This window comes from Euleptes europaea, chromosome 11, assembly GCF_029931775.1.
Source record: "Euleptes europaea isolate rEulEur1 chromosome 11, rEulEur1.hap1, whole genome shotgun sequence".
NCBI lineage: Eukaryota > Metazoa > Chordata > Lepidosauria > Squamata > Sphaerodactylidae > Euleptes > Euleptes europaea.
The window spans coordinates 74,989,294-75,277,651 of NC_079322.1; the positions used below are offsets into that span (position 1 = coordinate 74,989,294).

General features: G+C 46.9%; 2 protein-coding genes across 2 annotated transcripts; one reads left to right on the plus strand and one right to left on the minus strand.

The window, feature by feature from the left end:
* Positions 1-11,574: 11,574 nt before the first annotated feature.
* ADCYAP1R1 (ADCYAP receptor type I) lies at positions 11,575-106,033 on the plus strand. The gene is made up of 17 exons (XM_056857140.1): positions 11,575-11,694; positions 34,022-34,127; positions 54,834-54,941; positions 60,957-60,992; positions 62,082-62,120; positions 67,474-67,592; positions 69,998-70,095; positions 71,667-71,799; positions 78,141-78,294; positions 80,516-80,576; positions 81,578-81,647; positions 82,735-82,826; positions 94,279-94,320; positions 95,533-95,616; positions 101,386-101,515; positions 102,774-102,815; positions 105,770-106,033. Exons 1-17 carry the CDS (start codon positions 11,575-11,577, stop codon positions 105,977-105,979), a joined length of 1,644 nt encoding a protein of 547 aa, XP_056713118.1. The 3' UTR covers positions 105,980-106,033.
* Positions 106,034-115,949: 9,916 nt separating this feature from the next.
* On the minus strand, positions 115,950-145,684 carry LOC130484240 (vasoactive intestinal polypeptide receptor 1-like). Its single transcript, XM_056857141.1, has 13 exons — positions 145,478-145,684; positions 133,761-133,860; positions 133,100-133,207; positions 132,256-132,365; positions 130,894-130,991; positions 129,229-129,361; positions 127,986-128,139; positions 124,230-124,290; positions 123,342-123,414; positions 120,042-120,133; positions 119,805-119,934; positions 117,810-117,851; positions 115,950-116,132 (listed from the first exon to the last, which is right to left on the minus strand). Exons 1-13 carry the CDS (start codon positions 145,682-145,684, stop codon positions 115,950-115,952), a joined length of 1,491 nt encoding a protein of 496 aa, XP_056713119.1.
* Between the last annotated feature and the right edge of the window lie 142,674 nt (positions 145,685-288,358).

A 288,358-nucleotide genomic window follows, 5' to 3' on the forward strand; every position in this document is an offset into this window, starting at 1 on the left:
TGTCTTTGGAGTGTGTACAACTCCCAAATAAACGCTCCTTTTTCATTAAAAGAAAAGGGAAAGCTGTCGACCGTTGGCAAGCGTTTATTTAGCCGTTTTTATCCGCGGTTGGCCGGGATGCAACTTCAACTTGCAAAGACACAGTTGGATACTAGGGTTGGACCTGGAGATCTCCTGGAGTTACAACTGATCTCCAGACTACCGAGATCAGTTCCGCTGAAGAGCATGGCCGCTTTGGAGGGTGGTTCCTATGGCATTTGTGAGGGTCCTTCTTCCCTTGAGCCCCACAAGTTTGCGGCCACCCTTAAATGTGAGGGTTTTAAATATTTCTTAAACCCCACACCTTGTCACCTTTGCTTGTGCGAGGAGAAAGCTTCCCTGTCCGTCCCCCTGATGAAACTGAGAGGCTTAGAGGCTGTAGCTGATTTTATACTAATGAAGATAAATTGAAGTTAATTATTTACAGAGAGGTAGATTGATTGATTGCTTTACTTCAAGAGAGGCACAAAGCTTAGCTGGTTAGGAACAGTTCAGATCTTGAATGGTGACAGGCACAATAGTTAGTTTTCAGTACGGACTCTTCAGGCTATTTGGTAAATATTCAGACTTTGTTCATTATACTCATTATACTCAGTGTGGACTCGGTTTACCCTAGCACAGAGAACACCAGAGAGTGGAGGTTTATTCACAACCTTTCCCACTCCTTAGACTTGCCTACACCTTGTATAAAACAAATCTTTCCACCAAAAACACTGAATTAGGAGTCTCCCTATTTCAAGAGCCACCTCCCACTTAGTGACTGAAGAAAATGTTTTCTCTCTCTACCCCAGTCTTCCCTTTGGAGCAGTGGAGTCTGATCTGGAGAACCGGGTTTGATTCCCCACTCCTCCACATGAATGGCGGTGAACTGGATTTGTTTCCCCTCTCCTCCACATGAAGCCAGCTGGGTGACTTTGGGCTAGTCACAGCTCTCTCAGCCCCACCCACCTCACAGGGTGTCTGTTGTGGGGAGGGGAAGGGAAGGTGATTGTAAGCCAGTTTGAGTCTCCCTTAAGTGGTAGAGAAAGTCGTCATATGAAAACCAACTCTTCTTCATCTTTGTCCCCACTCAGGTTTGGTTTATGTAAGCTAGGTAATATGTGAACACGCAGGTTCTAAGAGTCTCAACGCACAACTGCACACTTTGGGAGCTCAGAGCTAAAAGATCAAGAACTTATCTCTCTCTCTCTCCAAGAAGACTTCTGTCAGCTCACCAGGCTGCCCACTGCCTGCTGGCATTGGCTGACAGAATTCCTCAGTCTCAGAGTTTACATTCAACCCTGTATTTGTCACAGCATTATACCCCACTAAGGTCCCACCCCTTCCCAAGCATCCACCCACCCCAAATCACCAGGAATTTCCAGCCTGGAGCTGGCAGCCCTAAGCTGCTGCATGGCCAATATGGATCAGATGCAAATTCCCCTTTATGGCCATTTTTGCATGGTCATTTTTGATGCTTGCTCAAAGCTCTTTTTTCAAAATGCAACTTCAAAAATGCCTATTCACGGTCCCTACGCAAAAGGAGAAATTCCACCCCCCACTCGCCTGCTCCTTTGTTCCTGTTTGCATAGTCATTAGCATGTGCATAGCTAACATGCCTCTGTTGTTTTGCATGGTTCCTTAAGGGGGATTCTTCGCGGCAAACACCAAAGGTTGCGTTAAATGTGCTCTTAAGTAATGCAAAGCAGGTATGCGCCAGCTTCACAGTCACTTCCTGAATGACAGTTCAGCGTGCAAAATTAAAAAAAAATATGCGGGGCAATTTAGCCTGGAACACGCTGCTAATTACCATGCAAAAATGGCCTATATGTATGACATCATTCCAGTTTAGAGAATCTGTTCGAAGCGATGAGGTTCCTTTGCTGAGAATTTCCGCTTACAGCATGCACGAATGCAACTTTACTCGAACACATTTCCGGAGGCACCGCAACAACTTGAAATCACCTCCTTGGTACGGGAATAATTTATTTTCATTTTACCTGAACAGCGACCAAATGAGACTGAAGGGAAAACAAAAAGGGAATGTGCGAAGGAACGATGATTTTGATATGCAAATGGGATCACCGTGTGGATGATCTTTTCCTATTTATTTATATTTGCCGATGTGGTGTAACTAGGGTGTCATAGCAGTCACAGCTTTGGACGAGAGATCGGGGTTCGAATTCCCCCTCCGCCATGTAGCTTACTGGGTGACCTTAGATAAGTCATTCTCTCTGCATCTCTGGTGGGTTCCACACAAGGGTATTACAAGGGTAATAGCGGGAGATCTCCAGCTAGTACCTGGAGGCTGGCAACCCTAATCACGTGTGATCACTCACCAGGCTTCTGATGGGTTCAGCATGTTTACTCCCCAAAGGTTTTGAGGCAGTTCATGTACTTCAAAGTCTGGGAGGACCAGTCCTCCTGGTAAGAGCATTAAGGGAACATCCGTCGGCTTTTTGGCCTTTCAAAACGAACTCGTCCCAAAGTGCACCTTGAAACCCTCTCCTGAAAGCTTCAGTTTCCTCTACTTGGGATTACTCTTATTCAGATCGGTGGAAGGTACTCTTTTCCTCTTGCAATGGGAGCGGGTGGAGGGTGAGGGGGCGGGTGGGAGAAACCTGCCTTTCAGCTCCTTTTCTTTTCCTTGGCAATCTGCACGGGGAGAGAAAGGAGAGGAGTGAAAAGAATGGAGATGCTGTCAGCACCTAGAGCCGGGGAGACAGGCTGGTAATGACTAAGGCCACCAGTTCCATCCCAGCTGTCAGGAGAGCTGCAGCTTCCATAAATTGGTATTCATTGTTGCCAGCGGTGTGGAGCTCCCTGGTGGATGAGGAGCCCCTGGAAGAAGCCCCGGGGTTGCCGGCAGAGAATTGGCTGCAAGCTCGAAGGGTCGATAGGGTTGCCAGCTCTTGGTTGGGAAACACCTGGAGATTTGGGGGGTTGAGCCTGGGATGTGTGGGGTTTGGGGAGGGGAGGGACCTCGGCAGGGTTCAATGCCGTAGAACCCACCCTCCAAAGTGGCCATTTTCTCCAGGGGAACTGTTCTCTGTCGTCTGGAGATCAGTTGTAATGGCGGGAGATCTCCACATGCCACTTGGAGGTTGGTAACCCTAATGGCTGAGCTTCACCAAAGGTGGAAACCTGAGACCGTGGAGAGTCCTGTTGAGACGGACCCGCCAAGGAATCCTGAATTTTGATGAGACTCGTGAAATTTTGCAAGAGACGGTCCATCCAGAATAATGTCTCTTTGCATCCTTTAGGATTGCCAAAAGCAAATTTTGAAGTAACATAGATGGTCCTAACAGGAATTTTGAAAGGGGGAGGGGGAAATTTGAGATTCTTTAAGACAAAATTATGCCACGTTTGTGTCTCCACATCTTTTAGTTAAAAGGTTCTCTATTTTGACCACCAACTACATGAAGCTCCCTTCTCCCGAGACATAAGCTTGGTTTGTGAAGATTATTGTTGTCTACTCTGACTGGTAGCAGTTCTCCAGGGTCTCTGGAAGAGGTTTTTCACACCATCTACCTCCCAATCATTTCAACTATGGCAGCGGTCCCTCCCCTACCCAAATGCCACCCTCCTCAAGCTCCATCCCAGAATCTCCAGGGGCTGTAGCTCAGTGGTAGAGCCTCTTCTTGGCATGCAGAAGGTCCCAGGTTGAATCCCTGGCCTATCCAGTTAAAGGGACTGGGCAAGTAGGTGATGTGAAAGACCTCTGTCTGAAGACCCTGGTGAGCCGCTGCCAGTCTGAGTAGACAATACTGACTTTGATGGATCAAGGGTCTGGTTCAGTAGAAGGCAGCTTCATGTGTTCATGTGTAGACCCTGTGGCATTACGCCTTTCTGAGGAGGAGGCGAGAACAATGTTCTAAGCCGCTTTAAGTCCTAACTTGGGAGAAAAGCGGGATTTAAATAAATAAATACAGTGCATTGCAATGCAGTTCTAGGTCTAAAGATGTACTTTTAATTTTTTGAAAAAAGGAAAGTTTAGAGTAGGGTTCTGGAATCTCCCAGAGGACCAGGCCCCTATAGGCTAAGCAGTCTCCTGAATACAAAAAAAACAAAATTTAGAAATCCTGGCTTTTCCAGTTTGAAATCTTTCGTAGCCATCTGTGGGGCTGCCCAAATCTTCATGCCTCTCTGATGGAGGGAGACCATTTTTAGCCCATAACTCAGAACATTTTCCCCCTCCCAGAGGGATAATTCATTACTTCCACATTCCGTGACATCGGAACCAACTGCCTAAGTATTAAATGTTTTAAAAGTTTATCCTCTGACGACTTGCCAGTTTCCGTTCTGTAATGAGTTGGGTAATTATCTGTGCCTCTTCTCGGGTGCCTGTTTCATTATACAATTATTATATAATGGCTTAAAATTTGACGGCGCCGGGTATTCTGAGCTGCTCTTACTCTCTTCACATTGGAGTTGCTTCTCTTAAATAAAAGAATTAGGATGACATAAAGAGGATAAAGAGCCGTGACATTTGATTTTTTTTTTAAAGGGGGGCTGGTTTACAAAGCAGTGGTGGAGATTCTCTCAATGACCTTATTTATGAAATATTTTTGCCTCGTTGCATTTCTGTTTCCTGTTGCCAAATATCTTCCTTTGAGGTGCACCATATTCTGTTAAGATGTGTAGTGGCTGGAGTTAGGGTTGCCAGCTCCGGGTTGGGAAATACCTGGAGCAAAAATGCCATAGAGTCCAATTGCCAAAGCAGCCATTTTCTCCAGATGAACTGATCTCTGTTGCCTGGAGATCAGTTTAATAATGGGAGGTCTCCAGCCGCCACCTGGAGGTTGGCAACCCTGGTTAGAGTGTCAGAGGAAGACCAGGGAGATCCAGATTCCAGTCCTTGCTCAGTGCTTGCACCAGTCACTTAGCCTTGCCTACTTCATAGGTAGGGTTGCCAACCTCCAGGTCCTAGCTGCTATTACAACTGATCTCCAGCCAAGAGAGATCATTTCACCTGGAGAAAACGGCTGCTTTGGCAATTGGACTCTATGGCATTGAAGTCCCTCCCTTCCCCAAACCCCATCCTCCTCAGGCTCTGCCCCAAAAACCTCCTGGTATTTCCCAACCTGGAGCTGGCAGCCCTACTCACAGGATTGTTATAAGATTAAAATGGACAGGGGCTGAGAACTGTATGCTTTTTTGCTGTCAAGTCGCAGCCAGCTTACAGCAACCCCGTAGAGTTTTCAAGACACATTCAGAGGCGGTTTGCCATTGCCTGCCTCTCCGTAGCAACTCTGGACTTTCTTGGTGTTTTCCCATCTAAGTACTAATCAGGGCTGACCCTCCTTAGCTTCCGAGATCTGATAAGATCAGGCTAGCCGTTGTCCGCCTCAGTGTAGCAAGTTTGGGAAAAGGAGGATAGGAAATTGCTGGGAAGTTAAATTAACTGTTTACATCTGTCTTTACTGTGGAAGATGGTGGATGCCTACCTATGTACTGCCCTGGCTAGGATGGCTAGGATTGCCAATCTCCAGGTACTAGCTGGAGATCTCCTGCTATTACAACTGATCTCCAGCTGATAGAGATCAGTTCACCTGGAGAAAATGGCTGCTTGGGCAGTTGGACTTTATGGCATTGAAATCCCTCCCCTCCCCAAACCTGTCAGACTCAGAGTTTTGTCCCCAGGGTCCCTTCAAGCAAAACTCGCTCAGGCAAGGCTCGGAAACAGGTTAGGCTTTATTCAGGGTTCAAGATAGGACAAAGTCAGTAGTTGACTCCCCTCCTCAGGCTCCGCCCCAAAAACCTCCCGCCGGTGGCAAAGAGGGACCTGGCAACCCTCTGGATGGCCCAGCCTAGCCTGATCTTATCAGATCTATTAAGCTAAGCAGGGACAGCCCTAAGAACATAAGAAAAGCCATGCTGGATCAGACCGAGGCCCATCAAGCCCAGCAGTCTGTTCACAAAGTGGCCAACCAGGTGCCTCTAGGAAGTCCCCAAAAAAGACCACCACAGCAGCACCATCCTGCCTGTGTTGCATAGCACCTGATATAACAGGCATGCTCCTCTGATCCTGGAGAGAATAGGTATGCATCATGAATAGTATCTATTTTTACTAGTAGCCATGGATAGCCCTCTCCTCCATGAACATGTCCACTCCCCTCTTAAAGCCTTCCAAGTTGGCAGCCATCGCTATATCCTGGGGCAGGGAGTTCCACAATGGCAGTCTTTAAGCAGAGGCTGGACAAGCACTTGTCAGGGATGCACTCGGCCAATCCTGCATTAAGCAGGGGTTGGACTAGATGGCCTGTATGGCCGTTCCAACTCTATGATTCTATGAAACAAAAGAGTCTGCACCTGCTGGTGGACGATGGCAACTGAAGGGGACTGACAAATCTCCCTGGGGAGAGATTTCCAGAGTTTTGGTGCCACAACGGAGAAGGCCCTTTCCCGGGTTGCCACCTGCCCAATCTCAGAAGGTGGGGGGCACCCAAAGCAGGGCCTTCAAAGATGACCATAGTGGAGTTCTCCAAGTTCATTTTTGGGAATTTGATTTGGGGAGCTACTGAAGAATAAAAATGAAAATATCATACACTCATTGAAATTCTGCAGGAGTTAACTTTCCAAGCCACGCGTCACATCCTTTGTTGACCCAACGGTGGCTGTAATTGGGAATACTGAAAAAAAAATTAAAAAGCAAGTTTGAACGAGGAGGAGGCAAAGCTTTCAAATGTTTGCAAAGTAAATTTTCATTAGGAGAATTTGCTCGATAATTTGACTCCCCCTCTCCCTCAATTTATTTCGGCTCCAAAGAACGCTCTCTGGGGCACGGCAGCCCGACGCTTGGGCATCCAACCACTTGTCAGCGTCAGGGAGAAAATGAAAGTAATTTCTCTCTCTCAACAAACATGTCAGAGCAGAATAACAAACGAGGAATTAAAAGCCTAGTGCTGCTGAGTCATGGGAAAGCCTGGCGAGATGCTAAATGTGCTCCCTGACACCCCCCCTCAAAAGGTGGCCTGCGCTAATCTTCAAGGAAGTTCAAAGGGCGCGCTGCATCCATCATGGGGGGAAAAAACGAAATGTGAGCAAATTACCAAAATTTCTATATGAATGCCTTTCATAAGAACAAAAGAAAGGCCATGCTGGAACAGACCAAGGTCCATCAAGTCCAGCAGTCTGTTCACACAGTGGCCAGCCAGGTGCCTCTAGGAAGCCCCCAGACAAGATGACTGCAGCAGCAGCATCCTGCCTGTGTTCCAAAGCACCTAGTATATTAGGCCTGCTCCTCTGATTCTGGAGAGAATAGGTATTCATCATGGCCAGTATCCATTTTGACTAGTAGCCAAGAATAACCCTCTCCTCCATGAACATGTCCACTCCACTCTTAAAGCCTTATAAGCTGGCAGCCATCACCACAACCTGGGGCAGGGAGTTCTACTATTTAACTATGTGTTGTGTGAAGAAATACTTCCTTTTATCAGTGTTGAATCTCTCACCAGCTTCAGCAGATGACCCCGCCTTCTAGTATTATGAGAGAGGGAGAAAAGTTTCTCCCTGTCCCCTCTCTCCAAACCATGCATAATTTTATAGACCTCTATCATGACTCCCCTTAACCACCTTCTTTCCAAGCTGAACAGCCCTAAGCATTTTAACCGCTCTTCATAGGGCCGTTGCTCTAGTCCCCTGATCGTTTGGCTGCTCTTTTCTGCACCCTCTCAAGCTCTGCAATATCCTTTTTTTGATGTGGTGACCAGAGCTGTACACAGTATTCCAAGTGTGGTCTCACCCTTTCGATGGAGAAATTTCAGCTTAATAAAATGAAAATTGGATTCCATATTCTATCCAAATCCTCTATGTTTTTGTTATTTTGATAGTAAGTTAATTTAATCAACACATAGATCTCTCTTACTTTGTCGAACCAACTATTTAAGCTTGGGGAGTTCGCTCCTTTCTAACATCTGTCAAAATTTATCCTTGCTAATGTTACCATGTGGAGGAATACATCAAGAAGTTTCTAATTCATAGAAATACCCATCAATCCAGAAATAATCTTGTTAAACTGTTTGCCAACTATGAAAACTGGATTTGGAGCCCATCTTTATTGTTTCTTTTCCATTCTTTGTTATGATAATGTGTTTGTGTTAAATGCCCTCAATAGCTTCGGACTCATGGTGACTCTATGAATTAATGACCTCCAAAACTTCCTACTGTGAACACTAGGGTTGCCAACTACCAGGTAGTAGCAGGAGATCTCCTGCTAATTCAACTGATCTCCAGCCGATAGAGATCAGATCACCTGGAGAAAAATGGCCGCTTTGGCAATTGAACTCTATGGCATTGAAGTCCCTCCCCTCCCCAAACCCCGCCCTCTTCAGGCTCCGCCCCTAAAATCTCCCACTGGTTGAGAAGAGGGACCTGGCAACCCTAGTGAACACCTTGCTTGGGACTTGCAAACTGAAGGCCATGGCTTAAGGTTGCCAGCCCCGGGTTGGGAAATACCTGGAGATTTTGGGGGTGGAGAGGAGGGACTTCAATGTCATAGAGTCCAATTGCCAAAGTGGCCATTTTATCCAGGGGAACTGATTTTTATCGCCTGGAGATCAGTTGTAATAGCAGGAGATCTCCAGTCACCACCTGGAGTTTGGCAACCCTATAGGTGGGGCAGACAGATTTTGAGAGAACTGTGACTAGGCCAAGGTCTAGGGTTGCCAGGTCCCTCTTCGCCACTGCTGGGAGGTTTGGGGCGGAGCCTAAGGAGGGCGGGGTTTGGGGAGGGGAGGGACTTCAATGCCATAGAGTCCAATTGCCAAAGCAGCCATTTTCTCCAGGTGAACTGATCTCTATCGGCTGGAGATCGGTTGTAATACCAGAAGATCTCCAGCTAGTACTTGGAGGTTGGCAACCCTACTAAGGTCGCCCAGCAGGCTGCATGTGGAGGAGTGGGGGAAACAACCCGGTTCTCCAGATTAGAATCCGCCACTCATGTGAAGGAGCGGAGAATCAAATCCGGTTCTACAGATTAGAGTCTGCCGCTCTTAAGCACCACGCCACGTTTGCATGTCAGGCAAACAATCCTATGAAAAGCTTTGCCTTTTCTATCTAAGTTCAGGGGAAAGGGGGCCTTTTCCCTCCTGAGTGACGTTTCTGGGGGATTTTGCGAAAACAAACATCATGCCTCATTAGCCCTGTAAGGCCACTACAGGCAGAGTTAAGCTCCCAGACTTGATGAAAAGACATCCTGTGGATTCAAAGGCCTTCATGGGTGGGTGGTGGTGGGTGTAGCTGTCAAATCCCTCTGATTGACCTGCTGTATTGGATATTGGCTTTGAATGAACCTGGCTTCCGAGCCCCTGCTGCGGAGGAGCCTGGAGCGCAAGCCCCCGCCGTGCTTTCCATACTGGCCGCATGTGCTTGCCTAGCGGCTGATGGCGCATAACTTTGGGGGGCTGACGGGTGACCAGATTAGCTGCCAGTCTTCGGAGGGTGTGTTGTCAGCCACAGGGAGGGGCTGCGATACAGTGGCAGAGCATCTGCTTGGCATGCAGATGTTCCCAGGTTCAATCCCTGGCATGATCTCCAGTTAAAGGGACTAGGCAGGTAGGTAATGTGAAAGACCTCTGCCTGAGACCCTGGAGAGCCGCTACTGGTCTGAGTAGACAATACTGACTTTGATGGACCAAAAGGGTCTGATTCAGTATAAGGCAGCTTCATGTGTTCATGTGTACGGGACCGCCTCTCCTGGTATGTTTCCCAGAGAATGTTAAGATCTTCAAACACTAATTTACTGGTGGTCCCCAGCCCAAAAAGCATCTGGCTGGCCTCGACCAGTGCCTGGTGGAATAGTCTGTCCAGTGAGACCCTATGGAGTTCTGCAGGGCCTGCAAGACAGAGCTATTCCGCCCGGCTTAACATTGAGGCCAGATACAGTTTCTTTAATAGGATTGCCAGCTCCAGGTTGGGAAATAACTGGAGATTTTGGGGATGAAGCCTGAGGAGGGTGGGGTTTGGGGAGAGGGACTTCAATGCCATAGAGTCCAATTTCCAAAGCAGACTTTTTCTCCAGTAGAACTGATCTCTGTTGGCTGAAGATCAGTTGTAATAGCAGGAGATCTCCAGCCACCACCTGGAGGCTGGAAACCTTAGGGGCGGGGAGCTGTGCACCCCAGTTAGTACCTGCAGGAAAAGAGGAAGACCCAACATGAGATGGATTGACTCAGTCAAGGAAGCCACGGCCCTCAGTTTGCAAGACCGGAGCAAGGCTGTTAACGTTTTGGAGGACATTGATTCATAGGGTCACCATGAGTTGGAAGCAACTTGACGGCAGTTAACACAGAGATTATGCATATATTGTAAGTAGGGTTGCCAACCTCCAATGGTATCTTGAGACCTCCTGGGATTACAACTGATCTCCAGGTGCAGAGATCCGTTCACCTGGAGAAAATGGCCGCTTTGGAAGATGGACTCTATGGCACGGAAGTCCCTCCCCTCCCCAAACCCTGCCCTCCTCAGGCTCCACCCCCAAAATCTCCAGATATTCCCCATCCCAGAGCTGGCAACCCTAATTGTGAATCACCTTGAGCTGGTGTTTTGTGGGGCAAGATGGTCTACTAGTGTTTACACTAATAAATAAATATTAGGAATAGGCCGAACAATTTTTTCCTTGTTGGATGGCAATCCTATCTGTAAGTGGAGCATTGGATTTGAACTGGAGATGCAGCTAATACTCTTAGTTTCTCCCACTCCAAAACCCCATATATTCCTTGTCGTCAATAAGCATTCCAAAGAAGGACCAGGTTTGAGAATCTAATTATAAGGCCCACACAAAGGGGCACTTAGACACACACTGTTGCAGACATGCACATCCATGCATCACACCACTTGACATGCCAGACCGACCAGGGAATGTTGCTTTGAATGGTGAACCCGATATGCAATTCAACCTGGTGGTCAATTAACCAATTTGGAACACTTTGATGGCCCTCGTGGTATAGTGGTTAAGAGCCGGGGTTTGGAGCGGTGGACTTGATCTGGAGAACCGGGTTTGATTCCCCACTCCTCCACATGAGCGGCAGACGCTAATCAGGTGAGCTGGATTTGTTTCCCCACTCCTCCACATGAAGCCAGCTGGGTGACCTTGGGCTAGTCACACTCTCTCAGCCTCACCTACCTCACAGGGTGTCTGTTGTGGGGAGGGGAAGGTGATCGTAAGCCAGTTTGAGTCTCCCTTAAGTGGTAGGGAAAGTCGGCATATAAAAACCAAGTCTTCTTCTTCTTTGCAAGATTTTACAATGCACGCATGTTTCATGTGTTTCTAATACTCGATAGAGGGATGATGCCTCTCTGTTTAGGGCATGATGTGCTGGCAATGGTGCTTTCAGGGAGAAAGAAGGGGAAAAGCTAATAATTGATGGAGATTTTGGCTGGCTGTGGCTGTGCGGCTATAGAGAGACGACAACATGCTGCAGTGTCCTTGGGAATGTAATTAAAGAACTTTTTTCTATCCCCCCCCCAATCTCGAGTGAGGGCGTTTAAGGGCGGGAAGGATTCACAGTGCTTGTCTTTCCAAAGGAGGGGGTGGCTGACAATATCCTCGTTGTTATGTCAACCGCGGCATCCTCGTGTCGAGATAAAGAGGCGAAGCGGCCTCTCCGTTCCCGTTGCGAAAGATACCGACAGGCAGGCTTTCTCGCAGGTCTCTGCCAGGCTTTGCAGTGCGAGGTAAACAGAGGGATGCTCGCCAAGGTCTTGACCGGCTTCTCGCACTAGGTGGGGCTGCTACATTTGTAAGCAGAGACAGGGCCATGTAAACAGCACTGGTAGGGTTGCCAACCCCCAGGTGGTGAACGAAAACTACAACACCAGGCTAAAGAATGGAAAAAAATATAATGAAATATAATGAAATACACAAAATACTACAATGTATAGCAATCTATATAGTGTCTAAGCATACACGTAGACAAACATTACAGTCCAACCTCACGTGGGGGTAAATAAGGCTGAGAAATCCAACAAGATGTGGGGAATACCGGTGGTCAGGTAAGTGTGGATGCTGAACAATGATCCAAAATGGATCAAAAAGGTCCAAAAAGAAACCTCCCACTAGGGTTGCCAACCTCCAGGTACTGGGGAGAAAATGAGTACCAACACGACGTGTATATGCAAACACAATTTAGTGCAAGTGAAAATTGTGCAAGACAACAACCGAACAAACAACAATCACCACTCAACAACAATAAGGAAAATTACTACGTGGCTCACGAAGAGTCTTCAAAAACGCTTTCAACGTTATTGTTTAGCAAGTCCCAGTGGCTCCAAGCATGGAAAATTCATAAAGAAGACGGTGGGAATGATTGATTCAAGGTGGAGAAATCGAATCAAGTTGTATGAAACGCAGTCCGGATTTACTTAACGTTTTCACCGCCACGTAGGCGGCTTCATCAGCACACCATTCAGATATCAGGAGACAAAGCTCCTTGGTACAGAGTTTTCAACACCTCAACAAAATTCAAACAATTCAAGGGCGCTTGTAAAGCTGCTCCTTTCAGAGTCGGATGGCAATTGGACTCTGTGGCATTGAAGTCCCTCCCCTCCCCAAACCCCATCCTCCTCAGGCTCTGCCCCCCAAACCTCCTGTTGGTAGCAAAGAGGAACCTGGGGATCCTAGTGATCTATCACTGAAGGCCAGTGAGGACAGGGCTTCTTGTGTGAACCAAGTTGGTGATTCTAACCCCTAGGAGTTCCCATAGGAACACATAGCCAGTCAGATCTGGCCACCTGCTGATATGGTTGGACACCGAAGCAGCTTATTACCGGCCTCGCTCTGCATGCATAAATGCTGTCACTCCCTTTCGAACAATCCTCACAAAAATCTGTCAGGAGCCATGTTTTCAAGTCCACTGAAAAAATTATTGAAAAGTCTCATCCCCCTCAGCTGGGCTTAAATACTGCTTGCCATTTTTCCTCTGGGAAACCGTAACCATTCAATTTGCGACTCCCACCGGCTTGTTTTGCAGGCTGGGAAGCGCATAAAGAAACAGCAAAGGCCTGCACTTCGTAACCTTTGGCCTGACGAAAAGTGGCGCGTCCTTGCATGCATTTGTAGAATAGACTGACAAGTGCCCTTTGGGGACTCGGCTCCAGTGTCTCCGCTGGAGTGTCCATTGAAGTACGGGCAATTACTGTCCAAAAGATGGAGCGGCTTGAACAGAAATAACTCCTAGAAATCATAGAAAGCAAGCAGGCGAAGGTTGCCGTTTGGCTCATCGACTTCTCCTGCGGCGGAGTCGAGGTTTTTTTTTCAGCCCAGCGTTCTCCCAGTCAATTCATTGACTGGTTAATTGGCCAACGCAGCGCCATTTAACTACTTTAAAAATCCTTTAAATTTACGGCCCAATCCTGAAAAGGGGGGGGGGGTAGATGCGCAGTGGAAATAAAACAATCTAAAATGTAGCATGGGGGAAATGCCCTCATAGTAAACAGCGGGGCTGTGCCACTGAAAAAGGTGACGTGGCAATGCTAGAACATGAGGTGGCATTCCTGGGGAGAAAGGCAGCTCCGCCCCTGGAATGCCCCCTCCCCAATGCCAGTGGGGGCTCCGGGTTGAGAATTACCTGGAGACCTTGGGGGTAGAGCCTCAGGAGGGCAGGGTTTGGAGAGAGGAGGGACTTGAATGCCATAGAGTCATAGAATCATAGGGTTGGAAGGGGCCAGACAGGCCATCTAGAACAACCCCCGGCTCAACGCAAGATCAGCCTAGAGCATCCCTGGCAAGTGCCTGTCCAGCCTCTGCTTAAAGACTGCCAGTGAGGGGGAGCTCCCTCGGTAGCTGATTCCGCAGTCGAACTACTCTTACTGTAATCCCACCCCCCAATATCCAGCCGGTACCTTTTCTCCCGCAATTTAAACCCATGATTGCAAGTCCTATCCTCTGCTGCCAACAGGAACAGCTCCAAAGTGGCCATTTCCTCCAGGTGAACTGATCTCTGTCACCGGGAGATCTGTTGTATTAGCAGGAGATCTCCAGCCATCACCTGGAGGTTGGCAACCCTAGTGGGCTCCCACTTCTAGGATTTTGCACAGTGGCGTGGCTTGCCAGTGTCGGCATATGTTCCACCCAGGATGGTGGAAGTGCCCGATATCCCGGGATAAATGGGCACTTATGCCGGCCCAGGGTCACACCGGATCCTATGCCAATTCGCTCCCCCCTCCCCATCAGGATTGCCCTCTTGGTCTTTCTGTTGGGTTCTTGAGCTCCCTACTCCAGTGTAGCTTCAGGCAATTTTTTGCTCTCATTTTCTGTCCTTTCTTTGGAAGCAATTCTCTTCATCCGTGCATATGCGGATTTAAAGAAGCATATCCAAATTGTGCGCCAAATTGATAGCCAAATATTCGGTATCAGGAAAAACAGGATTCGGTATCTGTTCTAGAATATGCCAAGCTTGCATTTGAAAATGATAATGCCTGAAACAGGGTCTGGGTGGCTGATCTCAAATGGGGCTGCCAACCTCCAGGTGAGGCCTGGAGATCTCCTGGAATTACAACTGATCTCCAGACTACAGAGACCAGTTTTCCTGGAGAAAATGGCCCCATGGCAATATGCTACGCTGAGAGCCAGCGTGATGTAGTGGTTAAGAGTGGAGGACTCTAGTCTGAAGAACCGGGTTTGATTCCCCATGCCTCCACATGAACAGCAGATCCTAATCTGGTGAACTGGGTTGGTTTCTCCACTCCTCCACATGAAGCCTGCTGGGTGGCCTTGGGCTAGTCACAGATCTCTCTGAACTCTCTCAGCCCCACCTGTCTCACAAAATGTCTGTTGTGGGGAGGGGAAGGGAAGGCGATTGTAAACCGGTTGGATTCTCCTTAAAGGTAGAGAAAATCAGGGTATAAAAACCAACCCTTCCTCTGAGGTCCCTTCCCTCCCCAAACCCCGCCCTCCCCAGGCTCCACGCCAAAATGTCCAAGAATTTCCCAACGAGTCGTTGGCAACTCTAAAAAGCACCCATGTGTGAGTGCTAGGGTTGCCAACCTCCAGGTACTAGCTGGAGATCTTCTGCTATTACAACTGATCTCCAGCTGATAGAGATCCGTGCACCTGGAGAAAATTGGCGCTTTGGCAATTGGACTCTATGGCATTGAAGTCCCTCCCCTCACCAAACCCTGCGCTCCTCAGGCTCTGCCCCCAAAATCTCCAGGAGTATACCCGGAGCTGGCAACCCTAGTGAGTGCAGAAGGTATTCCCTGAAGGCCAGGGCAGATGTGAAACTTGGAGATGTATGGACAAAGGTTTGCAGGCAAATAATAGTTTTGTAGGGCCTCAGTTTCAATCGGGCTGTGGCTCAAGGCAAGAGGATGTCTAGCCTTTCCTCCTATGTGGTTCACTGCTTGAAACTGACATCTGTCCTCCAATTCAGTATTGAAGTTTAGTAGGAGACAAAGGAAGCAGAGGTGGAGAAACAAGGGAGAAAATTAGGATCAGAAAGAGCTGGCCAAGGAGCAAGTATTTGAAGGGGCACTTAAGAGGTTTTCTGCATCATTTCCCTTTCTTCGGTAAATGAAATCTGAGAAGAGATGAGTAATACAGTAATGAGTAATGATTTTTTTTCATAAACACAAGTTGTTCTGGTTCCCCATTATTGATATTTGCCAGCAACCTGTGTTCAAAGTTGAAGTGTTGAATACAAAAGAACCAGGGCTGGGGTGGGGTGGGGAGACAGGGTTGCTAGCTCTGAGTTTGGAAATACCTGGAGATTTTGAGGGTGGAGCCTGAGGACGGTGGGGTTTGGAGAGGGGAGGGACTTCAGAGCCATAGATTCCACCTTCCAAAGCGGCCATTTTCTCCAGGTGAACTGATCTCTGTCACCTGGAGATCAGTTGTAATAGCAGGAGATCTCCAGCCATCAATTTCCTCAGTTGGTTAGTATAGTGTCCAATTATTATTGCTGTATTCTTTGTTTTTTCTGGAGCAGTCTGTTTGCTGTCACGTTGTGTTGTTTGCCGCTTGCGTTGCGCTAATTGCTGCATGCAATATTTTTTGTCTTGCCAAAAAAATCTTGCATGCAGCAATCAGCGCAAAGCACTCATATATCTCTATCTATCTATCTATCTATCTATCTATCTATCTATCTATCTATCTATCTATCTATCTATCTATCTATCTATCTATCTATCTATCTGGCTATCATAAGCACTTTGTGAAATAACAAACAATATATATATCACACCATTGATTTTGGATTAATTTATTTTAGCCATTGTAGCTGCATAGGCTTGAATCACTCTCATATTTCAGTTTAAGATTAGAATCACCTGGAGGCTGGCAACCCTAGGCGTGGGGAGCTGTTGCCGACCCATGTCCATTTTTCAGCTTTACTCCAGAGTTCTTTCCCGGTTGTTGGTTTATTTGTTCGAACTGCGCTGGCCATGTGCTGTCTCCAGGGGTTGGAATGTGCTATAAGGCAAAATGTATATAAATAGCAGATATGCTTACCTGTTAGTTCTGTTCACGTTGTGCTCACCGGTCCTGAGCAGGGAGTCAAGTGTTCGGTAAGCTGTTAGGGTGAATCCTTGTGAATTTTGATGCCGCCAGTTTGCACAATAACACAGCTGTCTCAAATTATTTGGCTGTTTTCTCGCCTGACGTGTGACTGTTGCTCCTGCTGCCTCCAATTTTGAAAGTGACGTAGTAAAAAGAGGGAAAAATCAGCTTAGAGTGTTTTTTTAAAGTTGATACTGTCTACTTAGATCTCTGACAGGGAAATGCTATGCAGAGTTACTCTAGTCCAGGAGTCCCCAACCTTTGTGAGCCTTCGGGTACCTTCAGAATTCCGATGTATTGTGATGGGCACAGTAGGGTTTCCAACCTCCAGGTACTAGCTAGAGATCTCCTGCTATTATAACTAATCTCCAGCCGATAGAGATCAGCTCACCTGGAGAAAATAGCCGTTTGGCAACTGGACTCTATGGCATTGAAGTCCCTCCCCTCCCCAAACCCTGCCCTCCTCAGGCTCTGCCCCAAAAACCTCCTGCAGGTGGTAAAGAGGGACCCGGCAACTCTAGGGCACAGCCACAAAGTGGCTGCCATGAAATGCCTACCATAGGAGCTGGAGCCAATTACGTTGCCAGCTCTGGGTTGGGAAATTCCTGGGTGTTTGGGGGGGGGTGGAGCCTCAGGAAGGTGGGGTTTGGGGTATAAAGCCATAGAGTCCAATTGCCAAAGTGGCCATTTTCTCCAGGTGAACTAATCTTTGTCGCCTAGAGATCAGTTGTACTAGCGGGAGATCTCCAGGCACCACCTGGAGGCTGGCAATCCTAGTGCCACAGCTTACGTTCAGTCACACTGTGAAACTTGATAAAAATTTTTAATAACCTTATATCTCAGAAACAGTTAAATCTTGGTGTAACAGGAAAAAAGTGTTTTCAAAATCAAGATTTGGCTGAAATCAGCCACATGTCTCCTCCTCATTCTGTGCACCCCCCAAGCAAAAATAAACCTGGCGCCCTTGCTTCTGTGTCTCCTTCCTTTCTGCCAGGTCCTTCTTTGCCCCCGGCGGGAGATGTTAGTGGTGGAGCCTGAGGAGGGCAGGGTTTGAGGAGGGACTTCCATGCCATAGAGTCCAATTGTCAAAGTGGCCATTTTCTCCAGGTGAATTGATCTGTATGGGCTGGAGATCAATTGTAATAGCAGGCGATCTCCAGCTAGTACTTGGAGGTTTGCAACCCTATGCATATCGCAAGGTCCTGGACAAGATTTTTCTTCTAGCAAAAACTTGACCTTTCCTCTTGCTCTTGAAAACTTCTTATTTGTTAACATTCCATAGCTTACATCTATGTTTCTATTGTATTAGGGTCTCCCCTCTTCCTCCTGCCATTTGCTTTCTTTGCCATTTTTCCTGTTCCTTCTTTTGCAGAGATTTGAGGACTGGAACTGAGATCTGCAAGCATCTTGCGCACTGCACATCGGAAAAGTTTTCAGTCCTTTAGTTGAAGACCACAAATTGATTGACAATCAAGATGGCTGTCTACTGGAAGGCTTGTGTCTTTGCGGTTATGATCCTTCCTACGGTAAGGAGAACCAGAAATATTACATTGATGCATGTACAGTAGTTAATATAACTCGTGTTTGTCACACCTCGATACATTTCTGGCTGCCACATTAAACCCTTTAATATGTCCAAAGTTGTTCAAGTGTATGGGTGTGCGGGTGGGGGGAAGGGGAAGAGGCTAATTTCTCCCTTCTCCCATGATACTTTAAACTATGATGGAGCTTAACCTCATGTAGGGGGTGCCTAACCGACTTGGCCCCATGATTCCCCCCCCCATCTTCTGGAGCAGGGGTCACTGGGGTGTGTGTGTGGGGGGAGAAGTAGCTGTGAATTTTCTGCATTGTGCAGGGGGTTGGATTAGATGACCCTGGAGGTCCCTTCCCACTTCACAATTCTATGATTTCGGGCAACAGGCAGCAAACCACTTGAGATAAAAAGGAGAGTCCTGAAAACATCCCCTGAATTTCAGTTCAATATCTCAGTACAGAAGGGTGGCGCCGTCCTGTTATAAATAGGGATGACCAAACAACTGTTCATTCAGCTGACGTCCTGTTCGCCGGACACAAACAGGGAGCTGATGTTTTATCAATCAGTTTGACTGTTTGTCGATCTGTTAATGGCTGTTCGGCAGGTTTCTTCTCTACATTCCTTCCTGATCATCCCATACAGTGTGGTTGGCTTTCCACACAGCCGTACAGAGTTCTAGGACCCCCTCTCCCATCCACATTGTGTAACTGCTCTGCTCAGCCAGTTATTGCCCATTCATGCAGGGTTGTTTCCCCGCAGTCCCCCCGCTGACTGCTTAAGGGCTTCCTTTTGATTATGATTGCCTTTCCCGAATGTCAGAGGTCGCCTCGCAATCCCCGCATGTTTCTGCGTGTTTTGCCCACATTTTCTGACTTCCGGCTGAAACAGCATCCGGAGAACACAGGTGAAGTTTGTTCACCTGTGGTTCTGAGACATCTCTCAGACAGGTAATGAGAATCCTGTAGGAATTCTGTGCTCCCCCACTTCTTCTCAGATGCTCGGGCTTCCTGTGTGCTCATGAGCTCTATACCAAGAGTTTCATCCATGAAGAAAAGTCAGAAGATCCAAAAATCCCATCATGCTTGAGCAAAACCAGGTTGGTTTCTTCACTCCTCCACATGAGCAGCAGACTCTATTCTGGAGAACTGGGATTCCCCACTCCTCCACATGAAGCCTTGTGGGTGACCTTGGGCCAGTAATGGTTCTCTCTGAACTCTCTCAGTCTCACCTCCCTCACAAGGTGTCTGTTGGGGGGAGAGGAAGGGAAGCAGATTGTAAGCCGGTTTGATTCTCCTTAAAAAGGTAGCGAGAATTGGCGTATAAAAGCCAACTCTTCTTCTTCAATCTTTTTTTTTTTCAATTTTCAGATTTTTCTGCAATCCTGGGGAGCCCCCCAAGTTTGCAGGGAAATGTATTTTGTGTTAGTGTGGCCCCGATACACAGATTTAGATATAAACAGATTGGGCCTCACTTGACTATTAGAATATAAGAGTCCTTTACCAACTGAAGCCAATGATTCACATCTCCCCTGATCAAAGAGGCTAGATGGCCATCTGTCACCAAAGCTGATACTACAACCTTAGGCAGATCATGAAAGGGAGGGCATCTTGGCCATCTTTTGGGCATGGAGTAGGGGTCACTGGGGTTGTAGGGGAGGAGGTAGTTGTGAATTCCCTGCATTGTGCAGGGGGTTGGACTAGATGACCCTGGTGGTCCCTTCCAACTCCATGAGTATGATTCTAAAGGGTTACGCTGTGGTCCAAATTCACAGACAAATTGTTTTTCTGTGCCCTCATTTGCTTTTGTATTGCCCCATCTGTTGTAACAGCCGAGCGATCCCTGACAGGTTTCATCTGCTTGTCAGCCGCCTGTCTTGTTTATCCAAGGTCATCCGCAAGGAAGGCTCCCTCGAAACCTCTAGAGAGGAACCGTGTACACTATGGTACAGATCGAAATGGATATAACTATTCCCAGAGCCAAGGGGACATTGGGTAATGGCATACAACAGGAGCATCTCCGCTTCAGCATTTGCTGTGTTTTTCCTCCTGCCTCATGTTTTATAGACCTGGATCCTGTCGAGATGTTTTTTTTGCCAGGAGAGCTAAGCGAAGGCACGAAAATTACAGAGGAAACGAGAAGGGAAAACCTTCCGCGGGCACATGTCCCTTTTAGCTGATTACAAAAGGCACCTGAGAAACAATTTGATTTGTGAGTCACAACCATGCCTGGGGGCTCGGGGAAGGCAATCCGAAAGCCAACTGCAATGCAGGTGTTTTTAACTTCCCGTTGTAATTCAGTCAGGTGGGTTTCTGGCGGGCGGGTTCAGCACTCCAAGGTTGGAGAGCGCCGGTAATAAAGCATTCCCACCTCGGCGGTGATTAGGATGATAACTCCGTTTTTTTTCAGGGAAGGTGTGAAGGAAGCTCTTGGGCGCTAATAACAGGGTGTGAAAGAACACTGCGAATGCCGGGGAGGTAAATATCAGCCCGAGAGATGATGGGGAAGGAGAAGAGGAGGGACTGGCACGCTCGGCGGCAGATTCTGCAGGCTTGGCAGGCACAAAATCTCCGGTTCCATCATGGGGCATCTTGGGTTTAAAAGGATCTCAGGTAGCAGGTGCGGGGAAAGACTTTTTGGGGAGATGCTTCTTTCTTTTCGTTGTTTCCCCCTGTTCTTAGACTGAGGTCTTGAACAATAAAACCTTAAAACTCAAATAAGACTTGTCTCTAAAAACACCTCGAAGGGTCATTAGTGTTATGATCTACGGCAGGGGTGTCGAACCCAATTGTTACGAGAGGTGAATATGACATAAATGTAACTTGGTCAAGCCGGGCCATGCCTCACCAGCCCAGATCGAGACTGGGGAGGGGGTGGCTGCCATGGCTGCCTCGCGGGCCAGATAAGAGCTCTCAAGGGGCTGGATCCGGCCCCCAGGCCTTATGTTTGACACCTAGGGTTGCCAGCCTCCAGGTAGTAGCTGGAGATCTCCTGCTATTACAACTGATCTCCAGCCGATAGAAATCAGTTCACCTGGAGAAAATGGCCGCTTTGGCAATTGGACTCTATGGCATTGAAGTCCCTCCTCTATCCAAACCCCACCCTCCTCAGGCTCCACCCCAAAAACCTCCTGCCGGTGGCAAGGAGGGACCCGACAACCCTATTCACATCCCGATCTACGGTTTGCCTAACAAGCATAGAGTGTGGCAGAGGCCTTAAGGGAAAGCCATTCAAGGGGGCTCCCCCCCTTTTATCGGGCATTTCTGCCACTTTCCAAAATGCCATGCTTGCCGGCGGTGAAAGTCGAAAGGAAACATGCCGCAAAAGCAGCCTGCTGAGAGACATTTAGATTTGGCTATTAATATACCCAGGGCTGTAATAAGCCTGATTTTGACTGCTGAATCAGCAACCGGCTTATCCGTAGCGTCAGCTAAATTAGGCAGTGGAGTCTGCTGGGGGCGTTCGGAAGAAGGGGAGGCCGACGGAGGAGATGCTAATGGGAAAAGATATGTAAAAATTAGAGGAGCGTCGCTTATCTGCCGCTCTCCAGCTGTCTGGTCACCGAATGGCCAAGCATTCAAATCTATTCTGCTGCCTGGCCTTCCGTGACTCTCAAGCTATCCTGGATCCCTCCGGGCTACCTTGAATCCAATCGTTATAAAATTGGATTCATTACTTTGCAATTCTTTTCTCTTTGCAGTCTTGCGACTGCCCTGCCAGGCAAGCGAAGATCAGAGAGCTGGCCTCGTGTCATAGTTTGGGTTTTGGAACGGGGGTGGTGGTGGTGAAGTAGGGTTGCCAGGTTCCTCTTCGCCACCGGTGGGAGGTTTTGGGGGCGAAGCCTGAGAAGGGTGGGGTTTGGGGCCATTGAATCCAATTGCCGAAACCGGCCATTTTCTCCAGGGGAACTGATCTCTATCGGCTGGAGATCAGTTGTAGTAGCAGGAGACCTCCAGCTACTACCCAGAGGTTGGCAACCGTAATAATGGGGGGCCTAGACTGTGTAGCTCAGAAAGCTGAACCAGCAAAGTAGACGCTAGTCCAGTATTTTTAAACCATGATGCAGTAAACCCCTGTGCAGCAAGTCACAACAATTGAGATGCAACCAGCCAAAGACGTCTCCCTGGGTTTGGTGACACCACTGACGGATGCCATGCTGCCCTCATTTGCAGATGTATGATTCACAACTTTGGGAGGAATCACTGTTACGAGGACTCATGCTTTTCTTGACAGTTTGCTTCCGATGTGGCCTTCAACGGCATTGTCTCGATGAGCAAACCATGCTTGGGGATACAGTCGTCTGACGCGCACTTGAAGCGAGTGCATCGATGCACCTGTGTTGCTCACCTTTTGCTGCACCATGGGGGAGGGTTGGCCCACTATGTGGCTGCGCACATGGATCTAGGGTTGCCATGCCCAGCTATCCCAGGAGTAGGGTTGTCAACCTCCAGGTGGTGGCTGGAGATCTCCTGCTATTACAACTGACCTCCAGGCTACAGAGATCAGTCCCTCTGGAGAAAATGGGGAATAGGGACCTGAGGACCTAGCCGTTTGTGTTGGTAGTTTACTGATTTTCTCAGGGATTGAGAGAAACTGTTTTAATGTACATTGTGCAGGGGGGTTGGACTAGATGACCCTGGTGATCCCTTCCAACTCTATGTTTCTATGATTCTATGCTTGAAATGGTTCAGAAACAATTTGTGGATGCATTTAGAGGCACCCAGTTGGGTGGAAAGGCTGGGGACAAACAAATGCATATTCTTCAACCTTTCCAGACATGGGATCCATTGCTCATGGTACCCAGTAAGCTGGGAGAATGTGACTGGAAGTCATATGCAGGGTTGCCAGGTCCCTCTTCACCACTGGTGGGAGGTTTTTTGGGTGGAGCCTGAGGAGGGCGGGGTTTGGGGAGGGGAGGGACTTCAACACCATAGAGTCCAATGGCCAAAGCAGCCATTTTCTCCAGGGGAACTGATCTCTGTTGGCTGGAGATCAGCTGTACTAGCAGGAGATCTCCAGCTAGTACCTGGAGGTTGGCAACCCTAGTGGGAGGTTTTTGGGGTAGAGCTTGAGGAGGGCGGGGTTTGGGGAGGGGAGGAACCTCAGTGCTATAGAGTTAGTATTGCCAGCCTCCAGGTACTAGCTGGAGATCTCCTGCTAGTACAGCTGATCTCCAGCCAACAGAGATCAGTTCCCCTGGAGAAAATGGCCGCTTTGGCCATTGGACTCTATGGCGGTGAACCCTGCCCTCCTCAGGCTCCACCCCAAAAACCTCCCGCTGGTGGCAAAGAGGGACCTGGCAACCCTACATATCCAATGGCCAAAGTGGCCATTTTCTCCAGGTCAACTGATCTCTACATCGGCTGGAGATCAGTTGTAATAGCAGGCGATGTCCAGCTAGTACCTGGAGGTTGGCAACCCTAATGCCACCTGACCTCTGTCTTAGCTGTCTGCCTCTTCCCTCAGCTTTGTCGATCCAGCTTCCTCCAGAAAGCAGGCCTTTGCTTCTGTTGCCCCCCCCACACACACACACACTCAGCCACTGCCTGTCTGAGTCCATACAAGTTGTACAAGTCGCGCCTTGGCTTTCTTGAAAGATGTTTCTTTTTCAAAGGGATTTCAGATGACGCTGACAGCCATGCTTTTTTCTTTTGTTTAGTGGCATCGATTTGGAGTTTATTGCAGAGACCAGAAAGCCGATGTCCCTTTTGGCTGTTTGGTTTGCAGTGGGTTTTACGTGGGTTTTTTAATGTTATTTATACTGGAAGAACTTGGGGGGGGGGGGTTTATTGCAGTTGCTTGATTAACAAAGCCTTTGGGGATCCGTGGGGTACGAATGCTTTAAAAGGATAAATAAATAAAGGGTCCCTTTGATGCTTCCAAAGCCTGGCACGATATGAGAGAGCACTGAAAAGCCACCCCCTGTGGGGTGCCTCTGGCTGGCTGGTCTTAGAAACAGAATACTGGGTTAGGCTAGGGTTGCCAACCTCTAGGTGGAGCCTGGAGTTCTCCTGAAATTAAAACTGCTTTCCAGACTACATAGACCAGTTCCTCTGGGGAAAATGGATGCATTTAAGGGTCAACCTTAGGGTTGCCAACCTCCAGGTACTAGCTGGAGAGGCAGCATGGTGTAGTGGTTAAGAACGGTGGTTTGGAGCGGTTGACTCTGATCTGGAGAACCGGGTTTGATTCCCCACTCCTCCACATGAGCGGTGGAGGCAAATCTGGTGAACTGGATTTGTTCCCCACTCCTCCACACGAAGCCAGCTGGGTAACCTTGGGCAAGTTACAGTTCTGTTAAGAGCTCTCTCAGCCCCATCTACCTTACAGAGTGTCTGTTGTGGGGAGGGGAAGAGAAGGTGATTGTAAGCCAGTTTGATTCTTTCTTAAGTGGTAGAGAAAGGCATATAAAACCAACTCTTCTTCTTCTTCTTCTTCTTATTGTTATTATTATTATTATTATTATTATTACAACTGGTCTCCAGCTGATAGAGATCAGTTCCCCTGGAGAAAATGGCCGCTTTGGCAATTGGACTCTATGAGATTGAAGTCCCTCCCCAAACCCCACCCTCCCCAGGCTCCACCTCCAAACCTTCAGGCATTTCTGAACTTGGAGCTGGCAAAACCTAGGTTAGGTGGACATTTGGTTAGATCCACCAGGGCTCTTCTGATGTTTATAGTGCCACCAGGGGAAGAGGTTGACAGGACCAAGCAGGAAGGATCCTCTGTAAATTTGACCAGAATCATGAAGAACTTTCCGCAACACTACAGCGCTAGATATTTCAAACCTGCTAGGGGCATCCAACCTAAATATGAGAGTAACCAAAATAAGTATGTGAAAAAATGCAATTACCAAATGGTGTTTTATTGAGGTTTGACGAAACTCTGTCATCGGCTTCAAGATAGAAAAAAGAGGGAAGGCCAGCTAACAAAATGGTTGTGCTCATTAAAAACCAAATATGATTTTTTTTTTTTTTTAGGGGGGTTTGCCTACAGTCTCACCAAGTTTATGGTCATTATGGTTTTCTGTGGTCGTTTATGCATGGGAGTTTTACCTGAAGTTCATTGCTCGCCTGACCCACACTTTCCTGTTGGGAATCTATGCACTTTGAGTCTCCAAGCTCAAATCAAGTCCCTGCCCCTTGAAATGCTGCTTTGTAATTGACTTACTTTGTAGAGCTTACTGTGAGAGAAAATACCCCCCAAAACCCAATTGCTGCATAAAAAAGCATTTTAAGAAGAAAAAACAAAAAATTGAGCAATCTGAAAGATGGGGAGGGAGAAATCCAAGCCTCGGTTTTAAAAAGACTTTCTTCTGCTCAGAAAGAGCTCTGAAGAAGCAGGAATCATTTGAATCCCCGCCTCTTTACACTCTGCTTTGTAATTGGCTGTGAGAGAAACCAAGCTTGCATGTCCCGTCCTTTGCCTTATGCATGGGGATTTCACCCGGGAGAGGGAAGAATCAGGTTAACAGAGGTACGGGAAGTCCTGGGATTTGTGAGGGCTGGCAGTGAGGTCATCTCTAATGGAAAGAAAACTCATGCATAACTCCAAGGAACAACTGAGACAGACCGGGGGTGAGCGTGAAAGTACCCATGCATAAACAACCTCTGTGTCTCTTTCTTCTCGACACCCAGGTGGTCTTTCATTGAGGTCACATCACAGAGTTAGAACTTCCAGGACATTCTGTCTTGTAGGTTCTGGTTTTGGTCCTTTGGGAAGAGATCCACTTTTATCTCTCCTCTTCCCAAGACCTTGCCATAAAGGAAAAACAGATTGAAAGGGTTTAGTGAGAAGATTAGCCAGTAAGTGAGGCCAATTCTGGGCACTGTCTTTAGAATAATTATTCCATTGAAGAATTCTGAGTGGCACCATTTCCAACTTGGGCAAAATGCATGGACGGCACAGTCTCCCAGCAATTTTTTTTTTGAATGGTAATAAAAAGTTCCTTCATTTTGAAACCCCAGCAGCCAATTCTCTCCATGTCCATTTTCAGTTGAGCTCCTCAAATTGTTCATTTTGATAAAACTCTCTCACTTTCAAAAGACCTCTGGGGACACAATTAGACGGATATCTTCACAGGACGCAGCGTCTGAGCCAGGACGGATGGTTTTGAAAGCCGAGAGTGGGATTGCTCTAATTTAATTACCAAACCAATTAAAACTTTCTCCCTGGGTGGATTGTGTCAGTTTTCTTGCTCCACTCGGAGCCAGATAGTCATCAGGGAAGTGTTTCAATGGAGCTTTCTTTTTGGAGCTTCCAAAGAAAGCATCTCAAATGGGAAAGTCAGGTGGCCCAGTTCTAGGGCTGCCAACCTCCAGGTACTAGCTGGAGATCTCCTGCTATTACAACTGATCTCCAGCCGATAGAGATCAGTTCACCTGGAGAAAATGGCCACCTGGAGAAAATGACTATGAGAACCTCTTCTTCTTCTCCTTCTCCTTCTCCTTCTCCTTCTCCTTCTCCTTCTCTTCCTCCTCCTCCTCCTCCTCCTCCTCCTCCTCCTCCTTCTCCTGAATCTACTTTCTGTCATACTGCAAGTTCTACTATTATGGAAGAGAAACTTCTCTCTATCCACATTCTTCATCCCATGCTTAATTCTGCAAAGCTCTATCATGTACAATCATGTTGAGATGGCTATTTTGCAATATTATGTCAATTAGGTTTCCAGCCCTTGCCTAGCCACCCCTGGGACACTGCCTTGGTCCCCCACCACCACTCAATAGGGTGGCGAGGGTACAATGGGGGAGGCAAAATGGCATCCCATGATTCTGTGTCATCTCTTCCAGCTGTGTAACTGGAAGTGACATCACCATGTTGTGGGACATTCTAGGATTTTTTCAAAACTCTATGGCAAAAAGCCATAGTGTTTCAGTGGAATCCTAGAGCGTCATGACATGATCGCTTCCCATTATGCAGCGAGAAGTGATTTTGCAGCATCATGGGTTGCTGCTTCAGGCTCTTGTTTTCCCTGTCACCCTATTGAGTGGCAGTGAAGGACCAAGGCAGATGGACCAATGCAGGCATCCAGTCTACCCTCGTATCACTGTATACATCTGCATTATTAATTTGAACAGGGGGAAAGAAGCAGCTGGGGAAGAAAAGAACCCTGAAAACAGCTGCAAACTGGGCACCCTAAAACTTTTAAACCAGTGGCCATCCCCAGAAATAATTATTTTAGTTAAAACAGAATTGAGCAGGAGTAGAACTCAGCTCCAGGAAGGATCCCAGTACGATAAAGGAAAAGCTGCAGGAAAATGCGTCAATCACTCCCCATGTTCTCTGCCACTGAGCCATAGGGTTACCAGCTCTGGGTTGGAAAACACCTCGAGATTTGGAGCCTGGGGAGGGCGGGGTTTGGGGAGGGGCGGGACCTCAGTGAGGTATAATGCCATAGGTTCTGCCTTCCAAAGCAGCCATTTTCTTCAGGGGGACTGATCTCTGTCGCCTGGAGAACAGTTGTAAGACCTCCAGGCCTCTCCTGGAGGTTGGCAACCCCAGCCACAACTCCTCCGCTTTGCCTGTGACCCCTTGAGTGATGTGCAGGCCCTCAGCCGAGTCACTCTACCATTTGCCTTTTTAAAATAGTTGGAGACATTATTGGGGGCTTATATATTACTATTATGAGCCCATTCTCATATAGTGTCCCAGAGCGATCTGCTGCGGAGCAGTGATCATTAAATTTTAAGAGTGAGCTGGCTGGATTTACAAAGGGCACCGTGGGATGCATTTCGATTCAGTGTCTCACCAGTAGACTTCTTGGGGCCGTGGGATTTGCTTTCCCTCCGATTCTGGAATGCCGTCTTTTCTTGTTTCCCAAAGGGATCAGACTGTGGCTACAAACAGCGACTGGTGGTGGTGTGTTTTTTCAAGCATCTGCCGCAAGATAAGAAAGCAGATTTTTAAAAAATGCATAAGCAATGGCAAAGGGAAAGGATAGGCAGATTAGCAAATGAAGACAGCAGACGTCGTTGGGGAAGAAACCCCACTGAACTCAACAGGATTTATTTCCAATTAAACAAATGAACCTGAAAAAGATTTGTGGGGGGAAATAATGGAAAGTCCTAAATGTGCAGGGTTGCCAGGACCCTGTTCACCACTAGTGGGAGGTTTTTGGGGTGGAGCCTGAGGAGGGCAGGGTTTGGATAGGGGAGGGACTTCAATGCCATAGAGTCCAATTGCCAAAGCGGCCATTTGCCAGGGCAACTGATCTCTATTGGCTGGAGATCAGTTGTCATAGCGGGAGAGCTCCAGCCACCACCTGGAGGCTGGCAACCCTACCACCACTGGAGACGCCTTACTCGCCCTAGGTGACCGAGCTGCTTCTCCTATGTACGGCAGCCCTTTCCTCTCTTGTGCCATCTCCCAAAAGGCATCTCTCTTCCCCCCCATCTGTCTGCCATGTCATTTCCCGCGTTCTTCAGATTCAGTAGGCTGCGTGGAAAGTGGCGATGCTTGAATAGGCCCCTAATCCCTTTCGTTTTTTCCTTGCTGCCTGAAGTTTGTCAAAATTGTAATCGTTTGGCGCCCATTCACAGCCGGGAACAAAAGCCCAATCAAAAGCGCTTTGTGGCGGAAAACCAATTAAGCCGCTGGCCATTGTGAGCCATGCAGATGGCTCCGATTAGCTGCCCCAGAGCCAGCCGATCAGACCCCGTACAGAAGCGCCCCGATTTTTTAGTGGACATGAATGAGAAATAATAATGGTTTGGCATCTATACAGTGTTTCTTGTGTGAACAAAATGCTTCATGCACCAGCACTGGAATCCTTGCAAGAGGCCTCTAAGGTCGGTCCAGATTATCTAGGGTTGCCAGGTCCCTCTTCGCCACCGGTGGGAGGTTTTTGGGGCGGAGCCTGGGGCGGGCAGGGTTTGGGGAGGGGAGGGAATTCAATGCCGTAGAGTCCAGTTGCCGAAGCGGCCATTTTCAGGGGAACTGATCTCTATCGGCTGGAGATCAGCTGTAATAGCAAGAGATCTCCAGCTAGTAGCTGGAGGTTGGCAACCCCAATATTATCCCAATTCTTCACCCCAAAGCAGCGTGGAGTAGCTAGGGTTGCCAGCTCCAGGATGGGAAATATTTGGAGATTTGGGCGGTGCGGCTTGGGGAGGGTAGAGAATTCAGCAGGGCATAATACCATAGATTCTACCTCCAAAGTAGCCATTTTCTCCAGGGGAACTGATCTTGGTCATCTAGAGATGGATTGTAATTGCGGGGAGATCTCCAGGTGCCACAGAGTCTGTCCATTTTCTCCAGAGATACAAAGCCTGCAGTGTGGAGTCTGGGTCTGACGTCATTCTGGGAAAACTCCAGGGCCCACCTGGAGGGTGTCAAGCCTAGCTGATGCAGAAGAGACCATCAGAGGGCTTTTAACAGACCCAGTGGGCATCGAAGACGAAGAGTTGGTTTTTATACCCCAATTTTCCCTACAGAAAGGAGTCTCAAACTGGCTTACAATCGCCTTCCCTCCCCCTTCCCCACAACAAACATCTTGTGGGGTAGGTGGAGCTGAGAGAGTTCAGGGAACGCTGTGACTGGCCTGAGGTCACCCAGCTGGCTTCATGTGGAGGAGTGGGGAAACCAACCCGGTCCTCCAGATTAGAGTCCGCCGCTCATGTGGAGGAATGGGGGATCGAACCCGGTCCTCCAGATTAGAGCCCGCCGCTCATATGGAGGAATGGGGGATCAAATCCGGTTCTCCACTACACCATGCTGGTCTTCATGTTCTTGTCAGCTATTCCTTAGATCGTACAATCACCTTGAGCCTGGGATCTCTACATTACATTAAGGATGAGATCAGATGTCCAAAATGGTGGTAACACTGGTTGAAGAAGCCCATTTGGGTTTCTTTTCTCCCTGCTGCACAATGACCCCGTGCATTTCACGTCGGCTTCTTTCTCCTCATGCCAAACGCTTCCCATCAATGCCTTTTCCTTATTAGTTTTGCGTCCGTTGGGAACAAATGGCATAATGATGGTCATGAGCCAGAGGTGGACCGAATCCAATGACTGTGGCAATGCACAAAATCAAAGAAAGAGAAAGAAAGAAAGAAAGAAAGAAAGAAAGAAAGAAAGAAAGAAAGAAAGAAAGAAAGGAAGGAAGGAAGGAAGGAAGGAAGGAAGGAAGGAAGGAAGGAAGGAAGGAAGGAAGGAAGGAAGGAAGGAAGGAAGGAAGGAAGGAAGGAAGGAAAGTTGTGTTTGATGACCCCTCTCTTAGACGGTGCACACTGATGTTTTGGCTGCCCCCATTTATTCCCATGGGAGGACCAGATCTGGCCTTTTATGCATGGCTGTTTCTCTCACCGTCATCTCTTTGCAAACTTCGGGGCTTTGTGTTGATTATGCATGCCATTTGTGTTGATTATGCATGCCATTTCCAACCATCAGAGCTCGCCTTGCTCTCCCCTTGCGTTTCCCTGCGTTTTGCCCTCATTTTCAAATTTGAGATAAAACAGGCCCCTGAAAACACGAGCAACTCGCGAGGAATTGCAAGGGGAGAGGGAGGCGACCTCTGATGGTTGGAAACGGCATGCATAACCAACAGAAAGCCCCAAAGTCATCGGAGGGGTGACTGTAAGGGAAACAGCTGTGCATAAAAGGACGCTGCGTGTGCCTGAGAATTCTTGCAAGAGTACAAGTAGACCCACTGGGAAATATGCAGCTTATTGTGCCATGTTTAAGTCGCTGAAGAATTAGGGGGGAAAGTGAGGTCCAGGAGAAGGTGGTGAGAAGTGGTGGACTCAAGTCAGAGGTAGTAGTTGTGGGTGAGAGGGATGTGGGGCCAATGACCAAAGATGGGGGGAGTGTGGGTGGATGACTGGGGAAAACCTCGGTCAGCACCTCCTGTGGAACCACCTCGGATGGCAGAATCCATAGGTTCTGTGACCCTTCCCCCATGTTCCTCCATGTACACCTGGTGGTCATGAAGCAGATGTTGCCCCAGACCTTTGGAACGCCTTCCAAAATGTGAAAGGAAATGCTTCTTTCCACAGCAAGTGATTCAAATGTGGAGTTTGCTGCCAGAGCATGTAGTGATGGCCATAGGCCTAGACAGCTTTAAAAGGGGACTAGGCAGATTCATGGGGGACGGGTTCATCAGTGGCTACTAGCCATGGTGACTAGGGGGAGAGCCTCCATTCCCTGTTTGTTGGACCTCCAGAGGACCTGGTTGGCCGCTGCGTGAGCAGGATGCTGGACTAGATGGACCACTGGTCTGATCCAGCAGGACTCTTCTTATGTTCCCAAGTAGGGTTGCTAACTCTGGTTTGAGACATTTATGGAGATTTGAAGGTAGAGGCTGAGGGGAGCAGGGTTTGGGGCAGAGTCCACCGTCCAAATAGGGATGCCAGCCTCCAGGTGGGACCTGGGGATCGCCTGGAATTACAGCTCATTTCCAGACTACAGAGATCAGTTTCCCCTGGAGAAAAGGAATGCTTTGGAGGGTGGACTCCCTGGCATTGTACCACACTGAGGTCCCTGTCCTCCCCAGGCTCCATTGCCAAATCTCCAGGAGTTTCTCAATCTGGCAACCCTTCCCCCCCCAATCCCCTCTGGTGGTCAGGGAGGACCTGGCAACCCAACCTCCAAAGTAGCTATTTTCACCAGTTACCATCCACTAGTGGGGGGATACCTTACTGGCATTCACCCATCTCCCACTGGAAAAAAAAATGTGGGATGGGTGATCTTCCAGCACTGCAACCACTTCCAGCTACATACCTAGCAGTGATGCCACCCTTTCATGGGACCCTCTAGGATTTACCTGAAACTCTTTGGTGTCTACCATAGAGTTGCAGGTGAATCCTAGAGTATCCTGCGACACATTGACATCACCTTGTTACGCAGCTAGAAGTGCATTGGGGTTGGAAGATTGCCATTAGGTAATTGTCACTCCTGCAAATCTCCTGGGGGAAACGGAGGAAAGCCAGGACTGTCTCTTTGCTTTGGGGGAAAGTAAGCGGGCACCAGGAAACACATTGGTGGTTGGCATGGGCAATACATTGGGACCACTGCTGTAACCACAACATGTATCACACTGGTACTCTTCTCAGAGTGTTGCCATAGCTGCAGTTCCTGATTAGCGCACGCTCCGTAACAAATCCAGATTTGCAGCTGTGAAATGCGAAACATCCCTCGGTCTTTCTCTGGGACACCACAACAGATCCCTTCAAAGATTGGTTATCCAGAATGTTCCTCTTCGTAAGCTCTAGCTGAATTTCCCCTGAAGCTCTAGGTTTTATTTCATGACCACATTATTTCTTTAGAGCGAGGCAGGTTGTTTTCCGAGCCAGCCGTGGCTCACGATGCAGCAGAACTTTGAATGCTTTGGCATGTTAAGTTTGTTTCCCCTTTTGATCCGTTCATGTTTGGCTGCTTCCTCTGGTCCAATATTTGCCTAGCCCACCTCCAGGAGCAATGACTCCACCAGTCAAATGTTTCTTCCCAGCCACCCTGGGAGATTCGGAGAGTTTGATTCAGAACATTTGCTTGTCTGTCATCTTCACGCCACCTGCCTCTTTTGTGTGTGTGTGTTGGTCCTGCATTATCCATCACACCATACAGCATTCTGCATGTCACACCCAGACATTGGAACCAATTCATCTCAATTGCATGCGGAAAGCTGTAAACATCCTCCAGGCAAGGGAAACAAAATCAGAAAGCTGTGACCTAAAGAAATTCGCGCTTAACAGGACTATTTTACGCCACACGGCTGCTAAGTGGTTGCGCTGAGAAAGTTGGAGGCGGCACATTGCTGTGCATGAATGGTGTGTGGAAAGAGTAAAGAACGGTGCAAGAAGTGGGTGTCTTGTTGTTGTTATATTTATCAGTAGTTTATCCATGGAACTACATTCAAGGTGACTTAAAGGGGTCCCCTTTTCCGAGAGACTTTGTGATTGTGGATCAGGGAGTTTGAACACTGTTTGGCATTTTTTTGTAGATTGTAAAAAGCATGATCTTGCCAGAGACAAATGGATCACGATACACATTCAAAGGTGAGGACCTGCCCTAAAGCAAGATGTAGTTGCAAAGTTATTGGCTGATACTGGTCCAAATGTAACCTTCGCCGTGGGAAAATTTTTATCTATGGTTTTTAATGATACCTCTTTTTAGCTGTACTGTTTAGCTATTATATTTTTGTATGTTTGGGTATTTATGTATTATGGAATTTATTGAATTTGTTTTGCCCCTGACCTGTTGGTCCACGAGCATAAAGAATAGAATAAATGCAAGCACCTGGTCATTTGACGTCACATCACAATGCAGGCACCTGGTCATTTGACATCACATCACAATGTTCACTTGGCAGACGCTGGCCTTTTACGCAGGGACATTTCCCTGCAGTCACCCCCGCCAACAGCTTCGGGTGTTCCTTTTAATTATGCATGCATTTTCCACTTGTCAGAGGTCGCCTCGCTCTCCCTGCGTGTTTTGCCCGCATTTTCCAGATTCTGGCTAAAACACCACCTATTTTGCAGCATCTAAGATCTTTTATGCATGGCTGTTTCCCTCGCTGTCACCCCTCCAATGACTTCTGGTCTTTGTTTGGATTATGCTTGCCGTTTCCAACCATCAGAGGTCTCCTCGCTCTTCCTTTGCATTTCCTGCGTTTTCAGGAACCTGTTTTACCTCGAATTTGAAAACGCGGCCAAAACACCGGCAAATGTAGGGGGAAAGTGAGGCGACCTCAGAGGTAGTTTGCCATTCCCTTTCTCTGCAGAGCCCTCTTTGGTGGGCTCCCATCCAAGACTTATGGCAACCCCAGCAAGGGGCTTTCAAGGCAAGGGAGAAGCAGAGGTGGTTTGCCATTGCCTTCCTCTGCAGAGTCTTTCTTGGTGGTCCCCCATCCAAGTATCGACCCTGCTTAGCTTCTGAGATCTGATAAGACCCGGCTATGCCATTCTGCATCCCAAGTAGATTCTACAACAGTGAAAATAGCCACCCCGCATATTTTTAACACTCGTTCTCTGCTTTCTCCTGTAGGCCACCACCATGCATTCCAACTGTTTCATCAAGAAGGAGCATGAGGCCTGTTTAGAGACCATCCGGAAGCTGACCGCCTTGACCCCGTTGAATGAATCGACTCCAGGTGTGTTTAAGGTTGCTGCCATTAATCAAATCTTTCCCTTCCAGATGTTCCAGTAGAATGTGTCAGAGGGAGTTAAGGCAAATGTGGATGGGGACAGATGGGGACAAACCTCAACTCTGCCATCTCTGGAAGATGTTTCAGCAAAGGCCAATTCACCACATAGGCATTGTACCTTTAATCAAAAGTAATTAAATGCATAGATCAATCAGTATGCTTGACTTGGGCTGTATCAACAGAAATATAGTGTCCAGATCGAGAGGACACTTCCTGCCAACCGCACTTAAACTATACCAGGTTAAATCATTGGCTCAACTGATGTACGGGACCATACTCAGGCCACCCTCATCCACCTTTGCGCCACTGGAATGCATTCAATCCAAATTCTTGAGAGCAGCCTTATATCTACCTCACTGTATATCAAATGCCACAACCAGATTGGAGGCAGGATTGGTGAGGGCAGAAACAAGGGTTTGCATGGCTTCTATCATTGCATGGCTTAAGCTAAACCTTAACCCCCAAGGCTTGCTACCCCTGTTAGTGCCGGACAAATTTCAATCATCTTGGCTAAAGGAGGTCCTCAACAAATGGGCCTGGCTTGGCCTGTCGCCATCTGCTCTATTAGCCATGGGGTTAGCTGTGCCATCGCAAACAAAACTCACAAAAATAGAATGGAAAAAATATTTAACTTTGCTATATTTTTAGAAATATTAAGATGCTAAGTTAATTCTTGTGATTTGTGTTAAAATCTTACATTTTAATAGCATTAGACTTTTATCTAATTTTGTAACTTATATTAATTTTGCAGTTTTATTAAGTCAGTTAATTTTATGCATAACTTTTGGCTGGTCAAAAAGACCGTATCAATAAACTTACTTATAGTGTCCAGATCACGCAAACAGGTGGTATTACTTTACTCGGCTCTGGTTAGACCTCACCTAGAGTACTGTGTTCAGTTTTGCTCACTGCAATTTAAGAAGGATGTAGACAAGCTGGAACAGGTCCAGAGGAGGGCAAAGAACATGGTGAGGGGTCTGGAGACCAAGTCCTATGAGGAAAGGTTGAAGGAGCTGGGTATGTTTAGCCTGAAGAGGGGAAAACTGAGAAATGATAACCATTTTCAAGTACTTGAAGAGATGTCATATAGAGAATGGTGCCGAGTTGTTTTCTGTTGCCCCAGAAGGTTGGACCAGAACCAACAGGCTGAAAATTCAAAAGAGTTTCCGCCTAGACATTAGGAAGAGTTTTCTAACAGTTAGAGCAGTTCCTCATTGGAACAGGCTTCCTTGGGAGGTGGGAAGCTTTCCTTCCCTGGAGGTTTTTAAGCAGAGGCCAGATGGCCATCTGTCAGCAATGCTGATTCTATGACCTTAGGCAGATTATGAGAGGGAGGGCATCATCTGGGCATGGAGTAGGGGTCACTGGGGGTGTGGGGGGGAGGTAGTTGTGAATTTCCTGCATTGTGCAGGGGGTTGGACTAAAGGACCTTGGTGGTCTCTTCCAACTCTATGATTGGGACCATTCCAATCTTTTTCTTGTTAGGGGCTGACAGAAATCAAACTTATTCAATGAGACTGCTGGTGAGTAAACTTAGGGTTGTGGTCCCCCCCTCCTTTTTTTGGCAGAAAGCAAAGTTTAAAAAAAAACCTGAAGTGCATGCCAGAGGCAGAGGTCATAAGGGAGAAATGCCACCTGAGTGACCATGTAGAGCTTGGAAATGCTTGCAGGCTATAAATGCAGCCCATAAACAGGCCTCTTTAAAATGCCAAAGAATGAGAGAGAAAGAAGCTGTGCTTATAAAATTCTCTGCTCAGTATCAGCTATGTGATTTGTTTGCATAATTTTCTGGAGATGAGGGATTCATTCACCACATTTATGCAACTGCTGTCCTTTGGGAGCATATTTTAGGGATGAACATGTTCTCCCATCCCACTCCTTCATACTTCTGGAATTTCCTTCTGTCCCATGTTCTGCACCTCCTTTCATTCCAGTTGAACTAGGAGAATTTCTAAAATTAATTTTGGAACGGGTTCATGCACAACTTGCCGCAGCGGTCAGTTGCTCTACTTAATTTTACACATGCACATTGAACCCTGAAAATCCCACCTCAATGTGGTGGGGTGTATAGAATCCTAGAGTTAGAAGGGGCCATAAAGGCCATCTAGTCCAGCCCCCTGCTTAATGCAGGATCAGCCTAGAACATCCCTGACAAGTGCTTGTCCAGCCTCTGTTTAAAGACCGCCAGTGAGGGGGAGCTCACCACCTCCCTAGGTAGCTGATTCCAATGTCAAACAACTCTTATCGTTGCCTGACAATTAAAGGGAATTGCCTGACAATTAAAGGGGTGCCCGCCGCCGCTCAACTGGCCGGCGGGCGGAAGCAGGCCAGCTGAACGGAGGCGATTAATGTCATTTCCAGAGTAAACCATAGAGTTTTTGGAGGTTTCCATAGAGTTTTTGGAGGAATGTGCTAGAGCATCCTCGTCACTTCTGAGTTTATCCCGGAAGTGATGTTATTGTACCAAACACCCCCCCCCCAGCCCCATCAACAATGACCCCGCCGGTGGTGGTGTGGGCCTGGCAACCCAACATGGCCTGCTAGACATCGAGGCAAGGTGAGCCAGAGGTTTAGGATGGTGGATCTGTAACCTAACCTAATAAAATAACATTGATAGATTGCAAACATGTGCCTCTAGTGACATGCGGGATATGAGAAAGAACAGAGGGGACGGAGAGCCATCACAAACCAGGCGTGCACAGGAGTCCACACAAAATTGAAAAACAGAAACAGTGGAGCGTTCCTCATGGTTCAGTGGCACAGTCGTAAAGGAAACCATGAAGCTGCCTTTCACGGAGCTGGTCCATTGGTCCATCTAGATCAATGTGATCTATTCTGATCAGCGTCAGATCTCCAGCAGAGAAAGGTCTTCCCCACCGTGTGCACATGGACACAGGAACACATGAAGCTGCCTTGTACTAAACAGACCCTCGGTCCATCAAAGTCAGTATTGTCTACTCACACCCGCAGCGGCTCTCCAGGGTCTCAGGCAGAGGTCTTTCACATCACCTACTTGCCTAGTCCCTTTAACTGGAGATGCCGAGGATTGAACCTTAGACTTTCTGCGTGCCAAGCAGATGCTCTGCCACCGAGCCACGGCCCCTCTCCTCCCCACAGCCTTTTGTGACCCTTTTGTAGCCAAAAATGCTATGGATCGAGGCATGGAAACGACATGGAGCAGAGGTCACTGGGAGTGTGTGGGAGGAAGGTAGTTGTGAATTTTCTGCATTGTGCGGGGGTTGGACTAGATGACCCTGGAAGTCCCCTCCAGCTCTGCGTTTCTATGATTTCTAAGGGAATTCAGAACTCCAAAATGTGGGGAAGATGTGAATCTGCCTTATACAGAAGCACACCCTAGGTCACACAGGCCATTTATTCATGGTAATTAGCAGTGCGTTCCAGGCTGAATTGCCCCACTTTTTTTTTTTTTTTTTTTGAATTTTACATGCTGAACCGTCATTCCGGAAGTGACTGCGAAGCCGGCGCATACCTGCTTCGCATTACTGAAGAGCTCACTTAACACGAGTTTTGGCGTTTGCCGCGAAGAATCCTCCTCAAGAAACCATGCAAAACAACAGCGGCGCGTTAGCTATGCACATGCGAATGGCTGTGCTAACAGGAACGAAGGAGCGGGCGAGTGGTGGGGGTGGAATTTCTCCTTTTGCATCGGGACCGTGAATAGGCATTTTTAAAGTCGCATTTTTAAAAAGAGCTTTGAGCGAGCATCCCCCCCCAAAAAAATTAAGAATTTTTTTATTGTTTTCTCATTTCATACATCATAAATCACTGTTTCATTTAAAAAATTAACAATGTAAAATAAGGTCTAATAGAGTTTCTAGTTCAAAAAATAAAAAAGAGAAAGTGACTTCCCCTACACTCTCTTCTGTCCAAAATTAAATTGTATATACTTTTGTTAACAGTATAGTCCCCCTCTATTTAATTACTTTATACTTATTTTATCTAATTAGTATTCATATAATATCTTAATATAACCATTATACAAAGTAAATGCAAGGGGATTAAATCAAAGAGTATCCTTTAAATTGACCCATAAAAAATAGTTTTTACAATAAACTCTCCACACCTCCCACTCCCCCCAAAAATTGTACATTATCAATCTGATTAATATAAGCAGTAAGTTTAGCCATCTCCATCAATAGCGAGCATCAGAATTGACCCTGAATAAATGGCCTCAGAGTCAGTATGACAGGTAGTGGCTCTCCAGGGTCACAGGTGTGTCTCTGGTAGGGGTTACCGGAAATGTTTCGGCAGACGCCAAAGGGGGAGCAGCAGTCATTTTGCTCCGGGAATATATAAATTGGCTGCTACGGCGGCAGCCATAACATGCCAGCCCGGCTATTAGGAGGATGGCTGAGATCATGTTTGGAAAGCCTTCCCTCACCAACTGTGCCACCGAAATTTATTTTTAGCGCTGTCAACCAGTTCGTGGATGACTTGTTAATAAATTGCCAGGCCTCAATGAGGGCTCAACTAGATGTGATGGGAAGTGTGTTGCTGATCCTGCAAATAGCAACACAGCTCTCTCCCGCTGCATGACGTTTGGTAGAAATTACCTCTCTCTCAATGATATGTTTTTTCTTCCACCTTAGTTCTTGCTAAAAGTCAGGACATGTGTATGTGCGTGTGAGAAGAAAATACCTACTACATCTTTCTTCCAAGGAGCTCAGGACGACACACGTGGTTTATTTTATTTAGTTAATTAAACAAAAAAAGTACCCTGCCTTTCTGCCCTTATTAGGGCCACCGAAGCCACAGCGCAAACAAAGGTTGGACTAGAACCAACGGGTTAAAATTAAATCAAAAGAGTTTCCGTCTAGACATTAGGAAGAATTTTCTAACAGTCAGAGCGGTTCCTCAGTGGAACAGGCTTCCTCGGGAGGTGGTAAGTGCTCCTTCCCTGGAGGTTTTTAAGAAGAGGTTAGATGGCCATCTGTCAGCAATGCTGATTTTATGACCTTAGGCAGATCATGAGAGGGAGGGCATCTTGGCCATCTTCTGGTCAGTGTGGGTGTGTTGGGGGGGAGGTAGTTGTGAATGGCCTGCATTGTGCAGGGGGTTGGACTAGATGACCCTGGTGGTCCCTTCCAACTCTATGATTCTAAAACGTACATAATAATAAAATGGCATCCAAAAAGCCATTAAGAGAAACAACCCTGCCCCCACACCATTAAAACAATTAAAACCAGGGCTAAAATACATACAGAAGGAACAATACATTAAAAATAATTAAACATTGGGTGGGAAGGAAAGATCACCCAGGGCTATTGTATCTTGACAGCAACAATCCTATGAGTTGGATTAGGCCAGCCAGAGGTCATGTGATGAGCATCATGGTTGAGTGGGGATTTGAACTCGCATCTCTCCAAGTTGATGCTCTCACTACTGTATCTAACTGGCACCGGTAACATCTCTTGTGACATCAGGACATTATGAAAAGGGTAAGTGGAGGGGCCAGAGTAGTGAATCACTTAAAACTCATATAATGTGTTGACTGCGATGGATTAAAATGGCGTTGATGGGGTGACAGCTGTAGATTGAATATCTTCAGAGTGAGGAAGATTTCCCGTGGCCAGAAAGGGTTGGCCTTGGTGTCTTTCCAGATACAAAGCTTCACAAAGTGAGCAAATGTCTCTCGACATAGGTCTCTTTGCAGCCCAAGAGTGAAACAAAGAGAAGGAGCATTTGTTTAATTTCTCCCCCCACCCCCCCTAAAAAAAAACAGTGTGAGCAATCCTGAAGTGAATTCCTTCTGGATATAACATGGGATCCAGCAATTGCTGTTGGAAAAGCCACTCATAAACACTCGCAAACATGACATCAGTGTCGATTAACCATGGTAGCTAAATGGAACCTCCATGTCCAGAGGCAGTAGGGTTGGTATTCGATAGGTGAATGTCATCCTTTAATAATCAAGCCTTTAAAGCAAAGCTGCTTCATCACCTGGTGGTTCGACACAGCTGGCTCAAAAGGGGCGATCATTCCCGCCAAACATTTGGCACACGGTTCGCCTGTGCCCGAACAGTTCTAGCCCATTCGACTGTGAAAAAGCAATCACATAACAACTTTTCTGCAGTTTCTTCCCCTCCTCTGGGCCTTCCACTTCCGTCGCTGCCACCTTGTCTAACATTCTTCATTCGTATGTTCTTCTGTGCTGCACGAATGGCTTATGAAAGTTTACTAGCATCCAGCCCGCTATTGTGAACCCTTCTGTAGTTCCCTGTTAACCAGGACCTTTATTACATACATGAACACATGAACACATGAAGCTGCCTCATACTGAATCAGACCCTCGGTCCATCAAAGTCAGTATTGTCTACTCAGACCTGCAGCGGCTCTCCAGGGTCTCAGGCAGAGGTCTTTCACATCACTTACTTGCCTAGTCCTTATAACTGGAGATGCCGTGGATTGAACCTGGGACCTTCTGCGTGCCAAGCAGAGGCTTTACCACTGAGCCACAGCCTTTCTCCATGGCTCTCCAGGGTCTCAGGCAGAAGTCTTTCACATCACCTACTTGCCTAGTCCCTTTAACTGGAAATGCCGGGGATTGAACCTGGGACCTTCTGCATGCCAAGCAGATGCTCTACCACTGAGCCACAGCCCCTCCTCATTTGGACCTACTGACAATACAATTTAATTTATGGGCCCTATCTCTGCTCTCAATCTGGCCTTTTGCCCAGCGCTTCTCTTACAGGAATCGAATAGGGAAAGCATCGGGGTAGTGCCCCATCGGGGAACAGCAGCCGTCGGGCTGATCCCGTACCCAGCCGCGCCGCCCCAGATGCCCACGAAGCAATAGCACCATTCTCTGAGCAAAGCAGAGCCGAGGGAAATAAGAACAGCAGGAGGAAAGGCTGCAAAACGACAGGAGATTGATGAGGCGTTGGGAGGAAAGGGCCAAGTGAGCTGTTCGCCTGCTGCTGCAGAACGGCCACGAGGCACCATCTCTTCGGCGAGCGCAAAACGTTTTTTCCAAGTGCACATCTGCAAAATGGTCTCTCCCACGGTGCTTGGCAAAGCAAAACCTCATCGCCAGTTTGTCTCTCCCCATTCCACATAAAACACGCACACACAATCCCATCTTCTGCTGATTTCCGATGCTCAGTTCATCTTCGAAGCTTGGTGGTTTGATGGCTGTCAGGGGAGACTCTGGCCCTCGTGGGACATTGGCTTTCACAAAGCAGGCCAGTTGGAAATAGGTTTCTCGTGGAAAAGGAGGTGATTCCTAAGAACATAAGAAAGGCCAGGCTGGCTTGGACCAAGGACCATCAAGTCCAGCAATCTGTTCACATAGTAGCCAACCAGATTCTCTTACTCCTTTGCTACCCCTCTCCACAGCTATTGTAATCTGGGTCTCTGGACTCTAGGGTTGCCAGCTCTGGGTTGGGAAATACCTGGAGATTTGGGGGGGTGGAGCCTGAGGAGGGCAGGGTTTGGGGAGGGGAGGGACTTCAGTGCCACAGAGTCCAATTGCCCAAGCGGCCATTTCCTCCAGGGGAACTGATCTCTATCGGCTGGAGACCAGTTGTAATAGCAAGAGATCTCCAGCTAATGCCTGGAGGTTGCCACTGGACTCCTTATTTCACGTGCTTAGCTGAGAGGCCGGTCTAGCCATGTTTCTGGCGTGCACAAGCATCCTCCATGATCTCTGTAGTCAAGACCACCAACTGTTCCCCTATTTCCCTGGCCATATCCTTGACACAATGCTTTGATGCGCAACTGAAATGACTCTGGGGAAGGCACATGCTTTATATCCCAGTTTGCACCTGTTCAAACATTCCACACTGGTCTCACAGCTGTCGGTATGGATAGGCTGGGGGCTCCGTGGGCCATGGGTACCTGGCAATTACAGAGTGCGTAAATCCCACGAAACGCATTCTGTTTCCCAAGCCAAAACAACAGATCATGTCACAACGCAATGAACCTCAGGTAAAACTCCCATGCGTAAATGACCTTACAGTTACAAAATAATTTTAACACGCGATCACCAGAACCAGGAAGGAGGGCATATCAAACAAAATATAAAAGTAAAAAGAGACAGGCGAATCTCTCTAGGAGGGAGTACCAACGTTTTGGTGCCACTAATGAGGAAGTCCTTTCTTCAGTTATCATCTTCGAGCTACCAAAGCAGGGCCTCCAGAGATGAATGGAATGTACAGGTAGGTTCATAGGGTAGAAGGTGGTCCTTCTACAGGGTTGCCAACCTCCAGGTGGCAGCTGGAGATCTCCCGCTATCACGATTGATCTCCAGATGACCAAGATCAGTTCCCTTGGGGAAAGTGGCTGCTTTGGAGGGTGGATTCTACGGCAATACCCCGCTGAGGTCCCTCCCCATGCCAAACCCCGTCATCCCCAGGCCCCACCCCCCAAATCTCCAGGTATTTCCCAACCCAGAGCCGGCAACCCTGCGTGTGAAACTGGCCCATCTTTCTCAGTATTGTCTGCTGGTCTTAGGCTGATAATGGTCTTTCCCAACTTGTACGACAAAGATCTTTTCGCTCAACATAATAGGGATGGAACTTTATGTTCACAAGAAGGCAGATCGCCAAAATTCCTGCCTGGTCGTGAAGCACCCGGTAGATGTCACACTGTACTTAACGGTGAGCAGGAACAGAGGGAGGAACGGTGGGGCAGATCTGCCTTAGGGGAAGGTAAGGAAGAAAGAAGTACGCTGGTGTTCAATAGCCGGTTCCTGTGTTCCTCAGATTGGCCAAACAGCATCAGGCTATCCAGCCTCACCTAGGGATGCCAACTCCTGCCTGGAAAATTCCTGGAGATTCGTAGGTGGTTCCTAAGATGGGGAAGAAAAGAAGAGTTGGTTTTTATATGCTGACTTTCTTTCCCTTTTAGGGAGACTCAAACTGGTTTACAATCTCCATCCCTTCCTCTCCCCACAACAGGCACCTTAAGAACATAAGGAAAGGCCCTGCTGGATCAGACCAAGGTCCATCAAGTCCAGCAATCTGTTCACACAGTGGCCAACCAGGTGCCTCTAGGAAGCCCACAAACAAGATGACTGCGGCAGCACCATCCTGCCTGTATTCCAAAGCACCTAATATAATAGGCATGCTTCTCTGATCCTGGATGCATCATGACTAGTAGCCATTTTGACTAATAGCCATGAATAGCCCTCTCCTCCATGAACATGTCCACTCCTCTCTTCAAGCCTTCCAAGTTGGCAGCCATCACCACATCCTGGGGCAGGGGGTTCCACAATTTAACTATGTGTTGTGTGAAGAAATGCTTCCTTTTATTTGTTTTGAATCTCACACCCTCCAGGTAGGTGGGGTACTTGTGAGGTAGGTAGGGCTGAGAGAGTTCAGAGAGAACTGTGACTAGCCCAAGGTCATCCAGCTGGCTTCATGTGGAGGAGTGGGGAATCGAACTCTCAAGGGGCCGGATCCCGCCCGCAGGCTGTATGTTTGACACCCATGTCGAGGAAGAGGAAGAGGAGGAGGAGGAAGAAGAGTTGGTTTTTATATGCTGACTTTCTCTACCAGTTAAGGGAGACTCAAACCGGCTTACAATCACTTACAATCACCCACCCCACAACAGGCACGCTGTGAGGTAGGTGGGGCTGAGAGAGCTCTAAGAGAGCTGTGACTTGCCCAAGGTCACCCAACTGGCTTCGAGTGTAAGAGTGGGGAAACAAATCCAGTTCACCAGATTAGCCTCCGCCGCTCATGTGGAGGTGTGGGGAATCAACCCTGGTTCTCCAGATCAGAGTCCACTGCTCCAAACCACCACTCTTAACCACTGCACCATGCTAGCTCTCATGCTGGTTAGAATCTAACAGGAGATCTTATATTATTTCTTGTTTCATGAGGACCTGTCCTCTATAGCGTGAGCTGTCTTATAATACTGCATATTTGTAAGTTTCATCATTATGCCTATCTAAATCCTTCTCTTGTTAAAATGCTTCCCCTGCTTGGGCAGAAGAGGAATCTGGAAGAAGAGAAAATAACAAGCTAAGTGTGAGTCTGGAAGACAGAATCCCACCTCTTCCCCACCCCTTTAGCACGCGACATTCTTTACGCTCTTGAAAAATTACTTGCTCGACAGATAGTTCTCTAATCTAGAAGGCCAGTCTGTTTCATGCCTTCCTTTGTGCATGCGTGCATGCATGCATACAAAATAGAGCATCGGTTCGGTACAGCATCGATACAAGATGCCATTCTGGGAAACTGTGCGGAGGGGCCACTGACTCACAAAGAGCATAGGAAATTTGGCTCCAAGAACGGGATCGTGATGAGACGAGAAGGGGTTGGGTGAGCCAGAACGAACTCTGCTTGCCATCGGCAGCCCTGATTTAATTAGCCACGGCTCACAGTTAGAGCTATCTCCCAGACAGCCCTTCCTGGTTGTTTCCAAATAACATTTCTGGATCTGGTTGTGATATCTCCCAGACACCATCTCTCTCATGTTCTGAAAACTTACTTGATCTGTGAGCATAGGGGTTGCCAACCTCCAGGTGGTTGGTGTATAACGGAAGCCCATTGCGTTTGAAATCTGTTCCGTGCTTCATTTGGACATTACCATTCTGGATTGTCAATTTTTGTGCACCTGATTTTGTTGTGTATATACACTTACCTGATGTAAATTTATCACATTATAACAAGTTCTTGCTCTGTATTTATATCCTTGGGATATTGTTTTGGTGAGGCTCCACCACACAATATAACTGCTTGCAAAGTGCTTTGTATGTGCTTTATTGAGCTTTATACAAGTGCAGACTTTTGATTTCCTAACCTCTAGGTGGTGGCTGAAGGTCTCCTGCTATTACAACTGATCTCCAGGCAACAGAGATCAATTCACCTGGAGAAGAAGAAGAAGAAGAGTTGGTTTTTATATGCCAACTTTCTCTACCACTTAAGGGAGACTCAAACCGGCTTACAATCGCCTTCCCTTCCCCTCTCCACAACAGACACCCTGTGAGGTAGGTGGGGATGAGAGAGCTCTTAATAGAACTGTACCTTGCCCAAGGTCACCCAGCTGGCTTCGTGTGTGGGGTGGGGTGGGGTGGGGAAATCCAGTTCACCAGATTAGCCTCCGCTGCTCATGTAGAGGAGTGGGGAATCAAACCCGGTTCTCCAGATCAGAGTCCACTTCTCCAAACCACCACTCTTAACCACTTTGGAAGGTGGACTCCATTGAAGAAGAAGAGTTGGTTTTATACCCCGATTTTCTCTACCTTAAGGAGTCTCAAACCGGCTTACAATCTGGTGATTGTAAGCCGGTTTGAGACTCCTTCCCCTCCCCACAACAGACACCTTGTGAGGTAGGTGGGGTTGAGAGAGTTATGAGAGAACTGTGACTAGCCCAAGGTCACCCAGCTGGCTTCATGTGCTGGAGTGGGAAATCAAACCTGGTTCTCCAGATTAGAGTCCACTGCAGCGTAGGCTAATCTGGTGAACTGGATTTGTTTCCCTACTCCTACACATTAAGTGGTAGAGAAAGTCAGCATATAAAAACCAACTCTTCTTTTTTCTTTCTTTTTGGGGGGGTGGGATCACGGTTGCAACGAATGCTTGCTGGTGCAATGGCTGCAATTCGAGCACCTCTGCATAGGAACCACCAGCGGACAGCATCTTGCATAAGGACACAAAAGGAAGACAGCAAAATCCTTGCAAATGTTATCTAGGCCAGGATTTGCGCTGCCCTATTTTCTTAGCTGAGAAAGACAAAGAAGCAACGATCTGCCGGGTTTGAAAAGGAGGACTGTCTCCGCCCCATGCCTGCATCAATTTTTGCTCAGTATACATCATGACAGAATGCCATTATTGCCACACGCAGTTGCGGCTGTATATTTAGCGCCTCGGAAAGCCAAAGACGAGCCAGTTCTGTCAACGGAGAACAGACTCGCCCACGTGGCCTGCCCAGGATCCTGAACGTACCGTGACCTTTAAGGAGTTTAATTACATTTTGAAACACTACGGGCACCTCTCCAAAGAACACCAGAGATGAACAGCTGCCCTGGGCCCATCATGCGAAGCGCTATGAATAGCCACTGCCAGGCGCTCCGGGGACAGTTATGAGTAGCAGATCGATAACCGATCAGTAATCAGCCCTCCACGGGATTTTCTGTGCAAGTAATGGCTGGAACTAGAAACAAGCTACAGAACAAGAAATGGTGTAAGTAGAGGTAGCCCAGCAAAGATGGAAATAGTCAAGGGTCAGTTGTTAGACTGCTGAATTACAACTAAAAACGAAGCTCAAGACTATGCATGCTCCGGGACTTAATAGAAATCTGGGATTCCTGTCTCGTTAGCAATGCTAATCTGGTGAACTTGATTTTTTCCCCCACTCCTGCACATGAAGCCAGCTGGGTGACCTTGGGCTAGTCACAGAATATTCACTAGAGTTACTTCCAGCATGGAGTGCACTACAAGTGGAACCGTCATGTTTGATTCCCCACTCCTCCACATGAGCGGTGGATGCTAATCTTGTGAACCGGGTTTGTTTCCCCACTCCTCCATATGAAGCCAGCTGGGTGACCTTGGGCTGGTCACAGTTCTCTTAGAGTTTTCTCAGCCCCACCTACCTCACAGGGTGTCTGTTGTGGGGAGGGGAAGGGAAGGTGATTGTAAGCCAGCTTGATTCTTCCTTAAGCGGTAGAGAAAGCCAGCATATAAAAACCAACTCTTCTTTTTAATTGGTACACATTTTGAGAATCCCTGGCAGAAATTGTATTCAAGAGTTGCTTCATTCTCTATCTGATGATGAAGGTTTCTTGAAGGTATGCGGAGGAGATCAGTGCTTGGGAGTTCCTTCCTGCTCTCCTACGTATCACCAGAGGTGACCACTCAGGTGTGGCTCACATCCACTCACGATACATCTCACCTTCCTTTGTTTGAAACCCACATGCCTTTGACTGGATCTTGAATTCATTGGTGCTGTGGGAAATCCCCTGGAACACCTTGCTTCATCTTTTGCACAACTGTCCTTTGAACACACAAACACAGAAAGCTGCTAAATACACCGCATTGGTAAGGCCGTGCCTGGAGTCCTGTGTGCAGTTCTGGAGGCCTCACTTCAAAAAGGATGTGGACAGAATGAAGCGGGTGCAGAGGAGAGCGACGAAAAGGATCAGGGGCCTGGAGACCTATGAGGAAAGGCTGAGGGATATGGGCATGTTTAGTCTGGAGAAGAGGAAATTGATGGGGGACATGATTTATCTCTTGAAGTATTTGAAGGGCTAGTCACAGTTCTATTAAGAGCTCTCTCGGCCCCACCTACCTCACAGGGTGTCTGTTGCGGGGAAGGGAAGGTGACTGTAAGCCGGTTTGAGTCTCCCTTAAGTGGTAGAGAAAATCAGCATATAAAAACCAACTCTTCTTCTTCGAGGAGGGCAGGGAGCTGTTCCTGTTGGCAGCAGAGGATAGGACTCGCAATAATGTGTTTAAATTGTGGGCTGGATATTAGGAAAACAAATTTTACAGTAAGAGTTGTTCAACCATGGAATCAGCTACCTAGGTGGGTGGTGAGCACCCCATCACTGGCAGTTTTTAAGCAGAGGCCAGACAAACACTTGTCAGGGATGCTTTAAGCTGATTCTGCATTGAGCATCTAGTTGGACTAGATGGCCTGTCTGGCCCCTTCCAACGCTATGATTCTATGAATACTGAATCTGACCATCAGCCCATCAAGAGCAATATTGTCTACTCAGACTGGCAGCGGCTCTCCATGGTCTCAGACAGAGGTCTTCCATATCACCTCCTGCCTGGCCTGGTCCTTTTAACTGGAGATGCTGAGTATTGAACCTGGGATCTTCTGCATGCCAAGCAGATGCTCTACCACTGAGCCACGGCCCTTTCCCAACAACATACACAAGAATCTGCCGTATACTGAATCAGACCCTTGGTCCATCAAAGTCGGTGTAGTCTACTCAGACTGGCAGTGGCTCTCCAGGGTCTCAGGCAGAGGTCTTTCACATCACCTACTGCCTGGTCCTTTTAACTGGAGATGCCAAGAATTGAACCTGGGACCTTCTGCATGCCAAGCAGATGCTCAACCTCTGAGCTATGCCTGCCCTCCTAGAACACCACAACACAGAAATCAGGTTTGTCTCCAGCAAGCCTTGTTCCTGAGTTTATTTCCCAAAAGTTGCTATTTGTTTTCTTTTTGTAAAGTGTCTCTGGCATGCCCAACCAGGCCCGGTGCATTGACCGCCGTTACACTTCCTTAGCCAAAGTTTTTTTGTTGCTGTTGTTGCTGTCATCCAAAAGAGAGGACAAAAGAACCTGCATCTCCTAGCATGAGCTCAGAATAAGTATCCATCGGCCAGGAAGAATCACACAACTCCCTTGGACGGTGTCGAAAAGGTCTGTGCTTTCCCAGTCGCCGATAAGAGGGCCCGTCCTTTCAAAAGCCCCTTTTTCCCATGTGTGAAATATTTTGGCCATGCAAATGACTTGGCGCCGGCCTCACCTTCTCCGAAGCTATTGAGGGGAGATGAAAGGAGAGCTTTTCAAGCTGCTGAAGGCAGGACTGGCTTTATGAATAAGAGCCCTAAAGAAGGAAGTGTGGTTCTGAAGACTGGTAGTAGGGCTGTGCAAAAAAAAAAAAAATCCGTTACATTTCGGGTTTATTGGGCCCGATTTTTTTTTCGGGAAACCTGAAAGAAGCTGAATACCCATACGGGTAAATAAGGGCATTTGTCCTATTTCCGGGTTTCCCAAAAAAAAAAAATTGGCCCTGGGGGTCATTTTGGAGGTAGAGCCCCCAAATTCAAAGTGTAGCTTGAAGGGACTGTTCTTGCACAAACCCCAAAGTTTGGTGAAGATTGGGTCAGGGGATCTGATTTTATGGGATTCAGAAGGGGTCACCCTCCTCATCCATAGATAATCATTGCAAAGTTTGCAATGGTTGTCTATGGAGGAGGGGAGCAGCCCCTTCCGGACCCCATAAAATTGGACCTCCTGACCCATTCTTCGCCAAACTTACAAGGAGAGTCCCTTCAAGCTATGCTGTGAATTTGGGGGCTCTACCTCCAAAAATGACCACCCCCATGACCCGAGAAAAGGTGTGCAAGGAGAGTCCCTTCAAGCTATGCTGTGAATTTGGGGGCTCTGTCTCCAAAAATGACCCCCCCCCCCCGGCAGGACCTGAAAAAAGCTGAATAATTATTCAGCCTTTCCCAGAATTGCCTATTCGGCTTCAGCTTTCTCCCCAGGTTTGTGCATTCGGTAAACCTGAACTGGAAATTTACCAAAATGGCTAATTTTGGGTTTATTTTCAGTTCGGGTTTATCGATATGCACGCACCTAACTGGTAGAGGATATGGGGGCGGGGAGGTTGGATTTCTATTTGGTTTTCCCATCTGTCCTCCCTTGATTCACAGGGCTGCATGCTTATTCCTAGATCCTAGATGGATGACCTGGAAGAATATTCAGTAGGGGTTCAATCCCCGGCATGTCCAGACTGGGAGAATCAGGCAGTAGGTGATGTGATTCTTTTCTCCTTGGTCCATCCAGAGAGCCTGGACGGTAATGACCTTGATGGACCATGGACTCTGATTCAGTATAAAGCAGCTTCCTGTGTATGCTTTCGGGGAGGGGCCATGGCTCAGTGGTAGAGCATCTGCTTGGCATTCAGAGGGTCCCAGGTTCAATCCCCATCATCTCCAGTTAAAGGGACTAGGCAGGTAGGTGATGTGAAAGACCTCTGCCTGACACCTTGGAGAGCCGCTGCTGGTCTGAGTAGACAATACTGACCCTGATGGACCAATTTCTGAGTCAGAAATGATTCAGTATAAGGCAGCTTCATGTGCTAATGTGTTCCTTCTACTCGCTCATGTGTAGGAGTGGGGAATCCAACGGGGTTCTCCAGATTATAGTCTGCCACTCTTAACAGCTACACCACGGTGGCTCTCAAGAGCAGATCTGTTCCAGGGTTACTGAGGAAGGCGCCACGGCCAGCATGCCTTCCACCTGAGAGAAGAAGCCAAAACGATCCCATATTTGACACAATTCACAGTCCCCAATGCTTTTATAGGTTTACCGATTGATGTAACTGGGCACCCCATTGTTAAAATCGGCTGCCCTCCAATGGAGAAACAATTGGGTGACCGTGGTTCAGTGACACATTTGAAATGATTCACCATCCTCCTCCACAGGTAAATATCCACTCAGCCCTGGATGACGTCTTAACACTTGCTTCTCTCTCTATTCCTACAAATGTAAGCTGGCATACTCTCTGTGGTATGTAACACAGAGAAAATATTGGATATGTCCAGGGAGTATAACAGGAATCTGGAGGTCCAAACTTTGGAGTGGCAATTTGGAGGAAAAAAATTTGAAGTCTGTGCCTGTGCAGACATAGATTTTGCCAGTGTGGTGTAGTGGTTAAGAGCGGTGGTTTGGAGAGGTAGAGTGAACCCAGTTTGATTCCCCACTCCTCCACATGAGCTGTGGGGGCTAATCTGGTGAAGTGGGTTTGTTTCCCCACTCCTACAAATGAAGCCAGCTGGGTGAGGTTGTGCTAGTCACAGCTCTCTCAGCGCCACCTACCTCACAAAGTGTCTGTTGTGGGGAGGGGAAGGGAAGGTGATTGTAAGCCAGTTTGATTGTTCCTTAATTGGTAGATACAGTAGGCATATAAAAACCAACTCTTCTTCTTCTCCTCCTCCTCCTCCACCTCACCCAGAGCAAGGATGATTTAGAATTTCTCATGCCCCAGGATGTGGTGATGGCTGCCAACTAGGGTGGCTTTAAGAGGGGAGTGGAAGCGTTAATGGAGAAGAGGGGTATTCATGGCTACTAGTAAAAATGGATACTAGTCATGATGCATACCTGTTCTCTCCAGGAACAGAGGAGTTAAATTCCACCATTTAACTCTGCGTTGTGTGAAGGAATATTTCCTTTTATCTGTTTTGCATCTGTCACCCTCCAGCTTCAGCAGGTGACCCCGCATTCTGGTATTAGCAGAGAGTGAGAAAGGCTTCTCCCTGTCCACTCTGTCCATATCATGTATCATTTTATAGTCCTCAATCATGTCTTCCCTTAACCGCCCTCTTTCCAAGCTAAACAGCCCTAAGCATTTTAACCGCTCCCCATAGGTCAGTTGCTCCAGTCCCCTGATCATTTTGGTTGCTCTTCTTTGCACCTTCTGCTTTAGTGTACACTATTTGCCCTTTCTTTACAACTGAGTCAGAATTTCCCCACCACCTTTATACACTGCTTGATGTATCCACATCCTTAAGAGCCGGGCATACAACAAAAGGTGAGACAGTGAAGCCAGGTGTTAGCATATAAGAAGTAAAGAAATTTACAGGGAACTTCACTGTACTAGAAGGGCTTTTAGATATTTCTTACTGCCTATTATGATATGATTATATTATTAGGATGTGTGATAAATTATAATTCTATACTGGCCACTGAGGAAGGCCTTTCCAGGCCGAAACACGTCTGGTCCTTTTTGGATCTCATATTGGTCAATGAAAGATTGTACATCACAGTTGTTCATGTTAGTATATATTGAATGTGTAAGTTTCTACTTTTACTAAGAATTTCATGTTTTTAATCTATATGTGCACCTTATTAAAATGTATATATTTGTAATTTTAGCATTTTTCAGCTCAACCTCTGGTTTGTAATCAGCATTTTGGTTGAGTTCCATCAGATTCCCCCCCTTCTTTTGTTGTTTTTACAGATCATTGAGTAACATGCTATTTTCCTTGCCCCCCCCCCCCATCTTCTGGAAAAAGATTTAACCATCCTAAAGAGAGAGAGAGAGAGGTTTTTCACAAGCTCATTCACAGCTGAGTTCTCGAGGGTTTCTCTCGCTTTCTCTGCACAGTGACTCCGAAGGACTCCTTTCTGTTTTCCTAAGGAGCTTAGGAAAGAGAAATTGTCGAGAGGTTCTATTTAAACCCAAAAGATGAGGATGAAAAGGAGTGAAAGCTTTGAGGGTGGATGGAGGTGTGGGCTGGGGGGGGGGGTTGGAGGCTTTTGATGCAGTCTCCCTGGTTTTCATTCTGCACGCCTTTCTACAGACAATACGCTTTCGAAAGCTACCGTTCCCCACATCTTGACTTATTTATTGACGGCTTCCATCTCCGGGCCCCTGCTGTCTTTTTTTTTCTTCCGATGTGGTCAGTCTTTTAAAATCTGTCATTTTGCCGGAATTATTATAGCTCCATTCAGGGCTTGTAGTAATGTGATTCTCAGGCAGATACCTCGTGGATCTTAGGACAATGCCACAAATAACATGCCAGCCCACCCCATCTCAATTGGTTTCCTATTATCATAACAATCCGGTTGGATGGGACCAAGGGCCCTTCAGATCCATTATCCTGTTCGGGGGCGGGGGCAGATACATTATGAAAACCAAGGAGGAAGAAAACCACGCCCCCCTTCCACCGTTTGCTGCCAAGTTGCTGGGCTTTAGAGGTGCATGCTCTTTGAACACTACAGTTCCACTTGCAACACACTCCTATGCAGAGTTACTCTTGTGTAAGCCCATTGTCATACGAACCTACCTGACAACTAAGGTCAATTTCAGGGGTGCTGCTTCATGTGCCTCCACCTCCTAGGATTGCCAACCGCCAGGTGGTAGGGCTGTTGAAAAAAGATTCGGGCCGGTTCGCATTTGGCCAAACCTGGCCCGACTTGGGTCTGGTTCAGCCAAATTCCGAACCCCCGCTGTTCGGGAATGCCGAATTCGGCATTCCTGAACAAATTCAAAGCAGTTGAAAGACCCCCCCGCCCTGTTTCCTGGGACTCCCAGGAAACCGGGCGGGGCAGTCTTTAAAGGCGGGAAAAGGCAGGTTTGGCGAATGCCAAACCTGCCAAATTTATCTGGCGACCGCCGGAATGCGCCGAATTCAGCGCGTCCTTTTCCCACCTTTTTTTAGTTCAGTTCCATCCCAACTGAAAACCCCCGAATCGGGGGGAATTCGGCTCTTTGTTTGGTTCGGACGAACCAAATCAACAGCCCTACCAGGTGGCACCTGGAGATCTCCCACCATTACAATTGACCTCCAGATTACCAAAATCAGTTTCTCTGGAGAAAATGGCTGCTTTGGAGGGTGGACTGTATGGCTTTATGCCCTGATGAGATCCCTCCCCTCCCAGAACAACACCCTCCGCAGATTCCACCTCCCAAATCTCCAGGTATTTCCAAACCCAGAGCTGGCAACATTGCCACCATCTGAGGCTAGATGGGTGGCAACATGAGAAAGGGCCTTCTTGGTTGTGGCACCAAAATGATGAAATTCCCTCCCTGAGGAGATTCGTCTGTCCCTTCTATCATCATCTTCTACTGGCGGATGAAGACTTCTCCGTTTAGTTTGGCATTCCCTCACCAACCTTCCTTCCTGTTTATGGGTTTTCATCATTTGTTATCTCTGTAGATATGCACTTCTGAAACTGTTTTAACGTGTGTTTTTTTGGCTTCCTTGGGGATTATGCGCTGGTAACTCACAAGGAGAACAATGCAGCATAGCCTAAGGTAAAAGCATTATATAAAGAGCTGAGGAAACTCAATCGGTCAATCAATCAATCAATCAATCAATCAAAACCTTTATTGGCATAGACAATACCGGCAGAGAACATAATCATACAATTTTACTCAACAGAGCTCACCTGTTCCCGTTTACAGTATCTTTTGCGGATCCTCATTGCATGTTGCAAAAACTTGGCTGCATGGTCAATTGTGGCCACATCTTGAGTAGACGTAAGAAAGGCTACCTTGTGCTCAATTGGGTGCCCATTCCTTACCAGAAAACAACAGGTTGATTAACTTAAGGTGGATTCTCTGATAAAGGGGACAGTGCAAAAGAACATGTTAGCTGAGGAAACTCAATATATGTATGAATATGTCCCATTAAGATCTCATTCAGAAAGAAGTTGAAAAGGTTCTGAGGAAGTTAACCTCTACGAAACAAGCGAAACCTAGGAGCTTGTTAACTGAAACACGGAGTTAACCCATTACACGAAGGAGGCAAATTTGCTACTCGTGATATATGAAGGGTTACACAAAAGAGAAAAAGCAATAGTCTCCATTTATTTTGTATTAGAAGGTGTTTATTTGTAAGACTTGTATTAGGTAAAGGTAAAGGTCCCCTGTGCAAGCACCGGGTCATTTCTGATCCATGGGGTGACGTCACATCCCGACGTTTACTAGGCAGACTTTTACGAGGTGGTTTGCCATTGGCTTCCCCAGTTGTCTTCCCTTTACCCCCAGCAAGCTGGGTACTCATTTTACCGACCTCGGAAGGATGGCAGGCTGAGTCAACCTTGAGCCGGCTACCTGAAACCGACTTCCGTCGGGATCGAACTCAGGTCGTGAGCAGAGCTTTTGACTGCAGTACTGCAGCTTTCCACTCTGCTCCATGGAGCTCCTTAAGACTTGTATTACAAATGTAAAATATACCTTTGATCTGCAACCATATTATTGAATGGACATTCATGTACATACAAATATATTTATGAATATATTATTCTGAGTGTTGGAAATAATTTTATACCAGAGGTTGGGTACCACTTGATACGTTGTTAGTTTTGGGGAACCCTCAGCCAGATGGGAAAGTGGCCTTAAAATGTTTTAAATAAGTCAAACCAATTAAAAAAAAAAAAAACCTCTGCAGAGAGACAGGATCGGCTGAGCTTTAACAGATCTTTTTCTTCTCTGCAGGCTGCCCAGGGATGTGGGATAATATCACATGTTGGAAGCCGGCGTTCGTTGGCGAGGTCGTCTACGTCAGATGCCCAGCCCTCTTCACGATGCTGAACTTCGAAGACGGTAACATTGCCTGATCCTTCTACCTGAGTTCCCAGAGAGATGCTGCTGGTCAGAGCAGGCAATACTGACCTAGGCAGGCCAATGCTCAGTAGACTCAGTAGAAGGCAGCCAAACGTGTCTATGTCTCTCTCTGGAGTTCACGTTCCATCCCGTTGTTCTTTTGTCCTCCTGCCTCTATGGTTCTTCTCCAATTAGGGCTGCCAGGTCCCTCTTCACCACCAGCAGGAGGTTTTTGAGGTGGAGCCTGAGGAGGGTGGGGTTTGGAGAGGGGAGGGACTTCAATGCCATAGAGTTCAATTGCCAAAGCGGCCATTTTCTCCAGGGGAACTGATCTCTATCGGCTGGAGATCAGTTGTTATAGCAGGAGATCTCCAGCTAGTATCTGGAGGTTGGCAACCCTAACTCTCAGCCTCGACCCTGGCAAGTATTTGGATAGGAGACCTCCAAGGAATACCAGGGGCGTAGGGCTACCAGGTCCCTCTTTGCCACCGGCAGGAGGTTTTTGGGGCAGAGCCTGAGGAGGGCGGGGTTTGGGAAGGGGAGAGACTTTAATGCCATAGAGTCCAATGGCCAAAGCCACCATTTTCTCCAGGGGAACTGATCTCTATCTGCTGGAGATCAGTTGTTATAGCAGGAGTTCTCCAGCTAGTACCTGGAGGTTGGCAACCCTACTTTAAGCCTCGACCTTGACTAGTATTTGGATGGGAGGCCTCTAAGGAATGCCAGGGTCATGATGCGGAGGCAGGCAATGGCAAACCATCTTTGAACATCTCTCACCTTGAAAACCCCATAAGTCAGCTGTGACTTGATGGTGAAAAGAAACAAGATTAGAACTCGTCACTCTGCTTCGGGCGATTTAATTCAGGGACACAGCGACAGGCTCAGCTGCCTGGCTGGACTAGTTCCTATTCCGGTTCCTATTCCGTAGACGACTCCCCCATCAGCTGCTGCGGGAAGTTGGCCGGAGTTCAGCTTTTCACGGACATGGCATTTAGTGGCTTCCTTAGAGGAACAAAGAGCCACAGCCGACCTGAGAAAAGTCTTCTTTTCCGCAGTGCCTGCCTGTCATTCAGGCGGGGCTGATCCACAGAAACGATTGGTCACCTCTTCTGATCGGTTCTTCCCCGATACCCAACGGCAGACCAGAGTCGCCATAGCAACGGCTGGGATCTTTGGGAAATGATGAGTACATTTGCTACCCGGGAGGCCAAGGGGGCTTCGGCAACATCAGTGGAAGCCCTGAGCGAAAGCATACCGAAAGAGAGAGAGAGAGAGAGAAAGAGAGAGGTAGTCGGAGGAACCTGGACTTCAACTCTGCTTCAAACAAATGAGGCAGGACTGGAGGGTCGGGTCTCAGGGCACCTGATCTTCTACTCAGTTTAGTGAGTCTGATATTTAGAGTGTGTACAGGCAATGTCGAATGGCTCGTCCCGGTTGCGCCGACCTGAAAATCCCCGTATTGATTTCGCTTCTCCTTCTGCAAATCGAACCTCTGCTTCTCTATTTCCTTCCAGCTTCCCTTCTCCTTGCTACGTTGCTTCTTCTGCAAAACGAAGCCATGCTTTCTAGGTCGATAAGTCAGCCTTCTGCTCAAATGCGTACATTTTATTTGTTTGACTTGACTTTAGGGTTGCCAACCTCCAGATACTGGGGGAGAAAGGGCACCACTGTACTAATATCAAGGAGATAAGGAATTCAGGATTTATGTAGTGATAACTTTTACAATTGAAATACAGAAATGACTATACAAAAAGGATGGTATTCCAATAATTGCAAAGTTCATAAAACAGTTGTAAATCTCGTAAGAGTAAAGCCAGACTTCAATTGCAACAAGTCCAAGAACCGAAGAGGGATTAGTAACGAGATTTACAACTATTTTATGAACTTTGCAATTATTGGAATACCATCCTTTTTGTATAGTCATTTTTGTATTTCAATTGTATAAGTTATCACTACATAAATACTATTTTCACTTTTGCATACGATGTTGCCTCTGTACTGAATTCCTAACCTCCAGACACTAGCTGGAGATTTCCTGCTATTACCACCGATCTTCAGCCGATAGAGATCAATTTCCCTGGAGAAAAGGGCTGCTTTGGCCATTGGACTCTATGGGATTGAAGCCCCCCCCCCAAACCCCGCTCTCCTCAGGCTCCACCCCAAAAAGCTCCCGCAGGTGGCGAAGAGGGACCTGGCAACCCTACTTAACTTGGTTCTCCCAATGGGGACCCAAGGTGCCCTAACCATTCTCCTCTTCCCCATTTTATCCTCGCAACAACCTTTATTTTATTTTATTTGAAACATTTTTATGCCACCTTCCCAACCAATTAGGGTCATGCATGCCTCAAAGTGGCACACATACCAAAAACATTGTCGAATGCTTTCACTGTCAGAGTTCATTGGTTCTCGTAGATTATCCGGGCTGTGTAACCGTGGTCTTGGTATTTTCTTTCCTGACGTTTCGCCAGCAGCTGTGGCCGGCATCTTCAGAAGATGCCTCTGAAGATGCTGGCCACAGCTGCTGGTGAAACATCAGGAAAGAAAATACCAAGACCACGGTTACACAGCCCGGATAACCTAAGAGAACCAATACCAAAAACACATTAAAACATTTGAACAATTAAAATCAACATTAAATTTTTTTAAATAATTCAATAAAAATTCATAACAATACTCAGGATTGCCACCCTCCTCAGGCTCCGCCCCAGAAACCTTTCGCTGGTGGTGAAGAGGGACCTGGCAACCCTACCAGAGGAATGCCAATAGCGATTATTGGGAGTATACCAAATGAAGCAAACACAAAAAAGTATTTTCCTGCTGGCAGAAAAAATTGACAGAGGGCGACAGACAAAATTTTGGTGCCACAACCAAGAAGGTAGGGTTGCCAGGTCTCTCTTCACCACTGACAGGAGGTTGTTTGGGCGGAGGCTGAGGAGGACGGGGTTTGGGGAGAGGAGGGACTTCAATGCCATAGAGTCCAATTGCCAAAGCGGCCATTTTCTCCAGGGGAACTGATCTCTGTCTGCTGGAGATCAGTTGTAATAGCGGGAGATCTCCAGCTACCACCTGGAGGTTGGCAACCCGGCATGCTTCCAGGGCAGATAGGGTTGCCAGGTCTCTCTTCACCACCAGCGGGAGATTTTTTGGGCGGAGCCTGAGGAGGGTGGGGTTTGGGGAGGAGAAGGACTTCAATGCCGTAGAGTCCAATGGCCAAAGCGGCAATTTTCTCCAGGTGATCTGATCTCTATCGGCTGGAGATCAGTTGAATTAGCAGGAGATCTCCTGCTACTACCTGGCAATTGGCAACCCTAATGGCAGAGCAGGGATTGGAAACTGACTCTCTGTGACCCAAATCTGAAACTCTATCCACTACACCATGCTGCCTCTCAACGAACGTACTTGTGTATTGTAAGCTCTTGCGAGACTCAGGAGTGTTGTGTAGGGTTTCCAACTGCCAGGTACTGGCTGGAGATCTCCTGCTATTACAAACGATCTCCAGCCGATCGAGATCAGTTCACTTGGAGAAAATGGCCACTTTGCCAATTGGACTCTATGGCACTGAAGTCCTTCCCCTCCCCAAACCCCACCCTCTTCAGGCTCCGCTAGAGTTGCCAACCTCCAGGTACTAGGTGGAGATCTCCTGCTATTACAACTGATCTCCAGCCAATAGAGATCAGTTCCCCTGGAGGAAATGGCCGCTTTGGCGATTGGACTCTATGGCATTGAGGGGGACCTGGCAACCCTACCTTTCTTCCAAAGGGACTCAAAACACAGCCTGCTAGGAAATTCTTTTGTGCATGCAGTGCAGGAGAGACAAGATCTTCATGCAGGACTGCCAAACCAGAATTGAGTTACCCATAGGGTTGCCAGGTCCGTCCTGGCTACTGACAGGGGATGAGGGGTGGTGGTGGTAGATTTGCCAGATCCAGGTTGGGAAACATCTGGAGATTTGGGGTTGGAGCCTGGGGAGGACAGGGACCTCAGTGGGCTACAATGCCATAGAGTCCACCCTGCAAAGCATCTGTTTTCTTAAGGAGAACTGATCTGTGTCGGCTGGAGATGAGCTGTAATTGCAGAGGATCCCTCGTTACAAACTTGCCCACAAAATTACATGTATCCTGTGGTTTGCTTTCTGATGGTCTCTCAATTAGCCTTGCCTTTTCATTGTTATTACGGGATGTAAAACCACTTACTTTTCCAGCGGCTTAATGCATCAATCCAAATCAGGTTGACAGAGGAAACCTAAAAGCATCAGAGGAGCTCTAGACTCTCTCTGAAAACTTTCTAATGATCCATTAACAGATTCTGGGCTATCATTCACTGAATGGAAATGGGGCCACTTTGGTAGGATGGGAAAATTCACATTTTTTGAGGCCGCGGATGGCTTTTCAAACTAGGGAGGCTTCTGAAATTCTTCTCGTCCAGCCTTTTACACCAAGGCTGGGAAGCAGAGTCAGAACATCTGCAAAGGGCGCAGCGTCATCTTGTGGCTAAATAAAACACTGCAAATATTAATGGAAAAAATTCCCCCAAAGAATCCCAGATCTTATGCCATATTTAGGATTACCTCTACAAGGCTTGAAAAGCGCCAAAAACACAAAGTGGAACAGATTGCAGGGGGGGAAATAAATTAAAAGGTGGAGAGAAGCTTTTATTAAGAATAAGAAGAGTTGGTTTTTATACGCTGACTTTCTCTACCACTTAAGGAAGAATCAAACCGGCTTACAATCTCCTTCCTTTCCTCTCCCCTGTGAGGTAGGTGGAGCTAAGAGGGCTCTAAGAGAGCTGTGACTAGCCCAAGGTCACTCAGCTGACTTCATGTGGAGGAGTGGGGAAACCAACCCAGTTCACCAGATTAGCCTCCGCCGCTCATGTGGAGGAGTGGGGAATCAAACCCGGCTCTCCAGATCAGAGTCCACCGCTCCAGACCACCACTCTTAACCACTACACCATGCTGGCTAAGAGTGCAATCCTGAAGGGGGGGATAGATCTGTGGAGGCTGGGAGTGGCAGAGCCGCACAGCCTCCTCAAAGGCTTCCTGGCCGCCACAGAGCCTAAAAAAGTATCTTTTAAAATAAAAGGGGGGGGGCTGTCCCATTGACAACAGCGAAGTTACACCACCAAAATTGTGGCTCAGCCCCGCCACCGCCTTCCGGGAAAGCCCTGCTTGCGTGGCTGTGCTGGTGAGCAAATATAATCCGTTAGATCAACACAGTAGGCTCTAGCAGCTGCACAGAATCTGGCCGGCGTGTTTTATTTTTATTTTTAAATGTATTTTAGATTTATACTCCACCCCACCCCTCCCCTGGGTGACAGGACTTGGGGTGGCTCCCAGCAATTGAATGAATGGTCAACTGTGGAGTCTGCTGGGCGGCCCTGGGCCAGTCTCTCTCATCCTAATCTACCCTGCAGGGTTGTTGTGAGGATAAGATGAAATGGGAGAGGACACTGTGAGTTGCCCGAAGCTCGTCGCAACAACAGTGGGATAAAAATGTTCCAAACTGGTAGATCTCTGACCCTGGAACCCTACAATTTAATATTCAACATGGGACAGGAAAGAGTGGAAGGTGGAAGGTTAGAATAGGGGAAGAATGGGTGTTCAGCTCAGTGGTGTGTTCTTATGCATTATTTCAGTAGGAAGGAAGACATTTGACTGAGGAAGATCTGACCCGCTGTGGTCTTTTAGATTCATAGAGTTGGAAGGGATCACCAGGGTCATCTAGTCCAACCCCCCTGCACAATGCAGGAATTTTACAACTGCCTTCCCCCCTCCCCACCCCACACACCCAGTGACCCCTACCCCATGCCCAGAAGATGGCCAAAAAAACCTGTTATGGTTTTCAATACATTTATGGTTAAAGGTATAGATTATTGATTAACTGCAGTCTGAATCTCCAGGATGCCTGGCCAATATGGCCTGGAGGAAAATTGCTTCCTGACCCCAAAGTGGTGACAGATCGGCATGTAAGAAAGGGCCACAAGAGCCAAACACTAACTTCTTTTCTTTTTTTAAAGGATGGGATGTGAACAGCATGGCTTACGCTCAACCAGGTAAGATGGTATTCTGGTATTATTTCTAGTTTCGTAGCCCTAGGAAGGATGCCACTTCAGGAGAGCAGAAGGGAGGATGTTGCAGCTTTGGCCAAGCTATATGTTACACTGTGTAATGAGATGGGTCCAGGGAACATAGACCAGGGAACACTTTTCCCGCAGCCACACAGCAGCTGTGTGGATTGGCATTTAAAAGGTCCACAGGGGCCCAATTTGGCTTGGGAATTACATCATGGTGGGTAGGGTTGCCAACCTCCAGGTGGGGCCTGGAAATGTCAGGGAATTACAACTTATCTCCAGGTGAGGCATGGATTTCTACCCGTGGCCACTTCTAAAATGTGACAGCACTTAAGTACATATGATGTAGTGGTTAAGAGTGGTGGTTTGGAGCAGTGGACTCTAATCTGGTGAACCTGGTTGGTTTCCCCACTCCTCCACATAAGGCCAGCTGGGTGACCTTGGGCTAGTCACAGTTTTATCCGAGCTCTCTCAGTCCCACCTACCTCACGGTGTGTGTTGAGGGGAGGGGAAGGGAAGACGGTTGTAAGCCGGTTTGATTCTCCCTTAAGTGGTAGAGAAAGTCGGCACATAAGAACCAACTCTTCGTCTTCTTCCTTGGTTTCCCATCCAAGACTTATGGTGAACACAGCAAGGAGCTTTCAAGGCAAGGGAGAAGCAGAGGTGGTTTGCTACTGCCTTCCTCTGCAGAGCTTTCCTTGGTGGTCTCCCATCCAAGTACTGACCCAACTTAGCTACCAAGATCTAACAAGATTGCGCTACACCATGCCACCATCCCTCCTCTTTGGCCCACAGTAACGGTGGAATTATTTCCATTTCGAAAAGCATTACCGACTTCCTAGAACATGGGTATTGTTGGCTCACAAGAGCTACAGGTGGCAATGCAAAGAGCAACCTCTGGCTCCCGAGCCACTGTGTGAGTATCGCTGTCCTAGAAGCATGTCAAAGGGCTCGGGGCCACAACAAACACCAAGACCAACCTCCCAGTCCCAAGAGGAAGGGAAACTTTCCATTTTTGTTCCCGAAGCAGGGTTGAAAGGCAACACTCTCTGTATTTCTTCCTCTTTGCAGGTGATTTGGAACTACTGGACAACACCGATGAACTGCTAGGTAAGGAAAAGAGACATGGTAACCGTTCCTTCTGGCCCCCATAGGGGAGGAAGGGATTTGAGCTGACGCAGAGCTGATATTAATTTCCGAATCAATAATTATAGTGGTAGGCTTGGCAGCCTCTTCCTTTGCCGGGTGTTATGAACATGTATTCTCAAGTGCTCCCATCTAGCAGGGACGTAATTATAAATTATACTTCTCTCCGTAACAACAATTATCCAGTCACCCAATCGCCCCCTCCCCGATGCTGCCATCAGCAGCAGTGCCTGTCGTGGGAAGCCAGGGTGCAGGAATAACTTCAGAGTCGTGCGTTGCATTCGTAGGACTCGGCAAGCAGGTGATGTGAAAGACCCCTGCCTGAGACCCTGGAGAGCCGCTGCCAGTCTGAGTAGGCGATACTGACTTTGATGGACCGAGGGTCTGGTTCAATATAAGGCAGCTTCATGTGTTCATGAGACCATGGAAAGCTGCCGCCAGTCTGAGTAGGCGATACTGACTTTGATGGACCGAGGGTCTGATTCAGTATAAGGCAGCTTCATGTGTTCATGTGGCACGGGCCCAAAGCACAATGTGTTCCATCCCGTTGGCCAAGCAGGAAGAGATCAGGACGTTGCGACATCCTGAAAAATACCCACGGCAAGAACCGTGTCAGCTTGCCATAGATCACCTCGCACCCTCCAGACCACAGTGGGCTAGAAGCAAAGAGCTCCCCCAACACATGCGTGGGCTGAGTTGGTAATGTAAGACCCGTTCACTGTGGAACGCTGGATACACGGCGGTGGTGGAAAGTGCCGTCAAGTTGCAGCTGACTTAACGGCGACCCCATTGATGAGTAACAAACAGAGGCGGCTTGCCATTGCTGGCCTCTATGTAGCAACCCTGGTCTTCCTTGGTGGTTTCCCATCCAAGTATCCAAGACTGACCCTGCTTAGCTTCTGAAGTCTGATGAGATCAGGCTAGCCATGACCTGTCTCTGTGTAGCAACCCTGGACTTTCTTGGTGGTCTCCCATCCAAATACTAACCAGAGCTGACCCTGCTTAGCTTCTGAGATAGGATGACGTAGAGCTAGCCATTTCCTGCCTCTGTGTAGCAACTCTGATCTTCCATGGTGGTCTCCCATCCAAATACTAACCAGGGCTGACCCTGCTTAGCTTCTGAGATAGGATGACGTAGAGCTAGCCATTTCCTGCCTCTGTGTAGCAACTCTGATCTTCCATGGTGGTCTCCCATCCAAATACTAACCAGAGCTGACCCTGCTTAGCTTCTGAGATAGGATGACGTAGAGCTAGCCATTTCCTGCCTCTGTGTAGCAACTCTGATCTTCCATGGTGGTCTCCCATCCAAATACTAACCAGAGCTGACCCTGCTTAGCTTCTGAGATAGGATGACGTAGAGCTAGCCATTTCCTGCCTCTGTGTAGCAACTCTGATCTTCCATGGTGGTCTCCCATCCAAATACTAACCAGAGCTGACCCTGCTTAGCTTCTGAGATAGGATGACGTAGAGCTAGCCATTTCCTGCCTCTGTGTAGCAACTCTGATCTTCCATGGTGGTCTCCCATCCAAATACTAACCAGAGCTGACCCTGCTTAGCTTCTGAGATAGGATGACGTAGAGCTAGCCATTTCCTGCCTCTGTGTAGCAACTCTGATCTTCCATGGTGGTCTCCCATCCAAATACTAACCAGAGCTGACCCTGCTTAGCTTCTGAGATAGGATGACGTAGAGCTAGCCATTTCCTGCCTCTGTGTAGCAACTCTGATCTTCCATGGTGGTCTCCCTCCCATCCAAATACTAACCAGGGCTGACCCTGCTTAGCGTCTATGGTTTTCATAGAGTTTCGCCGGAGGTTGCTAGAGTGTCATACGCCTCCCCCTCTACGTAGCTCTCTTTTGCCCGCCCCGACCGGGCAATTGGTAAGCCTAGCTGCCATTCTCTGCTCAAAACTGCAGCCTCCCGAGGCGGCTTCCCATTTAAAAAAAGGATGGAGGAAAGTTTCACGGAACTGTGAGTTCCTCTGCCGCTTGTCCCCGAATGCCCTTGCAAGCAGAGCGCTCATTAATTTCTGGCGTGTTTCTCCCTTTGTGCTGGACTGTACTTCACTCTGAACTCATTTAATTTTCGCTTCCCATATTGCCACCCTGAATGAGGCTGAAGAATTTTTCATTACAGAGGGAGTGACCGTAGCCAGCCCCTCGCGGTATCACAGCGGTCTGACCTTGATAAGGAAATGCTCGGCAGGAAGTCCCTTTGAAAGGCAAGGGGTGGATTAGTCATGCCCAGAGTTTCTTCAGGACACACGTCTGATAAATCTCCTCTTGAGGGTCTAGCGTAGGGAGGGTGGTGGAGTCCCCGTCTTTGGAGGTCTTGAAGCAGAAACTAGATGGCCATCTGTTGGGAGTGCTTTGATTGTGGGATCCTGCATGGCGGGGGGAGGGTTGGGGTCACTGGGGATGTGGGGGGAGGTAGTTGTGAATTTCCTGCATTGTGCAGGGGGTTGGACTAGATGACCCTGGTGGTCCCTTCCAGCTCTATGAGTCTATGAGTCTAAGGCTGTGGGTAAGGTTGCCAACCTCCAGGTACTAGCTGGAGATCTCCTGCTATGACAACTGATCTCCAGCCGACAGAGGTCAGTTCACCTGGAGAAAATGGCCACTTTGGCCATTGGATGTTATGGCATGGAAGTCCCTCCCCTCCCCAAACCCTGCCCTCCTCAGGCTCCACCCAAAAAACCTCCCACCGGTAGCAAAGAGAGACCGGGCAACCCTAGCTGTGGGCACCTTTGGAATTCTGACACAGTGTGGTGGCCATAATTACAAAATGGCTGCCACAAAATGGCTGCTGCAGGAGGTGGAGCCAGCCATACAATGGCTGTCTTAGCTCAGCTTCAGTCTCACAGGGAAGAGCCTTGTTTGCTGGGCTCTTTGATTGGCTGGGCAGACCTTTTCAACTGTTCAATTTGATTGGCTGGGCAGATCAACTGGGCAGATCAACTGGGCAGTTGAAAAGATCTGCCCAGCCGATCAAATTTCCAATAGCCAATCAGAAGCCTTGCCCTGCCCACTGTCTAAAAGCACTTCGGCACCAGCACAGGTGTCAACGGGTGCCATGGTGCCCATGTTGGGGACCCCTCCTCTGGAACATCTGCATTTCCTTTACATTGATAGTTATTTCTCTCAGGAAAAAAGAAGGTGGGGTTAGCTCCATGTCGTAGAGGACGTTGAGGAAGATGCTTCCCACTGCCTCTCCCCAACTATGTCCTCTATTATGACCTCACCTTCCTTTACTTCACCTGCCCTCCTCAAATAAATACACACAGATGCCCACCCAACCTACCCTGGGGTCAGTGAGGCAGGGCTATAGGGAGCCCGAGCATTACCAATCCACGTTCTCCAGCATCTCTCTGACTAAACATGGGAGACTGTCCATGAGGCCTCTGGGACGTCACAGTGAACTCTGAGGAGACCTCCCGTTTGAGAACGTAAGAGCCCTGATAGATTGGACCAGTCGTTCCTCTAGTCCAGCATCCAGTCCCACACAGTGGCCAACCAGTACCTCTGGAAGGCCAACCACAGGCCGTAGGGGCCGAGGCCTCCCCCTGATGTTTGCAAGACCTGAGCAAGGCTGTTAACGGTAAGGTGTTTTGGAGGTCCTTAACTCGTAGGGTTGTCGCGGGAGCTGAGCGGATTGGTCAGGCGTTCCAGGAAATCACCTTGCTACGTAAAAGCAGGGCTTGATTTATTGACAGCACTAGTCAATAATTTGACTAGTGCAGAAGTTAAAAAAGATCCAGCATTTTGTTTATTGGGAATTCCTGAAAAGAATATGGATAAATATGATAGAGTTATATGTAAATCTAGTTTTGCAGCAGCAAGAATTATAATAGCAAAAAACTGGAAACAAGCAAATAAACCTTCAGTTAAGGACTGGAGAGAGAAATTGTGGTTGTATATGCGGATGGCCAAACTTCCAGAGTCTTTACATGGTAAAGATATGGAAGAGTTCAAAAAAACTTGGTTAAAGGCCATCGCATTTTGGGATGAGCTGGCAAAAATGAATTTTACAAGTATAGTTAATGAATTATAGATAAATGGTAATGTAGTTTATATAATGATAGTTTAAGGTAATTTTAAATACTGTCAGAATACTTCTCCGGAAGTCTAGTGGTGGTGGGACACTCATATAAGGTGGGTGGTGGGTTTGGGCACTGTTGATTTTATAAAATTATAATAGAAGATGTAAAAATGTAGTACAAGTGCTCTTTTTGTATTTTTTGTATTTTTGTTTTGCTTTTTAGTTATTTGTTTATGTGATTTATAATTTTTTATGTTTGTTTATTTTTTTTGAAAATTAATAAAAAAATTATAAAAAAAATATTCGCAGTGATAGTTTACAACAACTCCACTCACGTTCTTCTTCCACTAAATAATGTCCCACACAACAGTTACAGGGATCCACACATATATACAGTTCCTGAGTCCTAACCACCAATCAGGGGAGGCGCTTAGTCATGCCACCTCTTGCAGGACCTTGCATCAGCCTGGCCAGGTTCTAGATGGTTTACAGTATGACCTCAGTCAGAGACTTTCCCAGGTACTTTCCAACCGTTAATCAGAAATGACTTGATGGCACTTAACACACACACAGACCAGGAGTCACTCCTCCACCCCCAGCATGGTGTAGTGGTTAAGAGTGGTGGTTTGGAGTGGTGGACTCTGATCTGGAGAACCGGGGTTGATTCCCCACTCCTCCACATGAGTGGTGGACGCTAATCTGGTGAACTGGATTGGTTTCCCCACTCCTCCACAGGAAGCCAGCTGGGTGACCTTGGGCTAGTCACAGTTCTCTTAGAGCTCTCTCTAGTCACAGCTCTCTTAGACCTCTCTCAGCCCCACCTACCCCACAGGGTGTCTGTTGTGGGGAGGGGAAGGGAAGATGATTGTAAGCCGGTTTGATCCTTCCTTAAGTGGTAGAGAAAGTCGGCATATAAAAACCATCCTTCCTAATCTGGTGAACTGGATTTGTTTCCCCACTCCTCCACATGAAGCCAGCTGGGTGACCTTGGGCTAGTCACAGCTCTCTCCGAGGTCTCTCAGCCCCACCTATTTCACCGGGTGTCTGTTTTAGGGAGGGAAAGGCAATTCTAAGCCGGTTTGATTCTCCCTTAAATGGCATTAAAAAGTCTGCATATAAAAACCAACTCTTCTTCTTTCCCAACCCTAACTCATCCCACAAGTTGGTCTCAACACCAGGCAAGAGAATAATCAAGGGCTCTTTGCGCTAGCTTTTTTGTGCTCCATCCCTATTGGCCGTGCAACGTTTTCTAAAGACGCTCTGTACTCTTTGTACTGGCAGGTGGGTCCGATTTAAAGGTCAGCAGGAACTGCACAGAAGACGGCTGGTCCGAACCGTTCCCTCATTACTACGATGCCTGCGGGTTCGACGAGAACGATACAATGCCAGATGGCGACCAGGTAGGATGGCAAGTGGCTGAAGAGCGAAGTGTGGGGAGCGTGTTGGTGTTCCACATCAGGGCTATTGAAGGCAAAAGGCGTGGTGCAGTGGTTAAGAGCGGTGGTTTGGAACGGCGGACTCTAATCTGGAGAACCGGGTTTGATTCCCCGCTCCTCCACATGAGCGGCGGAGGCTAATCTGGTGAACCAGGTTGTTTTCCCCACTCCTCGACATGAAGCCAGCTGGGTGACCTTGGGCTAGTCACAGCTCTCTTAGAGCTCTCTCAGCCCCACCTACCTCACAGGATGTGTGTTGTGGGGAGGGAAAGGAAGGCAACTGTAAGCTGGTTTGATTCTTCCTTCAGTGGTAGAGAAAGCCAGCATGTAAAAACCAACTCTTCTACTTTTCATAATGTTGGTGCTTAGCTGCAGCACACTAGAGATATTGGCCATGTTTCACTTTTGGATGGAGATGGGCTACTAATCTACGACCGATTAGTGGTGATGGCAATGAGGTATCCCATGTAATTTCCCATTGTGCAGATGTTTTGGAGGTCACCCTTGGTTCTGAGGTAGAATGAAGCAGAAGAAGAGTTGGTTTTTATGCCCTGCTTTTCTCTTAAGGAGTCTCAAAGTGGATTACAATCACAATCCCTTAGGCCTTTTATGCTTGGTAATAAGCAGCGCGTTCCAGGCTGAAGCGCCCCACACATTTTTTTTTTTTGAGTTCTTCACTCTGAACCGTCATTCCAGACGTAACTGCGAAGCCGGCGCATACCTGGTTCTTCAGATTAGAATCCAATGCTCTTAACCACTACACCATGCTGGCTCGCTGTTGGAAATAATAGTTTCAGTTGTGCTCATGAAATCAAGCATGCCTATTATCTTGGGTGCTGTGGAACCCAGGCAGGATGGTGCTGCTGCAGTCGTCTTGTTTGTGGCTTCCTAGAGGCACCTGGTTGGCCACTGTGTGAACAGACTGCTGGACTTGATGGGCCTTAGCCTGATCCAGCATGGCCTTTCTTATATTCTTATGGATACTGGTCATGATGCATATCAGTTCTCTCCAGGATCAGGGGAGCATGCCTATTATATGAGGTGCTGGGGAACACAGGCAGGATGGTGCTGCTGCAGTCGTCTTGTTTGTGGGCTTCCTGGAGGCACCTGGTTGGCCACTGTGTGAATGGACTGCTGGACTTGATGGGCCTTCGTCTGATCCAGCAGGGCCTTTCTTATGTTCTTAAATCCATCTGGCTCAGTGTTGTATATTCTGATTGGTAGCAGCTCTCCAGAGTTTCAGGCAAGGGGTCTTTTGCTACCACCGGCTACCTGAGATTTTTTTTTTTTTACCTGGAAGTGCCAGCGATGGAACCTGGGACCTTCTACATTCAGAAGAGGTGTTCTACTGCCAAGCCACCCCTCCTCAAAATAACAATAAAGGTGGAGTATCCCTTATCTGGGCATCCAATATCCGGACTGACCCGAAAACCAGACTTTTTGAGCCGGCATTCAGGCTTTACTTACAGGCCCTCAGCAGCACGCCAGTTTGCTTTTTGATGGTTCAATGTACACAACATTATTAAAAATAATGTTTAAAATTACGTCCAGGCTATGTGTATAAAGTGTATATAAAACATATATAAAACATGAATGAATTTTGTGTTCAGACTTGAGTCCCATCCCCAAGATATCTCATTGTGTGTGTTAAGTGCCGTCAAGTCGCTTCCAACTCATGGCGACCCTATGAATCAATGTCCTCCAAAACGTCCTGAGCTTGACAGCCTTGCTCAGATCTTGCAAACTGAGGGCCGTGGCTTCCTTTATTGAGTCAATCCATCTCTTGTTGAGCCTTCCTCTTTTCATGCTGCCCTCAACTTTTCCTAGCATGACTGTCTTTTCCAGTGACTCTTGTTGTCTCATGACGTGACCAAAATATGATAGCCTCAGTTGAGTCATTTTAGCTTCTAGGGTCAGTTCAGGCTTGATTTGATCTATAGCCCACTGATTTGTTTTTTTTTGTGGCAGTCCATGCCATACGTAACACTCTCCTCCAACACCACATTTCAAAGGAATCTACTTTCTTCCTGTCAGCTTTCTTCATTGTCCAGCCTTCACACCCATACATAGATATCTCATTATGTATATGCAAAAATTTCAAAATACGGACCACTTCTGGTCCCAAGCAGTCCGGATAAGGGATACTCAACCTGTATATAAAATGGCCTTACAGCAAGTGAGATCATTCGAACCCTTCTAACTCAGTACTGCGTCCTCTGACTAGAGTTACTTCTCTAGACAGAGAAAGAACCTTCCCAACACTTGAGATCTTTTGAGTAGGGGGTACCTGGGATTGAATGCGAGACCTTCTGCTTGTCAAGCTGTGGGCAACCCTATTCTAACACTTCTGTTGTGACTTGACTTCTCAGGATTACTATTACCTCTCAGTAAAGGCCCTGTACACTGTGGGCTACAGCACATCCCTGGTTTCGCTCACCACGGCGATGGTGATCCTGTGCCGCTTCAGGTGAGTTGGCGTGAGAGACTGAGGTTTTCTGGGTGTGGAGGAAATCAGGTTCTCCAGTCGTGCGACCGGAAGTGACATCATACATTGCTGGGGAGGCTCTGGCAGATCTCCCAAACTTTTTTTTAATAAAGTTTTTATTATTTTCTCATTTCATACATCATAAATCATTTTTCATTAATGAATTAACAATATAAAGTAAAGTCTAATAAAGTTTCTAGTCCAAAAAATAAAAAAGAGAAGTTGACTTCCCCTACACTCTCTTCAAAATTAAATTGTATATACTTTTGCTAACAGTATAATCCCCCTCTACTTAGTTACTTTATACGTATCTTGTTTTATCTAGTTAGTATTCATATAATTATCCTAAAATAATCATTATGCAAAGTAAATGTAAGGAATTAAATCAAAGAGTATCCTTTAAAATGACCCATCAAAAAAACAGATCTCCCAAACTTGATGGCTTGCCACATGCTCTGATAAGCTGCTTGGTGGGGATTCTCTGGAACACAGTGGAGGGGAGAGCGGGGAATCGGCAGACACCAATGCTTCCCCTCTCGCAGGAATGACAATGGACCAAGAGATCATGGAAATGGTGGAGGTGATTTCTGTCCATTTCCCTTTCTTTCTGAACCCCACCCCCCACCCCATTCCTGAGAATCCCTCAACTCATAGGAGCAGTTTTTCAGAAGTCGAAGGTGATAACCTGTCTCTGAACTCATTCTGTTCCATTCTATCCAGCCCCCTGTCTTAGGAGCAACCACCAAATGTTACAAATGGGTATTGGAGTATTTTTTTTTCAGAGGGTGGCCATGCTGATTTGCAGTAGAACAGCTAGATTCGAGTCCAGTAGCACCTTAGAGACCAACAAGATTTTCGGGGTATGAGCTTTCGAGAGTCAGAGCTTTGAAAATACCCCGAAATACCCCAAAAATCTTGTTGGTCTCTAAGGCGCTACTGGACCCAAATCTAGCTGCTCTGCATGAGTATTGGCCATCCTGAAATGCCATCCTAGAAAGAGAGAGCCAAAGAGTCTCCCGACCTCTATTTCCTTCTTCTGTCGTGAATGTTCTTTCCGCATTTCTCGAGTTTGGCTCCTAAGAAAAGCTCTTCTATTGTATACATCGAGAAGATGAGATGATATCCTCGAATCCTTTTGGCCATTCATGCTTGGTAATTAGCAGCACTTTTCAGGCTGAATTGCCCTGCATATTTTTTTAGTTTTTCACGCTGAACCTTCATTCAGGAAGTGACTGCGAAGCCGGCTCATACCTGCTTCGCATTTCTTAAGAGCCCCTTTAACGCGACCTTTTGTGTTTGCTCCGCCCTTGCCGCAAAGAATCCCCTCAAGGAAGCATGCAAAATAACAGCCGTGCGTTAGCTATGCACATGGCGGTTGCTATTGTCTATGCAAACAGGAACGAAGGAGCAGACGAGTGGGGGGGTGGAATTTCTCCTTTTGCATCGCGATCGTGAATAGGCATTTTAAAGGTCGCATTTTTAAAAAGAGCTTTGAGCGAGCATCAGAATTGACCCTGCATAAATATGCCTTTGTCTTTTCCTCTCGTTCCCAGGAAGCTGCATTGCACACGGAACTTCATCCACATGAACCTCTTTGTTTCCTTCATTCTACGAGCCATCTCGGTCTTCATCAAGGACGGAGTTCTTTATGCCGAGCAGAACAGCAACCACTGTTTCATCTCTTCGGTAAGCTCAGGCAGAATAAAAAAAAAATTCTTTCTGACTAGATAAGGAGGGAGTCTGTACATTTATTCTATTTTTTAAGGAATTTAAATGTTGCCTCACTTATTGCTTCAAAAGATTGCAGCGAGGGAAGAATGAAGGGGTGTGTTTAAGGGGTGTGTCAAAGAGCTCCCCAACTTGTCTCCACCAGTTGGAGGCTGCTTTGGTTTGGTCAAAAGTTTTCCAAGAGACAAAACCTTGAACTCCAGGCTTTCGCCCCAAGTCCAAGGAGTAGCTGCCACCAGCCCTTTCAAAAGATTGAGCTCCAGGGAGAAGATAAGGGCAATCCTCTCCCAACTCACTCCAAAATTAAGTGCAACACTTACCCTGCAAGGTAGAAGCCTGCCAGGGAAAGATTACGCTCCAAAAAATGTCTTAGGTTTTTGGTGGGTGGTTTTACACTCACACAAGGCACTTAGAATTTAGGCTTGGAATCCCAAAATCACAGACACAAGCCATTTAAAGGCTAACAATTTATTTATAAGATTCAAGCTGGTTTACAGGAAAGAAAAAGTCATGAAGTGTTAAGCAAGAAAATAATAAACTATTTAGCATAGCTAGCTAATACATTCAAAAGTCTTTTTGGTTCAAAAGGATTGGCAAAGGTTTCTTGCATCAGGTTTATAGTTACCAATTTCCAAAGATGCTTCCAGCATTCAAGTTTCAAAAGATTGTCCAAAGGTTTCTCCAAGCAGGTCAGCTTGACCAAAGTTTCCCCCTCAAGGGCCAAAATCAAATGGGTTGTGATGCAGCCAGCTCTCCTGCTGTACCCCAAAGCATGCATAAGTTTCAAAAGGTTATCCAAAAGGTTTCTCCAAGCAGGTCAAGTTGACCAGAGTTTCCCCGTAGGGCCAAAATCAAATGGGTTGTGATGCAGCCAGCACAGCCTTCCTGCTGTGCACCCCAAAGCGTGCATAGTTTGTTTAGGGTTGGTCTGTCCTTATATCCGTTTTCTCAAAAGGATGAGCTCGTAGAAGCCAGTTGAGAAAATAAAAGCAATTAGCTGTTAATTAATTGCTTGGTCAGAAATGCTGACTCACTAAGAGGTGTTTTCAGGTGAGGAAGCCTGCAGAACTACCTGCACCTGGACATCGTCATGATGGCTGACTGATTGGTTACTATGGCAATGCATGGCCTTGCATTCCAGAAAGGGGAGAGGTTAACTAGCACCAGCTGGGGCTTACCCTCTCCACAGAAGCAGTTTTCAAAAGGAAACTTATCTTTTTGGTCTAAAATCCCAATAACACAGAATTCATAGGCCTCTAGGCCTGAACCAAAAGAAATAATACAATCCAAGAATTTGAGAGGTCTTAACTTCTTGACAGGGTGTTCTTTCATTCTCCCCCCCTCACTTTGTCCTGCAATTTCTTCTTCCGGCCTTCTCTCATTCTAATTTCCTCCGAGTTTTCTGGATTGCGAATTATGTAATTTATGGATTGTGCATTTTACAGGAAGGAGTCACATGGTTTGAGCACTGCTGGCAACGGATTGTAGAGTTAAAAAAGCATTGTGCATAAACTGTCCACAAATCTTAAGTTTGGCAGCATTTCAGCATCCCATTTTGGCTTTCTGAGTTTGAAAATAAGCGATGCTGTGAATATGCCTAATTTTCTGCTCCTCGGGAAGAAGCTGCATATTTGCCATTATGGCTAAGTGTCCCAAACAAGCAGCAGGTTTATAAGTATTGCCAGTATGTTGTGGTGGTTCGAGTTTGGTACTAGGTTGTGAGAGGCTTGGGTTCAAATCCCCATTTTGCCGTGAAGCTCACTGGGTGACCTTGGGCAAGTCACTCTCTTTCTCACTCTCAGCTTAACCAGCCTTGCAGGGTTGTTGTAAGGAAGAAATGGGAGGAGAACCATGTACGCCACCCTGTGCTTGGAAGAGGGGTAGGATAAAATGCACCTGATCAATTGGGAATAATAGTTTTGAGATTCAGAGGAAAATAATATGGTGTTTCTTCAATTAATTTCAAAATATTTATAACAGTCAACATGGCCTCATCTGCAGATACGTAAATCTATGGATTGGGGCCATGTACAAACAGAGATTGAGGAAAGAGGGGTAGAGTCAGAGCAAGGGGTGGTAGGGACCAGTTTTGGGGGTGAGGGACAGAAGAAGGAGGGTGTGGAAGGAAAATTAAGGGAGGAGGAGACAGCAGTGCAAGGAAGGGGTACAGGTGGCTGGGAGGGTATCAGAAGCCAGAGGAGAATTTACCCATGAGTTTCTCACGGGTCCCCACTTGTTTCCCACCACTCTCCTCAATGTAGTCTAAAGCCTTCATCTGACCTAAGGAGGCTTCCTCCAACAGAAGAGTCTCAGTCACTACAGGCAGACAGAGCCTTCCTCCAGCAACGGAGGCTTTTTTGCCACCAGCAAAAGTGCCTCTTCTATTGGAGGAAGGCTTCTTAGGCGGGAGGAAAGCTCCAAGCTAGGTGGAGTCAAGTGGCAGGATACAAGCCTGGATGGCATTGTATCCCATACCAATGGGAGCCAGCATGGTGTAGTGGTTAAGAGTGGTGGTTTGGAGTGGTGGACTCGGATCTGGAGAACCGGGTTTGATTCCCCACTCCTCCACATGAGTGGCTGATGCTAATCTGATGAACTGGAGTTGTTTCCCCACTCCTGCACATGAAGCCAGCTGGGTGACCTTGAGCTAGTCACAGTCTCTCAGTCCCACCTACCTCACACGATGTCTGTTGTGAGAAGGGGAAGGGAAGGTGATTGCAAGTTGGTTTCATTCTTCCAGAAGAAGAAGAAGAAGAAGAGTTGGTTTTTATATGCCAATTTTCTCTACCACTTAAGGAAAACTCAAACCGGCTTACAATCACCTTCCCTTCTCCTCCCCACAACAGACACCCTGTGAGATAGGTGAGGCTGAGAGTGTGCCTAGCCCAAGGTCACCCAGCTGGCTTCATGTGTAGGAGTGGAGAAACAAATCCAGGTCACCAGATCATCCTCCGCTGCTCATGTGTAGGAGAGGGGAATCCAACCCAGTTCTCCAGATCACAGTCCACTGCTCCAAACCACCGCTCTTAACCACTACACCATGCTGGCTCTCTTAAGCGGTAGAGAAAGTCAGCATATAAAAACCAACTCTTCTTCTTCTTCTTCTGTGGAATTGGAAAGTTAGGAGAGGGTACAAAAAAAAGTTAACATTGTATTTCTGAGGACCACCTGTCCCAAAAAAGTGGGATAGAACTTTAATACCTAAAAGTTATTCTATTAATACGGTGTGGTCTGTTGTGTGTCTCAGCCCGTTGCGCATTCCATGTGCAACAGAGCTGCAGAACAGCCCGAACACAGGGGATTTTCTTTTCTTTTCTTTGAATATATTTTATTAACACTTTAAAATTTACTAACATTTAACATACACATACAAATTAGGCTTCTTCCAAGGAAATTAATTAACAATTCTACATCACACAAAATTAATCAATATCTTGACTTATATACTTATCAATTTTCTACTTTATCTTATCTAACATATGGAGCTTCTTCACTCACGTGCTATCCATTTTCTAATTGTTTTAATTACAAAATACAGATTCTAAATTCAAGCATTTTAAACCATATCCACTACTTCTATATTAATCTTATTTGTCCCCCTACTGTAACTGTACTATCACACTTATTATCTATTTTCTATAATCAAAAACACTTCCAATTCTCTTGAAATTCATCTATCGTTCTCCCTTTCACCATACTGGTTAATTTAGCCATCACCATGTATTCTGCCATTTTTTGTTGCCATCTCTCTAGCTCTGGAACATCTTCTTGCTTCCACACCGTTGCGAGAACCATCCTTGCCGCAGTCGCCATATAACTAAATAAGTCCCCGTGGTTCTTTTCCAAATTTCCCGGTTCTATTCCAAGTAACATGGTTTCAGGATTCAAAGGAAACTGAACTTTCAAAACAGCCTGCATTTCCTGATGAACCCGAATCCAGAATGTCTTTACTTTTTTACACGACCACCATGAGTGAACGTAAGTAACACAGGGGATTTTTTGAGGATTCACGAGTTGGACGGCTCCGCAGGTGACGCTGCTTCGTTCTGCAAACTTCAGAGGGACGACCTTCTCAGGGCCACCCCACAGGGTGCATCTTTTCCGAGCGTTCCTCGCCCTTTCCGGGCATTCTCCCCCCGTTCTTTTTTTTAAAGCCTTCTTTGGATTACTCTGCACGCGCATGAGGCGCATACACACAGCTGGGCTCTTTTCTTGTATTCAAAGAAGGCCCGGAGAACTTCGGTCTGCCAATTAGCAGCCATTGTTGCATGGCTCCCAGCCTACACTAGAAATTGTGAAGCTTCCCGCGGGCATTCATCGAACTCCTCCTGAGGGCTAAAATTGCTTTGTCGTGCTTTCACATGGCAGCTTCTTTAAGTAGCCTTCGGCATTCTTCCCCCCTCCCATAAATCCTTTCAGATGTAATTTGAAAGGAAAGGTCAGGTTGTTTTTTCATTAATATACAATTTCAAAATCACTGAAATTGTCTCGGCTGCCTGTCAAGTGCACTTCAAGCTCAAGCCATCGACCGAAGTTAGAAAGGAACAAACGTTCCCTTTTCCCGTTCCCTTTTATATTAAATTTGTATTTTCATACCGGTTTCGGTTTTCCATTTTTTGCTGCTGGTTTTGTGTGTTCGTTTGGATGATGTACACAAGTTGTGCTTCTGTTTTTACTTTCAGCTCGTCTGGAAAGTATACATACATACATACATACATACATACATACATACATAATGCTTATTGATTCATTTACAAAAAAATCCCCTGGGAAATGTCTGCATTTCATGGGGAAAATTTGTCTCAAGGCAGCCGAAAATGGTACAATGAAACGAAAAACCACGGGTTCCAGAAGCAGAACTGAAATTGTGGGGAGGGCTATAGATCAGTGGAAGAGCCTCTGCTTTGCATGCAGAATGTCCCAGGTTCAATTCCCAGCAACTCCAACTAAAAGGACAGGGTAGGAGGCGACTTGGCATGATGTCGAAGGGACCATGTCACTCCGATCTTGGCCCACCTTCACTGGCTTCCAGTTTGTTTCTGGGCACAATTCAAGGTGCTAGCCATGACCTTCAAAACTCTGTATGGTTTTGGACCAGCATACCTGAAGGCCCACCTTCTTCCTTATGAACATGCCTGGCTGTTATGGTCATCTCCGGAGGCCCTGCTTTGGGTGCCCTCACCTTCTGAGATCAGGCAGGTGGCAACCTGGGAGAGGGCCTTCTTAGTCATGGCACCCAAGCTCTGAAATTTTCTCCCCAGGGAGATTCATCTGTCCCCTTCTGTTGCCGTCTTCCGCCAGTGGGTGAAGAAGACCTTTTTGCTCTGTTTGGCATTCCCCCAATAATCCCTCCTTCCTAACAACGATTTATGTTTTGTATATCTGTCAATTGTTGTATATGTTTTTAAGTCTGTTTTTAATTAATTTTTAAAAGCTTTATTACATTCCAAATAACAGTACATTTCAATGCAACATCCATCGTGCATCTAGCTTTCTTGAAGTACATTGACTTTAAAATTACATGCAAAAGGTGAAGAAGGATCAAAGGGTGTGGAGAAAGCACGACGGAAAATAGTTTCATAGAGGAAGGGGGGAAGGGGATTTTTTTAAAATCATTTTTTAAAAATGCCAAATCCAGGTCTAAAAACAGCACATTGTATACAAAATGTCGCAGAGGGAAAAGAGGAGAGGGGGAGGACCAGAGTGGAGAAAAAACACAGCCATAACAAGAGGGAGGGAGATTTTGATATATGAACAAAAGTTGTTTTAATGAGGTATGTTTGGAAGAGGGGTTTATTTGAATGATTGTGCATTTTATGATGTGTTTTAAATTGATAGCCGGCTTGGTGGCCCTTGTAAGGGCAGAAAGGCGGGGTATAAATTTTGAAAATAAAGAAATGTGAAAGACCACTCTGCCTTAGAACCTGGAGAGCTGCTGCCAGTCCGAGTAGACAATACTTGATGGGCCAGAGGTCTGATTTAGTATAAGGCAGCTTCATGTGTTTATGTATTTTAGAGGAGGGGCTGTGGCTCAGTGGTAGAGCATCCGCTTGGCAAGCAGAAGGTCCCAGGTTCAATCCCCAGCAACTCCAGTTAAAGGGATAAGGCAAGTAGGTGATGTGAAATACCCCTGCCTGAGACCCTGGAGAGCCGCTGCCAGTCCGAGAAGATAATACTGACCTTGATGGACAGAGGCTCTGATTCAGGATAAGGCAGCTTCATGTGTGTTCATGTGTACGGTGGAACTTTTCAGACTGAACTAACTGGGGCCTTTGAACATTTCTGCTTGTCTTCTGCAGGTGGAATGTAAAGCGGTGATGGTCTTTTTCCACTACTGCGTCATGTCCAACTATTTCTGGCTCTTCATCGAAGGGTTGTACCTTTTCACTTTGCTGGTGCAGACCTTCTTTCCAGAGAAGAGATACTTCTACTGGTACACCATCATCGGCTGGGGTACGTAGCTTTGATGGAGAATTAAAATGCATTCTTATTTTTTGTGCAGGTGATCACTCCTTTATGCATCTACATGTGGAGAGAGACAGGACTGCCTGGTGGATAATACATCTTATTTCAGTCTAGGACAGGGGTGGGGAACCTTTTTTCCACTAAGGGCCATTTGGATACTTATAACATCATTCGCGGGCCATACAAAATTATCAACTTAAAAATTAGCTGACCAAGCCCCAAGCAGGCAGCTGCCTCAGATGACCCCCCCTGGCATGGGCAAGCAGGCAGGCATCCAACCGGTGGCACACTTGCCCTCCTGGTGGCACAGGATGGTCTGTTGCACCAGCTGGGCATAGCCGTCCAGCCGCACGCAGGAGTTGCTCCTGCTCTGCATGGTCAGGGCCGGATTCTACAGCCGACTGCTGCTACCTCTGCCTGCAGGGATGAAATGAAGATACACTGGCTAAGAAAAAAACCCCACGCGCATTCTGGCCCTGCCCTCTTTAACCCCTCCATTGATGTCACTTCCGCCCCCAGCCCTCTTGTAGTACAGAGGGAATATGTTTTTCCATAGCCTGGATGGGTAAAGGTTAACACAGTTTCTTAGGAGGTCCTAGCAGCTCCATAGCTAATGACTCTTCTGCAAGGGGGAAAAAGGTTCCTTTTCTCGGCAAAACTCACATCCGCCTTGAATAGAGGCTATTTCTGTCCACCGGAGGGGGCGGATTGCCAGTCTTAGATCCTTCTGAGCTAGAGATCTGCCAGGACCCACGAAGGGCCAGACCAAATGATTTCGCGGGCCTTAAATGGCCCCCGGGCCTGACGTTCCCCACCCCTGGTCTAGGAGATAGATTCAGATGTTGGTGGAGTGGGCCCAGAGGAGCTCTGCTTACCGTTTTTACTGGGGGTCCTCAAGCTTTTTGAGCCTGCCAACCTTTTTGAGCCTGCCAGCTTTTAAAAATAATTACCTCTTGCTTAAATAACAGTGTTGAACAAAATAACAAGCAAGCACTGATGGCTGTAACACACTTATATTATTATCCAATTTCAGTATATTCCAATCCAGTTAACATTCACTAGATTTGATTATTGTTACTATAAAAAGTCCCGGAGTGTTCACTCAAAGAAGATTACAGTGTGGAGAATTGAAGCCAAAATGTCAAGAAGGAACTGTGCCCCGATGCATGTAAATTTCAAGGCAAGAAGAGCCGCGAGCCGATGCTCCGGCTTGCAAGCGTGGGGCCGTTTCCCAAGCACCCAAAGTGCCCAATGTTTATGCGGGCTGCTTTTCCTCTTCTGTTGAAGTTAGATTTATAACCCAAGATAGGATTCCGGTATAAGTTCCTATTTCGCTGAAGCTTTTTCCATTGGGAGTTTTTCAATTGGCAAGAGATGAGTATCTATCTCTATATAAATACTAATTAAATTATAATAAGATCTGACTAGATTATTAGGCATAATAATAAATGTATTATTAGAATGTAATAATCTCCACGCTGTAATCTCCTTTGAGTGAATACTCCGGGACTTTTTATAGCAACAATAACCAAATCTAGTGAACGTTAACTGGATTGGAATATATTGAAATTGGATAATAATATAAGTGTGTTACAGCCATCAGTGCTTGCTTGTTATTTTGTTCAGCTTTTAAAAATAGTCTGCTTCTGATCTGAGATCTGTTTTATGGACAGTTTTTTATGCCGTTTATGTCCAATGGCTTGTTTTTAATGGCTCGTTGTTTTGTATTGTTGCATTATTTTAATTGGAAGCTGCCTCGAGCAGGACTCCGAAGAGGCAGCATAGAAATATCCTAAATAAATATTCTCTTTAGCACAGTGCTAGGAAATACAGACATTCTTTTCCCTTTGCAACCCTGGGTTTCAAAGGATTTGGCCATCCCAGGTTAAGAACTATGCTTTGGGGTCTCCGGACCAAGCTCTGTCAGTAGACAGAGTTTCCACAGTAGAGACTTCTGAGCATTGAACGTAAAACAATCATTCCCCAGGTATGTGCTGAGGCACATGGGTGCCAAGAAAATATAATAAGTCATGAATTATAAGTTCCTGCAAGTTTGAAGCCCACATACACAAATGGGAGTATCAGTTGCATCTATGCATGCGTTGATGTACAGGCCTTGCCTTCTTCAAAACAGGGAGCACACTCACTCAGGTGGAACGCTTGCAAGGGCAGGCCACAAAATGCTTATCCCTTCATCCGTTTCTTGTAGGAACTCCCACCATTTGCGTCACTGTCTGGGCTGTCCTGAGACTTCACTTTGATGATGTCGGGTAGGTCTCCCCTCTTTATCCGTCTGAGAATATTTACACGTATCCCAGATTTAAATTGTGCCACTTGAATTATGGAATGAGAAATGTCAATGCTAAATCTGTATTTACATTTTGAATGTAAAACTTGGAAGTCTGATCTCAAATGCTTAGGCTTGGTGACGTCACTCAATGGTTTTGAGTTGGGATACACCCTACAGAGTTTGGTGGATACTAAGGGTGTGTGTTCAGCAAAGCCGAATAAAAAAACCCCTTAAAATATCTTTTTGGTATTTGGGGTTCCCCCCCCCCCACAAATGGTGGCAGTTTAAAGTGAGGCAAAAAGAGGATTGCGGATCATGCCGAAAAAATTCGGGGCCGCTTTGGCCTCTTCCCCGATAACAAAAAAGACTGAGAGAAATTCCCTCTCCCCTTCCCCTTTCCCTCCCTCTCCTCCTCCCCTCTCCCTCACTTACCTAATAGCTGGCCAGGTTGGTCCAGAACTCCACCTACGCTGACTCCAGTCTCCACATGGGGCTCGGAGGGGGTTTTAATAAGAAGGGGAATTGGGAGAGGCTGACTGAAAAAGTTGGCTGGATCCAATCCATGGTTTAACCCTGTAGAAAGGAACTTCGTGTGTTTGTAGTACCCGCCATACACTTTCCCCTGCAAGAGTTATCCAGTCATGTCCCTTCTTCTGAAGCTAGGAGATAGCCACCAGCAGAGAAAAAGTTCTGGTTTTGCTTTTGGGGGTGGGAAGAATCTTTGCTGGAGGAAATGGATTTGTCCAACTAGATACTGCTGATTTGGGGGCCAACGTTGTTTGAAAGACCCTTGCTTTAAAGGGGGGGAAAAGAGTGGCCCAGCCTGTCTGTGTTCTTTGCGGCTCTTAGGGCTAAATAAATACGGAACGAGTGACGTTAGTCATCGTTTCAGGAGCAGATGTGTTTATATTCACCCGGCCTTATAATATCGCTCTTTTCTCTCTTTGATTCCCAACAACCCCCCCTCCATATGGGCATCAGCTGCTGGGACATGAATGACAACACAGCCTTGTGGTGGGTGATCAAAGGCCCCGTGGTGGCTTCGATAATGGTAAGTCGCCGAGGGGAAAGGAAGCCCCACGCGGGAGGCATCACAGAGAGCATAAATAGGCAAGTCGTGGGGCTTTCAGGCATGCAAAGAAAGGGCTGGTTCATGCCAACGTTTCCGATTTCAGTAAAGGAGAGGGATTTCAGTGATGTAAAGAGAAGCTCCTCTCTTTCCGTTTTTATGTGGGTCTTCTCATTCTGACCCTGGTTAATACTTGGATGGGAGACCAACAAAGAAGTCCAGGGTTGCTACGCAGAGGCAGGCAATGGCGAACCACTCCTGTTCAACTCTTGCCTTGAAAATCCTACGGGGTTGCCATAAGTTGGCTACGACTTGACGGCATTTCCCACCACCATCTCTTTCTGTCCCTGACCTTAACGACCTAGGCTGGCTCATCTCAACAGCTTTCAGAAGCTAAGTGGGGTCAGTCTGGTTCATGCTCAGATGGGAGACCACCAAGGAGGCCTTGCAAAGGCAGGCAGTGTCAAACCCCCTTTTCATTGCTGACCTTGAGAGCCAGCGTTTGTATCCAACAAATTCAGATTGTAAATTCCACAGGTAGTGTTCAATATTATATAGGCACATTCAGGTTGTCAGTTCTACTAATAATATACCAAACAACTTCAGGTTGTAAATTTGAAGATTAATGTGTAACTTGAATTTGTTCGACTTATCCATAATCTGAATCTGTTGAATTTTCTTTAAGCACATGTATATTTTGGAACTTTACCTGATGAACTGACAACCTGTAAAACATTGTGTTGGTTTAATTTAAAGAGATCGATGTCAGAATTCCACAATTGTATTTAATGGTATTTTTTTATCAGAGGTACTACTGTATGCTTTTGCACATTTGATGTTTCTAGTACCTTCATTCCTCCTTGGGTCTATTGTTTGCCATGACTAAGCAGGCAGGAAAACGCTTTCTCGTTTATTATATACATGATGCATAATTAAGGTCTTCTGGATGTAGAATGTGGATTATCTGGATGCAGAAGTTCATTTGCTGCTGCGGTTGTTTTCCTGTGGCATATGCGCAGCTCGAACATTTGTGATTGGCTTATTCCTTCTTGTCTTCCTTCTTTCCCAGATCAACTTTTTGCTTTTCATTGGTATCATTATCATCCTGGTACAGAAGCTCCAGTCGCCTGACATCGGGGGCAACGAATCCAGCATTTACTTGTAAGTACAACCTGGAAGTATCCGAAGAGCCGTTGTTGGTTTTGAGCTCTGACATACACATAGGAAAAAGTGAACCCGGGGGCTCAGGAAATGGGCTTCCAATTATTATCCTTCCTCGATAAAGCCAAAAGTCGAGCGAATGCAGCATCTCTTGCAAACCTGCGCCACCTCTTAAGCCTCCAATTATTCAGGTTATATTTCTAAATGGAATTCAAAAATTGGGTTATTTGTGGTGTTTTCAAAGCAAGCATTGAGCAGTGGAGTTTGGTAAGGAGAGCCGTTTTAATAGTTCCAGATTAAAAGAATACACAGACGTAAATCTGCCATTAAAAATCACAATGCTCAGAAACTAGCGGGAGAGCATTTTAATCTTCCAGGACATTCCATTGCTGACCTAAGAGTAAAGGTAAAGGTAGTCCCCTGTGCAAGCACCAGGTCATTACATACCCATGGGGTGATGTCACATCATGACATTTACTCAGCAGACTATGTTTATGGGGTGGTTTGTCATTGCCTTCCCCAACTATCTACACTTCTTCCCCCCAGCAAACTGGGTACTCTAAGCTGGGACCTAAAAGTAGAAGTCCTCAAATGGAGAAGCTTCAAAGGGAGATTACAGTGCGAGATTGTTGAACTTGAGTTCATTCACCAGTTCAGAATGATGGACCACCCCCCCCCCCCGGGCTGAATAGGGACATAGGATTCTTATCTCACTACAGATGCTAATTTTCTGCCCCAAAGCATTTCTCCCTTGCTCTAATCAAAGTGATTACATTTTGCATTGTACCTCTGCATCCTGAGTTCCATCTTTGCAACATCCCTTCCACCTTCTGACTGGGGTATAAAAGATCGGGGATCGCCATTCCTACTTGTATCTGATTAAAGAAGCTTTGACTCTTGAAAGCTTACGCCCTGGAATTTTTGCTTGTCTTTGAGGTGCTATGGGACTCAAATTTAGCAGTTTTAATAGGCTGCCCAAAGAGTGGGATTCAGTCTTGCCCCCAGGACCAAGGGGCACCTCCCCATGGGGTATTCCATCTTCCTGCAGCCTCATCCCTGACAGTCAGACACTAGGGGAGCAGCTGAGGGTCTCATTTAATCATATAAATCTTGATACAGGCTTAAAGGGAAGGGCTGTGGCTCAGTGGTAGAGGATTTGCTTGGCATGCAGAAGGTCTCAGGTTCAATCCTGGCATCTCCAGTTAAAGGGACTAGGTGAGTAAGTGGTGAAAGACCTCTGCCTGAGTCCCTGGAGAGCCGCCGCCGGTCTAAGTAGACAACATTGACTTTGCTGGATCAAGGGTGGGGCGGTGGGGTCTGATCCAGTAGAAGGCAGCTTCATGTGTTCAAGGGAAGTTGGTAGGCTTGGATCCAGACTCAGGAAAGGAGGGTGTCCTCATGCTGTCTTACAGTTGGTGTCTGTTGAGGGAGGCGCTCCTCTGAAAAGTAGAGGGCTTGGTGGGAAGATTCTTTGCTGAGTAGATTCTTTTCTGTCTCCATCTGCCTCCCGTTCCTTGTTAAGGTCACCTTGAAGCAGTGGGCCCCCCAACAAAGGATGCAGTTGGAAGCTTACACACACACACACACACCCTTTCTCTTGCTGTTTCTTTCCAGCTGCTCCAGGCAGAGGCCGGAGCACTGGATGCTCCTTCCTTGATCGTCCGATGGCTCAATGTAGAGCAGCAAACCACACATGTCCGATAGAGCTTCCTGAACTCTTGGGAGAGTTTGCAAACCCCCATATGCTTCCCACAATATGTTATTTGGGCGTATATTAAGACGCATCCATATAAATCACTGTCAAGTCACAGCCAATTTATGGTGACCTCGTAGTGTGTTCAAGGCTAGAGAGGGAGGGCTGTGGCTCAGTGGTAGAGCATCTGCTTGGCATGCAGAAGGTCCCAGGTTCAATCCCCGGCACCTTCAGTTAAAGGGACCAGGCAAGTAGGTGATGTGAAAGACCTCTGCCTGAGACCCTGGAGAGCTGCTGCCGGTCTGAGTAGACAATAATGACTTTGATGGACCAAGGGTCTGATTCAGTAGAAGGCAGCTTAATGTGTTCATGTGTATCAAGGCCAATTGTTCCACATGACGATTGCCACCTACACTTGTTTCAGCAGAGGCTCCCAGGCTGCTCCTAGTCATGGGTCCCTGCCCAAAGTCCTCTAGCAACTGCCTCCAGACACTGCACCCTTACTGCTAGAATCATAGAGTTGGAAGGGGTCATACAGGCCATCTGGTCCAACCCCCTGCTCAATTCAGGATCAGCCTAAAGCAGGGGTGTCGAACTCATTTGTTATGACAGCCGGATATGACGTAAATGTCACTTGGTCGGGCAGGGTCATGCCTCGCCAGTCCAGATTGAGAGTGGAAGGGTGGCTGCCATGCAGGTTGCCAACCTCCAGGTAATAGCTGGAGATCTCCTGTTGTTAAAACTGATCTCCAGCTGATAGAAATCAGTTCCCCTGGAGAAAATGGCCTCTTTGGTCATTGGATTCTATGGCATTGAAGTCACTCCCCATTCCAAACCCCGCCTTCCTCAGGCTCCACCCCAAAAACCTCCCGCTGGTGGCGAAGAGGAACCTAGCAACCCTACTGCCATGGCTGGCTTATGGGCCAGGTAAGAGCTCTCAAGGAGCCGGATCTGGGCCCTCAACCTTATGTTTGACACCCCTGGCCTAAAGCATCCCAGGGTTAGGCTCTGAGAGAGCTGGGCCTGCAAATGTCCTCGGGGATGTAGAAGGTCGTTCCCCTGGCCAGGAATGCCACCTCCCTTGCCCTGGGGACAGCCTGGTCACCCCAGGCCTTGGAACTAGAAGGCCTTGCTGGCTGCTCTTCTTCATACCAATACCAGCAGGCTGCTCCTCTCCTAGGGTTGCGAGCCCTTGGCTGGAACCCCCTTAAACTGACTTCAAGGGGAGGTGGAAATGACATTATGCAACACCGAAAATAGCTTCCGGCCAAAGTAGCTGGAAGCGGTATCACCGCATTGTGGTGATGCAGTCAGAATCCAACAAATCTCTATGGTTTACCATAGACACTCGTTGGATTCCTAGAGTGTCACTACAATGCAGCATTATCACTAGGCTTGCCAAGTTCCTCTTCACTACAAGCGGGAGGGTTTTGGGGTGGAGCCTGAGAAGTACGGGGTTTGGAGAGGGGAGGGACTTCAATGCCATAGAGTCCAGTTGCCAAGGTGGCCATTTTCTCCAGGTGAACTGATCTCTATCGGTTGGAGATCAGTTACAATAGCAGGAGATCTCCAGCTAGTACCTGCAGGTTGGCAACCTTAGTTATCACTTCCAGTTTGTTTGTTTTCTGGCCAGAAGTGACGTCGTGCATGGTGCAATGCCATTTCTACCTCCCCAGGTTCTCCCCATCAGAACTCCTGTCTGCAACCAGTGCTCTGGGGTGCTCACTGCCTTGTTTGTTCCAAGGTGGACCTGTGAGCCCCTAGAATGAATTTGGGCGCTGTATCAACATCTGTATGGGATATGCAGTATCCATGCATGAGCATGTATTATGAGATCCTTGCCAGACTGTTCACAGTTGTGTCTCCTGCCCAGCTTCTCCCAACCCCCGCTTCCTTCACACCCTAGTGAACCTCTCTGTATTGTTGTTGGTGATCTGTGTGTATGTGCGCACGTGCATGCCCATGTTCATCTTTCCACCTATTCTTTAAGGCTTTAAGAGGGGAGTGGACATGTTCATGGAGGAGAGGGCTATTCATGGTTATTTGTAAAAATGGATAGTAGTCATGATGCATACCTATCCTCTCCAGGATCAGAGGAGCATGCCTATTCTATTAGGTGCTGTGGAACACAGGCAGGATGCTGCTGCTGCAGTCATCTTGTTTGTGGGCTTCCTAGAGGCACCTGGTTGGCCACTGTGTGAACAGACTGCTGGACTTGATGGGCCTCTGTTTGATCCAGCATGGCTTGGTTCTTATGTCTTATGTTCTTATGGGTACTAGTCATGATGCATACCTATCCTCTCCAGGATCAGAAGAGCAGGCCTATTATATTAGGTGCTGCTGAACACAGGCAGGACAATGCTGCTGCAGTCGTCTTGTTTGTGGGTTTCCTGGAGGCACCTGGTTGACCACTGTGAGAACAGACTGCTGAACTTGATGGACCTTGGTCTGATCCAGCAGACCTTGGCCTGATCCTTTCTTATGATCTTATGTTCTTGTTCTCTATGGACCCGGGGCAGACCTGCTGTGTTCACACTCCTTCTAGGGTGGAAATGGATTTGTTGCCTAAAAGTAATTTGAACAACTGCTCCACCAGGCCGGTGCCACAGATTCCAGGGACAACAATGGTGGAAAAATCAGGGCTTTTTCACACAGTATGTGAAAGCAGGGAGAAAGGAGTTGCGGTGGGCAGCTCCGGACATTACCAGCATCAGAACATTCATTTAATACTATTTTTACTGTATTTGTAGCCTGTTGTTCTTGCTGGGATTCGAGGCGATCACGCAGAGTAAAAACACTGCAATCCTGTAGCCAGTAAACCAGGCGACACAATTAGGATTACAAATATTAGAAGCAATGCAAAAAGAAAATGAGTATTGTCTACTCTGGCTGGCAGCAGGTCTCAGGTAAAGCTCTTTCATATCACCAATTGCCCGATTCTTTTAACTTCAGATGCTGGGGATTGAACTTTAGGGTGATGCTGCGTTGAGCAGGGGGTTGGACTAGATGGCCTCCATGGCCCCTTCCAAATGTATGATTCTATGTTATAAGCCAAGAAGAAAATGGAATTAGAAAAGCGGGAGGGGAGGCAGTCTGAGTTAAAGGTCTTTCATATCACCTCAGATTACTTGAGAACGTCAAGCCCAGAGAGTGATGTTGGTTTTGGCCCAAGAACTTTGTGAAATGCCCATTGTTCACTGTCCATCACAGAGTTGGCAGTGGCTAGTTCATTACCTTCTAGGCACGGCATCATCCTCTATCTAGTCCAACTTTTCCTGGAAAAGAAGAAGAATAGGAATAGTTGGTTTTTATATCCCACTTTTCTCTACCTTTAAGGAGTCTCAAAGCAGCTTACAGTCGCCTTCCCTTCCTCTCCCCACAACAGGCACCCTGTGAGGTAGGTGGGGCTGAGAGGCTTCTGAGAGAACTGTGACTAGTCCAAGATCACCCAGCAGGCTGCATGTGGAGGAGTGGGGAAACCAACCCACCCATGAGAGGGAGGGCACCTTGGCCATCTTCGGGGCATGAAGTATGGGTCACTGGGGGTGTGGGGGGGAGATAGTTCGGAATTTCCTGCATTGTGCAGGAAAGGTGGTCCCTTCCAACTCTATGATTCTATGATTCTAACCCAGTTCACCAGATTACAGTCCATCGCTTGTGTGGAGCAGTGGGGAATCAAACCCAGTTCTCTGCATTAGACTCTGCCACTCATGTGGAGGAGTGGGGAATCAAACCCTGTTCTCCAGATTAGAGTCCGCCACTCATGTGGAGGAGTGGGGAATCAAACCCGGTTCTCCGCATTAGAGTCCACCACTCATGGGGAGGAGTGGGGAAACCAACCCAGTTCACTGCATTAGAGTCCACCACTCTTAACCACTACACCGCGCTGGCCCTCGAGTAATAGCTCGAGAAAAGTTTCACCCAGGGATCATCTGTGGCTTATCATCAATTCCAAGGCTCCCCTGAATTTCCAGGATTGTGCAGCCCAGAGCCCACACATTGACTGCAGTCACCTGCTATTTTTTTTCCTATGTGTATAGTTGTCAATGGCAAAACAAAGTCATCATTACCCATTTCATCGGCTATCATTTCTTTTCTCGTGACCCTTTGCAACTTTTCTAAACGGAGAATGTCTGAAAATGTCCGATATTTATGTACTTGTCAATCTAAGTACCACTGAGTACCATAGAGGCTGTCTGCACGAGGCATGTTCACAGAGCAGCTTTTATGTGCATGCATGCCAGTGCATTTGTCATGGCCAGGTGGACACCCTCTTTGTGGATATGTCGATAAAGTAATGATACTCTGGACTCCCCGTTTCCCTGAATGGCTAAGGAGCTGCAGGAGAGGGTGCTGGGGAGGGGCTGTGGCTCAGTGGTAGAGCATCTGCTTGGCATGCAGAAGGTCCCAGGTTCAATCCCTGGTGTTTCCAGTTAAAGGGACTAGGTGAGTAGGTGATGTGGAAGACCCCTGCCTGAGACCCTGGAGAGCCGCTGCTGGTCTGAGTAGACAATACTGACTTAGATGGACCAAGGGTCTGATTCAGTAGAAGGCAGCTTCATGAGTTCATGCTCATGTGAGTACCCCATTTTTTCTAGTGCTGCCAAACTATCTAGAGTTCTTAACCATTCCAACCTTCCAAAGACTTTTCTTCTTGGCCAGACTCAATGCTGTACCTTTCAACTAATTATTTGGCAGATTCCAGATAGCCCAATCGAACAGGGAGTCTGCCCGTGCAGAAAGGCAAAGACAGAAACACTTACCCATTTTTTTATTCAGTTGTGATTTATATTCTTCCATAATATCTTCTCTTATTACTCCATTGATCTCACACTTTCCTGTTTGTTCTCACGACTATCATTTAATCTGTCTGTTGTCCAGTAAAGATAAGGCTGTTACTCTATCTATAGTTTATTATTTGATGGCTACTTTGAAGAAATGCCAAAAGTTATAAGCAAGTTACGCCTAACTGCTTATTTGCATATAGGCGCTCTTTTTGCACTAGAACTGGAATTGGGGCTCCGGATCCAACCCACGGGCCTTATGTTTGACACCCCTGGTTTGACATATAGATTTCTAAACACTTGAACGCTGATGACATAGGACCCTTTTTAATCATGTGGCAATTCCTTTTTGCACATGGCAATTCTTCTGGCACTTGAGCAGAAGGAAGTGGCGATTCTTAAATGCATTGGATGAGATGCATTTAAAGCATTGGATGAGATGCTTAAAAGCATGGTGAGAACAACCACAATTTAAGAAGGATGTAGACAAGCTGGAATGTGTCCAGAGGAGGGCAACAAAGATGGTGAGGTGTCTGGAGGCCAAGTCTTATGAGGAAAGGCTGAAGGAGCTGGGTTTGTTTAGCCTGAAGAGGAGAAGACTGAGAGGTGATATAACCATCTTCAAGTACTTGAAGGGCTGTCATATAGAGGATGGTGCCGAGTTGTTTTCTGTTGCCCCAGAAGGTCAGACCAGAACCAACGGGTTGAAATTAAATCAAAAGAGTTTCCGTCTGGATGTTAGGAAGAACTTTCTAACAGTTAGAGCGGTTCCTCAGTGGAACAGGCTTCCTCAGGAGGTGGTGAGCTCTCCTTCCCTGGAGGTTTTTAAGCAGTGGCTAGATGGCCATCTGTCAGCAATGCTGATTCTATGACTTTAGGCAGATCATGAGAGGGAGGGCATCTTGGCCATTTTCTGGGCCTGGAGTAGGGGTCACTGGGGGCTTGTGGGGAGGTAGTTGTGAATTTGCTGCATTGTGCAGGGGGTTGGACTAGATGACCCTGGTGGTCCCTTCCAACTCTGTGATTCTATAAGGATTCATTTGGCTTTGGTGCAGTCCGCACATGGGGAGGAGCAAACGACACAGCTCTCACAGTTCAATCCAAATCAGAGTTATCCCAGTCTAAGCCTATTGATAACTCTGCTTAGGACTGAACTGTCACCATCCACACAGTAACAATTTCCAGAGGTGATATTATTGCCACTGTGCCTGCAGAGGCAACAGAGCAGCCACATGGGTTGATTCTCCAGTTTTGCCTCCCCAGTCCCTCACCCGAGCTATCTGCCCCCTCCTGCAATACTACAGGGCTTTTGTGATGGCTTTCAAATATTGGCAATAGGTATATCACTGTGGGCCCTGACCTGGATGGCCCAGGCTGGCCTGAACTCATCAGATCTCAGAAGCGAAGCAGGATCGGCCCTGGTTCGTGCTTGGATGGGAGACCACCAAGGAGATCCAGGGTTACTATGCAGAGGTCAACCACCTCTGTTAGTCCCTTGCCTTGAAAACCCTATTGGGTTGCCATAGGTTGGCAGCAACATGATGGGACTTTACACATCCACACATATTGCTGTGGTGTTATAACCGTATAAAAGACGACAGAGAAGAAGAGTTGGTTTTTATATGCTGACTTTCTCTACCACTTAAGGGAGAATCAAACTGGCTTACAATCACCTTCCCTCCCACCCCCCCACAACAGACACCCTGTGAGGTAGGTGGGGCTGAGAGATCTCTAAGAGAGCTGTGACTAGCCCAAAGTCACCCACCTGGCTTCATGTGAAGGAGCAGGGAAACATATCCAGTTCACCAGATTAGAGTCTGCCGCTCATGTGAAGGAGTGGAGAATCAAACCCGTTTCCCCAGATTAGAGCCTGCCGCTCATGTGAAGGAGTGTGGATTCAATCCTGTTGTTTCTCCAGATTAGAGTCCACCGCTCATTAACCACTATACCATGCTGGCGCTTGAGCCAAAAGATGTGGTCCAATTGGGGCTTGTCTTTTCTGTAAATTAGTCTTCCCAGTCTTTCCAAGCATCATTTCCTGCCATGGTTGATGATGGGTATTTACATTTCCAAGCCTCTCATATCGAGTCAGAAACCTCGAAAAACTCCAATTCCCATCCGCCCCTGCAGTCCTATAGCTTGTGAGCACGGGCCAGCAGCGGCAACCAGCAAGCAGCCCATGATGAATCCTGCCAAGTGTGCAGGCGCAAGTACCCTTGAAGCACTTTTTGTTTGAAATTACAAGCAAGTCGTCGATGCGAGCCCATGGAGCGCATGATTTGAGAGAGGTAGACATTGCAAGCAGGGTAAGTTCAGTTTTGTGAGCGCATTGTTCAAAACGTCACTGTCACCATGACCCAGTCTTCTTATGTTGAGGTCACTCTTCCTCAGGAAGGTCACTGTGACATTCAGTGGTCTTCTCCAGGCACCAATGAGGTCCATTCCCATTTTATTTGTGAAAACGTTATGCCATCAGGTGGTTTGTTGAGCTTGTGGGGTAAATGCCTTTTTGGATGGCGCCCACAAGATTGGTTTAATGTAGGGTTGCCGGGTCCCTCTTCGCCACTGGTGGGAGATTTTGGGGGCAGAGCCTGAGGAGGGCAGGGTTTGGGGAGGGGAGGAACTTCAATGCCATAGAGTCCAATTGCCAAAGCGGCCATTTTCTCCAGAGGAACTGATCTCTGTCACTTGGAGATCAGTTGTAATAGCGGGGCATCTCCAGCCACCACCTGGAAGTTGGCAACCCTACCCATGCCACACCTGATGGAAGTTCTCATCACATCACTGAGGTCTCTCCACATGCAGCTACTACACATATAATTGATCTGACATGCTTAAGGCAGGATATCTAACAACCACCATATATACAGTAATTGATAGATAGGGTTGCCAGGTCCTTCTTCATCACTGGCAGGAGGTTTTTGGGGCAGAGCCTGAGGAGGGCAGGGTTTGGAGAGGGGAGGGACTTCAGTGCCATAGAGTCCAATTGCCAAAGCGGCCATTCTCTCCAGGTGAACTGATCTCTATTGGCTGGAGATCAGTTATAATAGCAGGAGAGTGCCATCTTGTCACCTCGAGAGGCCTTTTCTCCAAATGTTGGGTTTGTACATGTCTTCCACTCATAAGCTTTCCCTTGACAGCTGAACATAATTTCTCCGGGCTTCTGAACTAAAAATAAAATGAAAAAGGTTGCAAGCATTTAGTCAAGGTCAGGTTGTTTTGGCGCTCGATGTACAGATCCCTTAAATGTCTCCCTGATTGCAATTCCTCTAATTGTGCCTTCGCTCTTTCCTGATGGGCTGCGTTCACTTTGCCATCTCCAGCTGAGTTCAGACAGAGTCACACATGAGATGATGCTGCAGAACCAAAGAATGGGGGAGAGAGAGAGAGAGAGACTTTGTGACTGTATCATCATTTCAGGGTTGGGTTTTCAAACGTGGCAAGTTCTTCTCTTTGTGCGGGAAGCGAGATCTGGGGCAAGGTGACACGCGAGGAAGATGCACACTAAGGCCAGTTCTGCAGATCCATCTCTTGGGCGGCGTGACCAAGAAATGGAACCCAAGGTGGAAATATGCAGATCGGAAGAAGCTGTGGCTCAGAGGTAGAGCATCTGCTCGGCATGCAGAAGGTCCCAAGTTCTATCCCCGGCATCTCCAGTTAAAGCGACTAGGCAAGGAGGTGATGTGAAAGACCTCTGTCCGAGACCCTGGAGAGCCACTGCTGGTCTGAGTAGACAATACTGACTTTGAGGGACCAAGGGCCTGATTCAGTATAAGGCAGCTTCATGTGTTCATGAGATGGCATTTTTGGGGAGAGGCTGTGGCTCAGTGGTAGAGCATCTGCTTGGTATGCAGAAGGTCCCAGGTTCAATCCCCAGCATCTCCAGTTTAAGGGACTAGGCAAGTAGGTGATGCGAAAGACCAGCCCAGATAACCTACAAGAACCAATGAAAGACCTCTGCTTGAGACCCTGGAGAGCCGCTGCTGGTCTGAGTAGACAATACTGACTTCGATGGACCAAGGGTCTGATTCAGTGTAAGGCAGCTTCATGTGAATGGGCTCTTTTTCTGTTGGATTCATTAAGTTTTATGGAACAAAGGAATAGGGCTGCAAAGAGCAAGGCCCTTGGGGAAGGGGCAAAGGCTACCCCCCACCCCAAGGAACTGAAGATTTTGTCTCCACCCTACAGGTGTCTCCTTGAAAATGCATCTTAACATCCTATATAGTGAATGGAGAAAGTAATGTGTTCAATGTGAGGGTGTCATAATACGATTATAGCGGGGCTCATACTGGCCACCCAGTACTGAGAAGGACTGCACAGGGGTGTTTGTTTATCATAGAATCATAGAGTTGGAAGGGACCATCAGGATCATCTAGTCCAACCCCTTGCACAATGCAGGAAATGCAGGAAACTCACAACTATCCCTCCTCCCTATTGTTGAATGCCAGAGGTCTCGGACGATCTGTGTATATAGAAGAATATTCAACTGGGGAGGTGCAGAATATGCCCCTGCTCATTTCCTTTTGCTTTCTCCTGAGCATTTTCATTCGCCCATTTTTTGTTACTGGTGTTCCTAATCGGGGTGTTTTTTTTAAAAAATGCCATGGGGAAACAGATCCCCAGCCTTAGACGTTCCAAGAAAAGCTCCCGCAAATAGCTGTGTTTGCGTTAGGAGCTCCCATGGGTGCAGCGCCATGAAAATGAGAAAAAACAGCCTTTGTCTTTAGAAGAAAGCAGAGATTCTCAGGGACACCTCTGGGTGTAACAGATTCCATGTGCAGGATCTAGTAGCCTGCGGCCACTGTTTTCAGAGCCATGCAGTAAGCTGATATCCCTGCATCTCATTATTTTGTTCTGTCTCCTTCTTTTCCTTTCCTTCTTCATCAGAGTCACTCTTCTTTGTCATGCATGTTGAAACCCCCCGGGCATGCATATATCCCTAGCTAATTCAAGTGTACACCATTCCTCCAACTAGCATCATGGTGGAAAGAAAAGAGAAACATGGCATATCCCATCGGTAGGTATGATTTTGCCTGCAGTCCAATTTAGGGGGATAACAAACGAGGCTTATAGCAACTGATTTTTTTTTAAACCTCACAATTTATTTCAGAAAGTATGTAAAAAACAACAACACACACATAGTGCATATTGCAGAGCTTGAGAAAGAGCAGAAAAGAGCCACCAAAATGATCAGGGGGCTGGAGTAACTGCCCTGTGAGGAGCGGTTAAAATGCTTAAGGCTGTTTAGCTTGGAAAGAAGGCGGTTAAGGGGAGACATGATAGAGGTCTATAAAATTGTGCATGGTATGGAGAGAGTGGACAGGGAGAAGCTTTTCTCCCTCTCTCATAATACTAGAACACGGGGTCATCTGCTGAAGCTGGAGGGTGAGAGATTCAAAACAGATAAAAGGAAGGATTTCTTCACAGAACGCATAGTTAAATTGTGGAACTCCCTGCCCCAGGATGTGGTGGTGGATGCCAACTTGGAAAGCTTGAAGAGGGGAGTGGACATGTTCATGGAGGAGAGGGGTATTCATGGCTACTAGTAAAAATGGATACTAGTCATGATGCATACCTATTCTCTCCAGGATTAGATGAGCATGCCTATTATATTAGGTGCTTTGGAACACAGGCAGGATAATGTTGTTTTGTTTGTGGGCTTCCTAAAGGCACCTGGTTGGCCACTATGTGAACAGACTGCTAGACTTGATGGACCTTGGTCTGATCCAGCAGGGCCTTTCTTATGTTCAAATTAAGCGCATGTATACATTCTCCACATGATTCTGGTTTGCGGAAAAGGATCACAAGCTATGCAGGGCATTGAAAAAGAGGATGTGTAGCTTGGAGAGAAACACCCACCCGACTTTTGCTTGCTCCGTTTCCATGGCTGAAGAGACAAGCATCAGGGCCGCTAGCTTTTGCTAGCTTTCTACTGCAGCCCATCAGATGTGCCCATAACATGTTTTCTGCCGCTTTATTTTTTGGGCTTCCATCCGTTTGCAACCTCCATCCAGCTTTGCAGCTCAGTGTGCTGTCCACTTCCTCTGTTGCTTCCTCTGCATCAAGCAGGCAGTGTTCCCTGGGCCTCGCAGTGTTCCCTGGGCCTCCTTTCCACTTTCCTCAGTGACTCATGAAAACGTGTTGACAGTTGACATGCTCTCTTAGCCTTGTAAGCTGGGGGGGAAAAAAACACATTTTTTTTTTTTTTTGCTAATCTTGTCATATTTAGCAGCTGCGTTCAGAAATGCTACTGTCAGCCCCACAGGGCTAGCCAGCACTCTTGCAGGATGTCAGAACTATCCGCCATTACCTTGTAAGTGTTTGCGATCCTGTGGCGATACCTGTGTTTGATGCATGCTGCGGATGCGTGGCCAGTAGTGGTAGCAGCAACGGAAGGTCACGTCTGTGTGTCTTGTACACTGCATGTTGGCTCTGTGTATTTTGTTTCCTTTTGTGTGGCTTTCGCTGGAAACACCACATTGAGGTGGCTGAAAGTTACTTGTTTGAATTATACTGTTTGCTGATCATTGCCGGCTGGGAGTGGATACGGACAACCATGTTAGCAAATTAGAACTTAACATAGAATCTGCTGAATGGCTGGTCAGACCAAGTTGGCTCCGATTACACAATCCTCATCTCAAAAGGGCCCTGACTATTGGGCCCTAACAAAACTAGTAATAGATAGATAGATAGATAGATAGATAGATAGATAGATAGATAGATAGATAGATAGATAGATAGAGAAAAATGGGAGAAAGCACACAGTCATGCCTCTGAGCAAAAGCAAACAGCTGAACCCAAAATAATTATTCAGCTTTTTTTGGGTTCGGCTATTTGGCTTTGGGGAGATCCCCAGGTTTTGGCATTTGGTAAACCAGAAGCCTGAATATTGCTGAAATGGCTGATTTCGGGTTTATTTTTGGTTCGGGTTTATTGCTATGCACAGCCCTACTGCACGTTATAGCTCGGTAGTTCATCTCATTAAATTCAGATGACCATTTCATGTGGTTATCTGTATGGGTTCACCTGTATCCTTTTGACAAGTAGGGAGGAGAGGCAGGGTTAACCTGTTACATCAGTACAGATGATTAACCTATCAAGTGGTTACATGTGCATCCTGTTGGTAAACTGTTGTCTGTAGTCATCCTTTCAGTCTCAATAAAACATGGGCAGACTGGCCACTCACAGTGATTTGCCACATGGTAACTTGACATAATATGTGTGTCTGTAACCACTCAGGTGATGGCGGACATGGTCTGTCCAGATCATCTCATAATTAGCTTTGGTTTCCCAACCTTTATTGAATAGCCTTTGGAGAACTCTTTGAGTTGGGTTGCCAGGTCCCTCTGTGCAACCAGCGGGAGGCTTTGGGGGCGAATCCTGAGGAGGGCAGGGTTTGGGGAGGGGAAAGACTCCAATGGCAAATGGTTGTCTGTATGCGCTCTTAGCAGGATGGTTGACTGTGTCATGTTGCTTTTGGGTAAGAGGAGTATTCGCATCTCTGCTTCCCTACATTTCCCCTCACCCCTTCATATGGATCCCAGTGTTTAGGGAGCTGATTCCCTGTGATGTGCTTTCACATGGCTCCAGAAAGTGTGTGAGTACTGGAAAATCATACACTTTGTGCTCCCAGCTTCATGACAGTGGAACAGGAAAAACCCACATGACTGGCTAAGTCCAGGTGGCTCCTGCATTCACACATGACAAATTTTCATGGGATTGTCTCATGGAGAGCCAACACTGAGCTGAATACCCAAGTGATTACTGCTGATCATGGTAGGACACTAAACAGGCACTGGTGTGCATGATAACAACAAGCCAGAGCCTAACACAGGGGTGGGGGAACCTTTTTTCCACCAAGGGCCATTTGGATATTTATAACATCATTCGTGGGCCATACAAAATTATCAACTTAAAAATTAGCCGACCAAGCCCCAAGCAGGCAGCTGCCCCTGATGACCTCTCCGGCACGGGCAAGCAGGCAGGCATCCAACTGGTGGTGCACTCGCCCACCTGGTGGCACAAGATGGTCTGTTGCACCAGCCAAGCATAGCCGTCCAGCCTCACGCCGGAGTTGCTCCTGCTTCGCATGGTCGGGGCCAGATTCTACAGCCAGTTCCTGCTACCTCCACCTGCAGGGATGAAATGAGGACACACTGGCTAAGAACTTGCCCCCCCCCCAATGCATTCTGGCCTTGCCCCCTTTAACCCCTCCATTGTCACCACTTCCGCCCCCAGGGAATACGTTTCTCCACGGCCCGGGTGGGAAAGGGTTAATACAGTTTCTTGGGCTGTCCTAGCAGCTCCCTAGCTAACGACTCTGTCCTAGCGTCCCCCCCCCAAAAAATGGGTCCAATAAACCTAAACCCGAAATTTACAGGTTTTTTTTGGGGGGGGGGGGTTGCACAACCCTACTCTGGATTTCAACAGCCCTACGGACAGGCGCTCAGGTACATTCCAGTAGAAAGAACTCTGATTCAATCATAAGAACAGCCGTAATTAACTTACTGGAGGGGGCACAGGCAACATGGAGGGAGATGAAATGAAACAAAGGAGCTGCAGTGAACGGAGCATGCTCCAATTTCATGGTTACTTGTTTTTAGAATTTCTTCTAATCAAACTGAGATTGAGGAGGAGCAGAATGCATCCCAAAGGGAAACCAGGGAACACTGCAGAATGGGGTAAAGCTGCTTGTCTTTAACCCTTGTTCTTGTCTTCTGCCAAAAGTGCAGCCTTCTTCTAAATTTTGGAAGAGCTCGGTCATCTTGGTCGTCTCTGCTTCAGGCTAAACAAACCCTGAGTCCTAAAAGGAAAGGTTGAAGGGACTGGGTGTGTTTAGCCTGAAGAAGTGAAGACTGAAAGGAAACTTGATGGTGCTCCTCAAATACCTGAAGAGCTGTCATCTACAAGAAGGCAAAAGCTTGCTTTTTTCTCCTTCAGAGGGCAGTGCTCGATCTGATGGGTTTAGTGGTAAGAGACGTTTGGCCATGGGACCTGTTACCATCATAGTATAGTGATTAGGAGCGGAGGACTCTAATCTGGAGAACCAGGTTTGATTCCCCACTTCTCCACATGACCGGTGGACTCTAATCTGGTGAACTGGGTTGGTTTCCCCGCTCCTCCACCTGAAGCCTGCTGGATGACCTTGGGCTAGTCACAGTTCTCTCTGAACTCTCTCGGCCCCACCTACCTCACAACGTGTCTCTTGTGGGGAGAGGAAGGGAAGGCCTGTTTGAGTCTTAAAAGGTAGAGAATATTGGGTATAAAATCTTCTTCTTCTTCTTCCTCCTCCTCCTCCTCGTGGGCAGTTGGCTCTCCCTCACTAGAGATCTTCAAGGAAAGACTGGACAGCCATCTGTTGGAGATGCTCTAGTTTTGGATTTCCAATATTGAGCGGGGGGGGGGGTTGACCTTCCAATGGAAGGGCCACTTAAATTGGAGGAAGACTCCTTAGACTGGAGGAACACCTCAAACTTGAGCCAGAAGTTATTTTGTTCATTTATACCCCACCTTTGTCTCCGATGAGGACTCATAGTGGCTTACATCATTCTCCTCACCTCCATTTTAACCTCACAACAACCCTGTGGGGTAGGTCAGGCTGAGAGTGTATGTCTGGCCCAAGGTCATCCAGCAAAGTTCTGCCACAGAGTGGGGATTCAAACGTGGGTTTCCCAGAACCTAGCTCACTAGCCACTATAGCACACTGGTTCTGAAATGAAAAAGTGAGGTTTAAATATTTTAACGCATTAATGGATAAATGAATACACTTTGCTCAGTGGTGTGGCAGGATCGGGGTAGGTTCCAAACTGATGACTCTCAAAATATGGACTTCGATGAGTCATATTGTACACATGGAATCATAGAGTCATCGAGTTGGAAGAGTCCATACAGGCCATCTAGTCCAATCCCCCACTCAATGCAGGATCAGCCTAAAGTAGGGGTTCAAATGTAAGGCCCCTTGAGAGCTCTTATCCGGCCCGTGAGGCAGCCACCCCCCACTCTCAATTTGGGCTGGCAAGGCATGGCCCGTCCCGACCAAGTGACATTTATGCCATATCTGGCCCTGGTAACAATTGAGTTTGACACCTCTGGCCTAGAGCATCCCTGAGAATCCCTGACAAGTGTTCTTCCAGCTGCTACTTGAAGACTGCCAGAGACTCACCACTTCCCTAGGCAGCCAATTCCACTGCTGAACTACTCTTACTGTTAAAAAAAAAATCCTCCTAATGTCTAGCTGGTCCCTTTCCGACCATAATTTATACTCATTGGAAGGCAGACTAAAGACATGTACAGGCAATTGTTGAATCATTAGTAATTGCAGCGTACCACCGGAGGGGAGGGGCTGAGGCTCAGTAGTAGAGCATCTGCTTGGCATGCAGGAGGTCCCAGTTTCAATCCCCAGCATCTCCAGTTAAAAGGGACCAGGCAGGTAGGTGATGGGAAAGACCCCTACCTGAGACCCTGGAGAGCCGCTGCTGGTCTGAGTAGACAATACTGACATTGATGGGCCAAGGGTCTGATTCAGTATGATGCAGCTTCATGTGTTCTTGTGTTCACCACACAATCATGCATGTATGTCATGAACAGGAGCCACAGCTCCATGGAACCCCCAGGCGAAAGGGTCAATCCTGAACACATTCAGTTGGAAACCTCCAATGGCTGAGCTCGGAAAAACTCTAGAGAACCATTACCAAGCAAACTAAGCCACACTAAAAAAAATGGACTGAAAAGCAGGGTACCATGATAGGGTTGCTCCAAGATCACAAGATCACAAGGTTGTAAGAGACCACAAGGGCCATCCAGTCCAACCCCCTGCCATGCAGGATCCCACAATCAAAGCACTCCCAACAGATGGCCATCCAGCCTCTGCTTAAAGACCTCCAAAGACTCCACCACCCTCCGAGGCAGCACATTCCACCGTCGAACAGCCCTCATCGTCAGAAAGTTCTTCCTAATGTTTAGGTGGAATCGTTTTTCTCTTAGTTTAAATCCATTACTCCGTGCCCGAGTCTCTGGAGCAACTGAGAACAAGCTAGTTCCCTCGTCAACATGGCATCCCTTCAAATATTTAAGCATAGCTATCATGTCACCCCTTAACCTTCTCTTCTCCAGCTCCTTAAGTCACTCCTCATAGGGCATGGATTCCAGACCTTTGACCATTCTGGTCGCCCTCCTCTGGACACGCTCCAATCAGCTACTGAGGAATGGGAGCATCTGTAATTTTATATGGGATATTTGTTTGTTTGGGGGATTTGTATCCCACCTCTGTGTGGCAAATCGTCCACAAGGAGACCTGTGACATCACCATAGGGACAAAATGTTTGCATACCTTTTCACAGAGCAATTCAAAAGACATTTAGAACATGGAACAGCCAATTTGCTTTGGGTCCCCACTGGGGAGAAAAGTGGGGGATAAATGAAATAAAACCTAAAGATGCCAGTTCCAACTGAGTCAGCGCAGGCCACCGAAAGAGATCCAGAAATACAGATAAAATGGAATTCAGCATCAAGAGAAAACCCGAATTGTAAGAGCTCAGAGCTCAGTAAAAAATTGTCATTCACAGAACGGACCAGTTGTAAACTCTTCCAACTAGGGTTGCCAGCTCCGGGTTGGGAAATAAGTGGAGAATTGGGGGGGGGGGGAGCCTGAGGAGGGTGGGGTTTGGGGAGGGGAGGGACTTCAATGGGGTATAATCCCATAGAGGCCACCTTCAAAAGCGGCCATTTTCTCCAAGGGAACTGATCACCGTCGGCTGGAGATCAGTTGTAACGGTTGGAGATCTCCAGCCCTCACTTGGAGGTCAGCAACCCTACTTCCAGCGGAGCAGCAAAACTATCCATGCAGGCTGACATTCCAAATTAGAACAGGGTGATACAACATAGACAGACAGACAGACAGACAGACAGACAGACAGACAGACAGAAAGAAAGAAAGAAAGAAAGAAAGAAAGAAAGAAAGAAAGAAAGAAAGAAAGAAAGAAAGGAGTACCACTCTGAGATCCAGATTGTTGTGTGAGTGCTTTTATTGCATTCCAGTCTAAGTATGTGTGCATCTGAAGAAGCCCTTTCTTCCTCTTGACAGGCGACTGGCCCGCTCCACTCTGCTTCTCATCCCACTGTTTGGAATCCACTACACAGTGTTTGCCTTTTATCCAGAGAACGTCAGCAAGAGGGAACGGCTGGTTTTCGAACTCGGCCTGGGATCTTTCCAGGTGGGTGTACTGCAAAGCTGCCCCACCCGTCTGTCCAGTTAGCTCCATGATTTTCAGCTCATGGGTGAGAACCTTCAGGTGGGTCACAGGGACCCCACCCCTCTGCTGGGTCACAAGCCCCTACTCCAGGTTTCCCCAATGTGGCACCCACAGGCACCATGCCACCTGCCAGGACTTCCCTTGGCAGCCACCAAACTTTTCAGAAAGTGAGCGGGCCATTGTAAGGCTGGGTTTGTTATTGGCTGCCCTCATTCAGATGAAAGGGTTTTTCTCTGGATGAGCAAGAGGATTGGTAATCACCTGTAGTGGTTAAGCACTGTGTTGTTTCATTCCACCTTCAGGATTTCCTTCTGAGAAACAGCATGGTGTAGTGGTTAAGAGCCGTGGTTTGGAGCGGTGGACTCTGATCTGGAGAACCGGGTTTGATTCTCCACTCCTCCACATGAGCGGCGGATGCTAATCTAGTGATCCGGGTTGGTTTCCCCACTCCTCCACATGAAGCCAGCAGGGTGACCTTGGGCTAATCACACTCTCTCAGCCCCACCTTCTCCCAGGGTGTCTGTTGTGGGGAGGGGAAGAGAAGGTGGTTGTAAACCGGTTTGAGTCTCCCTTAAGTGGTAGAGAAAATCAGCATATAAAAACCAACTCTTCTTCTTCCTCTTCTTCCTCTTTCCAGGAGGTCTGAGGAGGGAGGTATTCCATTTGGTTCTGCCTCCTGAGGCAGCCATCTTGGGTTTGGCTCCACCTCCCAGGGCAGCCATTTGGAGTTTGGCTCCGCCTGTTCAGGCAGCTGTTTTGGGTTTGACTCTGTGACAGCCGTTTTGTGGCGGTGCTCACCACCCTCTCTCAAAATCCCAAAAGTGCCCACAGGCTCAAAAAGGTTGAGAACCCCTACATTTGATGAAATTGAGGGATGAGATCATAGGGGAAAACGTGTGCTACAAATTTCCACAGTGTCAAGGTAAATGGAGCCAGGGTCACAAGTTCTGCTCTTAGAACTTCAGGACGTTCAATCCGGAAGGTTCCGTAAGCAAAGCCACCCATGGTCCAATACTTGCAAACGGAGTCATAGTAGATACATGGGTCAGTAGAAAATTTGCCCAGTGCCCTTCCTGATCGATTTATCAACATGTCACAATGCTGACAGAGCTGTCTTGCTCTAATGTCGAGGGTATGTCCAACAGAAAATGTTCTCCGCTATTATGGGTATTTCTCTGTGAGTCTGAAAAGCACACCCATGTCTCTTCTTTCTCTCCAGGGCTTTGTCGTAGCTGTCCTCTACTGCTTCTTGAATGGAGAGGTAAGGTTTTTTTTAACTTCGGCTCTATTTCCTGTTGACTTTTAGTCTGATTAAGTACCTTACAAGGTCAAGCAAAAAACAACAACTACCAAGGCCAAAAATATAATTAATAGCTAAACCATTAAAATGTTGTCTAAGGTCATTTATGCATGGTCGCCTTACAGTTACAGTTTATTGGTACAGTCCATGACCATGGTCGCCTTAACCTCCTTTATTCCCCATTTCAGCCAGGATCAAAGTAACCCAGGTTGGGGGAAACTGTATGCATTGGCTGGAATGATCAGGGATGAAACTGGGTGCTAATGGTGGCATGAATACAGAAAAGCAGTCTCCCAAGTTCAAACCAAGTCCCACCCCTTTAAATGCTGCTCTGTAATTGGCTTGCCTCGAGAGTGAAGATTTTCTCCCCCCCCCCAACCCAACTGCCGCATAAAAAAGCATTTTAAGAACAAAAAACAAAAAATGGAGCAATCTGAAAGAAGGGGCGGGGAGAGAAATCCAAGCCTTGTTTTAAAAAAGCCTTTCTTTTGCTCAGAAAGAGCTCCGAGGTAGCAGGAAGCACTTGAATCCCTGCCTCTTTACACACTGTTTCGTGATTGGCTGTGAGAGAAGCCAATCTTCTGTGCTTCCCCTGTTTGGCTATCTGCATGCTGCCTTGAAGAGGGGTTTGGAAAAGCTTCGCCCCACCCAAGAAAGTTTTCCTCTCGCTCAGTGATTCCGGAATGAGCCAGGATCCACAGTTTAATTCAGGCCAGAAGAGGAATGGGAAAAGCCAGGTTCATTTTGCGTTGAAACAGGGTGGAGCCGACAAGGAATGAGGTAACGTGCATACAGAAAATTTTGATCCTGGCTGAAACAGGGAATAAAGGAGGTTAAAGCGACCGTGCATAAATGACCTAAGTGCATATACGTTTAATACAAGTTAAAACCAAATGATTCTAATGACTCCTATATGGCCTTGCAAGGAACCTTCCAAAAACATATATTAAAATAACACAATCGGCATAATATACAATTAGACATACAATTATTTCTTTTAGACCACTGAAGAAGGCAAATATGCTGAAACACATATGGTCTTTATGTGATTGTACGCTTGAACCAAAGTATTATCCTCCCCTCAAAATTCATCCCATTTCTCAAAAGATAAGCATTTCAAATTTTGAGGGAGGATATAAAATTGCCATTTGAATGTGTCTGCCTGTACCATGCGGCAGCAGCTCCATATGCTCTTTGCATCTGTGATTGTCAAATCGAAATCATTTTATTTTTCTTCAACATCTTAAACCTGCCATATAAGATGTAGATGGCTGGCAGGCTGTGTTTTGGGATTGCCTTTTATGCACACCAAGTTTAAAACCCAAACTGTTTTCAAGTCGGTGGGGTGATCTGACGTTTTCAAACTTGTTCTTGGCATTTCCATTTGTTTGCTGTTCTGCTTTAAGCTCATTCCAGCTCCAGTTCTAGGGGCCCATTGAATTTTTTTGCTGGTTCTTTCAAGGAGTGTTTCCCCGTACAGTGAGAGATTCTAGCCCTATTCATGTATTGCATTTAATACACAGAACTAAAACAAAAAAAGGGGGGAAGGAAACGGGATGTGGCTCAGTGGTACAGCATCTGCTTGGCATGCAGAAGGTCCCAGGTTCAATCCCCAGCATCTCCAGTTAAAGGGACTAAGCAAGTAGGTGATGAGAAAGACCTCTGCCTGAGACCCTGGAGAGCCGCTGCTAGTCTGAATAGACAAAACTGATTTTGATGGACCAAGGGTCCATTCAGTATAAGGCAGCTTCATGTGTTCATCTGTTCAAAAGAAAGAGCCAATGCACATTCACATTATGAATTAAAGCAGGAACCAGTAACTGGATAAATGTAGGTTTTGTATCACACGTTCAGCTGTACCTGCATGAAATGTCACATGAGAATTACTCAACACACATAAAAAGAATGATCCAGTACACACTGTAGACAGACCGGGGGTGAATTCGCTTTTACTGAGCGCGTGTGAAGCGTTTTGTCTTAAATGGGGGAGCTTGGTTTGTGTGAGCGTTCCTATGAGCAGTTGGATTGGTTTTCCATGCTGAAATTAAAAATGGGGAGGCCCACATACTGGCCTGGATAGCCCAGGCTAGCCAGATCTCATCGGATCTCGGAAGCTAAGCAGGGTCAGCCCCGGTTAGTACTTGGATGGGAGACCACCGAGGAAGTCTAGGGTTGCTACTCAGAGGCAGGCAATGGTGAACTCTCTTGCCTTGAAAACTCTATGGGGTCCCCATAAGTCAGCTGTGACTTGACGGCACTTTCCTCCACCACCACCACATGCTCAAGAGCGGCATAGGTGCATCTGAGCTCATAACGGCCTTTGGATTAGGAGATTAGGCTATGAGCGGGCATGTTCTCCTGCAAGGGGGCTGTTCATCACCCCAGCATGGTGTAGTGGTTAAGAGCAGTGGTTTGGAGCGGTGGACTCTGATCTGGAGAACCAGGTTTGATTCCTTACTCCTCCACATGAGCGGTGGACGCTAATCTGGTGAACTGGGTTGGTTTCCCCACTCCTACACATGAAGCCAGCTGGGTGAACTTGGGCTAGTCACAGCTCTCTTAGAGCTCACTCAGCCTCACCTACCTCACAGGGTGTCTGTTGTGGGGAGGGGAAGGGAAGGTGATTGTAAACCGTTTTGATTCTCCTTAAAGGTAGAGAAAATCGGCATATAAAAACCAACTCTTCTTATGCTTGTTTGTGCTGTCAAGTCACTTCTGACTTATGGCGAATTAGTGACCTCCAAAATCTCCAATGGTTAACAGCCTTGCTCAGGTCTTGCAAACCAAGGGCTGTGGCTTCCTTTATGGAGTCATCTAGAAACGTTTAAGAAAAAAAAGTTTTTTTGTGGAGATGCTTGTTTATTTATCAGCATGTTCCCAAACAGCGAAGTACATTAAAAAATGACCTTTTAAAGTTTCTCCCTAAAGGTGCAATCAGAAATAAAGAGAAAATGGAGGAGCTGGAAAGTCAACCGGTACTTTGCTGTGGATTTCAAACACCGCCATCCCTCCCTGGCAAGCAGCGGCGTGAACGGGGGGACGCAGCTGTCGATTCTGAGCAAGAGCAGCTCACAGATTCGCATGTCGAGCATAAACGCGGAGAACCTGGCCACATGAGCGCCTGAAACCAACTCCATCCCGCCCGGGAGAAAAGCTCCTTTGAAAACAAAACAAAAGTCATAATTCCAGCGGAGTGGGTTGCTGTGCTTTCTTTTTAACGCACCTCTCTTTTATTACAAAAAACAAAAACAAAAAATACAAGCTTGTCCTGGAAATGTAAAGTGCATCATCTCAGATGTGCGGAAGAAACGGCATCCAAGAATATGTAAATATGCCAATCGAGATCATCTGGAGAACAAGAAGTTCAACCCGCTCTTCGTCCTGCCCACCCACTTTGCAAATAACCCCGTTGTTGGCCTTGCGTAGTTCTGGTGATCGTAGTGCTGTCATGAATTTTGGTTGCCAAGCTGATATCCGTGAAAGGACCTCTTCTGAGATCTCCTGCCCCCGCCCCGGTTGTCATCTCTGCTCCCTCCTCCTAGGACTGCGCTAAATGTTCTGTTTTGTGACTCCAAATGTCACCCAAATGCTTAGGCTGACAGAACGTCAGCCCCGACGTTGGGGTCGCCGTGATGGATTCCCACCAAAAGCTTTCCTGACTCCATCTCTTGGCGTTCTGTGGGATGGCACCCCTCAACAGATGGGAAGTCCACAAAACAAAGATGGGATCACCGGTGTCTCCCCCCCTCTTCCCAAGAATGTATTAGAAAGATTTATGTTAAGCTGTGAATTTTGTAAAAGGGCCTTCTCCACTATGATAGAGCTATATTTTTGAGGTTGATGGGTTCTTTTTTAGCATTATAAAAAAGCAAAAAATAAGGCGGAGGAAGGCACTGTATTTTGCCCCGGTGTTAAGGATAGATAATTCTAGGAATATAACTTTTTCTGGACTACACATATCACTCCAGTCATTGATACCTTTCTAGAGAAAGTGGGAAGTACCTGGGTGGTATTGACCACCCCCTAAAATGGCTGAACTTCAGTGGGTTTTTGCACAGACTACGTGGACTTCTTCGTGCCATGGTTCACACCCAAAGGGCTAGGATGCAAATTCTGTGGATTGCATAGCTATAGCCAGGAGATCTACTTTGCCGGCTCTCAGAATGTCAATGCCATCAGCATTCCCGGATAATCCGATACTGCGGAAGGGGAATAATAAAGACTTTGAAAGGAGGGGGGGATTTGGGGGGAAGGGATCTAAGCACTTTTCTCAGATGTTGAGTGTTTATTTTGTTTCACTAGAAAAAAAATGAAGGGAAGGAAGAAAAGTCATGAATGTGTGGAGGACGGGGGGGAATCCTTTCCGATTTCGCCTTGGAATCAGTTTTGCGACAAATGCCTAACTACTTCAGCCGAATCAAAACCATGATGTCAATTTCCGAGGGGCTTTGTGCAGTGTGCCAAAGCCTTCTGTGGACTCCTCTGGTTCTCTTGCAGGTAATCTGAGCCCGTTTTGATTTTGCAGCACCCTCCCTAACCTATAAATGTGAGCGCATGAGTGTGCGTTTATGTCCGGGGAGACAGTTTGTTAAATACTGAGGAATGAATGTAAGGGCAGGATGACCTGGGAAGTTGCCATGAAAAGGGCTGGATCTTTCTCCTTCGCCGAAATGAATGTTGTTGCTTTTCTTTTCTTTTTTAAATGGAGAAATTGAAGATATACGGTTGGGTGGGGGGAAAGGGGCAGACCTCATGATTAAGCTATGACCTGGTGTCTACATACTGAGCATATATATGGAACATGTGTTCCATAGAGAGACCTTTCTGCACATGACGCAATGGTTCGCGTGATTCTGGGGACGTGGGGAGAGATTTTGCAAGCTAACTGGAACAAGGATTGTGCTGTATGACATGTATATATTATCGCTGTCCTCTGGCACAAGCACGTAAGGGGCCCTGATCCATCCAGTCTAATGCGTCCGTGGGAGCCCTGACGAGAAGAGATTCATGCAGCTTGTGAGGCAAGAAATGCGATGGCCATCAACTTTGGTCGATGTTGAGGATTGCAAGATGCCCAAGAAGTCTCTTCCCTCTGCCTGTGCGGTTCCTGTCAGTCAGTAGCTTTTAAGCCCTCACAGGCCACCAGACATTTGCTGGAAGGTTGTGTTTGATTTGGCAGGTCTACAGTTGTGCTTGACTCAGAAGGACAGGAGACGTGGGACTCTAGGCAGACATGTCCTGTTGCAAACGTCATCTTTCCCTGGCATGGAAGTAAATAAGGAAATCCTTCTCTATGGTCTTTTATGCATGGTTGTTTCCCTCATCGTCCCCTCTCCTACGACTTTGGGTCTTTGCTTGGATTATGCATGCTGTTTCCAACCATCAGAGGTCGCCTTGCTCTCCCCCTGCATCTTCCCACGTTTTGCCCACATTTTCAAATTTGAGATAAAACAGGTCCCTGAAAATATGGGCAAAATGTGGGGGAGACATGGGGGGGGAGCTAGGCGACCTCTGACAGTCGGAAATGACGTGCACAATCCACACAAAGACCCAGAGTAATTGGAGGGGTGACCACGATGAAAGACCTACATTGACCTCTGTGTACATACTGGAATAAATGCACAGCTCTGGGAACCAGCAGATACTATTTAGGAGTCTTGAGCTTCAAGAAGCTGTCCTCTCCCACCCAACCCTGTATTAATAAACGTAGGTTGCAACTGGATGAACTGGAAGGTTCTTGCTTACCACTACTACATTACATCTGCCTGCTGCTTAGAGGTAAACTGGCAGGTTTCTATCTGTGTTTTAATGAGTGAAATGGGAAAGTTGCCAACTCCATTGGATGACTGAGATGTGATGGGTGCCCATTCTGAAACATGCCCCATATTCCACAGCCATGAAAATAATCCCATCTCTTCATTTGCACTGATGATGAATGAAACCTTGACCTATCCATGCAACAAATTGCCAGCCATCAGCAGCGGTGCAGAAAATAGCCAACATGCCCATGAGAGAAAGAAAGCATTGCCAACATTGTACCATCATCAGCAGGACAAGAGTTGTAAATGGAGCAAACCATTTGAATTCCATTGATGTCAATGGAGAACATGGTCCAGGTCCTAGGACTAAGTGCCAGGTTATGCATTATTATAGAAGCTTGTGGGGGAACTGAGAAGCACGTTGCCTGTTTAGCATCCAGCAAGTGTTCCTCCTATAACTGTCTCTATGGACAAGGAAAGATAGAGAGATTCAAATGCTGCCTTACCCTGCCATTTCAGGAAAGAATGGGTCCGGGCATGCCAAACTCACAGTAGAAACCCATTCTCAGAGGGGTCCTTGAACGAAACCTCGATCAGCTTCTGATTCCATTGCAAGGGTACAAGTTGAGGGAACCTGACAACTTTCTGGGCAATGCCAAAAGACTGCAGTTGCCAAGATTTGGGGATTTACAGTCCCCCAAAGCTTAATTTCCAAGATTTGAGAACATCCTAGGAACGGCAAGATTGAAACTGTCAAGCTGTTGCCATTGTTGCTGCTGCCCAGTGTAGGATGGGGTTATCTTCCAATGCTAACCCATAAACGGCTACTCTTTCTTAGCAATTGGAAGGGAGAGGAGCTGGTAGGATTACCATCTTAAGTATTAATATACAAGAGAACCTATCTTGACCAGCAGCAATTATAATTGGACCTCTTCCCTCTATGGGATGTTCTGTGTTTGCCTCGGCAATTTAGAATTTAGGGTTCTCTCCATCATGGGGTGAGCCGTTGCTTTCATCCTCATCTTCCCATCTTGACTCATAGAGACAGTTGTGGGTGAGAATCATTCAGGGTTCCCAACAGATGGAGCTGACTGCTTCCCATGGAAGCGGACGGAACATGTAGCCAAGTGCCAAGTCTCCATGGATGTCATTGGAGCAAACTGCCAAGAATCCACCAGCATTAGTGCGGCAAACAGCCAAGTTTCCTTGGATGCCCTTGTAGAAAATAACCTGGATTCCATGAGTATCAAGATGATTTATGCCAGTGGAGGAGCCATTACCTCTCTCTCTCTTTTTGGTCTTGGATTTTGAATGAAAGTCCTGGAATCTGAAGCCCTTTCCAGAGCTGTTGTCCTGATCTAGTGAAGCAGAACTCTGTGTCTCGATTGTTTGCTGGACTCCAAGCCATAGGCAAAAAGCAGGTGTGGGTATGCATTGGGATGGAGAGATCAGGCAGGAAAGATGGTGACCAACATGCTGCTGTCTTATGTTCTCCTGCCAGAGTTTTAGAGATTTAGCATTAATTTTATCTCGTTTTAGTTTAATTTTAATCGGAGAGGCTGCTGTTTATCTCTAGCAGTCCCAGGTAATTAATCGCATCGCAAGTAATTGCATTGGGGATGCGCGCACCAGTGCAGGTATTCTGTTGCTTTCCGTGGGGGTGAATCTTTGCATGCTCACACACAGCTGTATCGAATGAAGGCACAAGAGGCAGCCCTTTGCAGAAGTTCAGAGGGATTGGTTAGTGGCTCCCGTGCCGTGGATATCTCCTGGGAACTCTGGGTAAGTCACTTTGAGTTCCATTGCAGAAGAACAGCAAGATGTAAATGCAGCGAATAAATCCTCATCTCCCCAAGCCATATATAAGGGCCATTTTAAAATATGTGATGGAAAAACTAAAAGCTCTCTTGGTTAAGACTCCTGTGGGGTTTGGTGTCAGCCAATCTTAGAAGGCTCTTCTATAGTTACCAGGAACGCTGATCTCATGCACACTGTGACCCAAAGTTCTGCCAACTAAGGTTTTTTTTTCACATTCCCTGTGAAAAGAACCCAAGCTCTGTATTATGCAAATGTGAATTGATGGATTAAACTGAAGGAGCACAGAAATATAGAGTGGGGAGGGACCTGAGTTCCCCCCCCCAATTGTTTTGGTACCCTTTGGTTCTGTTTCCTTTCCCTTCCCTTTCTCTCCTCCCTCTCTCTGATTGGTTGTCCCCATCACTGGAATTAACATTAAGATAGTCAACCGGACTTTTAAATTAATAAGATTTTAATTATAGTCTATATTTTATGGTATGCATTTTACTTGATTGTATCATTTTGATTGTTTAGCTGCCCTGAACCTGACTGTAGTCAAGAAAGGGTGGGATATAAATCCATTAATCTAAACTAAACTATAAACTGGTCCAACCCCCTGCACAATGCTGGAAATTCACAACTACCTACCCCCCCCCCCAACTTAAACCGTGTCCCCTGGTCCATGCCCAGAAGATGGCAAAAAAAACAACAACTAAAAAACCCTCCACGATCCCTGGCCAATCTAATTTGGAGGATAATTGCTTCCTGACCCCAAAGTAGCGATCGGCATTACCCTGGGCATCTAAGAAAGGGCCATGAGAGCCAAACACTGACACAACCCTTCCTGCCCTCCCTCTCATGATCTGCCTAAGTTCACAGAATCAGCCTTGCTGTCAGATGGCCATCTAGCCTCTGCTTAAACACCTCTAAAGAAGGAGAGCCTACTACCTCCCAAGGAAACCTGAACAAGGCCCATGCAGCAAATGAAGCACTATTAGCATAGGATACTGATTTTCCATTATTCTTAAAACAGATATGATTCCACCCTGAAGGTTCCTAGAGGGTCGGATCCAATGATAATTGCTGCTGAGGGAAATTACTTCCCACCCTTCTGCTGTAGGATACAATTCTCCTAGATACAATTCTCCTGCTGCTCCTAGGGGACCCTTGGGAACAGTATGAAAAGCAAATGGGGGTGGGGTCTGCAGTGAAAGGGAGCACAGCTAAAATCAACCCCTGCCCCTTCCATTAGTGGAAATGTATTGCTGGATCCAATCCAGAATTTTAAAACAAGAAAACGTATTTCTTAGTTCATAACAATACCTAAACAAGCTGTACCTATACATGCAAGTACTCAACATTCCATCTTATGCTGGTGTGACTAGGAGACAGAGAGAAAGAGGCAGGCCAGAATTTATTTAGATTGATTTTACTTACAGAATGTACAACCTGTTTCAAAATATTTTTACTATGCAGCACACATAAATCACAAAAATACCATAAAGTTCAAACCATTAAATCTAGAAAACTGGAATAGTCAGGAAAATAGCAAAAGTATTAAATATCCTGACCTGGATGGCCCAGGCTAGCTCGATCTCATCAGATATTGGGAGCTAAGCTGGATCAGCCCTGATTAGTACTTGGATAGGAGACCACCGAGGAAGTCCAGGGTTGCTACACAGAGGCAGGCAATGGCAAACCACCTCTGTTCGTCTCTTGCCTTGAAAGCCCTACGGGGTCACCATAGATCGGCTGCAACCTGAAGCCACTTTCCACTACCATTAAACAAAATGGAAGTACTGAAAACCTTAAAAAACAGATCAAAGCAGAAATCCTACACTAGGCAAAGTCTGGTATACCTGCCCCAGGATGTGGTGATGGCTGCCAACTTGGAAGAGGGGAGTAGACATGTTCATGGAGGAGAGGGCTATCCATGGCTACTAGTAAAAATGGATGCTAGTCATGATGCAGACCTATTCTCTCCAGGATCAGAGGAGCATGCCTGTTATATTAGGTGCTGTGGAACACAGGCAGGACAATGCTACTGCAGTTTTTCTTGTTTGTGGGGCTTCCTAGAGGCACCTGGTTGGCCCCTGTATGAACAGACTGCTGGACTTGGTGGGCCTTGGTCTGACCCAGCAGGACTTTTCTGATGTTCTTATGTTATATTCTAGTCTCTCCATGCAGAATCTAAAAAGAATATTCTGCTATTGCTACGAGAAAATCCTCCAGTTAGTAATAGTCATCCTTCTCAAGACCATTCCCCACAGATGAAAGGGAAAACTTTGGACTACCTGCCCTCTTGGCCATAGAAGGGTTACAAAGCCTGGTTTTCCAGCACGCATGAGGACCATTCAGTGGTAGGCCAGCTTCGGGACCCTGGACAGTTTCAGGACCCTGGACAGTGCACTGAAGAGGCTGAGGGAAAAACTAAGGCTTTGGCCATCCTGAAGATTACCTGCCCACAGTTTCTCATAACTTTTCAGGAGCTGAAATACCTCTATAGGAAAGTGTTTTCCTTTCTGGAGGAAATCTTCTCTCTGGATCAAATTAGATGTAATGCAGTAGACCTTCAGAGCATCTCCCAATGATTCTTACTTGCCATTTAATGTAACTATGAGGCTCTGAATTTAATCAAAGATGGGAGACCACCAAGGAATACCAGCGTTGCTGTGCAGAGGAAGGCACTGGCAAACCACCTCTGTTAGTCTCTTGCCATGAAAACCCCCCAAAAGGGATCGCCATAAGTCGGCTGCGACTTGACGGCACTTTACACACACAGGGGTATAAAACCAACTCTTCTTCTTCTTCAACTAGTTCAACCCCCTGTACAATGCAGGAAATTCACAACTACCTCCCCCCCACTCCCCCATTGGCCCCTGCTTCATGCCCAGAAAATGGCAAAAAAAAAAAAAACCCAAAATTCCAGGATCTCTGGCCAATCTGGCCTGGAGGAAAATTGCTTCCTGACCTCAAAGTGGCATTTGGCATTTCCCTGGGCCTGTAAGAAAGGGCAACAAGAGCCAAGCTCTGACACAACCCTTCCTGCCCTCCCTCTCCTATTTCATGATCTTCCTAAGTTCACATTATCAGCCTTGCTCTCTGATGGAGATCTAGCCTCTGTTTAAAAACCTCCAAAGAAGGGGAGGGACTGTGGCTCAGTGGTAGAGCATCTGCTTGGCATGCAGAAGGTCCCAGGTTCAATCCCTGGTGTCTTTAACTGGATCAGGCAAGTAGGTGATGTGAAAGACCTCTGCCTGAGACCCTGGAGAGCCACTGCTGATCAGAGTAGACAATACTGACTTTTATGGGCCAAGGGTCTGATTCAGTATAAGGCAGCTTCATGTGTTCATGTTCATGTGTTCAAGGAGCAAAGAATGGGCTTCAATTTCTCGGGCTTTCTATCCAGTGGTTGCTAGTGCCAAACTTACTTCAAGAAATAATTGTATTTCAGTGTATTGAGTCGGTCTTGCATTCTAGATGCCATTCACTCTTCCAACTTTCTCCTAGAAAAGCTAAGTCACTCATTCTTTATGGCTCAATAATTGTGCCTCACAGAGAGACCGATTGGTCTATCAGAACAAGAATGCCAATTCTAATGGGGCCATTGCTCAAAGGTACTCTCTGACGGGTAGCTTTATGTTGAATGTAAAAGTAAAAAACGTTTGGTCAGCGGGTGGTTTGGGGACCGTCACTGTTTAGGATGGTGATTCTCCTTTGTAAGCCTTTCTAAATTGGGCCCCAAAGGCAGAATTGCTTCTGAAAGTATTGTAAATATCTTTTTCATGTTCAAACAGTGCTATGTTTCTTTTCTTTTTTCACTGTGAGATATATTTTGGAGTTTGGGAATATATGTTATTAAAAACAAAATGTAATAATAATAATAATAAAAAGTGTTGTGACATCTTCCTTGGGCATTTTGGTTTCTGTGAAGGCAACTAGGCCAGAACTCTGAGGACCAGAAACTGTATGACAATCAAGGGTGTATTGGTGTTAACATTTTTCCTTTTGTGTTGGTTTTGTCTGTTGTTGGTGTCCTCAGTTTTGGTCTATCTTGATTCCACTGCTGTTGATGACACCATTTATATGCAATCAAAGCAAAAAATAATCTTGAAAAAATACATTTTTTGTAAGAAAAAAATTGACAAGAAGAAAGAAAAATGGATGCAAACAGACTGGTTTCTCGCAAGGCAGAAACAAAAGCCAATTGGGAAGATGCAAATGAAATTGGACAGATTCTGAAATTTAGGCTCTTTGCTAATGGTAATGCCTTGAGAGATTTTGCCAGGCTGACTGAAACCAAATTCCTACATATTCAGCTGTTGAGCATGACTCTCCAAATTAATCTCAGAATGAAATATTTGACTGCAACCCCAGTCTGCTTGGAATTTCTGCCTACCCAGAAATCGTTATCAAAAGGGGTCCAGCAGGGAAGCTAATGTGGCATTTGGCCTGACAAGTTTAACTTTCTGGCATCAATCAGCTAAAAGAGGAAGCCTGTGGCTCAGTGGTAGAACATCTGCTTGGCATTCAGAAGGTTCCAGGCTCAATCCCCGGCATCTCCAGTTAAAAGAACCAGGCAATAGATGATGATGTGAAAGACCTCAACCTGAGACCCTAGAGAGCCACTGCCAGCCTGAGTAGGCAATACTGACGTTGATGGATCAAAGGTTTGATTCGGTAGAAGACAGCTTCATGTGCATGTTGGGGAGGGGCCATAGCTCAGTGGTAGAGCAGGTTCCCAGGTTCAATCCTTGGCATCTCTGGCTAAAAGGATCAAGTGGTAACTGATGTGAAAAACTCCAGCCTGAGACCCTGAAGAGCCACTGCCAGTCTAAGCAATACTGACCTTGATGGAACAATGGTCTCATTCAGTAGAAGGCAGCTTCATGTATATGTTGGGAGGGGCCATGGCTCATAGCCGGAGCATCTGCTTGGCATACAGAAGGTCCTGGGTTCGTTCCCAGCTCCTCCAGTTAAAAGGGTCAGGCAGTAGATGATATGGAAGATCTCTGCTTGTGATCCGAGGGAGCAGCTGCAGGTCAGAGTAGACAATGCTGACCTTAATAGAATCAAAGAATCATAGAGTTGGAAGGGGCCATACAGGCCATCTAAAACCCCCTGCTCAATGCAGGATCAGCCTAGAGCATCCCTGACAAGTGCTTGTCCAGCCTCTGGTTAAAGAGCTCACCACCTCCCTAGGTAGCTGATTCCACTGTCAAACAACTCTTACTGTAAAAAAATGTTTCCTAATATCCACCTTTCCGCCTGCAATTTAAACCCATTATTGCGAGTCATATCCCCCCTCAGTCTTCTCCTCTCCAGGCTAAACATACCCAGCTCCTTCTGTGACTGGCATTGAGAGCTATATAGCATCACTGGACCAACCAGGAGTCGGCTGTAGAGTTAGGGTTAGAAGGCCCCCATACCTTTGCTGATAGGAAAGCTTTCTGGTATACTTCCCACATTCTGTCCCATGATGGGGCTGCAGAGCAAGGAATGTCCTGGTGAGCCTGGAAGTCAGGCTGTGCTAACTGTTTCAGATGGAAGAGGAGCCATTCGGACAGTTGCTTCTCTGGGGGCTGATCCTGTCCAGCAGGGAGAGCTGTGTGACATAATTGACTGGACTGTTGTCTCCAGAGATTCTCCGATGCTTTTGTCTGAAGCTAAGGTAATGCTGGTAGTGCCACTTGCGCAAGCATTTCTTGAACTCAGCCTGGACCTAAGGGCAGAAGAGAAAGCAGCGATGGGAAAAGTAGTGCAGGATTAAAACAGAAACTGGACCAGGAATGGCCAAAGCTGTCTGCTCGGAAGCTGTGTTAATTTTCCAGATGCCGGCCTAGAAGACCTAACTGCATTTTAATACACCAATGGAGCCCAATGGAGGACATGGGGAGGGGCTGTGGCTCAGTGGTAAAGCCTCTGCTGGGCATGCAGAAGGCCCCAGGTTCGATCCCAGGCATCTCCAGTTAAAGGGACTAGGCAAGTAGGTGATGTGAAAAACCCCTGCCTGAGACCTTGGAGAGCTGCTGTCGGTCTGAGTAGACAATATTGGCTTTGATGGATGAAGGGGAGGGTCCATGGCTCAGTGGTACAGCATCTTCTTGGCATGCAGAAGGTCCCAGGTTCAATCCCCGGCATCTCCAGTTAAAGGGACTAGGCAAGCAGGTATTGTGAAAGACCTGCCTGAGACCCTGGAAAGCTGCTGCCAGTCTGAGTAGGCAATACTGACTTTGATGGGCCAAGGGTCTGATTCAGTATAAAGAATCACCACGTGTTCATATATTGATGGGGAGGGGCCATGGCTCAGTGATAGAGAATCTGCTTGGCATGCAGAAGGTCCCAGGTTCAATCCCTGGCATCTCCAGTTAAAGGGACTAGGTAAGTAGGTATTGTGAAAGACCTCTGCCTGAGACCCTGGAGAGCTGCTGCCGGTCTGAGTAGGCAATACTGGCTTTGATGGACCAAGGGTCTGATTCAGTATAAGTCAGCTTCTTGTGTTCATGTGTTCACTGTGAATGTTTAGGACTCGTGGCCAAAATTGTATCACCAAGCAGACGCCATGGGGACAAAAACATCCATGTTTGGATGGTTTGAGGTCATTAACCAAGGAACGTGAGGAACAATGGTACTTCCTGAAGGATCTTCTCGGGGAGAAGACAGGGAGTTATCTATCCAGAAGGACATGAGATAGGCACAATATTGTATATAACTGAGAGCCAGCATGGAGTAATGGTTAAGAACAGTGGATTCTAATCTGGAGTCACTCAGCAGGCTTCATGGGGAGGAGTGGGGAATCAAACTCAGTTCTCCAGATTAGAGTCCACCACTCTTAGCCACTACTGCACCTAGAGATCTCCTGGAATGATAACTGGTCTCCAGACTACAGAGGTCAGCTCCCCTGGAGAAAATGGCTGCTTTGGAGGATGGATTCTATGGCATTATACCCCACTGAGGTCTGGGCATTTCCAAACCCCTCCCCCCAGCCTCCCCCCCAAAAAACCTCCTGGTAGTTACCCAGACTTGGCAACCCTAAGTTTCTACCCTGCTGAGGGCCCTCCCCCAATTAGGGTTGCCAACTCTGGGTTGGAAACTACCTGGAGATATGAAGGTGGAGCCTGGGAGAATGGGGTTTAGGGAGGGGAGAGACCTTGGTAGGGAATAAGGACATACATTCCACCTTCCAAAGCAGCAGGAGAAGTGAAATAAATGTTTTAAATAAACAAATGTTAAATAAATAAGTGATATATGTAGTCTGGAGATCAGTTGTAAGTGCAGGAGATCTCGAGCCACCACCTGGAGATTGGCAAGCCTACCCCCAATCCCCTTTCCCCAAGCATCACCTTCCAAATCTCCAGAGCTTTCCTATTCCAGATTGACAACCCAGGCTGGTACTCACCTCTCCATTCAAGAAACAGTACAGCAGAGCGACAAAAAAGCCCTAAAAAGGAAAAGAAAGGGGAAATCCCTGAGATACACACAATCTCATCAACTTCCAATTAAATTAATCACATCAAGCCACAAAAGTACAGAATTAATAGTTCGAGTTGCCAGTAGGGCTTTTGAAAAAAAAATCGGTAAAATTTGGATTTGGCAAAATTTGGCCCGTTTTTATTCGGGGAAATGCCGAAGTTCGAACTCCCCTGATTCAGATCTGTGGAATTCGGCATTAAGTTCGGAGTTCGCGAATAAATTTGGCCATTTAAAGCCATTAAAAACACATTTGCGCCTTTCCGTGGCTTCAGGGGGGCATTTTTGAAGGTAGAGCTCCCACACTTTCAGTGTAGCTTGAGGGGACCCTTCTTGCAAGAACCCCCACGTTTTGTGAAGATTGGGTCGGTGGGTCCTGAGTTATGGGGCCCGGAAGGCCCCCCCCCATCTGCCCATTGCAATAAAGCCATTACAAACACATTTGCGCCGACTCAAAAGTGCGCACTGCCACACGGACTCAACTCCAGGTGAGGGTGGCCAGGCCACAGGCAGAAAAAAAGCAGAACGTAAACTCCCACAGAGGCGAGGGGGCACAAACACACGGCAGAACAAGCAATCCCCCCTTTGGCTTCCCCCCCACCCACAGAAACTGCTCCCCCCCCCACACACACACACAAAGAATCTGCTTTCCCATACACACAGGATAAAAGATATAGAGGAAAACCCAAAAAATCAAACTGTGTGGATGTCTTCCAGCAGGAGCAGGGACGAGAAGTAAATCCAATCCAGTCCTACTCCAGTAAGCAGGAATCGGGATCTCTCAGAGTCAGGAGCAGCACCACCAAAATGGAAGGAAATGAGTTCCAGACTCGGGATGGGATGGGAGGACAGGAGTTTTTATACTCTTCTCGGCCAATTCAAAAAGGAGAATCCCTGTTCTGATTGGCCAGGAGAAAGACCCAGCTTGGCCACCATTAGCTGCAGGAAAATGCTGCTAGTTGCTTACTAACTGACAGTTATGCTGCTGATTCGGAGCCCCCCAAATTTGCTGAATTTATTCAGCAATCGCCCGAACTCGCCAAATTCGGCTCATCATTTTCCCGCCTATTTTTTAAATTCGGTTCCATCCGAATTGAAAACCGCCGAATCGGGGAAAATTAGGCTGTTTTTCAGTTCAGATGGAACCGAATCGACAGCCCTAGTTGCCAGGTCCCTTTTCGCCACAGGCAGGAGGTTTTGGGGGCAGAGCCTGAAGAGGGCAGGGTTTGGGGAGGGGAGGGACTTCAATGCCATCGAGTCCAATTGCCAAAGCGGACATTTTCTCCAGGGTTAACTGATCTCTATTGCCTGGAGATCAGTTTTAATAGCGGGAGATCTCCAGCTATTACCTGGAGGTTGGCAACCCTATTAATAGTACAATGTGAACAGCAGCATTGGGGAAATGATATGTTGTTTACCTGGATTTCAGTAAAGCGTTTGATAGGGTTCCCCATGATGTTCTGATGGGTAAACTAGAGGATTGTGTACTGGTATCTAGGATAGTTAGGTGGATAGGGAACTGGTTGGAGAACCACACTCAAAGAATAGTTGTCAGTGGCATTTCATCTGAATGGACAGAGATGTCCAGTGGGGTGCCACAGGGTTCGGTTCTGGGCCTGGTATTTTTCAATATTTTTATCAGTGATCTGGATGAGGGGGTGGAGGGACTACTCATTACATTTGCAGAATGACACCAACATGACTAGTATCCATTTTGACTAGTAGCCATGGATAGCCCTCTCCTCCATGAACATGTCCACTCCCCTCTTCAAGCCTTCCAAGTTGGCAGCCATCACCACATCCTGGGGCAGGGAGTTCCACCATTTAACTATGCATTGCCCCCCCACCCTCAGCAATAGTGATTGGATCCTTCAATACCAGCCCACAGAGCCTCCTGCTCCCAAGTTCTGAGCACCATCCTTGCCTGAAAAGAGCCCAAGGCCAGCTCAACGTACAGTCTGGCATCCGTCCCTGTGCCCTCCGGAAAGAAAGCGAATACGACATAATGCACGCCAAAGAGCGGAATTAGGAGCAGGGTGGATTTGGCCAGTCTCCTGGAAAAGGAAAAGAATGTTGTCAGTCCTGTTGAGAAATCATGCTGAAGTGGAGGTATTGGGGACCAATGTCTCATGCAATGAGGGTGAGAAGCTTGGTCACTTACACAAAATGCCTCGAGTGCCTTCCTCCGGGCTCTGAAGATTTTAATTTCTGCACTAAAATGCGAATGATGTTCAGGAAAATGATGAAGTTCACCTGAAAAGATGGAGGGAGGAAATCCTGATGTAATTAAGTAAATATTTATTTGTAGATAGCCAAAGGCCTTTGCAAGGTATATTAAATTATAAAATAAGATTATATAATAAAGATAAAATACAAAAAGCCTTATAAGTTATGATAAAATACAATATAATTAAAATATATCCTAGCTGGCCATCAGTTCTGGCTAATTACATTCTTTGGCACCAGCTGGGTTCTTATCTTTCTAGCTGCTAGAGCAAAAAGTGACATCCTGTAATTAATAAACGAATTGGTATCTGGCAATAAAAATACTAATTTTTTGGAGTCAGGAAACAAGTTTAACCCAGTTGATATGGTATGAAGGAATTTTTCCCTAAGTATTACATGAAGAGGACAAGCTAAAATATAATGGGATAAATACTCTACAGCAGAACCACAATTGCAAGTACATTGTGCTATTGGTACTTTATTATATCGTCCATCCAATATTGCAGTTTGCGTTGTTTGAAAGCGTAGAGATGTGAAAGCCATTCTGAGCTTTTGGACTGAGATATCAACTAGATATTTTGTTCTAAGATGGTCTTTTTTTTAAGTTAAACCATGGAGAAGACTTAGATTGGAGAATTAATGAGCTATCAATTAGAGTGGCGCCCTTATATACCCAATCGCGCAACGAAGAACTATCTGCTGAAGCGCCCAGCAGGTCATCAGGAATCCAGATGTCAATTACTAGCATAGCTAGGTAAATGTGTTCACAAATGTGTTCGTTAAACATTATTTTGACAAGAAATCATCACTGCTCTGAAAAGATGCCAGCATCTCCCTGGATTTCTGGATTGTCACATCTCATTTGCAAAGGGGAACCAACAATGTATTAAAAATCCACAACTCTTCTTTTTCTTTTTGTGTATGCGTGTGAGGGGGTGTATCGGAATTTGAGACAGAGCACTGCGTATGCAGCATCTCCTGCCATTTTCAGCTCTTTATTTGTGTTTCTCAGCATCACTGATATACACATGAACTTTGACACAACACTGCGAGAAAATAATCAGTGCATCTTGTTCCCCCCAGGATTCTTTTAGAGCTGTGTTTTACTGATACGCACATCTCAGCTTTATTGTGTGTGTGTAAAGTGTTGTCAAATCACAGCTGACTTATGGCAAGCACTGCAAGGGGCTACCAAGGCAAATGTGAAGCAGAGGGTGTTTGCCATTGCCTTCCTCTGCAGAGTCTTCCTTGGTGGTCTCCCATCCAAATACCAACCCTACTTAGCTTAGACTTATGGTGCCCCCAGCAAGGGGCTTTCAAGGCAAGGGAGAAGCAGAGGTGGTTTGCCACTGCCTTCCTCTGCAAAGTCTTCCTTAGTGGTCTCCCATCCAAGACTTATGGCGACCCCAGCAAGGGGCTTTCAAGGCAAGGGAGAAGCAGAGGTGGTTGAATATTGCCTTCCTCTGCAGAGTCTTCTTTGGTGGTCACCCATCCAAGTACTGATCTTAATTAGCTTCCAAGATCAGGCTATACCATGCCGCTTTCCCTTCCTGTAGATTTATTACACTGGGGAGAGGGGGGAAAAACTTGAAGTGATGGTGTATACGGCACTATTATGGTTGAATATAGAAAGTTGACTCATCCTGAGTCAGACCCTTGGTCTATCAAGGTCAGTACTGTCTGACAGCCAGCAGCTCTCAGGTGGCAGTCTTTCACATCACTTACTACTTGATGTCATAGTCCCACTGTACACTGTATTGGTCAAGCTGTACCTGGAGTATTGTGTGCAGTTCTGGAGGTGTCACTTCAAAAAAGATGTGGACAGAATGGAGTGGGTGCAGAGGAGAGCAACAAGGATGATCAGGGGCCTGGAGACCAAGCCCTACGAGGAAAGGCTGAAGGAGCTGGGAATGTTTAGTCTGGAGAAGAGGAGGTTGAGAAGGGACACAAGAGTGCTCTTTAAGTATCTGAAGAGCTGTCACTTAGAGCAGGGCAGGGAGCTGTTCCTGTTGGCAGCAGAGGATAGGCCTCACAATAATGGGCTTAATTTGCGGGCAGAAAGGTACCGGCTGGATATTAGGGGGAAATGTTTTACAGTAAGAGTTGATCGATAGTGGAATCAGCTACCTAGGGAGGTGGTGAGCTCCCCCTCACAGGCAGTCTTTAAGCAGAGGCTGGACAAGCACGTGTCAGGGATGCTCTAGAGTGATCTTGCATTGAGCAGGGGGTTGGACTAGATGGCCTGTCTGACCCCTTCTAACTCTATGATTCTATGATGTTCTGAACTGGAAATGGTGGGGACTCAACCTGGAATCTTCTACACCCAAATCAGTTGCTCTACCATTGAGATGGGAAGTTCTTGCTTCCAATCCTGTATTCGCCATATGCTCATTTGGAGGCATTGACTAAGCAGGGCCCCTTCTGGCAAGGGGTATCATGAGACTGATTGAGGAAGCACAGCTCCTCCCTGTCACCAGAGGGCGCTGTTCTGACTGAGCATAACTATCCTTTCCATTGTCCCTCCTCCCCCCCCTCTCACATTAGGAAAGGCCTGTTTGGTGGCTCTGGAGGTTTCCTTTATGCTTAGCCTCGCAGAGTGGTCAGCTGCAGTACTGCAGTCCAAGCTCTGCTCATGACCTGAGTTCGATCCCAATGGAAGTTGGTTTCAGGTAGCCGGCTCAAGGTTGACTCAGCCTTCCATCCTTCCGAGGTCGGTCAAATGAGTACCCAGCTTGCTGGGGGTAAAGGGAGGATGACTGGGGAAGGCACTGGCAAACCATCCCATAAACAAAGTCGGCCTAGGAAACATAGTTCAAGATGGTCCCTTCATTCTAAGTCCTTATCTTATTCATTACTAAAGGGAGATCTGACACCCTGCCCTACAGGGTTGCCATAATTCAGCTGCGATTTGATGGAGGAGGAGGAGGAGGAGGAGAAAAAGAAAGAAAGAAAGAAAGAAAGAAAGAAAGAAAGAAAGAAAGAAAGAAAGAAAGAAAGAAAGAAGAGAAAGAAAGAAAGAAAGAAAGAAAGAAAGAAAGAAAGAAAGAAAGAAAGAGAAAGAAAGAAAGAAAGAAAGAAAGAAAGAAAGAAAGAAAGAAAGAAAGAAAGAAAGAAAGAAAGCTCAAACGTGTTCATTGAGTCAAAAGGTTCTGAGCAAGTCCCTCGTTCCCCCTGCAACTAAAGACAATTGCTGTTCTTTCAGTTCTTCAAAGCAATCGGAAGATCAAACGCTCACCAAGACGGTTAATAGGATGGGTCCCTTGATGATCCACAGCATGGCAGAGCTCTCTTCCTCGTCATCCCAGCATCTGAAAAAGCCAGCAAATGAAGAAAAAATTTATTACATTCACCTGGAGGAAGAGATCTCTCCCCCCCTTCCATGAACCTACTTTGATTTGCATCCTGATATAAAAAAGTGGTCTAACGATCTCAGCCTTACTTTTCTCAAGAACCAGTGTAGTATATTAGTTAGAGTGCTGGATTTAGGGGAGATTCAAGTCTGTTTTAGCCATCAAACTTCTGCGTTAACAGTGAGACCTCTCACAAATGTATTTTGTGAAAATAATTTAGATGATGTGTCGTGCTTCACCCACTTTTAGGCATACCTTTCAGACAGCATGGTGTAGTGGTTAAGAACCAGGTTTTATTCCCCACTCCTCCACATGAGCAGCAGACTCTAATCTGTTGAACCAGGTTGCTTTCCCCACTCCTCCACATGAAGCCAGCTGGGTGACCTTGGGCTAGTTACAGTTCTCTCCAAACTCTCTCAACCCCACCTACCTCACAAGGGCTCTGTTATGGGGAGAGGATGGCAATTGTAAGCCAGTTTGAGTCTCCTTAAAGAGAGAGAAAATTGGAGTATAAACACCAACTCTTCTTCTTTTGTATCTGCTCAGTCAAACTGGAAGCCTTCCTCCAGCCTCCGGAGACATCATTCCTTCCATCAGAGGGAGAGTCTGTAGGGTAGAGGAAGGCTTCAAATTGGGCTGAGCATAATGGTCAGATCCAAGCCAGTGTCAGGAGGGGGGAGTGGGGAGTGGTGGTCTTCAGGGATCTGGTTTTTCTAAATTTAAACCTGATGAGAATCATGCTCACGTTGTGGAAAATAAGCGTGTCAGCTCACCCAGTGTTCTGTCTGTAAATTCTGGCCAGAATCCATACAAGGGTGATGGTCACCGGAGCTCCTGGAAAAAAATAAACAATGAATTGTCGTACAGTTTGATTCCATGCACCAAAGGTCCCTCTCCAGAACCACAACTGCATGCATTCCTGCAAACATATATAGTTGTTTTCTGTTGCCCCAGAAGGTCGGACCAGAACCAACGGGTTGAAATTAAAAGAGTTTCCGTCTAGACATTAGGAAGAACTTTCTAACAGTTAGAGCTGTTCCTCAGTGGAACAGGCTTCCTCAGGAGGTGGTAACTGCTCCTTCCCTGGAGGTTTTTAAGCAGAGGCTAGATGGCCATCTGTCAGCAGTGCTGATTCTATAACCTTAGGCAGATCATGAGAGGGTGGACATCTTGGGCATCTTCTGGGCATGCAGTAGGGGTCACTGGGTGTGTGTGCGGGGGAGGTAGTTGTGAATCTCCTGCATTGTGCAGGGGTTTGGACTAGACAACCCTGGTGGTCCCTTCCAATTCTATGATTCTATTCTATGATTCTAGTCCAGCTTCATTTCTATAAAGGGAGAGCTGCGGGTTTAGCTAGGACTGCCAACTAGAGATTGGGAAATTCTTGGAGATTTGGGGGTGAAGCCTGGGGAGGGGGATATTGGGGAGGGGAAGTAGGGTTGTGATTTCTGAGGTTAGGAAATGCCTGGGGATTTGGGAGTGGAACTTGGGGAGGTCAGGGTTTGGGGAGGAGAGGGACAGAGCAGAGCCTCAGGTGCCAAAGAATCTCTATGGCCATTTATGCATGGCTTTTTCCTTGTGGTCACCCCGCCGACTACTTCGGGGTTTTGCTTTGATTATGCATGCATTTTACAACCATCAGAGGTCGCCTCACTTTTTGCCTGCGTTTTCTGGATTTGTGTTTAGCCAGCATCCAGAAAATTTGGGGGGAACCCATGGAAACCCGCGGGGAGAGCGAGGCGACCTCTGACAGTCGGAAAATGCAAGCATAATCAAAGCAAAGCCCTGCAGTTGTCAGAGGGCAGGGTGACCGCGAGGAAACAGCCCTGCACAAATGTCCTATGTGTAACACGACCATCCATGGCAGAGTTACACCCTTCTACGTCTACTGAACCAAATGGGCTTCAAAGGGGGCAACACTATTTAGGATTGCCCTGTAAATCTGGGAGAACAGAAACCCTGCCTTTGATTGAGGAATGGGCATTTCAAGTCTGGGAAAATGTGACATGCACTAAAGCTTATTGATGATCTGAGAGTCATGCAGAGGGACGTTCAGGTTGGACCGCTTGGAGAAAATGTAATAATAATACTTTGCATTCTGGCAACGAGAAGGCATTGTCCCAGGGGTGTGTCTTTTCATGACAGTATTGCTGATAGCCGTGTTTTTGTGTAATTAGTCTTTCCCCCCCTTGTACATGTCAATCGGAGGAAATTATACTAACAATGCTGCAGCTGCCAGTTGACCAGTCCTTTGTCAGGTTAACAGCTCGGAATAGTCAGCTAACGGGACTCAGAGAGCACCATAATTGCCAGGAGATTACAGGACTCTCAAGTGTCTATCGGAGCTTGGAGAAGATAGCCCTTCCCAGGACAGGTAAGAACAAAAGAAAGAGCAGGATTGTGATGGGAAGAGATGGAAGGAGAGGGGCTGTGGCTCAGTGGCAGAGCATCTGCTTGGCATGTGGAAGGTCCCGGGTTCAATCCCCAACAACTCCAGTTAAAGGGACTAGGCAAGCAGGTGATGGGAAAGACCTCTGCCTGAGACCCTGGAGAATCATGGAGAGGGGCTGTGGCTCAGTGGTAGAGCCTCTGCTTGGAATGCAGAAGGTCCCAAATTCAATCCCCGGCATCTCCAGTTAAAGGGACTAGGCAAGCAAGGGATGGGAAAGACCTCTGCCTGAGACCCTGGAGAGCCACTGCTGGTCTGAGTAGACAATATTGACTCTGATGGGCCGAGGGTCTCATTCAGTACAAGGCAGCTTCATAGGGAGGGGCTGTGACTCAGTGGTAGAGCCTCTGCTTGGCATGCAGAAGGTTCCGGGTTCAATCCCCGACAACTCCAATTAAAGGGACTAGGCAAGCAGGTGATGGGAAAGACCTCTGCCTGAGACCCTGGAGAATCATGGAGAGGGGCTATGGCTCAGTGGTAGAGCCTCTGCTTGGCATGCAGAAGGTCCCAAGCTCAATCCCCGGCATCTCCAGTTAAAGGGACTAGGCAAGCAGGTGATGGGAAAGATCTCTGCCTGAGACCCTGGAGAGCCACTGCCGGTCTGAGTAAACAATACTGACTTTGATGGACCAAGGGTGTGATTCAGTATAAGGCAGCTTCATGTGTTCATATGTGTTCCAGGCAGCAGAGACAGCTGGAAGTCAGATGAAACATCTGGGCAGGTAGGATCTCTCTCTCTTTTTTTCTCTCTGGGCATCTGATGTGGCCAGGGGATCAACTCTTTGCCTCCACCCTATTCTCTGCTTGCACATTTGTAAGTAAAGCATTCTTTAAAGACACATCCTACATCTCCAGTCCTCTTGCCTGCAAGGGAACTAACTGAGGTCAGCAGTGGGAGGGCATCAACTAACAGTGTAAAGAAATCCAACTAAGAAAAGGAAAACCATGAAGTTTGAGAAATATCTCTCAATTATATCTAGTTGAGAGAGACGGCATGATTTAATGGTTAAGGTGTCGGACTAGGAGCTGGGAGACCCAGGTTTGAATCCCCACTCTGCCATGGAAGCTTTCAGGGTGACCTTGGGCCAGTCACACACTCAAAGCCCCAAACCTGGCTAATATTTGGATGGAAGACCTCCAAGGAATACCAGGGGTGTGTCACGGAGACAGGCCATGCAAACCACCTCTAAATGTCTCTTGCCTTGAAAACCCTATGGGGTCGCCATAAGTAAGCTGTGGCTTGATGGCAAAAAAGAAAAAAAAGTTATCTGGTTGATATCCATGTTGTAACTGGCATCATCATCCAGTTAGGTACACATGAACACATGATGCTGCCTTATACTGAATCAGACCCTTGGACCATCAAAGTCAGTATTGTCTGCTCAGACCGGCAGCGGCTCTCCAGAGTCTCATCTATTTTCCTAGTGCCTTTAACTGGAGATGCCAGGGATTGAACCTGGGACCTTCTGCATGCCAAGCAGAGGCTCTACCACTGAGCCACGGCCCCTCACAAAACCATAATGGGGGCAGAGCCTGAGGAGGGTAGAGTATGGGGACAGGAGGAAATAGGATGCGGTGGAGTCCACCCTCCAAACCTGCCATTTTCTCCAGGGGAACTGATCTTCTTATAGGGTTACCAACGCTGGGTTGGGAAATTCCTGCAGATTTTTAGGGTGGACCGTGGAGAAGGAAGGGTTTGGGGAGGGGAGGCACCTCAGCTGGGTACAGCGCCATAGAACCCACCCTCCAAAGTGGCCATTTTCTCCAGGGGAAGTGATCTCTATAGTTTGGAGATCAGTTATGGTTCCAGGTGATTTCCAAGCCCCACCTGGAAGTTGGCAACTCTACCCAGGATGGCCCCAGCAAAGTGTGATGGAAAGAAAGTGCTTAAGGTGGGCGCAGACCAGAGGGCTCCAGGTAATTCAAACAAGTGAGCCTTGCTCGTAAGGTCTGGATTTGTTAAAACAATTATTCATGTACACCCGAATCTGCTAACCAGATCCACTGATCTGGAGGGAAATCCGTCTCCTGACTCCTCCAGTCAATCTGCTAGGAGGAAGAACCAAAGCAGTCTACTCACCCCAGCCAATCAGGACGAACTTCCACGCATACTGTTTGTCAGAGACAAAGGTGAGGATCAACAGTGTTTGCAGATAGAGGCCTTCGACGAAGAGCCAAAAGAAATTGGCTAAAATGCTGAGCTGGAAGAAAGCCACGGCGGCCTTGCACGGCACCTGCAGGACAGGCACGGAACACAGCAGTTGCTTTCATACCAGGATATCACTCTGAGGTAACAGTGTAACCCTAAGTAGGCCATCTCCACTTTAGTTGGGGGAATTAGCTGAGGAAACAAGCAAGGAGAAGGGGGTAACTGGGATCTATAACCTGTGTATACCAGGATAGTCCTGGGGAAAAGAAGAAGAAGAAGAAGAAGAAGAAGAAGAAGAAAAGAAGAAGATGATGATGAAGAAGAAGATGAAGAAGAAGAAGAAGAAGATGATGATGATGATGAAGAAGAAGACGATGATGATGATGAAGATGATGATGATGATGAAGAAGAAGATGATGATGAAGAAGAAGATGAAGAAGATGATGAAGAAGATGATGATGAAGAAGAAGATGATGATGATCATCATCTCCAGGCCCCATCTGGAGGTTGGCAACCCCACAAGTGAGGATTTTCCTTTTCTGAGCAAAGCCAAAACATTTCAGTATGTTCTAGTAATATTTTACATGGAGGTTCCATCTGTCCCCAGCTTGCCACTAGATCTGGAATGAATTTGGAGATTTCTCCTCAAGCTAAACGTCTGAGAAATTCCAAAAGGAATCCAAAACAGCTTTGCCATTCCTGGTAGGGAGGGGGGATGTACCAAACAGAAAATTCCTTTGAAAAAACAGTTTTTGTTGGAGAAGGAGGAAAAACCAAACAAGTTTCGAACTTTCCAGAATTAAAATACGAAGCCATGTCTGCTGTCTGTCGGAAGCATCTTCTCAAATATTTGGAGGGGAGGCCCGGGACTGATATTGTTCAGGATTAGCATCGCGTTTGCTCCACTTTCTACATTTATAGTTTAAAAATAAAGCAGCAAATCCACCATATTCTCTCCTCCCCTGAAAATTCCAGTCATGTGGGAAAGCAGAAAGCACAAAATGGTAATACCAGATAAGGTCAAATCGATCCTTTTCCCTCACGAACGCAAGCTATAATTAAGAAAGCTCAATGGCGTATAATTAACAAAGCTATAGGCTGAGTTGTACAGGAAACAGAAAATCTGAACGCGGGCATCCCGTTTCCAAAGCTGAAGAGGTGATGAGAGGCGTACCGTCGACATCAAGCAGTGGTCCATAGTGTCATCCGAAAACAAAATGGCGTCTTTGGTGAAAACAGCTGCCGCCCTCAGGATAAACGAGACAAACAAATGCATGTGGATGTAATTCCGTGTGCAGTGGAATTTTCTGAAACGGAGGAGGAAAGGGGAAAGAAATATATATATATCATTCCGCAAAATACAGTGCTGCTGTGCAGACCTAAGCAAAGTTGACTTCAGTTTTTGCAACATCGAGGAATAGGGTTGCCAGCCTCTAAGTCAGGGGTGGGGAACGTCAGGCCCGGGGGCCATATAAGGCCCTCGAAATCATTTGGTCTGGCCCTTCATGGGTCCTGGCAGATCTCTAGCTCAGAAGGATGCTGCCCTGCCTGAATCTCTTGGGCCCAGCTGGGGACAGCAGAGTTCAAAAGCAAGTTGCCCTATGTGGCCGTCTCCAGTCGTGCCTCTTGGTTAAATGTTTGACCAAATATAGCAGGCTAATTTTCAAGTTGATAATTTTGTATGGCCCGCGAATGATGTTATAAATATCCAAATGGCCCTTGGCAGAAAAAAGGTTCCCCACCCCTGCTCTAAGTGGAGGCTGGAGGGCTTGTGGAATTACAACTGATTTCCAGTCAGATCCGTTTCCCTGGATAAAAATGGTGGTTTTGGAAGGTGGACTCTATAGTACAACCCGGAAGTGATGCCGTGATGTCAGCGACATCACCCCCCCCCCCATGTCCAGCTCCCCAAGCATCCTGTACCAGCTATGATAGCCTGGAGACTTCCTGCTATTACAATTGATCTCCACATGACCAAAATCAGATGCTTGAAGAAAAGGCTGCTTTGGTGGGTGGACTCTATGGCATTACACCATGCTGAGGTCCCTCCCCTCCCCAAAGTCCCCCTTCCTCAGGCTCTAACCCCAAACCGCCAGGTATTTCCCAACCCAGAGTTGGCAACCCCAGATGGCCTGGAAATGCACCTGGGCCTTGCTAGAGTCTCCTATGAGTGCTTTAGAAGAAGAGAAGAAGAGCTGGTTTTTTTACATGCCAACTTTCTCTACCACTTAAGGAAGACTCAAACTGGCTTACAATCACCTTCCCTTCCCCTCTCCACAACAGACACCCGGAGAGGTAGGTGTGGCCGAGAGAGCTCTAAGAGAACTGTGACTAGTCCAGGTCACCCAGCTGGCTTCCTGTGTAGGAGGGGGGAAACAAATCCAGTTCACCAGATTAGCGTCCACCATTCATGTGGAGGAGTGGGGAATCAAAGCTGGTTCTCCAGATCAGAGTCCACTGCTCCAAACCACCGCTCTTAACCACTACACCATGCTGGCTGTCTTTGAAACTCGGCATGGGCAAAGAAGAGATCGAGAGCTCTTTGTGGAATAGAATGCAGAATACATCACTTGTCTCAAAATTTGGTAACATGCCAGATCCATTATGGCTTCTGAAAAAAATCTGCTTTGTTGCATCCCAAACATGGTAAAGCATATACTGGAGCACTTAATTCATGGCCCCAGGTATCTGAGGGAACGAGAGAAAAGCAAAGGCATTTTTACGCATTGTGTGAAACAAACCAACAAAACAGTGCATGAAACAAAACCAGGAAAGGCAGGAGAGATGAAGTAAAGCGTGGATGAGGGTGTTGTTTCCCAAAAGCTAGGTCAGCATTTACCGAAAGAAGGTAAAGATGAGAAGGGCTGTAAAGAGGGAAACCAGAGATGTCGCATAGCCGGCAGTGTAGATGTACCAGAACTCCGAATAGTAAGATTTCTGTGGAGGAAAACACAACATTCAGAAATAGAGGCACATGGGGGAGAACTTGGCTCTTGTAGTCCAGGCACGGTCTCCCTTGGTAACCATGGAGGCAAAGAATGAAGACTAAGGAGAAGCCTTTCTTCTTGGCTATTGATACGCGTGCATGGGTTTTCCAATTTCCAGACCGGAGATGGCCAACTCCTACATTCTCAGGAATCACTCTGTTTTCCAGGAGGTCTTTCAGAGACCAGAAGAAGTGAGTTCTTCCGCACATTGATCTGTCAAAATCCACAATAATGTTGCTGCTCCCTAGCTAATGAGGATGTCACTGTTACGGAGCCCATGTATTAGGGTTGGGAAATTCCTGGAGATTTCGAGGTAGAGCCTAATGAGAGTGGAGCTTGGGGACAAAATGAAAGATTAGCAGGGATGTAATTTGATAGACTTCACCTTCCAATCCAAAGCTGCCATTTTCTCCAAGGGATCAGATCTTGGTCATCAGCTGTAATTAGGGTTGTCAACTCCCACTTGGGAAATACCTGAAGATTTTGGGGCTGGACCCTAAGAAGGGCAGGGTTTGGGGAGGGGAGGACCTTGGTGGGGCACAATGCCATAGAGTCCAACTTCTAAAGCGGCCATTTTCTCCAGGGGGAACTGATCTCTGTCATCTGGAGATCAGTTTAACAGTTTTTCCCCACTGCATTAACCTAATTTATCTCAAGGAGTAATCAGTTTAGCTCTTATATCAATACATCTAATTTTTAACTTAGGCCTATATGTGGATACTTCAGATATTGGGACTTTGGGGGGTGGGGGTTCAAGACTATGGACAGACACGAGAGATCTTTCGATAAACCTGAGGAGGGGAAACATTTTTTTAAAAAAAAAAACCTCCAAAGTGATAGAGCAGCATCTGTAGCTTAAAGAAATGAATGCCCTCAGTGGCCATTGCTAGGCAACCACAACAGTACTGCCAGCCTTCAAACCTTGGTTTCTGCCAGTAAAGGGTGGAGGGGAGAAGGCAGGGCTCTTCCTAGGGCTGTTTTTGTCATTAAGGGCGGACTCACCAGAGCCAGGTTGGTGGGTGGGTGGGAAAAGAGAAAAGGAAATAGGGAAAGTTGAAGATATAGGGCTGCCAGGAGGAGGGAAAGAGAAAATTGTGTAGAGAGGTGAAGACATGGGAAAGTAGCCTGTACTGGAATTTAATCAACTGGTGCTGCTTACTGCAAATATTTTGTTGAATACAGCATATTGATTTTATATTTAAGTCTTCACTGACCTGGTCTTCTGGTCCTTTTGTTAAACTTTCTTCAAATCCGCAGGCAGCAGAGTATGAGGGGAATGGCTCAGACCAGTAATTTCCCAAGGTACAGTTTCTGTGCAGGAACCCTGTAAAGGATTTCAGCACCAAAAAGAAGAAGAAGAGTTGGTTTTTATACTCCACTTTTCTCTACTGTAAGGAGACTCAAAGCAGCTTAAAACTGTCTCTCTCCCCCCACCCACACACACACATAATAAGCATCTTTTGAGGCAGATAAGGCTGAGAGAGTTCGGTAGAGAACTGTGACTAGCCCAAGGTCACCCAGCAGGCATCATGTGGAGAAGCAGGGAATTGAACCTGGTTCTTCAGATTAGAGTCCACTGCTCTTAACCTCTATGCCATGCTGGCTCTCCAAACAACACATATTGCTAAGAAATAGGGTTACCAACCTCCAGGTGGTGGCAGGAGATCTCCTGCTATTACAACTGATCTCCAGCCGATAGAGATCAGTTCACCTGGAGAAAATGGCTGCTTTGGCAATTGGACTCTATGGCATTGAAGTCACTCCCCTCCCCAAATCCCGCCCTCCTCAGGCTCTGCCCCAAAAGCCTCCCACCAGTGGCAAAGAAGGACCTGGCAACCCTTCTAAGAAACGACAATGACAACACATACTATAATTGCCTGGTAAACCTCAGGCTCCCATGACACTGACTGTAATGTTGGGACAAGTGTACACTGTCTACCTTGCCTACCACTCAGGGTTGTTGTGAGAATGAAATAGACACCACCCTGGAAGGAAGAGCAAGATAAGTTAACTGTGCCAAACAATGAGGAGCAGATGGGAAGGGACAACATTTCTTGCCTTGTATGTTGGTGATTTCTTCAAAAAATCCTGGACATGAGACGGTCACAACCTCTCCGAAGGTAGCTTGGGGCCAGCAGCTCAGCCCATCCCAAACTCCAGCACACCCTGTTGAGAAAATATCTGCCAAATCATCATCTGCTTCTCTTGGGGGTCATGAAATTGGGTTGCCATCCTCCAGGTGGTGGCTGGAGATCTGGGATTACAACTGCTCTCCAGGTGAAAGAAATCAGTTCCCCTGGAGAAAATGGCTGCTTTGGAAGATAGACTGTATGCCGTTGTGCCCTCATTGAAGCCCCTCCCCTCCCCAAACCCCGCCCTCCTCAAGCTCCACCTTCAAATCTGCAGGTTTTTCCTAACTTGGAGCTGTCAACCCTAGTCCACGGGACTGCCTCTCCTGGTATTTTCCCCAGAGAATGTTAAGAGTGCAAATACTAATTCACTGGTGGTCCCAGGCCCAAAGAGTGTCCAGCTGGCCTCGACCAGGGCCTTTTCTGCCCTGGCCCCTGTCTGGTGGAATAATGTCTCTAATGAGACCAGGACCCTGCGCATCCCTACATAGACTCCACCCTCCAAAGCTGCCACTTTCTCCAGGGGACCTGATCTCTGTAGTCTAGACATGGTCATACAGTATTTACAAGAGTAAACCTAGATTTATTACCTTTAAAATCTGGTGAAAGAGAGTGGTTTTTCTCTAAACACTGAGCCTCGTCTTTCATGACCTGCTGAAAAATCTTGCATTCTGGATGGATGGAGACCACCTGGATGGAAGCAAAAGTAAACACTGAGACCATATGCAAGTGTTACTCACTAGCTACAAGTGGACAGAAACAGCATATAATCAGAACGGACTGCTTTGAATTTAGCATGATTCCTGAACCATATTGCCATGAACACATAGGCAGTGGGCCTGTCTATTCTGTTCCCCCCTCCATCAGAGGGAGAGATTCAGTGTGGTGTAGTTGTTAGACTGGCAGGTTAGGCCTGGAGAAGCATAGCTTCAGATCCCTATTTCACCATGAAGTTTACTGAAGAAGAATAGTTGGTTTTTGTATGCCGACTTTCTCTACCACTTAAGGAAGAATCAAACCGGCTTACAATCACCTTCCCTTCCCCTCCCCACAACAGACACCCTGTGAAGAAGGTGGGGCTGAGATAGCTCAAAGAGAGCTGTGAGTAGCCCAAGGTCACCCAGCTGGCTTCAAGTGTAGGAGTTCACCCGATTAGTGTTACATTCAAACCATAAATCAAAGCTAACTCCTTGTCTGTTTAACCCTGTGGACTATGTGTCTTGGGGAAAGAAACATACACACACCAGAGAAGATCTTGGTCTATATGTGGTTTAGGATATGAATAAATGGTAGCAGCATATGAATGTTACAGTGTAAGAGCCCCCAACCCCAATAACCCAGTGAAGTGTTTGAGTGAGAGCCAGTGTGAAGTAGAGGTTAAGAGCAGTGGTTTGGAGCTGTGGAGTCTGATCTGGAGAACCGTGTTTGATTCCCCACTCCTCCACATGATTAGCGGAGACTAATCTGGTGAACTGGATTTGTTTCCCCACTCCTACACACAAAGCCAGCTGGGTGACTTTGGGCTAGTCACAGCTCTCTTAGCGCTTTCTCAGCCTCACCTACCTCATATGGTGTCTGCTGTGGGGAGGGGAAGGGAAGGCTATTGTAAGCCAGTTTGGTTCTCCCTTAAGGGGTAGAGAAAGTCGGCATATAAAAACCAACTCCTCCTCCTCCTTCTTCTTCTTGTTCTTCTAGGGGGCTGGGCAACCATGTCTGCTGATATCTCTGTGAGTGAAGGTCTGAGAGGTGAAATGGTCATGCCCCTCTAGAGATTTAAAAAGGGACTGTAAGTGTAGTGACAGTGTGACAGCCTGACCTACTAGTAACCCTGAGAGAGGGAGGTGTAAAGGATGGTAGGCACTCTGTATGAGTGGAGAAAGGGTTTCACATGTATGCTTCCTGTAGATCTATGATTCTTGTCTACTTAGGGACCTTTCAAACAGCCCTTATAATCCATTTTAGGAGCCGGTTGCTAAGGGATTTTTTGTGTCATTTCAGACACAACTGTTTGGGCTCCCGGCTACAAATGGATTTTTTAAAACCTTTTCATACAAAGCCACTTCTGTCCCATTGCCAAAGCGGGGTGGGGCCAGTGTTATGTCAATGGCTTTCTCCCATTTTCAGCTCTTCTTTAAGCTTCTGAATCGCTGTAGCGTGCTGTTTAAAATATTTGGAGTACTTCTGAAAGGACCGCTACCGCTTCCCGGCTCCACGTGTTCTTTTTTGGCTTTTTAAAAATGTTCCAACTTTTGTGCTATAGTGCTAGACCAATGTTGCAATTCAGTGCTCTATTGCCAGCATCCAAATGCATTGAATTGCTATATTGGTCTAGCACTATAGCGCAAAAGTTAAAATGTTGAAAGAAATGAAAAAAGAATGTTCTGCCAAAAAAAAGGGAGGGGGGAACAGCGCGGTTTGAAATGGCCAGACCACTTCAGAGCACTTTAGAGAGGGTTCATTAATGGATTGAAATGCACTGTATGAAACCCCTGTACCATTTTACTTGGAAACATGCCAGCAGCAAATACAATGCATAGTTAAATTGTGGAACTCCCTGCCCCAGGATATGGTGATGGCTGCCAACTTGGAAGGCTTTAAGAGGGGAGTGGACATGTTCATGGAGGAGAGGGCATTCTGTTAGCCTAATTGCTCGGTTATGAATAATATGGGGAAATTAGTGTTCAATAACCGGCAGTGGGCATAACCTGGGATCATTTAACCAACGTTTACGGGAGTCCAGTCCAAGATTCAACAGGAAAAATGAAGGCACAAATGGATTTAGTTTAAAGATTTTTACTTGATCAATTAGTTATGTTCACAAGCATACAAATATCATATACACAACGTTCATACAGAGTCTAAGAGCAAAAGGGAGGAGGAGAGTGACGGTCGCCAATGTGGCAGGAGGTGATGACGGGAGATACGATACCTGTCCTGAAGAGGAGATGTCCCAGGTTCCGTGGACTAAAACACTGGGATAAAAAGGGCAGAGTGGCGGGATTCCCAGGGAGGGCGAGAGTGGGGATGGGCTACGCAAAGTCCAACTAGCAGGTACCCTATGGATCTCGGGGACTCAAGTTATACTATTTTCCGAGGGGGGGTGATGGGATTACCCTCGCGGTTCCCAAGCTAAACAAAAGGTGACAAAAGGATTAACGATCTACTGCCGGGGTGGGGAGGTATGATAATTTGGTAGACTATACTGTCTCCATTGGTTTGCGCAACCCTGGGGGAATCAGGAATCTCTCATTGATGGGCTTTGCTGCTCATACACAGGTTGCACATCGCGATGTCCGGGAAGACATTCTTTTGCATAGCCGGAGGGATGGTGTTTATTTGTTTGTCTTAACATTTCTTAATGCTTAGCTGATTAAGTCCGATCAGCTCGGCGGGGGAAGCGCTGCCGGTGGTTGAGTGCTGTCAGCTCCCTGCAATATGGCTTCCACTGGAACGGAGGCACTGCAAACGGTGGACTCCCTCTGGTTTACTGGAGGGTTGACCTGGCCTCTGCTCCTTGACTTCCGGCTCGCGGGATGACAGATCACTCCTTTCCAGGCGGCTTTAGGCTTGCTGCTTGCTCTGGAGAGGCGGGGGCATGCACTGACTGGGGTTGCCATAACCAGTCCGGGATATATACAGTCCATGTCGTAACATATCCATGGCTACTAGTCAAAATGAATACTAGTCATGATGCATACCCATTCTCTCCAGGATAAGAGTAGCATGCCTGTTATCTTGGGTGCTGTGGAATACAGGCAGGATGGTGCTGCTGCAGCTTCCTTGCTTGTGGGCTTCCTAGAGGCACCTGGTTGGCCACTGTGTGAACAGACTGCTGGACTTGATGGGCCTTGGTCTGATCCAGCATAGCCTTTCTTATGTTCTAACATCCAATTTAGAATGGTAATGTAAAAGGGGGCCTTAATCAGTTCAAGAATAATTAGGTTGATTTGAAATATAGTTCTTAAAAGATTACATTAATGATTCATGGCGGGGATAAAATGTTTTCACCAAGACCTAGAATAAATAAACGTATGACTTCTGTCCAATCAGAAGACTGGTAGCTGTCCTGCATGATCATTGGAGGGACTGATCAATCTTCACACAGCCTTGTGGATTAGTGGTTAATGCTTTGCCTTACAACAGTCAAAGAAATTTTAGGTTTCCCGGTGCCTGTTTTAAGTAATGCTCTCCCAACAAATGGATTCACATGGCAGTGAATCCATGTATGCTGCCATCAGAGGGAAGGGAAGGGGAAATGTAATAAAAACATAATGAGAAATGGACTCTTCTCCCTAGATATTATAAATCATTAAAGATCTGGGAAGGTTTGTCTAGTGCTCCTGATTTAACAACCATTACATTTTATAGCTTTCGATGGGCCTTTTCAAGAGCCCGATTTAATGCCTTTCTGTCAGCTATGTTCAGCGGGAGATTTCAGCATATACCTGTAGAGGCCAGATTATGCCCCTGTAATTTTAATTCTGTTGAGACAATTATACATATTTTATTATAGTGTGAATTTTAAAGGGAGGTTACAAATAAGTTGATTTTACCTGTGTTGACCAGAAATTTTAGGAATGTTAGCCATTCAGAAGACTTTATTATTAATTTTTTTACTAGGCGATAAAGATGCTTTTTATCTCTTCTTCAGTGGCAAAGTTCTGTTATGTAGCCAGTAAGATACAGAGATCCTCAGATGGGGTTTTAAAATTGTTATTTTGTACTGATATTTGCTGGTCAAATGACAGTAAATAAACTGTAAATAACAGTAAATAATCAGAAATGGACACAGTGTCAACTATCTGTTTAGAAGAAGGGGGTGAGATCAATAAAACTGGTACGCCGTTCATAATATAAACAGACTGACTGATCCTGGTCAGGACTATAGCATGACATTATAATAAAATGGTAAGAGAAATTATCCAGCCCAAAAGAGTCATCTTTCCTGATTTGTATGCCTGCAGTTGGCAATTTTCTTTTGTTTGTAATATTGAGATGCCCACCTCCCAAAATAATCTTTTTCTTTATTCACAGTTGGAACCCCCTTTGAAAGAGCAGCCAGGACATTCTCCATGTAATCTATTTTGTTTTGTTTTTTAAAAAACATATCAGTCTGAACTGGATTTTTTTTTTTTGCTGTGTCAGACCGAGCAAATGCCCTGCTTTCAACAGCGGTAACAAAACGATTACTCTGAAAAGGGCAATCCAATTTACATTTCAAAAGATCCTATTCAGGGGTTTGGCTGGAAAAATATTTTTTCCCCTCCTTTGGTGCCTAAGATGCTTTTCAAGGCAGGTAATAACATGAAATTGTTTACCGTTGTGATACTTTTATGCTGGATTTTCAGAAATCAAGAGGAACAGAATTACGGCGCAAGCGTTTGATTTGTATTTTTTCCATACAGAACCCTTTGTCTGAAAAGGCACAAAACGGTCTTGGATGAACAGACCAAGGAAATGAATGAGAATCCAGCTCGTGAAGAAAATAGGTTTGGGGGGCTCAGGCTAAAGATTGTTGTTCTGCCACCAGGATTGGTGGAAGGTCTGGGCTCCATTTAGGGTTGCCAGCTGCCCAGCAGCAGCCAGTGAACTCCTGACTCCAGCCGCCATTCAGTTGGGAGGTGAGAGGGAAATAGTGGGCAAAATAGGGGGTGACTGGCATCGCCCAGCTCAATGACATCATTTCTGGCATGACCCGGAAATGATGTCATCACATCAGATGACCCTCTAGCTTTTGCCCCAAATTCCATGGTTAAACCAAAAGGAGCGTCGTCATGCCAGGCAACATTGATCAACCCCCAATAAATCTATGCCTACCGGGCAAGGCTAGCCACATTCCAAATTAGGTCCAGTGCAGAGGATGCCCATCCAAATCTCTTTCCAGACTGAGAGGATCTGAATTAGCTGATCTGATTTGCTGAGTGGTGCCCACGAATCAGTGACCTGTCCTTCCTCATTTCCAAATTTTGTTCGGACCACTGAGCATGTGCAGTTTGCTGCAATGCTTGATGTGCTTTCTTTAAAATTATCAGTTACCAGTGTGAAGGACCATGGGTATGCCTTGAACACTGAGCATTTTGACCTAATACACATCCTTGATGTATACCCATCCTTAGAAGCCCAGCATGCTACAGAAGGTGAGACCTGGAAGCCATGTTCTAGTATATAAGGAATAAATAAATTTACAGGAAGCTTCACTATACTAGAAGGGCTTTTATATATTTTTCTACTGTGCATTATGACACTAATATATTATTAGGATGTGTACTACATTACAGTTCTATCTGTGACCACTGAGGAAGGCCTTTTTTAGGCCGAAACGCATTTTGGTCCTTATTGGGTCCTACTTTGGTCATTGTAAGATTTTACATCACATGTGTATGAGTTTGCATGTATTTATTGACAATGAAAGACTTGCTTATGTTATAGGCCTTATGTTTTTAACTTTAATACATACGTATTCTCTCCAGGATCAGAGGAGCAAGCCTATTATATTGGGTGCTGTGGAACACAGGCGGGATAATGCTGCTGCAGTCGCCTTGTTTGTGGGCTTCCTAGAGGCACCTGGTTGGCCAGACTTAGGGTTGCCAACCTCCAGGTAATGGCTGGTAATCTCCTGCTATTACAACTGATCTCCAGCCGATAGAGATTACTTCCCCTGGAGTAAATGGCCACCTTTGGCAATTGGACTCTATGGCATTGATGTCCCTCCCCAAACCCCGCCCTCCTCAGGCTCTGCCCCAAAAACCTCCCACCGGTTGCCAAGAGGGACCTGGCAACCCTAGCCAGACTGGTGTGAACAGACTGGACTTGATGGGCCTTGGTCTGATCCAGCATGGCCTTTCTTATGTTCTAATCTGGGAGACTCAGATTCAAATCCCCACTCATGCCATTGAAGATCGCCAGGTGACCTTGGGCTAATCACTCACTCTCAGCCTAAGCTCCCTTGCAGGATTATTCCTAACCTCCCTTGTAGGGTTGTTCTGAGGATAAAAACAGAGGACAGAGAATGATGTTGTAATCTGCTTTGGTGCCCCAATAGAGAAAGAAGAGGGGTCTCAGTTTCTAAATTAAATGAGTTTAGAGAGTAGCTGTGTTGTTCAGCAGCCAACCAGCTCCATTCTAGTCCAGTGGCACCTTAGAGGCGAACAAGATTTTGAGGGTATGAGCTTTCAATAGTCAAAGCTCCCTTCCTCAGGTATTAAATTATACTGTGAAAGTGCTTGATGAGATATTTCTTGGTGAGGATCCGTTTAAGAGGCCAGGCTGGCTGTTGTCACTTCTTTGCCCAGCCTTGCGGATGGCTTTGAGGTATTGCTGGGGACAGGACTACTCTCAGGTGGGTCCGGGTCCAGGCATATTTCTCTTGCATTGAGATGCACAATGCAGCCTGTACCACCTTGGTTCCTGAGTTGCTCAGGAGAAAGGCAGTCATGGTAATATTTTAAAACAAAGAAATAAATAGCTAGGGAACTATTCACCAAAACTGCCTTGATGGATCAGAAAGACAGTTAGAGCTCAAATTCAATATTTATTGCCTTGATCTCACACAATTATGCGAACGACGCCTGGAAAATCAGCTCCAGCTAACCAAAAATTATAACGAAGTCAAGCATCTGATTAACACCAATGCTTAAAATATCATCCGTATCCCGAGATCTATCAGAGTGGATCTACCAGAGATCAAAGTCCCGCTATTTAAAAATAGCCCGTCTTTCAAAGCCGTGAATGAATAAAAACCACCTTGAATCAATATCTGAATGTATTATGTTGCAACTGTTTTCAGCAGAGCTTGCAGATAAATTTCGACTAAAGTGAAATGCTGAGATTCGAGAATTTCAAAATAGCAAAAAAAGGGTTGGGGGGGTTGATAGGACTGTTACTACTGCTGTCTACTTTGCTTTCTTTTAGGCATCGGGCCAGAAGACATCTCCCCCCCCCCCAGGCTTTTAATTACACATTTTATCTTATCAGCTTTTTCATGGTCTGCTTCTGTTTCATTGATAGTTTTTATGCTGCTTGCGTTTTAATGGCTCGTTTTCTGTATTGTGGTTTTTCATTGTATGGCACCTCGACCAGGACTTTGAAAATGCAGTATCCTAAAGAAGTATCCTGAATCAATCAATAAATATTATAGTTGGACCGTGAGGAAGAAATGGTTACTCTGCATGTTTCAGAATTGCCACCGAGGTGCACCTCAAGTGAAATTTCGAAGTGAATTGGAATGTACCTTCGCAATTTTCTTACACACATATGCACACCGGTGCTCATAGAAATACCATTTGCATTGCAAGGAAAAAGTGTACAAACAGTACGCACTACGGACAAATCTACAAAACCAGCAATAAAAACAGACCATCGAAACTGTCGACGAGAAGGTCAAAAAGAAAGGAAAATTGCTTCCGTCCTTCACTGAATTCAGCCCAGAATGGTTTTGGGACACCTCTGCAGAATCAGCCATTGGGGAAGGGGTTGAGGCTCGAAGCCTGATTTGATATCGAAGAGGCAAAGCTTTCATATTTAGCCCACAAGTCTCTTGACAGACACAAGCGAGGCTTCGACGGGGGTGCGATGTGTGAACGAGTGACCCTATGACTAATCCCATATGCCAAGATTCTCCTGAGTAGCTCTGTTGAGACCAGCTCTATTGTAAAACGAGGACCAGGGCGGCCATCTCAGACGTGCCCTCTTTGAAATGGCAAGGAGATAAAATCTCCTCCAGGATCACTCAGCAAAGACCCCCTGCAGATCTCCTCGCAAAATTTTCTGGGGAGATCAGAGGATTTGCAGTTTTCTAAGTTGTGGGATTTTAGAACCTTTTGGCGGCTCTGAACCATTTGGAGTCTGGCCTTATCTTACATGTAGTGTTAGGCACTGAATCTTTCCCCTCCACCTTTTCTCCTGCAACAATCCACTTTTGTTTTTGATTTTCCTTAAACACCCGGTCCCCGCCTACCACCTGCGGTAGGTGTCACCCCAAAGAATCTCTTCCGCCCCACTCCTCTGCAAATCGTGACGCCTCCTTGCTTGCCTGCCACCGAGGGGGAAAGTTTCCTTTCAATGTCTAATGCTTCTCTGTCAGGCTTCGGCATGTTCTGTGACTCTTGCTGTCATAGCAATTAAAGGTTCACAGCTGTCAAAAGCGCTTCATCTGCTTAAAGCATAATAGCAATGATCACTGTTCAAAGCGCTTGTCAAACTTCCAATCGCAGGCTGCGATGCTGACGGATTTTTTTTTTCCCGATGAGGGAAAAGAAAAGAAACTTGGACAGAGTAGCGGCTAGCATATCAGGCTTGGCAGAGATAGGGAAAAAAGGTAAAGGTGGTCCCCTGTACAATTGCCTTCCCTTCCCCTCTAGGGTTGCCAACCAGCAGGTACTAGCTGGAGATCTCCTGCTATTGCACCTGATCTCCAGATCAATTCACTTGGAGAAAATGGCTGCTTTGGCAATTGGACTGTATGGGATTGAAGTCCCTCCCCAAACTCTTCCCTCCTCACTCTCCACCACCAAAACCTCCTGCCGGTTGCAAAGAGGGACCTGGCAACCCTATTCCCCTCCCCACAGGGTCCCCATGAGCACTTCCGGCCACCACTCAGCTGACCAGCGGGGTAAAAAATGGCAGGGAGCTGGGGAGTGTTGGCAGCATCCTGATGTGCTGATGTCACTTCCTGTGCACCCGGAAATGATGTTAGTGTGTCACCAGAGGGGGCCAGGGATGCGCTGGCATTTGGGCAAAACTCTATGGTTGACCATAGGGTTTCGCCCAGATGCCAGAGCATCCCCAGCAATACACTGATGTTGTTTCTGGGCCATTATATTACTGGAGAGACCTGCCTCCCCAGCACAGTAAGTCTCCCGCTGGTTGGCAAGGAGGACCAGGCAGCCCCACACCACCAGCCCCCATTTCCTGTGCATGCCCATGGACTCTTAGTTTAATATAATGCCCACATTCAGTAGTAAGACCAGGGTCTTTGCCTAACTAATCCCCAGTTTGAGCTAAGAGCGAAAGAGCTCTTGATTGGTTGCCTAGGGCTGTCAACCTCCAGGAGGTGGCTGGGCATCTCCCACTATTACCACTGATCTCCAGCTGATAGAGATCAGTTCCCCTGGAGAAAATGGCCACTTGGACTCTATAGCATGGAAGTCTCTCGCCTTCCCAAACCCCGCCTTCCTCAGGATCCACCCCCAAAATCTCCAGGTATTTCCCAACCCGTAGCTGGCAACCCTAGTCAGCAGTGGTGCCTGTGGTGACTCATGGTGGGGCTCCATCTCTTATCACTGAGCATTGCTCCAGGGGAACTGATCTCTATCAGCTGGAGATCAGTGGTAATAGCAGGTGATCTACAGCCACCACCTGGAGGTTGGAAATTAAAAAATCACACCTCTAGACCTATAGATATTAGTACAAAATCAGAATAGGACTTATACTGATTGTGTAGTACCACCTGGAGGTTGGCAACCCTACTGCTGACTCATGTATAGAAATGCTCCTTTTGCCCCATGTGAAATCCATAGAGGGGGAGGTCCATATCTAAGATTTGTATGTTGGAATCCAAAATCTCACATGTCTAATGTGTGGGGGGAAATTCTCACTGGAAGATCCAAATTTGTAAGCTTTTTTTAGGGAGGGGGTGCCTTTCTTTTTTGTTGTGAATTTCTGTCCTGGAGAATGTGTGTGTGTGATTAAGAATGTGCGATGTAGATTAGGAGAGGGACAGTGAAGCTCACATTTTTATGACAAGAGCTGAATCTTGGCCAAAAATTAAAAAAAAATCTCAAATGTCACAGCATTCTGCTTTCAAACACCAAATGTTCTCAGGAAGTACATATTTTCAGCACTCCTCTTACTTACAAAGTCTTAATCACTGCTAGTGTGATTTCTTAAGCCTCCAGTTATTTAACCGCCTCCCAAACAAAGTTGTGTACGGTTTGGATACCAACAATCAAATGTTCCGGGTTTCTGTTCGGAAAGCTCTCTCGGATCCAGGCTTCGAATGCTGAGGAGTCGATGGACGAATTTGGCTGTGGCATTTTGGCTGTGGCATTATCGGAGGGAAAGAGAAACCCAGCCCATCTGATCTGCGAAGATGCGAGATCTTAGCCCCCCCTCCCCCGGAAAAAAAAAGGCGTAAAATCGAGATACCAAAGTGCTGGGTATGTGTGAATGTAAGAGAAGGAAAAAGAGAGAGGGAGGGAGAGAGAGAGAGATTCAGCAGTGAATCTTCTCCAAACAGAAGTGCATACAGACGAAAGTGGGATCTAAAAATGCATTTACTAACACAACATATCAGACATCTCCGGACCTGTTTCCAATCTACAAGGGGAGAGAGATGCTCTTTTAAATATTTTCCTGCTTATTGTTCACCTGCTCCCATCTCCATCCTATTCTTTTTCTCTCTCCCTCATCTTCCTCCTTCTTAAGAAAAGGTCCCATCCTATTTTTTTTTTTAAGAAAACCGACGGGTCCAGGCGTCCTTAGATTGAGCTATTCACCTTCTTCTGGGTCCTGATCCATCCATTAAAGGTGAGGTTTCTCTCTACAAAGGAGAAGCACAGAAAGCAGCCAGAAAAGGGGAGGGGCCGTGGCTCAGTGACAGAGCAGCTGCTTGGCATGCAGAAGGTCCCAGGTTCAATCCCCGGCATCTCCAGTTAAAGGGACTAGGCAAGTAGGTGATGTGAAAGACCTCTGCCCAAGACCCTGCAGAGCTGCTGCCAGTCAGAGTACACAATACTGACTTTGATGGACCAAGGGTCTGATTCAGTGTAAGGCAGCTTCATGTGTTCGTGTGTTCAAAAGTCCAGATGTGAATGTGGGAAGAAAAGAGCTACATAAACTCCCTGACTGCTGGCCCCACACGTACAAGCATGTGCCCGTGCATTCTGTGTTAACTAACCCACAGTAAGTACCACAACATCTGCATTCTACACTTGCAATCACATATTTGTGCCCTTTGGTTAACAAATGTGGCATAACTCGAATCCAACACAGGGGCTGTGTGCTTCGTTTTAAAAAAGCAGACCAAGAGGATCTTAGAATCATAGAAACATAGAGTTGGAAGGGACCTCCAGGGTCATCTAGTCCAACCCCCTGTACAATGCAGGAAATTCACAACTGCCTCCCCTGCCCCATGATAAAAGGGATTTTTTTTTACTATTGTCGAACTACCCTGATTGAGAGAATGGCAGAGGGTCAGGGGTACTTGGCAAAGGTCTTAAACTAGCACCTGGCATGCATGCCCCCTCCCTTCTTCTAAGGGTTCCCTGTTCTGTCTCCCCCTCGAAAAATAAAAGCAGAATTTGCTTACCGGAGAGAAGAGCAAGCTGCACAAAGTTAGCAGCATCTTCAGCAGCAGAACGAGAGTCTGCCCCTCTCCGTACTCCCCTGCCGATCCACAGCAACCAAGTCCCGCCTCTCGCCGGCACCTTTTCAGCTTGGCAGTTCTGTCTTCTGCGAGCACCAACGCTCGCCGACCCCCATAGGTGAGGACAATAAGCTCCGTAATTCCTCCCATTGTTGTTACTCTGGCTATTGTTTACAGAGCGCATCCCTGTCAAAAATACAAAAAAAGCGTTTTACGAGGCAGACCAAAAGCAATGCGAAAAATCGAACCACCAATCCACCGCAGATGAAGAAATGGATTCTGCGGAGAAGCAAAACCAACTAGCCAACCTCGTGGAAGACTCTCTGGAAACACCACATTTGAACTATATGGTAAAACAGTACTGAGATGCTGTACGATAAGCTTTTCTGGGGAGGGCATTCCAAAGAGCTGGGGCCACTGCTGTGAAGACCCTGCTCCGCATTCCCAGTGATTTCACCTCCAAAAAGGTGAAGATTTGGAGCACTGCTCCTGCAACTGACCCCAGAAGTCAAAACTAGGAAAAGGCTGTCTTTAATGTAAAACTATCTCCTTTGTTTCCCAACTTAGTATTCAGGATATAAAAGATAGTCCTAGTAGTTTGACTCAACTACAGTGTCCCTTTTGGTGGGTTCTTTTAAGCTTTGGGGTAGATTCTTGGCCCTTTGAACATACCTGACTCTGACCTAATGAAGTTCAAGAGGAAAAGAAATGTTAGTCATATGTGTTTTTCTCTTTTATGACACTTCCAAATGGAGAGCCGGCATGGTGTAGTGGTTAAAAGCAGTGGACTCTAATCTGGAGAACCTCCTTTTGTAAGCATCCAAGCTGATGTTTCAAAAGAGAACTGGAAAACTCAAAAAAGCAGGAAAAATTCAGGACCAAAGTATCATTTTTCTGGGCCCAGCACAAACTTGAAGCAACACCATAGTTCTCTCCCACACAGAAGGATGTAGACAAGCTGGAACGTGTCCATAGGAGGGCAACAAAGATGGTGAGGGGTCCGGAGACCAAGTCCTGTGAGGGAAGGTTGAAGGAGCTGGGTAGGTTTAGCCTGAAGAAGAAAAGACTGAGAGGTGATATGATAACCATCTTCAAGTACTTGAAGGGCTGTCATAGAGAGGAGGGCGCCAAGTTGTTTTCTGTTGCCCCAGAAGGTCGGACCAGAACCAACGGGTTGAAACCTCTAAAAGCCAAGAATGCCTCTTGGTACAGCCCACACCACTGATTTAGAAACAGGAACCTTTGAAATTCAAAGCTATGTTACAGTAAGTCATTTGCATGTAGGGTTGCCTTGGAAGGTGCTTTGGAAGGTGGACTCTATGGCATTATACACCAATGAAGTCCCTCCCCTCCCCAAACTCCGCCCTCCTCAGGCTCCACCCCCAAAATCTCCAGGTATTTCCCAACTCAGAGCTCGCAACCCTATCGACATGTACTACCCTTAACAGTGCAACTTTCAGTTCTGTTGAGGATTTTAGTATCGAATATTCTCCCACTGCCAAATACTCGCATATGTGCCCGGCATTCTCCAAAGCTCTTTTGATTTGACATCTTCTGGTATTTTATTTCATTACTTCATATTTTGAGTGCTGTTATTTAAGAGTAGTTGAGATCAGTTGTAATAGCAGGAGATCTCCAGCTAGTACCTGGAGGTCGGCAACCCTATGGATATGACATAAATGTCACTAGGTCGGGCTGGGCCATGCCTTGCCAGCCCAGATTGAGAGTGGGGGGGTGTGGCTGCCTCACAGGCCTGATAAGAACTCTCAAGGAGCCTGATCCGACCCGCGGGCCTTATGTTTGACACCCCTGCCATAGGGTCTACCTTCCAAAGCGGCCATTTTCTCCAGATGAACTGGTCTCTGTCACCTGGAGACAGAGTGGGAGATCTCCAGCCATCACCTGAGGGTTGGCCACCCTGCTCAGCCATCATCCTACTTTCCCCAGTTCTGAGGCCTACGAAGCTCACGCACAGAAGGCACAATGGAAGAAAGGGAGGAAGGTGACCTCACGGCAAGGGACGTTCGCAAAACCATTCCGTGGTTCAAACACAAATATACTTAACTTTGGGAGTCAAGATGGCAAAAAGAACCAGGTTGGAGTACCAGTAGATTGAGTGACTAGACAATGGTGGGGGGAGACAGATGCACAAAGGCAGTGTGAGAACTTGTACATGTAAAACATTTGCGGTACATATGGTTGCCAGCCTCCAGGTAGTAGCTAGAGATCTCCCGTTATTATCTCCAGGTATTTCCCAGGGCTGGCAACCCTAGCGATACAATCCTGAAATTTTTCAAGTGTTTGACGGTGGTGCTCGCAATTTGCAATCAAACTGCAATTTGAACAGAGGCATCTTCACCAGTAAGATATCTGAATCAAATGTTCTTCACTTTAATTAATTTATAATAATGTATATATGAGAGGCCCTGACCTGGATGGCCCAGTCTAGCCTGATCTTGTCAGATCTCAGAAGCTAAGCAGGGTCAGCCCTGGTTAGAATTTGGATGGGAGACCACCAAGGAAGTCCAGGGTTGCTATACAGAGGAAGGCACTGGCAAACCACCTCTGTTAGTCTCTTGCTTTGAAAACCCCATAAGGGGTAGCCATAAGTCGGCTGTGACTTGACGGCACTTTACACACACATGTATGAGAGTAATTTACCGCCTTTTTACAGAGCATTTTTATGTGTGGCACTTTGAGACTTCCCTTTTGAGGGAGAAGGAATATAATTTTGTGAGTGTAGAAATTAATTAGAGCCAGCATGGGTTACTGGTTAAGGTCTTAGACTAGGGTCTGGGAAACCTAGGTTGGAAGGGTTTAAAAGGGGGTGGACATGTTCACAGAGGAGAGGGTTATCCATGGCTACTAGTCAAAATGAATACTAGTCATGATGCATACGTATTCTCTCCAGGATCAGAGGAGCATGCCTATTATATCAAGTGCTGTGGAACACAGGCAGGATGCTGCTGCTGCAGTCATCTTGTTTGTGGGTTTCCTAGAGGCACCTGGTTGGACACTGTGTGGACAGACTGCTGGAGGGTGAGAGATTAACGCATAGTTAAATTGTGGAACTCCCTGCCCCAGGATGTGGTGATGGCTGCCAACTTGGAAGGCTTTAAGAGGGGAGGGGACATGTTCATGGAAGAGAGGAGTATTCATGGCTACTAGTCAAAATGGCTACTAGTCATGAATGATGCATCCCTCTTCTCTCCAGGATCAGCCAAGCATGCCTATTATATTAGGTGCTGTGAAACACAGGCAGGATGGTGCTGCTGCAGTCGTCTTGTGGGCTTCCCAGAGGCACCTGGTTGGCCAATGTGTGAACCGACTGCTGGACTTGATGGACCTTGGTCTGATCCAGCAGGGCTTTTCTTATGTTCTTATGGATACTGGTCATGATGCATATCAGTTCTCTCCAGGATCAGAGGAGCATGCCTATTATATCAGGTGCTTTGGAACACAGGCAGGATGGTGCTGCTGCAGTCTAGGGCTGTTGAAAAATAATCGGTAAAATTCAGATTTGGCGCAATTCGGCCCGTTTTTATTCAGGAAATGCCGAAGTCTGAACTCCCCCTCTTCGGGTCCGTGCAATTAGGCATGAGGTCCGGAGTTCGGGGGGAAATTCGGCCGAATAAAGCCATTAAAATCACAACCGCACCTTTCCGCAGCTCCGGGGGGAAGCATTTTTGGGGGTAGAGGTCCCAAACTTTCAGCGCAGCTTCAAAGGACCCTTCTTGCAATAACCCCCAAGTTTTGTAAAGATTGGATCAGCGGGGGCTGAGATATGGGCCCCGAAAGGGGTCCCCCCCCTTAATGTGCATTTGCAATTAGCAGAGCTTGCCGCCCACTCGAAGCTCCCAACCCCGACAAACAGCTGAGCTGCAGAAAGCAAGGGCAGGGCAGGTGAGAAGTTTGCAAACCATGCAAAGCAACACAACCATGCAAAGCAACACGTTTGCAACCATGCAAAGCAACACCTGACGCCTGGGAGTTTGCAAACCATGGAAAGGGACAGAGGCATGCTAGCTAAGCATAAGGAGCAGGAGGGGGTGGAATTTCCCCTTTTGCATCGGACTCAGGACAAGGCAAACACATTCTTTAAGTCACAATTTGAAAACAATTTTTGAGCAAGCATCAAAATAGACCTAACTGATCTTATGAATGAGGGAAAACCTGAGGACACACAACTAAAGCCCCCCCCCTCAAACCAGGGAGAGAGAGACTCGAGGGGGCACACACTCCTCAGACATAATGGGCTTCCTCCACCCACCCACAGAAACTGCTCCCTCCCCACACACACACAGACTCTGCTTCCCCCCCACACACACACACACAGAAGAAAAATTATAGATTAAAGCCCCAAAAGGGGTCTTACTGTGGATGTCTTCTGTTCCATCAGGAGGGACTTGGAGGACTGGGTAATCCAATACGGTTCCATTCAAGCACGGGAGGTTTTGCCTTGGATTTGCCACTGTCGAGATGCACACAGGATCTGCTGATCCCATTCATCCCAATAGGGAAAGGGGGGGTCATATCTCAGCCCCCGCTGATCCAATCTTTACAAAACTTGGGGATTCTTGCAAGAAAGCTCCTCTGAAGCCACGCTGAAAGTTTGGGGGCTGTACCCCCAAAAATGAGCCCCCTGCAGCCACGGAAAGGAGCTAATGTGCACAAGCACACACACCCCACGGGGATTTATCTCTCACACAAACAGATACTCTCTCTTTCTCTCCCCAGCCGGGCCGCGCAGCAGCTGGGATCATGCACTCAATCGCGACTGATTGGCCAGAAGACCCAGCTTGGCCACCGATTGGCCGGGGGAGAATGCTGCTTACTAACTGACAGTTATGCTGCTGCGCCGAACCCCGAATTTGCCGAATTTATTCACCTAACACCCCAAACTCACTGAATTAGGCTCCCCGTTTTTCCACCTTTTTTGAGTTTGGTTCCATCCGAACTAAAAACCGCCAAATCAGGGGAAATTCGGCTGTTTTTCGGTTCGGGACTAACCGAATCGACAGCCCGACTGCAGTCGTCTTGTTTGTGCGCTTCCTAGAGGCACCTGGTTGGCCACTGTGTGAACAGACTGCCAGACTTGATGGGCCTCAGTCTGATCCAGCAGGGCCTTTTTTTAAATGTTCTTTTGAATCCCCGCTCTGCCACAGAAGCTTGCTGGGTGAACCTGGGCCCAGACGCACACTCTCAGCTTTGACCCGGGCAAGTATTTAGATGGGAGACCTCCAAGGAATGCTAGGGGTGCTAAGCAGAGGCAGGCAACGGCAAACCACCCCAAACGTCTCTCACCTTGAAAACCCTACTGGGTCACCCTAAGTTAGTTGTGACTTGATGGCAAGAAAGCAAGAAAGGAATTCCAATTTTTTTCAGTTTCCCCCATCAGGGGAAGCACTGGACTGTCCAGGTCAACTAGCAACCTTACCAAACTCAAACTGCGCAAAGCACACTGGTTGCACGGGGAGGAGGCAACCCTACCACTACACCACTCTAGCTCTCAACTATTAGTTATATTTCATGGTGTGCATGCTTCTTTACACAATACTTGGGGAGGGTTACCACCATGATCTGTGGAAGAATGATAACTCTGCCAACTTCTGTCTATCAGTCTCCTCTTCCTCTTTAAATAGCAAGGAAACAGCTATTTATATATGATTGGGTCTCGAGCTGTGGTGCTATTTTGGTGCCCTGAAAAGCAACAAATCCAGGGGAGGGGAAATCAAATGGTATAATTGTGACATTGATGGGAACAGAGTGAAGAAAAGTGATTTGAAAGGATGGAATTAGAAAGTGCCATGATTGGGGGAATCTCGTTTGCTGTGCTTCGACAGGATGTGAAATCCACCAAGCAACATATTGCTGTTATAATTAAAAATCTCATCTTGTGTTCCTTTAGAAATGAGTTGCTGGAGGATGCAGAAGAGGGATGGAAACCTTTGGTCCCCATTTTCCAATCACTCTCCCAGGTGATGTGGTCACATCACAAGAAGACAAGACTCACTGGCACATACAATAAAACTAGGAGGAGATGAAGGAAGAAGAGGAGGAGGAGGAGGAGGAGGAGGAGTGGGAGGCGTTGGTTTTTATACTCCACTTTCCTCTACCTTTAAGGAGTCTCAAAGCAGCTTACAATCTCCTTCCCCCCCACACACACACACACAACAGGCACCTTGTGAGGTAGGTGGGTAGGGTTGCCGGGTCCCTCTTCACCACCGGCGGGAGGTTTTTGGGGTGGAGCCTGAAAAGGGTGTGGTTTGGGGAAGGGAGGGACTTCAATGCCATAGAGTCCAAATGCCAAAGCAGCCATTTTCTCCCAGTGAACCTGGCGGTTGGCAACCCTATAAGTGAGTCTGAGAGAGTTCGGAGAGAACTGTGACTAGCCCAGGGTCACCTGGCAGGCTTAATGTGTAGGAGTGGAGAATCAACCTGGTTCACCAGATTGGAGACCGCCGCACTTAACCACAACACTACGCAGGAGAAGAGGAAGACCCAGCATGAAATGGATCGACTCATTAAAGGAAGCCACTGCCCTCAGTTTGCAAGACATGAGCAAGGTTCAATGATAGGACATTTTAGAGATCATTCATTCAGTCATAGTTTGCACAAATCAGAAATGATTCACACAACACACACTCCTCCGTGAATTACGGCCCTTATTTTGTCTTGACTGGGGGGATAGCTTCATTGGTATGAGTTGCTAGAGTGAGTCATCCTTCAAGTTTTCTAGCAGTGAAATCTCAGAGTGGGCATTTGGAATGTCTTTCCAGCATACACACATGCATGAACACTGAAGAATCATGTAATGCACAACCTCCCACTTCTAGGGGAGCCAGTGTGGTGCAGTGGTTTGGAGCAGCGGACTCTAATCTGGAGAAAATGGTTTGATTCCCCACTCCTCCACATGAATGGCCGATTCTAATCTGGAGAACCAAATCTGATTTCCTGTCTGTTGTGGGGAAAGGAAGGGAAGATGATTGTAAGCTGGTTTGAGACTCCTTAAAGGTAGAGAAAACCAGGAAATAAAAACCAACTCTTCTTTTTCTATTTACTACATTCATCTCCTACTCTTCCTCTGAGGTGCCCAGGGTAGGGTTGCTAGGTCCCTCTTCACACTGGCAGGAGGTTTTTGGGGTGGAGCCTGAGGAGGGTGGGGTTTGGGGAGGGGAGGGACTTCAAGGCCATAGAGTCCAATTGCCAACGTGGCCATTTTCTCCAGGTGAACTGATCTCTGTTGGCTAGAGATCAGTTGTAATAGCAGGAGATCTCCAACTAGTACCTGGAAGTTGACAATCCTAGCCCAGGGGGAGAACCGCAGGGGCTTCCCTGAACTCCTGAGAGAAACACAGGCATAAAGCTCTGATGGACAGATTGAACACAATTCCCAAGTGCGAGTAACGGGTCTTAGAGATCTTGAAAATAATGCCACCTTCTTGACATCTCCTCACTGTTAAAACATTTGTCAAATAAAAATAATAATAATAAATTCCCAATATGTCAGATGCGAGAAAAGTTGGCATCTCGTGATCAGCTAAATATAATTGCCAAAAGCTTTATTAATAAGTAGCTTCATTTGAAAACGATCCCATATGCTTCTGTTACAGAACTCAGACCAGTCTGCTAAATATAGCCCTGTGTAGGAAACATCCTCTTCGCTCAGGTATGCTTTCTACTTCACGGCACGCATGTAGCAAGGGACTTCTTGACAAACATTCTATCAAACAAGCAACGTTAAGCAGACACCCACACACTTTATCGCTTACCTGGCTTCCTTGGCATGAAGTTCTCGGCCTACAACCCCCCCCCAAATCCCAAATCATGCCCACTGAACCCCTTTCCTGCCAATCATCTACAAACCCCGCCTACTCCCAAGACCTATGTGAACTCCCATATCTCCCAGCGCAGATCTACAGTCCCCATTTTGCTGTGGACCTTATGTTCTCCAATTCTATACCTTCTCCCATGCAAGCATCACAATAGGGAATTTTGAAGACGACTGTTGCTGGGCAACCCCACGTTTCATTTTCCAAACCTCCCTCCCCTTCTTTTTCCAATTACTAGTCCAGATGGGAGAGCCAGCGTGGTGGCGTGGTTAAGAGCAGCAGACTCCAATCTGGTGAACTGGGTTGGTTTCCCCACTCCTCCACATGAAGCCAGCTGGGTGACTTTGGGCCAATCACAGTTCTCTCGAAACTCTCTCAGCCCATTCAGAGGCAGGCAATGGCAAACCCCCTCTGAACGTCTCTTGCCTTGAAAACCCTATGGCATGGGTGTCGAACTCAATTGTTACGAAAGCTGGATATGCCATAAATGTCACTTGGTCCGGCCAGGCCTCGCCAGCCCAGATCGAGAGTGGAGTGGTGGTGGCTGCCCCGGCTGGCTCGCGGGCCGGATAAGAGCTTTCAAGGGACTGGATCTGGGCCCCGGGCCTTATGTTTGACACCCCTGCCCTACAGGGTTGCCATAAGTCAGCTGTGACTTGATGCCACTTTCCACCACCAGAATTAGGGTTGCCAACCTCCAGGTACTAGTTGAAGATCTCCTACTATTACAACTGATCTCCAGCCGATAGAGATCAGTTCACCTGGAGAAAATGGCCGTTTTGGCCATTGGACTCTATGACATTGAAGTTCCTCTCCTAACTCCATCCTGCTTTGGCTCTGCCCCCAAAACCTCCCACCGGTGGTGAAGAGGGACCTGGCAACCCTAACCAGAATCCAGCTGAAAAGTAATGTGACCGCTGCCAAGGTTTCTTGGTTTAAAATACTACAATTGTGGGTATCATTTTTCCAACCCATCATTACGTTTAGTGGTTCTGGCTAGCATGGAAAGTGAGGGAGGGAAAGAAGGTGAGTGGGGTAGGAGATCAAAGGGAGCATTGACTCAGTCTAATGCCAATCTAGCTGCCAATCGCTATCTTTGGCTTCATCTATTTACTAACTTATCTGTATATGTAATAACAATGTATGGTCCCTCTTGCAGATAGTAAAATCTGCACAACGGGGCCAACGATATTTACCATGTAGGACTAAACATGGGGGAATCTCCAAGTTTCTAGAAAGTCAAATTTTTTATTTTTAATGAGGTTAAAAAGTAAGTCACAATATCTGCAAATGTTGGGACACTGGCTAGGACTGTGGGTAGGCACAGCGATCATTATGCGTGATTGCCCGTGGATCCATGGCCCCCGCCAACACTTTTCCTGGCACCCTCCAAGTGTTTTTTAGAAAGTGGGCGAGGCCAGTTGGGGCTTTTGACCAGGAAGGCTTTTGACCAGGATTAGCTGCTGGAGAACTGATCGGCTGTGCAGATTTTTAAAATGTTGCTCTGGCAGCTGCTGCCACCACAACACAAAGATCTTCACTGTGGGGATGCAGGTATGCTGCCGCAGCCATTGGATAGCTGTTGCCATTGGATAGCAACAGCCATTTTGTGGCAGTCATTTTCTGGCTGTGCCCTCCACAGTGTATCAGAGTCCAAAAGGTGCCCACAGACTCAAAAAGCTTAGAGACCCTTGCTCTAATATCTGCCAGTTCAACTCACATTTTGTTCACACACACACACACACACACCACACACACACACAAATGGGGAGCTGATTTTTCGGTTGACTGTTCGTCCTTTCGTCAACCTGCGGCTCCTGAGCCTTTTGTTTCAGCGATTCCTTTTTAACAGTACAGTTCAGCTCAGTCGACCTTTTGCATACACACGTTCTCCCACAGCCCGATGGAGTTCTGTTCTCTGCTCCAATTAGCAGGCAATTATTTAATAGACAGTTGACCCCAGTCACAAATCATACAAATCAGTCATAAGTAAATGCCATGTTTTGTTTTGTAAAAAAAACACTGTTCAGTATTCACCTTAGTAGTTCTCAGCAAAATTCATGACTTTCGATTTGTTTGAATTCACAGGGTCTTTGTGGACAAATCCAACATAACCCTCTCTAGCAGGCATTTGAGTCATTCTGTGCTGAACTGGGGAGAAGAAGAAGAAGAAGAAGAAGAAGAAGAAGAAGAAGAAGAAGAAGAAGAAGAAGAAGAAGAAGAAGAAGAAGAAGAAGAAGAAGAAGAAGAAGAAGAAGAGTTTTTTTATATGCCGACTTTCTCTACCACTTAAGGTAGACTCAAACCAGCTTACAATCGCCTTCCCTCCCCAAAACAGACATCCTGTGAGGTAGGTGGGGCTGAGAGAGCTCTAAAAGAGCTGTGACTAGCCCAAGGTCACCCAGCTGGCTTCATATGTAGGAGTGGAGAAATCAACCTGGTTCCCCAATTAGCGTCCGCCACTCGTGGAGGAGTGGGGAATCAAACCCGGTTCTCCAGATTAGTGTCCACCATTCCAAATCACTGCTCTTAACCACTACACCACACTAGACCTAGTGGTCATTTCATGTCTGATCATCACAGTTGGATGTGCTAAGTTTGGCTGTTGGACACATTCAACATGAAATCTGTGGCTTCCCTAGCGATTTGTACTTGCTAGAGATCCAGAGGTGGAGGTTAAGTGGGCAATAAACACTATGGAGGAAAGAATGGAGGAAAACCAAGGAGCCAAACAAAAATGGCTGTATTAGTTGATGTGCAAAGGTGATTTCAAGAACTAGGGTGCTGGTTTTGACCTTTAAAGCCTTACACGGTTTGGGACCTTCAAACCTTCAGGAGCATCTCTCCTGGTACTCCTCCCCCTGAAGGACATTACGCTGTACTGACAACAACTTGTTGGTGGTCCCTGCCCCTATGAGTGTGCAGCTGTACTCGACAAGAGCCAGGGCTTTATCGGCCTTGGTTCTGGCCTGTTGGAACTCCCTCCCTAGTGACATCAGGGCCCTACGGGACCTTAAAGAGTTCCATAGGGCCTGTACATAAGAACATAAGAAAGGCCCTGCAGGATCAGACCAAGGCCCATCAAGTCCAGCAGTCTGTTCACACAGTGGCCAACCAGGTGCCCCTAGGAAGCCACTAACAAGACGAGTGCAGCAGCACCATCCTGCCTGTGCTCCACCGCACCCAAAATAATAGGCATGCTCCTCTGATACTAGAGAGAATAGGTATGCAGCATGACTAATATCCATTCTAACTAACAGCCATGAATACCCCTCTCCTCCATGAATATGTCCACTCCCCTCTTAAAGCCCTCCAAGCTGGTAGCCATCACCACATCCTGGGGCAGGGAGTTCCACAATTTAACTATGTGTTGTGTGAAAAAATACTTCCTTTTATCTGTTTTGAAACTCTCACCCTCCAGCTTTAGCAGATGACCCCGTGTTCTAGTATTATGGGAGAGGGAGAAAACATTCTCCCTGTCCACTCTCTCCAAACCATGCATAATTTTATAGACCTCTATTATGTCTCCCCTCAGCCGCCTTCTTTCCAAGCTAAACAGCCCCAAGTGTCTTAACTGCTCCCCATAGGACAGTTGCTCCAGTCCCCTGATCATTTTGGTTGCTCTTTTCTGCACCTTCTCAAGCTCTGCAATATCCTTTTTGAGGTGTGGTGACCAGAACTGTACACAGTATTCCAAGTGTGGTCTCACCATAGATTTGTACAAGGGCAGTATGATATCAGCAGTTTTATTCTCTATTCCTCGTCTAATTATGGCCAGTATGGAATTTGCCTTTTTTACAGCAACCGCACACTGGGTTGACATCTTCATTGAGCTATCCACTACCACCCCAAGATCCCTTTCTTGGTCTGTCGCCGCCAGCACAGATCCCATCAGTGTATATGTGAAGTTGGGATTTTTTGTCCCAATATGCATCACTTTACACTTACTCACATTGAATCTCATTTGCCATTTTAATGCCCATTCTTCCAGTATGCAGAGATCCTTCTGGAGCTCTTCACAGTCCGATTTTGTTTTAACCACCCTAAATAATTTGGTGTCATCTGCAAACTTGGCTACTTCACTGTTTAACCCCAACTCCAGGTCATTGATGAACAGGTTGAAAAGCACCGGTCCCAACACAGATCCCTGTGGCACCCCACTGCTCACATCCCACCATTGGGAGAACTGACCATTGATTCCTACTCTCTGCTTCCTATTTTTCAGCCGACTCTCAATCCATAAGAGGACTTGTCCTCTTATCCCGTGACTATGAAGTTTGCTTAGCAGTCTTTGGTGGGGGACTTTGTCAAAAGCTTTTTGGAAATCCAAATACACAATATCCACAGGCTCATTCCTGTCCACATGCTTATTGACACTTACAAAAAACTCTTAATAGGTTAGTGAGACAGGACCTACCCTTACAGAAGCCATGTTGGGTTTTGCCCAGCAGACCTTGCCCTTCTATATGCTTGACAATTCTATCTTTAATAATGCTTTCCACTAATTTACCCGGAACAGACGTTAAGCTAACTGGCCTGTAATTTCCTGGGTCCCCCCTGGAACCTTTTTTATAAATGGGTGTTGCATTGCCCATTCTCCAGTCCTCTGGTACAGAGGCTGATCGAAGGGACATATTACATATCTTTGTTAGAAGTTCAGCAATTTCCCATTTGAGTTCTTGAAGAACTCTAGGATGAATACCGTCTGGTCCCTGTGACTTGTTAGTTTGCAGTTTGTCTAGACGTTCTAGGACTTCCTGCCTTGTTACCACTATTTGCCTCAGTTCCTCATTTTCCCCTCTCCAAAATCTCTGCTCAGGAGAAGGAATCTGCCCTGTATCTTCGACAGTGAAGACAGATGAGAAGAATTCATTTAGTTTTTCAGCAATCGCTTTATCCTCCCTTAGAGTTCCTTTACTCCCATTGTCATCCAATGGTCCAACAGCTTCCCTAGCTGATTTCCTATTCCTAATATACTTAAAGAATTTCTTATTGTTTTGTCGAAGGCTTTCACGGTCAGAGTTCATTGGTTTTTGTAGGTTATCCGGGCTGACGTTTCGCCAGCAGCTGTGGCAGGCATCTTCAGAGGAGTAACACTGAAGGGCAGTGTCTCTCAGTGTTAAGTGTGTAGGAAGAGTAATATATAGTCAGAAAGGGGTTGGGTTTGAGCTGAATCATTGTCCTGCAATTTACCTTTAGCACATTACCTTTGATACTTTTTGCAGGACAATGATTCAGCTCAAACCCAACCCCTTTCTGACTATATATTACTCTTCCTACACACTTGACACTGAGAGACACTGTTCTTCAGTGTTACTCCTCTGAAGATGCCTGCCACAGCTGCTGGCGAAACGTCAGGAAAGAAAATACCAAGACCACGTTCACACAGCCCGGATAACCTACAAGAACCAATTCTTATTGTTTGTTTTGATGTGTTTAGCAATATGCCCCTCAAAATCTTTTTTTTTTTTTTGCATCTCTAATTATCTGCTTGCATTTCCTTTGTGCAAGTTTGTGTTTGCTTCTGTTTGCCTCGTTTGGGCAAACCTTCCAGTCTCTGAAGGAAGACTTTTTTTCTCTAATTGCTTCCTTCACCTTACCCATTAGCCATGGTGGTGACCTCTTGGACTTATTACTACCTTTCCTGACCTGCGGTATACAAGCTAGCTGAGCATCTAGTAATGTGGACTTGAGTAACCCCCAAGCCTTTTCAAGAGATTTAACCCTCCTAACTGTTCCTTTCAACTTCCTCTTTACCAGTTTTCTCATTTTAAAGAAGTTCCCTCCTTTAAAGTCAAAGGTAATTGTGTGAGATTTCCCAGTCACTTTCCCACTTACATATAAATTAAATTTGATGCCATTGTGATCACTGTTGCCAACTGGCTCAACTACATCCACATCCCGCACTAAACCACTGGCAGCACCACAGAGTATTAAATCCAGGATTGCCTCCCCTCTGGTTGGGTCTATGACCAACTGTTCAAGGACACAGTCATTTAGGATGTCTAAAATTTTTATCTCTTTGGCTTGACGGGAGCATACATTTATCCAATCAATATGAGGGAAGTTGAAGTCTCCCATTATTACTACTTCATTACCTTTACATGCTTCCCTAATTTCATTCGCCATCTCAAGATCACCCTGAGCCATTTGGTCAGGGGGCCGATAGAAAGTCCCCAGTACTAAATCTCCTTTGGGGCCCGGAATCGTCACCCATAAGGATTCTGTGGACGAGTCTGCCCTTTTTATAGTCTCTAGCTTATTAGACACTATGCCTTCCTTGATATACATAGCAACACCCCCTCCAATACATCCTTCACTGTCATTTCTATACAGTTTGTAGCCAGGGATGACTGTATCCCACTGGTTCTCTCCCCTCCACCAGGTTTCTGTAATGCTCACTATATCTATGTTTTCCCTTAAAACCATGCACTCTAATTCCCCCATTTTTGCTTGGAGGCTTCTAGCATTAGCATAGAAACCCCTCCACACTGTTTCTCTCTTTCGACTTGCCTGGCATGTGCCTTTGGGCATCTTTAAGTGGCTATCCATCATTTTCCCCCATTCCCTTTCATGTCCAAGTGATTCCCATGTGGGCAATCTGAAGCAATTTTCCCTTTGTCCATGTGCACTGAGTTTGCCCGAACCGGATGCTTCTCAGCTCCTGTCGGCTTTCTCCACCAAGTTCAGTTTAAAAGCTGCTTTGCCACCTTTTTTATATTACGCGCCAGCAGTCTGGTTCCATCCTGGTTCAAGTGGAGCCCATCCCTTTTGTATAGGCCCGGCTTGTCCCAAAATGTTGCCCAGTTCCTTACAAATCTAAAGCCCTCTTCCCTGCACCACCGTCTCATCCAAGCATTGAGACTCACCAACTGTGCCTGCCTAGCTGGTCCTGCACGTGTAACAGGTAGCATTTCTGAGAAAGCTACCTTGGAGGTCCTGGCTTTTAGTTCCTGCCTAGCAACCTAAATTTGGATTCCAAGACCTCCGGACTACATTTCCCCATGTCGTTGGTGCCAACATGCACCACAACCACTGGCTCCTCCCCAGCACTACCTACCAAACTACCTATATGACGGGTAATGTCTGCAACCTTCGCACCAGGCAGGCAAGTCACCATGCGGTCCATGCACCCACCAGAAACCCAGCTATCTACATTCCTAAGGATTGAATCCCCCACTGCAAGAAGCCCCCCTCCCCTCTGAGGCATATCCTCGGTACGAGAGGATATCTGTTCATCCACCAAGGAAGAGGTCCCTTCTAAGGTACCACATTCCCCTACCTCAGTGAGATGGCCTTCTTCCCCAAGGGCTCCATCATCTGTGACTGGCAGGTTGCCGTCACCTTGGGACTGGGATGTGACTATTTCATCCCTGGAATCCTTAGTCACCTCTCTCTCTGCCTGCCTCAGCTCCTCCAGTTGAGCTACCTTGGCCTCGAGGAAGTGAACTCGCTTCCTGAGAGCCAGGAGCTCCCTCCACCGAGCGCACACCAACGACTTCTGTCCAGCAGGCAGATAATCATACATGTGACACTCCATGCAGCACACTGGATAGCCCCCCAACCCCTGCTGGCTTTCTACCTTCATAACTGGTCTTTTATTAATTAATTTATTATTATATTATTCTTTGGTGTTGTAACCCTGCCCTTTACTCTCTTGCACTCTTCCTATACCAAATAAGAACTGAGTGCCGAAGTTCCTTGCCCTGCAGCTATCTGCTGCTAATTCACATAGATATTCAAGTTGCTCGGTACTCCAACCGGATGGAGAGAGTTACTCTGCTAAGATAAAAAGATTTTATACTCACGTACAGATCCCCAGTCACGATCCACAGGCTAAGAGCCACAGGGCAAGAGCTCGCGCCTCTGGCGAGCAGGAGCCTTGGAATTTAAATGCACACAGCCTCCACCTCTCAGACACAAGCTTAACACAACAACCCCACTTAACAAGGGAACAATCAAGCTTTCAGGCAGCAATCAACCGTAATCACACACACACACCCCAGCACAACAATCACAACCCTCTCCCAGCAAACCTCAATTAAATTCTGTTTAGTTAGGCTTCCCAGCGTTTTTAAAAAGGCAAAGTTTAAACTCACCCCTCCTGTAGTCCCCAGCTCAGCTCAGCTGAATCAAAATGCAAGACAGAGTTATTCCACCAGGCCTGTAACTGAGGGCATCTGTGTTGATCTCCCTACCCCCTCCTTTTTGTGTTTTGTTCATTTTATGAATAGGGCTGCCAGGTCCCTCTTTGCCACTGGTGGGAGGTTTTTGGGGTGGAGCCCTGTGGAGGGTGGGGTTTGGGGAGGGGAGGGACTTCAGTGCCATAGAGTCCAATGGCCAAAGTGGCCATTTTCTCCAGGTGAACTGATCTCTATCAGCTGGAGATCAGTTGTAACAGCAGGAGATCACCAGATAGTACCTGGAAGTTGGCAGCCCTAATTACTCTGTACGTGTGAAAGAGCCCTAAGTCTTGTACTTAATAAAAGCATTCCAACATGAAATTTGTGGCAGAATTCGAGCCAAAATGGTCCTATCTAATTGGGATTCTAATCCTTGGCTTCTTTTTATTTATATATATATATAATATATATATATAAAACATATGTATATATAAAACATATATATATATATATATATATATATATATATTAAAAAACAATTACAATTGTAATTGTTCTGCTAGCGACAGAGAGTTTATTACAGTGTCAAGCCAGAATCACCATAATTAAAAAGGTATTTCGGAAGGTCTGTGGCAACTACAGGATGTGAACCCCGGTTCTTTTGTGCAGATGACATCGCAAACAACCAATGGCCTGCGGAGGGAAAAGGTGGCTGATTAGCCCAATTATGGCTTTTAGAACGGCTCCTGGCTGGGCTAATGAATGAAAAAAAGGACCGTGCGCCACGTGTCATGGGTTCCAGAAAGATTAGATAAAAAGAGAAGCATAATTAGCCCGCAACCTTGAAGTTACTGCTTTCATCAGGCAGGCGGGCTCCGAATTTCAAAAGAGTTCCCCCATTTGAGGTGACGGGCCAACAGTTGTGCTATGGGGATAAAGCCCCATCGAATCGCAATGCATTTCAATGGTTCAGAGCACTTTACAGAGGTTGTTTGTTTATTTAATACATAGGCGCTGTACTTAAAAGGCAGGGCTTGCTGTCGGGCTTTTTGAAAAGAAAAAACAGTGCAATGGCATCAAATGAACAAAAATAAACTAAAATAAAAATAATTAAAAATAGTATAACAGAATGAGTAAACAAACAACAGGTATTTATTTATTTACTGTCCTTATTAAAGGTAAAGGTCCCCTGTGCAAGCACCGGGTCATTCCTGACCCATGGGGTGACGTCCCATCTCGACATTTCCAAGGCAGACTGTGTTTACGGGGTGGTTTTCCAGTGCCTTCCCCAGTCATCTTCCCTTTACCTCCAGCAAGCTGGGTACTCATTTTACCGACCTCGGAAGGATGGAAGGCTGAGTCAACCTGAAACCAACTTCTGTCGGGATCGAACTCAGGTCATGAGCAGAGCTTGGACTGCAGTACTGCAGCTTTCCACTCTGCGCCACTGTCCTTATTAGGGGCGTGCATTACATACAGATATACACGGTTTGGGTCATTGTCATGATTTCCCAGAATGGTAACAAAAATGTGAGGTTTTTAGATATTATGAAAAACCGCTCCCAGAACCATCTGTGTTGTTTTTTGTCTTTAATTTCTCTACCAGTTTCAGTCACCTTTATTGGCATGATAATAATAATAACAAGAGTGCATACATGTACCCCATCTCGCTCAGAAGGGACTCGCATACAACGATATAACTAAAACATGGCTATCAAATTAAAACTCTTCAGTTTAAACGCTGTAATAATACATTCTTCCGGACAACAGATAAGAACCACAGCTAACACCAACTAGCACCAGTGCCCTTTTATTTATTGGTACCCAGTATCTATAAATTGATGCAGTTGGTTTTATTTATTTATTTCCTTACCCTCTTGTTTTTTTTTTTTTATTTAAATAACAATTGTCAGAAATTCTGCCACATCTGAAACAGCAGGTGTGTCCGCTAATAAAAATGTGATGCCATCATATGCTGGATTTTTGAAGGGCATAATGTGAGGGTTAATTAGTTCTAGACGTGTATAATGTGTGTGTGTGTTAAGTGCCGTCAAGTCGCTTCCGACTCATGGCGACCCTATGAATGAAAGTCCTCCAAAATGTCCTGTCTTTGACAGCCTTGCTCAGATCTTGCAAACTGAAGGCTGTGGCTTCCTTTATAGAGTCAATCCATCTCTTGTTGGGTCTTCCCAACAAGAGACTTTATAATACAGGGGACAATATAGAAGAATGTGCTCTATTGATTCTGGTTCTTTCAACTGACAGTTGCAAAGTCTTTTGTTCCGAGGAATACCCCGATATCTGCCAGAAACTATGGCTGATGGGAATGTGTTTAATCTGGCTAACATAAAGGCTCTGCGTTGGGAGGGATGGGTCAAATTGGAGAAGTATTCAGCCATTGTTCTTTTTGGAAAAGTGAGGCCAAAAAGGGTAGGTGAGCAGATCTTGTTTGCTCCAGCATTTATTTCTCTACCACTTTCTCTACTACTTAAGGAAGAATCAAACCAGCTTGCAATCACCTTCCCTTCCCCTCCCCACAACAGACACCCTGTGAGGTAGGTGGGGCTGAGAGAGTGTGACTAGCCCCAAGTCACCCAACTGGCTTCACGTGGAGGAGTGGGGAAACCAACCCAGTTCACCAGATTAGCCTCCACTGCTCATGTGGAGAAGTGGGGAATCAAATCAGAGTCCACTGCTCCAAATCACTCCAGATCAGAGTCCACTGCTCCAAACCACCACTCTTAACCATTACACCATGCTGGCTTAAAGATCATTACCAGGCCAGAAGCAAAGTGGAAGCCAGTGTAGACTGAGCAATTTGCTTGAAACTTAAAGGTAAAAGTAGTCCTTGTGCAAGCACCGGGTCATGGGGTGATGTCGAATCATGACATTTACTAGGCAGACTATGATTACAGGGTGGTTTTCCAGTGCCTTCCCCAGTCGTCTCCACTTAACCCCCTGCATGCTGGGTAATCATTTGACCAACCACAGAAAAAGAAGAGAGTTTAAGAATGAATAAGGCTTGGCTTCCTGTCCTAAAAACCTCCAGACTAACAAAGACTATAGTCAACAATAGCCATGGAGATTAGCTTTGGACTTCACACATTAACAGATCACTTCAGGATACAATGGTTCCATATTAACATACCACACCGTCATTAGCACATTATCTTGATACTTACAGGACAATGATTAGCACATTACTTTTGCAGGACAATGACTCAGTTCAAACCCAACCCCTTTCTGACTATATCTTCCTACACACTTGACACTGAGAGACACTGTCCTTCAGTGTTACTACTCTGAAGATGCCTGCCACAGTTGCTGGCGAAACGTCAGGAAAGAAAATTCCAAGACCCCGGTTACACAGCCCGGATAACCTACAAGAACCAATGAACTCTAACCATGAAAGCCTTCGACAATATTTTCACTCCATCATCATTACTGATATCTGGCTTTTGAAGCTTTTCCCAATATCAGTGACTGCAAAACTTCATCTGTTGATCAGTGTTGTAAAATACACAGGGGCAGAAGTCGACAACCCAGGACTGCATATCAGTCATTTCCTAGACGTTGGCGACCAGCACCGGATAGAATTACTTTGGAGTTTGTGATCTCAATGTGAGCCCTTGAAATTGGCCTTTGTGGGGTTGCACCTTTTCACAACTGCCATTAGAGGGAGATGTAACACTACTAAATGTCTCTTCGTGGTAATCTGCACTTACTTCCAGCAGAGGTCAGCCTGTACCGTTCTTTGTGATCCCAAAGCATGGGGAGAAAGGGGAGTTGGGGACAATTGCATATAAAAGCACTGTAAACTTTCCCATGCTTTCCTATGTTGTGGGGGGCGACCCATGGAGGGGCTGTGGTTCGGTGGTAGATCATCTGCTTGGCATGCAGAAGGTCCCAGGTTCAGTCCTTGGCATCTCCAGTTGAAGGGACTAGGCAAATAGGTGATGCAAAAGACCTCTGCCTGAGACCCTTGACAGCCACTGCCGGTCTGAGTAGACAATACTGACTTTGATGGATCAAGGGTCTGATTCAGTATAAGGCAGCTTCATGTGTTCAGGGGATGGGCTGTGGCTCAGTGGTAGAGCCTCTGCTTGGCATGCAGAAGGTTCAATCCCCACATGAAGCCAGCTGGGTGACCTTGGGATAGTCACACTCTCTCAGCCTCACCTACCTCACAGGGTGTCTGTGGTGGGGAGGGGAAGGGAAGGTGATTGTAAGCCGGTTTGATTCTTCCTTAATTGGTAGAGAAAGTCGGCATATAAAGACCAACTCCTTCTTCTCACAATGTTTACATTATTTTTAAAGTGTGTCAGAATGCTTTGCTTTTATATTTAAACAAATGTTGATGTATGTTGATGGTAGCTGCCCTGAAGGCGGGGTATAAATAAAATGTATGATGATGATGATGATGATGATGATGATGATGATGATGATGATGATGATGATGATGAAAGGCTGTCACTTAGAGGAGGGTATGGAACTGTTCCTGTTGGCCGCAGAGGATAGGACTCACAATAATGGGTTTAAATTGAAGGCAGAAAGGTACTCGTTGAGTATTAGAAAAAATATTTTACAGTAAGTTATTCAACAGTGGAATTGGCTACCTCGGGAGGTGGTGAGCTCGCCCTCACTGGCAGTCTTTAAGCAGTGGCTGGACGAAAACTTGTCAGGGATGCTCTAGGCTGATCCTGCATTGAGCAGGGGGTTGGACTAGATGGCCTGTCTGGCCCCTTCCAACTCTAAGGTTCTACTATTCTAAGTGCCAGCACAAGTGGAAACGCAGTCTGGGGCAGAGGTTCAGAATGCATTTGTAGAATCCAAGCCAATGTCATTCTCATGTTTGTTTGTTTTTTTGGTTTTTGTTCTTAGAAATGGCTTATTGCAAAAGGGTTAAAATTGATCCGGAGTATGCACCGTTATTTAGGGTGCACCATTATTGCAAGAATGCAGATGGTTTGGTGTTGAAAAGTGGAAATACCCCCGGAAAACAGACATCAAGAGAATATATAATGCTCATAAGCATAATTCATGCCAAGGATGTCAAAAGAAGGGCTGCTGTGGAATTCCGCAGAGCAGGGAATTCCATTCCGAATCTGGGATTTTTAGGGGGGGTTGACCTTTATCCAAAACAGCTTGATGGTCCATTGGGAATATAAAAAAAAGACCTCCATCCTCAAACAAGGTGTGTGTGTGTGTGGGGGGGGGGAACCTGCAATATCTCGCCGCGTTTCCATGGAAATCTGGGTGTGTGAAGTGTGCAGATTGTTCTGTGGCACTCAAATGGGCTTATTCTACTCATCCCTAATAAAATGCTGTGTGCACTTAATTCCAGAGCTGATGAAGCAGGCAATTTAGAAGCAGCAAATTCAACCAAACTGGTACGGTGCTTTGGAATATTGAGGACCACCCAGGGCCTCCAAATGAGGATTCCATCTAAAACCCTTCACATCTCATCGGGGACCACTTCACAATCTGAAGAACACACACATGTGAAGTTGCCTTATACAGAATCCAACCCTTGGTCCATCAAGTATTGTCTATTCAGACTGGCAGCAAAAAAAAAGGACTTGAGAATCCCTCTAACCATATATGGTACATAGTGTTGCCAGGTCCCTCTTTACCACTGGTGGGAGGCTTTTGGGGTGGAGCCTGAGGAGGGATGGGTTTGGGGAGGGGAGGGACTTCAATGCCATAGAGTCCAATGGCCAAAGCGGCCATTTTCTCCAGGTGAACTGATCTCTATCGGCTGGAGATCAGTGGTAATAGTAGGAGATCTCCAGCTAGTACCTGGAGATTACTCAAAAGAGACACCACTGTGTAAGTACAGAATATACTTACTAGAGGTGGTTCCGGTTATAAATTGAGAGGAGACTTTGTACAGTCATGTATTGAATTGAAGAGGGACTGAGGAAGAACCGGAAACAGCCGTCTCCCCTTCTTTTCTTTACATTTGGAACCTGCTTTTTCTCTTGTACCTGGCTGAAGGACATCTGAAAATAAGAAGATTCACTATTACATATACTCTTACTGGCTGTTGTACCAATATTGGACTTTTACAACAGATGCAAGCCCATTTGGGGATAGTAATCCTTTGTTATTTACTTGGCTATTTATAGCTATTAGGACATATATATTGTTGCACTGTCATTGGTCCTGTTTTTCATGTTATGTAGCTTGTATCATATTATATTTTGCACTTTGTGATAAACTTTCACTCCAGTACCCGGAGACTGGCAGCCCTACTGGTAGGCTGCACTTTGTAAATGAAGGAGGGAGGAATGTAGACCCAGCTCAGAGCTTCTTGGAGAGTAGTATGGTAAAAAATGTCTCGGGTTTTCCTAGCCGATGGATCAATGGAAATTGGCAACTCTTTAGAATTCTGGGCACAGCCGCCATGACACAATGCCACCCAAATACAGCCTACAAAGACATAATGGGCCCATTTCTGATAATGTCATAACTCACCTCTTGATGCCACCTGGCTCAAAGATGATGGGGTTGTTAGTAAAAGAGGATGTGGCAATACATTCTTCAGGTGAGTCACCTTTTCACTTTCCACTCGTTTGGTAGGTTTGTTTGTGTCTTTCTTGCGCCTGGCTTTCCCTCTGCAGGCTGCACTTGGCCTAATGAAAAGCCAACATCGGTGGGGAAGAACACAATTGCATCTCAACCCCGGACTAAGATCGACATGATTGAGCTGTGTGTTAAATATTTGAGCTCTTTCCCATGGGATCCTTTTGCTGGCGGTGTTGATATTTTCATAGCAGAAGAGAACTCCTTTTCGTCATGGTGAAGATGACAGAGCATGGAAGAATGTTTGAAGAGGAGGTGACCTTTGGAGGTACCATTATTAAACACATACATATGAACATATGAAGCAGCCTTGTACTGAATCAGACCCTTGGTCCATCAAAGTCAGTATTGTCTAAGACTGGCAGTGGCTCTCTAGGGTCTCTGGCAGGGGTCTTTCACATCATCTACTTGCCTAGTCCCTTTAACTGGAGATGCCTGGGATTGGACCTGGAACCTTCTGCATGCCAAGCAGATGCTTTACCACTGAGCCACGGACCCTCCCCATTCTCCAGTCTTTGGAGAGTCTACTTCAGCTGATCCTAGGTTTGAGGCAACACAATCTTCGCATGATGTGCCGCTGTGTTTCACCTCAAGTAAAATGCTGAAGCGTGTTTGGATCACATGGGCCATGGTGTCTAACTGTTGAAGCTTTTAGACTGAATCAGACCACTGGTTCACCTAGCTCAATAGTTTCTCCTGATTATCATGGTCTATTCAGAGGATCAGGGAAAGAAAGGTGATCCCCAAATAGGGTTAGAATCCTAGAATCGTAGAGTTGGAAGGGACCACCAGGGTCATCTAGTCTAACCTCCTGCACAATGCAGGAAATTCACAACTACCTCCCTCCCCCCCACACCCCCAGTGACCCCTACTCCATGCCCAGAAGATGGCCAAGTTGCCTTCCATCTCAAGAACTGCCTAAGGTCACAGAATCAGCATTGCTGACAGATGGCCATCTAGCCTCTGCTTAAAAACCTCAAAGGAAGGAGAGGTTACCACCTCCCAAGGAAGCCTGTTCCACTGAGGAACCACTCTGTTAGAAAATTCTTTCTAATGTCTAGATGGAAACTCTTTTGATTTAATTTAGGTGGCTCTTGAGAGTTTTTTTTAGGTCTCCTAAGAACCATGAGATCAGTGAGAGATTCAGGTTCGAACCCCTATTAGTAATGATGAAGCTTGTTAGGTAACCTTGGGCCAGTCAAGTGATCTCACAGCATTGTTGTGAGGATAAAACTGGGATGGGAGTATAGTGTATGTGCTTCTGTGAGATGCCCTTGGGGAAATGGTGGAATAAATCTGCACTGGATAGACGAGAGTAGCCAGATAAATCCTTGTCTTCTCCAAACTGTGGGCTTAATTCTATAGCTTCAGTGTGTGTGTGTGTGTGTGTGTGTGTGTGTTTGGGGGAGAGGTGAAGCAAGCCTTGTCACACGACCTATACTCCATTTTTTTCATGAAAGGGCAGCCATCTTGCTGTCAGGCCCAGGGTAGCCATCTTGCTCCTTGGGTAGGGTTGCCAACCTCCAGGTACTAGTTGGAGATCTTCTGTTATTACAACTGATCTCCAGCCTATAGAGATCAATTCACCTGGAAAAAATGACCGCTTTGGCAATTGGACTATGGCATTGACGTCCTTGCCTTCCCCAAACCCCACCCTCCTCAGGCTCCGCCCGAAGAACCTCCCTCCGGTGATGAAGAGGGACCTGGCAACCCTCTCCTTGGGACATGGAAACAGACCAAACTCCTGCCTGACTTATCTCACATTCAAGACTTGCTTTAGGATAAGGCTTGGGAAATCTTGGGAAATCCTCCTGAAAGAAAATCTCCTCCTGAAGGAGGTAGCTAGCGATAACCAACTAAAAATTCTGGACTTGTTGTTGATGTTCTTTTCCGCTTCAGGGTAGAAATTACTAGTTTCCGTCCTTCAAAGGTTACCCCTGTTGCTCCCCGCGGAGGGAAAAGATTAAGCACAGCCCTATCATTTTGTGCAATTTGATTTTTTTCGGCTGACATGTTGTCTTAGAAACTTACCTCCTCGGGGCCCGCATCCATCGTAGTGTTGTGGTGGTACATGCGAAACCCACCACTTCCTTTTCATCTTTTCACACATCACACAAAATTGCGTCCTTATTGAGAGGTTAACTTAACAACAGTCCCTTAATGAAACCACTCCATTACTGACAAGAAAAGGCATTGATAAATGGCTGGGATCCATTTGGGTTTCCTTGGTGACCAGCGGAGATGAGTGTTCAGTTGCACTTCGGAAACTTTCCCTCATTTCTATTCATGGGCTTGTTTCCATTTAAAGCTTATTTCAGATTTCCCTGAGTGGGGCGACCGCGACAGATTCTGCGTCCAAATGAATGCCAACTCAGGGATAATGGAACATTTCTCACATAATGAATTACCGGGGAGGTAAAAGTGTAAAAAGCATCTAAATAAAATATTCCCTGGCCAAGTGAATTTCTGATTTGATTCAAGGATGGTAAATCAAGCCATAGAGATGTTGGACATGAAGCTGCCTTCTACTGAGCCAGACCCTCGGTCCATCAAAGTCAGTATTGTCTAGTCAGACCGGCAGCGGCTCTCCAGGGTCTCAGGCAGAGGTCTTTCACATCACCTACTTGCCTAGTCCCTTTAACTGGAGATGCCGGGGATCGGACCTGGTACCTTCTGCATGCCAAGCAGATGCTCTACCACTGAGCCCCAGCACCTCTCCATGGCTCTCCAGGGTCTCAGGCAGAGGTCTTTCACATCACCTACTTGCCTAATCCCTTTAACTGGAGGTGCCTGGGATTGAACCTGGGACCTTCTGCATGCCAAGCAGATGCTCTGCCACTGAGCCACAGCCCCTACCCAATGTTGAAGCCTGAAGAAAGGATCATGAATGGGATGGAAGGCCTTCCCCTTACTCAGGGTTGCCATTCTCCTGACATTCTCCTGCTAATAGCAGGCAAATCACCACCGGCACTCCCTGCCCCCTTCCGTCACTCAATGGAGTGGTGGGGGGGAAAGGGGGAAAACAATTCCCACAATCTCTGCTGTCTTTACCATACAGATTGGGAAATTCCTAGAGTGTCACTCGACTCAGAAGTGATGTTGCCATGTCGAAAACAATCCCCCCTCCCCATGCTCCAAGCTCCCTCCTCCTCAAGTCCAGCAGTCTGTACACACAGTGGCCAACCAGGTGCCTCTAGGAATCCCACAAGCAAGAAGACTGCAGCAGCATTGTCCTGCCTGTCTTCCACAGCACCTAATGTAACAAGCATGCTCCTCTGATCCTGGAGAGAATAGGTATGCATCATGACTAGTATCCATTTTGACTAATAGCCATGGATAGCCCTATCCTCCATGAACACGTCCACTCCCCACTTAAAGCCTACCAAATTGGCAGCCATCATCACCACATCCTGGGGCAGGGAGTTCCACAATTTAACTCTGTGTTGTGTGAAGAAATACTTCCTTGTATCTGTTTTGAATCTCTCACCCTCCAGCTTCAGCAGATGACCCTACGTCCTCGTATTAGGAGAGAGGTATAAAAGCTTCTCCCTGTCCACTCTCTCCACACCATGCATACTTTTATAGACCCCTATCATGTCTCCCTTTAACCACCTTCTCTCCAAGCTAAACAGCCCTAAGCCTTTAGGATGCAAATGTTCTCAATAACTGCTTAATAATGACACATTTATTTATCATCTTGGCATCCCATGCTCTGCATAATATCGTGCTCAATGTACAGAGGGAGTTGGATCTACACTCTATTTGGCATTTCCATGGATCCCCTCTTCCCACTGCTGACCCCTCCTCATTATCCACGGTTCTGGATCCTTTGTTTCCTGGTCGAAGATGAGAAATCGGCAGCATCTCTACAGGCAAGTCCCAATGGTCCACCCCAGCCTATTTCGGCAGGCTTGAGATGCCCGGAGTTAATTTATTTCTGGATCATGAGTTGATCATTTTTCCCCCTTCGGTATGCAAAAATATCGCAGCGTGCGCAGCGCAAATGATTGCACACCGGCCCGCGGCGGCATTGTTTTCAGCCTCTCTCGGCAACTCCGAAAGGTGGACTTAATTAGCTCTCTCTGCATCCCTGGCAGCTGTTAAATGTGCTTTCTCTCCCGGTGTTCCGGTTCCACATCGAGATCTCAAAAATCAGCTCCATGAAACACCAACACGGCCATTCCCCAGCGGCTGTCACTTTTAATTACTTTTCTTTTGTGGGGTTCTGTTTTCGAGCTGGGTTGATTCCACCTCTTTGCTGGGGGTGGCACAAGAGCATAATGTCGGGAAACGGGAGGAAGGATCGTTTTTCTTTACAGTCACCAGGTCTCTCCTCTGTTATGCATTACTTTGCTCTCATCTGCAATTAAATTTATCGACCAGGTAACAAGACCGAGAACATGTGGCACATATTATTGTTGTTGTTATTGTTGTTATTATTATTTTAAGAGCCAGTGAGGTTATAGTGGTTAAGAGTGTCAGACAAGTATCTGGGACATGCAGATTCACATCCCTACTCATGCCACAGAAACTCACTGGGTGACTTTACTTTTACTTTACTTTTATTGTTACTATGGTCATTGCCCAGAAAATATATATGCATGTATAGAAAACATTCAAGTGAAGATGAAAGGAATTTTCAAAAGGAGGAAGAAGAAGAGTTGGCTTTTATATGCCAACTTTCTCTACCACTTAAGGCAGAATCAAACCAGCTTACAATCACCTTACCTCCCCACCACACACACCCTGTGCAGTAGGCGGGGCTGAGAGAGCTCTATCAGAGCTGTGACTAGCCCAGGGTCACCCAGCTGGCTTCGTGTGGAGGAGTAGGGAGTCAAACCCAGTTCTCCAGATCAGAGTCCACCGCTCCAAACCACCACTCTTAACCACTACACCACATTGGCTCTAACACAAGCAGGGCTTTAACACAATAAGTTCATTATTCCAATGGTGGAAGCATATCTGCTGTTTTGGAGCGGTGGACTCTGACCAGGAGAACCGGGTTGGATTTCCCACTCCTCCACATGAGCGGTGGAGGCTAATCTGGTGAACTGGATTTGTTCCCCAGATTAGTCACAGTTCTCTTAGAGCTCTCTCAGCCCACCTACATCACAGGTTGCCTGTTGTTTGGAGGGGAAGGGAAGGTGACTGTAAGCCAGTTTGATTCTTCCTTAAGTGGCAGAGAAAGTCGGAATACAAAAACCAACTCTTCTTCTTCTTCTTCTCCCCCCCCCCCATTTTAATCATAAGATAGGAAAAAATGAATGGGTCTCTGAGAGCCCTGTTGAGTGGTCCCTGTCGATTTCTTTTTTCCTGTTTAGGAGGGGACTTTTTAACAAAACAATTGAGATGGACTGCTCGGCGGGGGCCTCAGTGAGGATTATCGGCAGAGTTTTTCTCTGGTAATTGCTTATCTGCTCAGCCTATTTTTGTGCTGTCTAAAATAATGTGTTCTGTGATGTGCGGCTGTTTCTCAGAACTGGAATCCGATCAGCGCTCAGCACTTTGGCTTCATGTATGAGCTTGTCGGGCAGAAGCTTTTCGCTACCCAGTAATTTTAGGCAGCGTAGGAAAGTGCTGAGCTTTCCCCTCAGCAATAATGAGCGAGCACTGCTAACGCGAAAGATGCACCGAATCCTGCAGAGAAGTCCTTTGTGCTTCTCGCGTAATCCTTTGGGTTCAACCCTACTAGCTTCTTTGGCCATTCTCATCCAATCTGATCATTCTACTCTCCTAATTTCCTTTGGAGTTTTTTTTTCCTCTGCCCTTCTGCAACGGGAACAGTCAGGATATCTTATGCATGGTTTAACTGGAGTTCGAGGTTCTTTTGATCCACACTTTTCTGTTCTGAATCCTAAAAATGCTATGCATGTTGTTGTTTGCCCTGGAGAAAGTCCTGGGGATTCGGGAGTACTGCAGAATCACCAGCAGAAATCCGGATGTGTCTGAGTCTCTGCTCCTTGAAAACGCTGCTTTGTAATTGGCTGTAGTGCTTACTGTGAGAAAAACCGGAGTTTCTGAACTGATTTTGAGGGGAGACCGATGTACACTGCATTACAGTAGTCCAGTCTTGATATTAAAGTGGAGCGGATCCATAAGGCCAGCCCAACCGAGTCAAGGGTAGGAAGCCATCTTCTGGCCTAGATTCAAGTTTAATAGTACCTCCAAGACCACCAAGATTTTCAGGGCATATGCTTTTGCGAGTTAAAGCTCCTTTTGTCCGATATCTGACAAAGGTTATTTATGAATGGTCGCTTTACCCTCCTTTATTCCCTGTTTCAGCCAGGATCAATTTTTTCAGTATGCAGGTTACCTCATTCCTTGGAAGCTCAACGCTGTTTCAACGCAAAACGAACCCGGCTTTTCCAATTCCTCTTCTGGCCCGAATTAAACCATTCATCCTGGCTCATTCCGGAGTCAAAGAGCGTGCATACTCTGTTCTTGGGTTGAGCTTCGCCCCACCCTTTTCCAAACCCCTCTTCAAGGCAGCATGCAGATAGCCAAACAGGGGAAGCACAGAAGATTGGCTTCTCTCACAGCCAATCACGAAACAGTGTGTAAAGAGGCAGGGATTCAAGTGCTTCCTGCTCCCTGCTACCTCGGAGCTCTTTCTGAGCAAAAGAGAGGCTTTTTTAAAACGAGGCTTGGATTTCCCCCCCCTTCTTTCAGATTGCTCCATTTTTTGTTTTTTGTTCTTAAAATGCTTTTTTATGTGGCAGTTGGGTTTGGGGAGAAGGAAATCTTCTCTCGCGAGGTAAACCAATTATAGAGCAGCATTTAAAGGGGGTGGGACTTGATTTGAACTTGGGAGACTGCTTTTCTGTATTCATGCCTCCATTAGCACACAGTTTCATCCCTGATCATTCCAGCCAATGCATACAGTTTCCCCCCATATTGTATACCCCATATTGGTGTATAAGATGCCGCTGGACTTGAATCTGGCTCTTCGACTGCACACGAGCAAGGCTACCCTCCTAAAACTATCTTCTGGACTTGACTAAGTTGGATAAAGCATTCTTTGCTGCTGCATTAACTTCTTCAGCAGCAATGTTCAATCCGTTGGGATCAGAGGAGATCTTAAAAGAATCATAGAATCACAGATTTAGAATGGCCAAACAGGCCATCTAGTCCAGCCCCCTGCTTAGAACATAAGAAAGGTCATGCTGGATCAGACCAAGGCCCATCAAGTCCAGCAGTCTGTTCACTCAGCGGCCAACCAGGTGCCTCTAGGAAGCCCACAAGCAAGACGACTACAGCAGCATTTATCCTGCCTGTGTTCCACAGCACCTCATATAACAGGCATGCTCCTCTGATCCTGGAGGTAATAGATATGCATCATGTCTAGTATCCATTTTTACTAGTAGCCATGAATAGCCCTCTCCTCCATGAACATGTGCACTCCCCTCTTAAAGCCTTCCAAGTTGGCAGCCATCACCACATCCTGGGGCCGGGAGTTCCTCAATTTTATGCGTTGTGTGAAGCAATACTTCCTTTTATCTGTTTTAAATCTCTCACCCTCCTGCTTAATGCAGGATCAGCCTACAGCATGCCTGAGAAGTGTTTGTCCAGCCTCTGCTTAAAGACTGCTTAAAGTGAGGGGGAGCTCACCACCTCCCTAGGTAGCTGATTCCACTGTTGAACAACTCTTACTGTAAAAAACTTTTTTTCAAATATCCAGCTGGTACCTTTAAACCCATTATTGCGCATTCGCGGATGATCTTCTGTTAATCTTGGAGAACCCAACACAATCAATGAAGATATTGTTGGAAACTTTGGACGATTTTGGAAATGTATCGGGATTTAAAGTTAACCAAGAAAAAACAAAGACAATATTTAAGAATTTATCAGAAACAGAACAACAGGAATTTATATCATATACAGGTTGGGAGAAGGCTAATAAGATCAAATATTTGGGAATCTGGATCTCTGCAAAGAACAAAGACTTGATAACTAATAAATTATGGGACAAAATAAAAACTGATATGATCCAGCTGGTACCTTTAAACCCATTATTGCGAGTCCTCCCTACCCTCCTCTAAGTGCCAGCCCTTCAAATACTTCAAGAGAGCAATCATGTCCCCCCTCAATCTCCTCTCTTCTCCAGACTCAACATTTCCAAGACCCTCAGCTTTTCCTTGTAGGGCTTGGTCTCCAGGCCCCTGATCATCCTTGTTGCTCCTCCTCTGCACCCGCTCGATTCTGTCCGCAGCCATTTCCAAGTGAGCTGAACCTAGTGTAAAAGAAGGGGAGACGAAGAGGAGAAAAGTCAGGGCAGGCCATCCTGAGGGTCTACAATCCAGACTCTCTGTTTGTGGGGTAGGTCCTCAGCAGGACAAGATCTTTTCACCAGCGCACTGGCTCTCCTTGACATTTAGAAGCAAGTACACAGGAGTCATTATAAACATCACAATTACAGATGAGATCCTAACTCTTCAGAGCAGATGGAGGTGCATCATTAGAGGGAAAGAGAGCCCCCGATTTCTAGCACCACATCAAGAGGTATTCGCCCGTGTCTTTTAGCAGACACAGTTCTCATTACCCAGCATGCTCTGCTTTGCTTGATCAAAGGACGGAAGTTTCAACATGGCCTCTTTGAGTGACTGCCCTACTTTTGTTCCCATTAATTTAACGCTGCAGTTCCCTGCTGTAATTTTTTTTCTCCTCCCCTGTTGCTGCAATTTGTTTGCAAGCCGGCACTCTGCTTTTGACAGCCCCCTGCCCCCCCAGTGGTTGGACGCCATTGCAACCTTGCGAAAACGACAAACAGCTCGGGCTCCAAATGGGTCCCAAGTTTGGGAACTGGGAATAAACTGATCAGATCATAGACTGGGAGGAGAACCAGGAAAAGGAGCGGGGAGGGGGAGGGGTGGAAGCTACCAGCATTCTGCTTATAGTCAGACTTTCAAACTCTGCATTACGTTACCTAGGAGAAACAATAAGAAAAGGCGATCCCACTTTTGATGAGGGAAGGCGGCCGGGAACTATTTTAGTACCTAACGCTCAGCACACGATGAAATCAAATTCAAGCAAGGCAAAGAGAAGGCTGGATCCTGCCACTCTATTGTGGCAAGGACGGGTTGCCTGCCTCCAGGTGGGGAGGGGCTGTGGCTCAGTTTGTACAGCATCTGCTTGGCATGCAGAAGGTCCCAGGTCCAATCCCTGGCATCTCCAGTTAAAGGGACTAGGCAAGTAGGTGATGTGAAAGACCTTTTCTTGAGACCCTGGAGAGCCGCCGCCGGTCTCAGTAGACAATACTGACTTTGATGGACCAAGAGTCTGATTCAGTATAAGATCGGGAGAGGTGCTGTGGCTCAGTGGTAGCGCATCTCCTTGGCATGTAGAAGGTCCCAGGTTCAATCCCCGGCATCTCCAATTAAAGGGACTAGGCAAGTAGGTGATGTGAAAGAAGAAGAAGAGTTGGCTTTTATGTGCCGATTTTTTCTACCACTTAAGGAAGACTTAAACCAGCTTACAATCACCTTCCCTTTCCCTCCCCACAACAGACACCCTGAGGTAGGTGGGGCTGAGAGAGCTCTAAGAGAGCTGTGACTAGCCCAAGGTCATCCAGCTGGCTTCATGCGGAAGAACGGGGAAACAAATCCAGTTCACCAGATTTGCCTCCGCTGCTCATGTGGAGGAGTGGGGAATCAAACCTGGTTCTCCAGTTCAGAGTCCACCGCTCCAAACATCAGCTCTTAACCACTACACCACACTGGCTCTCTACCTCTACCTTTTGCCATTGCAAACATGTCAATAATACCACAAATACATAATAAAAGGAAAATATTAGGTGAAAAATTGCTAGATTGATAATAAATATGCATAATAAATCTATGTAAATTGATGCATACAGAGCAATAGCTAAAAATTGTGGCAGTGTCCCAATTGGCCAATAAGACCTTGCAATCATTAAGATCAACTCAAAGGATCATCTCTCTTAGCAACTATATTGGAACTTATTTTCTTTGCTGCCAGAGCCTACAGGGAGATCCTGTAAGAAACAAACCCATTAGTCTTTTAACAAAAATACTATTTTCTCAGCAGTGGGACAGTTCAGTTTGTCATTTCCGAATTCCATACAGAAGGCTGTGCCCAGGCCAGGGCTTCTGCCCACGTACGCATGGAGAAAGCACTGGAAAAGATCAACCTGGCTCAGTGGTACAGCCTCTGCTTTGCATGCAGAAGGTCCCAGGTTCAATCCCCGGCATCTCCAGCTAAAAGGGACTAGGCAAGGAGGTGATGTGAAAGACCCCTGGCTGAGACCCTGGAGAGCCGCTGCCGGCCTGAGTAGACAATACTGGCTTTGGTGGACAGAGGGTCTGATTCAGTATAAGGCAGCTTCATGTGTTCATGTGATGTCATTATTTGCAGGCCTGTAGCAGAAATTTTACAGTTAGGGGGCAAAAGGGTACAACTCGAAACAGCAGAAACCGCAAGACATCCGATACGTTTTCATCTACCTTATTAATTTAAATTGCCTTTTAGTTTCAAAAGCCTGGTGCTCCAGTCTTCACACAGGCCCTCTTGTTCTCGGGTGACCACAGACTGACGATCCCATTCACAACAAAAAGACTGCCTCCATTATCTGATTAAGCCATTTTTGCCCGCTGGAAACATAAAGCCACAACCTCATTAGCGGCGGTAATAATATTTCATCTTGAGACTCAGTTAACGGGGAGTCCTTTAAACAGCTGGATTATAAAGCAGAAATGGCAATCCTGAATTCCTTCACAAATGGAGCGTCTGAGAAGGACTCAGATTTCCTGTTAACAGTGGGAGTGGAAGAGACTGAAAGAAGATGGCAGGGTCGAAATAACTATATATATGCAGCTACATCTATCTGATGTAGGGTTGCAAAGTGCCAGGTAGTAGCAGGAGATCTCCTGCTAATTCAACTGATCTCCAGCCAATAGAGATCAGATCACCTGGAGAAAAATGGCCGCTTTGGCCATTGGACTCTATGGCATTGAAGTCCCTCCCCTCTCCAAACCCTACCCTCCTCAGGCTCCACCCCAAAAATCTCCCGCCAGTGGCAAAGAGGGACCTGGCAACCCTAATCTGATGTGATAAAAATAATAGCTGCCCTGAGCCCGGCTTTGCTGGGAAGAAGAAGAAGAAGAAGAAGAAGAAGAAGAAGAAGAAGAAGAAGAAGAAGAAGAAGAAGAAGAAGAAGAAGAAGAAGAAGAAGAAGAAGGAGTTGGTTTTTATATGCTGACTTTCTCTACCCCTTAAGGAAGGATCAAACCGGCTTGCAATCACCTTCCCTTCCCCTCCCCACAACAGACACCCTGTGAGGTAGGTGGGGCTGAGAGAGCTCTAACAGAGCTGTAACTTGCCCAAGGTCACCCAGCTGGCTTCATGTGGAGGAGTGGGGAAACAAATCCAGTCCACCAGATTAGCCTCCGCCGCTCATGTGGAGGAGTGGGGAATCAATCCCGGTTCTCCAGATCAGAGTCGAGAAAAGGTGGCGTTAGACATCTTGACAGGGACCTGGCCACCCTATATACCATAGATCTACAGAGGTAATCTCAGAACACTGGGAATGTCCAAGGCATTGAAAGATTGCTGGCATTAATGATAAATGTCATTGACAGATATAATAATCAGCAAAATGTCATATAGAGTTTGGCCAGCCGAACGATTGTCGCCAATGGCCTTTGGTATATTTGCATGTATTTAAGGCCAAATCAAATTTAATTAATGTTCTTGTCTGAACAGAATTATCACTTGAGAATGGCCAATAATAAAAATGATTGCCATTCATTAGGGGGAAAGCTATTTTTGTCAGTCTCTCAAATGTTGATTTTCATGTCCTTAATGAGCCCATTTAGCATTTGGAAGAACTAATTAAAAATTTAATTCATTTTTGAAAGATCTCAACCAAGACGTAGGGAGTCTCTTATGCACGAAATGGTGTTCAGCCTCTCAATCAACAAGTTGGGTTTGCAACATTTCTTTTCAAAAATTCAAGCCCCTCAAGCTGAATGTCTCTGAACTGGCAGAAGAAGGAGAAGGAGAAGGAGAAGGAGAGGAGTTGGTTTTTATATGCTGACTTTCTCTACCACTTAAGGGAGACTCAAACTGGCTTACAATCACCTTCCCTTCTCCTCCCCACAACAGACACCCTGTGAGGTAGGTGGGGCTGAGAGAGCTGTAAGAGAGCTGTGACTAGCCCAAGCTCACTCAGCTGGCTTCATTTTTAATGACTTCAAATAAATGCTTCTGAGCATATGCAGTGTCCCTCTCCAGCTGGTGCACAGACTATCAAGAAAGTCCAGGGTCGCCATGCAGAGGCAGGCAATGGCAAACCACCTCTGTGTGACTCTCGCCCTGAAAACCCTACGTAGGGTACCCATAAGTCGGCTGTGACTTGACAGCACTTTACACACACAAACCAGCATGGTGTAGTGGTTAAGAGCCCTGTCGGAGACAGTTCGGAGAGAACTGTGACTGGCCCAAGATCACCCAAGCAGGCTTCATGTGGAGGAGTGGGGAATCGAACCCGGTTCTCCAGATCAGAGTCCACCGCTCCAAACCACCGCTCTGAACCACTACACCACGCTGGGGGGAAACTTGTGGTGTCCCCCCCCCACTTTCCCTCTTTTTTTCCTTCTTATTTTAAACTGCTTATTTCTTTAAAGTCAATTCCATTGTAACAATTGCTCCTTGAAGAAAAAGTGCCAGTTTGAGAACAGGGGAGTTATTATTTTTAATGCAGGAAAAATCCTTAATAAAGTTTCAAGATTTGTGGTGCGGCCTCAGACTGTCTGCTGACTGAGAGGGTCTGACCCTGGGCACCTGTTTAGTTTGGACACATCGGAGTTAGCGCATTTGAAAGGCTTGCTCAGCTGGATGGGACCACAACTTGGAGCCTTTCAAAGGGGTCAGTTAGGGGTAAGAACAAAAGGAGGGCCTGTGAAAGCCACACAGTGCCTCGCTGGAAGAGGAATTCAGTGGTTTCCTAGGAAATGGGGCCAATTTGCGGCAACCAGGCTTTTTGCTGTGACAGCCCATAAGCAAACCTCTCTTTTTTGCCAAGAAAATATTAAATGTCTGTCATTTTCAGAAAGCATGTGGTTGAACGAGTGTTACTTTTTTGGTGGTGGAAGTGCGTTGAGGCAGCGCAACTTGGTAAATTGTTCACTGAAACAATTTACAGAAGGGCGAAACGACACCTCTGATGAGATGCTTGCTTGGAAGGGGACTGTGGGTAGGGTTGCCAAGTGCCAGGGGGCGGCGGGCAAACCCCCGTCAATCCACCTGGCTGCCCCCCGACCACCTGAGGGTCGGTGGGCAACGTGTGCATGAGTGCCTGCCTGTCGCACCACGTCACTTCTAGTTTACACCCGGAAGCGCCGCATCACAACCAGCCTTTTACCACTCAGACTCCAAGTTTGAGTGGTAAAAGGCCCCTTGCCATGCGGCACTTCCAGGTGTAAACCAGAAGTGATGCAATCATGCCGGCGCGGCCGCGCGCACACACAATCTTTGCCTTACCTCTGCCCTAAAAACCTCCTGCTGGAGGAGAGGGGGGACCTGGCAACCGTAACTGTGGGCCAAACTACACATGTTGGGTTGGGGTTCCCTGGACCTGACCCTCTTTCCCCACAGCCGCATAACAGCTGTGGGAATGTCATTTTTGACAAATCAGTGGGAGCCCAATTTGTCTCGAAATTGCAGCATGGGAGGGAGGGGCTCCTGCCTCCCCCTCCCCTGCCCCGTGCTGGTTCGACTGAGCCAAAAGATTTTGTGGGGTGAAGTTTCCAAATTGTCCCAACCTCTGCCTGGTTTTCCCGCCGTCATGGCCGCACAATTTTTAAAGGAGCACTGGAAGAAGAAGAAGAAGAAGAAGAAGAAGAGGAAGAAGAAGAAGAAGAAGAAGAGGAAGAGGAAGAGGAAAAGGAAGAGGAGGAGGAGGAGTTGGTTTTTATATGCCGACTTTCTCTACCACTTGCCCAAGGTCACCCAGCTGGCTTCGTGTATAGGAGTGGGGAAACGGCCGAGCTAATCTGGTGAACTGGATTTGTTTCCCCACTCCTACACACGAAGCCAGATGGGTGACCTTGGGCAAGTCACAGCTCTCTTAGAGCTCTCTCAGCCACCTACCTCACAGGGTGTCTGTTATGGGGAGGGGAAGGGAAGGTGATTGTAAACTGGTTTGATTCTTCCTTAAGTGGTAGAGAAAGTCAGCATATCAAAACCAACTCTCCTCCTCCTCCTCCTCCTCCTCCTCCTCCTCTGGATGACACATGTTTTGCGTAGACCAAGTCCTAGGCTCAATCTCTGGAATGGACAATTGGAGAGACTCAGAGCAGAGGGCTAAGAAAGCCCTCTCCCTAAAACCCTGGAGAGCTGCTGCCAGTCAGAGTCCATAATACCGAAGGAGATGGATTTTAACTCAGTGGCGGAGCACCTACTTTGCATGCAGAAGGTCTTGGATTGTAGCTCCGGTTAACAGCTGCTTGATGCCTCTCCTGGGAAGCTTCTGCCAGCCAGATAACCAATGGTCTGACGCAGTGAAACGGGTTCATATATCAATGTTTAACATGCTGGGTGGCAATCTCAGCACAGAGGGGGAGAGGATGGACACAGAATCGGATGAATCGTGCAGGCTTGAGAGTGTGCCGAGAGAACCTTAACGCTGCTCGAATCGGACAACGGAGGAGTCCGGTGCGATTCCCACAGCACGAGTGGCGTAAGAGATGCCTCCTCCAACGGACAAAAATTGCCCTCTGCCCCTAGAGGAGAGGTTGACTGAGTCAGAACTTTCCCCCCTCCCTTTGACGGCCCGTGGGAAGGAAAAGTTCATTTGCTTTCATAATTAATTCATGACTTTCCTTCCGCTGGAAAAGACGCGTCGGAAACCAGTTTCGTAGTGCCGTAATGAATGTTTGTTCTGGCTTGCCATCACCCAGGCTGAAGCCGAGAAACCTCCTGGGTGAGGACAGAGTGATTCAAAGACGCAGGAGTGGAAGGTGGAGAATGGAAAGGAATTTGCATCTTCTGCAAGTCGGTTATGTTGACGGCGATAAGGCAAGATGGGCCGGGAAGGGCTGTAATAGCTTTTCTGAACCGCACAGCCATTTTCCGTGATGAGTCCATTATTCACAAACTGATTGTTCGTGTTGTATGCTGGCCATTTGCTTCCAGGCAGCTACACTTCTGGGGGAGAAAAGGCCCTTAGCTTAAGAGCACATAATGAATGGAATATGAATTAAGCCTGGAATAATGTGACTCAGAAGAGTCATGTGAACATCTCAAATGGCTGTTCGCTGACCATTAGTCTATTTGTGCTGTCCATTCAGGAGGGAAGCAGATCACGGCCTCAGGAGGTGGTGGTGGAAAGTGCTGTCGCAGCCTCAAGCGTAGGACTGTACCATCTTGACTTGAAACCCAAGGTGGATACAGCAGGGAAATTTGAAATACCTTGACCATTGGTGATGAGCAATAAAGCTCCCCTGCTGAATCAACCCATGGGCCATTAGCAGGCGTAATTGCCAATGATACTCAGTTAGACATGATTCAGACTTTGCAGATCATAAGTCTAATGAAATGGGTGGGGAGTGCAAGTGTTCACGTTTAGTTGGAGATCAGACAGATGTGCCCGTTTTTCTCAGCTTTGGCGCTTCAAAGAAGAAGAAGAGTTGGTTTTTATATGCCGACTTTCTCTACCACTTAAGGGAGACTCAAACCGGCTTACAATCACCTTCCCTTCCCCTCCCCATGCCCTGTGAGGTAGGTGGGGCTGAGAGAGCTCAAACAGAGCTGTAACTTGCCCAAGGTCACCCATCTGGCTTCGTGTGTAGGAGTGGGGAAACAAATCCAAGTTCACCAGATTAGCCTCCACCGCTCATGTGGAGGAGAGGGGAATCGAACCCAGTTCTCCAGTTCAGACTCTACTACTCCAAACCACTGCTCTGAAACACTACACCACACTGGCTCTCTCAGACTGTAGTTGCATCATGTCACATAGTCATGAAATCCCACAGCCCTTTACCTTGTAGGGAGCACTAATCTCACAGCAGCACTTCTTATTCACAAGCCAAATTTTCGACAATGACCTAACCCCCTGCACTTCTCATTAGGCATGTGCACTACAAATAAATTCTTAATAATTTCAGATCTGAATTTTGAGTAGGCCACTGTTTTCATGATCCTGATTTTTCAGAAGAGTTATCACTAATTTGGGGTTTTTCCCGAGTATTCTTTTTGGGTCCTGAAGATTTAGGACCCTTTTGGGGGGCCACATACACTCCCAGGCAGAGGGAACAGGGGGGGAAAGAATGGAAGCCAACATTAGACATTGTAAGCTGGTTTGATTCACAAGGTTGCCATGACTCAGAAGCAACTTGATGGCACTTAACACACACACACACACAAGTCTCTAGCTCCTTTGGTTGAGAAGATATAACAAAAAAGGCATATCCCTGCAACCGGAGGAGCTAGAGACATTTTAAAGATTACAGCTGGGACTTCAGAGAACCTGGTACACATATTACTATACTGTTATATCAATATAATGGTATTCAATTGCTGATTAAAAAAACAGTGTCCCATCCCGGGGGGGAGAAGAAGAAGAAGAAGAGTTGGTTTTTATACTCTGTTTTTCTCTACTTTAAGGAGTCTCAAAGCAGTTTACAATCACAATTCCTCTCCCCACAACAGGTACCTTGTGAGGTAGGTGGGGCTGAGAGAACTAGCCCAAAGTCACCCAGCAGGCATCTGGAGGAGTGGGGAATCGAACCTGGTTCTCCAGATTAGAGTCCACCGCGCTTACCCACTATGCCATGGTTGCTGCTGCAACAGCCAAATCTCACAAGAACCACTCACCATTTTCTGGCATGGCAAGTTCTGTGTCCCATTCAGTCCTTTCCCTTTTAAAATTTAGAGGGCCATGGGTAGAGGCCAGGTCTATCGGATCATCAGCTGCTTGTCAGGCTCTCTCAAAGGAAAAGAGAAATGCCAACTAACTGCTGTTTCCCTGGCTGCCTTCCTCCCCATTTGTACATCTCCCTGAACCCTGAAACACTTCCAAAATTCCAGGAGATAAATTTTGTTGCTCCTGAAAGTTTGGTGGTGTTGTGTGTCATTTTGGGTGTCCCCGAACTTACCCGAAACAGATAATTTTGGGTATAATTTCAGGTACAATTTTGGCTCAGGAACATGTGGATGCACACCCCTACTAATTTTAGAATTGGAGGTCCTCTTCTGATATGTCTTCAGGGGAACATTCTTGGGCTGGGCCTAAGTCACCCAGGAGGTTTGCCATATAGTTTTTGTTTTCATGCTGAAAAAGTGATGCAGTAAGAAAAGGAGCCTCTTCCCATTCTCACGGGCTGTCAGAGATCGGTGAACGCCTGGTCCTAAAGTGGAAGATGTGTATTAGTGGCTTTGATGAAAGTGATCCTCCAAGGGCACCAAGGTTGTAAACAGTAAACACAAAACCGCCTGATCCTTTTAACTGGAGACACCAGGGATTGGACCTTAAGAACATAAGGAAAGCCCTGCTAGATCAGACCTAGGCCCATCAATTCCAGTAGTCTGTTCACACAGTGGCCAACCAGATGCCTCTAGGAAGCCCACAAACAAGACGACTGCAGCAGCATTGTCCTGCCTAATATAATAGGCATGTTCCTCTGATTCTGGAGAGAATCGGTATGCATCATGACTAGTATCCATTTTGACTAGTAACCATGAATAGCCCCATCCTCCATAAGAACATAAGGAAAGCCCTGCTGGATCAGACCAAGGTCCATCAAGTTCAGCAGTCTGTTCACACAGTGGCCAACCAGGTGCCTCTAGGAATCCCACAAACAAGACGACTGCAGCAGAATTATCCTGCCTGTGTTCCACAGCACTTAATAAGCCTGCTCCTCTGATACTAGAGAGATTAGGTATGCATCATGACTAGTATCCATTTTGACTAGTAGCTATGGACAGCCCTCTCCTCCATGAGCATGTCCACTCCCCTCTTAAAGCCTTCCAAGTTGGCAGCTATCACCACATCCTGGGGCAGGGAGTTTCACAATTTAACTTTGGCTCTTCTGCATGCCAGGAGATGCTCTACCACTGAGCCACAGCCATGCAGAATTAAGCCACATCTCCCTGTGTCCCTGATGACTCATGGGTTGTGTGTGGATACGCACATAAGGCCCTAAGGGCTTCCACTTAAAACACATACTTGCAATGTGTCTTAAGTTAATGGGGAATAAATAAGGAACACTCCTAGTAAGAATCATACTAGCATGCCACCCAAGAGTCTTAATAATGGTTCATATTCACTCTTATGGATGAATATCCTGGACATGCAATGCCTCTGTTTGACAATGCAGACATAGGTATGAGAAGAGGTTGTCAACCTTCATGTACTAGCTGGAGATCTCCTGCTATTTCAACTGATCTCCAGCCGATAGAGATCAATTCACCTGGAGAAAATGGCCTCTTTGGCAATTGGACTCTATGGTATTGAAGTCCCTCCCTTCCCCAAACCCCACCCTCCTCAGACTCCACCCCAAAAACCTCCGGGCAGTGGTGAAGAGGGACCTGGCAATCCTAGGTATGAGAGAGTTTGCATATCCTGCTTATAATACCAGAAATGACTCTATTGAGTCTACAGGGATAACATTTGAAAAAGGAGCATCTGGATCTACCTGAAGAGATCCTCTCAAGGAGGAAGATCTCCAGGAGTGATGCCAAGTTGACTTTACTCGGTTGTTACCAAGGATGAGATTTCCTGGCTTCTATCTGCACATTCCTTATGACTCAGTTAAGCGAGGCTTTTATTACGTGCTGCGGTGTGCTCACCTATTACATTAGGGACTGTTTTCTGGCACAGATACTTAACGCCCGCTGTTAAACTGCCATCCCTGGTGGTGCACGAGGCATTCGTTTCTGCAGCCCTCCCGGAGTTTTATTTGCTGTAATTCACGAATCGGCTGGCTGAGTCAGCCCCCTAACACTTACAAAGGCAGAAGATCATGCTTAAGGATTGTCGAAATGGCATGTTCCCCTTCTCGGATTCGCAAAGGTCAACCGAACGTGATGTTGAGTCTGTTAAGTCAGATGTAAACAGATATCTGAGGGTAAGCAACGGATCTCAACAGTGGTCAGAATAAAAAAAAACTGATAATAGCATCACTCGGGAAGGAGGAGAATCGATCATCTCGAAACGTGGGGCTTTGCTTCATGGAACTTGGTAAGCTGTTTCCTGGGAAAGGGACAGGCTGGGATGGTGAGTTACAGCTTCATTGGAAGTTGTATAAACAAGGCCAGGTTTGGTTTACTTCCCATCTCTTTCCTAATCACTCTTCCTCACTCGGGCAGAGCTAGTCTTGCAACACCCCAGCCAAAAAAAGAGAGAGAGCCTGCCTGTCTAGTTGCTGACTGTTTATATCTTTCAAGTGTACCTAGGGATGCCAGGGCAAGCCAGGGGGTGAGGACATGGGGGGCTGCCTTGCTGACACTGAGAGCCAGCATGGTGTAGTAGTTAAGAGCAGTGGTTTGGAGCGGTGGACTCTGATCTGGAGAACCGGGTTTGATTCCCCACTCCTCCACATGAGGGGCGGAGGCTGAACAGGGTTGGTTTTTCCACTCCTACGCATGAAGCCAGCTGGATGACCTTGGGCTAGTCACACTCTCTCAGCCCTACCTACCTCATAATAGGCCATTTATTCATGGAAGGTTTTGCATTGGATTTGTCACTCTATAGATGCACATTTCCCCCATCTGAATTCTCAAAACTCTGCATGGCAGCTTATTGTTGAGTTTTGAGAATATCAATGGGGAAAAAGTGCATCTAAAGAGTGGTAAATCCAATGCAAAACCTTCCATGAATAAATGGTGTGGGGAGGGGAAGGGAAGGTGACTGTAAGCTGGTTTGATTCTTGTAAGCCGGTTATGATTCTGGAGTCAGTGTTTTTGAAATCTAAAGTTATCAGCTTTTGTGTAAGGCGTGCATGAGAATGAGAGCCAAAAGAGATGTAATAAATGGATCTCCCCAGTCTTCTAGAAAAGCTTAGAAAGGTATAACTCTGCTTAGGACTGCACTGCCCGTCTCTTTATTCACTGCGCCTTCGGTGAAAAAATGCCCGAGGCAGCTTACAACCCAACTAGCAAACAAATCCTAAAATAATCAGAAATTAACATAAGCCATGAGCGTAACTTTATGGAACAGCCCAAACAAACAGCGGCAACAACCATGACAGCCGGCCTGAGAACAAACGACGTGCTTGACAGCAGGGAACCAATAAAGCCAAAGCGTAATCGGAATCAGCAAAAAATCATAAAGAAAAACGGCTGGGAAACATATAAACCACAGAAATTATAAACAGACCGTAAAGCCGGCGTGGTGCCGCGCTTAGCGTTTCAGGCTCGGATCCAGAACGCTCGCATTCAAATCCCTGCTAATGCTAACTGGGTGGCCTGGGAATTGATTCTCATGCTGAGCCTTACACATGAAGCAAAACAAGAAATCAACAAAAAATACCTCTGTACTAAACAGGATGCGGTATATGAAAAAAGTACAGGATGCCAAGCAAAATCTCAACTCACCCAAATGTATCGAGATGCTACACAAACTCAATACCTACAATTGTTCACACAATTCAAAATGTGCTCCTTAAATCCAAACATAGATGTCAATATACATGATGCACTATGCAATACAAATACAATTCACATAGAAGAATCTACTAAGCAAAAGTGTGGATTAATGTCCAGTAAAGTGCTGGTTGTTGTGAATTGTGTGAATGTTACTCAACCTTTAGCAAAGTTGGCAGATGGGAATGGGAAATTTGTCCTACCCAGCTTTGCACTGTATGAATTAACCCATTCATGTGTCTTACAGCACACTGAAGGCGGCTTTATGAAACGGCAGTCATTCTAGATCTCTGTTTGTGCAGTGGACCTGTAGTGTGAAAACACTTACCTTTTTTACGTGGTAGAAGCCTACACTGGAAGCAACCTCCAGAGGAGGGCAACAAAGATGGTGAGGGGTCTGGAGACCAAGTCCTATGAGGAAAGGTTGAAGGAGCTGGGTATGTTTAGCCTGAAAAGGAGAAGACAGAGGAGGGATATAACAACCGTCTTCAAGTGCTTGAAGGGCTGTCATATAGAGGATAGTGCCGAGTTGTTTTCTGTTGCCCCAGAAGGTTGGACCAAAACCAACGGGTTAAAATTAAATCAAAAGAGTTTCCATCTAGACATTAGGAAGAATTTTCTAACAGTTAGAACGGTTCCCCAGTGGAGCAGGCTTCCTTGGGAGGTGGTAAGCTCCCTTTCCCTGGAGGTTTTTAAGCAGAGGCTAGATGGCCATCTGTCAGCAATACTGATTCTATGAACTTAGGCAGTTCATGAGAGAGAGGGCATCTTGGCCATCTTCTGGGCACTGGGTGTGGTGGTGGGGAGGTAGTTGTGAATTTCCTGCATTTTGCAGGGGCTTGGACTAGATGACCTGGTGGACCCTTCCAACTCTATGATTCTATGATTTATTGGACATTAATCCACACTTTGCTTTGTAAATTCTTCTATGTGAATTGTATTTGTATTGCATAGTGCATCATGTATATTGACATCTATCTTTGGATTTGATGAGCACATTTTGTCTGAACAACTGAAGGTGTTGAGTCTGTGGAGCATCTCAATACATTTGGGTAAGATGACATTTTGCTTGGCATCCTGTACTTTTTTCATAACACATGAAGCAGCCTTATGCCATTACCATTAGTGTCTCAAAATCCATTACCATTAGTGTCTCAAAATTGTCTCCTCTGGCTGGCAGTTGTTCTCCAGGCTATGTTCATATCATTTGCTAGGTGAGCTTTTTTTTTTTGTTGTTAACTGGAGATGCCGGGGATTGAACCTGGGACCTACCGCATGCAGAGCGGATGGCCAGCCACTGAGCCGCAGCAACACAGAGAGCATTGTGGAAGCCGTTCCCGGGCTGCTGTAGATAAGTGAGTGTTTTAGGGTTGCCAACCTCTAGGTGGGCCTGGAGATCTCCCAGAATTACAAATAAACTCCAGATGACAGAGATCCATTTGCCTGGAAGGAATGGCTATGTTGGAGGGTGGATTCTATGGCATTCTACCCCAATGTCAGGCTGCTATCTCGGTTTCGTTATTGCCTCTGTCTCTGTGCTGTATTGTCTGCCCCCCAAGGTCGCATGCCTAAGCCTAAGCCTGGGAACTCAGCTCCTGGGAAACTGTATTCCTGCGTGTAATCTCCCGCCTTTCCTGCCTTATAATATCTCCCAGCTAGTGAGCCTTTCATAGCTGTCATTTTATTCGTTTGCACTGTATGCCTATTTGATCAGTAAAATCCATCTGTTTGGACTCTATACGACTTTGTGGTGATTTCTGGTTCTGTGGGCCAAGGGCTGACATTATGACAGCTATCCAACATCTTCACCGTTCTCCTAGCCAGGCTGGAGCCCAGGGGGGTTCGCCTGCCACTTGGATGGGAGCTGTGCAGCTCTCCAGGTGATCTACTACCCTGGAGCCCTTCTCAGAGGACCCTACTCTGTTACAGGACTTAATCGCTGAACTTTTCCGGACGAACCGAGAGGTTTGCCGCTTGAGGGGACTGGTACACGCGCAGTGGCAATCTCTTACAGGACGTCTCTGGATGTTAACATCGGAGGATACTGATGCTCGTTTAGATCTTCAGGACTTGGATCAACTACTGGACGATGCCCGATTGGCGACTGAGGATTTACAAATATTAACTGGACTTTTGGATAATCTTATTTCTCGACAAACTCTTTCTACCATGGCGGGAGCCCCACCGGAGGGTTTTTCCCTGATCCCGGATGCGGCCAGCTGCCAGGCTGAGGCCAAGCGAGTCGCTATTAGCACCGCTCTTCTCCTTGTGGAATGTACAAAGGACACCCCGGTAGCCACCTTGACTCAAGTTTTGACCCCGACGTTTGGGGCCGAGGCATCCGCACTGGCGGTTCGAGTACAACCTCTGCTGGGCGGGGAACCTGACCCCATACTCTTGCTCCTCGAGACAGAACTTTTGCCGCGCATTACGGCAGAGGCTGCCCTAAGACTTGAGAACGCCAAAGTTCTTGCGGATCAGCAAGCCGCCGAAGCGGCTAGGGTCGCAAGAGAGAGAGAGGCGGCGGAAGCAGCCAGGGCGGCTGCAGCAAGGAATCAGGCGAACGTGGACACGCGCCCCAAGGACTATGTACTGGGACTATCAGGTCTAACCTTTTCCCCGGCGTTTGTCCCGTCGCGTGCGACCCAACGCGCACGCCGTTTGGCTGACCGACGTCGAGACTCAGATGAGTCTGAAGACGAGGATTTATATGGGGATAGCTCTCAATGGGCCACGAGCTTCCGAACCAGTAAGCCTCATCTTACTGGGGGCCCAAGTGAGGAGGTTCATCTTTTACGAGCCCAGAATCGGGAGCTCTCCGACCGTGTTGATCAACTCCAAGAAGTAATGGAACTTATGCTTCACGAGAACAGGCAATTACAACAAACCCTGATAGCTCAGAGACAGCCCGTTCCGATACCGGGTCAGGCGGTACCCGTACAACCACCCGCTAATGTGCCTGCTCCACCCTTACCTCCTGGAGCTCCTGTTGCTCCTCCGCCCCGACCACCCGTGCAACCACCTGCTAATGTGCCTGCTCCACCCTTGCCTCCTGGAGCTCCTGTTGCTCCTCCGCCCGGACCACCCGTGCAACCGGGTCAGCCCGCGCCCGGCCCTTGGAAGCAACTCAAATTGAGGACTACGTATGACGGATCTCTTGAGACTTTGCCTTGTTTCTTGCATCAAGTGGACAGTTATATGCGAGAACAAGGTCAACTTTTCCCCACGGAAGATAGCCGGGTGCGGTACGTAGCTTCCCTCCTGACAGGCAAAGCGGCTGACTGGATGGTCCTCCAGTTTGACACCCGCTCTCGTGCGATTCGTTCCCTCAACAACTTCATGACTGCCCTGAGAAGGAGGTTTGAGGACCCCTTCCTGGGAGAAAGAGCCAAAACGGAACTTTTACAATTAAAACAAGGCTCTGCTACAGTTCGGGAATTTGCCGATGAATTTCAGCGACTGGCAAGTAAAATTGTAGGTTGGCCCGAGACCACCCTAATTCATCATTTCAGGGAAGCCTTGCATCCTGACATTCTGAACTGGTCTTACATGCGGGGCGATCCCGATACCCTCGAAGGCTGGATCCTATTAGCCGAGGAAGTGGAAAGCCGCCGCCGCTTTATTTCTCTCGTCCGTCAAAAGCACAAGGAGAAGGGCACCCAAAAGCCTCAACCCAAGGCACCACTGCTCGTCCCGCGAAATCCCCCACGTCCGCTCCAGGAACGTGAAGCCCGATTTCAGAGGGGTGCCTGTCTTACATGCGGAGAAATGGGCCACTTTGCAGCCGTTTGCCCACGCCGCCAGGAATTATTTCGTCCCAGCACGACAACCCGCGCCCGAGGTCGTCCACCACGCAGAGGCACCGCGGCCACCCGCAGCGCAGCTCCGGGAAGGCCCACACCCTCTGCACTCCATGCCGGGGACCCAGCCTCCCTGCCTGCTTCCAACGACCCCGCCGGGTCTCGGATTACAAGTGCCCCATTGGGGGACAGCTTTCCCTCTTCGGATGAGGAAAACCCTTGGATTTCTCCAGCCTTAAACCTGGAATCTCCCCTCGACTTGTCAAAAAACGGCTCCGGTCTGTGGTGAATGGAGCATCTCCACAGACCTCTCAGGATCTTCCTATCAAACCGAATGCTCCTACCAAAATCAAAGAAGTGGACTCCACCGTCTACGTAGATGCAGTTTTACAACAACTTAACGGAGGTCCACAAATCCCCGTCAAAGCACTAATTGACTCCGGTTGCTGTCGCACTCTCATAAGCGAAGCCACGTTTGCTGCCCTCAGAGCCGACTCAGAGGCTTTACCCGCCCCCGTCCAATTTGCTCAAATGGACGGGAGCCAATTCCAGGGGGGTCCAGTTGATCATCGCACCATAGGGGTGGCAATGGGAATTGGTTCCCACTGGGAACAAATAGACTTCACTATAGCCCCTATCCGATTTGACGTGGTCTTGGGAATTAACTGGATTAAAGGACATAGTCCCAGTATTGATTGGGAAACAAACACTATTTCTTTCGCTAGTCCCACCTGCGACCAGCATCGGCAAAACTTTGCTCTGCCATTTCCGCCCGTTCCAGCGTTAACCTCTACTGCTCCAGTACCACCGGCTCTACCCGCTGTATACCGGGATTTTGAAGATGTCTTCGACCTTAAGGAATGTGATGCCTTACCCCCCCACCGGGCCTCAGACTGTGCGATTGAAGTAGTAAAGGACTGCACATTAACCAAAAGTAAGATTTACCCTATGAGCGCTTCCGAGCGCACTGTCCTCCGGGACTTTTTGGACAAAAACCTCGCCAGAGGGTTCATTCGCCCTTCGAATGCCCCAAACTCGGCCCCCGCGTTTTTCGTCCGGAAAAAAGAGGGCGACCTTCGCCTGTGCATTGACTTCAGAAAGCTCAATGCGGTTACCCAGACCAACGCCTATCCTATCCCATTAATATCGGATATTTTGGGACAATTACAGGAAGGCCGTGTATTCTCTAAATTAGACTTGGTGGAAGCCTACTACCGAGTCCGTATCCGCGAAGGAGATGAACACCTCACTGCCTTCTCTAGCTGTTTGGGAATGTATGAATTCCTTGTAATGCCGTTCGGATTAAAAGGGGCCCCGGGGGTCTTCATGCAACTCATCAATGAAATCCTACATGACCTTCTATATCGTGGGGTGGTGGTCTACTTAGATGACATTCTCATTTATTCGAAATCTATGGACGAGCATGTGACTCTGGTCAGAGAAGTTCTACAACGCCTGCGTAACCATCAACTGTTCGCTAAACTAGCTAAGTGTGAATTTCACCAAAGCAAACTCACGTTTTTGGGATACATCATCTCCCACCAAGGTCTTCGCATGGACCCCGCCAAAGTCCAAGCCGTCCTCGATTGGACTCCCCCCACCAACCGTAAGCAAGTACAGCAATTTCTGGGATTTGCAAACTTCTATCGGGGATTCATCCCTAACTTCGCCCAAGTGGCTCTACCCATTACGGACCTACTGAAAACTAAAGGAAAAGTAAGCTCGGCTGCCTTGCCCTCCGCAAAAATCCTATGGACTGAGCAATGCCAAGCCGCCTTTCTGGCCCTCAAACGCCTCTTCACTTCGGAGCCGGTGCTACGGCACCCAGACCCAAATCAAATGTTCATTGTGCAAGTCGATGCTTCCGATGTAGCCATGGGAGGGGCTCTCCTCCAACAAGGACCGGACGGTCTTCTTCACCCTTGCGCTTACTTTTCAAAAAAATTTGCGCACGCTCAATTAAACTGGCCCATCTGGGAGAAAGAGGCCTCTGCAGTTCATCATGCACTGACTTTATGGCGGCAATTCTTGGAAGGGTCTAAAGTACCCTTTGAAGTTTGGACCGATCACAAAAATCTAGCTGCCCTCACGGGGTCCCATAAACTATCGGCGAAACAACAACGGTGGGCGGAGTTCTTTGCTCAGTTCCGTTTCACCCTGAAGCACGTCCCTGGGAAGCAGAACGTTCTCGCGGATGCCCTCTCCCGTTTACCACAATATCCGGTAAAACTCGAAAGACCCACCAACTCTCTGTTCACCCCTATGCAACGTGGGGCCCTACCTATGCTGGCTGTGCAAACCCGATCCCAGCATCAACACACCTTCCCTAACTCGCAAGCTCCGCCAGCCCAACCGGCTGCCCAGCCGCCACCGCAACAGACCGGAGTTCCCGCCCCTCCTACCCCTCCGACCGCTCAGCCGCCTGCAGTCTGCGCGCCGCCACACGTAAGCACTAACCCTATAACTATTTCTCAAATCTCCGGGACCGACGGGGGGGCTCCCTCCAAGCTCCCCATCTCCGAATCCTTTTTAACTGTCCTTCGGGACCAGTGCCTTTTAGAACGTTCCGCTCATACCCTACCTCCTGGTGTTTTGGAACAAGGGGGGTCCTGGTACAAAGACTCAAAATTGTATGTACCCAAAGCTCTCCGGAAGGACGTTTTACATTTAGCTCATGGAGCCAAAACAGCTGGGCACTTTGGGTTTCTGAAGACCCTTCACTTATTGCGCAGACAGTTCTGGTGGGGGGGAATGCGTTCCGACATTGACTCCTTCATCCGCAGCTGTCCCGTTTGTGCCGCTGCGAAACGATCGCAGGGCAAACCCCCGGGATTGCTACAACCTCTTGAAACGCCCAGCAGACCTTGGGAAGTGATTGCTATGGACTTCATGACTGATCTCCCTCTCAGTGGGGGTAAAACTGTGTTGTGGGTTGTTACTGATTTGTTTTCTAAGCAAATACATTTGATTCCATGTGCAGGGATCCCCTCTGCTCAGAAACTGGCCCGCCTCTTCGTAACGCATATATTTCGTTTACATTCGTTTCCGCGTAAAATAATTTGTGACCGCGGAAGTGGTTTCGTTTCTAAGTTTTGGAAAGCTTTCCTCAAGTTGGTGGGGGTGGAACAGGGAATGTCTAGTGCATACCATCCTCAAACTGATGGTCAAACTGAACGTGTCAATGCTGTACTCGAATGTTATTTGCGTTGTTATGTTAACTACCACCAGGATAACTGGGTAGAACTGTTACCTCTAGCAGAATATGCCTACAATAATGCCATGCATCAATCCACAGGTTTTAGCCCGTTTTTCGCTGTGTATGGACAAGATTTCAGTCCCATCGTTCCTACAGATGATGTAGAGGGGGAGGGGAACCCCGACATTGCCTCCTGGGCACACGCCCTTCGTACCACTTGGCCCTGGCTCGTTAGCAACCTCGACCGGGCCAAACGTAAATACAAAGCGCAAGCTGACAAACATCGCTCCCCCGGGGGTGATCTGCAAGTGGGTGCTTTGGTTTACCTTTCCACCAAAAACCTCCGTTCCACCCAACCGTGCCATAAACTCAGCGCCAAATTCATTGGCCCTTTCCCCATTACTCGGGTCATAAACCCTGTCACAGTGGAACTGGCTCTCCCCAAATCCTTGAGGCGTGTGCATCCTGTTTTCCACATAAGCCTCCTCAAACCCCATATTGCTTCTCCACGGTGGCATCCGGACCCACCGCCTGCGCAACCCATCATGGTGGGGGGGGAAGAACACTTCGAAGTCTCCAAGATCCTTGACTCCCGTATTCACCATGGTACTCTCCAATATCTAGTTCGTTGGAAACATTTCCCCCCTGCCTATGACGAATGGGTGCGCGCACGGGATGTCTCCGCCCCCGACCTCGTCGACGCCTTTCACATTGCTTACCCGAACAGGCCAGCCCCCTTGCGAACTGGGAGGGGGCCTTGAGGGGAGCAGAATGTCAGGCTGCTATCTCGGTTTCGTTATTGCCTCTGTCTCTGTGCTGTATTGTCTGCCCCCCAAGGTCGCATGCCTAAGCCTAAGCCTGGGAACTCAGCTCCTGGGAAACTGTATTCCTGCGTGTAATCTCCCGCCTTTCCTGCCTTATAATATCTCCCAGCTAGTGAGCCTTTCATAGCTGTCATTTTATTCGTTTGCACTGTATGCCTATTTGATCAGTAAAATCCATCTGTTTGGACTCTATACGACTTTGTGGTGATTTCTGGTTCTGTGGGCCAAGGGCTGACACCCACTGAGGTCCCTCCCCTTCCCCAATCCCTGCTCTTCCCAAGCTCCACCCCACAAACCCCAGGACTTTCCCAACTTGGAGTTGACAGCCCTAGTTTTCCTTGAATCTCACGGCTTGGAAGGCTCTCAAATATTTTTTTTAAAAAACGTTTCTGATATTTCCGGCAAAGTTCTAAATAGCTTTTGGATGGCTTCAGATAATCATTTCTCATTCTGAGCCGTCTGGATGGGCTATGTCAAAAATGGAAATACACAGATAAATAATAAATGTTTGTAATACATAATTAAGCTGGAGGCCCATTAGTTTTAATTAAAAATATAAAAAAACCTTTCTCTCTCCTGTTGCTTTCCACCCATCCAGCTCCTTAGGAAAAGTAATTACAAGACATTAATTATACCCTTAGAGAAGTGTTCGTCATTAAAACAGCCCAGGTATTTTCAAACTGACCTGGGATGCTCCATCATTATGTAACCTGGGGGTACTGATAGCAAACTCAGCATTCCATGCCAGCGGCTATTTTGGGAGGCAGAGAGCGGACAGGGACGCTTCTCCCGAATTGGCACTGGATCCTCTGATCTTGGCCTTGCTTCTTGAGGCTCAGAGAGCCAGCATGGTGTAGTGGTGAAGAGCGGCGGAGTCTCATCTGGTGAACCGGGTTGGTGTCCCCACTCCTCCCCATGAAGCCAGCCGGGTGAGCTGGGGCCCGGTCACGGCATTTTTCAGCTTTCCCGAAAAAGTTCGGGTCCAATTAATCCGAACCTGAAAACTACCCAAAAAATCATGCACACCCCTAATTAATGCTACCATGACTGCCAAGCTCATTTCCCCTTCATTCTTGAATACCCCAATGTCAACATTTTCCTTCAGAAACGGAAAATAAACATTTGTAACTTGGTGTCCTACCTCGCTGATGTTCATCAAACAGCCTCTAATTGTGTTGTTTGTTTGTTTTTTAAATTGAATTGCAAAAATTAATTGCATTTGTGTTGCCCTGCCATCCTCAAGTGCACAGACCATCATTTGTGCTCCTTAATTGCTCTCCAGGGCGAGGTCGCGATGCTCGGCGAGAGGAAGGGGAGGGGGATTCAAACGAGGAATGGTAATTATGACCGTGAGTGGCATGGGACGGGTCAGACATTGGCAGCGGGCTGTGGCTCCCGTCTTGCGGCTTGATGTGCACTTGCCAGGCAAGGTCGCCACCAATTTAGCTAACAAGCTCAAAATGGACTGGGACGGTTTCCATTAGTGTCAGAGAGAAGCCTCGTCTTTCAAAAAAGAAAAAAGAAAAAAAAAAGGATGCATTTTGAGTTTGTGTCCAGAACGGCCTGGGGAAAACATGGAGATTTTTAACTCGATTATTTAAAGAGGAAATAGAAAATTCTGAACGTTTATAAAAGATAACTTTCCCTGAACATAGAATACTGGTGGGGACAGCCATGTTTGCTCTTTTGAGTCCCAGCACAGGATACAAAAGGGGTACATAAGCAGCATAACATACTATGTGATATATCTATCTGATGTGATACATAAATAGCTGCCCTGAGCCCGGCTTTGCTGGGAGGAGGAGGAGGAGGAGGAGGAGGAGGAGGAGGAAGAAGAAGAAGAAGAAGAAGAAGAAGAAGAAGAAGAAGAAGAAGAAGAAGAAGAGGAGGAGGAGGAGGAGGAGGAGGAGGAGGAGGAGGAGGAGTTGGTTTTTATATGCTGACTTTGTCTACCACTTAAGGAAGAATCAAACCGGCTTACAATCCCCTTCCCTTCCCCACCCCACAACAGACACCCTGTGAGGTAGGTGAGGCTGAGAGAGCTCTAAGAGAACTGTGACTAGCCCAAGGTCACCCAGCTGGCTTAGTGTGTAGAAATGGGGAAAAAATTCCAGTTCACCAGATTAGCACCACTCTTAACCACTACACCATGCTGGTTCTCTCCAAACCTTGAAGTCCCTCTTCTCTCCAAACCTCGCACTCCTCAGACATCACCCCCAAAAATCTCCAGGTATTTCCCAACCTGGAGCTGGCAACCTTAAGGGGAACTGATCTCTCACGCAGAGATCAGTTCTCATTCCTGGAGATCGCCAGACCCCACCTGGAGATTGGCAGCCGTAAGGAATAGGGTTGCCAGGTCCCTCTTTACCACCAGCAGGAGGTTTTTGGGGTGGGGCCTAAGGAGGGCAGGGTTTGGGGAGGGGCGGGACTTCAATGCCATAGAGTCAAATTGCAAGAGTGGCTATTTTCTCCAGGTGAACTGATCTCTATCGGCTGGAGATCAGTTGTAATAGCAGCAGATCTCCAGCGAATACCTGGAGGTTATTGGAATTGGGGCACTAGTCCTAGTTTCGGTTGCAATACCTGGAGGTTGGCATACCTAGTAAAGAATCTGGCTGGATCCAACCCGTAAGATGGAGCAACAGGTCCTTAGGGACGGTTTGCGCAAACTGAAATGCTTTCACAAAAGCCAAGGAAGGCCTTTCGCCTTCCCAGCTCCTCGCTAATCTCCGACGACGTGTGAAACGTCACTGGAATGTACATCTTGTTCGCCTCCAGCGAGCTGGTCCGGGGTTGATTTTGCTAATTTTGTAATTAACTCCAGCGGCTTTCTGCCACAGGATGCTGCTTAAAAAGATGGATTGTGTTTGTCGAGGGAAGCAGATTAATGGTGCCCTCGGAATGCTGGCCGTTTGTTTTCCGAGAGACGTGAATGAATGAACCCTCCCTTCCTTCGGTAGCCAGGCTCGGTTAAGCCGCTTAGTGGAACTTGAGTCATTCAAGATGCAATGGATGTAGGGTTGCCAGGTCCCTCTCCGCTACCGGTGGGAGGTTTTTGGGGCAGAGCCTGAGGAGGGTGGAGTTTGGGGAGGGGAGGGACTTCAATGCCATAGAGTCCAATTGCCAAAGTGGCCATTTTCTCCAGGTGAACTGATCTCTATCGCCTGGAGATCAGTTGTTAACAGCGGAAGATCTCTAGCTAGTACCTGGAGGTTGGAAAGAATCCAGACAGCATTCACACAATATATATTAAAGTACTAATTTATAAAGGTGAAGAAAGGTGCAAAAGTGAACAATATATACAACAAGGTAACAACAAGATACACATATAGATATCAATAGCAGTCCAGCAGAAAAAACAAGTTCAATATATAAATATCCTGAGAGTCAGGATACTCAGTTCCTGAGTATCCTGAGTAACAGGTAAGTCAATTTTTATACTCAAATATAGACTTCTTTGTGTGTTGTAGATTGCTGGAAAGCAGAGTCCCAGGCAAGAGGCCACGGAGGGAAGCTGTCAGGACGTGTTGTCTAGATCCAAATCACGTTTCGCTCATGGCTTCATCAGCTATCTGTATCAATAAAGTGCAAGGAAGAACCACAGTCTCAAACAGGACCAGAAGAAATTCATGTAGGTCTCAAAGTGGACAAGTGCATAAGAAAAGCTGGCAAGTGGAGCCAACCTGGAGGTTGGCAACCCTATTGATAACCCTACCTATTGATAACCCTATTGATAACCATGAGTCAGCTGCAAATTGACAGCACTTTACACACACACACACACACACACACACACACATTGTATGACAGCTTCCAGGAAACGGTTGGGGGTGGAGCCTGAGGAGGGCAGGGTTTGGAGAGGGGCGGGACTTCAATGCCATAGTCCATTTGGCTAAGCAGCCATTTTCTCCAGGGGAACTGAGCTCTGTCACCTGGACATCAGTTGTAATAGCGGAAGATCTCCAGCCACCACCTGAAGGTTGGCAACCCTACTTCCTGGTGAACTAACTGGGTGGTGCATGGCATCAGACGTATAATTTTAAAAGGCGTAACCACAAAACGGCTGCCACAAGAGGCAGAGCCAACCATAAAATATCAGGGAGTGAGACCATGCATAACTCTCATAGTAACTCTTCAACATTCCAGGCAGAAGTTCTGTTTAAGAAGATGCCTTTTAAAAAGAACATCTTTTTTAATTTAGGAATTTTATAATCTGTTTTAGTTTGCCATCAGGGAGAAAAGTGGGCTAATTATTTGCCTAAATAAGGATTGAAAATGTGTTAAGGTTCATGTCAGTAGGGTACTGCTGGTCTCCAAAAACATCACGGCTGAGATATTACAATGCTTTATCAAGTTAACAAAGATTTACATTTACGATCTGTAAAATTCATTGGAAAAACAAGCACTTAAAAACGCAAGTTTTCAATTTGTCTGGATCCGGCTTCAACGAACAACTTGAGTTGGCTGTCCTTACACAACTGCATACCACCTTCTAGGTTATCCGGTGTCATTCTTTCGCCCCATCGGTGCTTTTGCATTCAGGGTAATCAAGCAAAGCATAACTCTGAAAATTTCACGAACGCCTTCCAGGCCCCTCGAAGCAACCCTTTCTGTGGCTGCTTCCGCAAACGCCGACTCGCCATGCGGTCACATGTCCCTCTCCGGGCTACAAATAATGACTCAGCAAAGCAGGGCCAAAGGGTGTGTTCCACGCCTCTCTGGCTAATTTGGATAGCTTTGTACTCCCCAGAGGAGAAACGTTGCAGTCCCGGAAAGTCATCTGCCATATTTTTTTAATATATTTTTTAATAAGACCTTCATTTTCTCAAAACAAAACAAAGCAATTCCCACGTCCAACCAATAACATCATATTAGGGATGGCAGGCTTCCAGGTGGGACCTGTGGATCCCCTGGAATTACAGCTCATCTCCAGATCTTTGAGAGCGGTTCCTCTAGAGAAAATGGATGCTTTGGAGGGTGAACTCTATAGCATTGTACCCCTCTGAGGACCCTCACTCCACCTCCAAAACTTTAGGTGTTTCCCAACACAAAGCTGGCAACCCTTCCCCCCCCCCCACCAGCCTAGTTCCTGGTAGCTCGGGAGGACCTGGCAACCCCACATGACATCATGTTAAATGATTATGACTAGTGTAGCCAACTAGGGTTGCCAACCTCCAGACTGCTGCACTGAATGTATCCTAAGTGGAACGTGGCGACTATCTTGTATCTTTAAAGGTAAAGGTCCCCTGTGCAAGCACTGGGTCATTCCTGACCCATGGGGTGACGTCACATCCCGACGTTTCCAAGGCAGACTTTGTTCTCCTCTGGGTCATTCAGATGTGCATTGGCAAACTGCAGACGGGCCTGTACATGTGCTATCTTGAGCAAGGGGACCTTGCGGGCTCTGCAAGATCTCAGTCCTTCACGGCGTAGTGTGTTACCAACTGTTTTCATGGTGATTATAGTCCCAGCTGCCCTTCATCACCGTTCTCATGATCATTGCAACTCCACGAGATGAGATCTTGCATGGAGCCCCAGACCGAGGGAGGTTGAGGGTTAGGGTTAGGATCTGGCTGGTTGATGGGGGATCAAATACTTATTTCCCTCATTATAATGCACATCAATCTCTGACTTTTGTCTTCTGGGTTTCTGGGGGTTTTCCTGTTGTTATTCTGTCTCTCATAGCTACAACAAACCTACCATTAAAATTATGAACTGGTCATTTCTTCGTCAGAGGGCAAACGGGCAAATTTAGCAGGGGATCAAACACTTTTTCCCCTCACTGTACATCAGTGACTATTGGACTTTACTATTATAGGATCTTATTAGACCCATTGTTTTTGCATTGTTGTTGCTTACTATGTGTAACTTGTCCAATAGAATCTTTTTGCATTTTGTAACTACATTGTTGTGTCACTCCTGTGCTTATTTCCTAACTATATAGTATCAGTACAGTGGTGTCTCTTTTCTTTATTAACCTCCAAGAACTAGCTAATGATCTTCTGCTATTACAACTGATCTCCAGCCGATAGAGATCAATTCACCTAGAGAAAATGGCTGCTTTGGCAATTGGACTCTATGACATTGAAGTCCCTTCCCCCAAAACCCTGCCCCCTTCAGGCTCCACCCCAAAAACCTCCCGCCAGTTGCAAAGAGGGACCTGGCAACCCCAATTATGAATCTCTGAATTCACTGCACATTTACATCTTGGACTCTGGAGTGGAATTACCAGCTCCGGGTTGGGCAATACCTGGAGATTGGGGGGTCAAGGCTGAGGAGGGTGGGGTTTAGGGATGGGAGGGACTTTGGTGGGTTATAATGCCATAGAGTCCACCTTCTAAAGTGGCCCTTTTCTCCAGGTGAACTCTGTCGGTTCTATGATTCTATGACCTCTATGATTTTATGATAAGAGGTATAGAAAATCGGCATATAAAAACCAACTCTTCTTCTTCTTCTTCTCCTTCATTCAGGGTATAATGGAATTGTTAAACAATAAAGCCATGTGAAAAGTCACTCTGTCAAAAAGATTCTTCCACTTTCCTGACCTGGCAGGCTTCTGTACTGTTGGAGGCCCTTCCTACCACTGCCTGAAGCCATGGCCATCATTTAGCCATTAGGCAAATCATAGACCTTAATTGCCACATAACTCAGCCTGAATAGCACAAACAATGAAAGCATAATTGCCGCTTTATTCCATTATTACATTGCAATGTCTCTTTTATGGGGCTGTGAACCTGGCTGGCCTAGACGGCACACTCTGTTTCCCCCCAGACAGATTGGAGCTCAGCCCTTCTCCTTTTCCCAGTAGCATTTTTGCTGGATTTAGCGCATTGGGATGAGGGTTGCCAACCTCCAGGTGGGGTCTGGAGATCTCCCAGAGTTACAACTGGTCACCAGACCACAGAGATTGGTTCTCCTGGAGAAAATGGCTACTTTGGAAGTGGACTCCATGGGATTATTCATAGAACCATACAGTTGCAAGAGACCACCAGGGTCATCTAGTCCAACCCTTTGCAAAATGCAGGAAATTCACAACTACCTCCCCCCCCCAAAACCCCCAATGACCCCCTACTCCATGCTCAGAAGATGGCAAAGATGCCCTCCCTCTCATCATCTGCCTAAGATCATACAATCAGCATTGCTGACAGATGGCCATCCAGCCTCTGCTTAAAACCCTCCAGGGAAGGAGAGCTCACCACCTCCCGAGGAAGCCTGTTCTAGTGAGGAACCGCTCTAACTGTTGGAAAATTCTTCCTAATGTCTAGACGGAAACTCTTTCAATTTAATTTCACCCGTTGGTTCTGGTCTGACCTTTTGGAGCAACAGAAAACAACTCAGCACCATCCTCTACATGACAGCCCTTCAAGTACTTGAAGATGGTTATCATATCCCCTCTCAGTCTTCTCCTCTTCAGGCTAAACATACCTAGCTTTTTCAGCCTTTCCTCATAGGACTTGGTCTCCAGACCCCTCACCCTCTCCTTTGGACATGTTCCAGCTTGTCTACATCTTTCTTAAATTGCGGTACTCCAAACTGAACACAGCCTGGGGTAGGGGGGTTCCACTGTTTTGAACCTGTGAATAAACTCAAATTCAGCAATCTCAAATTGTAATCTCTCCTTGACTCTCAAAAGCTCATACCCTGAAAAACATGATGGTCTCTAAGGGGCTACTAGGGTCGGCAACTCTGGGCTAAGAAATATCTGGAGATTTTGGGGGTGAAGCCTGGGATAAAAAGACTCAGATGCCCATTCCTACTCCTGGAGATCAGTTGTAATAGTGGGAGATCTCTAGCTAGTACCTGGAGGTAGGCAACCCCTGGGGTGTGAGGTGGAAGTAGAGCAACTCAGAACAAAATTACACGTTATAAGCAGGATAAAGAAAGCCTACAAAAATGAATTAATGTGGAGAAAAATGAAAATGGTTCAGGTATGATTGCAACAGGGGATATGAAAGGGGAAACCATTTTTGTTATTATGGAAGGTCAGCGTAGTGCTTTTCCTTTTGATGCAGAGCATGCCCTGGATTCTACGCATTTTTATTTTTCAAATGCATTATTATTTTTCAAACAAAGCAAAAGCAGCATCAAATAGATGTCTACGGCCGTATGGGAAATGCATTCCTGGAAACTGATCCCATACCACTGGGATTGTGTTTGAAACAGTTTTCCTGCAAATGACATTCTGGTTTTCCCAGAACTGGCATTATGGGGCATGCGAGGCCAAGCAGCCCCATGCCCCCACCCCCCAAGCTCTGTAGTTGGGCCAGCTTGCTTCACCCCAGTTTGTTTCACCTCTACATAGGGCTGCCAAATCCTACTTCAGAAATCCTAGGAGATTGGGGGGTGCATCTGGAGCAATATAGATGGAGGGCGGTGTTTATGAATTGGAGGGAACTCAGTCAGAATGGGATGCCATTGGGGAAGAAGAAGAAGAAGAAGAAGAAGAAGAAGAAGAAGAAGAAGAAGAAGAAGAAGAAGAAGAAGAGTTGGTTTTTATATGTCGTCGACTTTCTTTACCACTTAAGGCAGAATCAAACCAGCTTATAATCACCTTCCCTTCCCCTCCCCACAACAGACACCCTGTGAGGCAGGTGGGGCTGAGAGAGCTCTAAGAGACCTGTGACTAGCCCAAGGTCACCCAGCTGGCTTCATGTGTAGGAGTGGGGAAACCAACCCGGTTCTCCAGATCAGACTCCACTGCCCTCCAAAGCTGCCATTTGCCCCAGGGGAACTGATCACTGTAGTCGGGAGACTGGTTGTAATTCCAGGGATATCCTAGGCCCTGCTGGGAGGTTAGCAACCTTACTTTTACATAAGATTGATAAGCTCCAGGTGGTGGCTTAGGGTTGCCAAGTCCCTCTTTACCATCGGTGAGAGGTTTGGGGAGTGGAGCCCGAGGAGGGCAGGGTTTGGGGAGAGGACTTCAATACCATAGAGTCCAATTGCCAAAGTGGCCATTTTCTCCAGGTGAACTGATTTCTATCGGCTGGAGATCAGTTGTAATAGCAGGAGATCTCCAGCTAGTACCTGGAGGTTGGCAATCCTATGGCTGGAGATCTCCTGCTATTACAACTGATAACCAGGCAATGAAGAGTTGGTTATTATATGCCGACTTTCTACACCACCTAAGGAAGAATCAAACCGGCTTACAATCACCTTCCCTTCCCCTTCCCACAACAAACACCCTGTGAGATAGGTGGGTCTGCAGAGCTCTAAGAGAGCTGTGACTAGCCCAAGGTCACCCAGCAGGCTTCATGTGGAGGAACGGGGAAACAAATCAATTTCACCAGATTAGCCTCTGCTGCTCATGTGGAGGAGTGGGGAATCAAACCCGGTTCTCCAGATCAGAGTCCACCGCTCCAAACCACCGCTTTTAACCACTACACCACGCTGGCTCTCAAGAGCAAGACCCAACCTGAGATGGATTAAGTCAATCAAGAAAGCCACGGCCCTCAATTTGCAAGACCAGAGCAAGGCTGTTAATGATAAGATGTTTCGAAGGACATGAATTAATAGGGTCACCATAGGTCGGAAGCAACTTGACGGCACTTAACACACACAGTTGTTCTCAAGACTGCCACAGTGCCTTGTGGCTTTGTGTGGGAAACTAAGAGCTTGGGAAGAAAAGAACTACCGAGGTCCCCCCACCCCACCCCACCCGTAATAGGGAAAAGAAACAAATGGGTTCCTGGTCCCCTTTGGAGAGTGCGCGGTTTCATGAAGGATAGCCCCAGAAAGAGCCATTACCGTATATTTTAGCTGTAAAACATCAGTGAGTACACACCACATGAAAATGGGTGTAGATCACAGAGCGTCCAGGCTTATTTGTTAATCAAAGACCCTGAGAGGTCTTGTAAACAGAAAGTAATTTATAACTGTGAAGCGGAGTGGAAAGATTTCCTGCAAAAAAATGTTCACCAGCTACTGGAAAGCAAGACAGAGGGCCAATGATTCACCAGGCTTGTCTGTCTCTAAAGGGAAGGCTTGCCAACCTCCAGGGGGTGGTTGGAGATTTCCCGCTAGGACAACTGATCTCCAGCCGATAGGGATCAGTTTACCTGGAGAAAATGGCTGCTTTGGGAATTGGACTCTGTGGCATGGACGTCCCTCCCCTCTCCAAACTGCCCCCTCCTGTGACTCCTCTCCCAAAATCTCCAGGTATTTCCCAACCCGGAGCTGGCAACCCTACTAGAGGGGAAGGTTGGATACAGTAGAGGAAAAACCCAACCAATCATGTATTTGCCAAGTTGGTCGTTCAGTAGGGTGGAGCTGAATGTCCTTTCAAGAAAGGATGTGACTAATTCTGGTGTGGTCAGAATCGTGCGGGTGCAGAGGAGAGCGCCAAGGATGATCAGGGGCCTGGAGACCAAGCCCTATGAGGAGAGACTTGGGAACGTTTAGTCTGGAGAAGAGGAGGTTGAGGGGGGACATGATTGCTCTCTTTAAGTATTTGAAGGGCTGGCACTTCGAGGAGGGCAGGGAGCTGTTCCTGTCGGGAGCAGAGGAGAGGACTCGCAATAATGGGTTTAAATTGCAAGAGGAAAGGTACCGGCAGGATATTAGGGAATTTTTTTTTACAGTAAGAGTTGTTGGACAGTGGACTCAGCTACCTAGGGGGTGGTGAGCTCCCCCATCCTGGCAGTCTTCAAGCAGTGGCTGGACAAGCACTTGTCAGGGATGCTGTAGGCTGATCCTGCATTGAGCAAGGGGTTGGACTAGATGGCCCATATGGCCCCTTCCAACTCTATGATTCTATGTTTCTATGAATTCTCCCCCCAGGGTTATGGATTGCCAGGTCACATGAACACTTGAGGCTGCCTTATGCAGAGTCAGTCCATCGAGGTCAGTATTGCCCACTCAGACTGGCAGCTGCTCTCCAGGGTCTCAGGCAGAGGTCCTTCCCATCACCTACAAACTGATCCTTACTGGAGAGGCTGGGGGACTGGATCCAAGACCTTCTGCATGCCAAGCAGATGCTCTATGACTGAGCCGTGACCCCTTCCCAAGTCATAAAGTGACACAGTGGGGTCTGTGGGGGTATGACTCCCATAAGCCTGCGTGAAAACAAACATGAAATTACAGTTACAGCACAGACTTAAATGAATGCAAAGTGGTAAGACTTTTGAAAGAAAACATTATTATTTATAATATAACTGGTTGTTCTGCTCACTGTTTATTTCATTGATTGGCTGTGGAACAGCTAGGGTTGCCAACCTCCAGGTACTGTGGTAAACAAAGGTTAGCGTGCTGTGGGATGCTCAGCAAACTAGAAATAGCACTTCACGAAGCTAGACACAATGATTATATAGTAGTGGTATTTAATAACATATCCACCACTGATAGTGTGTAGGCAAAAACATGTGTTGTTAATTATTACCTTAAAAGTAACGCCGAAAAGAGGACTATGCCTTGTTACAAACAAATAACAACATTATAGGTAAGTCCATGAAAGGGGGTGCCAACCTCCCTTTCTTCCACAGATATGCTTCTTGAGAGTAGTAATTCAGTAGTACAGTTGTTCTCAACAGAAGCCGGGTGATCTTTCTGTTTTGGCCAACGCAGAGATTGTTAATAACAGCCAGCGTTGGTCCCTGAAGAAGGCGTCAATCGCCGAAACAGAAAGATCCCTTTCATGGACTTACCTATAATGTTGTTATTTGTTTGTAACAAGGCATAGTCCTCTTTTCGGCGTTACTTTTAAGGCAATAATTAACAACACATGTTTTTGCCTACACACTATCAGTGGTGGATATATTATTAAATACCACTACTATATAATCATTGTGTCTAGCTTCGTGAAGTGCTGTTTCTAGTTTGCTGAACCTCCAGGTACTAGCTGGAGATCTCCTGCGATTACAACTGATCTCCAGCCACTAGAGATCAGTTCACCAAGAGAAAATGGCCTCTTTGGCCGTTGGACTCTATGGCATTGAAGTCCCTCCCCTCCCCAAACCCCGCCCTCCTCAGGATCGCTCACCCTGCTATGCAAAGCAACCCGCCCCAGACCCAGCTGTACGGGTCTTTGTTCCAGCTCGTTAATCCCATCTACAAATTACTCCTGGTCCTCCCAGAATTGCGCAAATCAGTAGGAGTAGAATAGTTTGTCTCAATCGCCCTTTTGCCCCACCCCGGCAGCCGACCATTAGTGTTATCGTCACCTTTGCTCACACAGGGAACCACCTGAGTAATCCAAACAGCCCCCACCCCCAGAGAGAGTATAACTGGGGTCTCCGTAGTCCATACCTTACCTTAGGTTTTCCTCTTGCATACTTGCTGTCACTCTGTTGGTTTGGGTCTTGCGCAGCCTGACCACGCTCCCCTCCCACCTCGCTGGTCGAGTCCCGGGAACCCCTCTTCTTCTCCTCGCTTTCTCAGTATCTTAGCCCACGGAACCCTGGACGTCTCCGCTTCTGGACCAGGTGCAGTATTACCCGTCTTCAGGGGGCCTGCTACACTGGCAAACGTCTCTATACTACTCTCTTTAATTCCTAGGCTCTCTGTGTTGTTGTGTACATGTTATTTGAGTGTCTGTGTACATATGAGTAATAAGTAAATCCTTGAAACTAAAACCATTGACTCTGCTTTATTCTTTGAATCACAGTTTGGACTCCCGTAGACATAGGTTGGATCCTGCAGGTTATGTCCAATGCCGGTTATTGAATGCTAATTCCCCCATATAATAATTCTTAACCAAACATGTTGGCTAACACAATTGCCAAAGCAGCCATTTTCTTCAGGGGGACTGATCTCTATAGGCTGGAGATCTGTTATAACAGCAGGAGATCTCCAGCTAGTTCCTGGAGGTTGGCAACCCTACTACACTAAATGCTAAGCAATATTATTGAACTGGCATGAGTCTGGCAAGATTCTTTTTCACCCGTCTCATTCTACAGGACAGTTTGGCTACAAATGTTTTAATCAGCCCCCAAAGACTGGTAGATGAAGCTTTATTGACAAGTTTGGGTTCAAGGTTGAATTTTCTTTAACGCAGTAGTTGAAATGTTAGTACAGGACTATAAATTCCTTGGCATGCTTGCTCAGCATGTTAACTTTTAAAAAAGCAAACCTGGATCTAAATCCACTGTAATTAATGCATGGATGCTGATAATATACTCTGTTGGCCCAGAAAATCATTTTTGCCTGAGAATGCCAATGAAATAATGTGACTTCAAAGTGACTCTGATTGGAATATCTAGTAAGGTGCAGCGGCCCTTAATAACCGGTAGTTAATTGAATTGACTGAGAAATGTGTTTATTCTGGGCAGCCTCATGAATATTGATGACTTTGGCGGGGGGGGGGGATTAAAAGCGCTCTAAGTAATTGCAAATATTTTAACATTCATTATCTCCTGAGAACAATCCTTTAAAGCCAAAACAACGCTTTTACAAATTTTTGATACACCCCCCCCCACAAAAAAAGCTTAGGTACACAGGTTAATATATTTGTTTTGCTTTTGTAGAAATCGAACTGCAAATTAATTAGGATTTGCATAATTTGACTTGGTTGTGAGCTGTCTCTGGTATTTAGGGTTGCCAACTCTGGGTTGGGAAAATCCTGGAGATGGTGGGGGACAGAACCGGGGGAAGGCAAAGTTTGGGCAGGGGAGGGACCTCAGTTGGGGTATAATGGTAGGGTTGCCAGGTCCCTCTTCATCACGGGCAGGAATTTTGGGGGGCGGAGCCTGAGGAGGGAAGGGTTTGGGGAGGGGAGGGACTTCAAAGCCATAGAGTCCAATTGCCAAAGCGGCCATTTTCTCCAGGTGAACTGATCTCTATCGGCTGGAGATCAGTTGTAATAGCAGGAGATCTCCAGCCACTACCTGGAGGCTGGCAACCCTATGCATAAACGACCTTTGTTTCCATGCAGTCAGCCGACCAGTGTCTGCAGGTGAGGCCTGAGAATTGCTGAAACCCCAAAGAGAGGTAAAACATTAACTCCGGCTAACGTTATCTCTGCCGCTAGCAGCAGAGCCGCGTTGACACAGCCAATAAGGAGGGCAATTAATAAGCTCTCCAGGATGGAAAGATTTTCCAGGATTCAGCCAGAAAATGTGTTCGTTATCAAAGCGATTAGTTCCGGCAGGTGATTGCCAAAACAGTAATTAGCTTGGTGTCTCTTTGCTCTGCCGCGCATATTTGGATAACGCTATTCTTCTGTGGTTTCCTGCCATTCCCCCCCCCCTCGGGTTCCTTGAAGAAATATTGACATCTGGATTTCCCCATGGGACTGTGTAGGGTTTTAAGCTTTGCAGTTTAATTTTCTAAAAACACCCCTGTTGGGCAATTCTCTGGCTGAATTCAAGGTTTTGGTCACTCCATGCTTGGAGAAAGGCACTCTGTCTATGCGTGGAGATTAGGGTCACCAACCTCCAGGTAGTAGCTGACGATCTCCTGCTATTACAACTGATCGCCAGCCGAGAGAGATCAGTTCCCCTGGAGAAAATGGCCACTTTGGCAACTGGACCCTATGGCATTGAAATCCCTCCCCATCCCAAACCTCGCCCTCCTCAGGCTCCGCCGCAAAAGCCTCCCGAAGCATGGATCCAAAAGTGTAATGAAATTATTCTTGGCGCACACCCCTAATGGGGAACATCCCGAAAGTACACCATCCCCATGTGCGGTCTGAAATGATACCATACAGTATTCTACAGCGTGGTGTAGTGGTTAAGAGCAGTGGTTTGGAGTTATGAACTATGATCTGGAGAACCGGGTTTGATTCCCTCCTCCTCCATATGAGCTGTGGAGGCTAATCTGGTGAACTGGATTTGTTTCCCCACTCCTACACATGAAACCAGCTGAGTGAACTTGGGCAAGTCACACTCTCTCAGCCCCACCTACCTCATAGGGTGTCTGTTGTGGGGAGGGGAAGGGAAGGTGATTGTAAGCCGGTTTGAGTCTCCCTTAAGTGGTATAGAAAGTCGGCATATAAAAACCAACTCTTCTTCTTCTTCTTCTTCTTCTTCTTCTTCTTCTTTCTTACAATGGATGTGTCAGTCATTGACAGAGGGGTGCATGTGGGAACACCATCCCACGTGTTTCCTGGCTGCTGCCAAAGCATCACTGTCGGTTGTGGATGGCAGGACTGCTTTGTTTACAAGAGAGCCTCGCTTAATGTGCTAAGCAGCACGGTTAGTGGTCTCTTTTGTCATCCGTTTGCCAAGCAAATTGGGGAAGTCGAGCAGAAATCCAGGTTAAGTGCCGGATATGAATGAAAATTGGCAAAACAGCTGCTTATGACAAGTACAAGACAGGGATTCAATTAGCAAGGCTGGAGTGGCAAAAGCGCTAGCAACACATATTGATTTTTGCAGCCAATGCAGGAGACACAGCTTTCCCAGAAAGACAATAAAATGTGGTGCGCTGCAGAACATATACTGAGAAGGCAATGAATAGGGGTAATGGAATTGAACCTTCTAAAAGCAAAGGCACCAGGGCTCTTGAATTGTGGATTCTGGCACTGGGGCTAGGTGTTTTACTGGCTGCATAATTAACTCCCCACCCACAATCAAATTATCCGGTCCGAACAACTTGATGCTAAAAGTGTGAAAAGACCATAATGCTAGGAAAAATGGAAGGCAGCAGAAAAGAGGAAAACCCAACATGAGATGGATTGGCTCCATCAAGGAAGCCACAGCCCTCCGTTTGCAAGACCTGAGCAAGGATGTTAACAATAGGACGCTTTGGAGGTCATTAATTCATAGGGTCCCCATAGGTTGGAAGTGACTTGACAGCACTAACACACACTTGGTGCTGATGGGTACCACGTTTGGGACCTCTCAATTCATATGAAGCAATACTGAGGTGCAACAGATTCTGAATGTATGTCATGGGGAATGCGTCCCCAAAGGTAGAAACTTTGGAAATCACCTAATAAAGCTGAGACTACAGAATATTCATGAAACAGGTCTCCCACACCTGTGCACACTGCTCTCTGGTGACCCACCAGCTACGAGAGCCAGCATGGTGTAGTGGTTAAGAGCGGTGGACTCTAATCTGGAGAACCAGGTTGGATTCCCAACTCCTCCACATGAGTGGCAGACTCTAATATGGTAAACCGGGTTGGTTTCCTCACTCCTACACATGATGCCTGCTGGGTGACCTTGGGCTAGACACAGTTCTCTCTGAACTCTTTCAGCCCCACCTACTGAAAGAGTCACAAGGTGTCTGTTGTGGGGAGAGGAAGGAAAGGTGATTGTAAGCTGGTTCGAGACTCCTTAAAAGGTAGATAATATTGGGGTATAAAAACCAACTACTACTACTACTACTCCTCTTCTTCTTCTTCGTGTTGTACCTTCCTTCCACTTGAACACATGAACACACATGAAGCTGCCTTATACTGAATCAGACCCTTGGTCTATCAAAGTCAGTATTGTCTGCTCAGACCAGCAGCGGCTCTCCAGGGTCTTAGTCAGGGGTCTTTCACATCACCTACTGCCTTGTCCTTTTATCTGGAGATGCAGGGGATTGAACCTGGGACCTTCTGCATGCCAAGCAGAGGCTCTACCACTGAGCCACAGACCCTCCCCAGTGACTTTTGTCTTCTCATGATATGACCAAAGGACGTCAGCCTCAGTTTAGTAATTTTCGCTTCTAGGGAGAGGTCAGGCTTGATTTGATCAGAGTTGTGCAACTAGTTATTTGGGGGAGCTTTTCCACCAATACCGAGATTCTCATTGAAAGAATTCCTAATAAACCTCTAAGGAACCTCCACTTTTCCCCAACTGCAGTTTGAAATGCACTTTAGGGAACCAAAGAAGAAAATATAATGGAATCAATTTGTTGAGCGTGAAAAGAGATTCTCAGGGGCTGCCGTGTAACTAATTGCTGATCGGCTTATTTTGTTTTCATTCGCTGCGTGAAATGAGTTCTTATTTACTTCCTTTTTTTCTTTAATTTTAATTAATTCTTTTGTTTCAAAGGCTCTTGAAGAGTACGCTGTGGGGAGAGGAGCGTTCAAGATAAGGAGCCTGATCAGAAGGGGGTAGCGTTGTACGGACGATGGGGAGGATGGGGGCAACTCCTTCAGGGGCCCATAAAATTGGACCCGCTGACCCAAACGTAGGCAATCATATAAGGAGAGTCCCTTGTAGTTACGCTGCAAATTTGGTGACTGTACCTTGAGCCCCCCCTGTGGCCAAACGGGTTGCCAGTCTCCTGGACTGGTCATGGCAACCCCAGCAGATACGTGCGCACACTGTTCCAGCCGCGCGCCGAGCCCCAAACGCAATGGGGACAGCTCCCACGCCAGCGAGTGAAACTGGCAAGAAGGAGCCGTTTTCCTGTGTGCCCCGTTCCAGTAGAAGCCATCTCGCAGGGAGCTGTCAAGCACGTAGTCTTCGTCTACATGCCCCCTCCCAGCCTCTATACCCTGTTGCTGGACTTAAAGAGGAACTGGTTAGCCACTGGGAAAGACAGGATGCTGGACTAGATGGACCACTGGTCTGATCCAGCAGGGCTCTTCTGGTGTTCTTATCAGAGGAAAGTGTTTGGCTCTATGCCCTGTTGTTGAACCTCCAGAGGAACTGGAAGGCTACTGTGTGAGACAAGATCCTGGACTAGCTGGACTTGCACTGGACTGATCCAGCAGGGCCCTTTTGGTGTTCTTATCAGGGGAAAGCGTCGGCCTCTATGTGCCCTGTTGTTGGACCTCCAGAGGAACTGGTTGGCCACTGTGTGAGATGGGATGCTGGACCAGATGGACCCTCTTCTGATGTTCTTATCAGGGGAAGCCCTCGGCCTCTATGCCCTGTTGCTGGACCTCCTGAGGGACTGGCTGGCCACTGTGTGAGACAGAATGCTGGACTAGATGGACCCTCACTGGTCTGAGCCAACAACTTATGTTCTTAGGGGATGCAAGGTTTGGAGTGAGAAGGAGAATCCATGGTGGCATCAACACCAGTGCCAAATACTTTTCATAAGACCAGTATAATTGGAAATGTTTGCTCACTCCATTATTAGAACCTCATTGCCAGAACTTATCATTCTCTCTTATCAACAGGACAGGGGGGGGGGGAACCACCATTGTGTACATGCCAAAAAACTGGGTTGTTGAAAATGGCTAGTCGTTTCAAAGGGAGACTTCATCTAGAAATGTGTACACGTTTCCTTCTGGCTAAGCGCATGGTGTCAAACATGTGCTAATGAAATACCAATGTCCTGATGAGATGGCAGTTAGGATCTGATGGGATCGACGGGGGGTTGATTAAAGGTGCTCAGGAGGGACGATGCAATCTCTCCTCGGACGTAACAGTGGAGGGCTCAAACAGAAGAACCCCAAAGAGACATTATTCCACCCGCTGCTGCAAATCTCCCCTTCTCCCATCACGTTTTGCATCATGTGAACCAGAGGAGATCAATTGGCACACTCGCAGAAGGGTCTTGAATCACATTTAGGACTAACGTCTTACTTCCTGCCTCTCGTGAGCCCCGACTAAGCTGCTCAGATAGCCCAGAATGTTCACAAACATTCTACTTTCAGTCAGGAAAAAGGTCAATCACGGATTACTGAAAAGTAAGGCAGCTGCTAACAGAGATGAAAAATACTGGTTTGGTCAGACAAAGAAACTTAAGACTGACAGCTTAAAGAGATGCTGTGGCAAGAAGTCAGGGTTCGGGCTCTTATCCTGTCATATCTTCTGCGAGTCAGCCTGACCCAACAGCAGGGCAATCCTAGCAGAGTTCCACCTTTCTTAATCCCACTGATGTCAAAGTACTTACAAGGGGTGTAAGTCTGCTTTTAGGACTGCACTGTAAAGTATCTCAAAGTATCAAGCACGTGTGAGACTTCAGACCATGCGAAGATCAGCACACTGTGCGTTAAAAAATATTACATGGGAGTTTCCCCCATGAGCTCTTACCCAATTTTTCATTAGTTTGTTGTCTGCTGTTATGGAGGAATGCACACTACATTCCTCTCGGGATAGATTTGAACCGTAGGATAATCTGTTACACAAGCTTGCGATAAGTACTATGTATGTCATATAACTTCACAGCAAGGCTTCTTCGTCAGCCTCCGGAGGATGATATATTTAATTTAAACAAACAGGAAAATGGAGCTCGATATAGCCTGAACTAGATGATTACAAGGAGCCCCGTGGCGCAGAGTGGTAAGCTGCAGTACTGCAGTCCAAGCTCTGCTCATGACCTGAGTTCGATCCCGACAGAAGTTGGTTTCAGGTAGCCGGCTCAAGTCCCCTATTCATTACCTTCCCTTCCCCTCCCCACTACAGACACCCTGTGAGGTTGGTGGGGATGAGAGAGCTCTAAGAGAGCTGTGACTAGCCCAAGGTCTCTCAGCTGGCTTCATGTGGAGGAGTGGGGAAACCAACCTGGTTTACCAGATTAGCATCCACCGCTCATGTGGAAGAGTGGGGAATCAAACCCAGTTATCCCGATTAGAGTCCACTGCTCCAAACCACTGCCCTTAACCACTACACCACGCCGCTCATTAGCTGAAGAGTGGGGGTGGGATACAAAACAATAAAAAAGAACTTCCTTTTGTCTTTTCTAAATTGCTCGTCCATCTGCGTAATTGGGTGAGCTTGAGTTCTAGCATTATGGGGACAAAAATATCTTATTTTGCATTCCTGTTTAATTGTTAAGTTGCCGCTAATTGCCGTGCAAATTGAGGGTGTGAAGACCAGTCCCCTTCCTGTCCAGAAGCAGAAAGCTTGAGAATGGAAGTCTAGCCCCAGGGTTGCTGCAAAAACACAGCGGGACGTGCAAAGAGATCTTTCTTTTCAAATCATAACTCCTTCCTGAGCTGCCTGGTTAATATACTGCAACCGCTCTGAAATGTATAATTGGCAACTGGAAGTCATTGGAGAGGTGTTGGCAGCAGATAAGGCTGGCTGAATATTCATAAAGACAACTGGTTATCATGCAAAGGCATCGTTGGCCCAGTTCGCAGAGGGACAATTTTTATTCAACACGCAGCCACATATATTTACAATACCAGCAGGGGTCCCTGTGGTGTCCTATGCACAAGTATAGCTCTGCATCAAATAAGCTTACTTTTTTAAACAGCATATTTGCCCTTTTTTTCTGACGAACATAATCATAAGGATATTGCAGAGCTTGAGAAGGTGCAGAAAAGAGCCACCAAAATGAACGGGGGGCTAGAGCAACTGCCCTATGAGGAACGGTTAAAACACTTAGGGCTGTTTAGCTTGGAAAGAAGGTGATTAAGGGGAGACATGATAGAGGTCTATAAAATTATGCATGGTTTGGAGAGAGTGGACAGGGAGAAGCTTTTCTTCCTCTCTCATAATACCAGGACGCGGGATCATCTGCTGAAGCTGGAGAGTGGGAGAGTCAAAACAGACAAAAGGATGTATTTCTTCACACAACATATTTCTTCTTCAATTGTAACAGTGGGAGATCACCAGGTCCCGCCTGGAGGTTGGCAACTTGGGTTGCCAGCTCTGGGTTAGGAAATACCTGTAGATTTTGGGGGTGGAGCCTGAGGAAGGCAGAGTTGGGGGGAAGGGATTTCAGGGGGGGTATAATGCCTTAGGTCCTGACCTGGATGGCCCAGGCTAGCCTGATCTCGTCAGATCTCAGAAGCTAAGCAGGGTCAGCCCTGGTTAGTATTCGGATGGGAGACCACCAAGGAAGTCCAGGGTTGCTGTGCAGAGGAAGGCACTGGCAAACCACCTCTGTTAGTCACTTGCCATGAAAACCCCAAAAAGGGGTCGCCATAAGTCGGCTGCGACTTGACGGCACTTTATACACCCACACACACATAATGCCTTAGAGTCCACCTTCCATTTTCTCCAGATGAACTGAGCTCTGTTGCGTGGAGATCAGATGTAATCGTGGGAGATCTTCAGCTACCACCTGGAGGTTGGCAACCCTATTGGCAACCCTAATCATGGGGTGAGGCTTGAAAAAAAGGGGAAAGACAAGTAAGCAGAGAAGGGGGGAGGGAGTGAAGAGAAAAGGGCAAGGAGAATGGAGTTGCAGAGGGGGGAGTTCCAGAGAAAGAGAGAGAGGCATAGTGACAGAGGTTCATACATGTCCTACTCCTTAAGGACAAAAGTCTCTCCGGTAGTTCAGTCTCAGAGCTCCAGGAGGGGAGAACAGTCATGGGACAAAAATGAAGCCTCGACTGTTGGACTAAAATGGGTCGCTTTATGGCTGAATATGCAGTGATGACAAAGCTGATCCACTTGTTGAACAAAAGACCTGTTGCGGAACTGCAGAAGAAATGGAAACTCTATTACGATTATGCACAACTGTAACTTGTTTGCTTTGTATCAGAATAACTAGACTAAGGTAAAGGTAAAGGTCCCCTGTGCAAGCACCGGGTCATTCCTGACCCATGGGGTGACGTCACATCCCGACGTTTTCTAGGCAGACTTTGTTTATGGGGTGGCTTGCCAGTGCCTTCCCCAGTCATCTTCCCTTTACCCCCAGCAAGCTGGGTACTCATTTTACCTACCTCGGAAGGATGGAAGGCTGAGTCAACCTTGAGCCGGCTACCTGAAACTGACTTCCGTCAGGATCGAACTCAGGTCGTGAGCAGAGCTTCGACTGCAGTACTGCAGCTTTACCACTCTGCGCCACGGGGCTCCTATACTAGACTAAATAAGTAATAATCATTGATCGAATAGCTAAGACCAATAAAGTGCAGAATTTATAGGCATTTTATTGGAAGCAGGAATCAGTAACGTATAACTTGATTAGTTCTCTGTTTATGCCAAATGGTTATAAAGTACAAGTATAAGATTTAGCATGTAGTCCTGTTAAACGCATAGTTTAGAGTAATAGTTGGTTACCTAAAGAAAATTGTAGACCAGATGTTAAGGAGTAGCAAAATAAGTAGGAATAATTTCAAAAACCATTGGGTAGTATACAATATTTCAATCAAGGGATATCGGAGTTCTTTTATAATAGGGCCTTCCAATCTGGATATTTTCAATAACCTAGCTGTATAGAAAGTAGTTAACCACGGCACTTCTTAGAAGGTTTGATATACTGTATGTATGGTTTTACGTACAAGTATGTATGCACTGTATGTAGTGTTTAGTCTGTTTCTGTATCTTTTTTGTCAATAAATGTTTTTAAAAATGGGTCACTTTATACCCCAGTTTTAGAGCCCTTTATGCCAGTGGAAGGAGCAAGATTTGCTACCTTAATAACTCTGATGGGGATGCTAACAGAGCACGAGATGAAGTCTAACATACCGTTAGGGGCTTGTCTTAGGTCTTTTATGCATGTCTGTTTCCCTCACGGTCACCCTTTCAATGACTTTGGGTCATTGCTTGGATTATGCATGCCGTTTCCAACCGTCAGAGGTCGCCTCACTCTCCCCCTGTGTTTCCCCGCATTTTGCCCGCGTTTTCAGGGACCTGTTTTATCTCGAATTTGAAAACGCGGGCAAAATGCAGGGAAATGCAGGGGGAGATTGAGGCGACCTCTGACGGTCGGAAACGGCATGCATAACCCAAACAAAGACCCAAAGTCGTCGTCGGAGTGACCGTGAGGGAAACAGCCATGCATAGAAGGCCATATTTGCCAGGCAGATCTGGATTATTCTGGGTACTCTTTGGCCATTTATGCAGGGTCACTCAAAGCTCGTTTTTTAAATGCGACCTTTAAAATGCCTATCCACGGTCCCGATGCAAAAGGAGAAATTGCACCCCCCTCCACTCGCCTGCTCCTTTGTTCCTTCCATTAGCCAACCGGCGTTTACATAGCTAACGCTCAGCTGTCATTTTGCATGCTTCCTTGAGGAGATTCTTTGAGGCAGGGGCAGAGTGGACACAAAAGGTTGCGTTAAGGGGGCTCTTAAGAAATGCGAAGCAGGTATGCGTTGGCTTGGCAGTCACTTCCTAAATGACAGTTCAGCATGAAAAACTCAAAAAACTATGTGGGGCACTTCAACCTGGAACACGCTGCTAATTACCAAGCATAAATGGCCCTACAATACAGGAGAATGTAAGGTTATTGTCCCACACACACCATTCATCTTGATCTGGTGGGGAGATCCCATGGAGTCAAAGGACAAGACCTTGATGAAGGAATGTGAGAGCTTCCCATGGCAACCTGACTGCCTCATTACGAGATTTCATTGTATTGCACTTGACACCCGTTGTGATTCTCTAGTTTCATTCACAATAGAGTCTGCCTACACATTTGGAAGGGACGGGCTCTATGTAGAGGTACTCGAATACTCCTTGGTACAGCTCACCTTCTGAACATTACTAGTGATCGAGAAGTCAATTGTTCACAGGGGAGGGGCAGTGGCTCAGTGGGAGAGTATCTGCTTGGCATGCAGAAGGTCCCAGGTTCAATCCCTGGCACCTCCAGTTAAAAGGACTAGGCAAGTAGGTGATGTGAAAGACCCTTTCTCTGCCTGAGACCCTGGAGAGCCTCTGCCAGTCTGAGTAGACAATACTGACTTTGATGGGCCAAGGGTCTGATTCAGTATGAGGCAGCTTCATGTGTTCATGTGTTTAGGGTTTTTCATTTGCCCATGCCAATTTGGCAAGGAGAGGAAACCTCTTCCTATGTCCCAGTCTTGCAAAGCATGACGGGAGAAACTTGGAAGGGCATTGTGTTTTTATTGCTGGGGTGGGGGGTAGATCAGAAGCCCACTCGCCCCAGGTAAAATTGCTTGGTTCCATCAAGGCTTCTGATCTCCAAATTCACAGTGTAGCTTTTTGTCTTAAGGGGCTGGATCAGAACCCTGCTTACAGCTGGTCACCCATCAGCTGGGAGTCAGTTTCTGACTTGTCCCTGAAACTTTCCTGCATCCCAGCACAGCAAGGCTAGGGAGAAGTATTGGAAGACGAGAACCCAACTCTCAGTTGATCTCCCAATAGGAACACCACAAGTGCTGTGCTGTGGATTTCTTCTGAGTTTCAGTTCCAAAATTTGGTTCCAAATATTAGAATCACAGAATTAAAAGGGGTCATACAAGCCACTTAGTCCAACCCCCTGCTCAATGCAGGATCAGCCTAGAGCATCCCTGACAAGTGCTTGTCCAGCCTCTGCTTAAAGACTGCCAGTGAAAGGGAGCTCACCACTTCCCTAGGTAGCTTCCACTGTCGAACAACTCTTACCGTAAAAAAAGTTTTCCTAACATCCAGCCGGTACCTTTCCGCCCACAATTTAAACCGATTATTGCGAGTCCTATCCTCTGCTGCCAACAGGAGCAGCTCCCTGCCCTCCTCTAACTGACAGCCCTTCAGATACTTTAATAGAGCGATCCTGTCCCCCATCAACCTCCTTTTCTCCAGACTCAACATTCCCAATTCCCTCAACCTTTCCTTGTAGGGCTTGGTCTCCAGGCCCCTGATCATCCTCGTCGCTCTCCTCTGCATCTACTCCATTCTGTCCGCATCCTTTTTGAAGTGAGGCCTCCAGAACTGCACACAAGACTCCAGGTGAGGCCTGAGCAATGCCGTGTACAGCAGAACTATGACATCTTGCGATTTGGATGTGATGCCTCTGTTGATGCAACCCAAGATCGCATTAGCCTTTTTTGTTGCTGCATCACACTGCCTGCTCATATTTAACTGATGGTCCACCCATACCCCAAGATCTTGTTCACACACACTGCTGCCCAGAAGTGTATCCCCCATCCAGTATGCATGTCCCTCATTTCTGTTACGCAGATGTAGAACTCTTATCCTTGTTGAATTGCATCCTGTTCACATCCACCTGCTTTTCTTTGCTGGTCTCAACAATCCGTTTCTGTGTGTGTGACTAGGCCCCAAGCGCCAAAGCGGCCATCAATAAAAGCTAGAAACTCATTTCTATCTTATCCTTCGAAACAATCTCTCCGAATGTTTGTGCGGTACCTTTCAAATGAATGCACCAAAAAACCCGCTTTCTGCACTCACTGGGAAAACCCTGGAGAGCCTATATTGGCAAAGCAGTAAACTATATTTTACAGGTGGTTTGAGATACGATGGAAATAAAGTGGATGTGAGTTTTATTGGGAGAGATGACATGTTTATAGTTTATCGACCTTAAAACGCACGCATAGGGCTATATTGAAGCTCAGCTGTCTAAATTGCCAGAAGCACATTAAGCAAATTGTCTGTCATCTTCAATGGATAGATGGGTCCCATTGTGAAAGTGAGGTTTAGTCTTTTTCCAAACTCGCTGCGTCAGTAGGGCTGCCAGGTTCCAGCTCCCCAAATGTTTGTCTGTGTACTTCATTTCTACCCAGCCGTTCTTCCAAACAAGGATCCAAAGTGGTGTCAGCTCCTGACCCAAAGAACCAGAAATCACCACAGAGACATGTAGAATCCAAGCAGATGGCTTTTACTGGTCAAATAGGCAATACAGTGCATAAAGGATAAGATGACAGCTATGAGAGTCTTGCTAGCTAGTTGGCAATATAAGGCTTGAAAACGGCGGGAGATTACAAAGCGTCTTTGAATAAACAAGGCATGTACAAAGCACACTTTCCCAGGAGCAGCGTTCCCAGGCTTTGGTATGTGGAGCCGTCCTTGAAGTCTGGACGGTGCAGCAAAGGAACAGAGGCAACAATAAAACCGAGATAACAGCCTGACATCCTGCTCCCCTTAAGGCCCCCTCCCGTTCTGTAAGGGGGCTGGTCTGTCTGGGTAGGCAAAGTGAAAGGCGTTGACGAGTTTGGGGGCAGAGACATCTCGTGTGCGAACCCATTCGTCATAGGCAGGGGGGAAGTGTTTCCAGCGGACCAAATATTGCAATACCCCATGGTGAATGCGGGAGTCTAGGATTTTGGAGACCTCGAAATGTTCTCCCCCCCCCCACCATTAGGGGCTGTTCGGGAGGCGGTTCCGGATGCCATTGCGGGGATGCAATATGGGGTTTTAGGAGGCTGATGTGGAAAACGGGATGCACACGCCTTAAGGTTTTGGGGAGAGACAGTTCCACCGTGACAGGATTTATGATGCGAATGATGGGGAATGGGCCAATGTATTTAGCATTGAGCTTATGGCACGGACGGGTGGAACACAGATTTTTGGTGGAAAGGTATACTAGGTTACCCACTTGCAGGTTTCCCCCGGGGGAACGATGCTTGTCAGCCTGCGCCTTGTATTTGCGCTTGGCCCGGTCAAGGTTGCTAACCAGCCAGGGCCATGTGGTACGGAGGGTGTGTGCCCAGGAGGCAATGTCGGCATCCCCCTCCCCCTCCAAATCGTTTATTGAGGTGATAGGACCGAAGTCCTGTCCATACACGGCATAAAATGGGCTGAAACCTGTGGATTGATGTACAGCATTATTGTAGGCATATTCTGCAAAAGGCAACAGTTCTACCCAGTCATCCTGGTGGTAGTTGACATAACAGCGCAAATAACATTCAAGTACAGCATTGACACGTTCGGTTTGACCATCCGTTTGGGGATGGTATGCACTAGACAACCCTTGCTCCACTCCCACTAATTTGAGAAAAGCTTTCCAAAACTTAGCAACGAAACTACTTCCGCGGTCGCAGATTATTTTGCGCGGAAACGAATGTAGTCTAAAGACATGTGACACGAAGAGGCGGTCCAATTTCTGAGCAGAGGGGATCCCTGCACATGGAACCAAATGTATTTGCTTAGAAAATAAGTCAGTGACAACCCATAAAACAGTTTTTCCCCCACTGAGAGGGAGATCTGTCATGAAATCCATAGCAATCACTTCCCAGGGTCTGCTGGGTATTTCAAGTGGTTGCAGTAGTCCTGGGGGCTTGCCTTGAGAACGTTTCACTGTGGCGCAAACAGGACAGCTGCGAATAAAAGAGTCAATGTCAGAACGCATTCCCCCCCACCAAAATTGTCTGCGCAACAGGTGAAGGGTTTTCAGGAACCCAAAGTGTCCAGCTGTCTTTACTCCATGAGCCAAGTGTAAAACGTCTTTTCGGAGCGCTTTGGGCACATACAATTTCGAGTCTTTGTACCAAGAGCCTCCTTGTTCGATTACACCAGGAGGCAGGGTTTGATTTGAGTGTTCCATAAGGCATTGTTCCCGAAGGGAATTTAGGAAGGAATCGGAGATGGGGACCCCCCCCCTTGGTTATAGTGGTATTAGGAGCAGTTATGGGGGTTGACGAGGGGGGAGCGCTTACGTGCGGCGGCGTGTAGACTGCAGGCGGCAGGGCAGCCGGTAGGGCTGGAGGAGCTTGCGCGCCGGTCATTGTGTGCTGTCGCTGCGGCAGCGTCTGGGATCGTGTTTGTACAGCTAGTACAGGCAGGGCTTCTCTTTGTGCGGGTGTAAATAAAGAGTTTGTTGGCCGATCTAGTTTTGCCGGGTATTGAGGTAACCGGGAGAGAGCATCTGCGAGAACGTTTTGTTTCCCAGGGACATGCTTCAGGACGAAACGAAACTGAGCAAAGAATTCTGCCCAACGCTGCTGTTTTGCGGACAATTTATGGGACCCCGTGAGGGCAGCTAGATTTTTGTGATCGGTCCAAACTTCAAAGGGGACTTTAGACCCCTCCAGGAATTGTCGCCATAGAGTAAGGGCATGGTGAACGGCCGATGCCTCTTTCTCCCAAATGGGCCAGTTCAACTGGGAGTGTGCAAATTTCTTCGAGAAGTAAGCGCAAGGGTGAAGGAGACCATCTGGTCCTCTTTGAAGAAGAGCCCCTCCCATAGCCACTTCGGAGGCATCGACTTGCACAATGAACATCCGATTCGGGTCTGGGTGCCGTAGCATGGGTTCCGAAGTGAAGAGGTGTTTGAGGGCTACAAAAGCGGTTTGGCATTGATCAGTCCACAGTATTTTAGCGGAGGGTAAAGTAGCCGAGCTTTCTTTACCCTTGGTTTTCAGCAGGTCGGTGATGGGTAGCGCCACTTGGGCGAAGTTAGCTTATGTTGTTCTCCTCTCCTTCATTTTCTCCTCATAACAACCCTGTGAGGTAGGCTAGACTGAACCAGACAATACTGCCCTTGGTGGAACAAGGGTCTGATTCAGTAGAAAGCAGCTTCATGGGTCCATGTATTAAGAAAATATTTAGGGGAGGGGGCATGGCGCAGTGGAAGGGCATCTGCTTGGCACGCAGAAGGTCCCAGGTTCAATCCCCAGCATGTCCAGTTAAACGATCAGGTAGTAGGTGATGTGAAAAACCTCTGCCTGAGATTGTGGACAGCTTCTGCCAGTCTGAGTAGACAGTACTGACCTTGATGGACCAAGGGTCTGGTTCAATATGAGGCTGCTTCATATGAAGGGCTGTGGCTTAGTGGTAGAGCCTCTTCTTGGCATGCAGAAGGTCCCAGGTTAAGGCCCAAGCATCTCCAGTTAAAAATGACCAGGCAGTAGGTGATGTGAAAGACCCCTCTGCCTGAGACCCTGGAAAGCTACTGCCAGTCTGAGTAGACAGTACTAACCTTGATGGACAAAGGGTCAGAGTCAGCGTGGTGTAGTGGTTAGGTGTGGTGGACTCTAATCTGAAGAACTGGGTTTGATTCCCCAATCCCCACTCCTCCACGAGTGGCAGACACTAATCTGGTGAACCAGGTTGGTTTCCCCGCTCCTCCAAATGAAGCCTGCTGGGTGACCTTGGGCTAGTCACAGTTCTCTCTGAACACAGTTCTCAGCCCCACCTACCTCAAAAGGTGTCATAGAATCATAGAGTTGGAAGGGACCACCAGGGTCATCTAGTCCAACCCCCTGCACAATGTTGAAAATTCACAACAACCTCCCCACCACATCCCCAGTGATCCCTACTCCATGCCCAGAAGATGGCCATGATGCCGTCCCTCTCATGATTTGCCCAAGGTCATAGAATCAGCATTGCTGACAGATGGCCATCTAGCCTCTGCTTTAAAACCTCCAGGGAAAGAGTGCTTACCACCGGTTCCACTGAGAAACCACTCTAACTGTAAGACAATTCTTCCTAATGTCTAGACGGAAATTTTTTGATTTCATTTCAACCCGTTGGTTCTGATCCGACCTTCTGGGGCAACAGAAAACAACTCAGCACCATCCTCTATATGACAGCCCTTCAAGTACTTGGAGATGATTATCAAATCCCCTCTCAGTCTTCTCCTCTTCAGGCTAAACATACCCAGCTCCTTCAGCCTTTCCTCATAGGACTTGGTTTCCAGACCCCTCACCATCTTCGTTGCCCTCCTCTGGACACGTTCCAGCTTGTCTATATCCTTCTTAAACTACTGTGCTCAAAACTGAACACAATACTCTAGGTGAGGTCTAACCGGAGCAGAGTAGAGCAATACCATCACTTCACTTGACCTGGATACTATATGTCTGTTGACGCAGCCTAAGATCCCATTTGCCTTTTTAACTACAGCATCACACTGCTGACTCATGTTCAGTGTTTGGTCTACTAAGACCCCCAAGATACCTTTCTGTTGTGGGGAGAAAAAAGGGAAGGTGATTGTAAGCCGGTTTGTGTCTCTGTAAAAGGTTGAGAAAATCAGGATATAAAAACCAACTTTTCTTCTTCTTTAAAGCAGCTCCATGTGTTCAAGTGTTGGGTTTGAACTGTTTGTATTTATTAATGTATTTCTGTAAATGTGTGCAGGCTTAACAAGGGTTTTAATTAACCACTGATGAAGGCCCCATAGGCCAAAACGCGTTTGGTATGTGGTTACAGTTATCAACCTCAGGAAATGCCATTGTGCTATTTTAATGCTTTTAAATAATTTTAACTTTTACATAGCGCTTCCAATAAATTATACTTTCAGTATTTATACACAGACCTATATATATTTTCTTTTCACCCAACCTTGGGTACCCAGCTTCTGTTTTTAGGTTGGGTTTTATTCCCCTCCTTTTTTTTCTTGCACTAGTGTAATTCCCTCCAGAGCATCCATCATCTTTCCCCACTAGCATAACCTCCACCAAATCAAGATTCAACAGAGTCTGAAACAGACAGGTAAACATTCCAGGCAGGGAGCCCACAAGCATTATCCCAAAGATGATGATTTATATCGAGAGAATTACAATCTCCTGAAGAGCAACAGAGGAATGCAAACTATAGCCCAAACCCAACTGAATTTATGAGCTGGAAGACGGCTGTTCTTTAATTAGGATTCTAGCTTTGCTCTATGCAGCAAGATGTGTCAGGAGGAGGAACAGCCTCATCTGCGTTCCTTTCTGCTGAGACAGATAAGACGCACCCCCCCTTTTCCAAGGGGTCCCGCTTACAAAGAGGTGCGCGTGCAAATTTCATGCTTATTCAACAGTGACTGGAAGTTTTCCTCTCTGAAAAAAAAAACCCTCTTTTCTGCAAACATGCAGCATTTTTGGCCACCGTATTTGGGCCCTTTCTGTTATGCCTTCCCTGCTGTTTGCAGTTGATATGATAATTTGATAATATATATGGTGCAGTTAATATAGTGACTAGTAGGGTAGACCAAAGATTTTCCCTTCCAGTTGAGCAACTGAAATCTGCAAGGAATAGAACTCGGAAAGCAAGCTGTAAACAATTATAAATAAGATCTTAAATGAGGATTGGCCCTTAGTGTTTAAGGACATAAATCATAAAAGTTCAAAATATTGTCGAAGGCTTTCACGGTCAGAGTTCTTTGGTTCTTGTAGGTTATCCAGGCTGTGTAACCGTGGTCTTATATTTTCTTTCCTGACGTTTCGCCAGCAGCTGTGGCAGGCATCTTCACCTCGCTTCTTCTAGATACCCTTCAATAGAACTTTCTACTTGCCAGACTATTTCCGCTGGTTAGAAATTCATAACTCAGATGAGTTTGCTTATTGGCGAGATGTAATGCCCTAGACTCAGCCGAGACACAAGGGCGATACAACAAAATTATTGTAGAAGAACGAAAATGCCCATTTTGTCTGGAACAAATAGACTCCCTAGCCCATATTGTTTTAGCATGTCCACAAAATAATATTGCATGAAATAAATATCTCACTCCCTGGATAAACAGCTAAAGACACTTTCTGAGAAGTGGATACTGGATTATCTGCTGTCAAGTAGATCGGTCAAGTGCGTGAGAGATGTGGCAACTTTTCTCTTTAGAGTGTCAAGGAAAAATTAAATTTCATTTCCCCTAAAGTGTGAAGTGGTTGATGGATAGCCAGTGGCTATTAAATCTAGGGAAAGGAATATGGTGATAAAATATTAATCCAGATCCTCCTACTTGGAAAAATAATAGCAGAAAGAAAAGAATAGAGAATAGAGGACAACAGGGAGAGGAAATTAACAGTGTTTTGTTTTATTATTGAAAATGTTTAGGTACTATCCGATACCACCTTTCTATCAAACAGTGTACAATAAAAGGAGAAACTAAAAGAGAAAAACAGCAGCAACTTATAACTGACAAAGAGAAAAGAAGGAAGCATGAATAGTGAGAACCAATAGCAACACATTTAACTGAAAGCAAGCCTGTGGTGCAGAGTGGGAAGCTGCAGTACTGCAGTCCAAGCTCACTCATGACCTGAGTTTGATCCCAACAGAAGTCGGTTTCAGGTAGACAGCTCAAGGTTGACTCATCCTTCCATCCTTCCGAGGTCGGTAAAATGAGTACCCAGCTTGCTGGGGGTAAAGTGTAGACAATCGGGGAAGGCAATGGCAAACCACCCCGTAAACACAGTCTGCCTAGTAAATGTGGGGATGTGATGTCACCCCTTGGGTCAGGAATGACCCAGTGCTTGCACTAGGGTTGCCATGTCCCTCTTTGCCACTGGTGGGAGGTTTTTGGGGTGGTGATGGCTGCCCACTTGGAAGGCTTCAAGAGGAGAGAGGACATGTTCATGGAGAACAGGGCTATCCATGGCTATTAGTCAAAATACTAGTCCAGCTGGGCTTTTCTTATGTTCTTAATACCTGTTGCTTGTCTTTAAGGTGCAAGAGGACTCCTATTTAATTTTGCTGCCTCAGATGAACTTTGTTACCCAACAAGAATGAAACTTGAGGAGTTTCATGTGGTTTGCACTTTGCACAAAAACAGGTGTAAGAATCCCTTCTGTCCCTTCTAGTTTGTGTTCTGGGCAGAGACATGAAGCTGACATTTCTTGTTAGGAACCCGCAGAGAAGCTTCAAGATGTCCTTTGCTTAACTGAGCATTCAGTCTCAAGCGTTTCCCCCCTCCAAGGGAAAAAAAAGCCCTTAATCTTTTTTTACTTCTGCTGAATTGATGCTCAGTTTAGCAGAAGAGTCCGAGAGACAGATGGTCAGCCCCTCTCAAGGGTTGCTTGAGACACCCTCTGGAGTGCAGCGTCTGATCAGCAAGTGGAATTAATTATTCCAGTTGGGAAATGGGATTAATGTTGACAGCAAATCTTCCACCTGAATTTAAAGTGGCCGACGAGGCCTCACCTGGCAGTGAAACAGTGTCACGCTATAAGAACATAAGAAAAGCCCTGCTGGATCAGACCCAGGCCCATCAAGTCCAGCAGTCTGTTCATTCTAGTGGCCAACCAGGTGCCTCTAGGAAGCCCACAAACAAGACGACTGCAGCAGCATTACCCTGCCTGTGTTCCAAAGCATCTAAGATAATAGGCATGCTCCTCTGATACTGGAGAGAAGAGGTATGCATCATGACTAGTGCCCATTTTGACTAGTAGCCTTGGATAGCCCTCTCCATGAACATGTCCACTCCCCTCTTAAAGCCTTCCAAGTTGGCACCCATCACCTCATCCTGGGGCAGGGAGTTCCACCATTTAACTGTGTGTTGTGTGAAGAAACACTTCCTTTTATCTGTTTTGAATCTCTCACCCTCCAGCTTCAGCAGATGACTCCACATTCTAATATTATGAGAGAGGACGAAAAGCTTCTTCCTGTCCACTCTCGCCATACCATGCATAATTTTATAGACCTCTACCATGTCTCCCCTTAACCACCTTCTTTCCAAGCTAAACAGCCTTAAGCTGTTTAGCTTGTTTCCAAGCTAAACAGCCTTAACCGCTCCTCATAGGGCCGTTGCTCTAGTCCCCTGATCGTTTTGGTTGCTCTTTTCTGAACCTTCTCAAGCTCTGCAATATCATTTTTTTAGGTGTGGTGACCAGCCCACAAACAAGATGACTGTAGCAGCATCCTGCCTGTGTTCCACAGCACCTAACATAATGGGCATGCTCCTCTGATCCTGGAGAGAATAAGGATGCATCATGACTAGTATTCATTCTGACTAGCAGCCATAGATAGCCCTCTCCTCCTTAAATATGCCCGCTTCCCTCTTAAAGCCTTCCAAATTGGCGGCCATCACCACATCCTGGGGCAGAGAGTTCCACAATTTATCTATCTGGGGTTGCCATTCTAAAGGTGGGGCCAGGAGATGTGCTGTAATTACAATCGGTCTCCCTGCTACCAAAATCACTTTCTAAAGTGGCCATTTTCTCCAGGTGAACTCTGTTGCTTGGAGATCAATTGTAACCCTAGGAGTTCTCCAGGCCCCACCTGGAGGTTGGCAACCCTAGCAACAGGGGAGGATGCATGCACTGTTTTAATTTGGGACAAGACTCCAAGGGTTCTGAGTCTGACTAAAAAATGGGATGAGGGTGTTTTTTTTTAAAGGAGGGGGGGTCACATTACAAGCTCCACCACTCGAAATGTGTGAGCATTATTCTATTTGTGGGCAATCACTACATTTAACCTGGCAAATTGTGGACCATCCAGATGTCAGTGAGGGGCAATTAGTGGGCCGATCACTTTGATGTTATAATTATGGCTTGTCGAGCATCCTTTTAATGGTTTTAATTACCAAACACGGAGTGAGAAAACACATATCACAAATGTCAAGGAGATCGATTATAAAAGCAGGCTCGGCAACAATTTTAGTTTTCAGAGTGGATGAGAGAATAGGGGGCTATGCAGCCTTTAATCAAGGCAACCGCAAGATGAATCCCAATGGCCTTTAATTAATTAATTAATTAAATGCAGAGCGAATTTGAAATCCACAAAGGCAAATCTTCATCACCAAAGATGCAAATTATGGACGTGCTTAGTTTTTGGTGTGAAGGACCGGGCTGTATCGTAACAACATAGAATGATAAAGAGAGCAATCCTTTCTCCTTAAGAATGGGTTTCTGGGTTTTAGCACGCAACCTCCAGGGGAGAAGAAGAAGAAGAGGAAGAGCTGGTTTTATATGCTGAATTTCTCTACCTTTTAAGGAGAGTCAAACCGGCTTACAATCTCCTTCTCTTCCGCTCCCCACAACAGACACCTTGTGAGGTAGGCGGGACTGAGAGAGTTCGGAGAGAACCATGACTAGCCAAAGGTCACCCAGCTGGCTTCATGTGGAGGACTGGGGAAACCCGCCCAGTTCACCAGATTAGAGTCCTCAGTCCACCACTCTTAACCACTACATCACACCTACTCAGGGTTGCCAACCTCCAGGTGGTAAGGAAATCAGTACAGGAGCGAAGGACACTTAAGGTGCAAAAATTGTTTATAAGCTACTGTGTCTTAACATAATACGCACTAACAATTACACAATTGGACTCAACATACAATGATCACATATACCAAATATACAACCCATCTCAAGGATGGTGGTAAGCAAGAACAATATCAATTCAGAAGTGCAATGTCTCTCACTGTATGTACATCAATCTTCTGTATAAATCTCATGCAAGTAGGTAGAAGTTGTAATAAATATTAAATGTTCAAGGAGGATTCACTTCAAGGAGGATACGGCCGTTTCAAATTCTTTGCAATTGAATTCTTCATCAGTCCTTCAAGCATGTTCCTCTTATATTGCACATCACTAATAATCAATTTCAAAGTACTGCATGCATATCAGATCCCACGAAGGGTAACATTCACAAATATAGCCATGTATGCAATGTGAAACCAGTTTTCTAATAGCTCAGCAAACTATCACCTCCCTGTTCACAATTGAAAAGCAGGATGCGATATGAATTTGCAAGCGGCTGAATATGAATGCTTCTTTTGAATGAAACAGAAGTGTTTTTTAAGTGGTTTGGGATTGACCCAGCAAAACAAGCTAGGATTAAAATTCTATTTCATTTATCCATAACCATGACCCAAAGGCACATCAACACTTGCGTTTTGGGCCAAATTCTTCATAGCAGAGGTGGCTAAACTCCAGAAGGAAGACAAGCCGATGTGTCAACAAACCTCATCGAGACACCCTGAGAAAGAGATTTAAGTGGCCTTAAGCGAGCCATCAAAAAAGAGCCTTGAACAAAAAGTGAAATGTCTCCCCAAACTCTTTCTTTGTGTGGATCGACACCTACATTTTCAGTTGGCTCACTGAGTAGGAATCCTCGTTTCACCTAATAAAGGTGCGGGACTGCAAATGTAATGTGTGTATTATGTATGCGTGGGCAAGGCACGAGACCGGAGTTCCAACAGCAACTGCTTTATTAGAGAACAGGAACAGAACTAGAACTAGAACTGGAGAACCGTGTAACGAACCCCTGCTTATATGCCTGCTTGGTCGCGCAGGACCATGCCCCCCCCCCCAAGTCTGTGATTGGGTATTTGCAACCCTAAAAGCCCATAGGTACACACAAGGGCCAGAGCCTGGAGAGCCTCCAAGCTCAACAGAGTTTCAGCTTCCCGCTGCATACATAACAGTGTGAACGTGGAAGATAGGGTTGCCAGGTCCCTCTCCACCACCGGTGGGAGATTTTTGGGGTGGAGCCTGAGGAGGGCAAGGTTTGGGTAGGGGAGTGACTTCAATGCCATATCCAATTGCCAAAGTGCCCATTTTCTCCAGGTGAACTGATCTCTGTCAGCTGGAGATCAGTTGTAATAGCAGATCTCCAGCTAGTACCTGGAGGTTAAGGAGGAAAAAAGACACCTCTGTACAATTATCTGGAAGATAAGAAACTCAGTACAGGAGCGAATATGTTAGAAAATAGCAAAATGTGTTGCAACTATGTACAATTGTCCAAATGACCATCAACATACACAGACAACTAGTGTCCAAAGCAACAAGTAAGTGGTAAGTAAAGGTGAGTACACTTCAATAATAGTCCTTCTATTATATTCTTTTTCCACAGAAGCAGGTATTGATGGATGAAAGGGTGTCAGCAGACAAAAGTTCTCCAAGAGGACATGATCGTTTCAAAGTCCCATCTTCATCAGTCCTTCATTACAAAAGTCTCATAATTTCCTATGTGATCATATCAAACAGTCCCCGTAGGGTAAATTTTTCAAGGTATTGCAATAATAAATATCCCAAGCAGGGTAAAATACAGAGATCCTTCCACCAGGGGTAAGGTCTGAACCTGGAGGTTGGCAACCCTACTCACAGGCAGGGTCCATCATCACAACCAGTGGGAGGTTTAGGGAGGTGGGTTTGGGGGCGGCAATCAGCATCATCTACGCGATGACATCATTTCCAGTTTGTGCGGAAGTGCTACCATTGCACCTGGGGGACACTCTAGCATTTGCAAAAAAAAAAACCCTCTATGGTTTCCATAGAGTATTTTTACAAGTGCTATTGTGTCCACCTCTCCCCACCCCATGCAATGCTGGCACTTCCACATAAACCAGAAGTGATGTCATTGATGCTGACTGTTCCCCCTTCCTTCCCCCGGCCTGCTTCCACCTGTCGAACAGCTGAGTGGCGGTGGACAGCAGAAGCAATCGGAGGGCAATTGCCCACCATTACCAGGCAATTGGGAACCCTACTCACAGGGTTGTTGTGAAGATAACATGGAGGACTGGAAGGCCATATAGCCTGCCTTAAAATGGAATAGAAATATGATAGATGCTGGCAAACTATGAAATTATCTCAATTATTCTGAATTATTCTGAATTATCATTCAGAGGCAAATTTACCAGCCCAGCAAAGACCCCTCTACTGGTGACTTGCTATCATTTCAGATATTTTCAAGTAGGAAATTGGTCAGTTACCTGTTTAGCATAAGTGTTTTGAAGAACCATTTTTGTTTTTTAATAGTTCCTGCTAGTTTGCTTTATTTATGTTTTCATTTTTATTTAAAAAAATGTGTATCAATAGACTGACCCTAGTCTTGTATGATAAAAAAAAAACCAAAGTGATACATTCTGTAAATCAGTCACATTTATAGAATACCGTCCTTGTGACAAATTAAGCTGCAGTTGCTTTTTGAAGTTATTCTGGCATTAACTGTCCCCACTTCTAGGGCCCCAACGGAAAGACAAGTACTTTGAAAAATCCCAATTTTGCAAACCCCAGTTTTGAAATTCACGGCTAGATAATTGAATTGCTTTTAAAATATGCCGATTCAAAGATAGGTACTTGAATTTGCATTTTAGAGTTCTAATTTATTTCACTTGTACGTGACATTTACATTTGGATGCTGCGCCTTGTGTCAAACTGATTAAAACCGGTCCAGTTTCTAATTTCTGCACGTTCTCATACTTTCTCTCATGAGAAGGAGGCACAAGGGCTCCAAACTCAGGTTCCATGAAGTGACCAATGGGAGGTTCTGTGGCTCAGTGGTAGAATGCCTGCTTGGTATACAGAAAGTCCCAGGTTCAATCCCTGGTATCTCTGATTAGAAAGATCAAGTATAGGGTGGCCAAACTCCAGGTGGTGGCTGGAGATCTCCCGCTATTACAACTGATCTCCAGGCGACAGAGATCAGTTCCCCTGGAGAAAATGGCCGCTTGGGCAATTGGACTCCATGGAATTGAAGTCCCTCCCCTCTCCAAACCCTGCCCTCACCACCCCCAAATTTCCAGGTATTTCCCAAGGAAATGCATAACGTGCATCCCTTCATGTTTAGGATTATCGGAACTTGTTTTTCCTTCTTTTAAAAATCCCTCTAGCATTTCTCCCAAGAAGGTAAAGGTAAAGGTAGTCCCCTGTGCAAGAACTGGGTCATTCCTGACCCATGGGGTGACATCACATCCTGACGTTTACTAGGCAGACTATGTTTTTGAGGTGGTTTGCCAGCCTTCCCCAATCATCTACACTTTACCCCCAGCAAGCTGGGTACTCATTTTACAGACCTCGGAAGGATGGAAGGCTGAGTCAACCTTGAGCCGGCTACCTGAAACTGACTCCTGTCGGGATCGAACTCAGGTCATGAGCAGAGCTTTTGACTGCCAATGTATTACATACGTGTGATCAGAACAAAGTAGAACACATTCATACACAGTCCCAATTATAATAAAGCCTGTAGAGTCTGCAATTGCAGAAGGCTGAGTCGGGAGAGAATGCACCATGCAAAGTCCACGCCTCGCTCCAAAAAGCGAAGCGGTTGCTGCGAAGTCTCAGAGTGTGTTCGGGTGCAATGGAATGGATGGTGACTTGATCAGAATATGCAGGCAGAAAAACGGAGATTCCTCTGTATAGCTGAGACATAAACCTGCTATTCGAAATAAGACAAATGGGCTAACCAAAGCCCATTATCCCGAGATGGGAATCTGGTATTAACCCCATTTCGCAGTCGCTTTATCCATCGGGAGGTAAAACTTGAGCAGCTGGAGATGAATTTCTATCTCTAAAAAAGGACAGGACTGTCGAACGTTTGTTCTGCTACAAAATTAATACAAACAAAAAATATACAAAACGAGAAATACCATTCGCTACGGTGTGTGACCCACAACTTCAGTGGATAGCTAGTAGCTAATCTTACTACATAAGGTAAGTGACTGAATTTATCAGTTTGTTACAATACCAGGTGTAACCAATAGCATGAACATCTTAAAGGTACAAGGGTAAAATTCTACAATATTTACAAGGAGCTCAAAAGCATGTTTAACAGGGGGGGAAACCCACAACACCTCAATACATTACCTACAAAAAACAAGAAAGATCTGAGTTGGAATTCAAGCCATGTGGAATTAAAGTATTAAAAAGAAAGATGAAGCGAGATTCTCCCACTGTTACAACTGATCTCCAGGCGACAGGGATTAGTTCCCTTGGAGAAAATGGATGCTTTGGCAATTGAACAATATGGCATTGAAGCTCCTCCCCCCTCCAAACCCCACCCTCCTCAGGTTCCACCCCCAAAATGTCCAGGTATTTCCCAACCTGGAGCTGGAAAACCCTAATCAAGTAGTAGGTGATTTGAAATACCTCTGCTGGAAACTCTGGAGGGTCACTACTATCTTACCCTCTGAAACAGGATGAAGAGCTCCAGAGTCTATCTTGTGCCTACGCTTAGGAAATGGACTTTGCCTGTTATCGTGGGATGTTCTCCAGTCTTGGCTTTTTATTCTTGCACGTTTCAAAGTATATGTACTTTTTGCAGATTTAAGCCTGGTACGTTTTTATAGCTTTTGTGGCGTTGCCAAGAAGGCAATTATTGTAAGAAGGCCACCGACACGGCATGCAGGAAATGCTGAAGGTAAAGAACTGGCATCGTTTCTTGGAATGGTTCTCATCGAGCTTGGCAGGCACGCCACACGAGCAGTCGAGAAGAAAATCAGGCAAACGGTCCAACTGGTCAATGTGGAAGGGCCAAGTGATGAATTCTTCAGACTTGAGAGCCAAGCCAGAGTCAGCAGCTTTATAAGTATGTTTAGCCTGGAGAGGAGAAGACTGAGATGATATGAGAACCATCTTGAAGTACTTGAAGGGCTGTCATAGAGAGGAAGGTGCCGAGTTGTTTTCTGTTGCCCCAGAAGGTCGGGCCAGAACCAACGGGCTGAAAGAGTTTCCATCTAAACATTAGGAATAACTTTCTAACAGTGGGGTTCCTCAGTGGAACGGGCTTCCTCAGGAGGTGACGGGCTCTCCTTCCCAAGAGGTTTTTAAGCAGAGGTTAGATGGCCATCTGTCAGCAATGCTGTTTCTATGACCTTAGGCAGATCATGAGAGGGAGGCCATCTTGGCCATCTTCTGGGCATGGAACAGGGGTCACTGGGTGTGGGTGGGGAAGGTAGTTGTGAATTTTCTGCATTGTGTAGGGGGTTGGACTAGATGACCCTGGTGGTCCCTTCCAACTCTATGATTCTATGATTCTAAGTAAGTTTGCCAACTTCCAGGTGCAGCCTGGAGATCTCCTGAAATTACAATTGATCTCCAGGAGAAAATTGCTGCTTTGGAGGGTGTGCTCTATGGCATTATAACCCACTAAGGTATCTTCCCTCCCCAAATTCCACTGTCCTCAGGCTCCACCCCCAAAATTTTCAAGCATTTCCCAACCTGGAGTTCGCAACCCTAGCCCTGATGGGCCCTTGTGTCACCTAATTCCCAGTAGGGTTGCCAACTTCCAGATGGTTGCTGGAGATCTCCTGCTATTACAACTAATCTCTAGGCAACAAAGATCAGTTCACCAGGAGAAAATGGCCACTTTGGAAGGTGGGCTCTATGTAGGCTTGCCAATTGCCCAGTGGGAGCAGGCAAAAGCCTGCCAATCTACTGGGCTGCCCGCCTACCAGCTGAGGGTCGGAGGGCAAAAGAGAGCCAAGTAGAGGGGGAGGCGTGTGACACACGCGCACGCAACCCTTGCGATGCGCCGACTTTGCTTCCGTGTTTACCTGGAAGCGACGCAGACACTCTAGCAATCTAGAAGTAGCCAAGTTTGCAGATGACACCAAATTATTTAGGGTGGTTAAAACAAAATTGGACTGTGAAGAGCTCCAGAAGGATCTCTACATACTGGAAGAATGGGCATTAAAATGGCAAATGAGATTCATTGTAAGTGTAAAGTGATGCATATTGGGGCAAAAAATCACACTTCACATATACACTGATGGGATCTGGGCTGGCAGCGACAGACCAAGAGAGGGATCTTGGGGTGGTAGTGGATAGCTCGATGAAGATGTCAACCCAGTGTGCAGCTGCTGTAGAAAAGGCAAATTCCATGCTGGCCATAATTGGACGAGGAATAGAGAATAAAACTGCTGATATCATACTGCCCTTGTACAAATCTATGGTGAGACCACACTTGGAATACTGTGTACAGTTCTGGTCACCACACCTCAAAAAGGATATTGCAGAGCTTGAGAAGGTGCAGAAAAGAGCAACCAAAATGATTAGGGGACTAGAGTACGGTAACTGTCCTATGGGGAGCGGTTAAGATGCTTAGAGCTGTTTAGCTTGGAAAGGCGGTGGCTAAGGGGTGACATGATAGAGGTCTATAAAATTATGTATGGTTCGGAGAGAGTGGACAGGGAGAGGTTTTTCTCCCTCTCCCATAATACTAGAACACGGGGTCATCTGCTAAAGCTGGAGGGTGAGAGATTCAAAACAGATAAAAGGAAGTATTTTTTCACACAACGCATAGTTAAATTGTGGAACTCCCTGCCCCAGGATGTGGTGATGGCTGCCAGCTTGGAGGGCTTTAAGAGGGGAGTGGACATATTCATGGAGGAAAGGGGTATTCATGGCTATTAGTTAGAATGGACACTAGTCATGCTGCATACCTATTCTCTCTAGTATCAGAGGAGCATTCCTATTATTTTGGGTGCGGTGGAGCACAGGCAGGATGGTGCTGCTGCAGTTGTCTTGTTTGGGGGCTTCCTGGAGGCACCTGGTTGGCCACTGTGTGAACAGACTGCTGGACTTGATGGGCCTGGGTCTGATCCAGCAGGGCCTTTCTTATGTTCTTATGTTCTTATGTAATCTCCACCAAAACTCTATGAAAACCATAGCGTTTTGGCTAAGATTGCTAGAGCGTCCACGTTGCTTCATGCAGGGGGGGCTCATCACACAGTCCCATCCCTGCCCCCACAAAGCTCCCGGCGGTGGAGCAAAAGGACCTGGCAACCCTAATTCTATGGCATTATACCCCATTGAACTCTTTCCCCTCTACAAGTAGGGTTACCTGGTCCCTCTTCGCCACTGGCGGGAGGATTTTGGGGCGGAGCCTGGGGAGGGCGGGGTTTAAGGAGGGGAGGAAATTTATTGTCATAGAGTCCAATTGCCAAAGCGGCCATTTTTCTCCAGGTGAACTGAACTCTATCAGCTGGAGATCAGTTGTAATAGCAGGAGATCTCCCACTAGTACCTGGAGGTTGGCAACCCTATCCACAAGCCCTGCCCTCCTCAGACTCCACACCCCCCCCAAATCTCCAGCTATTTTCCAATTCGGAGCTGGCAGCCCTAATTCCCAGTGAATTGGTAGCTGCAATACCACTCTCTGGCTGTATTTTTAGGGTTACCAGGCATGGTAGGAGTGTCTGCTGTGGGGAGGGGAAGGGAAGGTGATTGTAGCCAGTTTGATTCTGCCCTAACTGGTAAGGAAAGTCGGCATATAAAACCACTTCCTCCTCCTCCTCCTCCTCCTCCTCCTCCTCCTCCTCCTCCTCCTCCTCCTCCTCCTCCTCCTCCTCCTCCTCCTCCTCCTCCTCCTCCTCCTCCTCCTCCTCCTCCTTCTTCTTCTTCTTCTTCTTCTTCTTCTTCTTCTTCTTCTTCTTCTTCTTCTTCTTCCTCCTCCTCCTCCTCCTCCTCCTCCTCCTCCTCCTCACCACTACACCAATCTGACTGTCTTCCTGGATCAGAAAATGTCATTACTTGAGAAGGAGCCCCCCTCGAAATGGCTTCCATGGCACTGTCGTGTCATTCCTCGTGTCACTAGTTAGGAAACGTTTGGCATTCCTAGATTTATTAATCCATTTTTTTAAATCCAAAATGCACCCTGAAGCTGAGTATATGCTAATGAGGCCCTGCTGATGGAATCAAGCCAGCCACTAATGGAACACCTGGTATCAAAATATTTTGCTTAATTATGGCTGTTTTATCTTTCCCTCACCGTATACACAGCCGCTGCCGTTCTGCAAAGCAGCCATATCCATACGCTGGCTTGCCAAAAGTGAACTGCTGCGTATATTGTCGCTGAACAGACAGCATCTCCAGCCCCAGCATCTCCAAGCCCCACAGCAACCCACAGATAGACCCAAATGCTGATCGGTGTAGTCCTGTGAGAGCCGGCGTGGTGTAGTGGTTAAGAGCGGTGGTTTGGAGCAGTGGACTGTAATCTGGAGAACCGGGCTTGATTCCCCACTCCTCCACATGAAGCTAGATGGGTGACCTTGGGCTAGTCACAGCTCTCTTAGAGCTCTCTCAGCTCCGCCTACCTCACAGGGCGTCTGTTGTGGGCAGGGGAAGGGAAGGTGATTGTAAGCCGGTTTGATTCTTCCTTAAGTGGTAGAGAAAGTTAGCATATGAAAAAACCCCAAATCTTCTTCTTCTTCTGTCTTGAGGGTCAGTTGGTCCAATGGATTCAGTCCATGAAGATTCATGGTGGATTATCTTCTTAAGATGCATCAAGACCTTCCTAAAGATGACTGTACTTTTTAACTGAATTTTCCCTTGTGAAAAAGACAATCCTGTAGCAAACGATTGCTATAGCAGAATGACACAAGGGCACAGCCTTGATGGAGGAATATGGTGACACAGCAGAAGCCGCTGAACCATCAGCCTAGAGTGGCTCCTTTATATATATGTGGTCCCAATTTATAAGGAAGAGCGCACCAACCCAGCCAACTATAGACTAATAAGCCTCCTGAATGTAACGGGAAAGCTTGATGCAAGACATTTTCTATTGAAGCTGGAGAGATGGAAAAAGAAGAAGAGTTGGTTTTTATATGCTGACTTTCTCTAGTACTTATGGGAGACTCAAACCGGCTTACGATCACCTTCCCTTCCTCTCCCCACAATGGACACCCTGTGGGTAGGTGGGACTAGCCCAAGGTCACACAGCTGGCTTCATGGGTAGGAGTGGGGAAACCAACCCGGTTCACCAGATTAGCATCTGCCGCTCATGTGGAGGAGTGGGGAATCGAACCCGGTTCTCCAGATCAGAGTCCACCGCTCCAAACCACCGCTCTTAACCACTACACCTTGCTGGTTCTCATGGGCATCTCAGATGGGTAACTGAAAATAATTTGTTAGCACAAGAGCAAATTGGATAAGTTGAAAGGGCCAAGGCTGACCCCTTGCAGTTCGTTGTGGAAGGCAGAACACCGAGCCAGCAACTCCTGCACTTTGCGCAACGTACTGTCCGAGCTGCTTCCGGTCGCGCTGCTGGATTGATCTCCTTGGCACCACACCTCCTCAAGACAGACAGCTGAGGAAACACGTTCTACCCGGAGGGAGCCAATCGGAGCTGCTGGAATCCGCTGACTGGAGAGAGACCAATAAGATCCAGCCAGGCAGTATAAAGCTGCTCCCTCCAGGCTGGGTCCTTTAGTCTGAGCAGCTTGTCCTGGTAGTGAGGAGTAAAGTAGTCCAGATGTCCTGCCTGCTTTGACCTCGTGCTCTGCCTTCTCCTCGGCTTGCCTTCTTGGTTGTTCTGCTTAATACCAGACCGCCTCGCATGGCTCACGGCTTCTGACTTGATGTCCCGGCCGTACCCGGCAAACCGGTTGTCTGCTTCTCATTCTCGGTCTGCCTGACCTCTGGCCCGGCTCAGATTTCTTTGTTCGGCTGAGCTGCGTCGTGTCTTGGCAGCTGACAGAAATGATTCCAGAAATGCCACCTTGAGGAGCAAAAAGAGGCGAGTGGCAAATGTGTCTCGCGTTTCCTGACCTGAAAGGGCAAAAACTTTCTTTCTAGTTGCCACGTTCTGCAGCAGGAAACAAAACAAGCCATTGCTGCTGGAATTCTGGACCTCATTCAGTGAAAATTGTCCTCCACTAGGGTTGCTTACCTGACCTTGACACCCCATGATGAGTGTGATTCCTTCATGCCAGTCTGAAAGAGAGAAACAAAGGACTCTGAGGTCGTTTATGCATGGGAGTTTTACCTGGGGTTCATTGCTCGCTGGACCCACACTTTCCTGTTGAAAATCTATGCGTTAGCAGTCTCCAAGCTCATATGAACACATGAAGCTGCCTTATACTGAGTCAGACCCTTGGTCCATCAAAGTCAGTATTGTCTACTCAGACTGGCAGCGGCTCTCCAGGGTCTCAGGCAGGGGTCTTTCATCATCACCTACTCGCCTAGTCCCTTTAACTGGAGATGCCGGGGATTGAACCTGGGACCTTCTGCATGCCAAGCAGAGGCTCTACCACTGAGCCACAGCCCCTCCCCTCAAATCAAGTCCCCGCCCCTTTAAATGCTGCTTTGTAATTGGCTTACTTTGTAGAGCTTACTGTGAAAACAAATCCCCCCCAAAACCCAATTGCCGTATTAAAAAAGCATTTTAAGAACAAAAAACGGAGCCATCTGAAAGGAGGGGGCGAGAGAAATCCAAGCCTTGGTTTTAAAAAGACTTTCTTCGGCTCAGAAAGAGCTCTAAGGAAGAAGGAAGCATTTGAATCCCCACCTCTTGACACATTGCTTTGTAATTGGCTGTGAGAGAAACCAGGCTTGCATGTAACGCACTTTGCCTTATGCTTGGGGATTTCACCTGGGCTGAGCTCAGGGGAAAGGGAAGAATTTGGTTAACAGAGGAATGGGAAATCCCAGGACTTGTGAGGGCTCGCAGCGAGGTCACCTCTAATAGATGGAAAACTCACGCACAACTCCAAGGAACAACTGAGACAGACCAGGGATGAACATGAGTGAAAGTACCCATGCATACCTGAGTCACCTTTTGAAGCCCTGTTGGACAGATTTTGAGAGGGGTGATGGCTAGGGTTGGCAGGCCAAGGCTAGCAACCAGCAGGAGAGTTGAGGGGGGAAGCATGTGATGGCGATGTCACCAACATCACCATGTCACTTCTGGGTACAGACCCAGAAGTGACAGTAGGTAGCTCTAGGAATTGCTGAAATCTTTATGGTAAAACCATAGAGTTTCCGACTATTCCTAGAACTACCCATTGTCACTTCCGCAATTGTACCTGGAAGTGACGTACCAGCGCAGAGGACATTAGCATTTATTAAAATGTTCCCACCGCTGCTCAGAGCAGTTGAGGGTGGTGGCAGCAATCGGCGAAAGCCTGGCATCCCTAGTAATGGTGCGTGGGAGGAAGTCTCACTGTCTGGTGTACCATGGGATGACTGGAGCCACTGATGCACCATGGGACGTTCTTGCTTGACTGCCTTTTGCAGGCTGAATCGCCTGGCTCTATACCAACAGTGACGCAAGAGATATGGAACCTGATGTTGTGCAATGGTGCATTATGTCAGTGAATGGCATTCCATGCGTCTGCACAGCCAGAAAGTGGAAGCCGCATGATTCAAAACACAGATGAAGACGGGCAAATATTTCAGCTGAGCCAAGTGGGAAAAAATCCTGAAAGCGGAGTCTGTGTTCAGCAATGGCAAAAAACAATTTCAGTGTGAATAAGGGTCTTCGGCTCGGCTCTCCTGCCAAGTATCGCTTTTGTCGCTCTCCACTGAATTCATTCCAGCATGTCAATATCCTTCTTGAAGTATAGAACCTCTCAGAGAGAAGAAACTATGCCAGCCGAGGTCTTATTGGTGTTGTGTCAAGGAATAACTTTGACTGCCCAAGCCTTTCAAACGCATCTCCTTTTAAAGCACTTGTTTCTTCACTTCTCTGGGTCATGGAAAAGTTTGTGAGTGATTCTGTCCTCCCATTCTCGACTGGTTAGAGAGGCAGGTAAAAAAAAAGAGGAAGGAGGTGGTTTAATCCATGAGTGAAAGCAAAAAAAACTAATTTCCTTAAAGCCTCTTTCCCACTGTATGCCTAATGAACGCATTCTTTTCATTTTTCATTTCCCTATCTGTCTCTCTGGGATGGAAGTGGGCATGGTATAGCCTGATCTCATTCGATCTTGGAAGCTAAGCAGGGTAGGTATTTGGAAGGGAGACCACCAAGGAAGGCTCTGCGGAGGAAGGCAATGGCAAATCACTTCGGCTTCTCTCTTGCCTTGAAAGCCCCTTGCTGTTGCCATAAATTGGAAGCTAAGCAAGGTTGGTACTTGGAAGGGAGACCATGAGTCTTGGATGGGAGACCACCAAGGCAGACTCTGCAGAGGAAGGCAATGGCAAACCACCTCTGCTTCTTTCTTGCCTTGAAAGCCCCTTGCTGCTACCGTACATTGGAAGCTAAGCAGGGTTGGTACTTGGAAGGGAGACCACCAAGGAAGACTCTGCAGAGGAAGGCAATGGCAAACCACCTCTGCTTCTCACTTGCCTTGAAAGCCTCTTGTTGGGGTCACCATGAGTCTTGGATTGGAGACCACCAAGGAAGACTCTGCAGAGGAAGGCAATGGCCAACCACCTCTGCTTCTCACTTGCCTTGAAAGCCTCCTGCTGGGGTCTCCATGAGTCTTGGATGGGAGACCACCAAGGAAGACTGCAGAGGAAGGCAATGGTCAACCACCCCTGTTTCTCCCTTGCCTTGAAAGCTCCTTGATGGGTTCACCAGAAGTCTTGGATAGGAGGCCACCAAGGAAGGCTCTGCAGAAGAAGGCAATGGCAAACCACCTCTGCTTCTCACTTGCCTTGAAAGCCCCTTGCTATTGCCATAAATTGGAAGCTAAGCAGGGTTGATACTTGTAAGGGAAACCACCAAGAAAGACTCTGCAGAGGAAGCCCCTTGCTGGGGTCTCCATGGTTGGCTATGACTCCCAGTTCTCTCCCAGGTAAATTCAGCCAAAACTTAAAACCTGAGAACGTATTGTTCCATAAAGTGCCATAAAGTTGCATATGACTTATGGCGAACCCGTAGGATTTTCAAGGCAAGAGATGATCAGAGGGGATTTGCCATGCTCTGTGTCCTCCATGCTCTCCCGTCCACATACTGACCAGGGCTGCCCCTGCTTAGCCTCCGAGATCTGCCTGGACCATCCAGGTCAGGGCTGAGAACACCTTACAAATGTGCAAAGCCTTCCTCACGTGTTGCAGTCTGCAAAAAAGAGTGAAAGAAACCAAGCGGTTCCTATTTTTGGTTCCCCCTGCGAGAGTCTGTTTAACGAAGGATGTTCCAGACCTGATTTTACTGCTGGAGGAGGTTTAAAAAAAAGCTTCCCTCTTTATTGAGCCAGATCCCTTTGCTTGTTTAAGGAAGCCGAAGTGTGTTTGATTAATACGCTCGGTGGTTAAAACAAACTCATCATGTTCTGACTCACTCATCCCCGTTTGCACCTTGCGATAGTGACCGAACCTGCACTGGAAGATCAGCAAGCGGAGAAAAGTCACGGGCCCAATCCAGCTGCAATCGAGCACAGTGAGGTCCCCATGATATCTGTGGGAGTTAAGCATCAATGAGAAATTTGGGAGTGGAGCCTGGCGAGGGAAGGTTCGGGGATGGGAGAAACCTCAGTAGGGTTGCCAACCTCCAGTTACTAGCTGGAGATCTCCTGCTATTACAACTGATCTCCAGCCGATAAGAGCTGACTGGCTGCATTGAACAGCCCTGCGAGGCTATATTTCAGTTTGGTGGTTTTTCTTGTGTGTGATGTAACATGTTTTATTTCAGTTTTGAATTTTGTTGTGAATATATTGATTTTGAAAAATTCTTGTGTGTGATGTAACCTCCAGGTACTAGCTGGAGATCTCCTGCTATTACAACTGATCTCCAGCCGATAAGAGATCCGTTCACCTGGAGAAAATGGCTGCTTTGGCAATTGGACTCTATAGCACTGAAGTCCCTCCCCTCCCCGAACCCTGCCCTCTTCAGGCTCCACCCCAAAAACTTCCCACTGGTGGCAAAGAGGGACCACTCTTAACCACTACACCATGCTGGCTCCTGGTAACGGGTTAGATGGCTTCTAATCTACACAAGATAATATAATTGTTGCCACTCCGTCTTCTTATAGAATCATAGAGTTGGAAGGGACCACCAGGGTCATCTAGTCCAACCCCCTGCACAATGCAGGAAATTCACAACTACCTCCCCCCTCCACACCCACCAGTGACCCCTACTCCATGCCCAGAAGATAACCAAGATGCCCTCCTTTTCATGATCTGCCTTCTTCTTACTGCTCTTCAAGACTATTCTATTCTGAGTCCCTAGACTCCTGTCTTGGCATGCCAGGTTTCTTGACAGGCCAGGTTTGTTGTGACTATGTGTGCCACAACATCTCCTATGATCTTTTTGGTCAAGTCCAGCAACTGTTCTTCTATATTTCTGTAACGGGTCCATCAAGGTCAGTATTGTCTAAGACTGGCATCATCTCTCTGGGGTCTCAGGCAGAGATCACCTGTTGCCTGGTTATTGAACCTGGGTCCTCCTGCCTAGTGATTGAGCCTGGTACCTTCTACATGCAGAGCAGAGGCTCTTCCACCGAGCCACAGCCCCTCCCCCATTTTCACCTGCATGAAGCTGCCTTCTCCTGAATCAGACCTTTGGTTCATCAAAGTCAGTATTGTCTACTCAGACCGGCAGCGGCTTTCCAGGGTCTCAGGCAGAGGTCCTTCACATCACTTACTTGCCTGCTCCCTTTAACTGGAGATGCCAGGGATTGAACCTGGGGCCTTCTGCATGCCAAGCAGATGCTCTACCGCTGAGCCACAGCCCCTGCCCATACAATTCATATGGAGATGAGTTGTAATTCCGGGAGTTGGCCAGGCCCCACCTGAAGACTGGCAACCCTAGCATCAGCTCCAAGCTGTACTTCTAGCCTAAGATCTCAGGGTGCAGAATTTTGTAGATCGAACTCCTATCAATACTAGATTTAGATGTTCTGATGTTCTCATTCCCATGTAGTACCACTGCTCTTGATGAGAATGCTCCAGCGTATGAGGTCAAGGATCCAATCAGCAGCGCAGTAATTATCTTTGGCTCACTCTTGATTTAGCTTGTCCCTCGCCAGCAACAAACTCAGATAATTGCTTGAACACCCAACGTAGCCACAATCAAAGTTTAAAGACTTGACAGCCCTTGATATCTAAATATAGATGTTCTGAACAGAACACCGTTGCCGAGTGACAATGACTTATCCGCCATCCCCTCCCCCCATGAACCAATAATAGGCCTAGACAACATTAATATCATGTATAATGACAGCCAGTGTGGTGTAGTGCTTAAGATGTCAGAGTAGGATCTGAGAAACCCAGGTTCAAATCCCATAGGGTTGATTGAGTGGGGTTTAATTCTTTCCTTATGCACCATTTTTGTTGTCTCGTGGTACTATTAGATCCAGAAGATGAGGAGATGCAGATAATATGTAGGTACCTTCCCGCCCCCCATTACTGGGTCTAATAGCAGTTTGGGGGTGTTTATTAGGCAAACATCACAAGGACAATTGCCCTGATAATATTCAACACACACAAACCCAGCTGTTTTTTGCTACTAAAGTAAATGTCAGGGATGCAGCCAGCTACTCCGTTCTAATTTAAGTTGAGGAGTTTCATGTTACGGTTGGATCTTTTTGATAAGAGGGGCTATTTTTTGATTTAATAGTGTTTGGTTTGTGTTTTTATTGATAGCTGCTTCCCGCTTTGAAGAAGCAGGCTATAAATGTCTGTGAATAAATCAAGAATCCCTGGCATAGCAAGTAATTTGGTTTCCAGCCCTCTGACAAAAGAATGGAGTGAGGGGCTATCATGTGACTGCTATTCCATTTAAGTTTTGAGTGATATGGAAAAGCTGTGGATACATATCTTAAATAAAGTATTTTATATTCTAATGGGAGTGTCAGGAGTGGAAAGAATAAAATTTAAGCCCAGAGACACTGTACAGACCAACAAAATTTCTCAGGGTATAAGCTTTTCTGAGTCAAAGCTCATTTCATCAAAGACTCAAGAAATGGGGTTGCCAACCTCCAGGTGGTGGCTTGAGATCTCCCACTATTACAACTGATCTCCAGCCGATAGAGATCACCTGGAGAAAATGGCCGCTTTGGCAATTGGACTCTGTGGCATTGAAGTCCCTCCCCTTCCCAAACCCTGCCCTCATCAGGCTCCACCCCAAAATCTCCAGGCATTTCCCAACCTGGAGCTGGCAAACCTACTATCCTGCCCCCCGCCCCCGTTTGTTGCAGCCACTCTGAGTGGCAGCAGGTTACATGCCATTAAAGGTTTTTGATTTGATTTGAGTGGCAGCAGGAGAAATGTTTTTACAAACCGGCAGTGTTGCATGCAGCGCTGAATCACTTCCAGTAAAAACCCTGGAGTGACATAGGATAACTCTAGGAATCTAGAACTGAACTCAAGGTGAGGTCTAACCAGAGCAAAGCCATACCATCCCTTCATGTGATTTGGACACTATACTTCTGTTGATAATGTATACTTACAGCCGGGGGTGGGGAGGTTGGAAAGGAAGAGCACGTTATGCCTGGATATGTCCCTTTCCACAGTGATAAGGCACGTCCCCTTCTGCGGCTCTTCCATTCCATCACCATGATTGATACGATTTTCAGCGTCATTAAGTAATTCCATCCCGGCGTATCCAGTTTTGAACTCACCAAAGAAAACGTTCTGTACCTGCCAGAGCCTTCCTTCTTCTCCATGGATGCCCTTTCTAACGAAACACCCAAAGGCATGCTGTCTGGGTGTTATATGTTTCCATGACAGAGTAAGAGACATGCATACTGGATGGAGGATACGCTTCTGGGTAGCAGTGTGCACGAACAAGATCTCGGGGTACGGGTGGACCATGAGTTAAATATGAGCAGCCAGTGTGATGCAGCGACAAAAAAGTGAACGGGATCTTGGGGTGCATCAACAGAAGCATTACATCCAAATCGTAAGATGCCATAGTCCCACTGTACACTGCATTGGTCAGGCCATACCTGAAGTACTGTGTGCAGCTCTGGAGGCCTCCCTTCAGAAAGGATGTGGACAGAATGGAGTGGGTGCAGAGGAGAGCGACGAGGAGGATCAGGGGCCTGGAGACCAAGCCCTACAAGGAAAGGCTGAAGGACGTGGGAATGTCCAGTCTGGAGAAGAGGAGGTTGAGGGGGGGACAGGATTGCTCTCTTGAAGTATTTGAAGGGCTGTCACTTAGAGGAGTGGCAGCAAGAGAAATAAAAAAAAAAACCAAAAACCGGCAGTGTTGCATACAATGCTGCGTCGCTTCTGGTAAAAACCCTGGAATGACATAGGATAACTCTAGTAATCTCTTGAAACTCTATGGTTTTACCATAGAGTTCCCTGTTATTCCTAGAGCTAACATAATCAGCTGAAGTGACATCATCACACCTGCGACTCCTCCTCCTACCATGTCCCCGCCCCCAATCCTCACGCTGGTTGCCAGGCTTGGCAGCTCTAATGTGTACAGAAGTGCATCAGCAGCATAGGTTGGATCCATATGTTGTTGGCTGTTGCGCTATGGGGTGTATGTAGGGTTGCCAAGTGTCTTGGAATGACGGGCAATTGCCTCCCAATCCATCTGCTGGCTGACAGCAAGGATCGCGTGCGCACGCGGTTGTGAGCAACGTGATCCCGTCACTTCCAGTTAGGGTTGCCAGGTCCCTCTTCACCACAGGCGGAAAGTTTTTGGGGTGGAGCCTGAAGAAGGCGGGGTTCGGGGAGGAAAGGGACTTCAATGCCATAGAGTCCAATTGCCAAAGCGGCCATTTTCTCCAGGTGAACTGATCTCTGTCAGCTGACGATCAGTTGTAATAACAGCTAGTACCAGAGGTTTGATCCCCACTTAGGGTTGCCAACCTCCAGGTACTAGCTGCAGATCTCCTGCTATTACAACTGATCTCCAGCCGACAGAGATCAGTTCCCCTGGAGAAAATGGCTGCTTTGGCAATTGGACTCTATGGCATTGAAGTCCCTCCCCTCCCCAAATCCTATCCTCCTCAGGCTCCACCTCCTGCCAATGGCGAAGAGGGACCTGGCAACTCTATCCCCGCCCCCAAAATCTCCCACCAGAGGAGAGAAAGGACCTAACAGTGCTAGGTGTGTGTAAATGAACTGAAGGATCAAAAGGGCACTACAAACAGCGCATGTGCAGTGTTCTGTACATTATTTGTGTGTGTGGGGGGGGTTTAAGCAAAACTGTGGAGAACTGCTAATGCACGGATTCCACTTCAGTAATAAAACCAAGTAATTAAGAGCCAAACGCCCAGAGAAAAATTCAGAGGAGGAGGCTTTTGAAAGTACTGCCATCCCAATCCTCCAAAGTGTTCTCCTCCTAAGCCGCCCGGAGGAAGAAGCCAGCTCTGCGCTCAAGCGCCGGCAAGATGTGCAAAGTGGTCCAGCGTCTGATCGGAGGGACATTAAACTGCAGCCACAATCATCTCACATCACCACCAAAGGATTCAGGACGGCAGATGTCACAAAGCTGGAAAGTGCTCCCCCTCTCCCCCCTTCCTGATCTCCAATTTGCAGCATTCGGCCCTCTTAATCCCAGCCCTACATTCCTGGCACTTCGATGCCCGGCACCTGGAGAGTTATAGCACTTATTAAATATTTTCACGAGTTTGAAGTGCCTTTTTCGCTGTTCTTGTCTCACTTTGCCTCCTGCTGAGTGCCTACGCTCTGTGCGGGGGAACCTGGGAATGAAAGCGACTCCCTCCCCAAAGGGAGGGAGTTTTCTGAAGAGTTACGGTTGTAATATGCGGTCTCGCTTTGTAAACTCCGTGCTGCAGAGGGAAACTAAGCTCGTACACACACACACACATACACACACTAGGGCTGCCAACTTCCAGGTACTAGCTGGCGATCTCCTGCTATAACAACTGACCTCCAGCCGGTAGAGATCAGTTCCCCTGGAGAAAGTGGCCGCTTTGGCACTTGGACTCTATGGCATTGAAATCCCTCCCCTCCCCAAGCACCACCCTCCTCAGGTAGGGTTACCAGGTCCCTCTTCACCACCAGTGGGAGGTTTTTGGGGTGGAGCTTAAGGAGGATTAAGGAACATCAATGCCATTGAGTCCAATTGCCAAAGCTGAACTGATCTCTATCAGCTGTAGATCAGTTGGTTAATAGCGGGAGATCTCCCGCTAGTAATAGCAGGAGATCTCCAGTTATGCAACCCTATCTTCAGGCTCTGCCCCAAAAATCTCCAGGTATTTCCCAACCTAAAGTTGGCAACCCTGAAAACACATATACATACATGGAGTGGTGGACTCTAATCTGGACAACTGGGTTTGCTTCCCCGCTTCTCCACATGGCCAGCGGACTCTAATCTGGTGAACCAGGTTTTTTTTCTCCACTTCTACACATGAAGCCAGCTGGGTGACCTTGGGCTAGTCTCAGTTCTCTCTGAACTCTCTCGGCCCCACCTACCTCACAAGGTGACTGTTGTGGGGAGAGGAAGGAATTGTGATTGTAAGCCATTCTGAGACTCCTTAAAGGCAGAGAAAAGTGTGGTATAAAAACCAACTTTTCTTCTCCTCCTCCTCCTCCTCAATGGCTTACCATAGTGAAATGCAAAAAGCAAGCTGATGCCAGGGAACAATAACGTTATGTAAATTCTCCTGTCTCGAAAGCCAGATATGCTTGTTTCCAAGCCATAATGGGGCTTCTATTCCAGGGAACGCTTCACTAACCACTTCCTAATATGAATCAGCCTATTGCATCCTTATCAATAGCCCGCCCGGCGATTGCCCACAAATCTAATAGCTCCGCTGTTCAGTTCAGCCCCGCTGTTCAGTTCAGTTCAGCTCAGCCTCAGCCATTAGGGCAGATCTGAAAGGCCCACTACTCCTTAAATGGAATCACTCATCCCATTAATGACATGCTTTTAAAATACCGTATTTAGGGTTGCCAACTCCAGGTTGGGAAATTTCTGGAGATTTGGCAGTGGGGGAGGGTAGAGTTTGGGAATAGGGTTGCCAGGTCCCTCTTTGCCACCAGCGGGAGGTTTTTGGGACAGAGCCTGAGGAGGCGAGGACCAGAACCAAAAGGTTGAAATTAAATCAGAAGAGTTTCCGTCTAGACATTAGCAAGAATTTTCAAACAGAGTGGTTCCTCAGTGGAACAGGCTTCCTCAGGTGGTGGTGAGCTCTCCTTCCCTGGAGGTTTTTAAGCAGAGGCTAGATGGCCATCTGTCAGCAATGCTGATTCTATGACCTTAGGCAGATCACGAGAGGGAGGGCATCTTGGCCATCTTCTGGGCATGGAGTAGGGGTCACTGGGGCTGTAGTGGGGGGTAGTTTGGAATTTCCTGAATTGTGCAGGGGGTTAGACTAAATGACCCTGGTGGTCCCTTCCAACTCTATGATTCTGTACACACACACAGTTGTCTGATTAAAAAAAAAAAACAGAGGTAGGATCAGTCAGTCCAGAAATGTATTCCTCATCTTTCCTTACCGCCTTCCGATTGCATGTGCAGTTTTACATGTTTTGCACCACTAAATCCCTACAACTTTTGAACACTTCCTTCTTTTTGTATTGCATTCATAGCCCTGTTTCATGCACGATTTCCTTGCATGGCTCATTCTTTCATGCCAGATACATTTGCATCCTAAGACCTGTAGATTTGCATTTATTGATGCTGCAAAGGAACAATTTTCTTGTCCTTCGTACTTCCTCATCTCATGGGGTTCAATTATTTTTACGAGATTGATCTCTATCTCCGTCACCTTATCTATTGTACTTTTATCCGGCCCTTCCTGTAGAGAGCTGAGGACAACATACATAGTCCCCCCCCTTCCTTTTTATCTTCATAACATTTATCCTCATAATCCTTTATCCTTGTGAGGTAGGTTAGGCTGAGAGGGAGAGGACGAGCCCAAGTCTGTCAGCAAATGTCAGGGCTCAGGGCATGCTACTCAGAACCAGCCTCCCTGCTTTATTACTATTCTAAAGGAGACAGGGTGTATTCTTTAAAAGCACCTCGAAAATGTGAACAACAAAGCAGGTTACACAGATAGCAGACACTGAGTGGACTTTGAAGGGTTAAACCCACTGGCTTTTCCATGCACATCCCTGAAGCAAACTGAGGCAGCAGGAGCCTGCGATTTGCACTTCATGGTTGGGACGGTTGGGACCTGTGACTTATCGTTGAGACTCATTTGCTTGATCCCTGCATGGGGATTTGAATCCGTGCCTTCTAAGTCCTAATCATATAATAAGAACATAAGAACCTAAGAACAGCCCTGCTGGATCAGACCCAGGCCCATCAAGTCCAGCAGCCTGTTCACACAGTGGCCAACCAGGTGCCTTGAGGAAGCCCACAAGCAAGACGAGTGCAACAGCACCATCCTGCCTGTGTTCCACCGCACCCATAATAATGATGATCTCACGGTTACTCATACTCTCAGGCCATTTGAAGAATAGACACTGATGTCTCAGGCTGTGCCCCAAAAACCTCCTGCTAGTGGCAAAGAGAGACCCGGCAACCCTATTGGTAAAGGAGTTTCCATTGAGTCACAACCGATTCAAGAGGACCCTCATTCACAGGGTGTTCCAGGCAGGAGATGAGCAGGAGTAAATTTTCCTTTTTTTTTTTTTTTTTAACAAAACGTCGTTTTGCCAGTTTCACAATTCAAGATGAATAAGGCATAGCAGGAGTTGCCTGCCTTGCAGGCTTGTTGTGAATTAACCCACGTTAACCCTTTGAACACTGAACATATTAGATTACTGCTTAGAGCAGGGGTTTTGAACTCAATTGTGACAAGGGTTGGCTATGACATAAATGTCACTTGGTCGGGCCGGGGCCATGCCTCGCCAGCCCAGATCGAGAGTGGGGGAGGGGTGGCTGACTTGGCTGCCTTGCGAGCTGAATAAGAGCCGCCCTTGTACAAAACTATGGTGAGACCACACTTGGAATACTGTGTACTGATCTGGTCGCCACACCCAAAAAAGGATATTGCAGAGCTTGAGAAGGTGCAGAAAAGAGCAACCAAAATGATTAGGGGACTAGAGCAACGGCCCTATGGGGAGCGGTTAAAACACTTAACTGTTTAGCTTGGAAAGAAGGCGGTTAAGGGGAGACACCTTTTATGGAGAGAGTGGACAGGGAGAAGCTTTTCTCCCTCTCTCATAATACTAGAACTCGGGGTCATCTGCTGAAGTTGGAGGGTGAGAGATTCAAAACAGATAAAAGGAAGTATTTCTTCACACAACTCATAATTAAATGATGGAACTCCCTGCCCCAGGATGTGGTGATGGCTGCCAACTTGGGAGGCTTTAAGAGGGGAGTGGACATGTTCACAGAGGAGAGGGCTATCCATGGCTACTAGTCAAAATAGATACCAGTTATGATGCATACCTCTTCTCTCCAGGATCAGAGGAGCATGCCGAATATATTAGGTGCTGTGGAACACAGGCAGGACAATGCTGCTGCAGTTGCCTTGTTTGTGGGCTTCCTAGAGGCACCTAGTTGGGCCACTGTGTGAACAGACTGCTGGACTTGACTGACCTTGGTGTGATCCAGCATGGCTTTTCTTATATTCTTAAGGGGCCGGATCTGGCCCATGGCCTCATGTTTGACACCCCTGGTTTAGAGGGGGGGTTGTAATCATTAAAGTATACCATATTCATCCATTCAGATGAGGCCAGAGGGGAAGAAAGTTAAAAGCTGTAGGTCTATATTGTGTGTTGGGGGGGGGGGGATTTTGGAATTTAAAAATCTCCCCCCAAAGATTCCTCCCTGTCCAGAAGGTACCTTTCAGACAGTGTCTGCCCAAAGCTAGCTTTGAATGTTGGCCAATGAATGATAAAAGAGTTCCCATAACATTCAGGGTAATTACCTTTTAATTTGCTTTGCAGGATTCCCTGGACGGCCTCCAACTTTGTCATTAGCAAAAGTCCACTCTTCAGTTCACGGCAGGATTAACATTCCTTCCTCGGCTTCCACACTTCTGGTGCGCTAAGGGAGAGGAAAAGAGCTTTTTTTAGGTCAAAGGAAATTATACAAGGATTCTTCCTCCCTGCCCACTCAGCAAAATGTGCCAGGGGGAATTGGCCATTTGATCATAACCATGGAAATTCTTTCTAAGCTTTAAACCATCTCCACTCGATCAACTCAATGCATTCACGGTTGGTGTGACATGATTGCTCTCCACCCCACAAACTATTTACAAGCTATTTACAAGCTTACTACCATCCATAAAAGTTATCCCATGATAAAAAGACAGCATCCTTAATCCCTAGGGTTGCCAACCTCCAGGTAGTAGCTGGAGATCTCCTGCTACTATAACTGATCTCCAGCCGACAGAGATCAGTTCCCCTGGAAAAAATGGCCATTTTGGCAATTGGACTCTATGGCATTGAAGTCCCTCCCCTCCTCAGGTCTCTCTCTGCCACTGGCGGGAGGTTTTTGGGGCAGAGCCTGAGGAGAGTGGGTGCCTAGAGATCTCCCAGAATTACAACTGATCTCCAGGTGACACAGATTAGTTCCCCTGGAGACAGGGTTGCCAACCTCCAGGTACTAGCTGGAGGACTCCTGCTATTACAACTGGTCTCCGGCCAATAAAAATCAGTTCACCTGGAGATAATGGCCTATTTCGCAATTGGACTCTGTGGCATTGAAGCCCCTCCCCAAACTCCGCCCTCCTCAGGCTCCACCTCCAAAACTCCAGGAAAATCCCAACCTTGAGTTGGTAACCCTAGGCCCATCTGAAGTTTAGACATGTTTGCATTTCCCTCCAATGGAATGACAGATGATAGCCTCGATTCTCCCAGCAGATAAGATCCTTGATTTAAGGAACTGTAGGCTTCTCATGTTTGGAGCAATATTTAGAACCGACCCTTAACATCCTTTTCGCTTTATGAAAATAGCACCGATAATGTTTCGTTCTTCCTCTCTGGGCAGCTTGAATTATGAAAAGAATCTGCAGGCATTACTCACTTTGTTCTCTTATCTCCAAGAGGACGGGCAGGCTCAAACGCAGAAAGGTGACGATGAGATCAGGAAACTCAGGAAGAGACACAAAAGAATCGCTAATCCTTCTGGTTACTTATGAGATAGAAAGGTCGACACTCCGACAGCATTACCCGCAAAAAAAAGAGGCTCCATGCACATTTTTTCCATTGGTAAATAGGGTTGCCAACCTCCAGGTACGAGCTGGAGAACTCCTGCTATTATAACTGATCTCCAGCCAAGAGAGGTGAGTTCCCCTGGAGAAAATGGCTGCTTTGGCCATTGGACTTTATGGCATTGAAGTCCCTCCCCTCCCCAAACCCTGCCCTCCTCAGGCTCTGCCCCAAAAACCTCCTGCTAGTGGCAAAGAGAGACCTGGTAACCCTACTGGTAAAGGAGTTTCTGTCGAGTCACAACCGATTCATGAGGACCCTCATTCACAGGGTGTTCCAGGCAGGAGATGAGCAGAGATGGTTTGCCATTGTCTGCCTCTGGGTGGCCGACAACAGTTAGGAAGAATTTTCTAACAGAGCAGTTCCTCAGTGGAACAGGCTTCCTTGGGAAGGTGGTAAGTGCTCCTTCCCTGGAAGTTTTTAAGCAGAGCCTAGATGGCCATCTGTCAGCAATGCTGATTCTATGACCTTAAGCAGATCATGAGAGGGAGGGCGTCTTGGCCATCTTCTGGGTGTGGAGTAGGGGTCACTGGGGGTGTGGGGGGAAGGTAGTTGTGAATTTCCTGCATTGGGCAGGGGGTTGGACTAGATGACCCTGGTGGTCCCTTCCAACTCTATGATTCTATGATTCTATGATTCTATAACAGGGCATAGAGGCTGAGAGCATGTATCTTACGTTTTGGTGTCAAACTTAATTGAGCCTGGCCTAGGGTTGCCAGATGCCCTCTAGCCACTGGCAGGAGATGGGGGGAGGACAATAACCTGAGGGAGGACCTCAGCAGGGCACCAGACCAGAGAATGCGCCCTCCAAAGCATCCATTTTCTCCAGGGGAACTGATGTCTGTATTCTGGAGATGAGCTGTAATTCTGGGGGATCCCCAGGTCCCACCTGGCAGCTGGCATCCCTAGCCAAGCCCTGGCTGATACCTCTGGGGATGAACCACTCTGTCCCGAAGGCTTTGTGCATCATTCTCAATCTGAAGCCTTCATCCTCAGCTCCCAACAGAATAGCTTAACTGCTAGGGTTGCCAACTTCCCACTATTACAACTGATTCCCAGCTGATAGAGATCAGTTCACCTGGAGGGAAAGGCCGCTTTGGCAATTGGACTCTATGGCATTGAAGTCCCCCCTCCTCAAACCCCTCCCTCCTCAGGCTCCGCCCCCCCAAAAAAAACCTCCCATCGGCGGCGAAGACGGACCTGGCAACCCAATTAACTGCCCACCAGCTAAAACTACCGATGCGAAATGCTCTGCGGTTTCTTGATGGATGCTTTACGTGAGTCTCCAAGAGGTTTCTCTCCTGTCTGCCCCCTTTCAGCTACCACCAACTTGAACTGCAGATGAGTCAGTCTCCATTTATTCCCACCGGGTACTTCACCATGGAAAGCTGATGATGCATCTCTGTAGCCATAGGAACTTAATTGCTAGGAGTAGGTGGCGCATCTTTGTGGAATTTACCATACAAAAAAGTCCAGTTTGATCCCTTGACTAGCACAATTAGGGTTGCCAGGTCCCTCCTCGCAGGAGTTTTTGGGAGCGGAGCCTGAGGAGGGCAGGGTTTGGGGAGGGGAGGGACTTCAACGCCATAGAGTCCAGTTGCCAAAGTGGCCATTTTCTCCAGGCCAGGGAAACTGATCTCTGTCGGCTGGAGATCAGTTGTAACTTCAGACTCCACCCCCCAAATCTCCAGGTATTACTCTGAGCAGAGCGTAGGGTTTGATGCAATGGCAGTTGATATCATGAAAGAACTAATGTCTTCTGAATGCAGGAGAAACCATGATGCGCCCCATGTACTTACCAGCAAGAATGGGCATTGGGGGATTTTCTTCCAGGTGAAAGTTTGCAGATTCCTCAAATTCAGTCTGTTGCCTTTCCATCTGTTATACTACCACTCTTGTTCATGCTGACAAAATGGCTCGAGGAAATCAGGGAGACAGACGGAACTGCAGATCTATGGGGCATTATTTATAAATGATGGCTGGCCAACTACTGCGGCCTCCAGCCTGTTTCTTTTAAATTTGGCAATTCTATAATCAAAGGCCTGCCCTGAAAAAATACCGACCTGCTCGACTTTTAAGTTGCTGAGTCGGACCTCGTCCACCTGCCATGCAAAAGGGCCTGCTACGTCCCAGACAAACAGCAGTACTGAACATGATGTTTCACAAAATAACAGCTCTAAAGCTAACCCACACTGTGAGATTTATTTAACACAGTTAACATCATAACCATACTGCAATTGCTAATGGCAAGGATCAGTAGGGTTGCCAACCTCCAGATACTAGCTGGCGATCTCCTACTGTTACAACTGATCTCCAGCCGATAGATATCAGTTCACCTGGAGAAAATGTCCACTTTGGCAAATGGACTCTATGGCGTTGAAGTCCCTCCCCTCCCCAAACCCTGCCCTCCTCACACTCCACCGCCCAAAACCTCCCACCGGTTGCAAAGAGGGACCTGGCAACCCTAAGGATCAGCAACATTTGGACCTGCCTATTATTTTGAGGCCTCACTGGTTTCAGTCTCCCAGGCAACAGCAAGCAATGAGAACGGCTCAGTAGATGTGTGTCTGATAGGGGCGTCTTCCAACCAGAAGAGTTTGCTGATATGCCTGCTGAATAGGATCATCCTGGTTGGTGTTTCTCTGCACAGGGTTTTTGCAAGCCTTCTAATCTTTCTGGTATAAGCAGATGGGTCCAATTTGCACGACATATTTCACTCCCTGGAGCCTTGACTGCGAGGCTGCGATGTCGCTGGCGGGCTGCCAGGGCCATACTTGAGGTGGGAGGAATGGAAGCAAAGGTTGAGGCCTAACGCCCACAGGCAGCATGCATTTTGTACAAACTAGAAGGAGGATAGAGGCATAAGCTCTGCCCCCATGAGTGTAACATTAAAAATGCGCAAACACACCAGGTCAAATCATAGGGGACATAAGTAGGGTTGCCAACCTCCAGGTAGTGAAAACCAAATCAGACACCTCTATACACTTATCATAAGATGAGAAATTCAGTATAGGAATAGCTATGAGCAATGCCAACAATATTCTGGCTATATATTCACAGTACGTGGTAATATACCCACCAATGACATATATTCCCAACAAGCATATGTATTTATTTCTTTTCCATGTAAAATTTCCCCAAAGCACAAGTTCACAACAATTCCTATGTAAGGTAAGTATGGAATAAAGTCAATTGAAATGTCTTTAAAGATGTACTTCTTTTCTTTGTAGCAGTTGATTAATTGCAGGAGAAGACGATCGTTTCAAGGCACACAGCCCAATTCTTCCTCAGTTCTTCAAGATTATATTGTGTGCAATTATTCATCATCATCCATAGTCTCAGGTTTCAACCGAATAACCCATTTATGAATAAAATATACTATACTTCCCCAACAGAGGTAAGTAGAAGGATACCATCCATTACAGGTAAGGATCCTAGTGGCCTAGTGGGGAAGTATAGTATATTTTATTCATAAATGGGTTATTCGGTTGAAACCTGAGACTATGGATGATGATGAATAATTGCACGCAATATAATCTTGAAGAACTGAGGAAGAATTGGGCTGTGTGCCTTGAAACGATCAACCTCCAGGTAGTAGCTGGAGATCTTCTGCTATTACAACTGATGTCCAGCCGATAGAGATCAGTTCCCCTGGAGAAAATGTCCACTTTGGCAATTAGACTCTATGGAATTGAAGTCCCTCCCCCTCCAAACCCCGCCCTCCTCAGTCTTTGCCCCAAAAAACCTCCCACCGGTGGCGAAGAGAGACCTGGCAACCCTAGACCAGAGAGGCCAGTAACAAGAAAAGATCAGATCTTCCTCTGTTTTAGAGATCTGTGACCCAGGTTCTGAGATCTTTAAATAAGTTTAAGCAGCAATCTGAAGGGGAAAAGACAACATACTAGGATTACCAACTTCCAGGTGGTGGCTGGAGATCTGCTATTACAACTGATCTCCAGGCAACAGAGATCAGTTCCCCTAAAAAAAATTGGCTGCTTTGGAAGGGTGGACTCTGTGGCATTATACCCCACTGAAGCCCCCCTTAGGCTCCACACACCCCCAAATCTCCTGGAATTTCCCAGCCCAGAGCTGGCAGCCCTATTACATACACGGCATTACCGTTACAAATCCAGAGAGGACTTTAGGGAGACACAATCGCCATTTTCTCGTCGACCAAGCTGGTAAATATCAACCCAATTCCGAAATGTGACAGGGAGAGTTCACTTGCTATAAAGCAATACTTCATCAACGTTCAAAAGAGTCATCTGCTAGTGTGTGATATCCAAATGGACCGTGTCACTCTGGGTACCTTGCCGAGTTGGACAGACCGACTCTAGCTATCTCAAAGGGCCCGCTTGTTTCTCACAGAGCTACCTATTTGCATTTCCCCCTTCCTTTTAGGCTCCTGGGTCTAGTTATCTCTGATGAACAGGCGCCTGTCTTGTTTGCTAATGTGATCACTGTCCCTGAGAGAGAAATTGCTACCAATCTGCCTTCAGCTTCAACTCTGTTTCCTTTCTCTGCAGCCGAACAGGTGAAATGAAGAGTGTAATCGGAAAGGAGGAAGAAGAAGAAGAAGAAGAAGAAGAAGAAGAAGAAGAAGGAGTTGGTTTTTATATGCCGACTTTCTCTACCACTTAAGGAAGAATCAAACCAGCTTACAATCACCTTCCCTTCCCCTCCCCAAACAGGCACCTTGTGAGGTAGGTGGGGCCAAGAGAGTGTAACTAGCCCAAGGTCACCCAGCTGGCTTTATGTGTAGGAGTGGGAAAACCAACCCAGTTCACCAGATTAGGGTCCGCCGCTCATGTGGAGGAGTGGGGAATCAAACCCGGTTCTCCAGATCAGCTTCCACCACTCCAAACCACCACATTCAGAAAACTGGGCTATGAGCGAAGAACCAGCCAATATTGTGTTCTCAGCTCCAGGCTTCGTCGCCAACATGAACTGCAATGTTTGGTAACAACGGAACCAGCATGGTATAGTGGTTAAAGGTGGTGGTTTGGAGTGGTGGAAGCTGATCTGGAGAACCGGGTTTGATTCCCCACTCTTCCACATGAGCTGTGGACGCTAATCTGGTGAACTGGATTTGTTTCCCCCACTCCTACACATGAAGCCAGCTGGGTGACCTTGGGCTAGTCACACTCTCTCAGCCCCACCTACCTCACAGGGTGTCTGTTGTGGGGAGGGGAAGGGAAGGTGACTGTAAGCCAGTTTGATTCTGCTTTAAGTGGTAGAGAAAGTTGGCATATAAAAACCAACTCTTCTTCTCTTCCTCTTCCTCCTCATTGGGGACCGCTGGGCAATAATATAAACAAACAGAAAAAGAAACCAAGAAGGAACCATTTCCTCATCCTGTTCACACCATCACACTTGAATAAGTGGCCATACCCAAAAATCCTACTGATGCCAACTACAAGTTGGAGAGCAGTGGGCAGCTCAGAGATTGCCAAGACCTGACATTACCCAGCCATTACAAAGTCCTAGTGGCGAGGCACCCAACCAGCGACTTAATTGCCACATCACTATGGCCCGGCTGCCTGCCAGACCATCTGTTTGAGCCTCCCAATTTGCTGTCGGGCCACTGTGTTCTGAGCATTTTATTGATCAAACCCGAACCATTTTGGAACTCGATTAGCATGAGATTCTATCTATCGGGCCTCTTGTTTGTACATATGCTGAATGTCAAGCTCTTGGTGGAGTCTGTTATTTTGATGTAATGCTGGTTTCTCTCTCTCTCTTTTTTTTTTTGCAATACAGAATGTCCTTCGGTCAAGTTGCCAGGAACTGGATGTGTGTGCCCGCACATTATTCAGAGATCAAATAGAGCCATCTCACCCATGAAACAAGCCAATACCATCTGTCCTGCAGCAAAGAGTTTGTTTGGGAGCCAGCGTGGTGTAGAGGTTAAGAGCGGTGGTTTGGAGCGGTGGACTCTTACCTGAAGAACCGGGTTTGACTCTCCACTCCTCCACATGAGCGGCGGAGGCTAATCTGGTGAATTGGATTTGTTTTCCCACTCCTACACACAAAGCCAGCTGGGTGACCTTGGGCTAGTCACAGCTCTATGAAGAGCTCTCTCAGCCCCACCTACCTCCCAGGGTGTCTGTTGTGGGGAGGGGAAGGGAAGGTGATTGTAAGCCAGTTTGATTTTGCCTTAAGTGGTAGAGAAAGTCGGCATATAAAAACCAAATCTTCTTTTTCTTCTTCTTCTTCTTCTTCTTCTTCACCACATATGCCTTAGCTCAGACATTTCAAAAGCTCATGCCCCCCAAAAATCTGGTTGGTTTCTAAGGTGCCACAGTACTTGAATCTTGCTCTTCTACTGCAGAACAACATGGCTACTCACCTGAAACTATTCCCCAATCTCTTCTCCCTTGGTTACCTGGGGTGGTCCAGTGGTTAGAGACAATTCTGAATCATCTCTGCCACTGATATCCGAAAATCCATTTTTCATCTCCCTTCTGTGAACTGAACCTGTGATTCTATATTTTTGCGCTATTTTCTGATTCCTTCCACTGAGTTCTTCCCATAAAATTATGCAATTTTGACTTTATTTATGGATCAGTAAACCTGCATTACACATTATACAAACATTATTTACATTAAGATACTGAACAAATTGTACACAGAGCTTATACTGCCATGCACAATGCACTAGAAATGACACTGCAATCCTAAATGGAGTTACACCCTGCTAAGTCCATTGGCTTCAATTGATTTAGACAGAGGAAGCTCTGCTTAGGATAGCACTGTGAATCTGTTAAACCGGGGTGGGGAACATCTGACCCGCTGGCCATTTAAGGCCCACAACATCATTTGCTGAGGCCTGCGAACTCTCCCGTGGAAGCTGCTGCCATTGCTGCCGCTGGAGGCAGGAAGCCTTCAGCCAGGTCACGCGTGCATGTGTGAGTGTGAGGGGGAGAAGGACGGAAGACTTCAGTCTGGCCACGCCAGGCTGCATGTTTGTGTGTAGGGGGGGGAATGGGAAGCCTTCAGCCTTGCCGTGCCAGGCTGCGCATGCACACGCATGTCTGTATGGGGGAGGACCGGAAGCCTTCAGCCTGGCCGCGCTGGGCCGCAAGTGTGTGTTGAGGGGGGAGGCAGTGTGTTGACACTCTTCCTCTTCAGCAGCACCACCTGCTTGCCATTCAAAACCAGCCCGGGAGGCGGCACCGCCACCACTCCTCCTCCTTAGGCCTGCTAGAGCATCACATCATCCCGTGGTGGGCATTGTCGCCCAGCCTGTAGAGCAACGCCGCCCCGCCTCCCCCCTCAAAGGCATCTGCCACCACTGGCAGCAGCAGCACTGAGCCCAGCCCAGGGGACGACAACAGCGGTGGCGGGGAGGCCAGCAGCAACGAGGCTGGGCCTCCTCCTCCTCCTCCGGGCTCCAGCAGCAGCAGCTCCTCGCTGCCTTCCTCCTCTTCCTCATCCCCCTCAGATGGCTCCAACAAGTCCAGCTCCAGGCCACCACCATCATCATCATCCTCTTCCTTGGGGCGCTCTCCCCTCTCCCCCCCACCAAGAGATCTTGCCCACCAATTCCCCGGGCTGCTTGGAGCAGCAATTGCATACACATGCAACCGTGTGTGACAATATTACGTCACTTCTGGATTTACCCCCGATGCGCTGCATTGCAAAAGAATGCTTTAGCATGCAAAGCCCCCAAACTCTATGGTTTTCATAGTGCCACTCCATCCCCACCCCAAAAACCTCCCACTGGTGGAGAGGGGGGACCTGGCAACCCTAAACCCAAGGTCATCCAGCAGGCTTCATGTGTACGAGTGGGAAAACCAACACAGTTCACCAGATTAGAGTCCGCAGCTCATGTGGAGGAGTGGGGAATCAAACCCGGTTCTCCAGATCAGAGTCTGCTTCTCATGTTGAGGAGTGGGGAATCAAACCCGGTTCTCCAGGTTAGAGTCCACCACTCTTAACCACTACACCACACTGCCATGGAGTTCATCTTCCGAAGCCACCATTTTCTCCAGAGGAACTGATCTCCTGCTGTAATCCCAGGAGATCTCCAGCCGCCACCTGCAAGTTGGCAGCCCTAGATGCCAAGGCATTGGCTTCGGAGAGGCCAACCTAACGGGTTGGTAGATAATTTATGACTCCCGAGGGAAAAGAGAATTGTTTTGAAAGAAAAGACGATGGAACAAAAGCAGAAGTACCGAAGAAGCCGCTTTCCAAGAGGAACCCCTCAAGCAGGGAACAGAGGGAGAAGCTGTCAGATATCTCCGTCTGGAGGAGAGAGTGACTTTGTCATGATGGAGCCTTTGGCCTGTTCATCTGTCAAGACAGCCCCAAAGAAAAGATTGAGTCACTTAATGCAGGGGAGAGAGACCCACACAATGAACTGCTTTAGCAGGAAGGGAAGAATCTCATGTGTGTAGCTTTAAGACAACATCGGGTAACGTCAGGGAGACATTTGCTAAACGGCCCAAGTGGATTCATCTTTCATGCATGACATGCAATTTCAAGCCATCACCTCCAGGCCTGGAATACCCTTGCCAAGGTCTTCTGAGACTTGAGGCAGAAAACTACCAGCCGTGTTCAGTTTACGTTCTTTACAGCTAGGAATGTCAAGCTCCTCCGTAGAGAACTGGCACGTGGTAATGATAAAAGGGGCAATTACTATCTAAATTGAAATCAAATGTAAGTCCAGTAGCACCTAAGAAACCAGCAAGATTTCTGGGGTGTAAGCTTTCAGTAGTCGAAAACCCCTTCGTCAGATCTGAGTATCTGAGAAAGTGATCTTTCACTCTAGAAAGACTTGAATCCAAGGTCATTTATACATGGGAGTTTTACCTGAGGTTCATGGCTCGCTGGACCCACACTTTCCTGTTGGGAATCTCTGCACCAGCAGTCTCCAAGCTCAAATCAAGTCCCCACCCCTTGAAATGATGCTTTGTAATTGTCTTACTTGTAGTGCTCACTGTGAGAGAAGATTCCCCCCCAAACCCAATTGCCACATAAAAAAGCATTTTAAGAACAACAACAAAAAACCCAGAGCAATCTGAAAGGGGGTGGGGGAGAAATCCAAGCCTCAGTTTTAAAAAGCCTTTCTTCTGCTCAGAAAGAGCCCCGAGGAAGCAGGAAGCATTTGAATCCCTGCCTCCTGCGCTTTGCCCTCTGCACAGGGATTTCACCCAGGCTTAGCTCAGGGAAGATGGAAGAGTCGGGTTAACAGAGGAGCCGAAAGACCCGGACATTATGAGGGCTGGCAGCGAGGTCATCTCTAATGGATGGAAAACTCATGCATAACTCCAAGCAACAACCAAGACAGACAGGGGCAGACGTGAGTGTAAGTATCCATGCATAAACGACCTAAAATGAAAATTAGATCTAAAGCATATAACCTGAAAATATAATGGGCATGCTCCTCTGATCCTGGAAAGAATAGGTATACATCATGACCAGTATCACGACCAGTATCCATAAGAACAAGCCATGCTGGATCAGGCCAAGGCCCACCAAGTCCAGCAGTCTGTTCACACAGTGGCCAGCCAGGTGCCTCTAGGAAGCCCCCAAACAAGACGACTGCAGCAGCATTATCCTGCCTGTGTTCCACAGCACCTCATATAATAGGTAGGCATGCTCCTCTGATCCTGGAGAGAACAGGTATGCAACATGACTAGTATCCATTTTTACCAGTAGCTATGGATAGCCCTACATCTGATCGTTTTGATGCGCAACCTGTACTCTGGACAAGAGGCCACAGTTAGAACAGAATATGGAGAAACGGAATGGTTTCCAATTGGCAAAGGTGTCAGACAAGGATGTATTTTATCTCCCCATCTCTTCAATCTATATGCAGGACATATAATTAGGAAAACTGGATTAGATTTAGATGAAGGTGGAGTGAAAATTGGAGGGAGGAACATTAATAATTTGAGATATGCTGATGACACTACATTATTGGCAGAAAATAGTGAAGATTTGAAACGACTACTGCTGAAAGTTAAAAGAGAAAGTGCCAAAGCAGGACTGCAGCTGAACATCAGGAAGACAAGAGTAATGACTTCAGGAGAATTACACAACTTTAAGGTTGACCATGAGGAAATTGATATTGTTCAAGACTTTCTATTCCTTGGCTCTACCATCAACCAAAAGGGAGACTGCAGCCAAGAAATCAGAAGGAGATTGAGACTGGGAAGGGCAGCTATGAAGGAGCTAGAAAAGATTTTGAAGTTTAAGGATGTGTCACTGGCCACTAAGACTAGATTAATTCATGCCATTGTATTCCCTATTACTATGTATGGGTGTGAAAGCTGGACAGTGAAGAAAGCTGATAGGAAGAAAATAGATTCCTTTGAAATGTGGTGTTGGAGGAGAGTGTTACGGATTCCGTGGACTGCCAAAAAAACAAATCAGTGGGTTCTAGATCAAATCAAGCCTGAACTGACCCTAGAAGCTAAAATGACTAAACTGAGGCTATCATATTATGATCACGTCATGAGACGACAAGAGTCAATGAAAAAGAGTCATGCTAGGAAAAGTTGAGGGCAGCAGGAAAAGAGGAAGACCCAACAAGAGGTGGATTGACTCAATAAAGGAAGCCACAGCCTTCAATTTGCAAGATCTGAACAGGGCTGTCAAAGTTAGGACATTTTGGAGGACTTTCATTCATAGGGTCGCCATGAGTCGGAAGCGACTTGACGGCACTTAACACACACACACACACACACACACACACACACAGATAGCCCTATCCTCCATGAACATGTCCACACCCCTCTTAAAGCCTTCCAAGTTGGCAGCCAGCACCACATCCACAATTTCACTATGCGTTGTGTGAAGAAAGACTTCCCTTTATCTGTTTTGATTTGAATCTCTCACCCTCCAGCTCCAGCAGATGACCCGGCGTTCTAGTATTATGAGAGAGGGAGAAAAGCTTCTCCTTGTCCACTCTCTCCACACCATGCAGAATTTCATATCTTTCCTTAACCACCTTCTTTCTAAGCTGTTCACACACACACACACACACACACACACACTGCTTTGCCGCTGGTGGAGGGAGGCATGCAGCAGGGAATCTCCCATATCTGTCCCCCTGCAGATTGAAAAGTGGAAAAGAATATTTTTGGAGAGGACGAGCGGCAGGGGAGGGAAGATTCAGCAGCTCCCTCCTCCGTTGCATTTCACCTGAAACTGACAGCCCATCATGGGTTTTTTTTTTTAGTTCTCAAAAGGATCCGTCTGAGAAGCCAGCGCATGGTTCCTCTCACCCCTCGTCTAATTTGGTCCCCAGCGTCTGCGCGATCGATACACGCCACGTCGGAAAGCTTAATTAGTATCTGTGAAGAAATAATGAAGCGGTTCCTCTCTTTTCTATTGCCTAATATCAATATTGCTCTTTCCAGTTGCTGCGGCTTTTCTTCTCGATTGTGCTATTAAGTGCTTCAGGGGGCTGAGGGAATATGAACAGCCTGACTCATCTCTCCGACGAAACTCCGAGCCTGACAGTCAACAGGTGACACCAAATGTTCATGCCTTCTGCAGTAGGAAACCCAGATGATTAAAAGACGCAAAATCTTTTGGACAAAAGTTTGGAAAGGAGAGTCTGAATGGACAAAATAGCTGTTTAACTGGTCACCCTCCGCTGCCTTGCCTACGGCGGAGAACATGAAGGCAGTCGGAGGACTTTACACGTACCATTCAGACGGTCCTTTCCTGGGACTCTTCCACTTCAGAATGCTCAGATGCTTTGGCGCAAACACCTTTCAAAAGTGTCCTTCTTAATGTGAATGCCTTAGGTTTGCCAACTTCCACTAGGGAAATACCTGGAGATTTGGGGGGGGTTGGAGCCTGAGGATGGTGGGTTTAGAGAAGGACCTCAACAGGGTATAATGCCATAAAGTCCACCCTCCAAAGCAGCCATTTTCTCCAGGGGTACTGGAGGGCAGCTCCCAGGTCAAGACAAAAAGAGAGAGATCCCATTCAAGGAGATGACATTTATACACACTTATGCGTGGGTTCTTTCACCCATGTTCTCCTCCGGTCTGTCTTGGTTGCTCCCTGGAGTTTTGCATGAGTTTACCTTCCATCAGAGATGACCTTGCTGACAGCCCTCACAAATCCCAGGACTTCCCGTTCCTCTGTTAATCTGATTCTTCCCCTCCCCTGAGCTCAGCCCTGGTGAAATCCCCGTGCATAAGGCAAAGCACAGAACATGCAAGCTTGTTTTCGCTCACAGCTAATTACAAAGCACCATGTAAAGAGGCGAGGATTCAAATGCTTGCTGCTTCCTGGGAGCTCTTTCTGAGCAGAAGAAAGTCTTTTTAAAACTGAGGCTTGGATTTCTCCCCCCCCCCTTTCAGATTGCTTTTTTGTTTTATGTTCTTAAAATGCTTTTTTATTTGGCAATTGGGTTTGGGTGGGATTTTCTCTCACAGTAAGCACTGTGAAGTAAGCCAATTACAAAGCAGCACTTTAAGGTGTGGGGACTTGATTTGAGTTTGGAGGCTGCTGGTGCAGAGATTCCCAACAGGAAGGTGTGGGTCCAGCGAGCAACGAACCTCAGGTAAAACTCCCCAGCATAAATGACCTTACAGTACAATCCTGGTTACTCCAGCCTAAACCCATTGAAATGAATGGGCTTAGACCGGAGTAACTCTCTTTAGGATTTCACTGTTCGAGTGGTATAGTGCCCCCTAATGTCCAGGCATGCTGAGTCGCTCACTCCAACAACAACCCTGTGTGGTAATTTAAGCTGTGAATGTGTGACTGGCCAAGGTCATCCAGCAAGTTTCCATGGAAGAGTGAGGATTCAAACCTGAGTTTCCCAGATCCTACTCCAACACTTTAACCACTACACCACACTGCTCTGTATACATATTAAAATGACATGGAAATGAGCATGGATATTTTCGCTCACTTTAGCCTATAATTCATCCCTTGAAAAGGTAAACCAATTGGTGTCTGATGTAAGTTGTGGGGTCTCGAGCTCGATCTAAGTGATCCTGTCATGGATGGTGTGCGTCTACCAGAAGGAAGCTGAGCCATAGATGATTTGTGATGGACTCTGTTGACACTATTGGTTTCCAAAAGCACAATTTTGCAAATGAGCCATTGTCAGCGGAGCGACTCTTCCAGCGAACGGTGGAACTAATTTTGCTCTTTGAAATACACAGTGATATGTTTTGGAAAGGAGGAAATTAGATTTGCGAGAGGGAGAGAATGAAAACCACTGTCAGCTCCCATTAGCGTAATTCCAAGCTACGTCCTCTGAGGAAAGAGGTATTATTTGGAAAGTCTACAAGACTTTGTTTTATTTTTAAAGCCTTTTTGAATTGCTGTCAAACCCTGCTTTTGTGATTGGAACAAGTTATTCAGATTTTCATGCTGTTCGTTCCTTTCCCAGGTGCTATCTAGGGGCTGACAGGCAGAAAGTGGATTCATTTGAAATGTGGTGTCAGAGGAGAGTTTTACGGCTACCGTGGACCACCAAAAAGAAAATAAGTGGTTCTATATCAAATCAAGCCTGAAATCTCCCTAGAAGCTAAAAGAAGAGAGAAAGAATATTGTAAGTCATTTGGGGTCTCACTGGGGAGGAAAACAGGGCATCAATATATAAATTAAAGGAATTAAGGTTCCTAAATTTAGGGAGGATCATTCTACCAGTAGCTATTGACCATGACTTACAAAGGAAGCCTTCATGTTCAGTGGCATTATACCTCAGATGCCACTGGGTGAGGGACACCAACCAACCAACCAGGGAAGGCCTTCTTGCCCTGCTTTCCAGGAACATCTGGATAGCAATTCCATTGGAAACTGAATGCGGGAATAGAATAGCTGGATCTTTGGTCTGATCCAGCACCATAGTCATAGAATCAGAATCACAGAATCATAGAGTTGGAAGGGTCATCTAGTCCATGTTGGAAGTGAAGGACTTTGCGCAGTCTCTTAACCTCAGACTCCAGAGGGGGACAAGACTAGTGAGTCAGAGATAGAGGGGACAAGACACTGGGGCATCCTTTCTCTACTGCTCTGACCTATCCCTTTGATGTGTAGACTGCTACTCTTAGGGAAACTTCCTTCCTTCCTGCTTCTTCCTCACCTTCTCACACACACTGGCACTCTTCTCCATCTTGCCACCATGAGGGAAGGACGCATGTCCTGGATCTCCCTCCATCCTAGTTAGTTAGAATAGATAGGCAACTATACCTTATCCTATCCAGAAATGGATTTCCTACAATAAATGAAGTATATTAGTTAAATAGACAAAAAGGCTCCTAGCAGTTTTGTTCCTGGCACACACAGAGGTTTGCATGGGCTTCTCTGTGCACAACAGCCTTTATGCACTCTGCTAATTTAACAGGGATTTGGGCATAACAAAGCACTCACAATCCAACAGTCCAACCCCCTGCACAATGCAGGAAATTCACAACAACCTCCCCCCCACACCCCCAGTGACCCCTGCTCCATGCCCAGAAGATGGCCAAGATGCCCTCCCTCTCATGATCTGCCTAAGGCCACAGAATCAGCATTGCTGACAGATGGCCATCTAGCCTCTTCATAAAAACCTCCAGGGAAGGAGAGCTTACACCTCTAGAGGAAGCCTGTTCCACTGAGGAACCGCTCTGACTGTTAGAAAACTGTTAGTCCTGAGGTTTGTACAACACTGTAAAGAGACCTTGACGAATTGTGGACATGCAATAAAGATTATTAGCAGATGCATGAAGATGGTGGAAGATCTACATGGGGCCTAGGGTTGCCAGCTCTGGGTTGGGAAATACCTGGAGATTTGGGGGTCAGAGCCTAGGGAGGGGGTGGGTGAGGAGGGTTGGGACTTCAGCAAAGTACAGCCCCACAGAGCTCCCCTTTTTCTCCAGGGGGGAATTGATCTCTGTAGTCTGGAAATCAATTGTAATACTGGGAGATCTCCAGGCCCCACCTGGAGGTTGGCAACCCCAGGCCCTCTGGTCTCAAAGGTTTTTAGAAAGGGAGGTGGCCCATCATTGGAGGGTTTCTTGACCCTCAGATGTAAACATTTGCTTGTAATTTGAATACTTGCATGTTGAGCCCGATCATGTCAGTTGGCTTAAGCAGCAGTTAACAACACGTGTTACTCCATAGTTAGAATACATTCTGCCACCATCACCATGAAGTTAAATGAAATGTTTCCAAATGTGTTAACTGCCATTTGTCATTTTGAGATCTGATCTTAGGCTGTTGTGTGGGTAGGGTTGCCAGGTCCCTCTTCGCCACCAGCGGGAGGTTTTGGGGGTGGAGCCAGAGGAGGGCAGGATTGGGGAGGGACTTCAGTGCCATAGAGTCCAATTGCCAAAGCAGCTGTTTTCTCCAGGGGAAGTGACCTCTGTTGGCTGGAGATCAGTTGTAATAGCAGGAGATCTCCAGCTAGTACCGGGAGGTTGCCAAACCTATGTGTGGGCCCTGCCTGAAGGATCAAATGGGCCCCAGCCAAAACAAAAGGCCAAACTAGTGAAGGCCAATCTAAAGGGCCCAATCCTATTTTGGGGGTGAAGCATGGGAGGGTTCTGGGAGGGGAGGGACCTGAATGGGGTATAATGTCATAGAGTCCAGATGCCAAAGCTGCCTTTTTCTCCAGGAGAACTGATCTCTGTTGCCTGGAGATCAGTTCTAATTGCAGAAGATCTCCAGGCCCCACCTGGCGATTGGCAACCTTAAAGTCTGTAATTATAATTAAGCCAGTAGGGAGGGAGGGGAGAATGGAACTTCTCTCTATGTCACTCAGCCCAAGCCAGGAAAGTGACATACTTCACTTCAATTAATTCAGTTTTTAAAATACAATTCAATGCAAGAAGAATGTGAAAGAGGAAAAAAGGCTTTTCAACGAAGAAAGAGTGGCTTCTATTCACCTTTCCTCAATCATTTTACGCAGTTGCAATCGGTTGGCATATTCTTTTGCAATGATTGTTCTGTACGGGTTGCCTTTTTATTTTCTTCTTTTTCCACAGCCCCCTCCTTGCATTATTCTTTTCCTGTAAAAGACCGTGGGGCTAGCAATCTGGTATTAGAAATGCTGGTTAATGAAGTTGGAAATGCAGTGTGTGCGAACGACACACCACTTCTGGATGCATAAAACCGATGATTGAAAAGACACAAACCTGGTGCCTATTTTGAAAGGGAAGGGAGGTGGTTGTAGAGTGTTAAACCCTTTCCCTGTCCACTGCCTCAGTGCCCCACCTCCTCTAGAAGCAGAAATCGAACCCGTCTTTGTCCTGGGAAGAAATGTCAGATGGTGTTGGGGAAACATTGGGCATCCAGACAGCCTGCTCCCCTATGTGGTATAGTGGTTAAGAGCGGTGGTTTGGAGCGGTAGAGTCTGATCTGGAGAACGGGTTTGTTTCCCCACCCCTCCACATGAGCGGCAGAGGCTAATCTAGTGAACTGGATTTGTTTCCCCACTCCTACACACGAAGCCAGCTGAGTGACCTTGGGCTAGTCACACTCCCTCAGCCCCATCTACCTCACAGGGTGTCTGTAAACTGGTTTGAGTCTCCCTTAAGTGGTTGAGAAAGTCAGCATATAAAAACCAACTCTTCTTCTTGCTTGGGGGTCCTCCATCCAAGGGCTAACCAGGGCTGACCCTGCTTAGTTTCTGAGATAAGTGAGATCAGGCTAGCTTGGCCCATTCAGGTCTGTGTTTGGGTGATTTTCAAGAGGGAAACTCAGCGGATGTAGTGGCAGCAGCAGGAACCGGCCGCGCCCTTTCCTGAACTAAGTCGCACTAACATAATGACATCAAAAGGGGAATAAACTCAATCAGAACTAAGATCTGTCCCAGATAACCAGCATTAAGCAAAATAAAACCATCTCGGGTCTTGGAGACTCATCGAGGAAGGATGAACACACACATCAAACCTTCTTAGTGCCAAGACAATTTTAATTCCAACCATCACCGGCAGCTTTGCGAAAGACATTTCCCTGCCAACCTTTTCAACCTCTGATTTTTCACTCTCAGGAAATCTATTCTTGGGTGATGAATGGAACGGGGAGGGGGAGGGAGAGGAGGAAAGGCATTTGCCTAACCTCCTTTTGCAATACAGCCACGCTGCTTCTCGCCGGAGCAGAAAGAAAGCCTCTCCATGGACTCAATTCAATTCAATTCATTACGGTCATTGACCAGCAAAGCAGATATATAAAAGGAATAACATTGATTAAAAAGATAAAATATAGCAATATATCTTTCCATAAAATGCAATTAAGAAAAAATGTTTACAATAAAATTAATATTTGCTTATTATAACCTATTCAGCGATATATTCCACTCCCAGCAGGCTTCATTTAGAGGAGTGGGGAATCCAACCCGGTTCACCGGATTAAAGTCTGCCGCTCATGTGGAGGAGTGGGGAATGAAGCCCAGCTCTCCAGATTAGAGTCCGCTGCTCTTAACCACTACACCACGCTGGCTCTCCAATTATTACTGAGTCAGACCACTGGTCCATTCGGTCTCCCCTAGCTGGCTACATCTCTCGGGCTCAGGCAAAGAAAGAACTTTCCTGGCACCTACTATGTGAGATCCCTTACTAGGACTTGAACCCGGGACCTTCTACATGTTGTAATAGTCAAGATCTAAATTTAGTCATTAGGGGGTTAATGTATTTGTTTAGCAACATCCTAGACCTGACCTCGAAGTGTAATCTGGCTTTTAGCCAATCCTATGTATTATTTGGTGTGTCTGAGAAACTGATTTGCCAATTTGAATTACATCATTGTTTGAGTTGGTTAATGAGCTCAATTGGTTTCCTGTAGAGTTTTTAGTAAAATGGCTAATTTGTAACTCAGTCGTATAGCCACTTGCCGGCTGAGCCTAATTGCTTGTTGGTATGTAACCTAAGGTTTTAGCAAGCCGACTATGTAGAGCTTAGGAGTTTATTATTTATCAGGAATTTCCCGTTTTCCCTTTTCCCTACAGACTAGATAAAGTTTGTTACTTTGATTAATATCCACCATCTCAGCGTTATTATTTTCAACACTACATGCCAAGCAATTGGTCTCCTGCTGAGCCACGGCCCCTCCAAAAAGAAAGCCCCCCCCAATCAGATTTTGCAGCACTTTGGGTTCTACCACATCTCTGCCAAAAGCATCATTTGCAAAAAAAAAAAAAACAAACCATGAGATTGCCAAAACTTAGGTGTGGCTTGATAGCAAAAAAAAGGAAAGGGGGAAAAAAGGCATGTGTATGTACAATAGAACTCCCTTGCCTTAATTAGTTATTTACAATATTATTATTGTTTTCTGAAAGAAGTGTGAGAAATAACCATTTGGACTCAGCAAGGTGTAGTGGTTAAGAGCGATGGTTTGGAGCGGTGGACTTTGATCTAGAGAACCGGGTTTGATTCCCCACTCCTCCACAGGAGCGGCGGAGGCTAATCTGGAGAACCGGGTTGGTTTCCCCACTCCTACACATGAAGCTAGCTGGGTGACCTTAGGCTAGTCACAGCTCTCTTAGAGCTCTCTCAGCCTCACCTACCTCACAGGGTGTCTGTTGTGGGGAAGGGAAGGTGATTGTAAGCTGGTTCAAGACTACTTAAATGGTAAATAAAATTGGGTATAAAAACCAACTCCTCCTCCTTCTCCTTCTTCTTCTTCTTCTTTTTCTTCTTCTTTGCAACACCATCCCTTACACTAACAGAAAATGCTGCATTCCAAGGTATCAGAACCACAACGACCAGCTTGTTCCAACAGGCAGAAGTGGAAGAGGTTTCCTGCCGAGACATCTGAAACTACAGCTTCAGTTCTTCTGGCCGGTAAGCTTCCTCATCTACTCTCTCTGCCGCTTTAATCGAGCGTATAGTTATTGACCGAGCTAAATTGGATTGCCAATATCTTGCAAAGTGGGCTTGTTTTGGCAGGGACTGTAAACTCAACGGCAATTTCAGAGTCAGGGCCGATTTGTCTTGATCACTCCAGCTGAGGATCAAAGAGCAGCTCTTTTGGTCTGAAACTATTTGAAAAATAACACCCATCGCTCAGTCTCCATATTCCAGAGCGGAGGGTCACATCTAGGGTGATAAATTGCAGATCATACTAAATTGGAGGGGTAGCAAATACGGAGAACTGGGCTAAAACTAATAAAATGCACTTCAACAGAGATAAATGTAAAGTAGGTAGGAAAAATCAAATGCCTAATTACAGGATGGGGAAGACTTGTCTGAGCAGTAGTGTGTGCGAAAAGGATCTTGGGGTCGTAGTAGACCAAACACTGAACGTGAGTCAGCAGTGTGATCCGGTAGCTAAAAAGGCAAATGGGATCTTGGGCTGCATCAACAGAAGTATAGTGTCCAGATCTCGCAAAGTGATGGTATCGCTTTACTCTGCTCTGATTAGACCTCAACTAGAGTATTGTGTCCAGTTTGGGGCACCGCAATTTTTAAAAGATGTAGATCCAATATGGTTATTATGCTAATAAAAGTTCAGGCGTGAAAAAGATGTAGACAAGCTGGAACGTGCCCAGGGGAGGGCAGCAAAGATGGTGAGGTGTCTGGAGACCAAGTCCTATGAGGAAAGGTTGAAGGAGCTGGGTATGTTTAGCCTGGAGAGGAGAAGACTGAGAGGGGACATGATACTTCAAGTACTTGAAGAGCTGTCACATAGAGGAGGGTGCCGAGTTGTTTTCTGTTTCCCCAGAACCAATGGGTTGAAATTAAATCAAAAGAGTTTCCATCTAGACATTAGGAAGAATTTTCTAACAGAGTGGTTCCTCAGTGGAACAGGCTTCCTCAGGAGGTGGTGAGCTCTCCTTCCCTAGAGGTTTTTAAGCAGAGGCTAGATGGCCATCTGTCAGCAATGCTGATTCTATGTCCTTAGGCAGGAGAGGGAGGGCATCTTAGCCATCTTCTGGGCATGGAGTAGGGGTCACTGGGGGTGTGGGGGGAGGTTGTTGTGAATTTCCTGCATTGGGCAGGGGGTTGGACTAGATGACCCTGGTGGTCCCTTCCAACTCTACGATTCTATTCTGCTAGGTTCCCATCTAGGGTGATAAAAGGCAGCACAGTCAATGGGCCCTTTTCAAAGCTTTAAAAGTGTCAGGATAAAGCAGGGGCCCCCAACACAGTGCTCATGGGCACCACGGTGCCAGCTGACATTTTTTCTGGCGCCTGCCTAGTGTTTTTAGGAAGTGGGTGGGGCCAAGTAAGGCATTTGCCCCGCAAGGCTTCTGATTGACTATTGGAGATTGGATCGGCTGTACAGATTTTTTAAAATGTTGCTTTGGCAGGAGCTGCCACTGCCGCACAAGGATGTGCAATGTGTTGCTGAAGTTGTGCGGTGGAGCTCATTTTGTGGCTGGCTCCGCCTCCTGTGGCAGCCATTTTGTTGCTGCGCCCACCATGCCATCTCAGAATCTCACATGTGCCCACAGGCTCGGAAAGGTTGGGGACCCCTGATCTAAAGTACCACAGATCAAAGTCACATTCCTGTGTGCTGAGATTCTCTTAACTCAATGAAAATGCTTTCATTGTGTTGCACATTTTGCAACATTCCTCCTCTGACAAAGCACATTCCTAAGTGTCTAGTCATCATTATTGATAAGGCTGCATGAACCTGTTTCTCCTTCACCATTTTGCCGGCGTGGTGTAGTGGTTAAGAGCAGCGGACTCTGATCTGGAGAACCGGGTTTGATTCCCCACTCCTCCACATGAAACTTGCTGGGTGACCTTGGGCCAGTCACAGTTCTCTCCGATCTCTCTCAGCCCCACCTACCTCACAAGGTGTCTGTTGTGGGGAGAGGAAGGGGAGGAGATTGTAAGCTGGTTTGATTTTCCTTAAAAGATAGAGAAAAACGGCATATAAAAAACAATTCTTCTTCTTCTTCTTCCCCTTTAAACCACCTTTAAGGTGGCCACATCTTGTTCCATGGTGACTCTGTCTGTGTGTCAGTCTTGGCTGTTCCATGATAAGACAAATAAAGAATGATTGATTATTTATAAGGAATCGACAGGACTGACCTTGATGCTTATTTCTTTTATTTACATCCAGATCCCCCCCCCTTGAGGCAACCCAGAGTTGCTCAGAGCTTCATATCCATCTTCTCCGCTTCATCCGTATAACAACAACCTGGTTAGGCTAAGACATTCATTTGGTTAGGTTAAGATATTCATATGCGTATTTGGCTAAAGCCAAACTGAAAAGAAAAAACAAAAAAACCCTGATCTGGTGCATAATGCACAGAGTGGTTCCAACCCAACCCCCTCTTGCCTCTTTTCCCTGGGATTTGGATATGCTTTAACTAAAACCAGCTAGCAGAGATATAAATGCAAATATGCCTCATTTCAACATGTATTATATCCTCAAAGTTACTAAGAGCCAAAAGTGGCCTGTGCATTGGCATGTATCTGGTTTAGACCACTGCAGGTAGGGCTTGCTCATCAGAAAGAAAACTAGCTAGTGTGCAGGCAGTTAGTTTTATATGGAATTGCTTGCCATCGCGTGCACTTCCCCTACAAGCCAAAATTACATAATCCAAATACACACACATGAATACATGAAGCTGCCTTATACTGAATCAGACCCTTGGCCCATCAAGGTCAGCATTAACTACTCAGATGGGCAGCGGCTCACCAGAGTCTCGGGCAGAGGTCTTTCACGTCACCTACTTGCCTCATCCCTTTAACTGGAGATGCCAGGGATTGAACCTGGGACCTTCTGCATGCCAAGCAGATGCTCTACCACTGAGCCATGGCCCCTCACATGAAGCTGCTTTCTACTGAATCAGACCCTTGGTCCATCAAAGTCAGCGCTGTACTCAGATTGGCAGCGGCTCTCCAGGGTCTCAGGCAGAGGTCTTTCGTATCACCTGCTACCTGCATTTTGTAAATGGAGATGTAGGGGATTAAACCTGGGACTCGCTACGTGCCAAGCAAATGCCCTAACACTGAGCCACAGCCCCTCCCCAACATAGACCTACTGCCTCATCTGTTTTCTTTGAGAATCAGGCTGCTGCTCTGCTATGTGCTTCTAGCCTTCATAGAATCACAGAATTGGAAGGGGCCATACAAGCCATCTAGTCCAACCCCCTGCTCAATGCGGATCAGCCTACAGCATCCCTGACAAGTGTTTGTCCAGCCTCTGCTTAAAGACTGCCAGTGAGAGGGAGCTCACCACCGCCCTAGGTTCCACTGTCGAACAACTTGTACTGTAAAAACATGTTTCCTAATATCCAGCAGGTACCTTTCTGCCCACAATTTAAACCCATTATTGCAAGTCCTATCTTCTGCTGCTAACAGGAACAGCTCCCTGACCTATTCTGACAGCCTTTCAAAAACTTAAAGACAGCAATCACGTCCCCCCTCAACCTCCTCTTCCCCAGACTAAACATTCCCAACTCCCTCAGCCTTTCCTCGCAGGGCTTGGTATCCAGGGCCCCGATCATCCTCGTCGCTCTCCTCTACACCCGCTTGTCTCTGTCCACATCCTTTTTGAAGTGAGGCCTCCAGAACTGCACACAGGACTCCAGGTGTGGCCTGACCAATGCAGTGTACAGTGGAACTATGACATCTTGTGATTTGGATGTTGTGCCTCTGTTGATGCACCCCAATATCGCCTTTTTGGTCGCTGCATCACACTGCTTATTGGTTCTTCAAAACAAGGCTTCATGTGGGTTGTCATATTGGTCCGCATTACAATACAAGATCCGAGTCCAGTAGTACTTTAAAGGCCAGCAAGATTTCTGGGGTATAAGCTTTTGACTCTCTCGAAAACTTAGATGCTGGAAATTTTGTAGGTCTTTAAAGAGCTATCTGTCTCAAATTTTTATATCAAAACAAGGCTGAATTCTTCCATATTCAGAGGCCCTAGGAGGCTGACAGCAAAAGATGAAGTGTCGCTGTCCATGGTACTGATTTATCAACAGATGGACGGATGGCCATCAGCTTCGTTTCCAGTGTGGAATGAGCCTCCATACGCAGTGATGGTATTTCTGGAGATGAAGCCAAGCTTGGCCATATAACATGTCCACCAAATCTCTCTTCAGTGGACGTCGGAATCAGAATGCAATCTGGCCTGCCAGAACACATATTGTATGGTAGTAGAAAAGAGCAAGAGTCCAGTAGCACCTTAAAGACTAACAAAAATATTTTCTGGCAGGGTATGAACTTTCGTGAGCCACAGCTCACTTCTTCAGTGATTGTATGGGTTCAGGTTTGATAGTGTCGTAGCACCATCTTAATCATTTCCTGGAGTAAAGGAGACAGGCTCCTGCCCCGCCAAGCTGGTGTGTGTTTGTGTAAAGTGCCATCAAGTTGCAGCTCGGCCGGGGCCTTTCAAGACAGGTGAGAAGCCATTGCCTTCCTCAGCAGAGTCTTCCTTGGTGGTCTCCCGTCCAAGTCTTATGGTGACCCCAGCAAGGAACTTTCATGGCAAGTGAGAAGCAGAGGTAGTCTACCATTGCCTTCCTCTGCAGAGCCTTCCTTGCTGGTCTGCCGTCCAAGTATTGGACGAGATCTGACAAGATCAAGATATAATGTGCCGCCTTCCCTCCAGGGCACAGATTTGTGTATATAAAGTTTCGTCAAGTCGCAGATGACTAATGCCAACCCCAGCAAGGGGCTTTCAAGGCAAGTGAGAAGCAGAGGTGGTTTGTCACTGCCTTCTTCTGCAGAGTCTTCCTCAGTGGTCTCCCTGCTTGACCTCAAACGTGACCTCAGTTAACAGGGAAGGGGCACATATCTCGCACGGCCATTACAGTGACACATTTGTCAAGCACAGAGTCGGCTGCCATTCATTCTCTCATTGGATGCAGCCTAGAAGTGACCAGCACTGTCAGCTTTTGTGCTTGCCCAGTCAACAGGGAGTATCTCAAGATTAGGTAGGTTTGCAGGCAGATACCAAAGGCGCACAGAGACATCTAAGCAGTTAAGTCCCAACTCAAAAATTGCAAACATATTGCCCACCTTTTTAACCATGAGCCTTTTAACAATTAGAGGTGGTGGCAGCAGACAGATGCAGGGATGGCAGCTGTCAGAAAGCAGACTCATCATACGAGAAAAGCAGACTAATCGAACCAACGGAAAACAAGTGAGTTCATTTAGATGCATAAGAACAGCTTGTCATAGGGGAAGAAGAAGAACAAGAACGAGTTTTTATATGCCGACTTTCTCTCCCACTTAAGGCAGAATCAAACCGGCTTACAATCACCTTACCTTCCCCTCCCCACAACAGACACCCTGTGAGGTAGGTGGGGCTGAGAGAGCTCTAAGAGAACTGTGACTAGCTCAAGGTCACCCAGCTGGCTCCATGTGCAGGAGAAACAAATCCAATTCACCAGATTAGCCTCCGAAGCTCATGTGGAGGAGTGGGGAATCAAACCCGGTTCTCCAAGCACAACCACTAAGATATGAGATGAACCAGTGGTTGATCGAGCATAAATAGTTTTGAGGAGGAAACTAAAACGGGTAAGAGAGGTAGCGCCCTGACCTGGATAGCTCAGGCTCACCCGATCTCATCAGATTTTGGAAGCTAAGCAGGGTTGACCATGGCTAGTATTTGGAAGGGAGAAACCTCCAAGAAATCCCAGGATAGTGATGTGGAGGCATGCAATGGCAAACCACCTCTGAATTTCGCTTGCCTTGAAAATCCTACAGTGTTGCCATAAGTAAGCTGTGACTTGATGACAAAAAAGAAGAGAGAGAGAGAGGTGGCATCATGCAGGTATTCTGAAATCTCACAGGTGTTTTACAGTCACTGTAAAAAGTCATAGGGTTTACAAACAAATTACATAGTGTAACATTTTTGGTGTTTTGGAAATGGCTCTAAGGGGTAAGGGGATGGGAAGAAAACAATTTCTAGCTGGCTCAATAAGGCAAAGCATGAGAATCCACGGTTAAGCAGTTTAAAGACCCACTGGTTTAAATAATGGATAAGAAAGTACATGCATAATTCTCTCACTGCAATCGATGAGACCCGAAAGCGCTGAATCTGACAAGAATGTATCTCAAGCTTTCCAGTTAAGAAGTACACTTATTAAATTAGTCACATATTTTCTCTGCACATGTGCGTGGAAGTGTTAATAATACAAAATTTATTTGAATGATGTAAACACATTAATGTCACAATGACTGTTCCCCTACAAAGCTTCTGATACTCTAATAAGCCTGGGAATGGGCATTTGGTTAGAATTAGGATTATTTCCCATGTTGTGTTTAACTGTCAGCAGACAGAACCAGGCAGAGCAGATGTCTCAGAATAAAGCAGATACCACAAAATGCCACTCATTTAAGGTGATTCATTTAGCATAGATTAATACATTAACATTATTACTCTATTAACATAGATTAATACATACGTAAGTGCTGTCAAGTCACAACCAATTTACGGTAACCCTAGCAAGGGGCTTTCAAGGCAAGGGAGAACCAGAGGTGGTTTGCCATTGCCTTCCTCTGCAGAGCCTTCCCTGGTGGTCTCCCATCCAAGTACCGACCCTGCTTAGCTTTCCGGATCTGGCGAGATCGGGCCATGACCATGCGTGGTGTAGTGGTTAAGAGTGGCTTACCTTCTGTGATCTGACAAGACTGGGCCTGGGCCACACGATGCTGCCTTCCTTCTAACATAGATGAATGGGAAAGGTGAAAACTGCACATTTCACAAGAATGAAAAACATTACCAAAATTCATGTTCTTTGACACAATGCACCTACTTGATTTTAGGTAAAACCTGCAGCAGAGATTAATTGGGGGGGGGGAGACAATTCAACAAATTCCTAACTCTAATTGGCACCCAAAATTCTGTTCCTTTCAAAAATGTCCCTTATTATGGCTGCGGTTAACATCAGCTTATCCAATCAGCCGGGAATCCCTCAGGGGAGCTTATTTGGAGAGAGAACAAATGCATGCAGCAGGTGGAAGACCTCGGCTTATAGCAAACTAGACGCTGGAGAGAAGGTCTCTAGCCCGGCCTGCTCATTCACGTGTGAGGTTTCTTTGGGTGCAGAGAAGAGGTTTTGTTGGCATAGAAGTGCATTCAGACACCCACCGAGACTGCACTGAATTGTGGCATTGTCCCAGAATTCTGTATCAAATGGACATTTCAGAAATACAGGTGGCGAAGCTGTGGTTCTTAACTCATTTTGTAGTGGAAACCACTGTTTTGGTGCTCTTGTTTTTACGGAAGGTGAACACATGAACACATGAAGCTGCCTTCTACTGAATCAGTCCCTTGGTCCATCGAAGTCAGTATTGTCTACTCTGACCGACAGAGGCTCTCCAGGGTCTCAGGCAGAGGTCTTTCACATCACCTACCTGCCTGATCCCTTTAACTGGAGATGCCGGGGATTGAATCTGGGGCCTTCTGCATACCAAGCAGATGCTCTACTACTGAGCCACAGCCCGTCCCCTAAGACTTCTAAATTCAGTCTAACTTGCGCATTCCTCCTCTTCCCTTTGTAGTAAGGGCAGACTTACCAGCTCTGGGGTGGGAAATTCCTGGAGATTTTGGGGGTGGAGCCTGGGGAGGGAAGGGTTGAGGGTGGGGAGTCTAAGCTGTGTGGTAGCATCCATGCCCCTCTCCTCCAGGCAGGCTATCAAACCTTCCCGTTGTCTCTCCCCACTCTCAAAATGACACTCCCCAGTATCTTGCAATCTCAAGTTTCCCAGAGCAACAGAAAGAGCCGCTGCCGCACTTAACGTAATGAGCCAGTAGTTCGACACAGAGTTCAGCTTCCTTAGCTGGCCAGGTCCTGCTTCCAAATGGGCATTACGTGAATGCCTTTCTTCCCCATCTGTTACGACAGAGGACAGCTTGTGACTTTCGCCGACAGACCGGGCAAAGCCCTCAACAATCCTGTGATTTGATTTTGGTCTGATAGCAGCTCTTCCGAGAATGCCCCCAGCAAGGGGCTTTCAAGGCAAGGGAGAAGCAGAGGTGGTTCACCATTGCTGTCCTCTACAGAGCCTTCCTTGGTGGTCTCACTTCAATACTTATGGTTACCCTAGCAAGGAGCTTTCAAGGCAAGTGAGAAGCAGAGGTGGTTTGCCATTGCCTTCCTCTGCAGAGTCTTCCTTGGTGGTCTCCCATGCAAGACTTATGGCGACCCCAGCAAAGGGCTTTCAAGGCAAGTGAGAAGCAAAGGTGATTTGCCATTGCCTTCCTCTGCAGAGTCTTCCTTGGTGGTCTCCCATGCAAGACTTATGGCGACCCCAGCAAAGGGCTTTCAAGGCAAGTGAGAAGCAAAGGTGGTTTGCCATTGCCTTCCTCTGCAGAGTGTTCCTTGGTGGTCTCCCATCCAAGTACCAACCCTGCTTAGCTTCTGCGGCCTGATGACATCGGGCTATAGAAGAAGGAGTTGGTTTTTATATGCCAATTTTCCCTACCTTTAAGGAGTCTCAAACCGGTTTGCAATTGCCTTCCCTTACTCTCCCCAAAACAGACACCTTGTGAGGTAGGTGGGGCTGAGAGAGTTTGGAGAGAACTGTGACTGGCCCAAGATCACCCGGCAGGCTTCCTGTGGAGGAGTGGGAAAACCAACCCAGTTCACCGGATTAGAGTCCGCTGCTCATGTGGAGGAATGGGGAAGCAAACCCGGTTCTCCAGATTATATAGTTTACCACTCTTAACCACTACACCACACTGGCTCTCTACCACAATATCAAGCCACCTTCCCTCCCACTAACACAGCTACTGTTCCGGAATCTTTTGCCTGTTCCTCTGTAAAGCAGTATGTACATTTATGGAGTTAAATAAGTCATCATTCTCCGGGGGAGCGGGCAATAGCTTCATGGTATAGCACCTGCTTTTCAAGGCAAAAATCTACAGGCTCAGTTAAGGTATCTCTGGCTGCAAGGCCAGAGAAGATTTCATGCGTCCCATGAGATCCGTTAGACTGGGCAATGCTAGCCTAGCTGCAGCACAAGAGTGATTAGTTCTAAAACAGATCTTTATGGAGCATAGCAATGAAGCCTTTTTATGTCTCTGCATCCACCTGACTATGCATTTCCCCAGAATATACGGCTGAATCTTCACAGTACTTCTTGAATATTTCAGGGTTTGGCAAAAAAATAATTAATTAAACATCATGCCTACATTGGAGCTGAATGGGTGAGAATGGGTGTGGGGAGAAACCCCCCAAATTGTCAAGTATGCACAAGGGGAGGGGCTGTGGCTCAGTGGTAGAGGCTCTGCTTGGCATGCAGAAGGTCCCAGGTTCAATTCCCAGTATCTCCTGTTAAAGGGACTAGGCAAGTAGGTGATGTGAAAGACCTCTGCCTGAGACCCTGGAGGGCTGCTGCTGGTCTGAGTAGACAATACTGACTCTGACGGAGCGAGGGTCTGATTCAGTATAAGGCAGCTTCGTGTGTTCATGTGACCAGCTTTCGATTTGGGATTGAGGCAGACATTAAACTCAGGGTAAAAAAGTATCCACAAAATGTGGGGGAAATGTGAAGGGACAGCGAGGCAACTCCTGAAGGTTGGTAAATACATGCATAATGACAACAAAGCCCCAAAGTACTCGGGGCTTGATGGCGACGGAAACAAACCATGCATAAAAGGCCTTGGTCACTTTGATAATATATGGTTAGTTGGACCTTAAAGACCAAACCATTTTTCCAGGGTATAATGCCATCTGACAAAGTAAGCTTTGACTCACAAGAGCTTATACAGTACCCTGGAAGATTTTATTGATCTTTAAGGTGCTACTGAACTTGAATTTTGTTCTGCTAGTGCATCCCTCATCTGGTTGGTCCAGGTTGGCTCACTCTCATCAGAATTCAGAAGCTAAGAAGGGTCAGCCCTGGCTAGTACTTGGATGGGAGACCACCAAAGAAATCCAGGGCTGCTAGGCAGAGGAAGGCAATGGAAAACTATTTCTGCATATCTTTTGCCTAGATCTGGATAGCCCAGGCTAGCCTGATCACATTGGCTCTCTGAAGTTAAGCAGGGTCAGCCCTAGTTAGTACTTGATTGGGAGACCACCAAGGAAGTCCAGGGTTGCTACTCAGAGCAGGCAATGGCAAACCATTTCTGTATGTCTCTTGTCCTTACCTAGTTGGCCCAGGCTAGCCCGATCTCATCAGCTCTCAGAAGCTAAGTAGGGCCAGCCCCAGTTAGTAGTTGGATGGGAGACCACCAAGAAAGATCTGGGTTGCTGTGCAGAGGAAGACAGTGGCTCATCTCTTGCCTTCAAACCCCCTTGAGGGTATCCATGAGCCCTTCATGACATGACAGCTCTTAATTATTAGCAGCCTAAATAGCCCTGATTAACTCAATCTTATCAGAGCTTAGAAGCTAAGCAGGGTTGGCCATGGTTAGTACTCAGATGTGAGACCACCAAGAAGAAGGCAAGGGCAAACCACCTCTCTTCATCTCTTGCCTTGAAACCCCCATGGTGCTGGGGTCAACTTGACCGCACATGATTATTATTAGAAAAGCTTTGATATCCAAGAAAGAGTTCCCTCAAAAATCTGGAGGTACTGAAGCTCTTTGCAAACACACATGTTGCCCCATTCACACAAAATGGAGGCTGTATGTATCAGGAGGATTGTGCATAACATGCATCCCCTTTACATACAGTCAGGGAACCAAACTGTATGAGAGCCAGCATGGTGTAATGGTTAAGAGTGGTGGTTAGGAGTGGTGGACTCTGATCTGGAGAACCGGGTTTGATCCCCCACTCCTCTAGTGGAGGACACTAATCTGGTGAACTGGATTTGTTTCTCCACTCCTACATGTGAAGCCAGCTGGGTGACCTTGGGCTAGTCACAGCTCTCTCAGCCTCACCTATCTCACAGGGTATCTGTTGTGGGGAGGGGAAGGGAAGGTGATTGTAAACCAGTTTGAGTCTCCCTTAAGTGGTAGAGAAAGTCAGCGTATAAAACACCAACTCTTCCTCTTTTTCTTCAAAATTGAACATCTGACAAGGGCTTCTTCCTTTGGGCTTGGAGCATCCATCTCCATTTTCCACTATTCCATCACTGGCATGTTCTTCTAATACGTGATTGCCTTCCATCCCGGAATCCATCTGCTGGATATTGATCCCTTTCCCCTCATTGTCCAAACATCCAAATTCACCATCTCCCTAATCTTAATATTATGATGTTTGAGGAGAATTTGGATACTATGAGGAGGAAATATTTGAATGATTCACCAGTCTGGCAGGCTGTTGTTGTTTTTCTGCTCTAAGATATTGACAGCGAGTCTTCACAAGGCCATGTCATTTTGCAATCTCTTCTTGTGACATTTGCTATGCTTCCTAAAGATTTTAAATCACAGTAAAGAACTGGAAGATTAGGTAATGCAAGGTATTCTCCTTGAACAACTGCCAAGTGAAAACTTCCCATGTAGTGAGAAGCCTAGTAGTATTTTATTTGTTTGTTTGTTTGTTTGTTAGATTTCTATGCCACTCATTCCTGACAGGTCAGGCTCTGAGAGGCTCACAACCATTTCAATACAAACGTAAAATCAATAATTTACAGAATTAATACTAGTATAATGCAAAACCAGGTGCCCTCAACTGTAAGTATGGTTACCAGCTCTGTGTTGGGAAATACCTGGAGATTTTGGGGGTGGAGTCTGAGGAGGGGAGGGCTTGGGGAGGGGAGGGACTTCAATGCCATGGAATCCAATTGCCAAAGATGCCATTTTCTCCAGGGGAACTGATTTCTATCCATGGCTACTAGTCAAAATGGATACTAGTCATTATGCATACCTATTCTTTCCAGTATTAGAGGGGCATGGTTCTATTAGGTGCTGTGGAACACAGGCAGGATAATTCTGCTGCAATCGTCTTGTTTGTGGGCTTCCTAGAGGCACCTGGTTGGCCACTGTGTGAACAGAGTGCTGGACTTGGTGGGCCTTGGCCTGATCCAGTAGGGTTTTTCTTATGTTGTTATGGATACCCTTCATGATGCATACCTGTTCTCTCCAGTATCAGAGGAGTATGCCTATTATATCAAGTGCTGTGGAACACAGGCAGGATGCTGCTGCAGTCATCTTGTTTGTGGGCTTCTTAGAGGTACCTGGTTGGCCACTGCGTGAACAGACTGCTTGGACTTGATGGGATTTTCTTATGTTCATATCTCACAGAGGATTTTGAGGATAAACTGGAGCAGAGGACACATGAAACTGCCTTACAGTGAATCAGTCGACTGATCTCTCAAAGTCACATGAACACATGAAGCTGCCTTATACTGAATCAGCTCCTTGGTCCATCAAAGTCAGTATTGTCTACTCAGTTCGGCAGTAGCCCTCCAGGGTCTCAGGTAGAGGTCTTTCATATCACCTACTTGCCTAGTCCCTTTAACTGGAGATGCTGGGACTGAACCCAAAGTCAGTATTGTCTACTATTGAAGTCAGTATTGTCTAATCAGACTGGCAACATCTCCAGGGCCTCAGGTAGAGGCAAATCACAAACTAGCTCATCTTTTAAAGTGGAGGTGCCGGGGATTGAACTTGGGACCTTCTGCATGACGAGCGGATGCTCCACCACTGAGCCACAGCTACTTTGGGGCTCGTCGGGGGAAAAGGTGCGGTAGAAAGAAGGTAAACAACCAGGTATGAACAATCTTATCCTTTTGACAGCTGCATTTGGAGACCCAGCGTTTCAGAGTTGATGGGTTGCCTGCCACCATCCATTGTGACTATACCGTGCGCTCATGAATAAAGAATAGGCGCCACTTGGAAAGAAAGCCAAGATGGAGATGATTCATCCCAGATTGTGAGCCATCCGCCCACCTCTTCCAAGGAGATGAGATATTGCCAGTCTGCTGATGAGACGATGCACAGAGAAGTCATCAGCATTTGAGAGATGGATGCCTGAAGTTAGAGGAAATGCCAGAGCATCGCTTTCATCTGCTAATCATGCACGGCTTGGCCAAGTCATCTCAGTAATGTTGCCTCACCTGTTCTTTTCCACCTCCAGTGCAGAAGTAGCAAGCTGGGGACCTCAGAAGTTCTCTTCTCATAAGAACATAAGAAAGGCCCTGTTGGATCAGACCAGGACCCATCAAGTCTAGCAGTTTGTTCACACAGTGGCCAACCAGGGGCCTCTAGGAAGCCCACAAACAAGACAATTGCAGCAGCATTGTCCTGCCTGTGTTCCACAGCAACTCAAATATTATTTATTTATTTATTAGTCTTATAACCCGCCCTCCCCAGCAAGCCGGCTCAGGGCGGGTAACAACATTTTAAAAATACAAATATACTGTAAATATACAGTAAAATCCATAATAAAACCATCAATAAAATTCTAAAAAAACTAACATGGTGGCGCACAGGTCTAAAAGCTGTAGGGAACCGTACAGGTGGCGACCCTTTGCTATTTGTTGTTCCCACTAAGGGGAAAGGGGGGGGGCATAAGATGGTATAAATAATATACCAGAGGAAGGCAGTGGCCAACCATGTGCCTCTAGGAAGCCCACAATCAAGACAACAACTGCAATTGCAGCAGCATCCTGCCTGTGTTCCAAAGCACCTAATACAATAGGCATGCTCCCTGATCCTGGAGATAATAGGTTTGCATCATGACTAGTATCCATTTTGACTAGTAGCCATGGATAGCCCTCTTCTCCATGAACATGCCCACTCCCCTCTTAAAGCCTTCCAAGTTGGCAACCATCACCACATCCTGGGGCAGGAAGTTCCTCTTCCACAGAGCCTTCCTTGGTGATCTCCCATCCAAGACTTATGGTGACCCCAGCAAGGGGCTTGCAAGGCAAGGGAGAAGCAGAGGTGGTTGGCCATTGGCTTCCTCTGCAGAGCCTTCCTTGGTGGTCCCCCATCCAAGCACCAACCCTGCTTAGCTTCTGAGATCTGACGAGAACGGATTATACCAGGCCATGCCACATCATAACTTATTGCACAGTTGAGAGAACACAGTGACACAGAAGAGAACAGGGGTGCTTCCATGGATGAAAGAGCCAGATCAAAATGGAATCAACCCATGGATCAGTGTTTATACATGGATGATTTATATCTTTTAAAGTTGATTGGGCCAAGTTATCGGTGATGGGTCTCTTGTTGGCTTTCAGCCTCAAAAGCAGAATGGGACCGCCAATGCAGAGGCAGAATGCCTGACTGTCAACAGAGATGCTTACGTACCTACCAGTTTGGCTGATGTCACCCATCGTGACCAGGGAGCCGATTGTTTAGTAGGTGTTTTGGGATGCTCGCAAGCAGCTCACACCTGTCCAGCAGGTTACTTTCTGAGCATGCAGCTGTATTTAGTGCACCCCACACAAGTAGCTGCTGGCCATCTGCGTGCTGCCACCAATTGTTTAAAGCATGAACAAAAATAGGCAGTCATATATAAGCGAACACAGTGGGGCTTTCAAAAAGTCTTACTGGTTAGTGTTCATCTGAGTCAATGGACGTAATTGAGCATAAACAGCTGGTTGATCTGTCTGTATCTTCAGTAGTTTGTATATGTGTGTGTGTTGTTGCAGG

Excerpts from the sequence above, each read along its gene's own strand:
- ADCYAP1R1 (XM_056857140.1), top strand. The coding sequence starts at position 11,575 with ATGTCAACCGCGGCATCCTCGTGTCGAGATAAAGAGGCGAAGCGGCCT. Across the intron at positions 71,800-78,140 it reads ACCACTGTTTCATCTCTTCG|GTGGAATGTAAAGCGGTGAT; the intron begins GTAAGCTCAGGC and ends TGTCTTCTGCAG. Across the intron at positions 82,827-94,278 it reads AACGAATCCAGCATTTACTT|CATCATGGTGGAAAGAAAAG; the intron begins GTAAGTACAACC and ends TCCTCCAACTAG.
- LOC130484240 (XM_056857141.1), bottom strand. The coding sequence starts at position 145,684 with ATGGGAGGAATTACGGAGCTTATTGTCCTCACCTATGGGGGTCGGCGA. Across the intron at positions 130,992-132,255 it reads CAAAAGGACCAGAAGACCAG|AAATCTTACTATTCGGAGTT; the intron begins GTCAGTGAAGAC and ends TTTCCTCCACAG. Across the intron at positions 128,140-129,228 it reads ACCACTGCTTGATGTCGACG|GTGCCGTGCAAGGCCGCCGT; the intron begins GTACGCCTCTCA and ends CCTGTCCTGCAG.